The 258,648-nt window shown below is 43.2% G+C and overlaps 11 protein-coding genes and 1 long non-coding RNA gene across 29 annotated transcripts in view; 7 read left to right on the forward strand and 5 right to left on the reverse strand.

Annotated features, from left to right (window-relative positions):
- The window catches only part of camkk1a (calcium/calmodulin-dependent protein kinase kinase 1, alpha a), a 52,527-nt gene extending 43,952 nt beyond the window's left edge, over window positions 1-8,575 (forward strand). The window contains exons 13-17 of one of the 2 annotated variants that reach the window (XM_086307726.1): window positions 950-1,037; window positions 2,384-2,512; window positions 3,349-3,452; window positions 5,029-5,076; window positions 5,429-8,575. In XM_086307726.1, coding sequence (XP_086163852.1) covers window positions 950-1,037; window positions 2,384-2,512; window positions 3,349-3,452; window positions 5,029-5,076; window positions 5,429-5,501 — 442 coding nt within the window. In that variant the 3' untranslated portion in view covers window positions 5,502-8,575. The remainder of the gene's footprint in view (window positions 1-949; window positions 1,038-2,383; window positions 2,513-3,348; window positions 3,453-5,028; window positions 5,077-5,428) is intronic. The other variant, XM_086307727.1, reaches the window with a different exon arrangement.
- Window positions 8,576-14,364: 5,789 nt separating this feature from the next.
- p2rx1 (purinergic receptor P2X, ligand-gated ion channel, 1) lies at window positions 14,365-29,014 on the reverse strand. 4 transcript variants are annotated; one of them, XM_086307730.1, is made up of 14 exons: window positions 28,712-29,014; window positions 23,628-23,772; window positions 21,943-22,014; window positions 21,539-21,608; window positions 20,408-20,495; window positions 20,229-20,309; window positions 19,694-19,835; window positions 19,460-19,590; window positions 18,730-18,820; window positions 18,582-18,647; window positions 17,419-17,514; window positions 17,040-17,126; window positions 14,864-14,908; window positions 14,365-14,768 (listed from the first exon to the last, which is right to left on the reverse strand). In XM_086307730.1, the coding sequence occupies exons 1-14, from the start codon at window positions 28,846-28,848 to the stop codon at window positions 14,763-14,765; spliced, it is 1,257 nt and encodes a 418-aa protein (XP_086163856.1). In that variant the 5' UTR covers window positions 28,849-29,014; the 3' UTR covers window positions 14,365-14,762. The 4 variants fall into 4 exon arrangements, with proteins under 4 accessions (XP_086163856.1, XP_086163857.1, XP_086163855.1 ...); XM_086307731.1 differs by having other exon boundaries at window positions 14,366-14,768; window positions 17,040-17,129; window positions 21,551-21,608; XM_086307729.1 differs by having other exon boundaries at window positions 14,366-14,768; window positions 17,040-17,129.
- A 4,530-nt stretch (window positions 29,015-33,544) lies between these two features.
- dhx33 (DEAH (Asp-Glu-Ala-His) box polypeptide 33) lies at window positions 33,545-39,371 on the forward strand. The gene is made up of 12 exons (XM_086307728.1): window positions 33,545-33,933; window positions 34,195-34,355; window positions 34,454-34,681; window positions 34,793-34,963; window positions 35,092-35,277; window positions 35,381-35,492; window positions 36,060-36,219; window positions 36,313-36,401; window positions 36,489-36,616; window positions 36,715-36,918; window positions 37,000-37,086; window positions 37,357-39,371. The coding sequence occupies exons 1-12, from the start codon at window positions 33,723-33,725 to the stop codon at window positions 37,663-37,665; spliced, it is 2,046 nt and encodes a 681-aa protein (XP_086163854.1). The 5' UTR covers window positions 33,545-33,722; the 3' UTR covers window positions 37,666-39,371.
- A 1,858-nt stretch (window positions 39,372-41,229) lies between these two features.
- c1qbp (complement component 1, q subcomponent binding protein) lies at window positions 41,230-44,595 on the forward strand. The gene is made up of 6 exons (XM_086307734.1): window positions 41,230-41,624; window positions 42,076-42,226; window positions 42,296-42,386; window positions 43,559-43,654; window positions 43,731-43,856; window positions 43,957-44,595. Exons 1-6 carry the CDS (start codon window positions 41,372-41,374, stop codon window positions 44,104-44,106), a joined length of 867 nt encoding a protein of 288 aa, XP_086163860.1. The 5' UTR covers window positions 41,230-41,371; the 3' UTR covers window positions 44,107-44,595.
- Window positions 44,596-47,627: 3,032 nt separating this feature from the next.
- Window positions 47,628-50,936, forward strand: LOC147319976 (zinc finger MYM-type protein 1-like). The gene is made up of 3 exons (XM_086307735.1): window positions 47,628-49,559; window positions 49,984-50,098; window positions 50,306-50,936. The coding sequence occupies exons 1-3, from the start codon at window positions 48,031-48,033 to the stop codon at window positions 50,831-50,833; spliced, it is 2,172 nt and encodes a 723-aa protein (XP_086163861.1). The 5' UTR covers window positions 47,628-48,030; the 3' UTR covers window positions 50,834-50,936.
- A 13,470-nt stretch (window positions 50,937-64,406) lies between these two features.
- Window positions 64,407-76,640, reverse strand: nherf4b (NHERF family PDZ scaffold protein 4b). 9 transcript variants are annotated; one of them, XM_086307743.1, is made up of 12 exons: window positions 76,590-76,640; window positions 71,746-71,839; window positions 70,821-70,848; window positions 67,031-67,095; window positions 66,738-66,949; window positions 66,445-66,643; window positions 66,201-66,337; window positions 65,904-66,108; window positions 65,625-65,821; window positions 65,280-65,489; window positions 65,063-65,183; window positions 64,407-64,929 (listed from the first exon to the last, which is right to left on the reverse strand). In XM_086307743.1, exons 4-12 carry the CDS (start codon window positions 67,050-67,052, stop codon window positions 64,913-64,915), a joined length of 1,320 nt encoding a protein of 439 aa, XP_086163869.1. In that variant the 5' UTR covers window positions 67,053-67,095; window positions 70,821-70,848; window positions 71,746-71,839; window positions 76,590-76,640; the 3' UTR covers window positions 64,407-64,912. The 9 variants fall into 9 exon arrangements, with proteins under 9 accessions (XP_086163869.1, XP_086163871.1, XP_086163864.1 ...); XM_086307745.1 differs by having other exon boundaries at window positions 71,746-71,867; window positions 76,590-76,634; XM_086307738.1 differs by lacking the exon at window positions 71,746-71,839 and having other exon boundaries at window positions 76,590-76,634.
- A 7,927-nt stretch (window positions 76,641-84,567) lies between these two features.
- Window positions 84,568-119,351, forward strand: cltca (clathrin, heavy chain a (Hc)). Its single transcript, XM_086307746.1, has 30 exons — window positions 84,568-84,890; window positions 96,653-96,860; window positions 100,932-101,200; window positions 101,355-101,516; window positions 101,598-101,711; window positions 102,208-102,381; window positions 104,221-104,418; window positions 104,515-104,715; window positions 105,349-105,501; window positions 105,655-105,777; window positions 109,567-109,704; window positions 109,796-109,960; window positions 110,078-110,258; window positions 110,725-110,888; window positions 111,993-112,118; window positions 112,205-112,347; window positions 112,684-112,918; window positions 113,028-113,150; window positions 113,233-113,378; window positions 113,456-113,639; window positions 113,730-113,922; window positions 114,150-114,307; window positions 114,401-114,673; window positions 114,824-115,141; window positions 115,402-115,533; window positions 115,633-115,743; window positions 115,828-115,998; window positions 116,087-116,308; window positions 117,750-117,825; window positions 118,103-119,351. The coding sequence occupies exons 1-30, from the start codon at window positions 84,849-84,851 to the stop codon at window positions 118,234-118,236; spliced, it is 5,037 nt and encodes a 1,678-aa protein (XP_086163872.1). The 5' UTR covers window positions 84,568-84,848; the 3' UTR covers window positions 118,237-119,351.
- Window positions 119,352-121,376: 2,025 nt separating this feature from the next.
- On the reverse strand, window positions 121,377-123,427 carry ptrh2 (peptidyl-tRNA hydrolase 2). 2 transcript variants are annotated; one of them, XM_086307391.1, is made up of 2 exons: window positions 123,129-123,150; window positions 121,377-122,915 (listed from the first exon to the last, which is right to left on the reverse strand). In XM_086307391.1, the coding sequence occupies exon 2, from the start codon at window positions 122,904-122,906 to the stop codon at window positions 122,397-122,399; it is 510 nt and encodes a 169-aa protein (XP_086163517.1). In that variant the 5' UTR covers window positions 122,907-122,915; window positions 123,129-123,150; the 3' UTR covers window positions 121,377-122,396. The 2 variants fall into 2 exon arrangements, with proteins under 2 accessions (XP_086163517.1, XP_086163516.1); XM_086307390.1 differs by lacking the exon at window positions 123,129-123,150 and adding an exon at window positions 123,281-123,427 and having other exon boundaries at window positions 121,378-122,915.
- Window positions 123,428-123,719: 292 nt separating this feature from the next.
- LOC147319980 (uncharacterized) lies at window positions 123,720-135,006 on the reverse strand. Of its 2 annotated transcripts, XR_015131188.1 has the most exons (9): window positions 134,364-135,006; window positions 134,150-134,225; window positions 133,820-134,036; window positions 130,011-130,047; window positions 126,655-126,711; window positions 126,251-126,380; window positions 126,091-126,137; window positions 125,706-125,766; window positions 123,720-125,631 (listed from the first exon to the last, which is right to left on the reverse strand). It is a non-coding gene; the product is annotated as an uncharacterized LOC147319980 (long non-coding RNA). The 2 variants fall into 2 exon arrangements; XR_015131187.1 differs by having other exon boundaries at window positions 126,091-126,380.
- Window positions 128,819-180,202, forward strand: LOC147319981 (vacuole membrane protein 1-like). Of its 2 annotated transcripts, XM_086307748.1 has the most exons (12): window positions 128,819-128,960; window positions 130,440-130,539; window positions 130,638-130,779; window positions 135,937-136,027; window positions 137,076-137,186; window positions 149,448-149,672; window positions 152,587-152,718; window positions 160,428-160,508; window positions 160,646-160,762; window positions 163,492-163,553; window positions 176,352-176,454; window positions 177,491-180,202. In XM_086307748.1, exons 2-12 carry the CDS (start codon window positions 130,452-130,454, stop codon window positions 177,632-177,634), a joined length of 1,296 nt encoding a protein of 431 aa, XP_086163874.1. In that variant the 5' UTR covers window positions 128,819-128,960; window positions 130,440-130,451; the 3' UTR covers window positions 177,635-180,202. The 2 variants fall into 2 exon arrangements, with proteins under 2 accessions (XP_086163874.1, XP_086163873.1); XM_086307747.1 differs by lacking the exon at window positions 128,819-128,960 and having other exon boundaries at window positions 130,287-130,539.
- A 7,580-nt stretch (window positions 180,203-187,782) lies between these two features.
- Window positions 187,783-200,382, forward strand: rps6kb1a (ribosomal protein S6 kinase B1a). 2 transcript variants are annotated; one of them, XM_086307749.1, is made up of 15 exons: window positions 187,783-188,886; window positions 189,888-189,931; window positions 190,644-190,764; window positions 192,230-192,298; window positions 192,806-192,953; window positions 193,046-193,103; window positions 194,216-194,316; window positions 194,478-194,568; window positions 194,659-194,749; window positions 194,868-194,975; window positions 195,079-195,141; window positions 195,225-195,302; window positions 195,389-195,496; window positions 196,505-196,617; window positions 197,900-200,382. In XM_086307749.1, the coding sequence occupies exons 1-15, from the start codon at window positions 188,815-188,817 to the stop codon at window positions 198,162-198,164; spliced, it is 1,530 nt and encodes a 509-aa protein (XP_086163875.1). In that variant the 5' UTR covers window positions 187,783-188,814; the 3' UTR covers window positions 198,165-200,382. The 2 variants fall into 2 exon arrangements, with proteins under 2 accessions (XP_086163875.1, XP_086163876.1); XM_086307750.1 differs by lacking the exon at window positions 187,783-188,886 and adding an exon at window positions 188,893-189,230.
- Window positions 200,383-200,518: 136 nt separating this feature from the next.
- On the reverse strand, window positions 200,519-204,864 carry rnft1 (ring finger protein, transmembrane 1). Of its 2 annotated transcripts, none has more exons than XM_086307752.1 (9): window positions 204,653-204,864; window positions 203,742-204,260; window positions 203,584-203,660; window positions 203,396-203,496; window positions 203,114-203,267; window positions 202,856-203,014; window positions 202,688-202,753; window positions 202,486-202,587; window positions 200,519-201,426 (listed from the first exon to the last, which is right to left on the reverse strand). In XM_086307752.1, the coding sequence occupies exons 2-9, from the start codon at window positions 204,142-204,144 to the stop codon at window positions 201,292-201,294; spliced, it is 1,197 nt and encodes a 398-aa protein (XP_086163878.1). In that variant the 5' UTR covers window positions 204,145-204,260; window positions 204,653-204,864; the 3' UTR covers window positions 200,519-201,291. The 2 variants fall into 2 exon arrangements, with proteins under 2 accessions (XP_086163878.1, XP_086163877.1); XM_086307751.1 differs by having other exon boundaries at window positions 203,742-204,190; window positions 204,653-204,863.
- Window positions 204,865-258,648: the final 53,784 nt, after the last annotated feature.

A 258,648-nucleotide genomic window follows, 5' to 3' on the forward strand; every position in this document is an offset into this window, starting at 1 on the left:
AAACGGTGGAGCATGCACGTCACGCACCGCGGCCTCCATCTCTTTTTTAAGCGTCTGTGGCATAAAGACAATAAAATGCAATTAGTGAAAAAGTCTCATCATTTATTCATCTGAACACTTGAGTACATATTTTTGGCTAACTGCTTCTAGCATTAATCCAAGCTGACTATATATTTTAACAGTTTAGCCCTTTTGGCTAGCTAGTGCACTTTACCAGCTGCTGCTTGTGTCAGCTGGTTACTTCTAGCTGCTAATTTATTTTTAACTAAATGTGGTATTTTTGTGTTGTGGCTGATCAAATATAAATATAATTATGTCTGTTTGTCTATATGACATTACTGGCATGCAGTAAGCCTCCCTTTCAGTTACAGTCACCCCCTCAAACAACAGCCAAAGCTGCCTGAAGGAAAAAGTCTTCATACAAATACAGACCATTTACCGTTTTCAGGGCTGCTTATAAATTTCTTTCACTTAATAGAAAAGCCTTTTTTTTTTCTTTTTTTTCTTTTTCTTTTTTTCTAAGAGCGGTTTGGAATATGTGGGAGGAGTTAAGTAAGCATTTCTTACAAAGAGCAGAAATGACAGCTCTGTTACACAATGTTTCTGCTGGCTTCACTTTGTCCAACATGTGACGACCTGTTGGCAGTTTAATGCCGAGCCTGAGTTTAGACTTCATGTGACCAAATCTTCCAGCGGTGAATAAAAGTTTTGATTCGTTTTTGGGGACGTTTTTTTCCCACAGCGAGTCCAAGAAATGAGTAAATGATCTTTTGCATGTTAACAAACACGGCTTGATACAGGAGACAGCAGAAAAGTCATAATTTCATGCTGTTCTTGTTGAGTGTGTCTCATGTTAAATACAATCATTCGATTTCCTCCTCAGGTAAACATGATGGAAACATGTGGGTCAGAAAACTTTTCCCAAATCGTCATTTTGTTTTTTCTTCAGGCCCAAAATCAGTGAAGAGCTGCAGAAGCTGATCTTGCAGATGTTGGATAAGAACCCCGACAGCAGGATCAGCATCCCAGAGATCAAGGTACCAAACTGATGGATGATAAGAAAACCAGCTCAGATTACTGTCCTTCAGCTTTAGCACCTTCTTCATACTTATAAAGCATCGCTGTGATTTTCTCACTGCTGATTAACACATGAGATTGTGACCTCGCTGTGTTCCTACAGAGTAGTTCTTAGACAAACTGAGTGTGTATTAGTGCCGTGGATGGTCCACAATCATGGCCCGATCACATTCCCACGCCCCACTGTGTCTCCATCACACAATCTAGTCATGAGTCATGTGACTCTTTTTCTGTGTGTTCGTGGAGATATGGAGGCTCTCGGGCGTTGTGCACGTCCTCGTGCACAAACACACGATGACTCAAAAACCAAAAAAAGCATTTTTATTGTGACCTTGCACACAGCGTTGGCTCACCTCGTATTTTAAAAAGAAGAGGCTTGAATATTTCCTGTTAATGCAGCTGTTACAGTCGCATGTGTCGTGTGAGATTTGCATTACCTCGGAAAGTCGGATAAATCTGGGACAACCTGGCATGTGCATCTGCCTGCAGAGCTGTCAGCTGTGAGCCTTCAGCAGAGTCAAAGGAGCTCTGAGTGCAAACAAAGCAGGCCATCCTTGGGCTGCTGGAATCAACTGACAATCGGAGACAAACATGCGGTGAGCTCAGCTGCAGAACGGTGTAGTAAACGAAGTGCCGTCATATCCAGTCAAAGGCTGATTCAACAGTATCTAATTACAAAGGCTGTAATCAGCCTGAAGAAAAGAGGCTTAAATATACAAATACACAGGCGTGACACGGGTATCTGTGAAGCACAGCAGAGGCATCACATGTTCCCATTGGGTCACTAATGTTTGCTAATGTTTGACAGAAAGAGCCTGTTTCATTCGGCACATTTAATCAGCTTATATTTATATTCAACTTTTGTAACTGTCTAAATGTTTGGCACACAGTTGGAGAACTTGGCTTTCTTGCACCTCCAACATGGAAAAAGGGAAATGCAGAGCAAATCCATCCCGCCCTCTCTGCAGCCCACAGAGGGTCTCGTTGCGTGAAGTGGAAAATGCGCAGCAGTGATTGGTCAGTGAATGTCACTTAGGTCACACTGATGCCTTGAATCACCTACGACGTCTTACCATGTTGGTTCTTGCAGAGTAACACTTGTAATCAGTACTGAGGACTGTAATCTGAGGACCGCGCAGCCTGAAACAAACCTTCCTGTAAACGTAGGAAAGCTCGCGTTTGCCATTAAATCATTGCTTGGACACAAGCTGGTAAACTGACTGTATTTACTGCTGTGCGTTTCTGTGAACCTCTGGGTGTCAAGTTATGAAAGTGCCCTATTTCACTGCGGTCCATGCCCTTTCAGATGGACCCGTGGGTGACCCAGGGAGGTGCTGACCCCCTGCCTCTGGAGGAGGACCACTGCTCTGTGGTAGAGGTGACAGAGGAGGACATCCAGAACTCCGTCAAATTCGTTCCCAGCCTCTCTGCAGTGGTAAGAAACACAGAGTGTCCTCCGTTTATCAAACTGCTGCGTGCAGCAGCACTCAGACTAGCTGCTCTTAACAACCACAGCCTTCTGTCTGTTAACCAAAGATGTGACAAAGCGCAGCCAGACAGAGGGGCGGGGTTTCATCACTGTTCAACCATAAAAGAGCCAAATGAATGCATTTGAATGTCTCCATTATGTGTCTCCTTAAATGCACTAATGTTGCATTCATTTGAAAGCAAGCTCACATAATAAGCTGTGCAATCACTGCAGACCCTCAGCCTGGGCTTCTGTTAACTGTGTTGGACATTATTAGTCTAACGAAATGAATTGAATTAGGGAAGCTGAGGACGGTATACTGCACACCAAGACCAGAGTCAACACAGAATAAGTGAGAAGTTTTCCAGTTTAAAAAAAGCTCATTACAGCAGCAGGTTACGTTATATGTATACAGTTACAGCAGTAACACAAAGTCCTCTATGAGCAAGCACTCGGTAACAGTGGGAGGGAAAAACTCCCTGTTAACAGGAAGAAGAGGCAAGACGAGACACGCTGGGCAGGAGAGCCAGAGATTAACAACGAATGATTAAATGCAGAGCGGCGAATAAACAGAGAGTGAAGACGAAACACTCAGTGCATCATGGGAAACCCCAGCAGATTAGGCCTGTTGAAGAATGAAGATCACCTGATACGTCGCCACAACATTAGTAACAATATTAGAGGAACATTGTAACCACTTGTCTGCTCCACATGTTGAGAACAGTGTTTCCCCCTGCATGTCTGTAACAGTACGGCGCCCCCTCTCATGTAACTCGTGTTCGTCCCGTGTTTGTCTGTTTCAGATCTTGGTAAAGGCCATGCTGAGAAAGCGCTCCTTCAGTAACCCCTTTGAGTGCCCAAGCCGGCGGGAGGAGAGGTCCATGTCTGCACCTGGTAGTCTGCTCATGTAAGAGTTCAGCTTCCTGATTGTCTGCAGCTCAGTACTTGCTTATCTTGTCTTTGAAGACGATCTTTTTGCTTGAGATTCTAACGTAGATCTTTTCTCCACACCTGTCTCCTTCTTCTTCAGGTTAAATAGCGCTCATTTTTTGCAGCAGCAGCTGCTGCTTCCTTGTGTTGCCATAGCATCATAATTCACTCTTTCATTGTATGCAGTGGAGCTTACAGCTTGTATAAGTGTTTCTTTGTGTGTTGCTTTTAGCTCTCAAGACTAGAAGGACTCAGCGTGACGCAGAATGAGCTAGTGCCTCAGGCTGAGCTTGATTTGTCAGTAACGTGGATTCAAAGTATCACAGGTGTCAGTGGCCAATCGGCTCGTCCCGTCCCCGCTGTGCATTTTCAACTTGTATAGCCGAAAACAAACAGGCGCACGCACAGCTGTTAGCAGGTGTGTCGTGGGCACCGTGGGACTGTCTTCTGATGATGAACATGCTGCTGCTCGTGGACCGTTACACGCTCGGCCGTCAGAGGTGGAGGTGTTTTCACAGCATATGGATGTTTGAATAATACTGCCCCCTGCTGCACAGTGGAAATCCAACTATATGGCTATCATAGAGTAATGAATACAATTCTGAGTGAGTACAATATGTTTATGTAAAGATGTCAGATATTATTTTATAAACATATGGACACATAACCAAAAACCACTGGAAAGCTCTGAGAGCCTTGATTTCCTCCACGTCAAAGTCCAAGTGGAGCAGAGCTGGTGGGATATTTTTCTCCTTTGATGAGGGGAAGCAAATGAATGCTAACGGCTAATGTGACTGACAGATGCTACCAGTGCCAGACGCTTTTTTTCACCAGGATTTGTGGGGGAAAGATGACGTAGCCGCTATTATATGTTGTCCTATTTTGATGAAACATCACAGGTGGCAGCTTCTTGTGTCCATGGTGACTGTATCCAGGGAAGCTCTGCTGACTCAGCAAAGATTTGAGTTTCTCGCTAAGCTACAGTTTCTCAGGCTGGAATTCAACTAGAAAATTTCCGGCCTGCATGTTTGAAATTGAATGCACCATTAACACCAGTGTTCCCATGCAGCCCACCAAAGTATATTTGGAGACAAATTTTCCCCTTTCTTTCATCCAGGAAAAAAAGAAGTTCATCAACAGCCAGTTTGAGTGGAAAGTCCCGTCGCTTTATTTTGAAAGTTCTGCTGCAGCTAAACCCAGCCTTTTGTGGCTCGTGCTTGTCTATCAGGGTCATTGTATTGACAGTTGTCAGTATCATTGAGCTGCTGCGCTGAGCTGCAGCTGCAGACAAAAGTCCTTTTGCTCTGGTTATCGGCGCATCCTGAGTCAGAGTGTGGTTTTCAGATTCAGCCACAGGGAGGCCTTTAAAAATGTGTTATTTACTTTGCAATGCTACGATACAAATGAAACTCTGAGGTGTGTGATCATTTTTGAAAGATGCTAAAAGTGCAGCTGGACCCTACGTGGTGGGGAGGCGGGTTTCCTCCCACGGGCCTGCGTTCCTTTGTCCTCTCATATGTGACTTGTCCATCTTCTCTCCCACTTTGCTGCAGGGACTCGTGGCCCTTCCGGCCCTCTTTTAAACTTCAGCCCTCACTCAGGTAACACTTCGTGCGAAGCAGTCCGGCCTCTGTCTGTCCCACATCCTCCAGCCGCTGCTCCATCATCATTTTCGATCCTTAAACTTGTGCTTGTCCACATCACGAGATGTGATGGCAGAGCAGCCTTCCCCTGCTGTCGTGTCCCTGCTGCTGTCATTTAAAAGCCATCCTACGTCCATAAAGCCTTCTGTGTGTTTTTGATATTCATCATGCATCAACAACATCCAGACCTTCTCTAATTAGCAGGCTTGGTAGTGTCAGCATTTAGATAATTCCCTCTCTGCTGCTGTCCAACCTCGAATGATCATAAGAGCTGTGACCCGTGTTTGTGGTTTTTCTTGTCTCTTTTTAGAAAGGCCAGCACGGGCGATGGACCCAGAGAAGGAGAGCTGGAGGACCTGCATGAAGATGAGCCCTCCTCTTGAGTCCCAGCGACCCTCCTGCGTGCGCAGCGTCCTCTTTATATCCACTTACGCCTTCATTCACACCTCAAAGTGGTCACACAGTGCAAACGTATCATTCTGCACCTGAAACACAAAAACTCGAGGTTTTTTGTTTTGTTTTTTGGGGAGAAGTTTGTCATGTGACGTACACGCTTGCTTCTGCGCTGTGGAGCTGTTTTATCCTCAGCCGATGTGAGGAACACGAGCACGTCTGTGGATCATCACCGGTTTATTTTGCTGGCCTGAAACTGTATTACAGGCAAAGACAGACGAGTTTTTCCCATTGTGCATGGCGAATATTTAGACCGCATCTTCAGCCCGTCTGCAGCCACCTGACAGGAGGAAACAGACCTCAGCATGTAAAGGACACTGCACTGTCTCCTAAGTGAACTACGAGGCTTTCATTTCATCAGTCACTGTAATGTTGTACATACGTGTCTTGTGGTATCTGCTGTGTTATTGTGAAGACCCTTTAAGCATATCTGTGCCAACCTTTATTCTGAAGCAGGTGCTTCCTGCGCTGCCTTCAGACACCTCGATCGACTGCCTGGCAGTGATCGCAGGGTGACTGCGAGCTGTGTGTTAGTCTGTCCTTCACGCTGCTTCTCCTAATGCGTCGTCTGTGTCAGTCTGGTGGTTCTTGTTTCTTTGATGCTCTGCTGTTGGATGTGTTTGCGATCGGATGGGAAAAGTTTTTGGATGGTGAGAACGAATGTAGTGGAAAACTGATGTTACTCTGTATGTAAGCACTGTTCCAATTTATACGTTATTTATAATATTAATATATTGTAAAGTTCTTGGATGCAGAGCTGATTTTAAAGCATAAATAATCTGCATACAAATGAATCACTGAGTGCTTTGTAGAAGAAATCGAATCACGTTGTTCGTTATTATATTAAGGAGAAGCGTCTGTACCCAAATCATTTTAATGTGAAATGATGCATGCACCTTTACTCTCAGGAAACACTGACCTGCTCTCTTTTTAAACAGTCTGTCACCTGTGTTGAAGCGCATTCACAGAAGAGGAAAATAAGGAAACTGTGCTTCAGAGACAATCATCAAGGATCAGATACATTAGTGATCGTTTCCCCTTCAGCTCTGTCTAGTGGACCATGCAGAGCTGTCACTGCGGCGTCAGGCTGCTCCCACATAAAGCCATGAAGGAGCAGAAAATTCATCCAGAAGAGCTTCAGGCAGACTCTGGACAAAGAGCAGCAGACGGAGGAGGTGCTGGAGCAGGGCTGGTGTTTGTCCATCCGCAGCTGATGGTGTCGTGTTTTTGACTTCATGTTTTCATTTTGTTGTTGCTCTTGTTAATTTGAAGTTTTGGTGAGCTTTTAGAAAAGGACCGTGTGTTTGTGTTGGCACAACGTGTCAGTGCAGCCGCAAACTTCTCATTATAATAAATGGGAACACAGATAATGCACGCGCTGGCCACCGCAACATCACTGTTTCCTGTAAACGTTGACATCTGCTTACACAGTGAGGAGGAAGAAAAATATAAAGCATGGCTGTCCGTGAACACGGAGTTGTGTTCTCGTGATTTTCCATTTGATAACCTGTCAAAGTGCCAACAGTAGATGCTGACGATGGCCCGTGAATCAGCTGTGCACATGTGAACCCTCTACAAATGTGGGCGTGGTGGATAAAAGAAAGAGAGGCGTGTCCATTTAAAGGCGCTTGGTTTAACAACGTGTCCTGGTGTGTTACCCCTGTGGGGGGAGAGCTGGGGGAGCGCTCAGAGCAGCGTTGTCCTCTGGCTGGTTGATGCAGCTCGTTTCCTCCAGGGAAGGATGCTAGCTTAGGCTCGAGGCGTGCAAACGGGATTTCAGGCCGTGTTGTTGAGCCGGGGGACATGACGTCATAACTGACGTTTTGATGTTCAGCTCTAAATGCTGCACACCTTTAATGAAGGCAACCAAAAATGTCACATGACGTCTTCTGTTTGACGTCACCTGTTTTAAACGCTCGTCCTTCTGATTCTCGCGTTTTTATTCTGGGTGTTGTTGTGCTGGACGTTTGTGGGTCAAAGGTACTTTATTGTTGTCTTTACAGCTCTCGACCTTTAACCTGTGTTTTTGTTTATGTTCAAATTCTTGCACTTTTCCACTTAAGTATGTATAACGTCATTATTGTGAGTACGTTTAACACTACTTCGGCCATTAAACACTGTACAGTTTGTGTGTGTCCACCTGTGAAACACCGTATGTGCTTGTTGTCTAATCTCACTGCTGACAACATGCAAAATAGTGAAATACTGTGAAACTGTACGGAGGGGGCAGGTGTGCGCTCAGGACATTCTCACTGATCACTAAATATCACAACAACAATATTTAAACCGTGGGATTTTCCTCTGTGGCCATTTCACGGTGGAAACCCTGAACTCCAGCATAGATTAATCCCAAAATATGTCAGTTTGTTCATACGGGTCTATTTCTCCACCAGAGGTTTCCTTCCTTTTAGATGTTTTTCATCATTCAAAACCCTTGAATGATTTAAATGGCCATGAATCAAAGATCACCTGTGCGTGACCTTTGAAACCCTGCATAATTAGACTGGTGTCAAGCCAGCCTCCAATTCGAGACTTGCAGTCAAGCCAGCCTCCAGTTGATTTTACGTTCCCTGTGTATTCAAAGTATTACGGGAATGGATGTGGAAACCAGATTTCAAAATAAAAGCCAACTTCGAGTGAATTAACAGATATGTTAAGAACATAATAACATATAATTTAGGCTTTTTTTTTTTTTTTTTAGAAACTCTAATGTTACATCTACATGACACAGCCTTGTACCCTAATTGTGCCCTGTCACTATCAAGGCCATCTTATTTTGGATTTCAAAGTAAAAGCCCTGTGAATCTTCATTTTTGAACTACTCTTTCAATGAATTCATAATGCTCTTAAAAGCAAAAGTCGTATTTCCAAATACTATTTGAACTTTGTATCAACACTTTCCAACCGCAGTCTTTTTCACAGTAATACCATATCAAATAAATTCTTTCTGATTTTGCTTTTCATAGTAATGGCCCTTTGAAATTGCCGATATTTGACTTAATCTCCTAACGATTCAAAATGCTCTAAAATGGAAAATTCCTGTTTCCACAGGGTAATTCCACCTTAGATCAACAGTATACAACCCCACAGTGATACCATATCAATATCAAGTCATTCTGATTTTGCTTTCAAAAATAAAAGCCTTTTCAAATTGTCCATAATTGACCTAACTTTCAGTGATTTCAAAATGCTCTTAAATAGAATTTTGCTGTTTCCACAGGGTAATTCCACTTTAGATCAACAGTATACAACCTCACAGTGATACCATATCAATATCAAGTCATTCTGATTTTGCTTTCAAAAATAAAAGCCTTTTCAAATTGTCCATAATTGACCTAACTTTCAGTGATTTCAAAATGCTCTAAAATGAAAAATTCTTGTTTCCACAGGGTAATTCCACCTTAGATCAACAGTATACAACCCCACAGTGACACCATATCAATATCAAGTCATTCTGATTATGCCTTCCAAAATAAAAGCCTTTTCAAATTGTCCATAATTGACCTAACTTTCAGTGATTTCAAAATGCTGTAAAATGGAAAATTCCTGTTTCCACAGGGTAATTCCACTCCAGATCAACAGTATACAACCCCACGGTGATACCATATCAATATCAAGTCATTCTGATTTTGCTTTCAAAAATAAAAGCCCTTTCAAATTGTCCACAATTGACCTAACTTTCAGTGATTTCAAAATGCTCTAAAATGGAAAATTCCTGTTTCCACAGGATAATTCCACCTTAGATCAACAGTATACAACCCCACAGTGACACCATATCAATATCAAGTCATTCTGATTATGCCTTCCAAAATAAAAGACTTTTCAAATTGTCCATAATTGACCTAACTTTCAGTGATTTCAAAATGCTCTTAAATAGAATTTTGCTGTTTCCACAGGGTAATTCCACTTTAGATCAACAGTATACAACCTCACAGTAATACCATATCAATATCAAGTCATTCTGATTTTGCTTTTCATAGTAATGGCCCTTTGAAATTGCCGATATTTGACTTAATCTTCTAACGATTCAAAATGCTCTAAAATGAAAAATTCTTGTTTCCACAGGGTAATTCCACCTTAGATCAACAGTATACAACCTCACAGTGACACCATATCAATATCAAGTCATTCTGATTTTGTTTTCAAAAATAAAAGCCCTTTCAAATTGTCCACAATTGACCTACCTTTCAGTGATTTCAAAATGCTCTAAAATGGAAAATTCCTGTTTCCACAGGATAATTCCACTTTAGATCAACAGTATACAACCTCACGATGTTATCATATCAATATCAAGACATTCTGATTTTGCTTTCAAAAATAAAAGCCCTTTCAAATTGTCCATAATTGACCTAACTTTCAGTGATTTCAAAATGCTCTAAAATGAAAAATTCTTGTTTCCACAGGGTAATTCCACCTTAGATCAACAGTATACAACCCCACAGTGACACCATATCAATATCAAGTCATTCTGATTATGCCTTCCAAAATAAAAGACTTTTCAAATTGTCCATAGTTGACCTACCTTTCAGTGATTTCAAAATGCTCTAAAATGGAAAATTCCTGTTTCCACAGGGTAATTCCACTTTAGATCAACAGTATACAACCCCACGGTGATACCATATCAATATCAAGTCATTCTGATTTTGCTTTTCATAGTAATGGCCCTTTGAAATTGCCGATATTTGACTTAATCTTCTAACGATTCAAAATGCTCTAAAATGAAAAATTCTTGTTTCCACAGGGTAATTCCACCTTAGATCAACAGTATACAACCTCACAGTGATACCATATCAATATCAAGTCATTCTGATTTTGCTTTCAAAAATAAAAGCCCTTTCAAATTGTCCACAATTGACCTAACTTTCTGTGATTTCAAAATGTTCTAAAATGAAAAATTCTTGTTTCCACAGGGTAATTCCACTTTAGATCAATAGTATACAACCTCACAGTGATACCATATCAATATCAAGTCATTCTGATTTTGCCTTCCAAAATAAAAGCCCTTTCAAATTGAACATATACGGCCTACTTTTTTGACGATTTCAAAATGTTCTTAAACAGAATTTTGCTGTTTCCACAGGATAATTTCACTTTAGTTCAACAGTATACAACCTCACGATGTTACCATATCAATTTCAAGTCATTCTGATTTTGCTTTCAAAAATAAAAGCATTTTCAAACTGCCCATATCTGACTTGATCCTGGAACAATTTCAAAATGCTCTAAAATGGAAAATTCCTGTTTCCACAGGGTAATTCCACCTTAGATCAACAGTATACAGCCCCACAGTGATACCATATCAATATCAAGTCATTCTGATTATGCCTTCCAAAATAAATGCCCTTTCAAATTGAGCATATATACGACCTACTTTTTTAACGATTTCAAAATGTTCTTAAAAAGAATTTTGCTGTTTCCACAGGATAATTTCACTTTAGGTCAACAGTATACAACCTCACGATGTTACCATATCAATATCAAGTCATTCTGATTATGCCTTCCAAAATAAAAGACTTTTCAAATTGCCAAGATACGACCTACTCTTTTAAAGATTTCAAAATGCTCTAAAAGTGAAAATTGCTGTTTCCACAGGATAATTTCACTTTAGGTCAACAGTATACAACCTCACGATGTTACCATATCAATTTCAAGTAATTCTGATTATGCCTTCCAAAATAATGGCCTGTTGAAAATGCCCATAATTTACCTAACTTTCAGTGATTTCGGAATGCTCTAAAAAGGAAATTTTCTGTTTCCACAGAATAATTTCACTTTAAATCAACAGTATACAACCCCACAGAGATACGATGTTAAGATCAAGTCACTCTGATTTTGCCTTCCAAAATAAAAGTATTTATATTTTAAGTCTGTGGAAAGATGTCATTCTAAATAAAGAAATTACAAAACAGCTTGCAAACCAACCATGACATCTTTCCACAGACTTAAAATATAAACGTACTATCAATTACAACCTAGTGGCAATTTCAGCTTCCTTTTACATCATCTTTATGATTCAATTCTGTCATAATCAATTGAGTCTGATTTTGCTTTTCAAAATGAAAACCCAATATGTGTTGAAACAGCAATTTTCATTTTTAAAACATTCTGAAATAATTGAAAGAGTATATCACATATGGACAAATTCGACGGGCCATTAATTTGAAAGGCGAAATCAGACCAACATAAAATTTACATGGTTTTACTGTCGGGTTGGATACTGTTGATCTAAAGTGGAATTATCCTGTGGAAACAGCATCTTTCAATTTAAGAGCATTTTGAAATCGTTAAACGAGTAGGTCGTCTAAGGGCAATTTGAAAATACTTTTATTTTGGAAGGCAAAATCAGAGTGACTTGATCTTAACATCGTATCTCTGTGGGGTTGTATACTGTTGATTTAAAGTGAAATTATTCTGTGGAAACAGAAAATTTCCTTTTTAGAGCATTCCGAAATCACTGAAAGTTAGGTAAATTATGGGCATTTTCAACAGGCCATTATTTTGGAAGGCATAATCAGAATTACTTGAAATTGATATGGTAACATCGTGAGGTTGTATACTGTTGACCTAAAGTGAAATTATCCTGTGGAAACAGCAATTTTCACTTTTAGAGCATTTTGAAATCTTTAAAAGAGTAGGTCGTATCTTGGCAATTTGAAAAGTCTTTTATTTTGGAAGGCATAATCAGAATGACTTGATATTGATATGGTATCACTGTGGGGCTGTATACTGTTGATCTAAGGTGGAATTACCCTGTGGAAACAGGAATTTTCCATTTTAGAGCATTTTGAAATTGTTCCAGGATCAAGTCAGATATGGGCATTTTGAAAATGCTTTTATTTTTGAAAGCAAAATCAGAATGACTTGATATTGATGTGGTAACATCGTCAGGTTGTATACTGTTGACCTAAAGTGAAATTATCCTGTGGAAACAGCAATTTTCACTTTTAGAGCATTTTGAAATCTTTAAAAGAGTAGGTCGTATCTTGGCAATTTGAAAAGTCTTTTATTTTGGAAGGCATAATCAGAATGACTTGATATTGATATGGTAACATCGTGAGGTTGTATACTGTTGACCTAAAGTGAAATTATCCTGTGGAAACAGCAAAATTCTTTTTAAGAACATTTTGAAATCGTTAAAAAAGTAGGTCGTATATATGCTCAATTTGAAAGGGCATTTATTTTGGAAGGCATAATCAGAATGACTTGATATTGATATGGTGTCACTGTGGGGTTGTATACTGTTGATCTAAAGTGGAATTACCCTGTGGAAACAGGAATTTTCCATTTTAGAGCATTTTGAAATCACTGAAAGGTAGGTCAATTATGGACAATTTGAAAAGGCTTTTATTTTTGAAAGCAAAATCAGAATGACTTGATATTGATATGGTATCACTGTGGGGTTGTATACTGTAAATACAGAGTGGAATTATCCTGTGGAAACAGGAATTTTCCATTTTAGAGCATTTTGAAATCACTGAAAGTTAGGTCAATTGTGGACAATTTGAAAGGGCTTTTATTTTTGAAAGCAAAATCAGAATGACTTGATATTGATATGGTATCACTGTGAGGTTGTATACTATTGATCTAAAGTGGAATTACCCTGTGGAAACAAGAATTTTTCATTTTAGAGCATTTTGAAATCACTGAAAGTTAGGTCAATTATGGACAATTTGAAAAGTCTTTTATTTTGGAAGGCATAATCAGAATGACTTGATATTGATATGGTGTCACTGTGGGGTTGTATACTGTTGATCTAAGGTGGAATTACCCTGTGGAAACAAGAATTTTTCATTTTAGAGCATTTTGAATCGTTAGGAGATTAAGTCAAATATCGGCAATTTCAAAGGGCCATTACTATGAAAAGCAAAATCAGAAAGAATTTATTTGATATGGTATTACTGTGAAAAAGACTGCGGTTGGAAAGTGTTGATACAAAGTTCAAATAGTATTTGGAAATACGACTTTTGCTTTTAAGAGCATTATGAATTCATTGAAAGAGTAGTTCAAAAATGAAGATTCACAGGGCTTTTACTTTGAAATCCAAAATAAGATGGCCTTGATAGTGACAGGGCACAATTAGGGTACAAGGCTGTGTCATGTAGATGTAACATTAGAGTTTCTAAAAAAAAAAAAAAAAAAAGCCTAAATTATATGTTATTATGTTCTTAACATATCTGTTAATTCACTCGAAGTTGGCTTTTATTTTGAAATCCGGTTTCCACATCCATTCCCGTAATACTTTGAATACACAGGGAACGTAAAATCAACTGGAGGCTGGCTTGACTGCAAGTCTCGAATTGGAGGCTGGCTTGACACAAGTATAATTAGAGTATATCGGTTTAAACCAGGCGACCCTCCCGTGGATTGATCAGACCTGCTGCTGTTGCTGCAGTGACACAGAAGAAAAGTCAGTGGGTGTGGCAGCACAGGAAGTGAGTGGCATGACTCGTTTTATTGTGATTTCAGGTCATATTTAGATCCAAAGGACGGAGACTATGGTGGAGTCTGTACATAATATGAAATCCGGGACTATGTGACTCTCCTGGTCTGTGCGCATGCGCGTGTGCCTGTCTCAAAGGCATCCGCCGTCTCGTGTCGTCTCGTGCTTTTCTCTGACTGTACCCACTAAAACGGAAGCATGGCACATCCATATGGAACGTAGTTACAATGTAAATATGTACCGATATATATAAATGCGCTATTTTTTGCATGCTTTTTGTACACATACTCGAAGAAATAAAGAAATCTGAATCATTTCAACATTTTTCTCAGGTTCTGTTCGACCAAAGCAAAAAGAAACTGCGCTGATGTTACTGTACATGTTTTTATTAAGTCAACAGCCGATCACAAGGTGCACACGAGGGACGATCACTGACAGCAGCGCACCTACATGTTTCTTTTACAACGACGGCGACTGAGGTAACAGAATTACAGACAGAGGCAACACCCAAAGCATGAAGACAAGCAAACAGTAACACCCAAGAAAGTACACACACCGCCGAGCTTGGCTGCCTCTGACTCCACATACAAGCGTCACAGATCCTCAGGATGACTAAGCTGCTGATGGGAATAACGTGACTCCATCTCGCTGTGCTCCTTTCTGTTAGTCCAGGTAGTGTCTGAAGGATCCAGGCTTCCAGTGCGTCACACCTCCAAAAGAGGCGTGGCCTTTTGGCTCGTTTGCTCCCGGGTCACTTCTGCACGAGAAACAGCAAATGAATAAAACATCAGTCATTAAAACAAGTGAGACTCGTGGGAGTGATTGTTTTGGAAGGATACGACGACGCCTTACTTTAGACACATCAGTCTCTGTGCTGCCTGCCTCTGAATCAGGATCCTGTGGGACAGGAGACATTCAGATCATGTGCAAACCATGCTGCTGCTCATCAGAATCAGAATCGTGTTTATTGGCCAAGTATATGTGCAGACACATACAGGGAATTTGGTTCCGGTAGATGGCGGCTCTCAAGCACAGTAATGTAAAAAACACACACACACACACACACACACACACACACACACACACACACACACACACACACACACACACACACACACACACACACACGTGTCTATATATACATTACACATGCATACACATACATACACAAGCTGTGTAAACCAACTATAAATAATGAATCTAAACTTGTATACATGAAATACAGAAATCAATGAGGTGGAATGAATACTACACAATGTACATAAGGTGCAGCTGCAGTCTGGCAGTGGGAGCAGTGTGACAGGTCAACTGTTTAGGAGGGAGATGGCGAGGGGAAAGAAACTGTTCCTGTGTCGGGTGGTCCTGGTCTGCAGGCTTCTGTACCGTCTGCCAGAGGGCAGCAGATCAAAAAGTCTGTGTGCAGGGTGTGAGGGGTCTGCGATGATGTTCCCTGCCCGTTTCCTGGTTCTTGAGAGGTACAGATCCTGGATGGAGGGCAGGGGGGCGCCGATGATCCTTTCTGCTGCCCGTACAGTCCGCTGCAGTCTGCTCCTGTCCTGTTTAGTGGCTGCTCCATACCAGACTGTGATGGAGGAGCACAGGACAGACTCAATGACCAGTGTAGAACTGGATCAGCAGCTCCTGTGGGAGACTGTACTTCCACAGTTGTCTCAGGAAGTACATCCTCTGCTGGGTCTTTTTGAGGATGGAGTTGATGTTGGTCTCCCACTTCAGGTCCTGGGAGATGGTGGTACCCAGGAACTTGAAGATCTTCACAGTCGACACAGGGCTGTCTGATATGGTGAGGGGGAGCAGAGTTGAGGGATGTCTCCTGAAGTCCACTGTCATCTCTACAGTCTTAAATGTGTTCAGCTCCAGATTGTGCTGACTGCACCAGAGTACCAGCCGCTCAACTTCCTGCCGGTATGCAGACTCATCACCATCTTGAATGAGGCCGATGACGGTGGTGTCATCTGCAAACTTTAGGAGTTTGACAGCTGAGTTCTTGGAGGTGCAGTCGTTAGTGTAGAGGGAGAACAGTAGGGGTGAGAGGACACATCCTTGAGGGACCGGGTTTCAGAGGTGATCTCCCCCAGCCTCACTTGTTGCTTTCTGTCTGTCAGGAAGCTGGTGATCCACTGACAGGTAGCTGGTGACACGCTGAGCTGGGAGAGTTTGGAGGAGAGAAGTTCAGGCACAATGGTGTTAAAAGCCGAACTAAAGTCCACAAACGGGACCCTGGCATAAGTTCCCGGGCGGTTGAGGGTCCAGCTGGTGGCCTGTAATGTCTTTCAGATGGGCTAACACCAGTCGTTCGAAGGATTTCATGACCACAGACGTCAAGGCGACAGGTCTGTAGTCATTCAGTCCTGTGATGGTGGGTTTCTTGGGAACAGGGATGATGGTGGAGCGTTTGAAGCAGGAGGGAACTTCACACAGCTCCAGGGATCTGTTGAAGATGCGAGTAAAGATGGGAGCCAGCTGTTCAGCACAGGTTTTGAGGCAGGAGGGTGAGACGCCGTCTGGTCCGGGGGCTTTCCTGGGCTTCTGTTTCTGGAATAGTCGGCTCACATCCTCAGTGTGTATTCTGAGTTTCAGTGAGGAGGAAAGGGGGGTGAGAGGTGTGGTGGTGGTCGTTGAGTCTGGATTGGGGAGGGTGGGGGTGGTCGTTGAGTCTGGATTGGGGAGGGGGAGGGTAAAGGAGGGAGAGGTGGAAGGTGTGTTGGGGGTCAATGTCTGAAGCAATGTCCCTGGGGAGGGGAGGGTGAGGCGTGGGAGTCTGTCTGTCTCAAACCTGCAGTAGAAAGTGTTTAACTCGTTGGCCAGGTCTTTGTGTGCTTCAATAGTGGGTGGGGGCGTCTGTAGCTGGTGATTTCCTGCAGGCCCCCCCACACTGACGCAGGGTCGTTGGCTGGGAGCCGTTCTTCCAGCTTCTGGGAGTAGATGCTTTTAGCTGTCTTAAATCTGCCGCGCGATTAGGCTTAAAATAAAAGAACCTGCTCTACTGCACAGACTGCCTCCTACTCACTTTGGACCGGTCTTTGCCTTGAGCCTGATTTGCATTTGCTTCGAGGGTGTAATAGACGTTCGTGTCTACACCAACCGACTCGCTGTCCTGCTGTAAAACAGAAGTGAAAGAGGAAAGCAGTCTGGGTGGGACGGACACAGATTTCATCTTCCATCAGATAAACTGGCTGCTCTGTACTAATCACAGACTCTCTCACACGTTATGGGAATGAACACAGCAATAATCTGATGGTAAGTGAAGGTTACGGCTTCCGTGTGAAATGTATGGCTGGACGTGGTGAAGGAAAATAAACTCCAATGACTTTCTCTGATTGGTTGAACACCTCTCTGCTGCCCTCTGCTGTTCAAAGAGAGCACAGACTCATTTTTGAAGGTCTTACCTGTACTTGTGTGTCCGTGTATTTGAATTTCATGTTCTTGTAAAATTCTCTTTTCGGTAGCAAATAGAGCAGCACCAAGTCACACACTACAGTCGCCTAAAAAGAGGAGAAAGAAACAACTGCGTTATCTCCTGTTGGATTACAACACTGTGCAAAAGTCTCGAACCACCGAATATTTTAAATCTTTGTCATTACCTACAAAGAGAACACCTCTGCAGACTCTGGACACTCACTGGAGCTACTTTTAGCTCCTCATCAGCACAGCAGGTAGCGCTGCGTGTTTGTGTGTCGCTGGCTAGAATGAAACCAGCAACCTCTCACCTGCCACACAAATGTGTAAACTACCACATTATGGAGCCTCACACACTAGCTACTCACTAGTAGGTGCAAACGACCTCTGATCTCAGCCAAGCCAAACTAACGGAGCCACTGTTAGGCTTTTACAGTGTTGGGTGGCCGATTGCTGAACCAGGTGTGCACTGGCACCTGAGGGGAAAACTGGTGGCAGCTGAGTTCAAGGAAGACAAAATAGTACGCAGATATAAAGGCCTGCTTTGTCTGCAACACCAGGAACATTGGACATGTGGTCGAACGTACAGTTTGTTTAACTGAAACAAGTCTTTATTCTTCAACACAGCCTGAACTCGTTTGTTGTCATTTCTCTTCAGGAACAGTTCTCCAGACTTTTTGAAGGACGTTCAAAGCTCTTCTTTGGATGTTGGCTGTTATTTGTCCTGTTCACTGCTTCAGTAATGTTGAGATCTGACTGATTGTGTGTTTGTGTATCCAGGTATGCCTTTGCTGCATTGTGTTTGGGATCATGGGATCATTGTCACGCTGAAGCTGTCACCAATCAGAAGCTTTCCACTCTTGCTGCACCGCGGATCAAAATCAGATTTTTGTTTTTTTCCATCAGTTTTGACACGACCTCCAACACCACGACATAACCTGCACCACATTTAACCGCGGTATGTTTGGACACAGTCCCTGGAGTTAGGTGCCTCAGTCATTCATATGTCAGTGTCCAAAGAGGCCTTCAGAAAACCTGGAGAACCACTTTAAAACTTAGAACGGAGCCTGGTTCCTAAGAGTATCAAACACGAGGGCCGACTTTTGCACAGACGTGTGGAATATGTAAGTAAATATTTCAGCTTTCAACATACCACTCCAAAAATTCCCACTCCAGAGCCGATGGCTGTGAGGGTAGGGATGATATCAAATTTCCGCGCCTGTGAAGAGCAGAGTCATATCAACTCCTTTGGTTTATTCTTCCAGTGACAAAAGCATACTTAAGATAAACGTGTTACTCACAAGTGACTGGACGATGATGTCAAACCTGATGCCAAACACTTTCAGAAGTGTTCTTTTCTGAATTTTGTCCTCCATATAATGCCTCGCAAACCTGCAGACAGACACAACCACAATATGTTAGCAGGCATATGAAATACGTTTCAAAAGCATTTGACAAACACGTCATCATCCGTGTATTTACTGAGCGAGCTGTGAAGAAACAACAAGAAAAGGCAGTTGAGACAAGTCAACACTGTTTCACTGAGCAAACATCAGAAACTTCAGCCAGTCGACTTGGCAGATTCAGCGGAGCTGAAGCAGCATTAGGAGCAAATAGCGAGTGAAGCCGATTCCATGGAAAATGAACAATAACAGTGACAGAACAACATTTCTCCATCAGCCAGCAGGTGAACAATGAATAACAGAGCAGGAGCATGCATGTGTCTGTGGTGCGCGAGGAAGCAGAAATGAACTGCAGTAGTTTCAAACACTGAGCCAATATGTGCGATGTTGTCAACAGTTTCAAAGGTTAGATGAGAAGAGCGAGTCCACGTTATCATGAAGTTAGCGAGAGCTCAGCAAATGGAAGTGTAAAGCTTATTAATTAATATATAATATTAATAATATTATTAACATGAGACCTTAAAAGTGCTGCAAGCTAAAATTATAATATATGCGCTTCAGAGGTTTTCTGGACACAAACTAACAGAAAAAGGAACAAATCTCTCGCTGAGCTGTGTTTTTCACACACCTGAAATTGTAGCCCACTGAAGAGCCTTCTTTGCTTCCATAGAGTCCATGAAAGGTGTACTCTGGTTTACAGTGTTTTACATGCACGTCAAAGTTACACGTCCAGTCGACCACGATCCCGATGGCTCCTCCCTGTCAGGACACAAACGCCGTCTTCATCACAGCAGGAGAAGAAGAGAAGCAAAACACGGAAACATGACAGGAATTTCAGAAAGAAGCAGAAATTCAAACTCACCACTTTAGCTACTGTTTGAAAGTTTAAGCCAGAAAGTTTAATAATGTCTCCCAGTTTGAATATAGGGCACAGGGGAGCGCTGAGTGGATGATACAGGCAACTGCTGATGTAGTTGGAGTCGACGTCCTCCACTAGGTTGCTCCTGAAAACGAAAAAACAGTGAAATATTTGACACTTTCTGTACTTTTACCAAAATGAGTGATTAGACTTGTGGTTTGATTTAGAAGCTGAAGATATAAGAGTTAAAAGAAGAACAGAGTTTACTGTGTAGCTCTGTTTGCTTCAAAGCTGTGTTTCATTTGGCCAAAGGTTACAGAAGAAACTGAAATGTATAAAATCATTGTGATTGTTTTTATGACATCATAGAAACGTGAACAAATATCTCAGTAAAAACTGAAGAGTATAAAAAACAAATTTGTGCCACTGACTGAAGATTTCTGGCCACAACTGTTTTATAAAGTTACAATAGTCATGCCAGAGCAGGACACACTCATCACACTCATCACATCTTCTGAGGTAAATGTGTCTCCGTCACCTCGAGACGCCGAATGCGGGGAACGTGACGGAGTTTTTGATGAACAGAGTGTAGTTCTCTGCAGACAACAACAGCGGAGGACTGAAACGGAAACAAGATCAGATTTCAAATGAGCATGTTTGCTTCCACAGATGATTGTGTAATCGCACAATCGTGAATAATTCAGTTTGTCTGCGTACTCTGGTACGTCGCGGTCGTCCTCCACTGGACACCAGGCCAGCACTTCACAGGTCTTAGTCCTGTTCACGCAGACTCCGGTCATTTCTCCTTGATACAGAAACAAAGAGTTAGAGTCGATTACTCAACAGTGAAACAGGCAGCAGCGTGGGCGTTGGCAGCAGTTTCAAACACTTTCTTGCCTCCACTTTTATCTTGAATTAGCATCAACAGCAGCGTATAAAAGCAAAGCAAACGCTGAACCAGCTCTTTCTTTTAGCCTTAATCCCAATGTTATCGCCTCCCTGTGCGCGTACAGCTTCGCTGCTATCGGTCTCTCATCGTGCGTGTGATGAGCTTGCAGACAGTCTCCAGCAGGCGCCCACTCGGCTTCGGCCCTCTGACCTTTGTGTTTGGCTGCAGGACAGTCCCGCGTTTACTTGTTTTTAAGCGTGGAGGCTGAGCGCCTGCATGTGACTGGTGTGAGCCAGACAGATCTAAAGCTTCGGTCTGATTGAGGGCGACGTGGAAAGGCTCTGAACTGAACTCTGGGACGGATGAAGGACAATAAGTTTATATAACTGTTCTTAGAACCAGCCACACATTTGGACACATTAGAGCTCATGTGGCTGTGTCTTTGTGTGCTTGCAGTTTATATTAGCTGGCATGCATGCAGTTGAGCGTGCTTATATATACATGCATGTATGTCTGTTTGCTTAAGGCAGAGTTTCAGCTGCTTACTTTAGCGGACAACAAGCCGTACTACAAACACACACCAAATGTTTGGTTGCTAAGGCCTGGTTTGTTGAGATGAATCTGTTTCTTCTTCTCAGCGCCGGACGAATGCAATTCATGAATTCTGTGTAAATGTTTACCTCAGCAGCCGTGACTCATATCTGCTGTATTTATATAGATGCTGTTGCGTGAGCCTGTCCTGTCACAGCTACGGCCCACTTTGCAAATACACTGCTGCTCCATCACCTGACACCATCCCCGACCTCGCTCAATAAATGGCTTCAGTGAGTTTCAGAAGGCTTCTCAGCTCCGGCGAAGCAAAATTACATAACAAGAAGCACAAAATCTGGACTGGTGTGAGTTGGCAACAGACTCAGTGAGGACCGCTGAGGTCACACTCTCAGCCTGTCAGGATTTACCGTTTCCCGTACGTTTGAAACTCCCTCCTTCACAGTCGGCGTCTGTATTGCAGTTGTGTTTGCCCGGGAGCTGTTATAAAGAAGACACTGGGGTCAGTCTGTGTACACAAGTACAAAAGAAGGACATGAAGAAGAAGACAGGAAAACACCCTGGGAGTGTGAAAGAAACGTCTTGTTTTTATAGTCTTACATGTATGGATCCCACACACACTGCTCTTTGGGCCATTAGGCTTTAAAAGAGCCCTTTTCTGCTATACAACTTTCGGACAATTACCCAATTACAGAAATAGTCTTGGAATGAGATACAACTTCCGCTCGTTTTACTAAATATGGAAGCGCAGGAGGAAAGGAAGGAAGCAGGAAGAGGGAGGAATGAGAGAGAGAACCAGTGCTTTTTCACCTACCTCTGGACAGGTTCCCATTGACTGACCCTCAGTCATGATATAGTTTGTCATCACTACAAATGATGAGTCTCCCTGAAGTTTTAAAAGAGAAGAAGCAATGTGTTTAAAAGCAGTGAGCACAGACCTTAAAGCAAACTTCTGCGAGCCATGGCTCGTTGTATTTCACAGGAACTGGAGCAGAAGAGCTGAAATAGTTGCAGAGCAACAGAAATCCCCTCACAGGAAGAAGGTTGGGGTGGATGGATGGGTCAACACGGCGTTCGACGGTCAGGATCATTGCACAATCTCAACTGTGAGACTATTTACAAGGCCGTGATCATATTTACAGTACAGTGATAAACGATATGATTGGACCGGTTCGTATATAACACCTTTCTACTCTAACACTTTTTACAGTGCGCCTCATTCACCTTCGGTCCAGCACCGACCCTCCTGGAGGTGACGTGGGTTTCAGCATCGTACCCACGGATGCTTTGACACGCAGACTCGAGCAGCAAAGGTTCGACCCCCCGAGCGTCTGCAGTCACCCTGAGCACACACGTATGTGAGAGCTGTCACGCAATTTGTGTGTTGTGTAGCGAATGTCCTGGTTCCTCTGTGTTTCCAGTTTGTGATCTAAGCCAATAGAGAACTGTAAGCATCTTTATTATACTGCAAGTTGAACTTTTGGCAGGTCAAATGCCATATCATTAGGCAGTAGGAGGGGGTAAAACTCTCTTTACTTTTGCTCAAAATCACAGTTAAATTAAAATGTTCTGTATAAGTTCATTGTGACACTGACACATTCCAGGTTGTTTTTCTTCTCTTTTGCATCTCTGGTGGCTTCCTGTGTTTCCTGTGTCTCTCGGTTTGTCTGTGGAGCCTTTCAGTGTCACTCCTTGTTGGTATTTCCTGCAAGGTTACCTACTTGTCTTGTGTGCTCGTGTGGTTTTTCTCCTTCGTGATTGCTGGCTCCGTCCTTTTTGCTTCACCTGTATCTTGTTATCCAATCAGCTGTTTTTAGTGCAGCCCTGATGCTGGGCTTCAGTTATCGCCGACACCCTTCCTCTTGTGCTTTGCCTTAAACGATTGCATTGTTTTATTCATATGTTGTTCCTGCCAATGTTTTCTTTCTTCCTTTTTCAGGCCTCTCTTTGAACCGAACGTCGACATAACAGTGAGGTCACGTGACGATTACTAAAACAATGACCACCTGACAATAAAGTGCATTTGATCAAAGTGCGTGATGGAGAAAAGTGATCTTTTCATTGTGTAACACTGAAACCACCTGTTTGCCTTGCTCTGAATTAAAGCCCACACCCACACCTCAGAGCAAACATGGCAGCCTACATTGTGTCTTCTTTTTTCTTTCCCACAGTTAACAGGACACAGCAACACTGGAGGCAAACAAAGTTATCTATTTGATCAGTGTCCCTGCTTTGCTCTCACATGCAATAAAGCTGCAGAGTCGCGTCGACAGAGGTGAACGTTACAAACCTCTGCTTCTTTGTCAGCCTTGAGTTTTCTAGCAAACAGCAGTGACACGTTGTCCTGCTCAGCTGATGTTTCCTCACTCTGACAGTTGATTTCATCAAATCTGCCTCTGGTGACCGACTTACATCAGGTGCCAAACAAATTACCGACCACTTAGGAGTCACGAGACGACGACATATCAAATGTTACTGGGGGCACGAAAGGTCACTGACCTGTGAAGGGAAGACATAATCAGCCACGTCCCAGACCCTCTCTCCCCCGCTGTTGTTGGTGTAGCCCACTCCTTTCATTTTGGTGAAGACGGAGCTGACGGCCGTGTCTGTGGACTGGTAACCTTTCTCATAGATGAAAACCCACCTGTGCACGAAACAGAGAGCATTCTGTTCAAAATCCCACTTCACCCCAAAGCAAGGGCTTGCACAAGGACGACACCGGCACTGCACACAGCCATCAGCACAACTACCAGGACAAACGTGCCTGTAGTCATGCAACGCACTGGCTCGTGTTCTTGTCCATTCAGCACCGCAAAGACACAGCAGACGTACTGCATCTCAGCTCCAAACTATCACAGCAGCTGCTGAAAGAAAGCAAAGGTAAAAGTGTTCGTGCTGAGCATTAATAGGGGCGATCGGGGCTCAAGAGTTGGGAGTTCGCCTTGTAATCGGAAGGTTGCCGGTTCGAGCCCCGGCTCGGACAGTCTCGGTCGTTGTGTCCTTGGGCAAGACACCGTTGCCAGTGTCCAGCAGCCTCGCCTCTGTCAGTGCGCCCCAGGGTGGCTGTGGCTACAATGTAGCTGCCATCACCAGTGTGTGAATGTGTGGATGACTGGGTGTGTAAAGCGCTTTGGGGTCCTCAGGGACCAGTAAAGCGCTTTACAAATACAGACCATTTACCATTATCAGGGTCCTGATCAGTGTTGACAGGATTTCTCCAGAGTCTGTGTCACATTCAAAGGTCAGCTTTTGTGTGGATCTGCAAACACGTCAGTAACAACTAGTTAAAAGTTATTTCATCTGTTTGTTAAACCAGACTCTCAAATAGGGAATATGACATTATCATGTCCTTCACAGCTGGAGTGAGATGGACTGCATCCCAGCTGTATAGTACTATAGATGAGTCCGGTCCCCAGACCTGTTGTCAGCAGGGACTCCTTTAAGATCTCCGAGTCTTCCCACCAAAGACACATTTCCCCTTCGGTACCCGTATGGCTGCCGTATATGCAAACTGCTATTTTATTTCTTTTGTTTTAAATTTGTCAGAAGGTTTGAAAAACACTACAGTTTTTAAAAAGTTAGAATTTTTCATGGTTCGTGCTCGACGGGGTTAAAAACGTCTTTCACAGCATCAGCACATTAACACATACAGTGGGGCAAAAAAGTATTTAGTCAGCCACCGATTGTGCAAGTTCCCCCACTTAAAATGATGACAGAGGTCAGTAATTTGCACCAGAGGTACACTTCAACTGTGAGAGACAGAATGTGAAAAAAAAATCCATGAATCCACATGGTAGGATTTGTAAAGAATTTATTGGTAAATCAGGGTGGAAAATAAGTATTTGGTCACCTCAAACAAGGAAAATCTCTGGCTCTCACAGACCTGTAACGTCTTCTGTAAGAAGCTTTTCTGTCCCCCACTCGTTACCTGTATGAATGGCACCTGTTTGAACTCATCATCTGTATAAAAGACACCTGTCCACAGCCTCAAACAGTCAGACTCCAAACTCCGCCATGGCCAAGACCAAAGAGCTTTCGAAGGACACCAGGAAAAGTATTGTAGACCTGCACCAGACTGGGAAGAGTGAATCTACAATAGGCAAGCAGCTTGGTGTGAAAAAATCAACTGTGGGAGCAATCATCAGAAAATGGAAGACATACAAGACCACTGATAATCTCCCTCCATCTGGGGCTCCACGCAAGATCTCATCCCGTGGGGTCAAAATGATCATGAGAACGGTGAGCAAAGATCCCAGAACCACACGGGGGGACCTGGTGAATGACCTGCAGAGAGCTGGGACCAAAGTAACAAAGGTCACCATCAGTAACACACTACAACGGCAGGGAATCAAATCCCGCAGTGCCAGACGTGTTCCGCTGCTGAAGCCAGTGCATGTCCAGGCCCGTCTGAAGTTTGCCAGAGAGCACATGGATGATACAGCAGAGGATTGGGAGAATGTCATGTGGTCAGATGAAACCAAAGTAGAACTTTTTGGTATAAACTCAACTCGTCGTGTTTGGAGGAAGAAGAATACTGAGTTGCATCCCAAGAACACCATACCTACTGTGAAGCATGGGGGTGGGAACATCATGCTATGGGGCTGTTTTTCTGCCAAGGGGACAGGACGACTGAGCCGTGTTAAGGACAGAATGAATGGGGCCATGTATCGTGAGATTTTGAGCCAAAACCTCCTTCCATCAGTGAGAACTTTGAAGATGAAACGAGGCTGGGTCTTCCAACATGACAATGATCCAAAACACACCGCCCGGGCAACAAAGGAGTGGCTCCGTAAGAAGCATTTGAAAGTCCTGGAGTGGCCTAGCCAGTCTCCAGACCTCAACCCCATAGAAAATCTGTGGCGGGAGTTGAAAGTCCGTGTTGCTCGGCGACAGCCCCAAAACATCACTGCTCTCGAGAAGATCTGCATGGAGGAATGGGCCAAAATACCAGCTACTGTGTGTGCAAACCTGGTAAAGACCTATAGTAAACGTTTGACCTCTGTTATTGCCAACAAAGGTTATGTTACAAAGTATTGAGTTGTATTTTTGTTATTGACCAAATACTTATTTTCCACCCTGATTTACGAATAAATTCTTTACAAATCCTACCATGTGGATTCATGGATTTTTTTTTCACATTCTGTCTCTCACAGTTGAAGTGTACCTCTGGTGCAAATTACTGACCTCTGTCATCATTTTAAGTGGGGGAACTTGCACAATCGGTGGCTGACTAAATACTTTTTTGCCCCACTGTAGTTACATTTTTGTGATGTTGTATTAGCTCTAAGTTTGTGAATGATGGTCCGGTCTTTCCACTGGCTGCGACAATACAAAAAAGCTGCAAGATCCACGGCCCACATCTCGCTGCAGGCACTTTGTAAAGTCATTGTTAAAAACATTGAGTCCTCACAGAAACTGAGTGCTGGGTTTGTCACGGTGAAGCTGAAACTTTGCTCACATGAAAGGATTCCAGTTCAGCAAAAAGCAGCTTTACACTTGGGGTGCATCACCTTAAACTCATTTACTTCCTCTGCTTGCGTGTCTGTGTGTGCGTTTGTAGCCACGAGGTAAAGGCAACAGCTGGTGTGCACTGAGCTGATACAGTGTGTACACACACACTGTGACGCATGTGTAGAGCTATTTCATACAGGCTGTGAAAAAGCAATTAGCCCCTGGCAGGAAGCCCACAGGACAGCGTGTGGTGCAGCATATCTTCATTCGTCTGCAATGAAAGCTCCTCAGAGCGGCGAACGAGAAGAAGCATCTTTCAAACTGCAGAGTGAAGTCGTAAGCACAAAAGCAGCAACGTCTATCAGCATGGCAAATCGAATTATATAGGTTGGAGGGAGCTGGTGAAAAAATGCGGAGAAACGGGAGAAAAAACAGGGCAAATTAAAGGAATAAAGAAAGCGATGAGCGTGGAAATAATGGAAGCATCTTCCAAAATAGCAGCGTAAGAGAGATGCGTATCTGCGAGCGGCTGGGAGGAGGCTCTTTGATGTTGGGGAGAGTTTCCCACCATACTGTGCTGCTGAGATTAGTTTTTATTTAAAGACAGAATGAAAAGAAAAATAAATCAACCTTCAAGTTAAAGCCAAAAACATAAACAGAGGATTGGGATTTTTTTTTAGCATAAAAGTTACAAAAAGAGAGTGTGGTTTTCTGGGGCTGTTCTTTATCCCCTTCTACTGCTTATTTGAGTCCAGGTCGCAGGGCACCAGCCCAAACACCCCTCTCCCACCTCCTCCTCCAACTCATCCAGGAGGACACCAAAGCATTCCCAACACACCAGAGATGTAATCTCTCCAGCATGTCCTGGGTCTACCCCAGGGGCCTCTCAAACAACCTGAACTGTGAGGGATTTATGAAGGCCACTCAAGTGTTTATTACATGTGAAGTTTGAGTATGTTCGTCTGTTTTTTCCTGTTTCATTTGATAGATGCTTCCCAGTTAATTACCCAGCAGAATGTCCTCTATGGGAGCGCCTCTGTCTCAGCATCCATGTCTGTAGTCTGTTGCCTGCCTTCGATTCTGTTTGTCCCCTGAGCTGTTGAAGGCTGTTTGCTCAGGCTGCCTCTGCTGTGAGTCTCGATTCACTGAATCCCTGCTTCAGCATCCGAGAGAGAGACGGGCGGACTTCTGCCCTGACCCGTCCGCTTCAAGTCTGAAGAGAGGAGACGGCTTTATAATTGCATCTCCCTCATGCACATCACCACGCCGCTTTAATGTGGCTGCAGGAGGCAGGTGTGTGTGTGTGTGTGTGTGTGTGTGTGTGTGTGTGTGTGTGTGTGTGTGTGTGTGTGTGTGTGTGTGCCATCAACTTTTTCTGATCTTGATGATTCAGATCTGAATCAGCCGTTTAAAATCACATCCCTCACTTATAAAAACCCGACTTTAAACAAGACACGATGTTAAACTTGTCTACTGCTTTTCCATTTTTGGTCACCAGCAGCAGCAGATGATAATGCGTCTGTGCTCTGTTTGGCAGTAAACTGGGCAGCAGTTGATTGTTATCTGTTTGAGCATATTTATCACACGCAGCTCCTCAGGTTCTGCTGTTTGGAGGTGCATGAAGGGAAACGTTAGAGTCACACAGCTGCATAAGCAAGTAACCGTGAGATGAAGTGAGATAAGTAAAGGAAACAGGTTCTCCCTTTTTCAGGATGAATTTCCAGCGAATAGCTCCGGCATGTCTAATCAGGTTAGGGTGGGTGGGTGGGTGGTGAGAGGCTGAGTAGACAAACAAGTATGCTGCAGGGGTTTTGTCCAAACATGAAATGAGCAGGAGCTCGGCTCTGTTGTGCCATGTTCACACCTTCTTTTCACAGTCAATCATAGTGATTCTTACAACTGTCATTTGTGCCTGTTTGCTGTGTCAACAATAACTGCAGTGACGGTATGTGTCCCTGCACAAGCCCAACATCTTCCTTTCACTTTCCCCCCACTCTATCCACACAAAGTGAACTCTGGGTCACTCGGGAGGGAAGTTCCAGACAAGATGAACTACACAAAGTGATGCAAACCCTTTCTCACCATTTCCTTACAGCTAAAAACAAAAAGAGAAAAAGGTGTGCAGGTCTTACCCGATGATGTAAACCAGAACCCCCAGCTGGATGAGCCGGCACACCACTCCCACCCTCCTGTTCCTCACCAGCACCTGGCGGGGAGTCTCATACTCAAAGAAGAAGTCGGAGAGGGCGCTGGTGATTTGGTTCTTCATCTTCTCTCACGGCTGACCCGCAGGGAAGAGGGTCTCTGTTTCTCCTCACTTGCATATAAAAACTCCCAAGAAATTCTTTTTTCCTTTGTTCTTCACTTGTGTCCTCTGCCTCCTCTCATGAATAATCTCTTATACTCTTCATGTGAAGTCCTAAAGTCTAAAGACTTCCTCCTCCCTTCCTCCTCCTCTCTCTCTCTTGCTCTCCGTCTCTCCTCCTCCTCCTCTCTCTCTCTCTGCACTCGGTCGCTCTGTTATCAGCCTGTTGCCTTTTTGCGTAACTTGACCGTTTCCATGCATCTCCTGGCTTTTCTCAGGAGACATAATAAGCACAGAGACATCTGTCGAAATTTACTGTTAACTTGGTCTGCAAGTTTCAATAACTTAACAGTTGCCACACACAAGCACCGGATGCCCTCCTCTCTTTGAGCAATCAAACCTTATCAGCCACGCTGACACTCTCTTCCTGCGTGCTACACAGAGATAGAAGCCACAGAAGCTAAGCATAAACACGGTGCATCTTCCACAGTTCTGCATGTTTGCCCACTCTCGTCTCACCGTTTGTCAGGCAGTAAGCCTTCTTAACTTTTATCAACACCATGTGTGGGCGCACGCCGCCAAACACTTTGATTTTCTCATCCAGCTCAATAATTCAGGCCCCTTCTCTCCATTCTCATGCCGACGGCTGCTTTGCATTTTCTAATCTTCACAAAGGGAAGTCCAAATGGCCTCATGAAACTGTGAGGCTTTGAAAAATGTTGCTTCCACTTGTGAGCATTTCTTGCCTTCTCGCTCCCGATATAAATAAACGGGGGCATCTCGTCTGGAGTCAAATCCAAATCTAAATCTGGTTAAATCTAAAAGACACGAGTACATGCTGGGAATCGCCACAAAATGCCATGCATAGAATTTAGTGGGATTGCAAGGATTTGGAAGGATTTTAAGGATTTTGCAAAAAAAGGGCTGCATGACAATCAAAGTATTAAATGAAACGCTCTGTTAGCACAATTGGCACAAACTGCTGTTTTTATAGGCACACTGGTGGATAAATGACTGAGAAACAAGAGCGAGCGTCAGATCACTTTATAATTCAGGCACTTTTCCAGAGTCAAATGAATGTTTTCCCAGGGTGACATGCAGTGTGGCCCTGACTCCTGTGCTCCAGAACAACCCCGAGACTGAGACTGAGCGTCACAATATGTGAATGAATGAACGCACCACGAACAGGAGGGGCTGGATGAGCCTCAGACTGACAGTAATTGGCAGAGACAGACTGAAGTCACGACTCGTGAATGACTGCGTAGAAAGGATTAGTGCTGACTGCATGCCTGAACTAACTATCTTCACTGAACTAGTTCCCGTTGCTGTTTTTCTTCTCCTCTGCCTCACGTACGTGCTGTTGGAGCAGTGAACTCTCATGAGAAATGTGGCCAAACCTTCAAATAATGAGACCAGTGCATGTAAAAGTAGCCCGCAGGGTTATGGCTGGTGATGGAGGACGCCGTGGCGGGCAGACTAACCGGAAGAAGCACAAAGACAGAAGCACAAATTCCACAAAATGGTAATGGGAGGGTGAACACGGGAGGAGGGGACAACACTGTGCACTGACAGGAGACACGTGAACCCACAGGTGGGAACGAGGCACAGGTGGGGACAGTGAGCACGGCAGCTGTGTTTCATGGCTTCCTGTCACAGCACCCGTGATGAAAGCACCACGACTCTGTTTGCTGAATGTTGCGTTATTCTGACTTCTGCTGGTTCAGCATAGTCTCAGGCTCTTTGAGTTTAGTTACACAGGTTCTGCTTTTGGTTACAGTTCATATCCAACCCCCCCCCCCAACACACACACACACACACATTAGGCACCTGTGTGTAGGGCTTTAGTTTGCATGTGTTCTTTGTTGTGGTGTCTGCTTCTCTACCTGGTCTGGGATTCATTCATGGACTTGTTTTGTGTCAGGCGCTTGTGAAGCATCAAATAAAGGTTAGTTCTTTAACATGTTCAGCTCTTTGTCTGCCTCGTGGTCCACATTACCACCATCACGCACAGAGAAAAGGTGAAGGGTTTGTTTACAGCTGACTGTATTTAATAACTGGTCTAAGATGTGAAGACAACAAACAGGTATTTAAATGATCCTCCTTCATGTTCCAGTTGCAGCTGAGGAGGACTGAAGACAGTGGAGAGAAGGCACTAATGAGAGTAAAGCCTCCACAAAGCAATCATCAATGTAGAACAAGTCAGTGGGATAAAGTTATCCAGAGGGTAACTTTTTTTCTTGCTTGTCGGGGCAAGAGCCACGATTCGCTCCCGGGAAAGGAGACAAATTCCTTTGGGCTTGCGTCAGGAAGTGCGTCCGATTTAAACATCTACAAATCGAACATGGGAGCTGCTCGCTGTGACGACCTCTTGTTAGTAAGGGAGCAGCTGAAACAGCATTATCACACACAGCCCAGATAGCAAATATTCATTCAATTAATGTTTAATCAGCATCAGTTCAATGTCCTCCTGCTATCTGGGGGATCTATAAGAACTAGTGATGGGAATTCCCAGTCTCTTTAGATTCTTTATGATATGCTGTTCTTGCAGACTCTACACTCGGCCTCTGTGTTGTCTATAAAATTCAAACAGTTCCAGATAGAAATAGATTTTCAATCTTGAGCCGAGCCACAAACAACCTGCACAGGCTCCTGAGAACTGTCCACCCATCAGTGCAAGGGGAAGATGAAACACAATCAGCTGAGTGTGATATTAACGAAGATGCCAGTGTGTCTAATGCACCTGCTGCTGCTGCATCTACAGCATCTTGCAGTACACCACCATCACCACCTAAACCAACCCAGAGCTCTATGAGAGCGTTTTTGCAGAAGTCTGTGACCCAGCAAGACACAACTCAGCTGATAAAGACCTGAAAACGATTGCACTTGATTTCCAACTATTTTCAGTTGTGGATGATAAAGGATTCAGAAAGTTTATTCATGCACGGAATCCTATGTATGTAATTCCAAGCAGGAAAACACGCTCCCAAAAAATCCTCCCAGGCCTGTCTGACAGAGAACACACATCTTCTTTTTGTTTTGCACATTAATTTATATTTCATTGTGTTGTGGTTTGCAGTGTTTTGTGTTGTTTCACTTTAAATTTATTTAAAAGGAAAAAGCTGAAAATTTAAATGGTCCAAAGTTGAACTGTAAATAGTTGGGTTTTGTATTTTATAATGTATTTTTTTAATTTTAGGTGGAGTGAATAAATAAAAGCATATTTATATAATAAACATATATAAATAAAAAACTTTTTTTACATTAGTATTTCATGTTGTGCATATTTTTATTGTTGTTGATAATAAATTAATTAAAGCAACAAAACAACCTGAAGAAAGAGCCGGCTCTCTAAAAAAATCCCATCACTGATGTTGACATGTGTGTCAGTGGGGCTGTTCATGATTCTGTCTGCATGTTGTAATATTAATACTGACTTTAATGACTGACCACGGACTTTTGGAGCTAGAAATAAGAGTGGCACAGTAATCGTTTCTTCATCACACACGGACGGCTCTGGATCGGGTTTGTGTTCTTCTGCACTTTGCACAGCTCGTGTTTTGAGAACAGATGTCAGGTTTATACGGTGAAATTTGGAAGAGTGTAGTTCTCCTCTGACTGACTCCGGCTGAATCCACATGAATCTCAGCCCACAGGAAAACAGTCCCATCAGCTCCTGACATCAATAATCTGTCAGTTGCCCCTCAGTGATTTAAAAAAGAAATTCCCAAATGCCTAAAAGCCGTGGTTACGTAGTGTTTTGATAAGCTGACTACGTTAATAAGATCTTGGTACAATCCTGGTTATTAATGACATGTCTTTGTTTATCAATTAATCCATTTTTACTATATAATCCACAGATTTTCATCTCACGCAAACTCGTGCTCGTAAAGTTAGTGTTAGTCTGACCTTTAGGGTGATACTAGCTGTCAGAGTTTGAGTGGCAGTAACAACGCAGGCGGTGAGAAACCGAAGGACACTGAGGAACAGTGAGGAGCGCCGCACCTGTAGAAATAAAGTGCTTTTCACCACAGGAAGTGAGTAACGTTAAAAAAAACTGTTGCAGTCGCTCCCATCTCATTTATTGTTTCATGTCCTCCAAACTAGAGTGATGTTAATGGACTAAGAAGTGTAAAGTGTGTATATATCCTGTTTTGTAGAGCACTCTTGTATTGCTTATACTGCAGTTTAAGTCACACTGGTGTCTGCTATATACTCCCTAAGACACACCTATTGCCTTGAGAACTGTTTAAACTGTGGCACAGATTCATTCCTCAGAGATGCTGGTTCATACAGACATGATGGCGTCACACAGCTGCCGCAGATTTGTCGGCTGCACATCCATGATGCCAACCTCCTGTCTTACATCATTTATGATGTAAGGAGTGGCTCCATCTTTCTCCTCTGAAATCTCTATCAGCTGCCGCTCACTGGATGTTTTGCTCTCAGCTGCTGATGCTGCCACCAACAGCCATGCCGCGTTCAAAGTCACTGAGGTGAACTCAGTCGCTTGCTGCCCTTAAAGACAGTTGAATAGCTGTACCTAATAACGTGGCCGGTGTAGTAAAGGCAAACTGTATGGATATGTCCAGGAGGTCAAAGGGCTGTGCGCCAGTACAGGACGTATGTTACTACGTGCTATAAACGCGACCTATGACGTCAAACCTCTGCGCCGACCACGTGGGAAGGTTTTTTTTTGCCGAGGTAGCAAAACATCCGCAGTGCCGCTCGCTGGTCTGGCAGCGAGTATGAAAACAACTTTATTTTCTTCATTTCTGGCGTGAAACAATCTGAAAAAGGGCCCTCGGCGGTTTCGCTCCCACAGTCACTTTTTCCAGAACATGCCTCACGACCCCGACCCTCCTCCGGCTAAAAGATTCAAGCCGGGATCCGTGTTTTTCCGCCTCGATAAGAACAAGCCTGGAATGCTGCTGCCTAGAAAGGGAAATGCGAGCACTCCGATAGACGTCCAGAGGAAGCAGCTTCCCATCTATCAAGCGAAGCCTCAGCTCCTGAGCCAGCTGAGGCAGCTGCACGGTGCTGTCCTCATAGGTGAGTGTTCACAGCTACAGCCAGCCGCACACGTGAACAACACTATACTCTGTAGTTTATCTTAAACTGCCTATTTTGTGTTGGGTTTGTGGGTAGAAAGTCTGGCTAACGTCTCTTCACAGACATGTGTCTTCTGTTATTTCTGCCCACGTGATAATCAAAAGTATGCAACGTTAAATATATAAATAGAGTTAAAGTTTGCTTTGGGCTCCGCCCTGTATCTGTATGTGTCAGATAACTCAGTCCTGTGTGATCCGGCAGGTGAGACCGGCTCTGGGAAGACCACTCAGATCCCTCAGTATCTGTACGAGGCTGGCATCGGGCGGCTGGGCATGATCGCTATCACTCAGCCCCGAAGAGTTGCTGCCATCTCACTGGCAGGAAGGGTGGCAGAGGAGAAGAGGACTCAGCTGGGGAAGCTGGTACTCACGATAAACGGGATTCCCGTCTGCTGTGGACACCGGAGTTGATGCCTCTGCGTTGTTGACGTCTGCGCTGTGTTTCTGTTGCTTCCTCTTAGGTTGGCTACACGGTGCGTTTCGAGGATGTCACCTCCCCTGAGACAAAGCTGAAGTTCATGACTGATGGTATGCTCCTGCGCGAGGCCATCGGAGACCCCCTGCTGCTGCGCTACACTGTGGTGGTCCTGGATGAAGCTCATGAGCGCACTGTGCACACCGACGTGCTCTTTGGTGTGGTTAAGACGGCTCAGCGCAGGCGCAAGGAGCTTAACAAGATTCCCTTGAAGGTAGGAGCAAAGTTCACACGTGTTGTGACTTCGGCGTTTCTAGTAAACGCAGTGTGAATCGCCTCACTGCATCTGCTCTAAAGCCTGCACCTGGTGTCCTAACCTCCACAGGTCATAGTGATGTCGGCCACGATGGATGTGGATCTGTTCTCCGAGTACTTCAACAAGTCCCCCGTGTTGTACTTGGAAGGCAGGCAGCACCCCATTCAGATCTACTACACCAAACAGCCACAGTCAGACTACCTGCAGGCTGCTCTGGTCTCCATCTTCCAGATCCATCAGGTAGTTTCTGTGTCTCCTATTTCCAGTTTAGATGAAGCCAAACAAACGCACCGCTCTTCTTAGCATCATTATTGGAAACACAGGTTACGTTCTGTCGTGATGACGATTTTCCACACACGGTCATGCAGGAGGCTCCTTCATCACACGACATCTTAGTCTTCATGACGGGCCAGGAGGAGATTGAGGCACTGGCGAGGACGTGTCGGGACATCGCCAAGCATCTGCCTGACAGCTGTGGCCCGATGGTAGTTATCCCACTATATGCATCTCTGCCCCCAACACAGCAGCTCAGGGTCTTCCTGCCAGCTCCAAAGGTACAAACATGTCTCAACATCTCACACTGCTGCTCTCAGCAGTATCTTCTGATTTAGACATTCAGCATCATGTTGTAAGTCTTGCAAACGTTTTTCTCTCCAGGGCTGCAGGAAAGTCATTCTCTCCACAAACATCGCCGAGACATCAGTTACAATCTCTGGGATCAAATACGTCATAGACACGGGGATGGTGAAGGCCAAACGCTTCAATCCAGGTGAGAAGATTCAGATTGCAAATTCACAAGTCACGCAGAGAGAAATACTTGTGCTTGAGTCTTTCCATTTAATACTAAGGGGGGGGAAACACGGTGCACCCGACCCCTGCAGCGCCTCCTGCGGGTAGTGGGCCTGCAGGAAGATGGGTCCGTGTCCCTTTTTCACACTGTGCCACATGGATTTAGGCCCAGCCACCAGACGCTCGCCCGCAGGCACCCTCCCCGGGCCTGGCTCCAGGGCAGGGCCCCGGTAACCCTATCCCGGGCAGGGGGAACTGTTCCCTCGATGGGCTTCTTCTGAATTGTTCTTAGTCTGGTCCCTCGGTTGGGCTGCTGCCCCTGTGACCGGCTCCGGATAAGCAGCAGAAGATAGATGGATGGGAAAAAACCCACAAATGGGAAAAAATGTGGTTTCCAGGGTTTTTTTGCTGTAAGGATCATTTAGATGTGTAAAAATATTTGTTTGGCTTGTGACCCTTTGAAAGAAGTCGAGCCCTCCCCCGTGATCCTAAATTGGACGGCACAGATAAGGTGTTCTCCTAACAGCGCACATGATGTGACTCTCAGACAGCGGCCTGGAGGTGTTGGCGGTGCAGCGTGTTTCCAAAGCGCAGGCGTGGCAGCGAGCAGGCCGGGCTGGCAGGGAGGACTCTGGCTTCTGCTATCGTCTTTACACTGAGCAGGAATTTGACAACCTCGTCCCCACGACTGTTCCTGAGATTCAGAGGTAGGCTGTGGAGTCTGCTCTACACGCGTGATAGTAAAAATCCACCTCACGTGTCTCATTGATTTAGCTGTGTGTGATGCTTCTCACCCGCAGGTGTAACTTGGCAGGTGTGATGCTGCAGCTCATGGCTCTGGGGATTCCAGACGTGACAAACTTTGATTTCATGTCCAAGCCTTCTCCAGGTAAGATGCTGTCAGTCAGGAATCCCCTCTGGTCCTCCGGTAAGCGATGCAGAGTTAGCTGTAGTAGTGCTTTGTGTTTTCCACCAGAGGCCATCCGTTCTGCTGTGGATCATTTGGAGCTGTTGGGAGCTGTGGAGAAGAAGGACGGGCAGGTTTTCCTCACCACTCTGGGAAAGAAGATGGCGAGCTTCCCTCTGGAGCCCAGATATGCCAAAGTAAATCCTGCTGGTTCTGCTCTGATATTCTTTGTACATTTAGTCAAAGACAAAGTGTCAGCTCACAAGCAGACCCCTCTGTTTGCTCCACGCCGCAGACCATCCTGCTGTCCCCGGACTACTCGTGTTCCGAGGAGATTTTGAGCATCGTGTCGCTGCTGTCTGTGGACACCGTGCTGTACAACCCTCCGGCCCGGCGGGACGAGGTGCTTGCAGTGCGCAAGAAGTTCATGTCCAGTGAAGGAGACCACATGACGCTGCTAAACATTTACAGAGCGTTCAAGAAAGTCAGTGGCAACAAGGTGGGTGCGATGAACACAACTAGTGAAAATACATAAATGAAATCGTGCTGCTGAGCTGTCACGTGATCTCTGCTGCTGTAGGAGTGGTGTCGGGAGAACTTTGTCAACAGCAGGAACATGGGCCTCGTGAAAGACGTCCAGGCACAACTTAAAGAAATCTGCCTTAAGGTACATCTGCTGACCTCTGCCAGCACACAGGGATTCTCCCAGGAATCGCTGTTTATCCTGATCAACTACAGAGTATTTATTAACATTTAATGTGTAAATATTATTATGAATGTGCATCATCTCACAGGCTAACGCCTCCGGGGCTATTTTGAAAACAGCGAGTTGATGAATGGGTGCTTTCCTCCTTGATCTCTGCTGCACACCTGTCTTTGTGCGTCTCTGCGGTGAAGTCATGTGACCTGTCTAATAAGTCACGTCTTGTTTTCCCAGCTGAACCTGAAACTGGAATCGTGTGGAGCAGACACGGCGAGCGTTCGCCGCTGCCTTGCCCACGGGATGTTTGTCAACGCTGCAGAGCTGCAGCCCGACGGCAGCTACTTGGCTCTAGACACCCACCAGCCCGTGGCCATCCACCCGTCCTCCGTCCTTTTCCAGGCCAAGCCAGCGTACGTGGTCTTCAACGAGCTGCTGCACACCTCCCGCTGCTACATGAGAGACCTCTGTTTGGTCGACGCCGACTGGCTGCTGGATGCAGCGCCCGAGTACTTTGGCCGCAAGCTCCACCTCAACAAGAGCTAACCAACAAAGAAACGGGCCGCCTGCCACAAAGACTCTTATTGCAAGTTGGTGCAGAACGTCCGCTGTGTCGTGAACTACTCTGGATTTCACTACCTCCCAGTTGACAAGCTTTGGGCATGTGTCACTGAAGCAGAAGTCTGCATATCGAAGCTTGACTTCCTCCGGACTGTCATTCCAATTTTATGAGCTGTAATTTCTTCTTCTCGTCATTTAGCCACACGGTTGGCCTGAAAAGCCAGTTTGCTTTGATTCTATCAGTAGTTGCATGCATTTACACAGCACAGGTAACCTCAAAGGAGCACAGCACGGGGCTGTTCTCCACCATGTTCTTCTTCATTGCTACCAAATAGCCATGAAAACGCTACAGCAGACAGATCAGTGGCTGCTCTACTCTGAAGGATGAGTTTTTCAGGAGCTAAGAAAAGCACTCTGATTGTTTGGGGTCTACATGAAGTGGTCTTACAGGGGTTTCTTTATGCAGTCAAAGTAGATTTGTTTCAGTCTACTGTCAGCTGTTCCCTTATTCACAACATGAAAAACAAACGCAGCGTGTCACACTGACATGGTTTCACTTACACAGCCTTGTTAGCTCGTGCATGCTCTTCTTCCCATCTGCAGTCGTGTCACCGTCCAGCATGCCTTCCTCTCCAGGTTCTGCTTGTTGCTGTTGGTCGTGCAGATGCCCACGCAGTCACCACACGTACGTGCAGACGCGTGCGGCTCCGTCACGCTTCGTAGAATGTAAATGACGCCGTGTTGATGAACAGGACGGAGTGTCTTTTTTTTACACGTTGGACTCAGGATTGTAAAATATAACCTGAATAAAATACACAGTTTCTAACTTTGTAGTCAAACGCTGAATGCTTTAGAGAATTATCAAAAGATCTGATCTGCATGAAGTTTATTGGAACGAATGCACGCCTGCCGGGGCTCCTCTCTGCGTGGATCATCTGATCCTAATACATGTTTGTTACATATTCTAATAAAAACGAATCCACCTGACTCGGCACACGTCAGTCAGGTTCTAACATGTGTTTAGTGTTGTTGTGTTATGGCCATAGTATGGTTTAAGCACTGTGCGAAAGTCTTGAGCCACCTCGTTTTTAAAAACATTTTGCTTCCAAGCAGACGACCTAAGTGCTTTTGAGCAATAGTTCTCCAGGCTAAGTTCTCCGTTGGATGCTGGATGCTTTTTCACTCATTTTCAGTTCTGACCATTTTCAAAGGAACGTTTTGGGTTTTTTAAATTTATTTATTTATTTATTTAGGACAGTGCATGTTAATGAACATAAATGTAAAAAAAATTTTTACATGAATGGAAACATACCAGATTATAGCCAAGGGCTAATTTCCATCTGTTGTCCTTAAACATAAAAAATAGACATAATTCATAAAAATTCATCATTCATTCATAATAAAAACTCCATCACCAAACTTACACACACACACCATTCTGTTCCCAAATAAAACATTAAAACTATACAACTTATACATGATCACACACTTGATTTGTCCATAACCAGTTTTTAACCTTTGCCTTAAACAAATTGAATGTCGAGCATTCTCTAATGGGTTGAGGAAGACTGTTCCACAGATGGCCTCCTGGACAGAGAGGACGTTCTGCCCAAATGCTGTCCGTCTGTGGGGTATAAACACGTCTCCTCAGATTGTAGCTCGAGTGGTCCTGTCTGAGCTTTCTTTATGCCTAATGAACTGCTTTAGTGGTGGTGGAGCAAAGGAGTGTAAGACTTTATATATTAAACTCACTCTTTTAAGTTTCACTAAGTTATTGAAGTTCAGTAATTTCTGTTTTTTTAACACATGACAGTGGTGGGAGGTCGGTTTTTTGTCAAGTAGTTTTAAACTTCTTTTATAAATGTTTTCAATAGTTTTAAGTGTTGTTGGACAAGCAAGTGACCAGGACGTCAAACAATAGTCCATATGAGAGATGATCATTGAGTAAAAATAAGTTTTTGCAACATTCATATTTAAATTATTACGTATATGATTAAAATTTCGATTATTAAATTTAAGTACCTGGGACACTTTATGTGACTCTTGAAGGATAATGTTGGGTCTAGAATGACCCCAAGATATTTAAATTCTGGAGCTAATTCAAGCTCTGCTCCATCCAGGAATATGTTTGACTGCTTCAAGTTTAAGGGGCGTTTTGAAAAATACATACTGACAGTTTCTGAGGTGTTCAACATTAGGCATGAGTCTAATTATTATTCAAGTCTCTTAAACAGCCAACACTTTGCATAACTTTGAGGGAGAAGCCAGTGTTGTCTCCACATACAACCTGTCATATCTTTAGACGCTGTGTTACTATATCATTCGCTCCCATTTCTTTATTTGAATCAACAGAAAATGCCAAAGATGACATTTCCTCCAGGGGCTCTTGTGTTATGATGGAGTTATGATTTTGACCCACCATGCAATACTATCAGAAGAGTAGTGTGTTTGTTTTTTAGCATGATATTGGTCACAAACACTCTGCCAATGCAGTAAAAGTAGACCTGGATAGAAAAGCACGCAACAGCGCACCATCAGTCGTGGCCTGACCTCTCCATCGCTGAAGCAGTGAAGCAGCCGACATGCAAAGAAGAGCTTTGAATGTCCGTTAAGAAGCCCGGACGACTCTTCCTGAAGACTACTCAAAGAAATGGCAAGACTTGTCTAAGAGAGTTTAGGCTGTGATGAAGAATAAAGTGTTCATACCAAATATTTGGACTTTCAAGCTCATTAGAAGTGCACAAACTCTGTTTTTGCCTCATGTATTTGCGTTTATGTTTCAATGGACTTATTTCCCATTGTAGTAGCAAAACGGAAATGAGAAGCGTCTCAAGACTTTGACTGTTCATTGAGTCACTTCAGTACACAGGATCTCCCTGCTGCCGTTCAAAGACAGGTTCACAGACGCTGTCTGCGGGCTGTTGAAACACTGGAAAGCAGCTCCATCTGCTGGCGGGAGGGATTCACATGATGCACCTGATCAGCGAAGTGTCTGTTTTACTTTGGCTGATGCAATCCCGTCCTTAGGAACCTCAGTCGATCATGTATGCACACACACACTGAAAAGGGAAATTCCTACAAATGCACTACGGTAAACCAATCGAAATAAACCCCTCCAAGCTTTTCAGTAGCAGAACTGAGGCTGGGACTATTTTATTGAATCTTGACAGTTTTTAAGCCAAAACGGGGTTTAACTCTGGAGCAAAGCCTTATTAAATCTCGCCCCTGCACGCAGATATTTTTGCACTTAATCTCCTTAAATATGTATTTGTAAGCGTTTCTGTTTTAGTGTCACAGCGTGAAGTTTTAGATTTGTAGCCACACTGTAAAAAGCTGCAGCGCCCTCTGCGCTCGCTGATTTGAACTGCAGGGGGCGCTGATGTGTAGACAATCGTCTACACACACGTAATTTTTCCAAATAACTTTAATTAGTTTATTTATTATTTATTTTTCCTGTTATAGTCCTTTTTGTCGTATTCTGTGTAGTTTTTTAATATTTAAAATTGCTGTTTCGTGTCTTTCGCTTTTAGAGTATTACTTCCGGCGCAAAGAGTATCTGGGTCAATGTGTCCTTCCACACGTGCTGTCGGCGTCTTCTAGAAGCAGCGTCGGTAACCGGTGTTCACAGTTAGCTGTGCGGCACTGAGCGCATTGATTCTGTCGTGACAGGTCGTGGTGTTTTTGTACAATCATGCTAAAGTCAGTCGTCCGTGCGGTGGGAGCAGCTGCTCGCCTTTCTTCAGCCAGCACCTCCGCAGCGCGAGTTCTGCCCCTCAGCTACCCGGCACTGCGCTCTCCGAGTTCGGCAATAACTCGGCCCTTCACCCGGTCTCTCTGGATGTTAAGTAATAACGGAGCCTCGTCTGGATACAGGCCCAAACTCTTCAGCTCCAAGGTGTTGAGTCCGTCGGTGTCGTGTGGCTGTGGAGGACTGCACACAGAAGGTGACGTTTGGTTTAATCTGCTTTATACAAGCCAGGCAGCCAATAAACGTAACATTAGATGGATCCGGCAACTTGGACTGCTTGGATCAACACGTCCTTTACAATTTAAAGGGGTAAAAAGATTGTTTAACGATCGTTATAGACTGAGATCAGCATCTTTGGAGTCTTTCACCTTAAACTGTGATTAGTGGCTGTCACTGAAAAAGGCTCTGAACCTGCCAATAGTCTTTGATCATTCAGCACACGTGACACGTGTAGGACTGTTCATAGTGTCAAACGAGAAGTTTTTGGACAGCCACAAAGCAGATGTTTCATTTTCAGCAGTCTTACCAGCACCCGTGTGTTGTGTAAAATGTTAGAATCAGCCTCGATGGTCATTTTAATTGTCAAAATGAAACCTTTAAACAAACTGCATCACGTCTCATGATGAAACCATAACCTCTTTGTTCAGGTGACAAAGCTTTTGGCGACTTCCTGTCTGATGAAATCAAAGAAGAGAAGAAGATCCAGAAAAACAAAAGTCTTCCTAAGGTGTCTGGAGGATGGGAGCTGGAGATGAATGGCACAGAGGCTAAACTCACAAGAAGTGTTTCTGGAGAAAAGTAAGTCTGCTAAAATGTGTGGGCAGCGTGGCGTGACAGACCAGCTCACCGTATTTCTGCTCTTCACAGAGTCACGGTCACATTCAACGTCAACAACAGCATTCCTCCCAACTTTGAGGAAGAAGTGGAACAGACACAGCAGAAATCAGCAGAAGAGGAGGTGAGGCACAGCCAGTGGTTTGATGAGGTTAAGCTTTTTAACACTGACCTGTGTGTCATTCAAACATAACCAAAGACGCCTACGAAAGACAACAGACGATTTAGAAAAGAACTTAAACTTGTATCTTTAAGCACTTCGTTGCTAGCAGCCTGTCACAAAAACATTTATTCCCATTTCTTTAGTAGAAACTGTGAAAAACACGCCAGCGATGGTTGGACGCAGTTTGACAGGTTAAACATTGTATTTCTGCAACAACAAGATGATTCCCAAAGAGCTGTCATTGCAGCATGTTGTGCAATATGGCCTTTTAAAAACATCTGAGGAAACTGGACAGCAAGTGATAGGCCTAAACCAGGGGGGTCCAACTCCAGGCCTCGGGGGCCAGTGTCCTGCAGGTCTTAGATATCACCCTGCATCAAGTGATTAGTTCGTTACCAGGCCTCTGGAGAACTTCAAGACATGTGGAGGAGGTCATTTAGCCATTTAAATCAGCTGTGTTGGATCACCAGCCCTCGAGGCCTGCAGTTTGACACTCCTGCCCTAAACTATCTACAGCAGATGAAGAGTGTCTGAAAGCTGCGTCCTTAAGAAATGGATGAAAAAATACAGCAAAGATTTGACAGAGAACACGAGAGAAGTTTGTTTATCTACTGCGACCTCATCAGAAATGAAGTGAAAGGCTGGCTCTCAAGAAGCTGTTGAACATTAGTGAGGAATCTAAATGTGAGAGTTTTCTTTCAAATCATAGTTGGTACGTACAGAAAAGGTCAGGAGAGGGAAAACAGGCTCCGACTGTAAAACAGTGGAGGCTGCATTTCAGCCAGCAGTGCTAATATTAGATAAGATGGCCTTTTGTTAGTCCAAGAGATGGAAAACATCTCTGTTAGCGCGCTCGTCAAACGCAACAAAAGCTGAGTTGAAGAATAAAGACGAAATATTGACTTTCAGGCTCATTAGAGTTGTATGAACTCGTAAGTTTGTCTTCTACACTGTTTTCATATTAGTTTACTGTGTTTTCATGTCTGCACTCGTTTCAATAAACGCCTCCTCCATTTGCTCATTTCCTAACAACACTTAAACGCTTGCACAGCGCCGTAGGCGGCTCCTGCCTTACACACTGACGTTTTTAACCTTAACGTTTCACGTATTAAGCTTTTTCCCCCTTTTTGCAGCCGGAGATTGTATCAACACCCAACTTTGTTGTTGAAGTGACAAAGCAGGCTGCCAAACATTCCCTGGTGTTCGACTGCCATTTCCCTGAAGATGAGGTAAAGTCAAATAAAATGAATGTCTAATATTGCCAGTAGGAGCAGTACTCAATACTGAACAATTTGTATTTTGTAGATGAGTCACGGTGAGGGAGAAGAGGAGAGCGACATCTTTGCCATTCGAGAGGTCAGTTTTCAGCCACAGGGAGATTCAGAGTGGAAGGAGACGAGCTACAACCTCAACACAGACTCTTTGGACTGGGTGAGAGCCGAGGCAGTACACACAGCAACGGTTCAATTATAACAGTCACTGAAACCAACGCTGTGTTCAAGGTTGCTTACTTTCTTGTACTGTTTCTCAGGCCCTGTATGACCATCTGATGGACTTCCTGGCTGACCGTGGGGTCGACAACACCTTCGTCGATGAGCTCACGGAGCTGAGCACGGCCATCGAGCATCAAGAGTACATCAAGTTCCTGGAAGACCTCCAAGGCTTTGTCAAATGTAATTAACCTTACTTCAGTGCACATTCTGGGAGAGTTCGAGGTGAGAGGGTACAGTAAGACTAAAGCACTCGGCTGTCCATCGATATGTTTGATGACCCTAAAAGACTGATGATGCCATCGGCCAGCAGCTGTCACGTGGCTGCAGATGTGCTTTTTGTGACGCTATTTTTCTGTAACTTGAGGTTCAGACACAAATGTATGAAAAGAATTACAAGTTGTGGTCATGTGTATAATCTGCTTTGTTGCAGTCAATATTTAAATATTCTAACAGTTCTCAAGCCAGTAATGGGACAATTTGTCAAAGTGAGACGTTGAACATTTCAATAAAAATCATCTCTTTGGTGTAAATGTGACAGCCTCTGATTTTAAAGCGTGACCACCTGGCTTTGAGTCTAAAGTGTGGCTGGCTGAGCAGAGTGTGTGGCCTTACTGAATGTGAATCATGTTGGTCAGAGGAAGGAACGGCGCTGTTCAATAAAACGGTTTAATACAGTACGTTTGTCTATTTTCATTTTTACATGTATTCATACAGTGTGACTTTATTTCATGCACTAAAAAGTCATTTTAATTCATAAACTAGTTTTTGACACTGTCACCAGCAGGCACACACAGCTAAGACCCGTCAAGCACCTGATATTTTGAGCTCTTGTGTAATGGGCTAAGTTTCCATTCAGCTTAAACACTCCCAAGAAAATCTCCAGGACTCAGACGATTGGATTCCAGAAGTTTTTACTGGGCACTTTTGTGAAACTGTAAACACAATACAATGAAATATACTGTAAACACAATACAATGAAATGTATTATAGATGCAATAAGCTCAAAGCATCTGGCTAATTATCACAGCTTGACAGCCTAGCCGTATAGCTTATATGAGACACAATAAAGCTAACCGAATAACAGACAACGGTTCAAAACGCTTCACCGCTTAATTGTACAAAATGAATTATACTCACAGACTATGCCTTAGCGAAGAGAAAAGGATTAATCCTGTAACGGCGGAGCTGGCGGTTGAATGAGCCCACACGCTAATATCCCGAGTCACACAGTAGATTCACTTCCTGACTCTCAGCGTAAACTGCTCTCGTGTTGTCATGGTTACGAAAATACACACACCGCTCTAAGCTACGATAGCGAGATAAAGAGAACACAAAGAACACATTTCTGGGGGCATAACACTCCCCGCTTGGGGTCTTTAAGAGCCCACATCAATTGGCAGAGTCAGACTTTGGAGAAAGAAGCAGAACTACTTCTGTAATGGGACGAGAGAATCCTCTTATATTTCCATCTTTAACGACCTCCACTTCGACTCTCCGGACCAGACCGTCCTTCCCTGGAAAGGCTTTCGTGATGATGCCTATGGGCCACTCATTTCTCTCTGCCCGATCATCCTTTAAGAGAACTACGTCCCCTTCTTGAAGATTCGGCTGTTTCCCTTGCCACTTGTGTCGAAGTTGCAGTGTTTTGAGGTATTCACGCCTCCATCTGTTCCAAAACATGTCTGCCAGGCCCTGAACTTGTTTCCACTCCTCCCTGAAGAGATCTGCTTTCTCGAACTTGCCTGACGGCAAAGGAGGCGCGGAGCCTGTTTTGAGAGTCAGGAGCATGGCTGGTGTGAGGATGCAGGGCGACTCGGGGTCGGATGACACTGGAATGATCGGCCTTGCATTCATAATTGCTGCTACCTCGGCCATAAGCGTGGTCAGAACCTCGTGCGTCAGGCGAGACTTTCTCTGTTCAAGCAGCATGCAGTCCAAGATACGGCGGGCAATGCCGATCATCCTCTCCCATGCGCCACCCATATGGGATGCATGGGGTGGGTTAAACACCCAGGTGCAGCTCTGTTTACTGAGGTACTTCTCCACCCTGTCGAACCCTGAGTTTTCCTTGTCCATCCCCAGCTCACGTGAAGCTCCGACGAAGTTAGTTCCGCAGTCCGAGCGTATCTGCTTCGCGGGGCCCCTGACCGCAAATAATCTCCTCAAGGCGTTAATAAAGCTGCTGGCACTCATGGCTTCGATCACCTCAATGTGCACTGCCCTGGAACACATACACGAGAACATCACCGCCCATCGCTTGGAGTTCGAAACTCCTCCTCTTGTGCGGCGTGAAACGATGCCCCACGGTCCAAAGACATCGACACCTATGTAGGTGAAGGGAGGTGCTACTTGTAACCGTTCTGCCGGCAGGGCTGCCATCCGTTGATGTTCGGCCTTCCCTCGCAGCTTCTTACAAGTGATGCATCTGTAGAGCAGACTGCTGATACAGCGTTTGGCTCCCACGAGCCAAAAACCTGCGGCCCGAACGGCACCCTCAGTAAGATGTCTCCCCTGGTGTTTTACTGCTTCGTGATAGTGGGACACAAGCAGAGTTGCGAGGTGATGCCGGCCAGGAATGATGATGGGATGAGTCTCGTTCATGCCTAAGCCTGACTGCTCGATCCGACCTCCTACCCTGAGTAGTCGATCCTGGTCCATAATGGGATGCAATCTCCACAAGCTGCTGGAAGATGGTATGTCGACTCCAGAACCGATACACTTGAGCTCTTCCGCGTAGCACTCACCCTGGACACTCTTTACGATGCACACTTTGGCTTTCAGCAGCTCCTCTTCCATAGGACGACAGATGTGCCAGCCTCGACATTCGCCCTGCGTCGAGCGAGCGAAGGAGCTAGCTACGTGGATCAAATGTGCAATGGCTGCATGGAGTGTGCTGAACTTGGAGAAGCGTTCAAAGCGTTGAGGGTGTACCACGCCTTTAGCGACATGGGTGAGTTTCGCCGTCACCTGTGGACGCACTTCGGCGTCGATGTCGGGCTCGACAAGATTGTACGTCTCTTGAAGCTCGGATGGATGCCCTGATGCGTCGCAAAGAAAGGCTGGTCCTTTGAGCCATGGTGTACTGCTGAGCAGGGCTGATGCTACAGCTCTTGACCCAACGTCAGCTGGGTTAAGATGCGTTGGAACGTACTTCCACTGGCCGGGACAGGGTGACTGAAGGATACGTTGGACCCTATTGTGTACGTAGACATAAAATCTCCTTGACTGGTTATGGATGTATCCCAGTACGACCTTACTGTCTGTGTAGTAGGTGATGTTGTCGTACGTTGTGTCCATCTCGGCGATCTCGACGGCGAGCACAGCAGCACAAAGTTCAAGTCTAGGGACAGTTAGGCTAGGTTGGGGAGCCAACTTCGATTTCCCAAAGACAAACCCAATCTCAGTTTGTCCCTGCTTGCCAGTTACCCTGATGTAGGCTACGGCCGCTATTGCTCTGACCGATGCGTCGGCGAAGACGCAGAGTTCTCTCCTTAGGGCGCCTGTGGTGGAGAGGGACATATAAGGCCGTGGTATTTGGAGCCCCTCCAGGTCTTGAAGAGACTGTTTCCATCTAGTCCACTCGGTCTCCATGTCTTTGGGAAGGGGTGCGTCCCAATCTTCCGCTTGCAAGGTGAGTTCTCTTAGGATCCGTCTTCCATCAACTGTGATGGGTGCTAGAAACCCTAGGGGGTCGTATAGACCAGTGGCGGCTGGCCCATAGGGGGCGCTCGGGCTCCGCCCCCCCAAATGTGGAGGAGTAAAAATATATATTTTTAAAAAATTCATCAATGATAGTTTTACTATGTGTGTGCCCATATACAGCCAGGCGTATTTTAACATTTTCACCAGCTGACTCATTAAAGTTCAACCAACAAACGGTGTTTTTCTTCTTCTGGGGCGCTCGTCAAAGCGCCCTTGATATGCAGCGAAATAGCCTATCATTAAATGGTTGCCAGGGGAAAATAATAAATATTTGACCTATCAGCGTCGCTGAATTAAATGGTTTGGGGGCGCTTAAAATTGCGCCCCTGCAGAAAACGCGCGAAGATTTGCTGTTCTAGAATTTTACCTCAGTCAGTAGCCTAAGTGAGCTATAAGGTCAGAGAGAGACGATGGCAGCGGTATTGTTAACGGTTGAGGCACAGCCTCCCCCAAATTCGGTTAGATCGCTTCTAACCTACCCTTTTGCCAGAAGGACAATGGCAGAAAAACTGCAAGTTAAAGAGTTGGGACCTGACAAGCCCGAAATTCAACTAACCCAGGCAACGAAGGAGAAGTCAAAAGCATACAACAGGACTTTTTGTCGGAGTTGGTTCCAGCGCAAGTCGTGGCTGACAGGCTGTGGAACAGCTAATGCACTTTTTTGTTTCCCGTGCATACTGTTCAAAAGTGACAAGTGTGATTTGACGTGGACACAATCTGGACAAACCGACTTAAAGCACCTCTCCGAACGAATCAAGAAACATGAAAGCTCACGAGTTCATATGGACAACAGTGTAAAGCTAGCTGTGCTAGGGAAAACTAGCATAGCGGCGCAGCTAGATGATGGACATCGGATTGCTTTAAGAAGGCACAACGAAGAGGTAGATAAAAACCGTCATATTTTATCTAAAATCATCGATTGTATTAAGTTTTGTGGTGCTTTTGAGCTAGCAATGCGGGGACATGATGAAAGTGATTCCTCAGACAATCCAGGGATTTTTAGAGGTTTAGTCGACTTGATGGCATCAATTGATCACGACTTGAGGCAACACCTTGAAAATGCTACTGTATTTAAAGGCACCTCGAAAACAGTCCAGAACGAGATCCTGGATTGCATGTTGGCAGTTCTGAGAGAAAGGATCGTGGAAGAAGTAAAGGCAGCGAAGTTTTTAGCCATTCAAGCTGATGAAACCACTGACATTTCTACACACTGTCAGTTAGTCATGGTGCTAAGATACATTGACCAACGAAACCGTATTCAAGAGCGTTTTTTTGAATTCATCAAGCTACCCAATGCTTGTGCAGATGCAATAGCCAGTGCCTTATCGGAGAGGCTGCGCTTCATCCTCCCCCAGGGACAAGAGAGAAAGTTGATCGCCCAGGCCTACGATGGGGCCGCTGTAATGAGGGGTACCACTGGAGGAGTGCAGCGTAAGATACAGGACATTTATGCTAACGCTCACTACGTACATTGTTATGCCCATCAGTTAAACCTGGTAATGCAACAAGCAACCTCCCACATCCCTCAAATCAGTCACTTTTTTTCCGACATAGCAGGATTCGCTTCTTTTTTTACTAAATCGAGCAAGAGGACTGCAGTGCTTGACGAGGTGGTGGCGCACCGACTTCCAAGTGCATCGGCAACCCGTTGGAACTTCAACAGTCGTGCTGTGAATACAGTGTATGAACATAAAGACGATCTGGTGAGGTGTTTTCAGACCATCCGTAACAGTGAAGGATTTGATGCCCCTACAAAGAGAGATGCCGGTGGTTTCGTGAGAATGCTGGAAGACGAAGCTTTCTGTTTTTTCCTGGCCTTGTTTCACAAGATAATGCCACATGTAGACATGCTGTATAACCACCTACAGAAGAGAAACATCGATTCTGTCACCATCGCAGGGATCACCCAGACATTCATCAGCCGCATGCAGGCTATCAGGTAGGCATAAAAGCATAAATATGTAACCTAGAATAAATGTTCATTATCTATGCATAGATTCTATCAAATTCTCTGCATATATTCTGTGTTCTGTGACTTAAATGTTTAATGGAATTCAGATAATTTTGATTTATATCAGCCTTTGAAGTAATTTTATGAAAAATATTTGATTAAGTATATTTGATGAAGTATATTCCCAGTAATGATTTGATGTAGCCTATACCATAGGCTATTTCCTGAAATTATGGCCAGGGCCTTTATTTACTTGCACTGGTTTTCCCCCAGCCATTAAACCAGGTCCGGTTATTAATTAAATCCGGTAATTCCCGGTAATTAGAACACAACCTTTGTTTGGTTTGTGTTTGGTTAATATATCCCTATTCAGTTTTCAGAAGCCATTAATGAAACTTATGTATTGGATCAGGGAGGCACTTCCTAATCTGGTTGTGGATGAGGAGTACAGGGGACCTGTTCAAGACCCACCCACAAAGAGACGGAGAACATTGGGGGAAGACAGGCAACACCATTTGGCACTGGAGGTAAGCACTAGCTGCTTGGTCTGATTTAAATCGGATCATCAGATAAAATCTAATGACGATGCTGTCAGATGTCATTTGATATAGTGGTCATGACTGTTTTGTTTTGTTATGGACAGATTTTTTTTTTCAGAATAATGATTAACATGAGACATGTGCCAAAGTCTTACCACTGAATCTAACTCTTACCAATTATATATTATTGGATAGGTGTGCGACACCATTATGAGCCATGCCAAGGAGAGGTTTTCTTTCACCAAGCACCTTGTCAGCGCCACTCTGTTGCAAGGAGACTTGTTCCAACAACACAGCAAAAATTTTCCAGATGCAGCACTACAAACCACAGTGGAAGCCTATCCCTCATTGGACAAAGCCAGACTTAAAACAGAACTGTCCCTGATCTACGACAACGAGGAGTTTCAGAGTTGTAGTGGTGCGCTGGCGCTCTATCAGGTTCTGATGGAAAACAACCTTCAAGACACATTCACCGAAACTGTAAGTCTTCTTAACATCCTCATCACCACACCAATGACAACATCAGAATCGGAGAGGTGTTTCTCTACTTTAAAGAGGATAAAAACTTTCCTGAGAAACAATATGGCTCAGGATCGGCTCAACGCTCTGGCTATGCTGTCCATAGAGAAAAAACTCACACAAGAACTTCCTGATTTCAACACCAGGGTCATCGAGAAATTTGCCACTCAGAAAGACAGACGAGCAAAGTTCTTGTACAAATAAGAACCCTTAACCATATTTACTCTCTTTCTCCATCCCTCTCTCTTTCTCTCTTTAGCCCACCCCCCCAATCAGTTTACAGTTGTTGTTTTCAATAGTTATTTTTCATTCATTCATTCAAAAAAAAAAAAATCTGTTCATGTTCATTTTTACAAATCTATACAAATGGCCAGAATATGGTTGTTCATTTTTACAAATCTATACAAATGGCCAGAATATGGTTGTTCATTTTAAATTTAAATTAAAATTGTGTTGTTTGATGTACTCATTAAATGGGTCATTTTAGTCGATATCATAAAAATTGCCCCCCCTGAGATTTTTTTCAGGAGCCGCCACTGGTATAGACTGTTCACGGTCGAGAGTACCCCTCTGCGGGTGAACGGCTTCTGATCGATCTCGATCTGGAACGTGAAAGTGTCCGTGCGCATGTTCCAGAACAGTCCCAGGCTACGCTGGATAGGCAGATCATCGATGGAGAGATCCAGGCCATTGAAATCCTGAGAGCGATCCTGGGAGGGGAATGCTCTGATGACCGCGGAACGATTTGATGCAACCTTGTGCAGCCTGAGGTTGGAAGCCGCGAGCATCTTCTGCGCTCGCTGGAGAACTGCGATGCCTTCTTCCTCTGTACTGAAAGACTTTAAGGCATCGTCGACGTAGAAATCGCGGTCGACGAATCTCCTAGCATCGCTGCCGTAGTCGGCCTCTGCTGCCTTAGCCGCCCGCCGCAGGCAATACACTGCGACGGCAGGCGAGGGGCTGTTACCAAAGAGATGCACCCGCATCCTGTAATCCACGACGTCAGAGGTAGGGTCATTGTCTCTATACCACAGGAAGCGGAGAAAATCCCGGTGGTCTTCTTTCACGATGAAGCAGTGGAACATGTGCTCGATGTCGGCGGTGATTGCAACCTGTTCCTTCCTAAACCTCATAAGAACACCTAGTAGGCTGTTATTAAGATCGGGACCACTGAGTAAGACATCGTTGAGCGATACTCCCTCATAGGATGCACTGCTGTCGAAGACCACGCGGATCTTGTCCGGCTTCCGGGGGTGGTACAAGCCGAACAGGGGCAAGTACCAACGCTCCTGACCGGGTTGCAAGGGAGGGGCAGCTTCTGCGTGCGCCTTCTTGAGCATCTTCTCCATAAACTCTAGGAAGTCGGCTTTCATCCGTGGTCGTTTTTCCAGTGAGCGCCGAAGTGAGACGAGGCGTTCAAGAGCCTGTTTCCTGTTGTTAGGGAGTCGCTGCCTCGGTGACCTAAACGGCAAAGGTGCGACCCAACTGTTGGAGCTGTCTTGGCAACACTCGGCTTCCATTATCCTTAGAAACTCCAAATCTTCCCTGGATGGAGCAAGTTTGTGGTCGTTGGGAGTGCGAGCGAAGACGGTTTGCCCCAAATTGTCTCCGATTAGCATCGTCGGGGTTCGCGCTGGATGTTGTTGATAGTCACGTGCTTGTTCAAACACCTCTGTCACTTTGATCTGGTTGTTACATGGCTGGAGATGGCTTGTACAACCGTTCCCTAGAACGGCTGTTTTGTAGCTTCTCACCTCCGGTGGTCTGTGAGCACCTCCGAGGCACACGTCTCCGACGATGACCCATCCCAGGTCAAGCCTTTGGGCGAAGGGAGCATCTCCTGGGCCGCTTATTTGCTCTCGGACCTTGTGGACCCGTAAGATTTCTCTGCCCAGTAAGAGAAGAATGCTGGCGTCTGGGTCCGGAGGTGGTATCTTGTCAGCGATGCGTTTTAGGTGGGTATGATGATAGGCCACACCGGGGGTGGGAATCTCCGCGCGGATGTTGGGAATTTGGTTACACTCGAGGAGTGTAGGCAGAGAGATACTCAGTTTCTCGTCCAACGGCTCTACGGTGTAGCCGCTGGCTCTCCTTCCTGATGTCTCCGTACGTCCCGCGCAGGTCTTTAGTGTGTATGAGTACGAGCGCCCGGAGATCTTGAAGGCTTCGAAGAACTCTGACCGCGCGAGGGAGCGATTACTCTGCTCATCCAATATAGCGTACATTCTCTTGGCTTCCTCTCTTCGTCCGTTTGGGAACACCCTGACGAGACAGATCTTAGCACACGCTCTAGCACTCAGACCTTCCCCACATACCTGTGTGCACGTTGCGTTGACCTCCTGGTTATCAGCTTTGTCCTCCTCCCCGCTATCCTCTGAGATGGAGGGGAACGATTTAGATTTCCAGGTAGGTGGGTGAGGGTGGAGGGCTGTCACGTGGGCAGCGCTACCACACTCGGTGCATGTTATCTTGGCTGTGCAGTTCTTTGCAAAGTGTTCTGTTGACGAGCAACAGCGAAAGCAGACGTAGTGTTCTTTCAGAAGCTGTTTGCGATCATCTAAGCTCTTCTCGCGGAAACCTCTGCATTTCCTCAGAGGATGGGGTTTTTTGTGCAGGGGGCAATGTTTATTCGGGTCAATACGTTCCCTGCTTTCCTTAGACTCGAACTTGGCAGTGCCTGAGACTTGTGTTTTGTGGGTGTGAATGGACGTCTTCGTGGGCCTCTCCCATTTATTCATTCTCTCGTTTGGGGGGCTTGGCGTGAAGAGGTTGAAACTTGGGTCCGTACGTGCTTTCGCCTCGGTGCGGATGAAGTTCACCAACACGGAGAAAGGTGGGAAGCTGACGAAATGTTCTTGTTTGTATCTCGTCCCGTGGTATAGCCACTTTTCTTGTATGCTGTATGGAAGTTTCTCGATGATGGGCTTAATTCCTCTGGAGGTATCCAAGTACGACATGCCCGCGAGGTAGCCATCTTCTTTAGCGGCTTGTAGCTCTGACAACAGGTCGGCTAGATCCCGGAGTCTCCGTGGATCTTTTGTCGTGAGCTTTGGGAAGCTTTCTAGTTTGCTGAACAGAGCTTGTTCGACGGCTTCTGGGGAGCCATATAGTTCGTCGAGGCGCCCCCATGCTGAGCACAGTCCAATAGTTGGATTCCTGATGTTGACCGTTTTTATTCTTCTTACCTGCTCTGTTGACTCCTTTCCCAGGTGTCTGGTTAGGAGGTCGAGTTCTTCTGCAGCAGACAGGTCTAGACTGGCAATGGCGTTCTGGAATGATGTTTTCCAGGCCCAATAGTTTATTGGCTGGTCGTCATATGCGGTGAGACCTGAAGTCACCAAGTGGTTACGAGCGAGATATTTGATGAGGTCAGTGGTTGTAGAATGGTCGTAATCACCTCCGTAGAGTGTCCCGTGGATGGGCTGATGCGTGGGAAACGTAGAATCTCGTTTGGGGTTCTGCTGTAGGAGTGGAGTTGGAGGGGGGTAGAAGGGTGACTTGGAGCTCTGTCGTGTTGGTGCGTCGCTTCTCCAAGGGCCCTGAAGAGCTTGGTGTGGCGTAATAGCAGCAGGAGCGGCAGCTTGGGTCTGAGCCGCGTTATGCGGGTGAGTGACTGGCTGAGAAGGGGGAAGGTTATTTTCTGTAGCCGATAGACCCTTGGCGCTCAGGCTGGCCTGTTCGGAGACAAAGGCGGCTACGCGCTGGTCTTTGACAGACTGGCAGACCAGGCTGTTAACTTCGCTGCGTACTTCGAGACCCATATCCTGCAGACCAGCTACTAGGGAGTTCGCCTCAGCAATGGCGGCATCCCTTTCTTTTTCATCGATTAGTGCGTCGAGGCTGGCTTGAATACGTGCTTGCTCCACTTTAAGCTCGATTTCTCTTTTTGAATGTGCCGCTCTAGCTTGCGTGGCTTCAGCCTTTGCTTTTGCCATGGCAATGGCTATGCTGATTTTTGAGCCAGACGATGTACCAGATGAGCGACTGCTCCTTGAGCGCACACACTCTGACTGGTTGTCTCCATTTCCTTTGTCAGCATTGCTACGTTGTGACATTGCGTGTCGTTGGGTCTCCAGTATCGGGAGATGTGGGCTGCGGCGAGGTTTTCCGAGGCTATATTGGAGGCTGCTTATCTCTCGATAATGAGTAGCTCCGTACAGCGGCGATCCTCGTATCCCTATTAGCTGCGTTGCAGTCTTTTCACTGTAATGGGCTAAGTTTCCATTCAGCTTAAACACTCCCAAGAAAATCTCCAGGACTCAGACGATTGGATTCCAGAAGTTTTTACTGGGCACTTTTGTGAAACTGTAAACACAATACAATGAAATATACTGTAAACACAATACAATGAAATATATAAAATGTATTATAGATGCAATAAGCTCAAAGCATCTGGCTAATTATCACAGCTTGACAGCCTAGCCGCATAGCTTATATGAGACACAATAAAGCTAACCGAATAACAGACAACGGTTCAAAACGCTTCACCGCTTAATTGTACAAAATGAATTATACTCACAGACTATGCCTTAGCGAAGAGAAAAGGATTAATCCTGTAACGGCGGAGCTGGCGGTTGAATGAGCCCACACGCTAATATCCCGAGTCACACAGTAGATTCACTTCCTGACTCTCAGCGTAAACTGCTCTCGTGTTGTCATGGTTACGAAAATACACACACCGCTCTAAGCTACGATAGCGAGATAAAGAGAACACAAAGAACACATTTCTGGGGGCATAACATCTTGCTTGGTCAGTAGCGTTCTGGTTACAAAGTAACAGAAATGTGTCGATTGCCTGCAGCTTCATGCATATTCAGATGCAGATATTTGTTTCTAGACAACATTTTTAAAAACTCGTTACTTTTGGCCCTTGAACAGAAAGTAATCCAAGTTTTAAGTCAGTTAAGTTGTTATGGGCTCAAAATGTGGTCATAAATATTTTGTACTTGTAAATCAGTTTCGTATGTGTAAAAAGAATTTGTGTGTGCGTAACAAAGATTTGTGTGTGGACTTAGCCAAAAAAAACCCTGCAAGTTACAAGTACGAATTTTGACCCTATTTTTCTTCCTTTCATCTGATTGGTGAATGTCATGTCGATCACAAATGTAACAATCCAATCAGAGAACAGATGGGTTTGGCTGTCGGAGGGGCGCTTTTTTGAACTGCAGGTCCTTGAAGGGTGATACAGTTTGAAGCTGGAGGATCGCTATATAAATATCCGATAGCAGCTAGGTCCCCTAACTTTCAGTAGCTGTTGAAAGGATAAAGTTGTGGTATATCAGTGGTTAGAAATACTATTATTACTTTAGGATTAGTTTAACACAAAGTCAGGGCTGACCCAGGACCATTGCTGTGAGTCACAGGGCGCAGCATAAAAGTCCTTTCACATCAGACGCAGGATGTGCTGCTAATGCTAACTGCTAACTAAAAGCAAAGGATCCAGAATTTGTTGCGCTGGCTGCTGGGCTCTGTGGGTTTTTGCAGCAGCTCTACCTGTACTAGATGCACCTGCTCCTTGTCTTTTCTCTGACTTTATGTCCTCTACAAGAGTTTCTGGGTTTTTTTTGCTAGTTCTTCAAATGTTCAATAAAAACATGTAAAATGGTAAATGGCCTGTATTTATATAGCGCTTTTACTAGTCCCTAAGGACCCCAAAGCGCTTTACATATCCAGTCATCCACCCATTCACACACACATTCACACACTGGTGATGGCAGCTACATTGTAGGCACAGCCACCCTGGGGCGCACTGACAGAGGCGAGGCTGCCGGACACTGGCGCCACCGGGCCCTCTGACCACCACCAGTAGGCAACGGGTGAAGTGTCTTGCCCAAGGACACAACGACCAAGGCTGTCCGAGCCGGGGCTCGAACCGGCAACCTTCCGATTACAAGGCGAACTCCCAACTCTTGAGCCACAATCGCCCCCATATGTATGCTAATTCATAACGAAGAAAGCTTTGTAATGAAGACTGTCATTTCCAAAACCCTGCCCGCCCCCACCCCGCGGTCCGCAGCACTGTTGAAAAGGCTGTGGAAATCCCTGTATTAAACACGTAGACCTGTGACACAAAAATCACCAAACTCGGACGACCACAGACTGTTTTCCTTCGTGGTGATGAAGGAAAACGCTGGGTTGGCATGTAAAAGGCCATTTATTCCCTTCAAAGACCTGCAGTTCAAAAAAGCGCCCCTCCGACAGCCAAACCCATCTGTTCTCTGATTGGATTGTTACATTTGTGATTGACATGACATTGACCAATCAGATGAAAGGAAGAAAAATGGGGTCAAAATTCGTACTTGTAACTTGCAGGGTTTTTTGGCTAAGTCCACACACAAATTTTTTTTTACACATACAAATCCTGATTTACAAGTACAAAATATTTATGACCACATTTTGAGCCCATAAGTTGTTGCTTAAAATGTCTTTTGAATATTAAGAAGAAGGAAGAGAACAGGCTGCATTTCCCTGCTGTCATGCCTTCTTTCATTTTAGTAAACAGTCGCACACACAAGTCTAAAGAATCACGTCTGTGAGGCACCAGTGAACAACCAAAGGCTCTGGGTTGGAGTGATTTTGATGGAAACATTTTCTGCAGCTAATAAAAGACAAAGTGGCTGAGCTGATGGTTGATACAGTGTTATCAGTCGTGTGATGGAATATTTGAATGATAGTCTTTTGCTGCAACCACACACGGCGGATTGTTTAATGCTCGCAGCTGAGCTGTATTTATTAAAACTCTGAGCGTTAACAAGCTTGTGCTGTGTCTAAAACTCTGCAGGTGCAGGTTTAAGGGAAACCGTTACCGTTCATCCTCCAGCTTCTTTATGTTTATGGTATGCTAACCATAGCTGTGTAGCTAACCATAGCTGTGTAGCTAGCCACCGCTGACAGACCACGTGACTTTCGCGCATTGCATTGTAGGTACGAGTGGCAACAAAATCAAAACACTGCATCAAGCCTTTCCAGCACCGGTAATCATTAATTCTGCAGTTTTAATCCCCACTTGCATTTTATTTGCCCCAAAAACAGTTCTGTGCAAAACGACGGAGAACACGGCAGCTCCGCACGAAGACAGACGTGACGAAAAGGCAACAAAAAGTAGAGGAGTGAAAGGGTCAGACCCACACGAGCACAGAGTGGAGTAAGGACGTGCTGCCCAACTGTCAGCACGCACATATTCATTATTATATGGTCCTAAGTGTGAGTGCACACACTCACAAAATGTTTAGTTACTTCAGTTCACTGCAACAAGCCCAAGTCCAGTTTTCTAAGGCACCTTTGAAAAGCTCGTCCATTTGTATGACCTCTTCTTGGAGCCTGCTGACTTCCTTCCTGAGCATATCTTCCAGTTTTTTCCTTTTCTTTCACTGTCTTCATCTCCCCATCAATATTACAAAGAACCCCCAACAATCAGATGAGCCCTATGAGCAAGGATTTGGTGACAGTAGGAAGGAAAACCTCACTTTAAACAGGAAGTAACCTCCACAGAACCAGGCTCAGGGAGGCAGCTGTCTGCCACAACCGGTCAGGGTTGAGGGGAGGAAGACAGGCAAACCATATTAATGATGCAAGGAAGGCCCCAACCCCGCCTCCCTGATGTGGGAGCCAACCAATAGGACCACTCCCTCCATAACTGCGACCAGTAAGAGCACGATCATCACCACCTAACAAGGTACCAGTGGTATGAAACACACACGTGTTGTATTCCACTTGTATGCACAATCATAGTGTGTCACAGGCTGAACAGATATCCACAGGTGGTACGTGGCAGTCAGGTGAACAGGTCGCTGGAGGCAGGAAACGAAGTCAGTGCGTCAGAGGGGGAAAGCCGAGATTCAGTTTGTTAGGATGGGGGACAGTGGGTTTGGAGGATGGGTGCAACACTGAGCGTCCAGGAGCAAAATTCAGTGTTTGGACTGTTTTCTGGGTCTCCCATCTTCCTCTTCATCATCCTCCTCCTCCCTTGGTCTCCTCCTTGAACCTCCCAGTACTGGGCTGGGGGGCAATAACACAATCCTGACTCCATCATGTCTCCATCATCATCACTGTCATTGTTATCAGTGTCACTGAGGAGGCTGAGAGGCTGTCACTCTCAGCCTCCTCATCATCCCAGAACCGCCTCATTTCTTCAGCTATGGGATCTTCTGCTTGCTGGGCCGCGTTTATTTCCATTTCTCCTGCTGGGATCTCTGCTCTGTTATTGACCCAGGGTCCTTCTACTTCCTGAGGTGGATTTATTTCTATGCCTGCTGTTGGAACATCAGCATCTTCCTCATCATTCCGAAGATTGTCCTCCTCATCATCATGTTGTTGCAGTTGGTTAATAACTTGGCCCAGAACACGGAGGTTTTCTTCAGTTAAGAGGCCGCGCAACAGACCGAATTGAAAGCAGCAGACCATCGAGTGAATCTCTTCAACATCTGGACGCTGTTGCAGTTCAAAAACCAGTTCATCAGCTGGTACCCCTACAACAACAAACAGAAATATTATTGTTATCATTCACATGATGAGAAAACTGTCCACAAATTCCAATTTATGCAAAGTAACTACATAGGGAATATACAAACATACGCCCACTACACTTATTACAGTGTGTTTGCTCCTTCAAATAAAAAAGGCTTCAGTCGATGAGCAGCAACGTGTAAACGTCCTCATGTCAGTTTTCCTCAGCCCTCACTCACTGTTGTAATGCACTATTAAACTAAATTATTAGGATATTGTTACAATTAAGTGCAAAGTCTAAATCCTTTTTATAAAGAGACGTGTATTCCCAGTGCACCAGGAAATACACAGTACCACACAGATGATTTCAGGGCTCAGAGCAGCCTCTGGGCTTGTGTGACTGAGGCCTTAAAACTTGAGAAACGTTCATGTGTAGAAACAAACTGTCAGATAATCCACGAGAAAAACTGCAAAGAGAGACCACACTCCTGTCACAGCCCTGAAAACAGGGGGAAAGAATCACAGAGTGATATTTAGTTGTCTCTGTCATGCAGTAGTTTAATGGAAAGAGGAGAACGCGTGAAAGCCCCCTGGTGGAGGGTGGAGTCACTACCAGTCGATCCCAGAGAAGGCTTACTAGCCGATGAGTAATGTACAGATCGCGGGTCTCTTGATGACAACCATTAATGCAACGTGAAAAATAATAACAATTTTCTTATCGCATTTACATCGTTTTTATGCTTATGGCACCAAATATGAATTAGTATTAACTGTATACACCATTGCTTTGTCGTGAACCCCATGAATAACAGCTGTATGGAGCTTTTTGATACTGCCTATGGGGAATAACAGTAGCCTTCCAACCGATCACGCTCTTTGAATCGGGTTGTCTCTTCGTCCGTCTCCTCTGTCCATTCTTCTGGGATGAAAACAGTCTGGAGGAAACTAAAGCAGCACAGCTCTCAAACTTTAGCTGACTGGTTTCAGACTTTTAAAATGTCCAGAGTGATGACAAAGTCCTTAAAAATGCTGTGAAGTCTTTCAGCTCTTTAAAAACGCGGAGAAAATGTAGACTAATCGCTAGTGAATGCTGCGAGGAACGCTGCCAACTGTTTACTGATATTTCTCCACCAACTATCCAAATATAACGATGATAGAATAGAATAGAATAGAATAGAATAGAATAGAATAGAATTCAACTTTATTGTCATTGCACATGCACAGGTACAGGGCAACGAAATGCAGTTTGCATCCATCCAGAAGTGCTTTAGTGATATAGATATATTACAATATATATTAGCAATAATATAGATATGTGAGTATATTACAGAAATGGGTCTATTATGGTATGTTATAATGTACACGGTATGAAGTATGTTGTGAATATTCTATAACTATAAGTATGTACAGGCTGTAGTGAGTACAAGCTATGAACAGGATATAAATATGAAAAACTATACAGAATATGAAATAAATAACTTTACAGAAATCTGAGATATACAGCTATACAGAAGTGGGAACTATGCAAGTTGTAAACAGTTGTAGGTTTAAAGATTATCGAATGTAGAATGATTATTTACGCAGAGCTATACAGTAGTGCAGTTAAGATAAGTGAGGGTGTAGATAGTTTCTACAGAGGCTATATAAAGTGCTATGATGATGATGATGATGATGATGAACGTCACAGGTTAACTTGGTAGTTTTCTGGCTCTTCAGTGACGTCATCGACTGAAGCTGCTCTGCTGGTGAAAAAACGTCACTTTGAAGCATTTTTCACAAATCTTTGAAGGTGTAGTGACAGAAGGAGGCCACGAGATGGCGCCATTCTTCACGTAGTGGATACCGTTTGTTGGCTGTTTGGTTTCTGTTCACACCCTCCACGAGTGTTTTGCATAAAGTTTCAAGCATTCCTCAGGCTCATGATTTACGTTTCCTTTCTGGACAAATTAAATTAAGGAAACTCGGGCGAGTCTTTCACCAGTAATTCGCTATTTTAAACACTTTGCTTCCTAAAGCGCATTTTTATTGCTTTGTTTGCTGAACTGTTTCATGGGCTAAAAACTTGCTGACTCTCTTCTTCAAATAAAATCTGTACTTTGTTTTCCATTTGGCTTCCTGGATTGACAAATTTCAAAATAAAAGCATTGAACAGTGTGAGTGTCAAAAGTGTAAGTGTAGAAATATTTCTGTTGTAGGAAAACAGGATAAAATGACTGTTTGGGGCTTGAGCTTAAACTAAAAACGAACTTGTAGAATCAGAAGAAGATACAAGCTTGAGTGCAAAACTTCATGATGTGGGTATTTAGGCCCGACATCTTGGATGTTTTCTACAGAATGTCTTTAAATTTTTCTTTTGGGAATGAACTAAAACCCAACACCACCTTGGTCACACACTGGCTGAGTCGCAGTACGTGACCAGGAGTTGCCAGGCTGTTGTGGCTGTGTATGGTCCTTCCACGTGTTACTGAGGCCCCTATTTGTTAAAAGAATAAACCGTTTAATTGCAGATATTCTTCAGAATTCAGTAAATGACACCCAACAAGTGTCAGTAGCAGAATAAGCTGTCCGGCATTGGCAGAGAACATTCGACGAGTTTTTCATGGCCACAGCCCACATACTCAACTCTGCTGCTCAACCCACATTTTCCTTACAAACGTGACACCATTGAAGGGGAAATAAACGGGCTTTCCAGCAGTAAGACCTTTATAGCCAAGAAGCATAGTTACAACAAAGAAAAGACTGAACAAACACAAATTGCCTCAATTTTTATTCTCAGTTTATGTTTGCAAAAATGAGACAAAGTCACTCATTTTTGTGATAAGAGGACGATGCAAAGGCGAAGCAAGCATTAGTTATCGCTGCAACTCTACAGACGGGGGAAGTGCGTGTTGCACAGGCTAGGACAGGTACCAGTGAGGTTAGACGAGATGGCACGCTTCTGATACTCAGTAATATCTGGTGAAACATGTGGGAGAGATCTTCTTCCACCTCTGGAGAGACTGTTTTTACTTCCTGCATTGAGCTAGGCAAAGACTAAAATGACTTTCCCAGCATTATTTTTCCAAATAACAGGTGAGATTGGACGTGCTGTAATCATATGAGATTCTCAAAAACTTTTTCTTGTAGCACCACATAATTTTAATGTGATTTTTATTAAACCATGGGACATAAGTTAAACATTAACGTTAAACATCAAATTAAACTGAGTACAGAAATAAATGTTGAAAGGATAGTCTATCATTAGAATCAACTTTTTATCTTTTTTCTGTCTTTGAAAAAATGGTCATAATAAGTCAGACTTTTAACATGATAAACATACATTAGATAAGACAATGTAGCAGTGCAACACAGGAGCTGTTGTTCCCTTTGTACGTACAGAACGGACGTATTCAAGTGAAAGCCATTCATGACTAAGGACGATACTATGCAGCATTTATAATTCTTTATATTTCTGACTCAATATAACAACAAATTTCAGGGTATTTAGACAACAAGATGTTTTTAATGTAAATCAAGCTTTTCCCATCACAGCAGATTATATAGGAGCACCAGGTCAGGAAAGACTGATAAAAGGTTTTGAGCTGTCTCGCTGCAGAGAAAGCAGAGATCTGCCAGGAAAGGCAGCTAGGACTGAATGCTGCTCTGCCTCTGTAGTACATAGGCTTTAAGTGACCACGAGCCACTGATGGTGTGACAGATTAATAAGCATGCATAAAGTGGAGCTGTCAGGGAGAGGCTGACACTGGCTTTTGGAACAGTCCAACTCATTTTTTAATAGTATTTTTTTATCCTGGTGACAACATCCCGAGACATGCAGACGCAGATTAGACTCTAAACCTTCCTCCTTGATGGATCACTTGGATAAGAATTATAGCCCAAGACTGTTGCTCAGTGCATCATGGGACGATGCTCAGTGCACTGAGTGTTTCAGTCTCACTCACAGTGTGTTTGGACATCACTGCTGATTGTCATCAACGCTTGTCGTGTGTGTTTTGTCCTGTTTTTCTCTGCTCTCGTTTTGTTTCTCATTTCCTGTCTCCCCTCACCCCCAGCCGGAGCCTGGTTGCTCCTCTCTGAGCCTGGTTCTTACCGAAGGTTTCTCCTGTTAAAAGTGACCAGCTGTTATATTTTAGTTTCACTAATCATTTTGTCCTGCTTAAAGAAAATCATAGAACATATTGTTTCTTTGTATGGTTAATCCTCTGCTTTCTTGAAGCACATATACACATATGTATATATGAATAACTGCATTAGTCGTATTAGCCTCCTCATATGGAAACATTCCTTTTTGATTTTTTTTCACCTTGTAGCTCATTTTGCCCAATAAAATGTTCATATTTTGTTAAACAATGATTACTGTTTTGTTTTGCTGCAAAACAAAGTCTCCAGGATTTTATTTTCTTTTAAAAAAACAAACTACATCATCAAACGTTGGGAGGATGAGTGAGCTGGAAGGAGGAAGGCTGAAAATCTAGACTAAAGAATTTTTGTAGATGTACAAAGTTGGGAATTATAGTCTGAAAGGAGACAATCACTGGAAACTTGATTATCATTTTCATTTTCTTTGTTTTGTGTCTTTGTCTGTGCAGTTCATTACAGGCACTAAAAAAGCATCCTCTGCACTCCAAGTGCGTTTTCACTGATGTAAATGACATTTTCAGATAAACGTTGTTTTAGAAAAAATACAATAAAATGTGCATATTACTGTAGTTTGAATTGTGTTTCTACTTTTATGTGTATCGTATATGTGGGACTGTTCTGGAGAATTCACCTGTTATGAAAAGCCACAACAAAAGTGTGATTTCTTCTCCTCATTGTCACGGTTCTGGGTCAGTTTCTTATATTTTGGTATATTTCTGTATTATGATTTATGTTTTGGTTCTGTAGTTGTGCTATTTTGATTATTATTCTAGATTTAGATCGGTGTCAGTCTGCGTCCTTGTAAATTGTTTCTTGTTTCCTGTTTTACTTTGAAGGTCCGTGTCTGGTGTCAGAGTGTTCAGTTTTACCTCGTCAGTCCAATCCCTCCCAGCTGTTTTCCATTCCCTGACTAGTCCCTGTGTATATAAGCCCCGTGTTTCCTTTGTTAATGTCTGCTCACCCTCGGTCTCGTTGTGTCTTCTGTTTGCCTGCCTGTTAGTTTATTTGTTTTCCCAGTTCAGTTAGTTTTTGTTCTTCTTATTTTCCTGTAATAAACTGAGTTTCTTAAGTTCACCTCGTTTGGGTCCAATCCTGCCTGCAACACTCAGTGTTATTAATAAAGCCTGAACATCATTATTTTTTTATTGGAGTGTTGATGAAATTGATTTAATTGCACAATATTTGCTACATCTTTTTGTTTTTTAATCTTTGCTCAAGAATGTTTTGTGTTATTCATTTTGCTTTTTCAGGGGAAAAGATCACAAGTCCCAAAAACTATTAAATGTATCAAATATGATACAAATGCCTTTAAATGGTTCTGTCATCTGAGAGAGTTCTCGTACTTGCATCTGGTCTGTTTCAGGCTTTCAAAAATCTTTCTTGTGATGGGAGAATTTGATCAGTCAGGTGTTTAAAGTAGCATTAAACACAAAAAACTGTTTAAGCAGTGGTCGTGGGGGGAAAGAGCTTCAAGTCCACCATGGTATGGGAGGGGGGAGGGCCATTTGTTGTTGTTTAACCAGAGAGTCGTTTAAGCCGTGAAGCATTTGGTTTCTAGTTTGATTGCATCCTATCTAAGTGAAGTTGTGTGTTGAAAATGTTGGCAAGGATTAAAATCTGGAATTCTTGAGTGGGAGCATCGTGCTGGGAAATGTCTTCGAGGTTTATATCTGTTCCGCTCACAAAGCTGAGATCTCGTTATCTTCTTCCTCCTGCTGAGATACAAACACAAAGTTAAAAACTGTTTTGCCACCTCTGTGCGAGTGACATCTTTGCTGGGTGCTTCAGTCTGTTCCATCTTGGTGTAGCGTGTCGTATGTGTGACTAGCAATGAAGGAATGTGCCCACCTTCTTCCACAAGCATAGTCACATCTTCCAGAGGTTTTCCGTCCACACTTTGTCCATTGACTTCCATCACTACGTCACCCACAAGCAGTCCAGCACTCTGCCCAGGACCCCCAGAAGCAACCTACGAGGCCAAGTAAAAAAAAGTTTACAAGATTTGACACAAAACTGAAGCTTATGACTTTTCTGTGTGTGTGTTTATGCAAAAGAACACTAAAACCTGACTGATGAAAGTCCCAGGACTCTGTGGGTCACAGCCTAATTTAAAGCCAAATCCCAAAGGGCCTTTCTGGAGAGAGCAGAGTCTAAGATGACTTGAGGCATGCGTTTCCTTTGGTGGTGAGTTCTCCTCTACAGAAGTCAGCATACTACTCTCCTTTCCTTCATCAGCTGCATCATCCTCACAGAAAAGAAGTGGAGACAGACCCAGCTGCAGGAGAGAAAACAAAGGAAAGACGTAACAATATCCCAGTACCAGGTGTGGCCTCCAAATGGGTGCACCACCCTCGATGTACACTTGAATCAACTGGAAAAGCAGTGCACGTATGTGGTAAGTGATGGCCACCTGCGTATAAAACTCTAGCCCCTTGGGAGTGATGGTGGTGAGACGGACCTCTCGTCCGCTCAGCTTCACTCTGTCCACAACCTCCTCGTGCTTCAGTGACTCCACTGACTCGTCGTTGACCTCCAGCAGCAGCTCTCCATCCCTCACACCCGCCCTCTCTGCAGGACTGCCTCTGGTCGTTTCACGCAGGACGTGATCTGTTGGTTAATATGTACCCAGTTTATTTAACAGCAAAACAGTGAAAATGATTCAGTTTTCAGCATTTTTTCATCATCTCACATGTGCGTCCTGATGGCACTTTCTCCAGCCGTAGAAGAAAACCAAAGCTCTCAGACACAGAGGTCAGGTGGAGTGTTCGGGCTCTATAAGGTAGCTGATGAGGGGTAGCCATGGTGGGCAGGACGGGGAGCCGCCTTTGCGTGTACTTCTTTTCACTCTCGCTGTCGATCACTAAGATGGTGATGTGATCACCACATTTCTTCATCTACAATAAAATATATGGAGATATTATTGTTAGACCAAAGATAACCTGATGTATTATCTGCTGCATCACACAGTTACAAAAAGTCCACAAACCATTTTGCTGAGTGCGGAGTGTGTGAGATCAGACACCATCGCTCCGTCTATCCACACCAGCCGATCTCCCTGACGCACCGCTGCCTTTTCAGCTGCACCTCCTGCCACTGGGTTCACTACAAAGCAACCTTTCTCTCCTACGGAGCCGAAACAGGAGCAGCATCTGAATAACACTGCACAGACTTCAACCCGGACATCTGATCTCAAATCTTAGGCTTCTTGTGATTACAGGGAGACGTTTTACCTTCCAAAGGAGTAACGGTGATGCCCAGACCTGAGACAGGATCCCTGGTGATGTGACAAAGCCTGGGTGGTTTGCAGCTCTCATCCATGTGGGCCAGACGTTGCAGGTCCTGACCTCGGGACACAGCCCGTTCATAATCCTCTCCATCCAGCACTAATAAACACAACTGGCGTCCGCTTACCTTTATCTTCCTAGCCACCTGATTTATACATTTGGAAACATGACAGATCCAGTTAGACAGCTTTGTGTTGCTTCTCTGGTTTCTATTTAACTATGAAGGAAGCTTGTCTTACCTCAGGGTGAGGAACATCATCAATATAGCAGTTGTTGACTTCTAGCAGTCTGTCTCCGTCTCGAAGGCCGCTACGCTCTGCGACCCCACCTGATACCACATGACTAATTATGTGTCCCTGACGGCCCCTCTCCACACGCAGATGGAAGCCGTAGAACTCGCCATCCTCGCGTTTAAGGATACACGAGCGCGGGATGGGCGTCCACACAGAGCCTGAACCAGAAGAGACACAAGAGAGCTGTCATAAAGCAAGCAGGCTTTGCCCAATGGCTACTACACAGGCAAGCGGGGTACCTGCATCATCTGTGATGACCATCGCTGGGTTGTCTATTCCCTCTTTAGGATTAAATGTAAATTTCCTTAAAAGAGAGACATGTACTTTAATTACAACTTCATAGTAGGTTTTAATGGAAATTATTAAAGTAATTCTCGCTCTGTGTGCAATACAGTGTGTGCAGTAATGCACTGTAATCACGGTGTTGCTTCTAGTTGCTTTCTACATGTAATGCAGTAAAGTTTATGCAAAGTGCACTTTACATATTTAATAAATGGTCTGATCTTGTATCGAGAGTTTTAAAGATTACACGGTTCCAAAAGTCAGCATGCTGAGCCATTCAAACGGTGGTAGAGTCACTGACAGTTACACATCTGTAAAGTTGGTAACAACGTGCATCTAGGGGTCACGTAACACACTGGTGTTGTGTTAGTTTTGATACACATTGCACATCACGACATACATGAACATAAAGAAAACAAAAATGTTGAACCATAATCTTCTTGCCGCGTTCACATTTAGTTCTTTTTTCTTTTTTTCCCGCCTGTCCCGTTTGGCTCTTTTGCATCAGAATTTTTGTCTAAAGGCAAAGAAAGATGCCCAACGGATTTACTTTACCAACTGGGCCGTCCCAGCCTCGCTGTATTGGTCTATTCGATTCACCTTTTACTGTTTATTTTATTTTATTTTCACTTGCTACACACGGGACAGACGTGACTGGGGGAAAGAAAAACAGCGGGGAAGAGGGACGGGGATAAAGGGCAAAAAACAAAAAACAAACAGACAAAAATGCATCTATCAATCACCAGCTGAGAAAGAAAAAAGAGAAAACAAGCAAAAAAAAGAGAGCAATATAATAAACAACATCATCGTGATGATCTATGTGAATGTAACAGTAAATACTAAATATTGAATATTATTGTGCAGCACATAAGATCAACAGAACACAGTGTGCTTTGAGGTAGGAGCCAAAAAGGGTGTAGTTTGTGTGTGCGAGCACCCGTGTGTACACCTGTGAGCATGGACGCGCTTGTTTTTAAAAGGTTCCTTCATCTGCTAGAGGGTGTGGGGGGGCCACACAAGAGCTGAGGAGAGTCCCAGATGAGGGGTCACTCAGCAGCCGCGGAGCAGAAGCCAGGGGGTGGCCAACTCCTCCTCCTAGCCCCCCCGCTCCAGCAGGTCGCAGAGAATGGGGGTGGGAGAAGACTCCAAACCTCCCTCCACCCGCTCATTGTAGTGTTGATGCATGTGTGTTCTAAGGTGCATTTAAAACCCAGGAGGGCATGGAGCTACCTGCCAGAGAGCAGCAGGTAAGCGCATGGTCCCTCCTGCTAGCCCTCAATGTCTACGTGTATTTAACATTGAGAGGTGGGCAACGATGCCAGGGGTGGGGTGTACACCCTGATGGTACTTTGGTTTCCGTGTATCGTGCCCACCCCCAAGATCCTATATGTATGTGTAATGAGAGTGTGAGTAATGTGAATGTCTAAGTTGTGGGATAAAATTGAGGCAGAGGCAGCCAGAAGGGGACGGGGGGGGGGGGGGGGGGTAGCCTCCTCTGCACCCTGGTGACATACCCCTACTCCAAGGTCCTGCATGTGTGGGTGGTTGTGGTGGAGCGGGAAGAGGGAGGCAGCTGGAGATGGGGAGGGAAGGAAGGAAGGAAGGGAGGGGCAAGTCCCCCCCGAGCCCAGTAGGCACCCCCATACTCTGCAACCCACCAGGGCAGTGGTGGTTGTTTGTGGCAGCAGCGCCGCCCGGCCCCACAGAGCCCGGGACAGCCCACCCGACCCCACCACAGAGAAAACTGCACCCACCCCACCATCCACTCATCTTCCAGACTACACAAGACAATAGACGCCCAGGCTGAGATCTTCCTCCACCTCTCCTGTATCTCCCCCTCCTGCAGAGTCAGTTCCTGAAGAGAGGAAAGCTCCTGCAAGATGTAACAGCCTCCCCCACAGTTGAAGAGCCCCCCAGGTGGCTCGATGCACTGGCGGCACCCCGCGCCAGGGCTGAGCCCCCCATGCACCCACCCGCCCACAACCCTGGCGACACACCAACCAGGACCAAAGCCCCCGAGGCCCAGCAAGGACCCCAGCCCAGAGACTGAACGCCCCCAGAACCTCACACCCACCCAAGGGCAGCCAGGCTACCAGGTCAGTAACCCACGTCCGTCAGCACAGACCCTCCCCTAGCCCCGCTGCACGCAGCCACCAGGAAACCGTCACCTAAGAGTCAACAGAGCCCTTAATAGGCCATGATCGATACTCCGGGTTGAGCCCGGGGTATCGATCCCCACTGCTCCTGGGGAACCCCCCGACGCCCTAAGCCTGTCCCTACCCCCACACCAATCACAACAGCAAAGGTGGGACCAAACTATGACCCCCCACCCCCACTAGGTGATGAAGGAGCCCAGAGCAATTGATCTGATGTGGTGGCAGAGGCTGTATCAAGACTAATGTAATCTAATAGATAATTTCTATATTGGTTAGAATTAAGATTATTTTTATTTTTCCAGTTCATGAGGACTGTTTTCTTGGCTATGCATAGGGCAGTGAAAACCATATGGGCGATATTCTTTTCTGTAGTGACATTATCTAAGCTGCCCAACAAACACACTAAGGGGGAAGTTGGAATGTTACATTTCAGACACTTCGATAAGTCTTCACATATCTCGCGCCAAAACTTCTGCACTGGTGGACAGAACCAAAGAGCGTGGATATAATTGTCTGGTGTATTGCCTTGACAGTGTGAGCAGTTGTTGGAAGCCGTAAAGCCCATCTTGAACACCCGATGACCTGTATAGTGCACTCATTTAGTTCGCTTTTATTCCTCATACTGAATTGTTAAATTTATCTTGTGTTTTATTTTCCCTCTTTTACTGGTGCTGGGAGGTCGGTATGTCTGCTGGCATCAAGTGAGCCTGGGATGGGCCCTAGAATATTACAGGAAGTGCTGATTGGTGCATGCCACATTTTGCTAAATGACTAGTCAAAAATACAAAAGTAATCGTCTCTGATTCTTGAGTTATATACTTTGTTATTTTGTATTTGTTTACTGTTAAGTTAAAGAAGCGATTAAAAGGTTGCTTGTGTTTTTTGCTATTAGATCATTTGATGTTTTATGTTTCCCCTTGTGTGTCTCGAGGCTGTCGGGTCAATTTTGGTTATTGTTGGTTTGCATCTGTTTGTTTTATATTTACCTAAAACTAAACTAAAAATTACATTTGGAACTTGGAAAATGGAATAAAATAATAATCATAAAAAAAAATAAAGTAACCTTTACTTTAGTTTTTATTGTAATACCTGCGCTGATGACATATTTCCTCATTAGAATAATAAACACTGAAATGAATGAAAACTAAACTAAAATTAAACATTTTCAAAAACTTTAAAAACTAATCTGAAAGAAGAAAATCCATCCTGGACACTAAGTTCGAAATGAATTCAAAAATAAAATAATAATTAGAAAATACAAAAGTAAATACAAACTGTAGTTTGATGTGTCACTTATGTTGCCATTATAACGTCAGCTTAGTTGTTTTTAAAGCTGCACAATTATAACTTGATTTTTTAAAAAGAGTCTTGGTTTGTTTTGGGGGATCTGAAACGGTGCCGTGTCGATCTCTCACACAGTCAAACACATCCTGTCAAACTGTGTAGTTACTCAGAAATAGTGCTGAGAGGATGTGTGTGGTCATGTTCATGCTGACCATCATATTTTATTAGCTGTTACAGTGAAATTGGAATGGCCACTGAAACAAGTCAAACGCATTAATGCATGAAATGAAATGAAATGCAGACTTACTCTCTCAAACCACCGTCAGCCACCAAACCTGCAGAAATTGCAATAAATATCAAAGTAACTGTATGTATGACATTTAAACAGTACATTTATTTCACACACACACACACACACACACACACACACACACACACACACACACACACACACACACACACACACAATATGTAAGATTACCCATTCTTGAATTTTTATTGAGCTTATTCTTTATCAGTTGCTGTTGGCACCTTAAAGCATACTAATATTAAAAACACAAGATAGCATTATTAATTTGAACATGCGGCTCTGTGAAAGTCTGCAATGTTCTGTCTGCCAGACCGTGAGGCATCAGCTCAGCAATCAGAGCTGGATGTGACTGGTGACTCTCAGTAGAGGGTTCATCAAACAGGGACTGACTTTGATTATCTTTAGTCTTTGTCCTCTAAAAGCTGAAGGAATTCAAAAACCTGAAAGCTGAAAACGTCCAAAAGTGCGTGACATCACGCTGCATGAATGAGTGTTGTTTTATAGATGTAATCTGAAAGCAAAACTGATATTCAGTAATATCATTTTCATAAGAGACTCATTTGTTGTCTCTCTTTCTTCTTCTGCTTTCTCCTTATCAAGGGTGTGGTGGAGGGATGGCACAACACAGAAGAGCCTCCTCGTCAGGCCAGGACTCTGCAGTCTATTTACACCTACACTGGACACTCTTTCAATGATGAGGATGTTCACATCCTGGACAGGGAGGAACGCTGGTTTGAGGGCGGAGTCAAGGGAAAGACCATCTCTGAATCGAGGAGGGGGCCTAAGGATACATCTTTTGCCATCTTACATGCTGTGATTGCAGCCATTCCCCAACTCTCTGTGAATGGGACTCATGGACATTGATCAACAGCCACTGATCAATGTTCATGAGAATTTGCATATTAATGATCAAGGAACTGACCTCACAGCCCATTGTTCCTGGTGCTGGTTACATTGTGCAGATGTCCTGTTTATAAGGTTAGAAACCTGCAGTCAGCTGGGACTGAAGACGTCACCTGGATGAGTGACGACATGTTTCTCTCACTGAAAACATCCAGATGATCAGAATCAACTTGTACAGCAGTACCCACTAAGGTACCGCCCCCTTGGACAGCATTCTTCTGAACTCCACTTTACAGAAACGTTAAACTTGTAACAATTTTTTTACTGCAATTTACCAGAAAATGGATTTATCTGACATTCAAGCTTTATCTCTGCACCTCACCACACACAGCAAGAACAGACCACTGTGTGCCACCTTGTCACTGAAATACAAGACCGATACAGAATGAAGCAAATGAATGAGAATGAAAGGCTGTCTTAAATACTTTTACATCCATTTTCTCTTATCCAGTTTAGACAGCCAGGAGCACGGCCCAGCGGATGTTGGGCAAGAGGCAGGCTTCATTGTCACCAGGTTTGTCAGTCTGTTTCATATGGAACGCCAGGACTGCCATAATGAATTAATTAAATACACCATTAAATAATTAATTAAATGTGGCAATAATTAATTAAAATTGGAATTAATTAATTAAATAAATAGTTATGACACATGTAATTAATTAATTATTGACACATTTAATTAATTATTTATGTATTTCACATTTTAATTAATTATTGACACATTTAATTAATTATTTAATGATATATTTATTTATTTCATTTTGGCAGTCCTGACGCCTGGCTCTCGTCATGAAATAATTTTATCTGTCAGCCTCACCCATCAAACTCAGGGGGCGGGGTTAACGCTGCCCATGCAGCTTCTCTAACATTTGATTGGTTGCCGTGCAAAGTAAGTCAAAACAGGTCGATCCTAGATAATCGATTGCTTGTGTAGACTTGGGGCAGCCAGTTATCCCAGAATGCAGATCAAATCACAGGCAGCAATGGTGGTGGTGTAGTTTTAAAATACCCCGTTTTTCTGTCACCAGCTACACTTTTAACAGTGTTTTAGCCGCGAATGTCGCGCCGTATGTCTGGTCAGGTTGTCAACATAGAACATGTTTGCAAAAGTGCTCAGATGTTTTCCGAGATTTCACTAGCTCTGCTAACAGTTAGCATGCAGAGTGCACCGAGGGGGTTACGTTAACCGGTTTGTTTACATATTCCACTCTCCGTGTTCCACATGTTGCATTCGCAGATTCTCATTTTCACCGAACGATCGTCTCTTTCCGCCTGGTCTTGTGTCTCTGTGCTTCTGTAACATAAAGAAGAGCTGACATTTTTCTCACGAAACCAGCGATCAGCTCAACAGACCCTCAGTTTACCTGCATGCATCTGTCAGCTGTTTAACACCTGCTGCTAATTCAAGAAACACGCCTACGTTACCTGGTGATAGTCACAGTTTAACTGGGCAGCCGGTGCTCGATATAACGCAATGTCAGCGCATTTTTCTGCACAAGATAAGTAAATATAGTGTTTTCCCCGAGCGCAGAGCTGCTGGAGCTCGTTTCCTTACAGAGCACTTTATAGGCGAACAGCTTTATCAGCGGCTGATGTCCAATCACCGGCACACAGCTTTCAAACCTCAGCTGAGTTTTAGCTCTCAGTGGTTAAACGCTGGACTTCATTCACTCAGGTTCTGTCTGTCGGGTCACGTTTACTTCGCTGTTTTATTTACAACTGAGCAAATCGGTTTGGATGAGGTTAAAGTTACGTTTCATAACTGCATAGTTTCACAGACGTTTAATGGTTCACTGGCACATGTGTTAGACTGAACTATCATCTAAATATCATCTGTTTTTTAATAGTTATTCAACTGTATTCTAAGCACCAGCTGTCTGTTAGAATGTGATTTTTTTCTCTCTCTCTGTTGGCAGACGTATAAAAATGCGCAGGAAAATCTGACGTGCATGGCAAACTTCACCGACGATATTTAGGGAGGAATAATCACATCAAACATAAATGAACCATTTGTCTGTCTCCATAATTGAGAGCATTTTCTCTTCTTATGTCAACACTCTCTCTCTTTTTTTTTTTTCTTTTTTTTTTGCTTTTTCGGTCATGTTATGTTTACCTGTCAAAGGCTTGTTACAAACTATGAAACACATTGTGCAGACTTCTGGATGTTAGAAGAAAACTAATACTGCTCATGAATGAGACTAAAGGCAGGAAGGTGTCCTTTAAAACTAAACATGTTAATAGGACCTCCCTGTTTATATCATAGTTTATGATATAGCACGTGTATTTCAGTAATAGCCTGCTGAGGCCACTATACGTGCTGGCCTCATATCAAATGTGAAGGCAGACTGAGTCTATGTTTGACGTTTTTTATATCTAATCTTCCTTTTCAAACATTTAAACAGCAGCGAGTCTGCAGCTGAGGGAACACAAATTCAAATTGTCGGAACAGGTTTGCTCGTTTCTTGGATTCATTTGGTGATTTATTAAATGTATAACTGTTATTCTAATCTGCTGCTGAGTCTCTTACACTTTTCTTTATGCTGTATATTTTCACGTCTCTGGAATAGTTGGCAGTTAGATAGTCAGCTGGGAAACTTTGTGTTAACTCATGGAGCTGAGGATATCGTGGATATGCTGACCTCGCTGCGTGGTGTACAGAGCGAGGTCAGCATGATTAATATTCACAATAAAAATATTAGCCGAACATCATGAAGTCTGTATGTGTTTCATAGTGTCGAACAACCTTTGTACAGTTAAAGCCAGCAGTTACTACATGACGGAAACACCAACGTTATCTCTTTTATGTGTTTATACACAGGTCACGCTGATTACTGAACAAAAACCCAAAGATCAGATGTTAAACAGATTTATTTGCTCTCTCTCCTCCTTAAACATGTTTTTAATGTTAGTTATAATTCAGAATTGGCGACTGAAACACGTAGGACACATAAGAACATCAGGAAATAAAACACCGATAAATATAACCTCAGTAAAAGAAGTCAGCGGGGGTTACTACAGCTGTGTACCGGGGCCTGCGCTTTGTCGGTGGGATTGCTTGCGAGGCGAGCGGGTCTATCCCACGCTTTGCCGTGAGACTGGGACGACATCTCCGAAATCATCGAAACACTTTTGCAAAGAGGCTGTATCTTGACAAACCGACCAGACACATGAAGATTAAACCACTACATTCTCGGCTAAAAAAATATTAAAACGGTATTTGGTAACACACAAACAGGGTTTTTCAAAGCTCAGTTCTGTTAGCTTCCACATGCCGGTTGTTGTGTGCTAGAAACAATGGCCACCAGGCCAAAGCAATGGTTTTGACTCGATCAGCGTTAACCCCGCCCCCTGAGTTTGATGGGTGAGGCTGACAGATAAAATTATTTCATGATGAGAGCCAGGCGCCAGGACTGCCAAAATGAAATAAATAAATATATCATTAAATAATTAATTAAATGTGTCAATAATTAATTAATTAAATGTGTCAATAATTAATTAAAATGTGAAATACATAAATAATTAATTAAATGTGTCAATAATTAATTAATTACATGTGTCATAACTATTTATTTAATTAATTAATTCCAATTTTAATTAATTATTGCCACATTTAATTAATTATTTAATGGTGTATTTAATTAATTCATTATGGCAGTCCTGGCGTTCCATAGTTCCAGGGCGAATTTAACTAAACAATAAATAAATGAATAAATAAAAATGGCTATTTTATCTAAATTCTTATTGGTTTCAACCACTTTAAATTTGAAAAGAAACAGTGTAAACTTTAGCAGTGCCTTTCCTACGTAAGAAGAAACACTCTGTGGACTAAAGTGTTTGTGCTGATGTTGGAGCTCCGCTGTATCGAGCCAGCTGAGCGGTGGAGACTTTTATGGGTTTTATGAGCCTCAACATTCGGCGACCCCAGTGAACTCTCTAAAACGACCCACCAGTGTTTGTAAAGAGCGTAGATGCTTGACTTTACACACCTGTGGCATTAGGACCCTTTTCCATATAGTGCATGTATAGCCTTAAGGCCCGAGGCAGTTATTGATGTTCTATAGTTATCGGACTTTTCTCATATTACAATAGTCCTGACAGAAAACTGGCAGGAAAGAACGTTTTATTTTTAAGAGTAACTGCTGTTGTTAAGGAGCAAGAACACACTCAGCTAACGTGCTCCACAATAATAACTTGAAAAGTCAGAGACACAAAGTGTCGCCCTCCTCTAATCTACAACACTCCTTATCTGTGGTCGAATATGCCAGCTACGTGGAGTCCTTGTTTCTCTGTCACAGTGTGAAGTGAATACAAACATTAAAAAGAAATGGCATGCTTAAGCCATTTACTCCCAGAGAAATCCAGATTTCAGAGCAAATCTACGCAGCTCTCATGAACATATGGGCACAACAGCGTATGCTACAGGTACTTGAGTGCAGCTAATGGGTCACTGAAACCTTTTTTTTTAATGATCTAGGACACGTTGATCCTGCAGACACTCAAAGACAAAGTCCTGGAGCTCAGCTCAGTCCGGGGAAAACTAGAACGAGCTATTCGAAGTATGAATGATAAACTGGGATTAATCTTTCCTACTTTTTTACTAGAAGTATCCAGTTTTGAAACATTTTAAATCTATAATTCATTAACTTTAACTATTTAATCAATTCAACACTGTTCAACTGCAACTTTCTGTAAAAATAAATCCCAAATGCTTTACAGTAGAAAACAAAAAAATGTGATACACGTTTTGATATAAGGAAACAGAAAAATAAAGCGCACATAAGGTTAAACTGTCCAGAACAAAAGGACAGCATAGATTCGACTGATTAAAAAGCAAAGACAACGCTCGAAGTTTGAATGTTTTACCTCTGCTTGATTTCATGGTGTGTTTCTTTCCCATCATGTGCCACAGTTTGGCCACAGTGGGAGTACTCTCTGTCCAAATATTTATTTTGATTCCATGGAGAGACTCCTCCCACGCTCCTCCCCTTGAGATACACTGCAGTAAATGTTTAATCTGTGTGTGATAATTTCAGTGTACACCCTCTTCCTGTGGGTAATGTCTGTACTGCAAAGTTCAGTGGACTGAAAGTACAAAGACTTCCTGTTCTGTCTCAACAAATGACTTTTAGTTAAAACGGGTTTTAATTTAAACTAATGTGTGCCCGCTTACAAGAGCGATAGGCTGTCAAAGCCTGAGCTACAGAAACTGCAATAAAATTTCAAGAATGGGTTTAAAGTTGAACTGACTGGAAATAAAGACAAAAGGAAGATGGAAGAGATGTAAGCAATCAGAAGTCAGTCATCTGGACACTGAACAATGCTGGGCATCCTCTGCACACGGCCATAAACAATCAGAAGAGTCTGTTCAGTGACAGGTTGCTTCTCCCAAAGACAAGAACTAACAGACTTAAAAACTCCTTTGTCCCACACGCCATCAGACTGTTTAACTCCTCTCTGGAGGGGAAACAGGAGGACAAAGGAGGGGGGAACAACTAAGCTGTAGTGCCTCTTCACCTCACTGTACAATACCTTGTGCAATACTTTTGTAAATAGTCAACAGTGCAATAGACTCAATACTTGAAATGTGCAATTCACTTGTATTTTTATTTTTTATTCCTATTTATTCTATTTATCCCCTTCGTATATTTTATTTATATTTGTCTCTGTATTTATATATATATATATGTGTGTGTGTGTGTGTGTGTGTGTGTGTGTGTGTGTGTGTGTGTGTGTGTGTGTGTGTGTGTGTGTGTGTGTGTGTGTATATATATAACAATTCTGTAACTGTAACTTCGGTCGTTGCTGTGCTTTTTTTTTGGAAGTCGAATTTCCCAGAGGAACCCACCCGAGGGATTAATAAAGTTCTATCTTATCTTATCTATTCAGCTGAAAACTTTAATGATCACATATGACCTGGCAGTAACCCGAGCCTGAAATGTCTGCTCAATTACTGATACTAGCATCCCTGATCATTGATCAATGGAAGTGAAAAGTTTCTATTTCAAGAGCCACAGTCTAAAAACAAGTTCATATATCTTACTGGGATGTTACCCTTTAGTTCAATTTGTCTTAAGTGCGATAAGATTATTTTGACTAGAAACAAGACAAATATACGTGCTAAGATTTTGAGTTTTTGCAGTGCATAACAGCAGGGTGTAAGATGCTAGCAGCAGGGCATACATGGAACGCCAGTGTACAGAAACATCTGTGCCAAGTGTGTCCTGGAAGCCCTGAGGTCAAAATGGGAGATGCCCCCACGAGTGGTGGAGAATGACTGAGCTAAGATCCTGTGGGATCCAGATACAGACGGACAAAGTGATGACTAACCAACCGGATATACAATGGCTTGCAAAAGTATTCGGCCCCCTTGAACTTTCCCACATTTTGTCACATTACAGCCACAAACATGAATCAATGTTATTGGAATTCCACATGAAAGACCAACACAAAGTGGTGCACACGTGAGAAGTGGAACGAACATCATTCATGATTCCAAACATTTTTACAAATAAATAACTGCAAAGTGGGGTGTGTGTAATTATTCAGCCCCTGAGTCAACACTTTGTAGAACCAGCTGCAGTTCCAGCTGCCAGTCTTTTAGGGTCTGTCTCTACCAGCTTTGCACATCTACAGACTGAAATCTTTGCCCATTCTTCTTTGAAACAGCTCCAGCTCAGTCAGATTAGATGGGCAGCGTTTGTGAACAGCAGTTTTCAGATCTTGCCACAGATTCTCGATTGGATTTAGATCTGGACTTTGACTGGGCCAGTCTAACACATGGATATGTTTTGTTTTAAACCATCCCATTGTTGCCCTGGCTTTATGTTTAGGGTCGTTGTCCTGCTGGAAGCTGAACCTCCGCCCCAGTCTCAAGTCTTTTGCAGACTCCAACAGGTTTTCTTCCAAGATTGCCCTGTATTTGACTCCATCCATCTTCCCATCAACTCTGACCAGCTTCCCTGTCCCTGCTGAAGAGAAGCCCCCCCAGAGCATGATGCTGCCACCACCATATCTGACAGTGGGGATGGTGTGTTCAGAGTGATGTGCAGTGTTAGTTTTCCGCCACACATAGCGTTTTGCATTTTGGTCTCATCTGACCAGAGCAGCTTCCTCCACATGTTTGCTGTGTCCCCCACATGGCTTGTGGCAAACTGCAAACGGGACTTCTTCTGGTTTTCTGTTAACAATGGCTTTCTTCTTGCCACTCTTCCATAAAGGCCAACTTTGTGCAGTGCACGACTAATAGTTGTCCTGTGGACAGATTCCCCCACCTGAGCTGTAGATCTCTGCAGCTCGTCCAGAGTCACCATGGGCCTCTTGGCTGCATTTCTGATCAGCTCCTTGTTGGGCCTGTGAGTTTAGGTGGACGGCCTTGTCTTGGTAGGTTTACAGTTGTGCCATGCTCCTTCCATTTCTGAATGATGGCTTGAACAGTGCTCCGTGGGGTGTTCAAGGCTTGGGAAATCTTTGTGTAGCCTAAGCCTGCTTTAAATGTCTCAATAACTTTATGCCTGACCTGTCTGGTGTGTTCTTTGGACTTCATGGTGTTGTTGCTCCCAATATTCTCTCAGACAACCTCTGAGGCCGTCACAGAGCAGCTGTATCTGTACTGACATTAGATCACACACAGGTGCACTCTATTTAGTCATTAGCACTCATCAGGCAACGTCTATGTGCAACTGACTGCACTCAGACCTAAGGGGGCTGAATAATTACGCACACCCCACTTTGCAGTTATTTATTTGTAACAAATGTTTGGAATCATGTCTGATTTTCGTTCCACTTCTCACGTGTGCACCACTTTGTGTTGGTCTTTCACGTGGAATTCCAATAACATTGATTCATGTTTGTGGCTGTAATGTGACAAAATGTGGGAAAGTTCAAGGGGGCAAAATACTTTTGCAAGCCATTGTAGTGGTGGTAGACAAACAGAAGGAGACAGCCGTAGTGATAGATGTGGCGATACTGAATGACAGCAACATCAGGAAGAAGGAACACGAGAGAGATGTTAGGTTACTTTTTATACGTTGTTCAGAGACATGCACTCTATGTGGAACATTTAAAGAGTCAAAGTTTCTTCTTTGTAAAAGAAATACAGCTGGTAGGGGAGTGAAAAGCCTTTTTCCACAACAAAAAGCAAAGTCAAAGTAGCCACAGGGTGTGTGATCTGGGAGAGACTCTCACAAGGATGATAAGTTATTTCATTTTTAGCAGAGAGTATGTTGCAATTCAGGATAAATAAGACACACCAGGACAGAGCAAAACTACCAGTAACAACTTTAAACATGGAAAATATTATAATGCTGCAAGCCATATATTATATGCATGAATCTGGGACCTGACTGGTGATGCCATTTCATATACACGCTAACCCACTGAGCTAACCAGGAACCAGAAGTATTTCTTCTGACTTTTCTGCTGTTTAAATAATTTTCCATTTCCAGTCCTTCTCACTCCCTTTTTATTGAGTACTTTAGCATTTTGATTGTTCAGCGATCATATGCTTATGCCTAAAGATGCGCCTCGTTACAGTATGAGAACTGGGGCAAAACTCTTCCATCAATTCAAATTTTACATTCACAGAGGTCTAATTAGAGCCTCGCTCCACTAGGTGGCATCAATATCCAAATAACTGCCTCCAGTGAAACCAGTCCTTCAAGGTTTTATTGAAATGCAGAAAAACATGTTTTTGTAATTCAATTATCTCAGAAATAGTCAATAAAAGGCTCATTATTTCTCACCTTTCACCTCATGCAAAAATGTTGTGACAATGCTGGTGCTGCTTTAGGCTGTCATCTGTGGCTTGTGACACACTATACTGCTGCCTGTTTGAAAGGAGCAAAGGCCCTCACACAGTCAATTAGTAACTTCCCCTTGAACTGTTGTTCAAAGGTTAGGCTACAATGCACATGTGACTGAGGTGCATGAGCAGAAATGTAAAGGGTCAAGATGGTCAAGCATTATTTAGCGTGTGTGTGTGTGTGTGTGTGTGTGTGTGTGTGTGTGTGTGTGTGTGTGTGTGTGTGTGTGTGTGTGTGTGTGTAATAAACTAGAAACTGCTAAATTATGAACACAAAAACACAGCGTGGCATGTGTCCCTTAACCACTGGCTGTTTTAGTGACACAGGCAGATGAAGGAAAAGAGGAAAGGGGAAAGAAACAGAAGAGGAGCTTTTCAATGTCAGTTCCGGATCCCAGTGTCAGTCCCTCTCAGTCATTCCTGATGGGATCCTCCCAGCCACAGGAAGACATGGAGCTCCCATCTGTGGCTAAATGCTTGCCAATGCACTGGGGTGTACTAGCGGTCAAGAAATGGGTAAAGGAGACAGTCACCTTTTTGTAAGTTGCTTCCAGTTACACATATCCCTGAGTCCAAGCATGGCTGCTCCTTTCACTGAGCTACATGGAAGATGCTTCTGTTATAAGACAATCAGAATGAAAGACCAGGGCAAGGGTGGCATAACTACCAGTGCTGCCCCTCATTTTGCATGAAATCTGCAGCTATACTTTCAGTGTCAGCAGGCCAGTGTGACGTGCTGATAGTCCCAAAGCCACTCTTTCATCCTAACACACATGGTGTCTCTGTCTTGGGTTTCCTCGCCCTGTGAATCCATGGCAACAGCAGCCTGAATGGTCTATTCAGGACACTCTCTACTACGCTCTCCCCTGAAACTATAGAGAAGTAAACAAACGCCATAGTTGGTCTGTTCCAGATGCAGGCACACATTATAAGTAGATGAGTTCTTTTCATAAGACTTGGACAAACAAAATTCATCAGTTCATTTCTGGAAAAACTTAAATTGAAAATCTCATTGTCCTCTGCATCTCAGCAGCCTCCACTGAACTTGCTTCATATGTGCTTCATGTGAGTCAAGAGTGACAGTCAGGCTGGTTTTCACACTGTGTGCATTCGTGCAGATGTGTTTATGTTTGTGGCCAAAAACCTTCATCCCAACAGCAGCCAGACTGTACAATAAGATAAGATAAGATAAGAGATAAGATAGAACTTTATTAATCCCTCGGGTGGGTTCCTCTGGGAAATTCGACTTCCAAAAAAAGCACAGCAACGACCGAAGTTACAGTTACAGAATTGTTATATATATATATATACACACACACACACACACACACACACACACACACACACACACACACACACACACACATATATAAATACAGAGACAAATATAAATAAAATATACAAAGGGGATAAATAGAATAAATAGGAATAAAAATAAAAATACAAGTGAATTGCACATTTCAAGTATTGAGTCTATTGCACTGTTGACTATTTACAAAAAGTATTGCACAAGGTATTGTACAGTGAGGTGCAGAGGCACTACAGCTTAGTTGTTCCCCCCTCCTTTGTCCTCCTGTTTCCCCTCCCTCTCCCCTCCAGAGAGGAGTTAAACAGTTTGATGGCGTGTGGGACAAAGGAGTTTTTAAGTCTGTTAGTTCTTGTCTTTGGGAGAAGCAACCTGTCACTGAACAGACTCTTCTGGTTGTTTATGGCCGTGTGCAGAGGATGCCCAGCATTGTTCATAATGTCCATCAGTTTCTTTAATGTCCTTTTCTCTGCCACTGTCACCAGAGTGTCCAGCTTCATGCCGACCACAGAGCTAGCCCTCCTGATCAGTTTCTCCAGCCTGGATGAGTCCTTCTTTGCTGTGCTGCTCCCCCAGCACACCACAGCATAGAAAAGTACTCCAGCAACCACCGACTGGTAAAACATCCTCAGGAGCTTCCTGCAGATGTTAAAAGACCTCAGCCTCCTGAGGAAGTACAGTCGGCTTTGAGCTTTTTTATACAGGTGCTCTGTGTTGCATGACCAATGCATGACAATGCATGACAATATGCACAGAGGATAAATCAGTGTTGAAACAGCTAAAAAAATAAATATGGGTCAAAATGCCCTTGATGCAGTAAAATGAAGTCTTTGTGACATTTCTGTGTATTTTTTTGTGTATTCTTCTGTGTATTTTAGCACATTTTTGGCAGTTTTACTTTTTCCTCATTCATTTATTGTTTTCTACTGTATGTCTAATACAGTGCGTCTAACAAGTGTGAGATTAATAAAGTCTAAATCCATCTATGTTGTAGTAAAGAACAAATGTGATCAGATAAGATAAAAGTAAAGGAGCTTAGATGGGTGGGATCTAACCAATGAAGGGTGTCGATACATAAGAACATATAAGAAGAGTTGGCCATTCTGACTCAGTTATCTTTATTTTATTTTATTAGATATCCATTAGTCAGGGCAGCACGGTGGCACGGTGGTTAGACCTTCTTGCCGCACAGCAAGTGGTGGAGTTCAATTCCACCATCAGGCCGGGGTCTTTCTGTGTGGAGTTTGCATGTTCTCCCCGTGTTTGCGTGGGTTCCTTCCAGGTACTCCGGCTTCCTCCCACCATCCAAAGACATGTAGTTAATTGATTAATCCAAATTGCCCATAGGTGTGAATGTGCGAGTGAATGTGAGTGCGAATGGTTGTCTGTGTCTGTTAGCCCTGTGACAGTATAAACACTGAATCCTGTTTGTTTGTTTTTTAATGTGCAGAACTGGCTTAGTCTCTGTTGTTGTTCAGTTCTCATCTGCAGGGAAGAACAACAATAATCTGATCAGATGTTCACCACCTCAAATTTAATCCCCCTATAACACACTTTATGCACAGTAATCTTGGAGGATGGTACCACAGCTAGGCATCTTGACACATGATTGACTAATACATGCAGATCTAGTCGTTTTCTTGCGATGTCTGTTTCCTCAGAAGCTATAATTGCTGGCTCGACAGAATAACATTTCTGCTGAAAGGTCAGCTCACTTAAGAGATGGCTTTCCCATAATTCAGTTTTATGTTGAGCAATAAGGTTACATCCTCTGCCAACAGAAATTGTGGATGTAAAAAAGGGAAATGAATACTCACTAAAATGCCTGCACACTCCACCCAACACGTATTGCATGCATCTGAACAAAACAGAAAATTTCTGCTATTAGACTTTCTAACCATAATATTTCACACATTATAATTCCTTTGACTGCCAAATTATAGAAAATAGATTCTAGTCGTCATGTGAATTCATAGGTATAGATTTCAGGGAGAACACAAGGGGACACAGCCTTACAAATATGTAGGACACACAAAGTTAATAAATAAATAAATAAATAAAAAGCTGTAAAACTACTGAGGAATGTGTTGACGTGTTAAGTATACTTTTACAATTAAAGACATTTTCTTGATAAATTAATGCAGGGGCGATTTCAAAAATTCACCAGAACAAGTCCCCCCAAACCCCAAGGCTGAAATTAAACAACACAAACACAATGGCCTGTATCAATAGGCACTGTAGTGAAAACTTAGTCCTTTAATGTGAACCATGCTGTGTACACTGCGTACTGACCAGTAAGTTCTTGTTAAGGATCAAGAAAATATATATTATGATAAGGAAAGAATCTCCTCTGCGCATTTAAATCGTAATTTAAAGTAATTTAGCGCTGTCCCGTAATTAGAATAAAGTTGAATTACTCGTTTGAGTACCGAGTGATCGGATTGGCTGAGAGGAACAAGTGTACAGCTACTATACACCGCGTAGGAATGACGTTAATTTAGAAAGACGAATGATGTGGCAAAAATCAAAGGGCGAACAGAAAGAAGTAGTCCCACTTTTACGTTTGTTCTCATATATTTTTATGCTGAAGTTCATTGTCTTATTTTGATATTTTAAAGAACAATTAAAATGTTATAAATGTTTCAAACAAACGGCAACATACTAAGCACAGTTCACGTTTTAAAAGTCGAAATACGTATCCATCCGCCTTATTGAGTGCACTTCCATTTCCGGGATGTTTTCTCTGCTGACCAACCTCCACCGCCATTGCAGGTCCAGGGAGTCGGTGTAGTGACAGTCGTTAGCCGGGGAAGACCGCAAGTAAACAGTTAAGGGAAGGAATAAAAAACAAATAAAGTACAGTCACACCGACAGCGCGTTTTAAATAAGGCGTAGAATTCGCTTACAATTGGACTTTAGACTAGAGACTTCCTGGCTGTCCGGCTAGGATCTGAGAGAAGCAGCCGTAGTTTGTTAGCATTAGACGAGACCGGAGGAGAGTGAGAGAGGAACCGCCATGGCTCAGATCCTGCCTATTCGCTTTCAGGAGCACCTGCAGGTATGTGAATCAATGAATGGTTAAATTGTTTGATCAAGTTCATCTTTCGGTCGCAATAACTGCCAGACTGGCTGTCGCTTCAGAGACTCTCAACACAAGTTTGAGATTGCTAGCAAGCTAAGTTAGCGTTTGGTGCTACGCTAACTAGCTTGACAGGGTGGATGACGTTTGTCTTGGCTAGTAGCATCAAGCATTCTTGCTAACACTTTGCTTACCCACCCTCGTTCGCTTCTTTAAGTCTGAAGTACAGAAATACAGCTTATAAATAATGCTAATAGGTCGTAGTGATGAACGGAAATATGTGTTTACCATTTCTCATAAGTATTTGCCCCATTCACAGCAAAAGTGTTCATTTTCTCGGAGTGGCTATTGCTGTCGTTGGTATTAATCGTCACTATCAGTGCCTTGTAATCGTCTGCTTCAGAAATGAAATAGTTATCCTTATTGTCGCCTGTTGCGACACCGCTCAATCGATTTCTTCAAATCACCATACGGCGCAAAAAAAATATTAAAACTTCTACACCCGCCTTATTTGTCTGCGCCCTGATTATATGTTCCGTCGTGTTAATTTGAAAGTGATTATTTGACCTTAAGGGGATATCACGTTGGCTGGTTGTACAAATGATCATGTGGTATGTTAGATAGCAATCCAGCGCCCGTGCTGAATGACTTTGCCAAAGTTAACTGTGACTCAAGAATTCACGGAGCCTCCTTTTCTATTCAGTACTCTTTCTTTTTATCTCCGAGGCACACCTTTATCGCAACGGAGCTGCTATTAAAGATTTTTATGCTATTTGTAAGTTCTTCCTTTTTGTGCACCCCCACGTATTACCTGGATTGTACGTACTTCATGCTTTAAATGGCCACACCTTTACTATAATGCCAATAAAACTGCTTTCAGGTCAGGTGGAGGAAACAGGAAGCCTATGGGTCAGTCTAAAGTGTTCCTGACTTTCAAGATGTAATGAATAAAACATAGACTTTTCGTGTCTAAATCAAGCTTCAAATGGGAACTCTGATCCACCCAAGTCTGTATTTGGTCTTTATTAAACAATTATCTCTGTTATCCAATGACTAAAGGCTTTGGGTGTCACATGAGACTAATAATTTGGTGTCAAGAAAGACATTTTAAGCTTTGATCAGTAGAACTGAGTTGTAAAAAGGGGGTCAGGCGTTATGTTCATTGGCTCAGTCACAGGTTAGCTGAGTGGATATTTGAACACCAGGTTCCTGATGTTACTTTTTCTTGCTGTTCAGACTCTGATCCTAATTGCATGTCTTAAGAGATTAGCAGTGTAGTAGTATGGTACCGCTGTTCTTGTTCATAGCAGGTAAATGCTATGGGTTGGCCAGACTGTAATTTGTGTCTGATAAATCTGTTAAACCAAAGATGATTAACATTTTCAGTACAGCGCAGCATTCCCTGTTACTACATTCTTAATTCATAAAGAAGTTAATTCATGTCACAGACATTGATGAGTTAATATGTAGGCCTATCACATGGGGTTGTATGGAGGCTGAGCTTCACAAAGCTATGCAAAGACCTTTTGTGCCTAGAGTTACAATGAAATTATTATTGAATGATTTTTGACATGCTTATTAAGTCCTTTTGGTTGTAGAAGCAAACAGAGCAATACAAAATTGGCAAATTGCATTGTGACTTAACTAGTATTTTATCTTTAGTGAGGGGAAAAAGCGCTGTCATCCCCTAACAGTGCATCTTTCGCTTTCAAATGTGATGACCATTTAATTCATTGAAATCACAAATTTCACAGTCAGCTGCAAGGTGAATGTATTTTTTGTGCTTGTTCTTTGGTCCATCTTTAAAAACTGACGCTATAGCTTTTAATTAATGTACTGTACTGTAATTCTCAGACTCACCAGGTTATGTTATGTGACAAACACAAAGAGATCTTCAGCACATATCACTAATGCATGACCTGCATATGCGGTTTCATTCATGATGCATATGGAGTTTCTGAACAAATGCATGGTAGAATCACTGCAAGAATTTCTTTCACTTTTGACTTGGTCAAACTCTTTAGCTGTCCGTTTAATTATACTCATGAAGTAATCTTTTTTTTCTAATTATACCAGCTAATGGTTACCACTATTATGAGTGTGTTTAAGCTTGGATTATCTGTGAGAAACATCTTATATCTTTCTTAGTCCAATTACTGAAAAACCAGATGAAGCTGAACTCATTTGATCAAATGAGTAACTGTCAGTGCCTGGATGCAAATCTGTCGTTTCACCTTATGGTTGATGTTCTTTTTGCTTTGTTCATGTGGAGCAGAAATATTTACATAGTGCTGCTAGCCGTGTTTTATTTCTTAAGCTAGTTGGCAGGAATCCATCCAATATAAGATTGTGGCCCAATGGTGATATTTTATAATTAGTACTATTGTGATCACTAGCCAGTGCCAAAACCATTTATACTTTTATTTTATGGATAAATAAAATATAAATTGTGCCATGAATACAAGAATGTTAAAAAAAATTCAGCTTCTCTATCGTTGCATAACATATGAATCATCATCACATCTCATTTTCCAATAGGCTAATCTAAGTCCACAAAGCTGCCTACCAGTGTTCAGCTTATATTGTTGCATTTCTTTTGGGTACTAGTTAGTAGTAAATCACCGTATAGGCACTGTTTGAGTCTACACCACTGTGTGCTTAGCTGTGATTAACAATGGATTCGGAGCCTGTTAGACAGACTTGAAATTACCTCAGGTATCTCTTTTTTGTTTGTTTAATGTCTTAGGCTGAAAAATTGGATGTATCATAAAACATTCTTTGTGCAAATATGCATATCTCAGTTATGGACCATTGTAGCTCCTTCACATCTAGCTCTACTGCTTTATTTATACTTTAGACTCAAATGTCCACGGTGAGACCGTCCTGATGTCAGGTCATGGTTTATGCTTTTGTTTTTCACCCGTGAATTCTCAACCAAGCGAGTTCAAATACAGACAGACTTTAAGATTTGCTTTAGTGTTAAGTCAAAGTCAAACCCAATTTCAATCACTCACACAGTTTTGCATCATGATGTATGCAGGGATATTGTTTTCAATGCCATGTTCAAGGTTTTTTTTTTTGTTTTTGTTTTTTAAAGCCTAAAAGTGATTTTGGATCACCCTTCAAGGCTGCTGGGTGTCACCAGTGTTGGGTGATAGCTTAATTATTTTGCTCATTATTCATATTCTGACCAAACTGACATAAATGTCACGAACAAACTGGATGTTTGCTGATGTTGTGCTTAAATGGATATTTAAAGGTATGCTGGTTAATCAATTAGTCGGCACAAAGCTTGAATAAAAGCTTTAGATTAATCAGTAACTAAAAATTATACTTGAAACCACATTAATTTGGTTCTATACTTTTGAATCTGAACTTTTATAGATGTAAAACATGTCGAAATAGGATTGTTGCATTAATCATGTCGATTTTACTGGATCTGAATTGGAGAGCTGAGGCACTGAGCTAGCAATACATGTTAAACTTGGTAGTCTCAGTCTTTGCAGTTTCCTCCCTCCCTTGGTCTCCCTCACACTATCCATCTGTGTGTCATCCGGTCTACTTGCACATCTTGCATTTTTATATATCATCCATTTATATAGTGTAGTGTTGACTCCAGTCAAACAGACATGATAGCATAAGTGACAGTGTCACATCTTTCCCTCACGTGGTATAACCTTCAGTTTGCCATTCAGAAAAAGAGATAATTGTCATTTAGGTTTTAGTGGTGTTATTGTTCTGACAGAAACCAGTCTCAAAGTAAGCATGGGAGTGTAATCTGTAATCTTCAAAAATGGCTCCAGTTTGCGTAATGGCAACATGGTATCATTCTCTGTTGATGAAGACTTCCATTTTGCATTTAGTAAGCAGGGTTTGACAAGGCAGGCTTCCTATCCAGTGCCCAAAGATAATCTGATGATATGTAGGGAAAACCATAGATTGTGTGTTGAGTAAATACAATATTTCACATGCACAAGTCCATAATTGCATGTTACTCTTATCTACTTTTGGTGTACACAGATTTTTTTGTCTTGATGTACACAGTAATTTGTTACATTTGCAAAAGATGTCTTCATTTATCTCCCTTGGTTAAGATTTTGAATTGTACTCGAGCTTTTTCTATTGTCTTTTGGTATATACTGAAAACACTGCATTAAAATACACTATGACAGAAAATGTATACATTTCCGTAATTGGGCTTTTAGTAACAAATGCATGACAGCAGGCCCACAATATAGTGAAAATTTCAAAAAGTTTCTCTTACTTGTACTAGTCTAATTAGAATACTAATTATAGCTCAGTGTCATTATATTACTGGACTAGGCTGTCTTTTACAGTTGTACTAGCTTCTTTTCCTTTGAAAGAGTTTGATATTCACAAAAAATTGTCATTTAGATAAATTTTGCCCTACATAGGAAGACCTTGAGTTAAATATACAAATTTACGCAGGGTGCAAGAAAGAAGAGGATGTGATTATTAGTGGTGATCTTTCAAATAAGTGTTGTGGTTAGCTTTAAATTAGGTGTTTGTAGTCTGCGAAAGGGTTTAGTTCCCTGAAAACCTGACGCTTTGTATCTAAAGTTAAATGCACTCACAATAGTATTTAATAGCAAATTGATTTAGTTCAAAGCAAATACTTGTACATCCCTTCTGTTTGCCTGTTGAGGAGGGGCAGGTTGTTTCATGCTTTTTACAAAGGTTTGCATGTCACACTTTGACCTGTGCTAGTAAATGACCACCTGATACCTCGTGACAGGCTGGCAAGGATACAGATTTGCTGAACACTTGACATTCTGCAGCAGCCTCTAAATGTAAGATAAAGCTCTCATTTAGGGAAAGAAGGAAACTGTAGTCTCACAACCACCTCAGCAAGAAATGACCTGAACTGGAGACAGATGATGTTCAGAACCCCTTCCATCTTTTTTCCTTTCTAATACTATAATTGTAAAGGCAGCACTTTTTATGCCTCACCCATGATCCCATGTCCCCCTCCAGTGGCCCATGATAGCAGAGAAGGCAGGATTCGGCAGGCCTGTTGTTTCAGTCCTGGTAGACAATGACTCCCTGGCTTCCTGTTGTGGAGTATTGCAAACAAGTCCTGCTAGCCTCAGCACATTACATAGCACATCCTTCCCTACCCTGCCTTGAACTTTACATGTGCAAAGTTTATTTTCTGCTGAACAAGATGCTGCTTTCCTTTAAGGGAAGAGCATACAGGTTAACTCTACTGACAGGGCTGACAGGTTGTTGGAGAATAGTTCAAATCTTTCTGTGGATTTATTGTCATTGTAAGATTATGCCGCAGCCATGTGCTCAGTTGTTGGGCCTTTACTAAATGTGTTTGACTTGACTTTCTTGGAGTCGGTTAAACTCCATTCTTACTAGGGTTATATATTTGTTTATAGAGGAGTTGCTTAAAATTTGACCTATTTTGGAACAGTACATGCTCGATATATTATTGCATTGGTTGCAAACAGGGTTTGGGGCTTCTTGTGGTAAAGAAAAATGTAAAGATTTTCAAAATATTTTTAAGCCTGTTAAATATTTTTGTTACACAGAGTAGTGACAGCATATCCAAAAATGGATGAAAGAAACTGAAACATTATTAAGATTATATAGTGTTTCCAACTTTTGGCCAGAATGGCCTCTCCCTCTCCAAGGGACTAAGTGAATAAGTACCATCATATGGGGTGTTAATTATATTTTTATCTAGTTAGTTCTCATTCCCAGGATATGATTTGCTTAGACTTGAGTTATCTGTCCTTCTCTGAAGTTCAGTTGTTGTCACTGTGATTAAAACTGATAATTTCCTGTACTGTGATCTCAGTTCCTGTTGCAACCTCACATTGAAGGTATTGGAGTCAGTCTATTTATGACATAAATCGAGGTCATGAGTGTCTGTAAACCTTGGCTAATGTGCTTTTTTTCCCCAGTAGATAAAAATGCAATCTGCATCTGCTTTGACTTTTTTTTTTTTTTTGTCTCAAAGTTTCAAATTGGGATCTTTTTATTAGGCTTTTTGTTCTGAATGTCACGTTTGTCCCTAGTGCTGTTGAGAAATACATAATTATGCTAACTTAACTAATTGGTGTATAACTGATGTAAATTGTCAATAAAGCATGTGGATGGGCACTTTCTGCCACTGATAAGATTACAGGGCACTTGTGGTGCAACGGATGAAAAATCTCAGGGTTCGGATCGGACCACTGTGTTAAGTCACGGATCGGATCAATTTTCGGATCAGCGAAAAAAGACAAAAATTGAACATTTACTTATTTACTTATTGAAGTATTTTTTTTGCCTGTTAAAAACATTCAACTCTAGACTCATTCCATGCAATTATTAAAAAACAAATTATGGTACAATATAGGGCTTTGTATCTACCACTCAATTCAATTCAATTTTATTTATAAAGCACCAAATCACAACAACAGTCGCCTCAAGGTGCTTTATATTGTAAGGTAGACCCTACAATAATACATACCGCTCATTATATCGCACTCTGCTGTGATATGAGCTGTCACGGTCACGTAGCTTTCCGTTGTCCCGGAGGTCCACCCATTTGTAGTAGTTAGGGCAACAGAATATGCCTGGGACATTTCAGCCATAACTTAAATCTTTTTCTGATCATACATGCTTGGAATGATCTTGCCACTAAAGTGGACGCGCAACGAGATATCATAGCGTGGCTCGAGCACGTTCATCATAGTTTAAACCCCTTGTTTTGCACAAAGGAATACGGCCTCCCGTCTGCAGCTAAACACCCCAATAGCTTTTGTAATAGCTTTAGCCCGGTCGGATTGGGCAGCAAAGGGCTGCTTAAATACTGCAAACTCCTCTGCTCCTCCACTCACTCCACTCCACTTCGCTAGCGCTGACCATAACTATTGCTTGACAGACCCACCACGCCACCATACACATATTTTTTTTTTTTCTTCTTTTTTGAATCTTCGGATCACATGCGTGCCGAACCGTGGAGTGGGATCGGTTCGGATTACGGATCAACCGTGATCCGTTGCACCACTACAGGGCACATGGCCAGGTATCTTCCTTAGCTTATATAGCATAGCAGTTTTGGTCAGTAAAGGAAAAAATGATTGATCGTGGAAAAAATAACTAGAACATTATAATCTGTCATTAAATAAAATAAGGCTGGGCTTGAGCTAATGGTTTGTAAAGAGATGAATAATGGTAATAGTGTAATCATAATTCACAATGTCTCTTGCTGGCATTTTGTTGCTGCCATTGCAAGTGCTTGCTGAACTACCGTATTTTTCGGATTATAAGGCGCACTGTCGACAAACGGGTCGGTTTTCATAGATAAGGCGCACCAGTATATGTTGTTCCAGTGTCTTTCTAATTTTTGCTATGTAACTTTGCACTGTCCACTTTTTGCTGTAACAAAACAAATTTCCCACGTGTGGGACTAATAAAGGTTATCTTATCTTACATTAATGACTAACCTCATATTGTGGCTGGATTATCTCAGTTGTTCTCCCCTACAGAAGTTTGGTCCGTTTACAGCAATTTTCCATGCGATTGCATTTGTCAAAAAAACATCGGGAACTTTTATCAAGTGGAAAAAAGTTAGCGTTCAGGTTCACTGTGTTATGCTTTGTTATGCTAACATAGCTGTGTCACTAGCGATCACTAGCACAGCATTATATACCATCTAGCCCTACTTCAGTAACCCTACAAACATCACTATTGTGTACTTTTCTGTCTTCATTCATGTTGGTAGTGATAGCAGCCAGATTGCTACATTACATTGTTTTCATGTAATCTGCATGAAAACAAGCGCTCACTCTTCCTGCTCAACAAATGACAAGGGCGGAGCCTTATACCACGTGATACAGAAGCTGTGCCGTGTGATGCTAAAATTAGCAGGGAAAAACAACGGAGAGCACGTCAGGGATGACGAGAAAGTGACAGGAGAAAATCCGTCCCGGTCAACCACCCAAACATCAATAACGGGAACCTTATACAGCGCTTCCCTTTACCCGTCGAACTCCCGCAGGCACAAAGAAATTACGGAGGCTATTACTTATCACCTGACCAAAGATATGGCTCCCATCAACACTGTGCAAAACGAGGGATTTAGGAAAATGATCAACACCCTAGACAAACGCTACACAGTGCCGTCCCGCAACTACTTTTCTATTGTTGCACTACCTGCTCTATACACGCAGCGTCGAGCAACGGTGGAGACGGAATTTCGTTCGAGGTCAGTAAACACAGCCAGAATTCATAGATAAGGCCCACCAGATTATAAGGCGCTCTGCCGATTTTTGAGAAAATTAAAGGATTTTAAGTGTGCCTTATAGTGTGAAAAATATGGTAGTCTCTGCTACATCAGCATTTACGTGCTCTAGGTGATCGATTCTGTAATTATCTTTCTTAAATGTGTTTATTTTTTCCGTCTTCTTCTTCATTAAAAAAGTGTTTTACCAGGTGCTTTGCCTACCCTTCGTAGTTGTATGCATTCCTTATTCTCTTTGTCCACACTTTCTAAATACAGATTAGTTTGATTTTCACTCTTGCTTCATGCAAGTCTCTCGGAGGCTCTTCCTTTGTTATCCTATCATTGATCAACTGTGGAGGGCAGCACAAACAAATTTTTAATTTCGATTATGATTTTGGCATATCAGAATTAAAAGAACATGATCATACAATATTTAAAATGCATGCTCATCATATTGGCATATCCTATTCAAAGAGTACTGTCTGTTTGCAGAGCAACAGAACTAATCTAACTAACCTTTTACCCTGAAAACACACGACAGTCTGCGGTATAGTTAATGCGTAAAGACCAAGAAAAACAACGTTTTATGTGAATCGTTCAAATTGTCAACTTGGATATCAGTAAAAATGAGCTTGTGCAGTGTGTCAGTGCAGCACAGTGTAAATGTGAAATCAGTGGTCTGTTATTTAATTTTGCTAAGTTTCAGTACAAAGATTTATACAAAGCAATGTTCTGTTTACATCAGAGTGCAGAGAATTCAACAAATGAATAATAATGACTTTACTATTGAACAACGTCACTTTGGACATAATTGTGTGGCTCTAGTTGGTTGGTTGATGTGTTAACAGCTATGCAGAGCAGTGCTAGACTGAATGGTTAAATGATTTTCCACATTGTTTGTAGCTCCTTTGGGCTGACCTGCTTTCAGCCAAATTCCTGCTCAGTGATGTTGCAGCAGTGTTAACCCACAGTAGTGTTTTACTCTAAGGTTTCCATAGCAAAACAGTCTCTCAAACTGTGGTGTGGTCAATCAGTCTGCGTTTGCTTTTCTTTATTCCGTGCAAGAGGGGTAGCATTCATTGTGATAAGGCCATGCTGGTCTTTCCTGTTTTAGAAATGCTTTTCATGTGTGAATGAAAGGGCTTCCTGCTGATCCAAGAATAGATGAGAGGGAAGCGAAACGCATAAATCTGTTTAGAAATATTGTGTAATAATAGCTTCTTCTTGTGTTTTAAAATGTAGAAATACATCTGTTTGAATTAAAAGTGCACTCATTTGAAGGCAAACTAGTAGTTCATTCACACAGCAGCTGCATGGGATGTTGCCATAACTGAATAGAGAGTGCTTGGTTATGCTGACCATCTATTTAAATTAATTTAAGCTATGTAGTATCTCTTGCTGTGTTTTCATGAAACAAACTGTTGCTAGATATTAGTGAAAGCTGATGTGTTCAGGGTCAGAAGGATTCTCCACATAGGCCGTTTCCCTTTGTCCGGTGTTTGAATAAATGTTGTCTTAGTAAACAAGGCTTCCATACTGGACAATGGCAACGATAAGAGGCATGGAAGCTGCAGTGACGTTACTGTATGATGTCACCTCTCCACTGTTCAAAAAAAATGTTCAGATCAGTTTTCAGTTCTTTCCTCATAGCTTGTAGTAAGACTTGTTCTGTACAGTTGTTTGCACTGTCATTGAGAGGGAACCAGGTTACACACTGTGTGGTTGGGGCAGGGTTGTGGAGAGGGTGTGTCCTGTCATTGATAAAAGGTCTCTTTCGTTGAGCAGTTTTCAGAACTGTGAGTGTGTTTGCTGATTAGAATTGAACTAGGCAAAATTTTTAGAAGGGGGTCACATTTTTATCTCAAGACTCTTAAAAATGAACATTTGCCAACAAAGATGGGAGTGATCCAATATGCTTTAACCCCCCCCCCCCCCTCCAACATAAAACATTTCAGGACTACAAGTGAATGTGTAAAATTTTATGGCTGGTTAATTTAAGCAGGCAGTAATAGATTGTGCACCTTTAACACACAGATTAAGATTTATTAAGCGTCATTATAAGTATAGTAACAGCTGTCTACTGAAAAGACAAAAGATATTTATGTCATTTGCACCCACGGATTTATTTTGAATAAAATGAGAAAGCATTGTAACATTTCTGAGGCCATTTTTCCTGAAAGCAAAGCATTATACAACCATTACCAGCTTTATTCACATTACTGCAATAGGATATATGTTTATTTTTTGTAAATGATTGCTGCGCATGATATAGCAGTTATGTCTGATCAAAGATGCAAATACTTGGCCATAAATAAAAATGTATATACACGGTAACGGTCTTGGGTTTAAACACAAAACCATGTTCTAAATAGTTGTGATTATTCAGCAGTTGTACAACTGTGGTATATTACTCATTGACAGCCAAAAATTGGAGGAAGTTGCAACAGCAAAACATGGTGCATGGGATGGTTTTTGTAGTTTCATTTCCTTTAAATTTACGTTATACCAGTGTTGGCTGCATGTGGTTGATAATTGCCTTTTTCTTATTTTTCATGTTGAGTATTATTCGTATAGTTAAGCAATGAAAACTGCTTCTTCTTGATACTCTCGCTCAGAGCTGGCTTTGCCCATTGCTCCTCTGACTGTCCTCAGCAAGTACTGCTGTGTCAGGGTTTGTGTAAGGCAGGCAGGATACCCTGTTTCCAGCCTTTGTCAGTAAGCAGATCTGCAGAACTTGCTGGTGTTACATGCGGCAAATTGTTTCACACACAGCCTGAGGCTTTATTTTTATGCAGGTTAATTTTTTCACGTGTCCTGTCTCTCTCTTCATGGAACACCTACAAGTAATTGAAGCTAAAGCTAAGGCGTGCTCTAATGTACTTGAGTTTCCCTCAGGGATTCAAATTGGTGTTAATTTAGGTAAAACTTGGACAAAATAAAGCACCAGTGGTTGTCTATATGACGTGACAGAATCCTCTTCATGCACTGATATTGGTATATATTGTGTTGGCAAACCAGCTCCTGTGAAACATAATAATTTCTGAGATGTCAGACTGTGAATAGTTCCTGTTAGTCAGACTAAAGAGACACTTGAGTGTTATGTAATGATGTTGCAGTTTCCTCTTTGGCCCATACTTTGAGAACTTGGCTGTGCATTAGCTCTCCACCCAGGCCAGGCAATAACTGTTACATCCAGTACAAAACTACATGTGTCCAAAGAACTGCTGCCTAGCTCCAGTATGGCAAACTCATCCGCTCTCTGTGGTAGTGCACAGTAGCTGAGTTTAAAGTCCCAACATTCTTAGTGGACCCTGTTGTTTGGTCAACTCCTGGCATTAATTTGACTATAGATTTGTCAAAGGCTTAGGTTGAAATTGTGACAGGAACAATGTGACGTATTGTTTCCCAAGATGATCTTCATATTTACCTAACGAACCTTTTGCTGCCCAGTTCTGTTCAGGCTCACATGGTTCTGCTTTTTTCCCCTTGTTTCTTTTAGCTCCAAAACTTAGGGATCAATCCGGCCAACATAGGCTTCAGCACCCTAACCATGGAGTCTGATAAGTTCATCTGTGTGCGTGAGAAGGTGGGTGAGCAGACTCAGGTGGTGATCATCGACTTGGCCGACCCCAACACACCTATCCGCAGGCCCATCTCAGCTGACAGCGCCATCATGAATCCAGCCAGCAAGGTCATTGCACTTAAAGGTATGGCAGTCTATTTACATTTCAAAGGCTGCATGTCTCTGAGTGCAGTGCATTACCACAGAGAGAGGGAAATGTGTTAAATCCTGTGTGTTAAATATCAGGGTTTAACACAAACGTTAACTAACCACTTGTAAGGGACTTACAGCATTTCATTAGGACATGTTTTTCTTCTATATAGCAACATGTTATCCATTTAAAATTTTAAGAATATTATGAATTATTTTCACTTATTTATGTCCATACACATCCAGCTACTTTAGTTTTCCATTGTGGATTAGTTTTTAATGGCCAACATGTATGTTTTTGTTTTTTTTCTTCCTCAAAACATTTGTCCTGTAAATACTCAGAATGGGATATTTTTTATTCTTTTTGTCCAGCATCCATGATTGCTTTGACTTTTTTGTTGTTTTTGTTTTTGTCTTCTCTTATTTTTTTTTCCTTTACTGCTTTCTTATGTGTTTGCAGACGGTGAGTTGAAATTTAACTACTTCATTGTGGAAGTAAAATCCTGTTTAAAGCAACATTTATAAGCTGAATATCCATTTGAAGCATAGAGACTACTGTAGAGTTTGTTTGCTCTTAGAGCCTCAGCACTAATGGGCTAGGTTTAAGTATTCTTTACACACATGTTTAACCAAGTTTTAGTGCATTCTTGAAATTCAGCCAATATTCTGTAAACAGGATTTAGCTTTCACAGTTTTACGGCTTGCTGGCATTTCATCATTTTTGTTTTATGTACAAGTGATTTAGAACCTGTTGCAAGTGTGATAATACTGTGGGTAAAATGATTTCATTTTAATTTGCATTTCTTGGTTTCCGTTTGAAATTCATGTCCTCTTCCATCTGTGTTATGTTGTAATTAACTTTCTTCATTTGTCTCAAAGCTATGCTTAATAATTTTTATTAATTGTTCGCTGTAATAAGAACTAAATATTACAGTTTGTTACAAGACCAGAGAGCACAGGAATTTATCTTGTAATCTGTGCGAGAAGTCTAATGCCACCTGTCATCAGCACTGACTTTACTTCACATGGTCCTAATGGGACATTACTCTGTCACGTGTAGTGCCTGATGAGGATTGAATTGGGTCACAACATAGAATGAAGAGTAATCTGTAAGGCTTGCTTGTCAGGGTGTGGAAATGATAAAATTATACTCATAAGTTTACTGTGGTAGCTTATCCAAGAGCTCAGAAACCTTGAGTATCCTCACGTGTTTAGTCCATGAGCTTACTTATGCACCTTTTTAAAGATTTTGTGAGCAAAGCAATTTTGGTTTTTTTGGGGGGGGCAAAGCTTTGTCCCTGTGTTCTCAGTGATATTATGTCACGACTTGGTCATTTCACACACATGCTGCAGCCCTGGTTTTGTTCAGGTTCATGCCTGATGGAGATGCTTGTAAGAATGTGAGTGTCTCACTCACTAAGCTTAGACAGCTGCCTGCGCCCATATCATGAAACAGGTACTTGTTTGGTGATTGCACAATGAGCATGTGGGTGTTTTGGGTCCTGCCTCTTGCTCACTCAGGTCCAGCCAATAGTCTTGTCTAAATCAAGTGAATTTCCAGTAGGGATAACATGTATGACTCAGATTTTCTCCTGTTGTGTTGCATGTGTGATGGTGCACCTGTGGACAATGTGTCAACATGAGTCCCTCCACATTGCCCACTATTCATGTGTGGAAAAAAACACACGGTATCAGTGATTTATTTATTGAGGGAACTGGTGTCCGTTTTTTAAGGCAGTTCATAAAAATGCTTAAAGCACCTTATCACAGCAAACAGGAGCTATATATGTACAGGAACAGGAAGCACAACAGTATATAGAGCGCAGCAGATGCAAACTGTTGCCTTGTATTTTTGCAGTGTAAGGCCAGTGTAGCTCTTTCTTGTTCAGTCCCATAGTGAAGATGCTTAGTTGACCTCGTCTTGTGACACAGTTTGAGCGTTAACTCCTCCATGTAACCTAAGGTTGACCACAAAACACACACGTACACACACACCGCCAGACGCTAATCATGATTGAATTTCAAATATTGCATGCTCTTTGAAATTTGGCTGCTACTGCTGCAAGTGGTCCATTTACCAATCTGCTTATTGTACTTTGGCTTAGTAATGGCAAAATAATCTTCACGGTTTGGCTGATGCATTGGTCTTCGCTTTTCTGACACAAGGTAAAAAGTGAAGAAGTCACACTGCTTCTTAGTAAAGCTTTAGCTTCTCAAATTAACCCCAACTAATAATACAGAAAATGCAGGTGAGTGAACTTTCTTCTAATTGTTTCAAATATGTTTGAAACATTCCAAATATTTATTATTTTTAGCACACTATTTAATATTCACAACACCGTACTCACTAGTCTGTGTCCTCTAATCTAGAATGACTTGTACTAAGAAAGAGGTAGGCATGTATCGAACCATTCGGTGACAGTCGGCACCTCTAATCCTTCATTAATTTTGTCACACGTGGAAAATGACCTTTCTCAATAATTGTATTCATGTTGATAATTCTTCATGCAGTCAGTGGCAGTAAGCAGAAGTGTTTTTATTGGCTTCCTACATTGATGCACCATTTGGTTTAAATTATGAATTTGTATGCACTTAAGTTCACGTCGAGCCTATCGCACCTTTTGTATTCTGGAAATAAATTCACATTAGGGCTGCTCAATTAATCGAATTTTAATCACGATTACGATCTGGGCTTTCAACGATCATTAAAAATGACTGAGCCGATTATTAGCCCCTCCCTCATTTATCCGCGACACCTTAAAGGCCGGTCCGTGAAAATATTGTCGGGCATAAACCGTCCGTGGCGCAAAAAAGGTTGGAGACCGCTGATTAAGAGGACCCGAGGGAAGCTCGGAAAGCTAAGCAGAAGTTATTTGGAGAGTGACTGCCGTTGGTTGAAAAGAGAGTTTAAAAAAAAAAAAAAAAACTTCAGTGGTGTTGCACACTATTTTATATTATTTTTTTAAAGTCATTGTTAACCCTTTAAAGCCGGTCAGAGCAGCACGCTCCGTTTTGCGTAACTACTGTTAAATCCCTGTAGAACCTGAACCGTGTAAGCTAGCGCAATAATTTGTTTTGCATATGAAACCGGAGGAGTTGTACTTACATCTGATGCCATCAGCTTGTCCTCGGTCACGGTTTCGTTCCACATATAGCTTTGCAAAGATTGCATAAAAAGCGCTTGCAGGAACAAAAACATAATATTCCAGAAACACGCTTTGCCGTTCCTATCAGCTGTTCGTAACACTTCCCACAGTGAAATGATGCACCTGCTGTTTTCTTTGCAAATTTGCATCATAGGATTGTTTTTTGTTTTTCCTGCAGTATATAAAAATTGCTGTATCTCCAAAATAAAACTATGAAGACACTCAAAATAAATTTCCTGTTGTTGTAAACTATTTTTTGCAACTTTATTGTATTTAAAGTTTTGAGGGATAAACCTCTTAAATTTCTCCAAGTAGAAATATATGTAAACAAAACAAAAGCGATTTTCAATTTTTTTTGTAGTTTATTGCACTTTTTTGCAATTTATGTAATTACTATGGACTTAATGCATACATATTATTAAAATATGGGCTATAACAGTTGTATTGATGTATAGCAACTTGAAATGCTCCCACAAATGGCACTACAGCATGTAAAAAAATAATATAAGCTCTGGTGGACTTGGTTCTATAGTAGGTCTTAAAGGGTTAAATAAATATCGTCAAATAATCGTGATCTCAATTTCAGTGAAAATAATCGTGATTATCATTTTTGCCATAATCGAGCAGCCCTAATTCACATTCTCCTTTTTTTTTTTTTCTCTCACTACATATGACAAAAATTGCAAAATGCAGCTTGTTCGATGTTTTTCATCTTATCAGTTGTGGCATTGTTGCTTGATGACCTCTGTGCCATCAAAACAACATTTCAAATTTCTTGTCTCTTTAAAAAAAGAAATGGTGTGCTTCTTTTCCTATGGGAGGTTTTTGTGTGCGTCTCTCTGTGTGCACGGACTCGCTCTTATCGTGAGCTATAACATTCTCCTGTGGCCTGGTTCCTGCCCTGTTTCTCCCCCTTGTAGCTGCCAAAACTCTTCAGATCTTTAACATTGAGATGAAGAGCAAGATGAAGGCGCACACCATGACCGACGATGTTACCTTTTGGAAGTGGATCTCTCTTAACACAGTTGCACTTGTGACTGACAATGCCGTCTACCATTGGAGCATGGAGGGTGACTCACAGCCCGTGAAAGTCTTTGACCGGCACTCTAGCCTGGCAGGCTGCCAGATCATCAACTACCGCACTGATGCCAAGCAGAAGTGGCTCCTGCTCATCGGCATCTCAGCTCAGGTAGTTTGTTCTGCATGTGTTCTGGTTTAACAAAAAACAAAGCCAAGGTTCGTAATCTATGGTCGAAGCATGTCAGTCACAAGGAATATGCGGTCATAGTTACCTTATGCATGTTTATATCTTTCATTCTGGGGGGGTTTGTTTTTTCTTTCAGCAAAATCGAGTGGTGGGAGCCATGCAGCTGTACTCTGTTGAGAGAAAAGTTTCTCAGCCCATTGAAGGCCATGCTGCCAGCTTCGCCCAGTTTAAGATAGAAGGGAATGCAGAAGAGTCAACTCTGTTCTGCTTTGCTGTCAGAGGCCAGGCTGGAGGGAAGGTGACTGGTTTTTACAAACATAATTGTGAAAAGTGATTTCTCTCGTATGGTTTTGTTACAAATGTTTTGTCCTCATCATAGTTGCACATCATTGAAGTGGGAACCCCACCAACTGGTAACCAGCCATTTCCTAAGAAAGCAGTGGATGTCTTCTTCCCTCCAGAAGCCCAGAATGACTTCCCTGTAGCCATGCAGGTATGTTTGTGTGACATCAGTAGCATGAAAGGTAGTACTAGGTTGGCAAAACTGCAGTTTATCAGTGTTTTAAAAGACCAGTTTGGCTGATGTGTGGTGATGTTTTTGTTTTTTAATTGTTCATAATTTCTTTTACTGACAAGGAAATCTCTGTTAGAATAACTTTATAGAGCGCCAAATCACAATAACAGTTGTCTCCAGGTGCTTAACCACCAGACCACTTGTCCACCAAATAGTGATGTACAACAAACATCAGCCACTATGGTTGCTAAATGTCATCTTATTTGCTGGTAGGCCCATATTTTTCATCATGGCTGGTCATCCGTGTATCTTACACACATGAAACCCACACTTTCAAAAGCAAGTCTCTGATTTCTGTAGACATCCCTGACCTCTCACTGAACTCAGAAATACACTTTGAGTAGGTACTGTTTTGGTGATGTTTCAGATAGCAATGCACAGCTTTATGTAACATCACTAAATTGGTTTTTGACAGATAAGCTCAAAGCACAATGTGGTTTTCCTGATTACCAAATATGGCTACATCCATCTCTATGACTTGGAGACTGGCACCTGCATCTACATGAACCGCATCAGTGGAGAGACCATCTTTGTCACCGCTCCACATGAGGCCACCTCAGGCATCATTGGGGTCAACAGGAAGGGGCAGGTAAGAATGTCACGATGTGCTAATTCTAACTGCTCATGGAAATTAAAGTGATGCCTGGAGTTGCTGTCTTGTTCATGTCGAAACGGAACGTGCAACCGTATATTTTCCACTCAGTTTCCTAAAAATCTGTATATAATATATCATAACATCTTAATTTATAGTTCAATTTTACTATTTAAATCTTGTTTCATCTCTAGTCCTAGTAATATCCAGCAAATATGACGCTGGGCAACAACAAACATCAGCTGACAGCAGCATCTCTTTGTTTGTCTGTCATCAGGCAGGTTCACTTTGCCAGGAGTCATTATAAATAATCCAAGGTGTAGTGTTTCACAAACAGAAAGCAGCGACTGTTGCGTCTTACTGCTTTTCTGAAGCAGAACCAGAGAAGAGAACTGGATACAGCTAGCTGATGAATAATGATCCAGCCAGGCCACACACCACATGAATAATTGAGCGCAGAGAGGAAAGCTGATCTCAGACTGTGACAGATCTCACAGTCTGCCAGAGCAGTGTGTGTGTGTGTGCGTGAGTGTGCTTGTGTGTGTGTGTGTGTGTGTGTGTGTGTGTGTGTCACAAGCACACAGAGACAGTGATCTGAGAGAGAATAGGCCGCTGTCTGCGCCACTTACTGATTCTGGTTAACTGGGTTGGTTACCAGCAAAATTAGTAATTGGATACTGAGTAATAAATTACTCCAGTGCTATATACTTCCATCAAGTAGCCAGGTGAAAGGAAAATTGGTCTCAACTAGACTAGCAGCATAATGTTCACCGGGGGCGGTTAAATCAACATAACCATATTTTTATGGAAATGTCGGGGAGTAGAAAAACATCATTATTACCTCGTAAACATTTCAGGTGGGAAAACATTACATTATCATACAGTGCTAAGATATTGATCTCATGAATGTAAAATCAGTGAGTGCATGAGGAGAGTATCCTGGCCTGTCAGTGACATGCATTGATTATAGGTGTAGCACTGAACTGCTGCACAGAAACCCGACAGGGGTGGAGGAGGTAACATGGAGAATTTAAATGACAGAGTACGGGTGGAAAAAGGCCCATGTCCCATCAGCGTGTGATGCAGAGTGGGAAGCACATCCTGGTGCTCTCTGTCAGTGTAGATCCTCTCGGTAGTGTCTGCCTGAAATGAGCTTTGCTATTTGTTCTTGGTGGATCTGTCTCAACTAGGTTTATCACTTGATACTTGATATTTTTTTCCTAGCATTTAGGAACAAAATGTTAGGCCACCCTGGGCTTAGTGTGCAGGCTGGTCTCCCTCATGATAGTAATTATCGGACTTTAATATCAGCCTCTACAAGCGTACTCTCCTCTGGACACATGTAGTGCGCACTGAGCAGAACACAGGATGAACACTAGGAAACCTTTTGTTAAACTCCTTTTCCTTCTTTTTTGTTTATTTTCATGTATTTACATTTCCACATTACTTCCATTTAGTCCAGTAACATTATAGTAAGTGATCCTGCTTGAGTAGTTGCCAGACTTCACACACAAGCCCTGTGTTACACTGAGCCACTAAAATAACATTTGCATTCAGCACCCATATCCCAGTGCTAGACGGAGTTTAATTTCATTGCACATACTTAAATTTAACATCTTGACTACTGATTTATTTATTTTTGGTTACCTGACAAAAGTGTATTGAATCATGCCTCTGTGGTCATAATGTATCTAAGATGAGTTAAAGTACAAAAGACTGTTTTTCCAATCAACGTTTCATTGTGTATTTGACCAAATCTGTGAATCTGTTCCACATGCCTGACATAAACTTCACAGATTGACTTTGACTTTAAAAATGTCTTTTCCTGTGGCACAGGTTCTGTCTGTCTGTGTGGAAGAGGAAAACATCATTCCCTACATCACCAACGTGCTGCAGAATCCAGATCTGGCTCTCCGCTTAGCTGTCCGCAACAACCTCACGGGAGCCGAAGAGCTGTTTGCACGCAAGTTCAACAACCTGTTTGCTGCTGGCAACTACTCCGAGGCCGCCAAGGTTGCTGCTAATGCACCAAAGGTACATTAGTGACTTCCATGGTCTTTTACTGCCCGTTTTGTCTTTTATCATTGCTTTATGGCTTTTCTCATATTCTGCTGACATTTCTTCACTCAGGGCATCCTGCGCACTCCAGATACCATCCGTCGTTTCCAGAGTGTTCCCACTCAGCCTGGCCAAACCTCCCCCTTGCTGCAGTACTTTGGTATCCTGTTAGACCAGGGTCAGCTCAATAAGTTTGAGTCCCTGGAGCTTTGCAGGCCTGTCCTCCAGCAGGGGCGAAAGCAGCTTTTGGAAAAGTGGTTGAAGGAAGACAAGGTACTGTACATCCATCTAAGCGCCAGCTCGCAGGAAGTCGCTCTTCCTGAGCTGCCTGTTATGTTTACACAACTTGCCTGTTATCTTGGATCAAGCAGGATCACGTGATATGCAAGGAATTTAGGAAGTCCCCTTCAGAAACTTTGAATCTACAAATTCTCCATGGTTAAGAAAAAAGTGAATTATGCATTTGAGTTGATTTTCATTCACTTAATATTTGCTATATTTTCTATATCAGTGGAGAACCAATCCCAACAGTCTTAGAGAAGTCCATCAAAGTGTTAATACTATAATCTAGATCAGATCTCTAATCCCTAAACCTAACCAAGGAAGGTAAAAAGAAACTAAAATCCGGCAGAACAGCTTGTGATAAAAGACCGAAACAGCCCGTGAAGGCACACAACAATGTGTCCCGCTGGTAAAGTTTCTGCCTTTCCTCAGCCATCCCTCAAGACTTTATTTGAAGCAGTGCATTGTCAGGGATTGTAACATCTAGTCCTTTTACTGAAACAGTGTTAAGATTTTTTTATTGTCATACATTTATTATTTGCATTTAAACAATGTTTTTTTTTGGTTGTTGTTGTTTTTCATAATTGTCTCTCTTAAACGTCTGATGCTTCTTGTGTATTCCAGTTGGAGTGTTCTGAAGAACTGGGTGACTTGGTGAAGGCGGTGGATCCTACCTTGGCTCTCAGTGTGTACCTGAGGGCCAACGTTCCCAACAAGGTCATTCAGTGCTTTGCAGAGACTGGTCAGTTTCCTAAGATTGTCCTGTACGCCAAAAAGGTATGTCTAAGATTGCATTTGGCCATTACTTTTAATTATCTGTACTCTGGATTTTATTTATTTTTTAATCTAGTTTAATGAAATTGGTTCTGACCATTAAGTGGAGTGGAGAGAGCTTGTTGGTTATTGTAGCATTTTCTTTCTTTGTTCCAGGTCGGCTACACACCAGACTGGATCTTTCTGCTCAGGAATGTGATGCGGATCAATCCAGAACAGGGCCTGCAGTTCGCACAGATGCTAGTCCAAGATGAAGAGCCACTGGCTGACATTACACAGGTAGGATATGAAGGATATGTAGTGATGCAGTATGTTTTTATTTTTGATACAGTAGTCCAACAGTTATTTTATTTTGAAATTGTGTTATGTGACCTTGAGGTCACTTAATTATCACTTTCTCTGTGATTAACAAGTCAGCCTGAAATTGTCCCAGAATGTAAACAAATAGAATTTTTAAGTGCAGAATGAGTTTACAGCTACAATGCAGACTTTATTTGCAGTAGGCATAGCTGCAAACCGTATATGTGTGAAGTTAGAGAAGCATGTGCTTTCTTAAGTGAGTGAATGAATAAAACACGCTTAATGTTGTTTTCATGTTTATTTGTCAAGTACTTGGTAACAAATAAACAACTGACCAATACAAAGGACAATAGTCGTTGTTGTGCTCTGGAGCCTCCGTGATCTCAGTGTTAGGGGCACATTAAGCGGTTCTCTGGCTGCCGCAGGTTCTGGTCAGTGTTTCTCTAGCTAGCCTCAGAGCAACAAGGACTGCTGTCACCAGCTGCAGTTCAAGAAGGTGGAGTTAGCTGTATTTGGCCACAGAACCAGAGCCTCTCTGGGATGGCCTGAGAAAGACATTGAGGACCACTACAACAACAACCCGGCCACACAGCAAGGAGTGCAGGACAAGAAGGGTAGCTGGGTAGCATTAGCTGAACTTTCAAAATAAAGGCACGGGTGTTTCAGTAGTAAATTGAAAAGGATGTCATCATTCTGTTAGGCAGAAATGACAACTTAAAAAAAAAAAATACTATTTGGTGTTTATTATTGTGTCATATACTTATGCCTGCCTACTTCAGTGTGGAAAACACTGAATAAGTTTATTGAGCATAAGTATTAGAGATGGCACGACACCACTTTTTTATGTCCAATACCGATATCATAAATTTGGATATCTGCCGATACCGATATGACTCTGATATATTGTATTTTTTAATCAATAAAACTGTTGTTTTTTTTTTTTAAATATTTTGTTCATACTCAAGTTTAAAAAAACCCACTAAAGCTATTCTGTTATACCTGTATGCAAAAAATACACTGCACCCAAAATATTTCATAGTTCAGCAATAATGAGCAAATAAACTTAAACCTGCTCCATCCTCCCTATTCTGGTATTTTAAAGAGTATTTAGCAGAAATATTAAGCAACCAAACTAATAGGGTTGCAAACTCCCAGCAAAAATAATAGGAAACCACCCCCCACCCTCCGCCTCGTGATACTTAATCGACGTAATCAACCATAATTTAATGCACGTGTTTAAAAATAAAAAGCACAGAAATAAATTATTTTTCTACACTAATTAAATAGATTCAACATCTTTCTTCTACAGAGCTGCAGACTGCACAGATGGTTCCCAAAGGACAAAGTACTATAGCTTACTAGAGTATATTAGACTTAACAGTTACTATATACAGTAATGGACTTCTATACATTTTACACCAGATTAAAACTTTGGGTGTAAGATTCAGATAATTATTTATTAAAAGCTCAACATTTTAAATGAGAATAAGAAAGAAAAGTATGTCTTTGTGCCCCCTTTTCCCTGTTCATGCCCTGCTGGCCCCCCTGGCTAAACTTTGCTAGATCCGCCCCTGCACAGTTAGGTCAGCTGTAGAAAAAGATCCTGGTGTAGAAAGTAATATTAAATACAGTCTAACAACAGCTTATCAAGCTTCAATGTGCTGCTGTTGTTCAGCCGCTGGTTTCCTCTTTCTGGTGCAAAGTGGGCCAAAAACAAAGAGAGACGGCCTCGCGACAGAAAAGCCGATCAGCTGATCATTGATCAGTTTCATGATTGAAGGAGAGGGAGAGAGAGGCAGTCGCTCCATATATCGGGAATGCTTTACAAACATTCAGAGATGAACTTACACACTTGCTTTCTTCTCTCTGGGATACCTTCCTCAGAGATGAAATGCTGGTTTGGTAGCGAGGCTCTAAATGCTCAACTAGAGCTGGGCGATATATCGAGTTTTTAAAAAATATCGATATATTTTTATACGAGATATAAGATCTGACAATATCTTTTATATCGATATAGTCTATGTTACGTTATAATTATACTTGTGGAGCCGCAAGTTTGCCTCTCTTTCGTCCACTTTTGTCTTTACGCAACTTTACTCGGCCTCGCCCCTCCTTCACTGAACACAACTCCCCCTCCTCCCCCATCGCTTCACCTGCAGGAAGCGACAAGATGGACACGGCAAATCTCTGTTAACGAGTTACTGCACATCGCCCCGTGCGTGGGGCTGGACGCCGTCAACGTGTTAGCTAGCTAACCACGCTAACGAGCTAACCACGCTAACGCCATGCAGCCCAGAGGCGCTGCGCGGCCTAAAATCCTTGCATTTTCTCAAAAGTTGACAGCGCACCTTATGTATGAATTTTGGTTGTGTTTGATGGCCGTGAACCGATTTTATGTGGAACACGGCGCTCAGCAATCTGTCAAAAATGTTTTATTACGACTTTGGTAAGCTACGGTGCTTCACCGCTTGATGGATTGTCGGAGCATTACAGCTACCGAGGAGCCTTCGCGGAGTGATACGTACTGTGCTTCAACGTAATATTACCCTACTGTGTATAAGGACCATAAATGGCACCTGTTCAGAGACGTGGTTACGAAGAGGATTTCAAACTCAATGCTGTCAGTCACAGAGTAGAAGTTGGGAACAGAGCAGCTGTGAAATCTGTCTTTGTTATTGTGCTCAGCGTCTTTTAGTTTACATTTTGACTGCACAATTGTGAGCTTTTTGTTATGCACAAAAACAACATTGTTTTCTTTTATTTATGGAGCATTATTATTTAATAAATGCTCATAATTTATTTTTGAGTAAATTTTATGTACATCTGCTCTATGTTAATAAAAGTGCCTGTGTGACATCTGGGACACAGCTTTGACTAAGAACTCTCTTTTTGTTCTTACTTTATGGCTTTTAAAAAAAAATATCGAGATATATATCTTATATCGCCGTCCAGGTAAAAAATATCGAGATATGAATTTTGGGTCATATCGCCCAGCCCTATGCTCAACCAGACCGCCGACAGGTCTCGCACGCCACAGCCGCTCTATCACATGACGTGTACTGGTCCGACGTGCTACGGTTATGAGCTGAGTTACGCCGTGTCGCAAGTTTTGTGAGGTGCTTTTTTGATATTTAATGGATCGGGCTACATTTTTTTATTTCTCTCCGATATCCGATCCAGTAAATTAGGTCAGTATCGGAGCGATACGTAATATCGATCGGTCCATCCCTAATAAGTATATAATATACTAGTTTATAATGGTGGAAAACACTGAACAAGTTTGAGCACACGTTTATGTTTCTAAATCTTGCCTTTCACATGGTATAAAGGAAATTCACCTCTTCCTTTACTTCCTGCCTGTGCATAACCTCCGTGCTGCAAATGTCAACCGCTGACACAGCTCGTGTTCCTAAAGTGCAACAGAGCAGCTGATAGGAACACAAATCATTGCATCACAGGCAGGCTTTTTTTTTTTTTTTTAAACAGTTACTGTATTCAGACAACTTTCACTTGTCATTGCAACTTGTCTAAAAGCTTTAGAGAACTGTGTGGGCTGCATTCCTCACATTTAATCCTTTAAGTGGTGCCGAACATTAGACTGCTGACAAGAATGTTGGGTTTATATCAAAGGTGAAAGCTGCAGTAAATAAGTGCTACCATATTTGATACAAACAGGCCTTTTTTGTTGTTTTTTTTAATACTTCTCAGCTGTACAAGTGTAGTCTAATTTTTGGTTTATTTCTTACCTGTGGTTCTGTTTTTGTCCAGATTGTGGATGTGTTTATGGAGTACAACCTGATTCAGCAGTGCACATCATTCCTTCTGGATGCCCTGAAAAACAACAGACCCTCAGAAGGACCTCTCCAGACTCGCCTGCTGGAGATGAACCTCATGCATGCACCACAGGTAGACCAATATGCACACACTTGAAAGAATGAAATGAATCCATTTGTTAAGCATGAATCACTGTTTTCTAATGATTCGTCTCATGGTGTAGGTTGCTGATGCAATCCTGGGCAACCAGATGTTCACCAACTATGATCGTGCCCACATTGCCCAGCTGTGTGAGAAAGCTGGACTCCTGCAAAGAGCACTCGAGCACTACACTGACCTGTATGACATCAAGCGTGCTGTGGTGCACACACACCTGCTCAACCCAGAGGTAGGCTTCACTTACCTACACAGTCAAAGTGTTTTCCCATCTGGCAAATGTGTCATTGCTTGCTGTAGATTGTACAGCCTCTGAATTAACTTTTTTTCCCCCCCACACAACCTCCAGTGGTTGGTGAACTACTTTGGCTCATTGTCAGTGGAAGATTCTCTGGAGTGCCTCAGGGCCATGCTCTCAGCTAACATCCGCCAGAACCTGCAGATCTGCGTCCAGGTGGCGTCCAAGTACCATGAACAGCTCACCACACAGGCTCTCACTGAACTCTTTGAGTCCTTCAAGAGCTTTGAAGGTGAGACATAAAAATTCATTGTTAACATTCTTTATTATATCAGTAATCCATAATCCAGCCAATACAAATAGCTCACTTGTACCTACTGCTCAACATGGTTTTTAGGGTTTTCCATTAGATGGTAGTACCTGCTACCAGGTACTTCTTTAATACCTACTTGACCGGGGTTCCAAGCAATCTGAATGTGTGACGTCAGCAGACTACATGCCACTGCTTGGCTAGTCAGTGGCATTACACAATGAGTCATGAAAGCATCTCCTTCACCAACATCAAAATTGCCCTTTTTGAAACCCAGTAATAAGGGACAAGCATTTTAGATGGTACTCGATTATCAGGGAAAACGAGACGATCTGAGTAGGTACTAATAGGTAAACTAATTGGGGAAGAACAATATTTTAATGTCAGCAATGTCCCTATCCACATGGATCCCATTTGAAGCTTAATTTTAACTGTGTGTTCCCCTCAGGTTTGTTCTATTTCCTGGGCTCTATTGTAAACTTCAGTCAGGATCCTGAAGTTCACTTCAAATACATCCAAGCTGCCTGCAAGACGGGCCAGATCAAAGAGGTGGAAAGGATCTGCAGAGAGAGCAACTGCTACGATCCTGAGCGTGTCAAGAACTTCCTCAAGGTAGTGACAGGGATGACTGGAGCGATCAAACACTGACACAAGCAGCTTTTATGACTTTGACTCTTTTAATTTTTGTTATTCTTTTACCCTCGCCCGTTATTTCTCAGTTGGTTCCTACTGGTGCTTGTTTGTAACCTGTAACGCTGTCAGAACTTTATCAGTAGTTTTATGAATTTAATGTTGGGTTGATCAAAAGTTTAAACTCTCCTGAAATCTCTATTTTATAATCAGACGTTGCTTACAGTGCATAGTCTGTCTTTATATTTTATAGAAAAGCCAAGCTGCACACATTGACAGTTTACCTGTATTTGTTGCAAATTGTTCAACCAGCAGTCCTGATGGCAGTCAATTATCTTTTGTCCTTTTCCTCTGTTGTCTTTGGAATGGCAGGACATGTATCAGGTAAATCTATTCCTCCCCACAGTGCAGGATTCATTCCCTGCTTTTCTTTCACCCCTTTCCCATTATTTTCAGACACATGATTGAAACTGGGATTTGTATGGAGGCGTATATGTTTATACACCACAGTCCATACACCTGCTGGGGTGTATCTATGTGTAGCCACTGATCTATTAACTTTACGTAGTCGTAGTCATTCATTGGCTCTCGCGTGTGCAGGTAACGGTGACCGTGTTAGGCTCCTTTACTTCACATTTAAACACAGAAAGTGTCGGTTTGTGTTGTGTGTAATCTTGTAAGGAGCTTTTTTTCTAGTGCAGCATGTTGTTGGATAGTCGTGTCAAGATGCACAATCCCAGTTTTGTTTTTTAAATCCTGTGGATGGCAGCAGTGTTTCAGTACTGCTTAGTGAGAACTGGCATCTCTGCTTATTAGTATGAAGGAAGTTTATTGTTCTTTAGTGCGAAACACACACGTTGTTTTCAATAGTTTGACCATCCCTTTAGCCTCCCTAGCTAACAAAGCCAAGACGCTTGATTTTGTTTCTATGTGGTTTTTTAACTGATTAAGTCCTGATACTTTTAAATAACAGACATTTTTTTGGTGATTATAATTATAGAGGGCAGAAACCAAACCAATCTAAACATTCGACTGTGTACAGATTCACTGACTACACTCTCTTCCCCATTACTCTGTGATGCACAGGAAGCCAAACTAACTGACCAGCTCCCACTCATCATCGTCTGTGACCGTTTCGACTTTGTCCACGACCTGGTCCTCTACCTGTACCGCAACAACCTGCAGAAATACATTGAGATCTATGTTCAGAAGGTAAGAGTCAACACAGAGACATTTAGTTTTCAGAGCACGGTTCATTCACAGATCAAGGAGAGATTTATTGTGAAATCTTTGCTTAGGTAAATCCGAGCCGTCTGCCTGTGGTGGTTGGTGGCCTCTTAGATGTGGACTGCTCTGAGGATGTCATCAAGAGTCTGATCCTGGTTGTCAGAGGACAGTTTTCCACGGATGAACTGGTCGCTGAGGTGGAAAAGAGGAACAGGTGCTGCACACATTCAACTTATGTTATTTTCTAAAACATAATTAATTTTTACCTGACACTTATTCTTCAGTGTAATTCAGGGAGCTGTATGGACGTTAATGAGTGAATATCAGGAGGGAAACTGTGATGCAGATGTTTACGGCTTCTTTTGGAGCTGGCTTTTGTCAAATAACTTTTTTTAATCATTTGAAATAAAAATTTATATATACATATATATGATTTATATTTGTATAATTGTATTACTCATCGTTTACAGCTTACTGAAACTAGATTTGACCCAAGCGTCAAAGCTGTATACGCAGCCAGGGATAGTTCTGACGTCCGCTGTCCTTGCAGGCTGAAGCTGCTCCTGCCCTGGCTCGAGTCTCGTATCCATGAAGGCTGTGAAGAGCCAGCAACCCACAATGCTCTGGCCAAGATCTACATTGACAGCAACAACAACCCTGAACGCTTCCTGAGGGAAAACCCTTACTATGACAGCCGTGTGGTGGGAAAGTACTGTGAGAAGAGAGACCCCCATTTGGCATGTGTAGCTTATGAGAGAGGACAGTGTGACCAGGAGCTGATCAATGTGAGCAAGATGATTTGATGCCACCAGTCCAAGTTTCAGCCAATCCAGTTCTGTTGTTGTGAACTTAACTGTAGCACAAAGCACTGTAATTCTTTCTTTCTTCCATCAGGTCTGCAATGAGAACTCCCTCTTCAAAAGCTTGTCTCGCTACCTTGTACGACGCAGAGACCCTGACCTGTGGGCCAGCGTACTGCTGGAGACCAATCCCTACAGGCGACCACTTATTGATCAGGTACGCACACAAGTTCTGTGGGTTTTTAATCTCCCTGCCCGCCAGCACTGCTTCTCTAAACTTACTTACTTTGTGCTGTCAGGTGGTGCAGACAGCACTGTCAGAAACCCAGGACCCAGAGGAGGTTTCGGTCACAGTCAAGGCTTTCATGACTGCTGACTTGCCCAACGAGCTCATTGAGCTGCTGGAGAAGATTGTGTTGGATAACTCAGTCTTCAGTGAACACAGGTGCTGTAGTGCTGTACTGTTCATCCCGATTATTTTAAAACTGCACAGAAATCCTGATCTTTTTCTTTCTCCCACAGAAATCTGCAGAACCTGTTGATCTTGACGGCCATCAAGGCTGACCGTACTCGAGTGATGGAATATATCAGCAGGCTAGATAACTATGATGCCCCTGACATCGCAAACATTGCCATCAGTAATGAGCTCTTTGAGGAGGCCTTTGCCATCTTTAAAAAGTTTGATGTCAACACCTCTGCTGTGCAGGTCTCTTCTTATTTTCTCGACACTTGGACAAATAATCGTATTACCTGAAGAAGGTTTGATAATACTTCCTGTCTGCCTCCTGCCCCACAGGTGCTGATCGAGCATATTGGCAACTTGGACCGAGCCTATGAGTTTGCAGAGCGCTGCAATGAGCCCGCTGTGTGGAGCCAGCTGGCCAAGGCTCAGCTGCAGAAGGGCCTTGTTAAGGAAGCCATTGATTCCTACATCAAGGCTGACGACCCCTCTGCATACATGGAGGTGGTACAGGCTGCTGATACGAGTGGTACGCAGAATGGTCTCACTAAATTAGAGCAGGTTTTAGTGAAGGCTGTTAGTTGTGTGCTCGTGCCACTTTAATTGAAAGCAATTAATTAATCAATCAATCAATTACATCGACTGTGTTATCGGGTCTTAGATGGCAGCCTGTGCAGTAGCTTTGCTTGTGCAGCAGATATGAAAGGATTACTGTGAAAACAGAGCAACAGCCTCATTAATGTAAATATGTTGCAGGTAACTGGGAGGACTTGGTCAAATTCCTGCAGATGGCTCGTAAGAAGGCCCGCGAATCCTACGTAGAGACCGAGCTGATCTTTGCTTTGGCCAAAACCAACCGCCTTGCTGAACTTGAGGAGTTCATCAATGGGCCCAATAATGCTCACATCCAACAGGTTGAGCTCACTCTCACGCAGAGTCACTCACGCTCTGACGAGCCGACGGGTCATCGATGAAATAATGTTTATTGTACTTTTTATTTGCTTTAGGTTGGTGACCGCTGCTATGATGAGAAAATGTATGAGGCCGCTAAACTGTTGTACAACAACGTTTCCAACTTTGGTCGTCTGGCTTCAACCCTGGTGCACCTCGGAGAGTACCAGGCTGCTGTGGACGGCGCCCGTAAGGCCAACAGCACCCGCACCTGGAAAGAGGTGTGCTTTGCCTGTGTGGATGGACAGGAGTTCAGACTGGCGCAGATGTGTGGTCTCCATATCGTAGTGCACGCCGATGAGCTGGAGGAGCTGATTAACTACTACCAAGTAAGAGATCGATGAGAAGCATTATTGTCCTTAAAATAAATTCAGAAGTTTGAAATCTGGCATAATGATTTTGAGGTGTGCAGCTCTCGTAGCTTAGCCCAAAAATGAGCAAACATTTGACGACCTCCCATCGCTGTTGTTCTCTCTCAGGACCGTGGTTACTTTGAGGAGTTGATTACCATGCTGGAGGCCGCCCTGGGCCTGGAGCGTGCTCACATGGGGATGTTCACAGAGCTGGCCATTCTCTATTCCAAGTTCAAGCCCCAGAAGATGAGGGAGCATCTGGAGCTCTTCTGGTCAAGAGTTAACATCCCAAAGGTCCTGAGAGCAGCAGAGCAGGCTCACCTGTGGGCCGAACTTGTCTTCCTGTATGACAAATACGAGGAGTACGACAACGCCATCATCACCATGATGAACCACCCGACAGATGCCTGGAAGGAGGGCCAGTTCAAAGACATCATCACCAAGGTACAGTTTAATTGGATATCACAATCACGACTTGTTTTTTTTTCTTCCCAACAAGGATGCACAACGTTGACCGTTTGTGTCACATTAATGTAGCAGTAAAATCTTGGCTGGTCTGGTACGAGTCAAGCTAATTACAATTTTCCAGCAGTCTGCAAAAAACAGAAGCCAATACATTTATCTCCTAATGCAGTGTTTTGTTTTTATTAAACAGATTTGTTTAGAAGCATGAAATCATTTCTTTGCTTCTGTGTGTGCTGTAGGTGGCCAACGTGGAGCTGTATTACAAAGCCATCCAGTTCTATCTGGAGTTCAAACCATTGTTACTGAACGATTTGCTTATAGTGCTTTCCCCCAGACTGGACCACTCACGCGCCGTCAACTTCTTCACCAAGGTACATGTTGTTCCATGTCATCATGATTCAGATGCATCAGGCTGGTTTCCTCTGTGGTTCAAACTGGGCTGAGCACTGAGCGCACTTGTGTGTTAACAGGTGAAACAGCTGCCTCTGGTCAAACCGTACCTACGGTCAGTACAGAACCACAACAACAAATCGGTCAACGAAGCACTTAACAACCTCTTCATCACAGAGGAGGACTATCAGGTGAGTAACTGTGGATTTAGTTCAATCTTCTGTTATTTCAAAAATACCCACCTCACGCTTTCATTTTCTGCGTACTCCTGCTAGGCACTGAGAACATCAATAGATGCCTACGATAACTTTGACAACATCTCACTGGCCCAGCGCTTGGAGAAGCACGAGCTGATTGAGTTCAGGAGAATCGCTGCCTACCTGTTTAAGGGCAACAACCGCTGGAAACAGAGCGTAGAGCTCTGCAAGAAGGACAAGCTTTATAAGGTGCCCCTTCCGTTTGAGTGCTCAGGTTAAGGTAAGCAGGTGTGTTGCACTCTTCCTGACCCTGTGTGTGCTGCCTCTCGCTCTGCAGGATGCCATGCAGTATGCTTCAGAATCCAAAGACACAGAGCTGGCAGAGGAGCTGCTGTCCTGGTTCCTGCAGGAGAACAAGAAGGAGTGTTTTGCCGCCTGCCTGTTCACTTGCTACGATCTGCTACGACCTGATGTGGTGCTGGAGACCTCCTGGAGGCACAACATCATGGACTTTTCTATGCCGTACTTCATTCAGGTCATGAGGGAGTACCTCAGCAAGGTGAGTCGGCTCTTCTCGGGTTTCCTGTTAGATGGTCACTCAAAAGATCTGAGGACACGTTGGCACACGAGGAATCCTCAGTGAAATAAAACTTGCACAATTTTGTCTGATTACTTTGCATCTCCAGCCGCCTCTGCCAGTTTGTTTTTTTTAAATGTTCATCTTCTGTGCTGCTCCTCTTCTCTTTCAGGTTGATGCAGTTAAGGAACAGGTGACAGTTTAAAGCTCTGTGTTTGATCAGCATTCAGTTTAGGAGATTGCAGCCTGGAGTGTGCATGGTTTTAGCTCTAATGCTCTTTGCGCACTCAAAAACTGATCAGTCGGTCAAACTGGTTTTGTAATTGTTGGGCAACTATCCATATAGGCTGTAATACAAAACTTGGTATAGCCGTAGCATGTAAGTAAGTCTTATTATTCAGTATGTTGTTCAGTGGCGTCGACGCAGTGATTTGAAGCATTCCTGTGAAGTTGTGTTGCATTCTGATGCTTGGGACTTGATGCATGTGTGTTAACCAAATAAAAGTCTTGCTCATACAAACCTGCAGGCTGTTGGTTTGCCCAGCTTCATGCACAAGGCTTTGAACGATAGGAAGCACCTGAAGTAACCTGGCTCCGCCTCTAAATAAGCTGAGTCTTACTGCTGCAGCAGTGTGACACATACAGCATGAGACACTCAGCAGCTTTGTCTCACTGCTTTTAATTAAAGGGCTGCTGTTTGTTACACTGCATGGACAAACTGAATGTGCACACGGGGTGTGGAAGTAAACTGCTGAGGAAGCCTTTATTGCTGTGTTTTAGAAACAACATGCATCCAGCTGCTGCTGCTTTCCCCTTTGGACCGTAGAAGTCCATTCTGCATATTGCTGCTAGCAGTTATCTGACTCACTGCTCAGAAAGGTTCCTCCTGCTCTCACTTGTATTCATGTATATTGCTGGTTGACAGGAACTGACTTATTTCCTGCCTCTGTGAGGCAGAAGCAGGGAAACACTGGACCATCATAGCAACCCCAGTCTCAGCATTTATGCCCAAAAAAGATGTTAAAACAACGACTGCTGTTTTCGACTGCAGAAGCCGTTACTGATATTCACGTTTCATTAGTTGACTATTAAGAAATAAAGGGCAACTGCTTTTGCTACTAAACGTAACTGAGGATGTCATAAATGGTTGTATTTTTAAAATCATGCAAAATATGGCACTTTATTAACGTTTTTATTGCAGTTGGAAGTTCTCAGTTGCCTCTGTGGGTTCATGTGATCCCACATTGACACGTATCGTTGAGCTCGGGGCTCTGAGGGCTCGCACCATCTGCTGCAAGAGTCCATTATTGTTAAGAGATCGTGTGTTGACCCCTACTTTTTTTTTCCTGACCTTGAACCGTGTAAGTTTCATTTTTAAGGGTTTCAGCGTTTTGCTAAATGTATTCATGTATTCTGTTTGCAGGTAGATAAACTTGAAACCTCAGAGTCTGTAAGGAAAGAGGAGGAGCAGGCAACAGAGACGCAACCCATCGTCTACGGTAACCTCAACATCCACTTATCGTGATCAGTATCCAGGAGAACGCTTTGCTTTCTCGTCTTTCACTTTGTGGTTCCAGGGTCTTCTGTAGTCACTCGGTTTAATCACTGTGAATTCTTTAAGTCATGAAAGGTCCTGAAAACCTGGCTTTAACTTGTTGTTATACTTCTGATGACATAAAAATAAAACCAGCTTCCAGTCTAAGCTTTTAAATCTGAACGAGGAAACAAAAACAAATGTGCATGTGTGACATGTTTCCTCTGTGTGTCGGCTCGCAGGAACACCCCAGCTGATGCTGACAGCAGGCCCAAGCGTCCCTGTGGCCCCTCAGCAAGCGTATGGCTACGGCTACCAGGCGCCCGCAGGATACGGTCAACCAGCAGCTCAGCCAGGCTTCGGCTATGGCATGTAAAGACCCCAGCTCCTTATCTCCACTTACAGGGTGGAGCTTCCATCCATCCATCCCCCACAGTCCTTCACCACACCATTACCCTCTCGCTCTGCCTTCAACAGGGAGAGGAGAACAGCAACAAACTCGTCTTCATCTTTCTTTTGTTTTTAAACCTTTCTTTACCCCCCTTAAACTGCCATGAAGGACTCAGTTTTTGTTCTGTTGTCAAACGAAAGGTTTGAATCACAGATTTAATTTCCTCACATTCCGTATTGACTACATTAATTTTTCTTATGTTTATTTTATTTGAATGGGAAATGGTTTATGTACAATGGGAGGGTTGGTTTGTGGGAAGAGCTGGTCTTCTCCAAAACAAGAAAAGAAAACCACACAAACACACAAAGGTCTGTTGTGAAGCATCTGGTTTGCACTCTGTAGTGAGAAGAAATAATGTAGAGCCTCTTCCTTTTGATGTGCGTGAGCAGCTTCTTCTTTCAGACTGTAAAATGCATTTAATTATTGTATATTCAGACACATGGCCGCTGCTTCCGTCCCCACAATCCTGAAACACTACGCTGTCCCATTAATGCCCCAAACTCAAACTTCAGGGCTGGTTTGATGAAGAAAATCCCAGAAGAGTATTTTACGTACAATTTACAGGAAAGTTTGGTTCTTTCCAGCAAAGCCTATGCAGAAAAACATTTATGACATGTCTATGTGCTTTACACACGGCTTTAATGTGGGACGATTCCACCTTAGGAGGGGCTGCAGACCTGTTTGTGCTCGACTAACAACCCCCCCCCCCCTCTATGCTGTGGTTTGTTTCTGCAGGAGACATTTTTCAAACTTTGTTCTCCTGTTTGATTAGATTGAATGTTAAGTTGAACTCCTCTAAATCAGAAACAATATCACAACACTTGTGGGATTGTGAAGGTTTTTTTTCTTAAGGCTTGTGTGTGTGTATACAGGAAATCAATCATTAACTCTTTGAACTTATATTCTTATCTCAATTACCTTAGATTTAAATTGTGCACTTAAGATACTTGATTGTGCATAATCAGGATCATAATGAATGAAACAGCGGTTTTGTTTTCCACTTAAAAAATAAAATAAAGGCTTCTTGTTTGTCAAGAAAAGTGTGACCGTGTCTTGCATGTGCTGTAACAAACTCTCACAGTTCTGATGGGGGTGATAACAGAGTGACATATATTTTTGTCTCTACTACAACAGTAACGATCAGTGATTGCTAAATCTGAAGTCCCAAACGTGATGCAGGTGCAGTACGAAACCTTTGTTGAAGAGAGGAAATGTGTAGGAACACGTTGCGCACGTTACTGGACGACCCTGAATGTTCTTCTGTTTGTTTTGAGACATTTCGTTTTCTGTGGCTGGCTAAGTGCTCGGTTTGTACTGCTATAAATGTTCAATATGCCACCCAGCTGCGAATATATTGTCATGTTTTGCCTCTAGGGGGTGCTATAGTAAAATAAAGCTCTATGCAAGTCATTTCAGCTATTATACACTAAAACCGGCACTGCTTAAAAAATACTAAGGGACCACTTAAATTACAAATCCGCTCCCGATTAATAACATTCAATTTGAAATTCTATGCTGTTATCAGATGCACAAATAGCCGATGTTCCATAGGTTTTAATTGGATTCATGTCAGAGGAACGCGCTGGCCGCGAGGCCGAGCTTTGTCCATACCAGCAGGATCCCACTGCACCATCTAAAGGTCTGGCAGGCAGTCTCAGAGGTACATGCCTGTAGCTAACAGCAGTCAGGGTACTGCTGGCCAGCAAGTCTGGTCTGTTTGGCCATCCAAGGATAAACCTCTCCAGACCATCAATGACCTTCTGCCAAATGGTCATGTTGGATATTATTGCTGCTGGCGTAACCGTTCACCATGAGATCTCCTTTGTTACAGGTGCTCAGTGTGAACCTGCAGTCATCTGTAAAGTGGAGGACCTGTTATCAGGTGAACGCCAGATGCACCGGGCTGTGAGGTCATCCCACGCTATGTCGGGATGTCACGCAATGAGTGTGTGTCCAGCAGTTCAGTCAGAAACATGCACAAGTAGGCTGCTGAAGGGGATTTTGTGGAGCTCTGCATTTACAGTGGGGCAAAAAAGTATTTAGTCAGCCACCGATTGTGCAAGTTCCCCCACTTAAAATGATGACAGAGGTCAGTAATTTGCACCAGAGGTACACTTCAACTGTGAGAGACAGAATGTGAAAAAAAAATCCATGAATCCACATGGTAGGATTTGTAAAGAATTTATTGGTAAATCAGGGTGGAAAATAAGTATTTGGTCACCTCAAACAAGGAAAATCTCTGGCTCTCACAGACCTGTAACGTCTTCTGTAAGAAGCTTTTCTGTCCCCCACTCGTTACCTGTATGAATGGCACCTGTTTGAACTCATCATCTGTATAAAAGACACCTGTCCACAGCCTCAAACAGTCAGACTCCAAACTCCGCCATGGCCAAGACCAAAGAGCTTTCGAAGGACACCAGGAAAAGTATTGTAGACCTATTGTAACATCATGCTATGGGGCTGTTTTTCTGCCAAGGGGACAGGACGACTGATCCGTGTTAAGGACAGAATGAATGGGGCCATGTATCGTGAGATTTTGAGCCAAAACCTCCTTCCATCAGTGAGAACTTTGAAGATGAAACGAGGCTGGGTCTTCCAACATGACAATGATCCAAAACACACCACCCGGGCAACAAAGGAGTGGCTCCGTAAGAAGCATTTGAAAGTCCTGGAGTGGCCTAGCCAGTCTCCAGACCTCAACCCCATAGAAAATCTGTGGCGGGAGTTGAAAGTCCGTGTTGCTCGGCGACAGCCCCAAAACATCACTGCTCTCGAGAAGATCTGCATGGAGGAATGGGCCAAAATACCAGCTACTGTGTGTGCAAACCTGGTAAAGACCTATAGTAAACGTTTGACCTCTGTTATTGCCAACAAAGGTTATGTTACAAAGTATTGAGTTGTATTTTTGTTATTGACCAAATACTTATTTTCCACCCTGATTTACCAATAAATTCTTTACAAATCCTACCATGTGGATTCATGGATTTTTTTTTCACATTCTGTCTCTCACAGTTGAAGTGTACCTCTGGTGCAAATTACTGACCTCTGTCATCATTTTAAGTGGGGGAACTTGCACAATCGGTGGCTGACTAAATACTTTTTTGCCCCACTGTAACTGACCTTGATGTAGTGGGATAATAAAGTGTCACCTTCGTTTTTTACAGTGTAGAAACATTGCTTATGATTAAAACGTGAACGTCTTTTCCCGACCCGGAAAACACGAGGTCAAGCAAAGAATCGCGGTGCTCAGACAACATGACTGCACTCACGTTAGACTACCTAATGATGTGGCAGCAGATGTTACTGTGTTTCATAAAAGTGGGCAGGCAGACGCAAAACGTTATCAGGGCTGGAATTTTTAAATACGTAGCACAACAGTGAAACATTGGTTGTATTTACACACATGGCTCTGATCTGTAGCCTTAAACTCAGTTACATGAATGTATCCAATTGTCTTTGTCACTTTTCTAAACTCACATTTCAAGTGTTTCACACTGAAACGGCTTCATACGAAGCAGATTTTAATACAGCAGCGTTACGAACACTAATAGCGTGACATCTTTCTAGTCAGCGCATCTTTCTTTACCTTCTAGAGAATTTGACCAGCTCATGACTGACGTGTAGACAAAAGCTTTTCTCATTTTAAACATGTTAAAAATAAGGTGATTTTCTGAACTGCTGTTCTGTAAAACCTCCACCTCTGCTTTCTAACTGTGGCTTTCATCAGCAGCACCCCATCAATTAGTTTTCTAGTTACAAATAAAAAAAAATTAAAAAAAACCCAAAACATTATTTTATAGGAAAAAATAAATGCCATTGAGTCTCAGCACCATTGTGATGTTACATTCATTTAAGCTGCTCTGCTGCTTCAGTGCAACATCACAGTATGAGTTCCTACAAATCAATCTTCTCATTAGCAGTACATAATTTGGACAAAGGTTATTAAATCATCATATTTCTGAGCGTCCCGTTGATGTGAAGAACTGCTCCGTGTCACTGAGCTATCACAGTAAAAGTACAAATGTGTCATTACTGAACTAAGCCCTGCAATAAAACTCCTGGTAGCTCAGCTGAAAGCTGGATCTCTAGTAGAGCTTCAAGTCTCCAGTGACACTGTCGATCAGATCGGCCAGGCCCGGGCCGATGCCCAGCACGGTGCGTGAGCCCGGTGCGATCTGTGTCCTTCCTGCATCCTGGATCAAGCTAACGGGAAGTCCCACTTCCTTGGCGCGGCCTAGCAGGTCAATCAGGGTGTCCTCGTCAGGCGCCTTCACCACCACTTTGGGCTGGCCACAGTATTCCCACTGTCTGAGCAGCTCAGGGTTCCTGCGTTGGACCTGCTTGTAAGCCGACACAGCAGCATGGGCACACTGGGCAGCAACTTTCCCTTTGCCCATCTTTAGGTCATTCCTGACCACCAGAATCATTTTGAACTCGCCTCCTTCTCCCATCACGCTTGCTTCTCCAGAGCCATTCCCTTTCAACAGACTTTTGGATGTTGCGCCAAAGCGGGCCCCAAGGCGCCAACCAAGAAGGAGCCCACAGCCAAGGCCAGCTGCTACACCCAAGACCAAGGGGCCATACGACAAGTCCATACTTTAAACCTGGAAAAATCAGAAACAGGTTAGGGCTACACACACACACACACACACACACACACACACACACAGGAAATACACTGTAACTGCTCCAGAGGAGGTCTCTGAATAAATAAGTCTTCCCATTTTAACATAAAAAATGTCCATATTCAAATTTCCATTTTGCGCTGTAATTCGGGAACTTTGCTTCAAAGAGGTTCGAAGGCGGGTTTTTCTCACTGGTTCACGTGCTGTTCACGTGCTACACTCGCTGACTTTGAGCCTCCAGGTTACAAACACGTTTGAAAAGCAGGACTTCAGAATGACACGAACAGACGCACACGGTAGAAGAAAGGAGGAAACAGCAGGACCACACCGGTCACATTTCATACCTGTGCTCGGCAAGAAGAAGCGTCTTCTGCCTCACTTCCCGTCGCTCTGTGATGACGTCACACAACAGCTGTTTCGTCTTTGTTAACGATGCTCCGAAGTTGCATGAAATGTACCAGCTTTATCCATCGTAATCTCTTTTAAACTATACACTGTACCTATCCAATCTCCTTGTTATATTTCATTTATTACTAATTTTTATTAAAATTATTATTTTAACTACCGTAACCAAACATTTCCCCAGGTATTTCTTATCTAGCCTGAAGTAAACTTGTGCTTTTTCTTTAATCAATAACCGAAAAAATTACGAAAACCAATTAAACAAAAACCAAACTGCGTGCATGTTCTTCAGAAACACATCTGCTGACGTCGTTAAGCCAACAGGAAGCGGTTTCGTTTGCACAGCTTTTGTTTGTTTTGTTTTTTTAATTTATTGAGCAATTGAAAATACAAACGCTCAAAGACGATGACAGTGATAACAATACAAATACAATGAGGAATTATGAATAATAGAAAAAAAATACAATCTAAAAACAAAACAGAAAAGATTCATATGGCAGGCATTTAAATTTTGCATAAAGGAGAGCAATGAAAAAATAAAATAAGATAAGTCAAAATAGCAGGAGACGGGCAATGCCCTGATAAATATTTTTGGCATATTTGCTCTTAGTCTTTTTAAGCAAAGAAAAAAAAAACTTTAAATCATTAATAAAACAAAGAAGGCGTCGAGTTCCTCGATTTAGCACAATGGATATGATATTTACCCAACAGTATGATGATGTTAATAATGTCTGAGACACCCAAAGCTAGATGATCCATATAAGAAATAATATGACATAGTTCGAATGGTTCAGGATTCAAAGATTCAAAGTGTTTATTGTCACGTGTACAGAAGCATTTCTCTGTGCAATGAAATTCTTCCTCTGCTGTCCAAACACAAATGCCAGGTTAGGTTGAAGGAACAAGATAAATAAATAAGTACAAAAATAAGTAAGTGAAGACAAGTGAGGTATGCAGATGTCGATGGACGTACAAAGGAGCTTAATGTGCAGAATGAACTTAGGTGGTGGCAAAAATCCAATTTGTTATGTCATCACCAAAAACATTGTGATAGTTTGCACAGGTCTTTGATTCACTGACGCCACATAAATGAGGGAGGAAGCACACTATGAAACTCACCCATCTGAAGGGTGTGTCACAGATAATACTTTGTAAATATTTGATATTTTATTAAAGACTGAAATCACCAAATGTTCTCATGTGTTCCTCAGAAATAACGTCTTATTTCAGCTGAACTGAAGCAGCTATAAATGCTTCAGTCTAAAGCCTCGTTAGTTCAAATCAGTGTTGTGAAAGCTAGCATATTAATGGAACAAATACATGACCATATAAATATGGAAGAGTGTCCTAAAATGGTTTGAATGGTGGAGAGTTAGGATGTTATTAAGGAGAGAGGGTCTTCTTCTTTTTATAGTTGCTCCCATTATGGGCCACCATAGTAGATCCTTTGCCTCTATCTCACCCTACCCCTCCAACCGTCTTACACCAGCCCTCTGCATGTCCTCCTCTACCTCATCCATGAGCTTTCTCTGTGGTCTTCCTCTTTCTGCCTGCCTGGCAGCTCCATCTTCAACATCCTTTGCATCAAATAAATTTCCTTCCTGTTGTCGCCAAGTGGAATCCAGTGGTTTTCAGTGTTTGGAGTAACACTCGAGGGTCATCTTATTGTTGGGTTTTTTTGTTTTCTGTGTTCGCCGTATCATCGTAGGGTCTTTACATTACAATATAAATCGCCTGGAGGAAACAGTTTTGTGATGTGGTGCCGTAAAATAAAACTGAACTGAACTGAACACGGCAGCACGGTGGTTAGCACTGTTGCAAAATTACAGACATTACTCAAAGTATGAAAGTGCCATTTAAAAATCATTCAAACATCAGAGAAAACACAGCCGGGGAGCCTCCTTGATCAGGATCTCAGTGCTGCGTGTCTCAACAGGCTCAGGTTCAACATACTTTTACAAAATAAATAAATGAAACCTTCAAAGTCTAAGTTTTCCAATTTTTTACTCTTTTATTTAACTTGAAAGCAACGACAGAGCGCTGCACGAAGAGAGCCACAGATGAGAGAGCCCCGTTACTGGCTGATGTTAATGCTACTGCGTTAGGTGGCGTGTAGACTCATATGAATTCCAGTTAGTTGTTAACAAACAGGATGGACGCTGTGTGCTGCACAGTCGGATTCCCGCAGGTTGGAGGCGGAGTGGCGCAGACAGAGGCCACCAAAACGAGCACACCGAGGAGGAAGCCTCCTAACTTTACTCCCCACACGACCTTGACACAGTTACACCACCAACTAAGCACAAACACACAATACTCAAATCAGCAAAGCACAAGGGACCTGTTTTAGTGTGATGTGCGGTTAAGTACCTCATCTCTGTCTTTTCATTTTGTGCCCAAATGTTGTGATGTTGTATCTTATTTGTGGCATCTGTGCAAAGACAAAGGCACAAAATCAGCAGCTTGTGGCAATACGTGTTATGGTTGCGCAGGAATGTTCAGTGTCTCGTTATGAAATAGTCCCAGTCATGACCCACAGATATGAGATGTTAATTCATTACCGTTAAAATGTGAGTTTTATTGCAAAACTAAGGACTGTAAACCCCTCTGTTTGCAAACAGTCATTAAAGTGGACGCACTCAAACGCAAGGAAGCACTTCCCAAAGAGTGGAAGGCGAGGAAGAGCTAGCGGCGAAGCTGCTTTTAAATACATTTTCCATAAAGATGCTAAACAATGACGCTGTGCTATGTTTACCATAGTCTGTGTTTCTCCTGGACTCCTCTTGGAATCGCAGTGCAGCTCTGTGAAAGTGAAGAACGGACAGATGGGAGAAAAGTCAGTGTAATATAGAAACTGAGATCTGCTCATCAAAGACTGCAGCGTGCTGCAAGTAGTTTCAGTTCATGTCAGTTACTGGTTAAAGGTGTCACTGAGTAACGGAGACTTTTTTAAACCAGCATAAATGATCGCGTTGCTTGCACAGGTTCATTTTCCTGCCTGGTATCCAGCTGCTTCTATAACTCTCGTTGCTCCTTTCTTAGATCCTGCAGACAAAAGAAGAAACGTTTGAGCGCAGGCGGCAAACTTTATTCATATTTAAGTCTCTGACTGACTTTCCAATCAACTCGTCTCTGACAGCAAAAAGACTCGTAGCAGACGTGACATCCGAAAGATGATGAAGCTGTTCATACCTTCAGTGTTTCTTCATCCTTACTATGTAAGACTATCTCCTCCAGTTTGTGGTACAGGACACAGAAAATCTTTGCTACAGCTATCAATGTGCTATTTGGTCAAAGAAGCAATTTGAAACAAAATTACCTTCAGTTTCTGCATAGCTGACCTCATTTTCTGACCTTTCCCTCTGAGATAATACAGCTGAAAGAGGAGCAGAGCATGACTGTTTCTGACTTAGCTGGAAATTCTTTCAGCTTTTACACGACTCCAGCCGTTAGAGACAAAATGTGGTGTTAAATCGTTACAACAAGTATACTTGAAGACCCAGACGTCGCCTCAGCAGGCAGATGTTCATTTTTCTGTCTCAGCCGCTGATTCTCTGCCTCCAATCAGTGATTTGCTTTTGACATCAATGAAATCTGCGACGTTTAACAGTGGCCAGCTGGTCACAGGGTTGTGAGCAGGCCTGAACTCTAAGGTGAAACAGCGTCTGTCCCGATGTCTTTTGGCTGAAGTCAAAAAAGGACACACTTGTGCATGCCTCTCACCATTTCTCTTATTAATGTTTTTTCATATTCCTGCTTCCAGAGTTTTCTCTTTATTTCCACCTGTTGCTGTGACCTGGATTCACAGTCAATCATCGACGATGTCATCATAGCGGTGACATAACTTATTTTGAAATGTTCCACAGAGGAGTGACGTGCACAGCGTTATTCCAGTTTGTGAGACTACAGCCCATGAACAGTGCGTATATAAAAGTCCCTTCTTTGCCATTAAGTCTAGTTTAGCTGCTAAGGTTTAATATAACAAGCTCTTTTTTTATCTTTGTTATCTTCTCTCCAGGTATCGGCCCGTCCTCCAGCAGAGCTCCTTCTCCTCTCTGCAGTTGCTTACAGCATTGGAAAGTCTTCTCCTGATCGCTTCCACTTCACTACACACACACACCAGGACACGAGCTGTTATACCAACAGGTGCCATATACTGTCAAACAAGTGCAAATATTTGCGCCCTGTTTTAGCACTCACATGCTTTCCTGCTTCTCTCCATCACTCCTGAAGAGCTCCTGCATCATCCTGCTGAATCTCCAGGTATCAGCTTTTTTAAACATGCTGGAGGTTTAACAGGTTAAAATGTAGTTTAACAAACAAACATGTCTCTGCTTTCCCACGGAGAGCTAATCAAACCGGTACATCCCACTTTCTAAGTGACATTAACTGCCGCACAGGGAATACAGACATAACATAATCCTGGGACTTCCCCAGTAAGCCCAGTGAGGTTTTTAAACTTCAAGGTAACACTGCCCCCTATTGAACAAAACAGCTAGTTTCTGTTACAAGCAGCTGTACATGATCTGACAGTAATCAGATTACATCCTGTCCACTTGCCCACATCACTGAAATCAGACTGCAAGCTGAGACGTGACAGCGTTGTGTTATGAAGGATTGTGTAACTATAAGCCTTTCATCCAGCTCGTTTGATGAGTACTAAGGAGCACAGTATTACAGGTTGATATTTTGCTTGTATTTCCCATCAGACCTTTGTAAAACAGACAATATTTCATCTCGAAGATTGTGATTTAAACACAAAGACAAATGAAGAACACAAATATGTTCCATATTAGGAAACAAAGATCGGAGGTCTACGTGTACAAATGAAATCTCCAAATACATTTCTGTGGAAAAACTTTTCATTTGAAACTATTATAATGTTTTTGTGCTTCTTTAAAATATGAACTAAATGACCTCTGACATGACTATAACTGAACTCAGAGCTACCACGTCCAGGCAGAGGCTGTACTTTGTCATTTTAACATCACATGTCGTGCGGTCGGGTGGTAAATGACACCTGCTCTGCAATCTTCCCATCATTCCGCTTTCTTAACAAGATCCCAGGAGACAGTAAACCCGGACTGTGTTCGAGCCCTCGCAGAAACACCTTCCACCTGTGGGAGAAGAGTGGACAACTTCTTCTTTTAACTCTGGCAAATGAGATGAGACAGGAACTCAGACACGCCAGCGGACAGCTGAGGGCTCTACTAATGACCTGAAAACTGCAATGTCCTTAGTTTTGGAGTTGTTTTTTTCTAATTTGACACGATGCCGTTCATGCATCCTCAATGTGAAACCTGCAGAGGACTGAGACGTGTTAGAAGTGCGCTCCAGGAAAGTGATCCACTTATTTATAGAGTCTTAATTAGACTGCCTCTCTGGAGGTTTGACCAGGCAAAAGATGAAATCTCTCCCTCTTTCTGTGTTTGTGTGTCCCCCCCAAGAAACCCAGCATCACTGCTCTATCCCTCACTGGCCCCCTTCATCACCACACCCTGCACTCGAGTTATGATGCAATTCGTGGGGACGCGTGCTCTTGCCCTACATTGCTACTGGGGCTCCACCGCAGGGTTTGTTTTCTACAAGCTCAGAGCTGATTGCAGACGAGACTCCAGCTGAACGGTGAGTTTCCTCTCTGTGCATCATGCATTTCTACAACAGACTTTGGTGTCATATTTAAGGCCTTTGTTTTTGTTTTGCACTCAGTCCATAACCCGTCTCCAGTGTGCAGCTCTCATTTGTGTCTAACAAAAGTGTGAATCGATTACACCGTATTGGATTTCTCATCTGGAAGTGTGTGCGCTCTGTCTTGGATTTCTCATTGTCCCTCGCAGTTACTCAACAGGTCTGAGTTGTTTTGGTAGAAGCGATTGCGCAATCAGGCGCTGGAGCAGCGCTGTGCTATGAGCCTCACATAAGCAGAAGTGTCGTTATGAAACTGTTTACTGGGTGCTGGCTGTGACGCACAGTTTGCAGTTTAACTCCTGAACAAAATAGCTGTTCTGCAGAATAAAGCACACATCTGTGGCAGCAAAAGTTCATGTTTTGCACAAACAGACCGGTTTGGCACAGATTTCTATTGTCGGGATTGTTCACAGGATATGATGAATAGCATGGTTCTTGGACAAGGCTCTGTTTTCTCATGTGCAAACAAGCAAATGATTTGTTGCAGCATTGAGTGAGTGCTTCTAATGAGCACATGTCCTGAAGGTTTGAAATCTGCCACTGAGTCTATGTGCAGTTCTTTATGTATAAGAAGGACATCGTTTTTTGGTGTGCAACATCTCAGTAGCACAAAATAGCCTGCCAACTATTCACAGCTGCCAGTGTGAGCTGTTTCAGCGATCAGGAAGCGTGTTTCCAATGCTGAACATACGTTTGTGTTCAGGTCCTTGAACCTTCAGCAAGCACTGAGTGGAAGTCTCACAAACTATGTACTTCACATTCATCTGGGAAGCATGTGCTGTGCAGTTTTATTTTTGCAGATTTTAAACAGCCAGAGGTGCACAGCTAGGGCACAGAAAGAGGGATTAAGCTCTGAGAGTATGTGTGTGTCTGCAAGAGGAACTGGCAATTCCAGCAGATGGTGAGCTGCACACCTCAGTGTCAGAGTCCCCATCTTGATGCTCACTGATTCCTGAGAGACACGAGGCTCTGTAGTGACACACTTACATGCTTGCAGGCACGAGCACGGAGGTGCGTGGATCTCCTGTGAACAAACGAAGGGAGGAAGCATGAAGCACAACACCGTCTTACACCGTTAAATCTATTATTTAAACATATTGAAGATTATTGGGAGAAACCTCTCAAAAGTTGTCTGCACAGAAAAATGAACAAGATTTGCATGCGCTCCCAGTATCAGCGCTAATTAAGGTACTTATTAGGTCATGCACAGGCCTGACTGGGTTACTGGCGCTCTGCAGCTGTTTACCCCGTGTGCAAGTGTGTATGGAGACATGCTTGAGAGTGGAAAATATTCGGGGGTTCTCCGTGTTATTGAAAGCGACACTGTGTTTGTTTGGGACCAGTAGCGCTTTCAGATCTGGCGAGCAGATCAGCATGCGCGACGCTGCGCTCAATGCCCGTCTCTTGTCTCAGCAGGACGCCTTCCAGATGAATGAGATGGCAAAGTGTGGGGCCGAAGGTGAACTGCTTCAGAGGCGACTGGGTGTAAAGGAGCAGCAAAATGGGGAGCTGGGAGGTAAAGTCTAAAAATGCTTAATGACACTATAAGTGAACCAGTATATAAATGGTTCTCCTGCACGCCCACATTTGTTTGTGTGTGTTCTTGAATGATAGAAGACTCGGGGCTCCCTGCGGATGGCGGGAGACAGACGGACTCGGATGAGCGCGAAGCCCTCGTGTTATGGAAGAAACCTCTGCTCACGCTTCACTACTTCACTCTGGAACTGCTGATCACCCTGAAAGGCTGGACGTGGAGGTGAGACTGCACTGTCTCTGATCTGTTCCTGCCTGTGGCTTCATGAGCGAGTGCTCAGTCAATAAGAGCTTTAACATTAATGATACAGTGGGGCAAAAAAGTATTTAGCCAGCCACCGATTGTGCAAGTTCCCCCACCTAAAATGATGACAGAGGTCAGTAATTTGCACCAGAGGTACACTTCAACTGTGAGAGACAGAATGTGAAAAAACAATCCATGAATCCACATGGTAGGATTTGTAAAGAATTTATTGGTAAATCAGGGTGGAAAATAAGTATTTGGTCAATAACAAAAATACAACTCAATACTTTGTAACATAACCTTTGTTGGCAATAACAGAGGTCAAACGTTTACTATAGGTCTTTACCAGGTTTGCACACACAGTAGCTGGTATTTTGGCCCATTCCTCCATGCAGATCTTCTCGAGAGCAGTGATGTTTTGGGGCTGTCGCCGAGCAACACGGACTTTCAACTCCCGCCACAGATTTTCTATGGGGTTGAGGTCTGGAGACTGGCTAGGCCACTCCAGGACTTTCAAATGCTTCTTACGGAGCCACTCCTTTGTTGCCCGGGCGGTGTGTTTTGGATCATTGTCATGTTGGAAGACCCAGCCTCGTTTCATCTTCAAAGTTCTCACTGATGGAAGGAGGTTTTGGCTCCAAATCTCACGATACATGGCCCCATTCATTCTGTCCTTAACACGGATCAGTCGTCCTGTCCCCTTGGCAGAAAAACAGCCCCATAGCATGATGTTCCCACCCCCATGCTTCACAGTAGGTATGGTGTTCTTGGGATGCAACTCAGTATTCTTCTTCCTCCAAACACGACGAGTTGAGTTTATACCAAAAAGTTCTACTTTGGTTTCATCTGACCACATGACATTCTCCCAATCCTCTGCTGTATCATCCATGTGCTCTCTGGCAAACTTCAGACGGGCCTGGACATGCACTGGCTTCAGCAGCGGAACACGTCTGGCACTGCGGGATTTGATTCCCTGCCGTTGTAGTGTGTTACTGATGGTGACCTTTGTTACTTTGGTCCCAGCTCTCTGCAGGTCATTCACCAGGTCCCCCCGTGTGGTTCTGGGATCTTTGCTCACCGTTCTCATGATCATTTTGACCCCACGGGATGAGATCTTGCGTGGAGCCCCAGATCGAGGGAGATTATCAGTGGTCTTGTATGTCTTCCATTTTCTGATGATTGCTCCCACAGTTGATTTTTTCACACCAAGCTGCTTGCCTATTGTAGATTCACTCTTCCCAGTCTGGTGCAGGTCTACAATACTTTTCCTGGTGTCCTTCCAAAGCTCTTTGGTCTTGGCCATGGCGGAGTTTGGAGTCTGACTGTTTGAGGCTGTGGACAGGTGTCTTTTATACAGGTGATGAGTTCAAACAGGTGCCATTCATACAGGTAACGAGTGGGGGACAGAAAAGCTTCTTACAGAAGACGTTACAGGTCTGTGAGAGCCAGAGATTTTCCATGTTTGAGGTGACCAAATACTTATTTTCCACCCTGATTTACCAATAAATTCTTTACAAATCCTACCATGTGGATTCATGGATTTTTTTTTCACATTCTGTCTCTCACAGTTGAAGTGTACCTCTGGTGCAAATTACTGACCTCTGTCATCATTTTAAGTGGGGGAACTTGCACAATCGGTGGCTGACTAAATACTTTTTTGCCCCACTGTAATGTTAAAACAGGCAACGTGGTAACATTAGACTTTTGGTGAATTAGTAAGATACAATGCACAAACCGTTTCAGTATAGCTTCTTTGCATCTGCTCAGCTGTTAATGACGAATAAAAGAAAAAACTTGAAACATTTATGTCCTGTGAGTTTGTTTCACTGGGAAATCAGCACATAGATTTGTCCTATTTAAGCAGTAGTTTTTTCAGTATTATTTATAGTGACAGTTGCTGCTTTCATTGCACAAAAAGAGGAAGAGGCAGCATTATGCAGTCCTCACTTACACAAGAAGGATATAAACACCACCAGATCAGATGTAACGTTGATTGTCTCAGTTAACTGTTGTTCTATCTTCAGTCTTCAGCACAGTGCAACAAAAACACCACAGGATCTGTTTACATGTGTATATATTTTCACTTTGCACTCCTCTTCCTTTCTACCAAGAAAGTCTTTCCGCCACACACACTGGCATGATCCCACCAACAAAGCAACAACATCAGCTCAGACTCCGTCAGAATTTGTCTTGACAGCATGTTCCCTGTGGTGGAAAACGTGTCTTTGTACACCTAATAACAAAGAACCCAGAAGAAGGTCAGAGTGTACTCTCAGGGGGGCCTTTGCGGTTAAGCGTGTCAGGACAACGTGTTTATTTTCTAAAACTACAAGAGGATGTGGTGAGCCGCAAGCACCACGAGCAGCGCTGTGACTGAGAGAAGCTGCTACTCCCCAGCACACATGCAAACACATTAGGGCTTTAGTGCACTCGCATGCAGAGAGGTTTATCCTGGATGTTGTTAAAAGCGGTTTGTAATTTACAACATGTGGGAGTCCTCAAGGCAACAGACTGTCCTGTCTTGTGGCTATGCACTTGTTGTTCTTAATATGTAGGTAGCTTGTGAAACAATGCAGGATTAGGATAGGGGAGGGCATGTGGTGAGAAATCATTACGGTCAAATGAATGGAAATTCTGGTCTTAATAAAAACACATTTGCAGTGTTTTTTTCTATTCTTGGATGTGTGTGATTTCAAAGACGGGATATCCTCGATACTGTCATGGCACACACATAAGCCCCACCCACCTACGGTTTAAACTTCAAGGCAAATTAAATCATGCAAAGATACTCTAACACAGCCCAAGAGTAAAACCTGGACTAAATCCTAATCTCATCGTTAGATGTCACCAAATTGCAGATCACTGAATTCTGTTTTTTACCAGGTGTACGACAAACGATCACTGTTCGTCTGCAGTAAGCGTAGGCTGTCAGTTCACTGTTTACCTCAACTGTCAGTATGTTGTTTACTGTGAAGCTTTAAACTTTGTCAAATGAATCGTGTGCCGGTGGATTACTTACTTCTGACTGATGTGATCTGGAGTTGAGGTGTTGCAGCTATTCTGAGCTTTTCAGTAAATGCTGCTGTTAGCTTCGCGTTAGCTGCTGTTAGTCTCAATTAGCTGCTCTTTGAAGTGGGTGTAACACAGTTGGACATTAACTGGCCTAATGTTAGCTTGTGACCAGCTGTTGTTGTTTAGCCAGCTCACTGTCAGAGCCTTGAGTTAAAGAGATGAGGCTGGAGGTGAGTCGGAAAATGAGGGAGAAGAAAAACATAAGAAAAAGAGATGTGAAAATATACATGCACACATGTTAAATGGCTATAAATGTAGCCGGTCTTTAGTAACATACGTAAAACAGCGACATCCATCTCCGACCGCTGTATTGAAGTTGGAGAGGTATGGCTTCCACAAACAGGCAGCTGCCCCTAGGTATTTTTAATGGATTAATTCTGAGTTTATTAGAATGCTTCCAGTTCTATTCTATTCTATTTCTATTAGCTAACCTCTAATTAGCTACAAGAGCCAGTTTTCCATGTCAGTGCTAATGTGGTGTGCTCCAGTACCTGAAATAAGTGAGTGAAGCCGACAGCACATGGAGACAACTGTTTGCTCTGACCTTCTCACTGGGGGCTAATTTCATGCTACTCTGACTTTTCCTTTAATCAACCCTAATTATTTGCACCTGGGACCAGCGCGCATGCGCTTCTGTTCACTCCGTGTCAGTTTGGGCAGTAAATATGTGAAAGAAACGGTTTTAACAAACGCACAGACTGTAATGTGTCAGCTAGCCAACCTTTTCTACAGATGTGCACGTCCTGGTCACTGGGCAAACAAACAAGGTTAGCTTAGCATCAACCATAAATCTGATGATAGCATAGTTAGCTTCTGTCGTTTAGTTTTTTCATAAAACGTTTAATTCTAACATTCAAAATAAACACGTGAGCATTATCTTTTTACGGTGAGTGTACGTGAACGTCTGTATAATAACTTATTTTTCAAAGTCTATAAATGTCTTTGCGACTGTCGCGAGAGTTTCTGCTTTGGATTCATTCTGCTCTGTATTAAGTTGCTCGAATACTTTCTCCCCTCCACACATGCAGTGTTGCCAACTCCTCAGTAAGGAAAATCGCTATTGGTTGTCCTAAAAGTCTCTAGAAGGCGCCAAATGACGTCATCGCCTAATTTGCATAATTGGTCATGCTAATGTAACTGTAACCTACGCTGTTGGAGAGAGAAATAACATCGTGGAAGAGACAAAGTGAGTAAAAACGTCCTAAATGCATTTAGAGTTTATTTAGAACTACGAATTAAATTTCTTTTAGCAATTATTGTTTTTTAATGTCACAATTCCAACTCTGCTCCTTTATCCAGGCCTGGACCGGCAAAAGTGACCTGAAATAGGCGCTCTGGTGGAGTTACTGTGTGTGTGTGTTTATAAGTAGTTTTAAAGCTTGTGATCCACAAAACAACAGTAAAAGAAGACCTGACTGCGTTACAGTCAGTGCGGGAGCAGCGGCTTCGCTCATGCGCGATTCATTTGCCGTTTGGACGCACAGGTGTGAACGTCTCCTGCCCTGACAGCAGCTGAGGAGGACTGTCCTCCGCCCGTGAGCGCTTTGGCACGGGTGAGGTGCCCACGGTAGCACCGCTGCTTGGTGAGAGTAAGAGCGATCCGCGTTTTCACGTCAAAAAGTCGTCATAAATAAGTCTCCAATAACACCAGAAAAAGTCACCAGATTTGTCGCTAGTCGCTTTTTAGAAAAAAAGTCGCTAAGGGGTCTGAAAACTCGCTAAATATAGCGACAAAGTCGCTAAGTTGGCAACACTGCACACATGTTAACGAGGTGACAGTAACGGCACTTATGGCCGAGCACGTGCTTTTATAGGCTGCATATTACTCGGATGTGTTCACCATCTGGAAGCACGGCCTCTATGGGTGAAGACCTGCGGTGATTTGATTAGCTTCCAACAGATGTCTCTCTTGTCCAAAGTTGAAATCCTTTCCTTTCACTAAACGTCCTTGTTGACGATCCCTCTGGCGTCAAACTTTCCCTATTAAACATTGTCTTTCTGCTTTGTTTTCCACCAACTTCCGTCTCAAGTTTGTCTACCTTCACTCGCTGCTTCTTCACCCAGGCTCTGGCAGCAGAGACAGACTGTGTTTGGCCTGCTGACCCTGCTGACCCTCCTCTCCATTGCCTATCGTATTGAAGGAGCACACACCCAGGTGACTAAAACTCTGCACATATTGCATTTCTTGGCGTATCCTAACTATTCATATGCAAGGAGGTTATTAACGTAGTTGGTCCTGTGGCAGTCACTTTTTTGATGATTATATTTCCTCACCTTTAGCCCACCGCAGCACTGAATGCAACATGTATATTTGCTGCAGGGTTGTCCTGCCCGTGCATCCACATCAGCTGTAGAGTGCCTGAAATCTGTGGTTTCATCTGACAGTAGTATGTTGTTGTCTGACAGCTGATATTTGCATAAACGTGCTTGGTTGTATCTGCCAGTTTCTCATAAATATGCTTCTAAATGCCCAGATGCAGCATGCCGTGCTGTACAATCCCCCAGAGACGGCTCACATTTTTGCTGTTTTTAACGCCCCCTGGAATACGGGGGAAGAAAATCAGCGTTATTTACAGTCATGGAGTTGTGTAATCACTTCTCAGTAACTACATGTAACAATCTCCCTTGGCTGGCACTGCTTCCCCGAATCCTGCCAGTAAAGCCAGAGAGCGTATGTGCTGTTGTTGTGTTCCTGGGTTTCCTGGGAAATGGAGTCACTGGTCAGAGCCCCCACCCCACCTTCTCCCCCCTTCCCGTAATCTACACACTCCATGCTTCCCCCTGAAAACAACCTGCCCGGGCTTCCAGGAGGCGGTGTAAACAGCAGCGATAGATGGAGTGATAGTGGGGGATGAACAGAGAAGGAGAGATCTTGGCTTTCTTCTGTTTGCTTGTTGTGTAAGAGCTGGCTGCCACCAGGAAAGAATAATGGTGCTCTGTGCTGAACACTCCTACCCTACAGCTCTGTCCTTTAAACTCAACAACCTCAGGTTTCTCCCTCACTCTCCTTCCTCTCCCTCTTTCTTTCTCCCAGCCTTTAGAGGACCCTCTGTTTCACACACTCTCACCTCCTCTCACTCTGTCCCTTCCTTGCTCGCACTGTGCACACCCCCTCCCTCCCCTTCCCCTTTTCTTGTTTTCTTCACACTCTGTGCATGTGTCTCTGCCATGTGGTTGACCGTCCCTCTCTCTGGCCTCTGCAGTATGTGTGCTACATGGAGAAGAAGACGCTGTGGTGTGCCTACTGGGTCGGTCTGGGCATCCTCTCCTCTGTGGGTCTTGGCACTGGCTTGCACACTTTCCTCCTTTATCTGGTAAGACGGCATTTTGTGTGAGTGTTCACTCTTTCACGCTGCAGTTATTCACTTGTCTGTGCATGCCTGTGACAGGGCTCAGAGCCGCTGGATGATGGTGGTGCTGTGACGCAGGTATTAAAAAAGCTGGTTTTGATGCTGCTGTCAAGTAGTTGTTTTTAATAAGAGCACTGATAAAGAGATTTTGGCGTGAGTGTGCTAATGTGTGTTTGCGTGCGTCTGCGTTTCACAGTGAATAGGCGCTTTGGTAGCCACGCTGTTTTGACAGGCAGTCCAGGAACAATCGCACTCAGTGACCCCTCTGACTGAGTGCACATGAGGATAAAAACACTCTCCCTCCCCCGATCTGAGCTCTTTCTCTTTCCTTTCTCCCCACTTTCCTGCTCCCTACCGTGCCGCTCACTCTCACTTTCACTCCCTCTTCTTACTTTCTTCTTTGTGCCTCTCCTCGCCGCACACTCCCCGTTTTCTCTTCATCTCTCTTTTTAATCTAGTGCCAGGCGTGTTGGCTTTTGCGTCTCTAGCGCTGACGAGCGCAGGGTCCCCAAACATCTGCTTGTTTGACTACTCTCAGTCCATCTGTCATCAAGGAGTCCACCGTCACACTCTTGTGCCCTGACCCAGTGGAGCTGAACTGGAAACTTTGAAGTGCGTGTCCTCCATGCTGCTGTTTTTAAAAGCCAACTCTGGTGCTCTGAAATGTAATTTGAGAGGCGTTCCTCTGGTTTCTTTTAGTCCAATAGCGGTCCGGCTCACTTTCTTTGCCAGTAAGATGTCACCATCTAGTGAGCGTGGTCGTTACTGCAGGCGGTGGTGTCACCGGGTTCATGACAGAACTTGATGATCCTTGCTGGAGCGGCTCGTGCGCATTTTTATAGAGATTTGACTCATACTGTTGCTCGAGAGCTGATACTGTGATTTTTAACCAAAGAATTTCATGACTTAAAAAACAAATGTACAGAATTTCCAATAAAAATAGTTTGAACAGAATTACTTTTAAGCATTTAGTGTTTCACTGTAGGAAGGAAGTGCTGCTTACTGACAAACCTGCAATTTGTGATATGACTCCAACACTGACAAAAAACATCGTGATCAGGCAAGAATATTCAAACCAAGGCAAACAGGGATTTGCCAACAGATTACTTATTTCACGTCGCATTTGTGTCATTGGCTCCTATCCAAATTTTAATTGGTGTTGGCCAATCCAAAAAGTACAAAAGTGGCCTTGGAGAATTATAATTATGCGTCTTCTTTTCTGTAGAAGCGCTGCTAAATGAGCCGCGTCGATTACTCTGTGATTTTCTAGATTTCTGGGTCCTGAAAAAATATTTTTGACAAGTGGTAAGTGAGCACTGGAGAAAGCTAGCAGGCTTCTTGTTCTGTTTTTAGGAACTGGGTCAGTGATAGTAAGTGGGTCAAGTGCAAAGCACTCGCTAAGATGCCTCCACAAACTTTTAAGTCCAACACATGCTGCGTGACCTTTCTGGGCCTAGTTTCCATTGTGTTTATAAGCAGGAATGACAATTTGAAAAGGCAGAACTGGAGTTCATGTGAGCTCTCAGTGTTGATCACTACCAACAACATTTGGGAAAGACGCCACCGCTTGTAACGGAGGTGCTTCCTGTGACGAGCTGATAGATCAACGATTTTATGAAAGGATATTGATGGATATTAAACGTAGCCTTATTTAAAGAAAAACAATGACAAATATGTATTCAGCTTGTAAAAAGTGTGATGTTTACTCGAGTGGTGCTCTGACACATTTAAATTGTTGTCTAAAAAGACGAAATCAAGGATGATGCCACTTAAGGAATTTTAGACATTTTTAGATCTTTTCTGTCCTTTTATAGATTAAAATGATTCAGTAATTAAATCGTTGTTAGATGCAGATGATAAAAGTAATTGTATGCCAGCAGCTCTGCCTGAGAGCTGAGGTTATTTTCAGAGGTGTGGACTCGAGTCACATGACTTGGACTCGAGTCAGACTCGAGTCATTAATTTTATGACTTTAGACTTGACTTGAAAAAATGTTCTAAGACTTGTGACTTGACTTGGACTTTTACACCAATGACCTGGGACTTGAATTGGACTTGAACCGGTTTACTTGAAAAGACTTGATATTTTACCCCAAATATAAAATTTAACATGCATATTATATAGATATTGAAAATGTGACGTCATTCACGGGTAGAACCGCGAAGGATTCTGGGAACTCGTGGCAAGCGGTACTAGCGCACGCAGGCTTTCAATTGAAATCAGTTATACAGCGATAAAAAGAAACACAAAAATGTCAAGAAGCTGTTGTATCATTAACTGCAATAGCCGGTCGCATGACAGCCACGGGAAGCCGACGGGTAAAGAGATCGGTTGTTATCGGATTACGTCGTTGAAGAGAAATTGTTCAAGCCATGTTTCCGAAGTAACAAAGACGCGACGGATGGCCTGGATTGCAGCCATTCAAAGACAAAATATAACATCCCAGAACCCTCCAGCTCACAGGTTAATCTGCTCCAAGCATTTACACGAAGGTCAGTGTTTTTTAGTAGTTAATACGTCATTTTCATAACATAATTAGTGATATAGGTTACAAGCAAGTCTGGCGCTGAACAGAAATTGTCGCGCTATGCTCCTTTGTTTATTGTGCATAAATAGTAAATTGTCCTGACACAATATTGCGTTTCGCTTCTGTTATTATGGTACATTGACAAAAACATATACGTTTATTCACAGGATAAAACAGGTTTTTTGTATCACTAATTGCCCAGTACGATTACAGCATACAGTATTATTGTCACTGCTACATTTCTGTGATGCTACCAGAAATTATTTCCACTACTAATTAATTACCGTTGAGCTCAAAGGTCCTATTAATAAACGGTTAACGAATGTGTATTTATGAAGACGATTTGTGAGACTGGTAAACTTATGATACGTACGATGGTCTTTACTTTCTACACGGTGCATTTCAAGGTCCTGCACCCATCCGTCGGTAAACTGTACCTGGGATTGTTGCAGTGACCGGAAGTTACTAAACTTCACGAGTGTATGCACTCACAAGAACCGTATGATTATAAATATGCATATAAATATGCTACGATGAGATAGCTGACTTCATCTAACTAGCAAATGTTGTCCAGGCTACGTCGGTGATACAGTTTTTTTTAATGTGTATGATATTTTTGTCATGCGATTTTAAAGCTGGTCCTACAACCGCATCCAAGAATAACATGCAGCTTATCTCAGAACTGTCGGTGAAAATTATTCTTGGAGCTAGGTTTAATTGAGCTGCATTTTAAAGAGGTGCAATTTCACAATTTGTGTATATTTTCTAAGTTCACTATTTTGTCATGTGTTGAGAAAAACACAGATTTTAAAATTACATGGTCTAATATTTACATTTAGCATAACTGCAACATTATTTTTTCGTTTTTTTTTTTTTTTTAAAGACTCGAAAGGACTTGAAATTCAAAGTTTCAGACTTGTGACTTGACTCGGACTTTTACACCAGTGACTTGAGACTCGACTCTGACTTGCCTGACATTACTTGAGACTTGACTTGAGACTTGAGGATAAAGACTTGAGACTTACTTGAGACTTGCAAAACAATGACTTGGTCCCACCTCTGGTTATTTTAGTTCAAATTTAAATCTAAACATTAAAATTCAAATTTTTTTACAAACAATACTTTCCTGCTGTTTCAAAACAGCGCTGGGGGAACTACGGTGTGACTTTGTTTTTATTAAGTGTCAGTAGGTGGTGCAAGCGGCCTTAACATGTCTGTAATGCAGGAAAAGTCACACACATTCAGAATAGAGTTGTAATTTTGTATCCAGTTTTGCGGTTGTAAAAAAACATATTGTAAAACATTGTAGCTTCCTCACATATTCACATGAATGATGAGAAGTGTAATGTTAATGTAAAAAACGGTCTCTATAAAGAATAAACTGGACACTGATCTATTTATTTACTTAACAAATGTTTAACGGTGTCGTGTATATGAGCAGCCAGCGGGTAAAAATCACAGGACTGTAAAAGGTGCATCTTTATGTGAATTTGTAGAAAAATGTGCCTCCTTCAAAGTTTAAATGTCACCGAGGTCCCTTTCAGCACTGCTTTCATGTGACCCCACACATGACACTGTGGTTTCTATAACTTTTCTTTTTTACAAGTATTTCTCCTGCAGTAACTGTTACATTTTCCCATCAGCCACAGTGTTTACTCTGATGTAGGAAGTCGAAGAGGCGAGCTTTCGGTTGATATGCCGGTCCTATACTGCTAATAGATTAGCTGGAAATAAAACACCACATCATATATTATTAGGCTACTTCCTTCGAAACTGGCGGGAGGCAGTCAACATTGTGAAAACAGCACGGAGGCTCCAGCAGGGGGGGGTACTGAGCCTGTATAGGCAAACCAACCCAGTCAATGAAACCAGAACAGAAGTGGCAGCTCCTCTGTTCTCTGACATGGCCAATTGCTACCCCGTGTCTCCACTCTGTTTGCATCCTGCTGAGACTGTGGGAGATCATTGTGCGTGGTTCAGCACTGGTTAATGGAGAAAGATAAAAAGCTGCAACTCAGCCGTAGAAAAGGGGGAAAGGCACACTTGGCACATCATCAAGTGTACTTTATCCAGCTGCTCTGAGAAAGGAGGTCGTGGGTGGGTGCTCACAATGCAGACTATGAAAGCGGCCGCAAAGGCGTTACAAAAGTGCACGTGTGTGTACACTTTAAGTCCTGCACCTGTGCACACGTCCACCGAAACGACTGTGGCGATCGCTGTGACGAGCGGGACCAGCTTTCGTCCCGGCTCACTTTTTAAAGTTATGAGTGACGAGTCTTGTCACTGCTGTGTGAGTTCTCACTGAGACGGGGTTCACATAGAAAGCTGGGGAACGTCGTAAATACTTTAGAAGAGAGCTCATCTGAGTCATCCACCATTAAATTACCTTCAGTAATGACTGTTGCCATTAAGTCATTATGGGCAGCATGAAAATGATTGCGCTCGATGTTAAGTCAACAGAAACAATGAATTAAAGTCATTATAATCGAAGCACATTTCTGTTTACATAATAACAACTCGGGTCGTCTTTTTTTTGCAGCTTCTGTCTTTACTTTGTGACTGAGAGGTGCAAACACGTGCACACATTTGAGCAGTTAGAAGGAGAAACGAGTCGACAACAAAAAATACATGTTTGTATACGACTTATCATTTGTTTTCCAAACAATGTGAATAAATAAAACCAGCGGATCGTCTAAATAAATGAACATTGTGTAGTTTTCTATATTGAGATTCTTCTAGGATTGCTAAATTATAGGTTGCACAGGAGGTTTGTGCAGAATATACAGAGTTTCCCCAGCAACCCTCCTAAAATTAAGTTTTGTCTGTGGGCAATTACCAGGAGCAAAGCTTTAATTAGTGCCAACTATCACTGAGTGCTGAGCAGGTCTGCGAGCGTGGCTTCCACACACTGGCCCGAGTTGTCGTCGCTGCCACTGTCGCACAGTTTTATGGATCAGCTGCTGTTGTATAGTTAAGTGCGGTCCGCTAATAAAGCCAGTGTACTGAGCTAATAACTGGGTCGTGTGTTCCTGAGATACCGTAGCGCTCACTCTCCTGGCCACTGTGGAGCTGGTGCATGATGCGAGTCCTGCTGTCATCCAGCAAACAATAGGAAACCTTCACCTTCACCTAGACAGAAACCTGGGTGCTTTGTTTGAGCTGTGATTCACGCTGCTCGGCAGTCGGACCTGGTCTAAATTTTCCACTGCTTGTTTTTTTTTTTTCCCGTGTGTGTGTGTGTGTGTGTGTGTGTGTGTGTGAAGCTGTTTGAGAGCTGATTAGCTGAGGGAGCTCCTGGGACAGCTGTAAAGGTAACCTTCTAATTCGTGGGGTTTAATTTGTATGTAAAAGTTGCCATGAAAGAAGTTGCTTGGCTCTACCCACACATGTTCAAACATGACCGGCACATTATTTCTCTGTTCGCCAAAGAGACGACTGATACGTTGCATACTCATGAACCAGAACATGGGTGACACATCAGGATCGAGTTCAGTTTCTTGAAAAGGTGCTGTTGACTCACTGCTGCTCTGAAGTAATGGATCTTTCCCTTTAATTGCAACGCCTCTTAAATTCAGTTTAAAGCCATTCATTTTTAACTACATCTCGATAGTGTGTACACTGCAGCTGTTACAGAAATGACTGAAACTGGAATATAACTGCAAACAAGACTTTTACTTCCTGTGGGGAAAAAACGGGAAAAATTTGTGAGAAGTACGCAGCACAATTGCTTTCATTCATGACTTTTAAGTAATTCGTTTCCTTCATTAGTTTGGAGACATAAATATGCCCAAACATCTTGTGACTTACTCATCTTCACCAAAGTTTTTCAAAAAGAATACCAGAGAGGGGTGTGTGTGTGTGTGTGTGTGTGTGTGTGTGTGTGTGTGTGTGTGTGTGTGTGTGTGTGTGTGTGTGTGGTATTTCTAATGGCTTCTCCGTCCTAACTGTCTCACCTCAGCTATCTAAAGCATGCGTCTCTCTGTGTCTTAGAGGCCCCAGGAGTCTTGGTAATACTAAGTACAACAACTATTCGTTCTGAAACGCACACACACGCACCCACACACAGTCGCACCCACACACAGCCACAGGAAGCAAACCCTGGGCCAAAGTGGGCTTAGTGTGTAGCCAGTCTGGAATGGCACCAACAAACCCCAGAACAAGCCAAACCTGACCAGACCAAACCAGAGCTCTGCTGGCAGACTGGCTGTTGAGCTTTTTTCAAGCATAGTTTTGTTATGAAATTCTTTCATAAAGGTCACTCGGTGCTTTTCATTCATGCACCCTCAGGTGGATCTGTTGGGCCGGCGCTCACTCGTACTCCATGTTCTGCAGATAAGGACTCTCTCTGGGTACCAGGAGTCTGTCTTCCTGCGTTAGTGATATTTGTACATCGTGCTTTAATTATAAATGACAATGAAAGATACATTTTAGTTGGTGTTGGTGTGGAGAGTAACCTTCAGTAATAGTAATAAATCACACAGCAATAGTTCATTCATGTAGCTGTAAAAAGCATGGTAATATGTTAAGTAATCCAAAGTGTTCAGAATAGTTACTCTCACTGAATAACGTAACAGAATACGTTACAAAATACATTTTGGGGCATGTAATCTGTAATCTGTAGTGGAATACATTTTAAAGTAACCTTCCCAACACTGGATTATATAAACAAATAATTACAATTTCTCCACTATCAGTGATACTTGTGATATGGGCCAATTAAAATCTTTCCAAATTAAAAAACGCTTTCATTGGACTCTAAACTTGGTTACTTTCGGTCAGATTTAATATTTAATTTAATCAATTTTAATGTGATTTAATTTCAAGTGCAAAAGCAAAAATGCAGCAAACTTGTTTTTCATTCTGAACATTTGTTTTGCTGCTCAGACGTTAGAAGAACAAACTCCTTCAACCGTAATCGATTTAAAACAACAAATCTGGATCCTGGTAAAAATATTGAATCCAGCGTATTAACTATAAATTTAGTCTAAAAGCATTTGAATTGATTGAAGCTGATTCTGTTTAAACTTTGTTTCTGTGAGTGTTTCTCAACACAGAGTCCTGTGGTTGGATGTGTGTGTGTACTCCCCCCCTCCCTGCTCCATCACTGGCCTCTCTCCCGAGCTCTCTTGCCTCCCTCAGAGATCCCAACCACGGCTTCTTCAGAACGAACTAACCTCTAATGTTTGTCCTGCGCTGCCTCCAGCAGTCTCCACTGTAAGAAGCGGTGAGCAGGTTATGCTGGCTGGACCATGTCTAATGTTCTTAAATGGCCCTTAACAACCACAGTGACCTGTTAATAACTGGACTATCGTGCGGTCGTGGTCACTGAAAAGTGCTCAGTTTATGGTCACCCATTAATGTCCTGTTTGGGCCACGAAAGCGTCTGCATTTGCCACTATAGACCAACAAGGAGTCGGCTCTGTGACTGGTGGCTGGAACAGTGATTTGACATTTGATTTGTGAGAAGAAAATATGCGATTTTTATTAGTGAACAATTTTAAAATACCAAAAATGGAGGAGAAGGAGAATAATGTGTGTTTATATATGATCTGCAAATGTGCTGGTCGTGTGTCGCTGCGTGCTAATGGGAACACAGTGTTGTCATGCACTGTGACGAATAATGAAACTTATAATAATGTACCGTTCGCTTATGAATGAATAAAACGTAGAGTCCACTACATTCTCACATGAAGTCATCATGTTAGGCTCTCTGCATACATTCTTCTATGTATATATCTGTGAACCACAGACTACATATAACAGATATCAGCCATTGTTTATGGGATGCTACACTTTGCTGCCTACATTTTGTTTTTCTAACTCCAGAAATATTTAGGTTTAACGTAGCAGGAGGCAAACTGAATGACTGACCACACCTGTGCAGGTTGGTTTCCAGGCAGGCTCAGAGTTTGATGCTCTGAATTCCACAAAAACATGACACTAAGCTGAGTTACAGTTACAGAACTGGTGTCTGTGCTCAGACTGTCTGTGTCATCGTTCTCTGGCTGTCGGTTTATGTTATTTGTACAGTTATATTATTGTAATGACAATAAAAACTTTCAATTCAATTAAAACAAACAAAGGGCTCCTAAAAATATCCAAGTCTCCACTTAGAATGATGTTTGTGTCTTTGTTACCAGCATCAGGGGTAAAAAGGGTCTGCGGCTCACACTGACTTTAGATTTTAAAAATCCCACACTGATATATTTTGTTTCATTTGACACTTGCTCTATGTTTCGACCGTGCACTCCCACTCCCTCTATATTTATGATATGGTCACCACGCATTCAGACACACACCCCAGATCCAAAGCGAGTCCAGTCTCATACCCAGGAGTGGGGATCCCAGGCACTGGTTTCTGCACGTCACCACAGGAATGCCAGCAATGCTCCAGTATGGATCCCATTGTGTCAGAAAGGAGCTTTGTCAGAACTGATGTGTAATATGGTGGCTGCAAACGTCTTCAGCACTGGGCAGATGTCAAAACAAACATGGAGGTAGAAGAGTGACTTGGGTAGAATTATTTGTTTAGTGTTATCATTGTTAACCTGCTGAGACCTGAACTCTTTCGTGGCATTTTGACTTTCTCTTTGCTGTTTGGGCTGATTGGGGCCTGATTCACGTAAAAACAAAGAATTACCTGATTTCTTTTTTTTAACTTGATTTTTGTTTCTGAGAGAAATGAGATCCACATACATTCACTTTAACTTTTGATCGCACAGGGGCAGGATAACGTCCTCGTAAGTGGATATCAGGCCCTTGTAGAGCAAGATTTAGTATTTTGGTCTGAACAACCCAAAATGTGACGTCCACATACGTGGACGCAGGTCCTAGGAGGTTAATAGTGATCGGCACAGAAGAACGCTTTCTTGGGAAAATTCCTGTGTATTTACTACTATCGGCATATTTGTTCATATGTGTCATCGAGTCAAAGGCCAAACGAGACGGAGAGCAGCTCCCTGACAGTCGTGGGTTGGGCCGTAGATTAATATTGAATCACCTGGACAACATGAGAGGACTGGACTTTTGTGTAAGCTGAGAAGCGGTGACACAGCAACGGCTGAGAGCGAGAGACTTCTCGCAGTCACTCCGTTGGCAGGCTCTCTGTGTGTGTTTGGTAAACAAACGTTACCCAAGATAGAGCAGGGAGGTGTGAACAAGAGGAATTTTTTCTTTCCTGTCCACAAAAACATCTTGCTTGATGACTTTGTCTGCACACATGAGTTGTGTTAAGTATCTGAGGCTGGAGAGTCGGTGAGGCAGGAAATGAGCCAGGGGAGGATCCAGGCTGACTGGGTCAGTGCTGGGAGTTTCTAGGCTTCTCTTTCTGGGTCACTAAAGATTTTCCTCATTTGTCTTGTGCTTTGGTAACCAGTGCATGAGCATCCATTTTCCCCTGCAGGTCCTGGGAGGCTGATATGAAGTGTTAGTGTGACTAACATTTGTGTCATCTAAGAGGGCACAGTTCCTAGAGAAGACATGGCAGCTTCCTGTTGCCTCACACACGCCGCTCTCCTGCCCTCCCACGTTCCACTCTGTCCTGTCCTGCCTTGTCCCATGCAGCTTCGGAAGTTCCACCCCCACCCTGGGCTTGCCAGATTGCTTTTGTGCTGCATTGCGTGATGCCAAACTGCCCCTGTGCGTCACTGGGAGCACCCTTCCTTCACACACACACAGACATTGTAAATACATGCTGCTTTGTCACACCGTCCTACTCGTGGGCTTGTCTTTATTTGTATTAGAGAGACGGTTGGGTAGTAACTGGTAATGCAAAGGTTTTGCTTTATATCACATGTGCATATATTAGTGGGAATATTTTTTTTAAGTTCACTTGGTGACCTACAAAGTAACTGACTGCATTTTTTAAAGTTAGCCGTCCTCTCCTGTTTGTAGAAAACTGGATCAAGATGATCTTATCATCCTGTACAGAATAACCACCAACCCTTTGTTTCTGTGTCATTTTCAGATAGCAAACTTTAAAAAGCGGATTTCTTTCACACTTTTTGTCTTCAGCCAGCAGAGCCTCGGCAGAACAGCACGTCGATTCAAACAGTAACAAAGTCAAATGAATCCTTTTTATTAAGAGCTCTTTGCCTTAAATTGCTTCTGTTTAAGTCAAATGTCATCATGACAGAAATGTGGTGAATGTTTGTTTTGATATTACCGAGTTTAAGTCTCAGTCTCCACAGGAGCATTCTGGGGGGGGGCAGGAGCATTCTGGGGGGGGCAGGAGCATTCTGGGGGGGCAGGAGCATTCTGGGTGCTGGGGCAGGAGCATGCACACGTCTCTATACTCCTGGAAGCCTCACTGAGGCAGAAATGGAAACCAGAGCAAAGACGGCAGGTCTTTAGCGTCGCTCCTGTCGGGCAGCAGCACATCCAGAACGTGGGACGATTTTCTTTTTCCTTCATTATTATTACTTAATTATTGTAATTGCGCGTGTACAGGTATGGCTACACGTTACTGGATGTATTGATCAGTGGGAAACGCTGGTCACCAGCTTAGAAACTGTTGTGTTAATGAAACACACCAGAGCTGCTCTCTTTTTGTTTCTTTGAATACCACAAAGCAAACCCTGTAAAAGTTACTGGAACAAATAAATAAAAAAGTGTTTTTTGTTTTGTTTTTTAATGTTGTTTATTTTGTCCAATGAGCTGTTTTTTGTTTTTTTTCCAAAGCAATACTTTGATCTTATTGGCGTTTTTTCATTTTTGTGTTTTTCTGGATCCAAAGTTGAACCCGTGCACCACCAAACTCATATAGTTGGCCACATACAGCCCACTTTAATCTTTAGTGAGCAGACCAGTGAAAATCATCTTTCTTTCACTGTACAGACGTTTATTTGCACATTTAATACCGAAGATATTTTAATATTAGAAAAAGACGTGCAAATGTGTGCTATTTCTGTACACGGCAGAGAAATGCTGCTGTAGTTCATACATTGTAAGAAATGTGTGAAACTGCAGACATGTTTACATATTGACTGTCATAAATAATTATGAAACTGAAAGTTTTTATTAAAAATAACTCTCCCAGTAAAACCACATTTTTCTGCCTTTTAATTGTTCATCTATTATCTACCTCCTGTGGTTTGGTATGAATGAGCTCTTTGTTTATCAGAAAAGCTGTAAAAATGATGAAAATACAGTTAGAAGAGCAAAATGACTCGATTGGACGAGTCAGGCTGACCTCGGGGTTTTTTACACGTCACCCTGAACTGTTCCCAAAATCGTTCATCTTTTTTTGCGCTGCCAAACTTGGTGGGTGAGTAAGTACAGAGATGTCGAGTGTGTGCGCACCAAACGGTTTCTCAGCTTTGGTTTCCACCTTTGATCGTTTCCATGTGGGGCCCTCCACTCTGGTGCTGACACTTTTAGTTTGAAAGGGCAACTCAAACGTGATCATAGCTTTGCTTTTCAACATTTCCTACTGGCATCACACAGCAAGGAAAGACGGAAGAGTCACTCGTCATGCTAGTTTGCAGTCAAACGTTCCCCATCTTTATAAAACACAGGAGCGATACTGGCCCACGGATAACTGCCTTTCTGTTCCTCAGTATTTGACTCAATCGGTGTCTATGCTAATAACAAAGGGGTCTTCCTCTCTGACTCAGGTAGACTTACTCCCACTCTTTTTTCCCTTTTCACTTTATCTTCCTTTCTTCTCCGCCTCTATCTCTGTCTTTCTCTTTTTCCAGGGACCACACATAGCATCGGTGACCCTGGCGGCCTACGAGTGCGGCTCTGTGGATTTCCCCGAGCCACCGTATCCAGAACAAATAGTTTGTCCCCAACAGGAAGCACCAGCATCAGATTCTGGTGCTGAGCAGGTGGGTGTGGAAGCTGTGGGGTCAGAGACGCTCCAGGGAAAAGTCTCACTGTGGACCATCCTCTCTAAAGTCCGTCTGGAAGCTTGTATGTGGGTGAGTGTGTGTTACACGTCAGGCACCGTCAGCTGTGGACATTACAGATGAGAACATTTTAAAAACCTTTCGTTCCGTTTCAGTCACAGTTTGCAGCAACCTTTCATATTAGCCACAGCTCGTAGCAGTGTTCAGTGTTTGTGATGCTTACAGGGGGATATCTCATGTCTGCTAAATGTCAGTTTCTCATGAACTAAGAAAAAACCATCTTTGTAGACGTATTCAGTGGGTGTCGTTACGCAGAATCGCACCAAAACCTGAAGGACAGCACGCTCAAAACTTGGTGAAGATCGAATCCTAATACAGACTATTTAAACTCTTTGGCGCCATTCTGGCCATATCAAAGGTTATGCTAATTTATGCTAATTAACTTGCATTTTTTTACCTTTCACACTCAAAGCAGAAACGACACAAAGGTGCATTAAAACTGGGTGCAAATGTATTCATTGATAACTGGTCTGCTTGGAAAACCCCTGCTCCTTCCTGTGAATTTCCCCTAACCAGCATCGATGGTTTCACACCTCTAACCAACCCTGCGGCTGCAAAGACCAACATCTCTTTTTTTCAATCGATGAGGTTTTTTTCAGACGTGCGTCAGAAACATTTTTATCTCTTTATATGAAAACAGCTGCTTTTCAAACACTTGGAGGTCTCGTATTAGCAGCGTCCACTTCCAGAGCGCGTGGGTCTGCGTGAGTTTTTATAAAGTCACTGACGATAACTTGCACACAAAAACACAACAGTCACGCTCGATTATGTGCGCTTTAGTTTACGTTTTCTCAGTGACGTGTGGACCTGCTGAACATTCGGAGAATAGAGAACTTGGCGTCTGACACATTAGATGACTTTGATCATTGTTGTCCATTTCCCTTTTCCTCTTAATGTGGAAGGTTCAGAGATGAGGGGGAAATGCATGTTATCAGCTACGAGGCTTTACTGGAACTGGGCTCCCTGCTCAGACCGGCGTTCGTTACGTAACTTTATTTTATATAATTATGCAGTTCTGGTCCTTTGACTTGATCTTTATTTGATCCGTTTTCACTTTAAACGTCCCCTCCAACCTTCCACTTTGTGTTACCATATATGTGTACACACACCGATCCAGCATGTAAAAAAAAAAGGTGTGCATGTTTTATTAATTGGTGCAGCACGGTCGTTTCTCTGCTTTCAAAATGGAGTCGCATTTTTCTCCCAGTCGAGCTGCAGCATCGTGTTACGAGCAGCGATATCCAAGTGTGTGTTGGCGGGGGGGGGGTGCTATCCAATCCCCTCGGATGCATAACCACCCACTACCAACCAACCACTGCCCCTTTGTAACCTCAGCCTGGCACGACCTCGGCCGAGGCTTGTCGGCGATTCAGTTGGAAACACCTGTCGCACCCACGGCTTCAAAGCGCCCACGTCAACATTTCCCCTCCTCCTCCCACCTTGTGGATACGTCGCTGATGAGACGCGTGTGATTCCCCTCCTACCTTCTCTGTCCTCTTTGTTGTCTCTTCTTCTCTGTGCTCGGTGGACAGAGAAGCTCAGAGGTCCACTTTAAGAGCGGCGCCGTGCAGGTAGACGCGTTTCGCTGCCCCCCACACAAACCCACACGGCCACAATGCTCACACACAGAGGCAGAGCTGCTGAATGGAGCAGCTGCCAGGGAGATTAAGACACATCTCCATTATGAGGAAAAAAACTGGCACATTTCATCAAAGACTCCAGTGTTAACAAGAGAACAGGGTGTCCAGATTAAAGATCGAGTTTGCCAGGTTTGGGGATAGCACCGCCTCCCGAGAATGATTGTTTGGGCTTGTTGTTGCTGCCATGGTTGCTAACTACCTACTAATCATCTTCTGGCTCCAGCCATCCAGCAACATACAAGTAATGTGCCTGCGATTAGTCAGTTATATCCTTCTGGGGGAGAAGTTGTTTTGTGTTCCAATGAGACGACTGAAGTGCAAAAGGATTTTTTCTTCTTTTCGTTGCTGTCGGTGCATCGAAGGGTGTCGGGATGTGGTAAATCTCGAAATCACCCATTTGTCATCTGAAACTTAAACTAACTGTATCTTCTTGTCCCCGGCTTTGCGCATACTTTTCCTTTGTGCCTGGAAACATTAAACTAATGAGCTGTGAGCAACTCCAAAAACGCAGCATTTCTTGGCGGCTGTTTTCATTGTGTTAATTAAGTCTGTAACCCTCACCCGCTCTCTCCCCCCTCCGAACTCCTGCCCTGTTCTCATGTTTTGGTGGATGAACTTGGTGAACCGACTGAAGTGCTGAGGATTTATTTCCCCCCCAAATCACTTCCGCTTTCTTCCTGTTAAGCCCCCTACAATCACACAATCATATGGCTACAAGCTCATTGTCGCTGTCGGACTTGGATGTTCTGGTTGCTTGGACGAGCTCCCTCTCCCCCAGATTTGTTAGCGCATCTTAAATTTTCTTGAAAAGGTTGCAGATTGGAGAGGAGGAGCCAGGAGTTTCACACACCCTGGACCCGTGTTTAACGTATCCATGATTGTTTAATAATCTGCCGGATTTATTTCTTGTAAATCTTTTCCGTTTTATTCCCATTAAGCGCACTGATCTCAAATCCCCGACCTCAAGCATCGCAAGCTGCTTTGCATAGTGGATATTGATATTTCATGTCTATTAACCGTCTGAAGGCAAGAAAAACATGGAATGATTTAGCGTAGCAAAAAGTCATTTCACAGCCAGATGTCTTGAGGCATAATTAATATTTAAAGCTGTGGCATCACTTAACCGCAGATCTTGGATACAGTATAAGTGTTTTTAATAACTGCGCTCTACATCTGAGATATCTGTCCAGAAGCTCTGTCGATTGCAGATTTTGACATAACAGAAGTGTGTGTTATATATGAAATCACACGATGAGTATAAACATGAATGAAACGTGTGTGAACAGGGTGTGGGCACAGCCATCGGAGAGCTGCCTCCGTACTTCATGGCGCGAGCGGCTCGGCTGTCTGGCACTGAACCCGATGATGAGGATTACCAGGAGTTTGAGGAAATGCTGGACCAGGCAGAGGCCACGCAGGTGACACGCTGCTCATCTCAGACTCATCATCTTCATCATCATTCTCTGTAATCAAACTTCCCCTCTCCTACCTCCTTCTTTCCTGCATCGCACATCTTTCTGTCGTTTCCTCTCCGCTCGTTTGCCTTCATCACTCCATCACATTTTTTTTGCTCTATACCAAAAGTCACGTCTGATGTGGCAAATTTGCTTTTGTAACCTGCGTGTGTTTGTGTTTGATCCTCCCCTCGGTGTCTCAAGACTGCAGCGCTTTCACAATGCTGTGACTAAGGGAACAGCAATGATGCACTAGAGTAAAATGTTCCCGCGATATCCGGGCCCTCGTTGAGTAATTTCCTGTTTGACTTTGGGTTTTTTGGGTTCTCATGTCTAACATCTCTGCAAATGTTTCAACAATGCCTAACAACTCTGTCTAAATATTTATTTTTCCACCCTCTTGCGATTATGAATAGAGGGAGAGGAATGAACAGAAACATGCATGTGGATTTCCAAAGGCTTGTCATGTGTATGTCCATCGTCAGTCAAAGGCTGCGGTAGGTCAGGTGGATAAAACGACCAGCAGCTGAAGCGAGCTGCAGCCGACTCACTCATTTTCTCTGCTTTGAGCTGCGAGCAATAACTTTATTTTTTAATGAGGGTGTCTCAGATATTAAAGGACTGCTACGTGTTCAGTGTCCGTTTCATCTTTTGAAGCATGCGTGTAGGATCTGTGACTTGTTCAGCCACAGTTGCATTCTGGGTAATTAAATAAGTAAGTAAAGTTTATTTATTAAGCACTTTTCATAGACAGGTAGTCACAAAGCGCTGCACACAGAGATGAAAATAAACAGTACGATAAATAGAAAAATGCACAATATAGAGTTTAAATGTAAATTAAAAATATAAAAATGTAAAAAGCGTTGGTCAACAGAAAGCTTGTTTAAACAGTAAAGTTTTAACTGCTTTTTAAAGGATTCCACAGAGTCAACCAAACGTAGTTGTAGAGGCAGACTGGTCCACAGCCCTGGTGCCACAGACTGAAAGGCTCCGCCCCCTTTCCTCTTCAGACGAGCACTGGATTTAATTGTAACATGGCCGACATACGGACCTCTGGCCATAACTGACAAAATGCTTTTTAGCACTTTTTTTTTTTTAGCACATTTTAATGAATTATTTTTCATCTGTATTTACAAAAATATATTTTCAAAGGTCACCATATTTTTTTCTGTAAGGTATAGAGTAATTGTTTTAAAATAAAAGGTTAACCTCCTAAGACCCGAACTCTTCCACAGCAGCATTTTTAATTTCTCTCTGATATTTGGGCTGATTGGGACCTGATGAATGTAAAAACATGAATAAAAAAAAATTAATGTAACCTCATTTTTGTTTCTAAGAAAAATCAGAGCCACATCCGAGGATATTCGTTTAAAATTTCGATAGAACAGTAGCAGGATAACGTCCTTGTTAGTGGATATCAGGCCCTTGTAGAGCAAAATTGAGTATTTTGGTCTAAATAACCCAAAATGTGACTTTTTTTTTTTTTTTAAATGAGTGTACGTGATGTGTTGGTTGTATGTTTGTTGTTTGTTTTGACATACTGCGAATCAATTTCCCATCAGGGACAATAAAGTTACCATTGACATATGTGGACGCAGGTCCTTGGAGGTTAAAAATTGTTATTTCCACCTTATTGAATTTAAATCAGGGCCAATTTGTTGTAGTTAAACACAAGTTGTTTTTTTTTTTTTTAAATGAGCAATTTAAAAATGTAATTTTTTTCTTTTATATCAATTTAATAAGTAATAAGTTGCAGCTTTCAGCACTATTGTAACACAGAGGAGCTACGCAGGTTTGAACTTTGATCTTTCTTTTTCTTCTCGTTCTACCTGATCAGCTTAAACCACGTTGTACCTGTTACGCCTTCAGCTGGCTGAAGTAGTAATCGGTGATTAGTTGTCACAAATGAACTTTGAAGTCAATAATTACAACATATTTAACGACGTGTGGTTCCTGAGACGAGCCGCTGTTTCCATTATCAGCGACTTCAACAAATGTGGACGAGGGCTGCGCTGACACAGACATCAAATTCGTAAAGCTCTGAATATTCACAGATATGTACATGTGCTTTCTTTTCATGAGCTTTATCATTCAGATTTGTGGTTTTTATGAACTCAGTGCTTTTCCTTGGGCATAAATATATTTAGACTGGAGTCATTTAGCATATAAATCAAAGTTTGTTGTCAGTGCAACAACGGCGCAGCAGCACGCTTTGATCGAATGCTGAATTTTGCCGTTAAAACAGAGAAAAGCAAAACAGCAACTTCAAAATATTTTGATATTAAAATGAAATGTGTTTCAGTCATGAAAGCATCCAGTCTGCATGTGGATGCACTCGTTAGGTCAATGTGAGCTCAGGAGTTTCCTTTTGCACCACGTCAGGCTGTTCTCCTCACTTTGCATCTCTCTCTCCCCTCCTCTCTTTCTCTCTCGCTCGCTCTGTTCTGTGATATGTGGTAACTGTGTGTTTGTGTATATATGTAATGTGAACTTTGATAGCAGCTGGAGGCGGGTTGCTTGCACCAGCACAGACCTGCTGCATACGGAAACGTTTTTTCTCTCACCGGGGCTTTTACTGTTGCTCGGATGTTCTTGGGATTCCCTCTTTGGCTCACGGACATCCCACAACACGTCTCTTTTTTTTCTTTTTCCTCGTCCACCATTTAGCCTTTTATTAACTGACGTCGTTTTATTGTGGACGTTGGCGTTCATCTGCTGTGGAATAGCTTTTTTAAATGATATATTACCAGCTGAGCATTAACGGCAGCGGTGGAAACCGACTCCACTGCGACTGGAAGGGACAAACTATCACTGCATTGTTTATGAGACAGGAAGTGGTTAAATTTTTCATGAAGGAAGTGACCCCCTCTAACCCTTACCCCGTTCCACATACGTACCCCCCCACCCGCCTCCCAAAAACCCCAAACACACACAATAGCACACGCTCCCCCCTGTGGCAGCAGAGTCGGACTAAGATGCTTTGTACCCCCCATCAGTAAGACAGGTTTCTCAGGTGCCAGCATTTTGACTCAAACCCGCTGGTATTTCTCCCACCCTGCACGTGCCAACTTCCTGCCACAAGTGCACGTGATGCGCAGCAACAAAGCACTCTGGGTTTTTCCTCATTCATTCAACAGAAGAATAATGAAGTCATGCCTTTTCTAACGGCTCCAGACGCTGATGTCATGAACATCAGTTTTTTCCCTGCTTAAATCAAGCTCCGTGTGAGTGAGAGCACCAGAGAGGAATCCTCAGCACTGACACGGACCGTAGCAGAACATCCTGCTGGGCTTGGATCTCTTATAACTTCATTAGAAATGACTTCCTGTTGAAGGGCTTTTTTTCCTTCGTCTGGCATTGAAAGCGTTAACAGGCTGCGAATTCTTGATTGCCAACTCCCAGGATCCTATCTCCTGTAACTCAAATCAGGGCCATCTGCGCTGGGCGTATGCCTGCCTTCCCCCCTGGCCTACTGCACTCAAAGGCTCTCTGTGCTGTGGTTTGCCCAGCCTTGTCACGTGACTTCTCTGAAAGTGCCCCCTCCCTCCTCCTCCCTCTTTATTTCCAGTAAACTGTTTGAAAGGAGGGGGGTGAGTCAGAGTAAAACCAGCTTCCCTTTAACCACAGCTTGTTAAAGAATTTGTCAACGTGGACTCAGGGTGTGTGTGTGTGTGCGTGTGTGTGTGTGTGTGTGTGTGTGTGTGTTGTGCCATTGGACAGATTTGAATTTGTACCTCTTGGTTTTTTTGTTTTTTTTGAAAGGCGACTATAGCTTCGATTGCATCAAGAGTCCTTAATCACTTCACTTCCTGTGCCAGACAGAGCGGGCGCAGGCTTGTCAGGAGTTAATGAGATGAACTTTAGCCGTCTTCATGTCGGGGGGCTCGCGAGCGCTCTGGAGATGTCTTCTATGTAGAAGAAAAAAATGTGCGTGGGTGTTGACTTGTGTATAGGCTATGCATAGATTTTTCCTTGTGTGACACTTTGATTTTCCACATGGAGCAGATTGCCTGGTCACTGCCTGCTTTTTGTCCATCTGAACTCTGTCCCTCAAAAGTCAAAACAAAGTGATCGCTTCGTCGACTTTTCCACAATGAAAAGTCCGCAGGACGTCAGACCATGTTCACTAAAAACAATGGAGCGATCCAGTATATTATAATATTATTCTTATTATATAATGCTCTCTCCTTTCGATATCTAATTCAAAAAAGTAAACAGACTCAAACCAGCTTGAACTGAGTGCAGCTGAGTCCTTACGTTTGAGGAGTTTCTTTTTATTTGGCCACCTGCTTGAATTATCTGCAAATCATCCACAATCATCCACTGGTCAAATCATCTTAAGGCTGTAAAATGTAAATGTTCATAAAACATTACAGACCGAAACCTGTGAAAAGAGGCGTCTGACTCGCCTATAATTTGGTTCTTAAACGAGGACTTGACTGGTCGGATCATCTCGAGTAACAAATCAAATGTGGTTTTGTGTCCTTGTGTGGTGACTGAAGGTTGCTGAGTAAAGATTTGTGCTGAGCAGCCAAAGCTGGAACCAAAGCTCCCTCCTTTCATGACGCTGCACCCTGACACCATCTCAGCAGATGTCACCGCTGCTAAGCCAGCCTGGCAGGTCGGAGGACGCTGTATGTGTTGGTAATAAGCTGCCAACAACAAAGACGGGCACTTCCCTGGTCCAGAAACAGAGTTGTGTCCATAGTTGTGCTACAGTAAATCAGTGTCACAGCCTCTCCTCACCTCCTAAGGGACCCTCTGTTCACACTGATATATACTCTGGTAGTGCACACCTAACACCTAACAGCACCTAATGTAAACAATGCGTGCGTCAAGATATGGTGAATGAACGGGACTCGAGGCTGCGTGTGTGCGGCGCCCAGCGGCACTGTAGGATGCATTAACAGCCACAGATGTCAGGTATCCAGACACGGTCGTCAGCAGTTCAGCTATAAACCAGCCGTACACATTCCTTCCTTCCCCCTGTCTCCCACCAGCTGAGCATTTCTCTCTCTCTCTCTCTCACACACACACACACACACACACACACACACACACACACACACACACACACAGGCTAGAATTAAAACTCCGGGGTTCATGATTGGACATCAGCAGAGGCAGAAATTCAAACTGTGAACCAATCAGATTGCGTGTCCGTTCGCTCCCCCCTCCACCACCTTATTAGGCGACCTCCCATGTCTCTCAAATTTCCCGTCTGTTGGGTTGCACCCAGTAAAGAATGTCATCAGCACTGTACTGGTTTTGTTGACCATATTAGGTATGATCATCTATTGCAGGCCCCCCCACCCCTCAATTTTGAAGCTGCTGTTTCACAAACTGAGGCCTTGCTTTCAAAAAATAAACCCAATTTTTAGCCTTTTCATCTGATAAAATTCCTCTTTTCAGATAAATTTGGTTGATTTTTGTTTAGTTTTTTTCAGGTGAGGAAAAAACGTTTTTGCTAAAAGAAAATAAAGTTCACAAACATTTAACACAGATCGAATGAAAATTTGACTGTGAAATATGCATTTAATAACCTGAGGAAGGTTCTAAATGTGTCATTTGTTTTGTTCAGGAATTATTTGTCTTTACAGGAATTAGTGGTTTGAAACCGAAATAATTTTGTCCATACGAGCAGCTCGAGGGCTCGCTCACTGTAAAGAAGTGTTTTTAATTTTCCCACAGATATCAAAGGAGTTGAATCTAAAAATCACAAAGACAACCTCTGTGACACACACACACATTTATATATAACACATAGCAGCCTGATATTTCAAACTAATCAAATACTCTTAGAAAAAATATCTATTTACATCCATATCGCTCTCAGCCAGTAATTGACATAATTAATATATGTAGAGCCTGTAAGTGTTACATGTTTACATCCCCCATCTATGACAACAATTACACTGATTTATAAACAAATATTATTTTGGTGCAACGAGTTTGAGAAGCTGAGAAAATGTGGAAATAATAAAGACAGAAAGCAGACTTTATTTTCTAAAACCAAAAGATGAAAATATTAAAAATCGACTTAAAAGCAGTAATTTTACCAGCTGTTATATTGCTGTTTGTGTTTGGCTGTCAGTCGCAATTTCTTTTGAAAATGTAAATTTTCACAGATGTGGATGTTGTAGAAATGCTGATTGTAGAAACGTTTAGCTGCATATTATTGTGCCGTCCTGCATCTGAGGTTTCCTTTTAAATTCACAGTTTTCCCAGAAGTAGTTCAAGTAAAATCCAAACAGAGCTTCTCTTCCCAGAAAACACATTGAGGTCAAACCTGTCTCATTGCTGTGAAAAGAGGCTTTTGTGGAGATGTCAGTGGGGCCGAGCGAGACCAGCAGCAACGAAGAATTAGTCACTGGAATAACACGTCTGTTGTCTTCTCACATTTTCACAAAGGAATTAATAAGTTGTGCTGTAGGTAAAGTGCAAGCACGACAAACCAGTTTATTCAGTTTTGTAATTAAATGAATTTTCATATGATAAAAATCCATATTTACAGCAGCCAAAGCTCATCTAAATCTTTAAACCCACCTTTCCCCAGTCAAGCTTTTAAATAAGCAATACAACAAAATTCTCCTTTGTAGAGTTTTTACATTTATTTTGATTAAAGTGTACGAGTGAGAATTATGCTCATGGAAATATTAAATATAAAACCATCCTAAGTGCAGGTTTTAGAAGGCTCTGTGATTTTTGAGTGTTTGGAAACTAAAAACTGATTTGAGAGGTAAAGACAGCTCTGAGCATTAAGTCTGCTCTACTAAAATCCTAATTTTGGAGGATTTGCTGTGTTTCTGTAGAAACACATTTGCAGCAGGTAGAAAATGTTCCTGTTGCAGCTTGTTTGAACTCGTGTAGAAATCAGCAGAGACGAGAAAAATCAGGAATTATCTCATTTTTCGTTTCGCTGGACGCTGTTTTTGTTTTTAGATTAAAAAAAGGCAGAAGGTTGATCTCTGCTGCACCAACACTGAATTATAAAGAGGAGAAATGACTAAAGCAAGGCTCTGATTTTAAGATCTAAATGCATCCGTTTTTTAAATAAGATAAGAGATAAGATAGAACTTTATTAATCCCTCGGGTGGGTTCCTCTGGGAAATTCGATTTCCAAAAAAGCACAGCACCGACAGAAGTTACAGAGTTATACACACACACATATATATAAATACAGAGACAATATAAATAAAATATACGAAGGGGATAAATAGAATAAATAGGAATAAAAATAAAAATACAAGTGAATGTGACATTTGAACAGTTTTCCGAGCAGTTGTTAAAAAGCTCGTTGGAAGCAGCGCTGCAGCCGTTTGTTTCTCACAACTGTGAAATTTGTTCTGCTTCAAAAACAAATTCCCTGAAACTTCAGCTTCTTCTCATTTCAAATGAATTTTACCAGCAAGTAAAAGGAAACTGAAGAAAGCAGCAGTGATCAGGATGATTATCACTGAATCGGAATGAAGTATTTTAAAGACATTGTGAGATCTGATTTTTAAAATCAACGCTGATAATTAGGAAATGATTTAATTTGACTGTTTTACCTTTGAGTTAAAAGAAACTGGCCTGTAGATCTGACATCAGCCTTCGGTTCATTAACAGTGTGTAAATGAACAAATCTGTGGAGGTGATTTATTTGCACATTTTTCTCTTCTTTTTTTTTTTAGGACTTCTCCTCCCGGGCGAAAGTCGGCGTACAGAAACTGATCCAGAAAGTGGGATTCTTTGGGATTTTAGCCTGCGCCTCTGTAAGTCCCACACAAGCTTATTTCGATTCTTTCTGTAATAAAACGCCATAAAATAATCCTCCTTATTCTGCAGACGTCCACACTAAACACACACGGATGCTTTTCTTGACTTTGATCGTGCTTCTGATTTCCCTCAGATTCCCAATCCCCTGTTCGACCTGGCAGGAATAACATGCGGACACTTTTTGGTCCCCTTCTGGACTTTTTTTGGTGCAACACTGATCGGAAAGGCGCTCATCAAAATGCACATTCAGGTAAGCGACATTAAAAAGCCCCGTGGATCTCTGTGGCTCATAGAAATAGAATAATAGAAGAGAGCTGTGTGAATGCGCAGCGTCACATCTGTGTGTGTGAAATGTTCGATTCTGTGCTGAAACAAAGCGTCGCAGAGATGCAAGTGCGTCTTTAATGGGGACAAATGCATGAGATAGTCGCACTGATGCAGTGACTGCTCTGGAGTCGGCTCCGGAGTGAGGAGGCCATTTTGTGCAGCCAAGCAGGGGGGAGTCAACCATTTTGTGAGTGCAGCTGCAGCAGCACAGAGCCTGTAGTGTGTGTAGATGGTCCAAAGCTATAGGGGGAAGCAGCTTCGTCCTGCATTGTTGAATAAGGAGCTGTAGGTAGGAGACTTCCCAAATACTTGTTCTAATCCTGGAAAATCCTCAGTTTGCTTCCAGGAATTTGTGGCATGTCTGCGATCACCGTCGGGGGATCGACTTGTTTTCTAACCAAACGCAGGAATTTGCTCACTGTGACACAGACGGGTTAAAAACACGGGAAGCATTTCCACAGCAGCTGTGTGACTCGGTGAGCACCAGCAGATAAACATCTGTGGGGGGTAAAGGAGGGCACGGCAGGAACACTCACACACAGAGTGCTAGATTACACCCGGCTCCCAGGGGCCCCCCGCTGACAGAGGTGTGGCCCTCTGTGTCACGTAAAGAAGGACCCCCCCCCTCTGCAGGCCCCCCTGGAGCTGCTCGCTTTAATTGTTCTGAAAGTTTGTTTCTCATGCAAATGATCTGAGTTTAACGTCTTTGTGCAGAAAACAAGAAGTGTTACGAGCAGGTGACAAAGGGGGATTTTAAGGCTCTGTGTGTGTGTGTGTGTGTGTGTGTGTGTGTGTGTGTGTGTGTGTGTGTGTGTGTGTGTGTACGTGCGTGTGTGTGTGTGTGCGTGTGTGTGTGTGTGCGTGTGTGTGTGTGTGTGTGCGTGTGTGTGTGTGTGTGTGTGTGTGTGTGTGTGTGCGTGTGTGTGTGTGTGTGTGCGTGTGTGTGTGTGTGTGTGTGTGTGCGTGCGTGCGTGTGCGTGTGTGTGTGTGTGTGTGTGCGCGCTTCAAAATCTGGGGTTGTACCTGTGCTCAGGTGTGTTCTCTTCATTCGCGTCTTATTTCTGCTTCCTGCTCATTGAGCTTCAGGTGTGAGAGGTTAGCGTCGGTGGCTGTGGGACGCAGCGGAGGAACGTGTGTTTGTGATGGTCACATGGCAAATATTAAAGTATTCTGAAAACAGTTGTCAGAACATGCATGTACGTGAAACATGGCTGCTTCCCATCAGACGAGCTGCTTGTCCCATGTTTGTGTGCCTGTAAGGTTCATTTGCACTGGAACGGGCAGAGTTCAGCGTTTCAGGCGTGTGAGAGCAGACGTCACTCAGCTTTCCTGTGTGTGTGTGTGTGTGTGTGTGTGTGTGCGCTCATCAATGCTTTGTGTGGGAGAACAGATCAACTGTCAGCTGTGGGGGCACAAACGCCTCAGTTCAGGTTAAATAATTTCTGTAACTGTCACAAACTCCAGATCTTACCAAGTCTATTTGTCTCATTTCTAGTCAAACAAATCTGCCAATGAAACAAGTGATCCAAGCGGCAGTGTGGAAAAAACACGAGTGGACATATCTGAGTGAAACGTTACTCTGTAGCTGAGAAATGAGACAAATTTACTTGGTAAGATTTTGAGTTTTTGCTGTTTGTTTTGTGTCAGATACAAAGTTTCAGTTTGTATCTGCGAGCCTGTCATTTGTTCAGTTTCTCCTCCTGTGATGCTCCGAGCTGAGCACTGAGTCTAAGTGCAGCCGGCTCAGCTGATCACGTTTTTAAAAAATTGTATTCACCTATCAAATGTTTGCACTTTGTGTATTTCCCGTGGTTTTGTCAGCACATTTATATTTTCCAAATGGTGTTGGAGGTGAATAGTGCGATTTCCAAGTGTTGTGTTGGTCAGCACACTTTACATCACTGCAAATTGTGACTGTGTTTTTTAAATTGTTCTTATTTAAATTGACGGCGCTGTTCTTGCCCCTGATATAGAAAATGCTGGTGTATTTCTCTATAATTTTCAGTATATATTTAGCGTCTTCTGCAAACTGTTTCTGTGGGTTTGAACGATCCTTTGCTGCACAACACGAGTTTGTAATGACGGCTCGGCTGCTGTAGTCTTCCTCATGGTGAAGGCAGGCGAGAGGTTCGTGGATCAAACAAACACATGCGCTTTTAGAAGAACACACTAACAGACAATAACTGAAGGACCTTGAAAAATTAGTGGTCAATTATTGTCTGCATGCCCCTCCCACCAGCACCAAAGCTGGAATGACCGGCAGTCGCCTGTTTGTCGCCTCTGTGCTGGTGACTAAGCAGGACCTGGTCAGGAGCCGGATGCAGGCCCCTGTGGAGCCATGACACATCTGATTCTCCATGTCTCTGTCAGTGTGCACGTTACACACCGGCTGTTCTAACGGCAGCCGAGGTGATACGCTGACGTGTGTCGCGGGCTCTGATTTCTTGCCCTTTGTTTCTGCTTTCACACCAAACCTTTTTGGTTGTGTGACACACATGACTGGGGAAACTGAGTAGTGAGTGTTTGTGTGAGAAAGGAGGTATTAAAGGATCACCGGTCAAACTATAATGTTTTACTGCTTTTCCCGCTATTGCTGACCTCACGCTTCAACGACTAACGTGTTCTTCCTCCGTGTGCTTCTTTGTCATACAGAAACTGTTTGTGATCATCACCTTCAGTAAGCACATAGTGGAGCAGATGGTCTCCCTAATCGGGTGAGTAACCCTCACCGGGTGTGTGTGTGTGTGTGTGTGTGTGTGTGTGTGTGTGTGTGTGTGTGTGTGTGTGTGTGTGTGCGCGGCTGTTTGGTCACCAAAAGTACTACTACGCACCAAAGAGTGAATGCAGAGCGTGATGAATGAGGGACTTTTTGGGTGGCGATGGGGCATTTAGGCCCCACTGTGTCAAGTGGGCCTCCTGCTCTCGGAGGTCCTGACAGACGCTGTGTACAGTGGCTCTGAGGGACTCGCCCCCTCGCCCCTCGCCCCTCACTCCTCGCTCCTCGCTCTGCTCTGACAGTCTGTGTGCTGATTAAGGGCCTGGATTTTTCCACTGGATGATGACTATGAGCATGAACATGTTCTGACTGCTTCACAATGAGCTCTTGACTATGGCAGAAACCTCGTCCCTGGTTTATCACATGTTTTGCTTCCCGTGTGTCTGCGTGATCATAGAGAGCTGCTGCTGGTACGAGGAGGCCTTTCATGTGCGAGCTGACGGTGCCAGGGGTTGATTGACCTGCAACCCTGTGTGGAGGAAATGCTGAGTTTCTGGAGGAGGTTGGAGAGACAGGTTTTATCTGTGCAGTGGACATCCTGTAAAAATGAACCACACAGTAAATACGGGCTTCTTGAAATTAAGGCCACGATGAAGCTGAAAGATCCTTGAGTTGGGAGTGGGTGCTGGCGGGGGCCGTGATGGGTGTCCTTGTAGCGATACGGGGGCTTGCAGCTGGAAACCGACACACCTGCTGGTGGGAGTGCCATTTATATTACACGCACACACCCGTAGGTGCACTCACACACATGCTGAAAGGAGGAGGTCAGGTTGCATCAGCTCTCTTCCTCACTCTTATTGTTGTTTTGTACATTTACTGTGTGTCTGCTGTGAGCCTGGACGTCTGCAGTCAGTGTTTTTTCACTGTGTTTTTAGTTTTTATACAGACTAATTAAGTGTGTGTGTGTGTGTGTGTGTGTGTGTGTGTGTGTGTGTGTGTGTGTGTGTGTGTGTAATTTGTAGCGTGAATTGTGAAAGACATGTGGCTGCTAGCAGTCACTGTTCATTGAACTGCAGACTGAAGGCAGCAGATCATTGGTTCCTGACCGGTTTCAGTCTGACTCGCTTCTTCTCTAAAGGAAGTTTCACTCATTACAACTTGTCAACCGTCGGCTTCCTTCCTCGCCGAGCCCTTTCTATCCTCACCTCTGATTCTCGATGCTGCTCTCGCTCTCAGTCACACGTCACCTTATGAATGGGTGACAGCGTTTCCAATTGAACCCTTTCTGCACCAGCGCTCTGCCACGTTAACTGTGGAGGTGCTTTCAAATAACTGTGCATCTTTCCACGCACCAAATCTGCAGTTGCCCCCACCTGCTGTGCGCTTGCACGGTGTGCACACACTCACACAAACTCAACCATTTATCCTCTGGATGCCCTTTTTCTCAAAACAAAACAAAGTCACACTACTCCATGTGTCGCGTTCAGTATCTGGTGGTCGGCAGACAGACCTGAGCTCCTACATAACACTATTTACATATTTACTTTTTTTATTTGGACCTTTTATATATTATTTGCACTGCTTTGGAGATGCTCTGTATCTCATTGTACAACTGTATAGTGACAATAATAGCATTCTATTCTATTCTATTCTATTCTATTCTATTCTCCAAAATTTCCTCCCCCTGCTAATATTGAATCTTTCAAAGCTGACCTGTTGCTCTGAAAGCTGATTTCTTACATTTCTTTTCTGTTCATGTAAACAGTGAAATTCTGACTTGACATGATCAGACTTCAAAAGTTGATTGACAGCCACGTCCCCAAAATACTTTCAGTGAAACGCACTCTGGACGTGGGGTTCGCCGTCGTTCGCGTCGTGATTTTGGATTCTTAATATGTGTCTTTGTTTTGGTTTGACTCCGGTGCCAGCCTTAGTGGGTGAATGACCGTTGGACTTTGGCTCTAGTGATTTCATCCTCACATGACATAATACAATACAAGTCATTTCCTGCTCTAGGTGAGCTCGCTGGCATGTGCACACAGACGACGCAGAATCAGTGGCTGCAGTCTCTCTGGGTGCAGCAACTCAAGCCTTTTTCTACACGTCACTTATTTTATTTTTACACCTGGTAAACTGATTTTATTGCCACGTATCAGAGTGTTTTTATTTGACCTCTTCTTTTGGATTTATACTGAAGTTGATAAAGGTTCAATTCCAGTATTTAGCTTTCTGACAGAGTGGAACATTTTTCAGTGCCGGTGAATCCGAGCATGGCTGTTATTAAAATAACAATGAACCAGGTGAATTCCCTGAAACATTTACTGCAGTGCGAAAAAGCCTCTAGTTTCACAATAGTCAAAATGTGCATTTTTGGTGATAAGAACAAAAGTGTGTGTGTGTGTGTGTGTGTGTGTGTGTGTGTGTGTGTGTGTGTGTGTGTGTGTGTGCCTCTTTTTGTTTGTAAAATGTGTTTGAAGACGAGAGTTTTGGCGTGCTCTCTGCTGACCGTCATAATCGAGTTTTGAATGAGCTTCTTTTTAAAGATGTTTTAGTTTTCGGTCGTCTGCGATCAGTTTAAAACAGGGAAGTCGTTTTTCTGTGAATGACAAATGGAAAGTGTTGAAATTCATTGACTGAAATTCAGTTTCATAAGAGGATCACGAGGCTCTAAAACTGTCAACAGGAATTTTTATTACCTCTCAACCAAAAAATGACCAACTTCAGTTTTTCCTTCGTTTATCTACCGGCTAGAAATAAAATGTGCCTTTATTTATTTATTTATTTATTTGTCTATTTATTTATTTATTTGTCTATTCATTTATTTATTTATTTATTTATTTATTTATTTGTAAGATAAGATAAGACTTTATTGATCCCACAACGGGGAAATTTTTGCGTCACCTCAGCTCAGGTACAGATATATGAAGGAAATACAAAAATACAATTAAGTATAAATAAAGTACAGTTGTCTATTTATTTATTTATCTATTTATTTATTTATTTGTCTATCTATTTATTTATTTTTAAGAATGTGCACAAAATATAAATGATTAAAATGCCATTACACGTTTGCTTTTCTGCTGTTCCTTTTGAGTATTTACGTTTGTTGGAAAAATAATTTTTCATTTCAACTATTCAGTGAATTTCTTTCTTTTTCAGCCGTTTCTCTAACTGCTGTTTGGGGAAAAGGTCAGACAGGTCAAACCTGGTCTATTACTCCTTCATTATTGTTGAAACAGTTTTCTGGCAGATAGTTTTCACTCTTATCCTGCTGAGCCGAGCATTCAAGGCTACATCCACAGGTTTCTGTCAGTAGCAGCAGGGTAATGATGAAGATAGTTTTGCTTTGAAGTGCAACAGAGTCAGAATAAAACCCTCCTCAGATGCCTTCAGGGCTGATAAAAGAAGCAGATAACCAGGTCAGACAGGCTGAGGGCCTGATCAGACTTGCTAGGTTTCTTTCATCCTGTGACTAATGTTCAGATGTCTGCTCTGCACGATGAGCCGTGTGGACAGTCGTTTAGGTCAGGAGGAAATTCTGCAGACTCACGTTAAGTACATAGTGCTCCTGTTCTTAATTAAAAGGCTCATTTTTCACATCCTTGCACATTTTTTGCAGATTTTCTGATGTCAAAATTTTCCTAATTCAGGAGTTTTTTGTTTGTTTGTTTTAAACTTGCTAGAAGTGACTTTCTGACAGAGTGGGAAACACCCTGATTCTAGGCTTCGTGTAACACCTGGACTCTGTGTCTGTTCCTCCTTTTCTCCGTTCTCTTATCTCAGCAGCAGCTCAAAATCACCCAGCACATGTGGCAGTGGAACAGGGAGCTTTCCTGTGTTTGAATCCAAGTTTTCCATCCTCTCGTTGATCTTTTGTAAGTGTTCGGTGAACAGTTTACTCTGATTCGTGCCATTTCTTCATCAACAATTTGTAACCGATAACTGGACAGGACGTAAAAGACGCTTTCTCTAATTGGAAGACAAACTGCAGCGATCCAGTTGTGTTTATGCTTGTCACTGGTCCCTGTGGTGGATGAACTTTCTCTAAACGCCAGATGAGAAATTTGTTTCATATTATCTCATCTTCTGACTTCACACCCTGTTCTTCACAAAGTCAGCAGTAGGTTGTTTTGTATGGAGCTCGACAATTCCTTCATAGCCATGGATGAAGGGAAGGGTAGTCTTTGTCAGACTCTGAGAGAAAACCATTGACATGCAGAGAGGAGTCGAGACCTGAATAGGTTGTGCTGTAGAAACCGGTGTGCTGAGGCCACGGGGAACCCCAGCACGTCTTCATAAGAATGCACCTATTTCCATGCGAGTCCATCTCTAAGACATGAGTCGATTACCAGCACAATGGGCCTCCACATGGCTGTTTCTGCTGCATAAGGCATTGGGAGATCCCAGCATGCAGCCCTGCTCGGGAGGAGGAGGCACAGGTCAGAGCAGGCCGGTGGGTGATAGTGGGAACCACTCGTTGAATCATAGAGGAGCATTTCAAGTTAGGCTTTGCATTTACATGCAGTGTTGTGCTACGATTGTAATGTATTAGGTACTCTTGGTGGAATAACAATGAGTCGGTAAACTCAGCTGGATTATGTCTCAGATTATTTTCAGCATTTACTTTTGTGACAAAAAAAATCCTTCTAAGCAAACACGACCAACGTATTTGAAAATGGCAAAGTGATGGAAGTGAGACTCAGTCGCTTGTGAGGAACCGTTTAGATTCAGTTTCCTCTTGAGTGCAGGGTCAGCGCAGCTTCCCGTGGACGTTAACTATAAAACAACCAAGCTGTGGCTGCTGGAGAAGTTACTGAGAACCATGCAAATCAAACTATTCTGGGTGTTCACAGAAGGGCAGTTATTTATGCACACATACTCAACTTCTGGTGTTTAAGGTCTGTTACTGCTTGTTTCCACTGAATTTCACTTGCGTTGAACACTCGCGCCTCGTTCATATAGAAACTAGGTTTGTGTGGTTTCGTACTGAATGACGGGGTGTCTGGCGTAAAGGTAGCTATGGTGCACTCGCAGGCAGGAAGGGATTGAATCATCTGGCACCGCATTAGTCTGATTGAAGCAGAAGGTATCCAATTGTGGCAGTGAGATTTCTTGCAATTTTAGAAAGAAGAGCGCATTGAACTGCATGTTTTGCTGTGATGTTTTGGACCTTGAACGTGTAGAAAATGGTGAACTGTCATCTCACCTCACTGCACCTATAAATAGCCCTTATTGAGCATATGAGCAAAGTCTTCCTGTTAACCCAAAGTGCAGGAAGGGAGTATTTTCAATACTATGAGTCACTGGCTCTGTTGGTCACCTGAGAACTGTACTGACAAAGATGGCATTGATCAGTCTTTCCACTGCCAGGCCTATTCACCCAAACGCATTCATGATGCGATCAGCCGGGGCGAGACAGCGAGACTGAGCGGTGGTGTGGTGGCAACTGTCCTTTTATACGCCATCATTAAATTTAATGTGTGGCTTTTTTTAATTTATTTTTTTAATCTTCACTTCTGATTACCCAGATTTGCACCTGACAGGGAAACAGCGGCAGGAGCAGAGAAGTCCAAAGGTCTTAGTACAGCCATGTAAAATAATAATCTGTCGCTCAAGACTGTAGGTCCTGCAGGCCGGTTTTTGCCATTAATGGCACACTGAGGTACTCCAAAGATCTGATCTGAATGGAAATATAGCATTGCTTAGTGTGTGTGTGTGTGTGTGTGTGTGTGTGTGTGTGTGTGTGTGTGTGTGTGTGTGTGTGTGTGTGGAGAGGTCATATGTGCTGCAGGTCTGGTGTCATATTATGAGCCTCTGAGGCATCATGTGTGTGTGTGGCAGGACTTCCTGCTCCGTTCGGCTGATTCTTTTAATGCCGAGTCGTTCACCGCACATGCTCCACACTCACCAAATCATCCCTACTATTACTAATGTATTCATCGGGGTGGCAAGTGGCCCGCATGTTGTTTTAGGAAACAGTACGCCATTGATTCACTTTTAGAGCGGCTCATTTATCAGGGGAACACAACGTGACCTCCAGCTCTTAATCAGCATCGTCTACTGGGAAGTGTATTGTTTTGTAAATCCTGTAAACATTTTAATGTGTGCTGTAATTTCACCATGTCATGTCATGAGGATGTGTCTGTGAAAGGAGTCATGCCAGACAGGACCTGAGTCAGAGGCCAGCTGAGCAGACGTCCAGGACCCTCGTACTCCCAGCCGCTCATCCGTCACACCTCAGTCAAAACAGACGCATCATCTCACATCAGCCTAAGTAATGGGAGGACAGACTGCAGAGGGTTGTTTCTGATAGTTCTATCTGAACGATCACCGCTGTGAAAAATAGCTTTATTGTCCAGGTTTGGGTGTTTTTAAGACCTCAGACTGAAAACCAGGGAAACGACTCATTTTAAATGTGACAACACAAATAAATATGTACAATCAAATTTCAAGTATACCAAAAATGCACTTGTACAGTGTCATTTTTGCAAATCTGAGGACTAAATTACAGTCACATTCAACGTTAATGTAGTGTGCGTGTGTTTGTTCAAGAATAGAAAAGCGTGGCAAACGTTCATAAGAGCTTCACTTTCCGTCTCTGACCACAACCTCGAGGGCGCATCGTCAGAAAATAATGATCTGGATGCTTTCACGGTGCTTTTTCCTGTTTTGCTGGTGATGTCGTTTGTCTTGTAGAAACATCATTGGCTCCTTAACTAACACGTCTAGAGTGGTTCATAGAGGGGATCGGACATTTGCGGTTGTGGCGCCGAAAATGTGGAGCGATCTACCTCTCCACGTTTTTCCCTTTCTATACCGTACGAGAGTTACCAACTTTTTATTTGAATTTTCTTACCTGTTTGATGTTGCTAAAGTTATTGTTTAGTTCTCTGTTGTTATTAAATGTACTTTATAAATAAATGAAATGAAACATTGTTACAAAAACACTCCATCTTCTCAAACTTTTGGGATTTCCTTACCTGGATGACAACAATACATCTCATTTGCTAAAACTTTCACTCTCGCAACGTATAGTTTTGAAGCGGAAGCTATATAGCATCCTGTGGCTTTTAGCAGGTAGCTACTAACCTGTGTGGTTACAAACTACTAGCATTTCACATATATGACACACCACAGAGGCACTGTATAGTTCCCCAGTGTACTGTACACACATATACCTTGCTACTCAGCGACTGATGAGCTGCTTTGACTGATGATTGTCTCATAAATATGTGACCTTGGAGAGTTTCTGTTCTTCACGTAAACCTAGCGCGGTGTGACAGATTCATTTCCCCACTCTGGTATTTTTGAGGGTTTTCTTAAACAGAGTTTCCCATTTGTAACTCACTTGTAAGAGCTAGGTGTCGTCTCATAGGAAATAATGTCATTATAGATCCCGCTACACAACCGTCCCCACAAGCCTGACATCACAGGTTAGATGGAGACACCTACATCTCTCATCTTCTCATGCATCTGCTGCTGTAGCCTGAACAGTTTGACTTGTCTGGATGCGTCTCAGTCAAGTCTGACTCACTGAATAACCCCGCGGTCCAGGCCTGGTTACCCGGTGCCCCAGCAACTCCATACATCCCCAACACCAAGAGAGTTTGTGTAGGCACGCTGACCTGAACCTGGGGTGGGTGGGTGGTCACAGGGACTACAGCAGTGTTTCATGTGGGAGGAATAATAGAAAGCTATAACTGGTCCCCCTAATTTCCTGGCAGCTCTGCGGAGAGGAGAACACGAGTCTATGCTTCTGTATATGTAGGTGTATGTATGTGTGCTGGCTGCCACAGATGGCTGCAGAGCAGGGATGTGATAAACACCCTGGGCAGGGGGATCTCCGTCCAGGAGTGGGCTCCATGCTTTAGTGGTGAAGTCATTGGGAAAAAGCCCGGTCGAACTGGAGGAGGAATAGACACGCACCCACAGGCACACACAGATTACCTTACAACATTTGCACGTGAATCGAAATTTTCCCGACTATTAAATGAATCGCACTCCTCCCCTAATTCCGTTATTCCAACACTTAATAAAGTTCAGTTGGAACAGTAGCAATTTATTGAGGCGTGTAAGCCACGAAAGCCGATTTAACGAGAAATTTGCAGTGTCAGTGTTTCGAAGAGAGACGAAGAGGTCAGAGTGCCTCAGGTTAGCGCACCACCTATCCACGCTGTGCTTCTCGCAGCGTCGGCGCTGTTATGTTAGGTGTGAACTGTGGCCCTGTGCAGCATTGGGTAACACCAGCGATTGCCTAAGCCAGTTGTTGTGCTGGTGTTGTAACCCGTTGGACCTGGCCAGGGTTTGGCTGTCATGTGAGCCCTTGTTCTCTATCTTCCTCTTCCTGGACGCCGGGCACGTGTGTGCCTGCTTGTCATTGTGTGTGTGCTTGGAATTAAATTAGCATTAAGAACACAAATTGTACATTTTAAGAGGATCTGTGTTCAACTGCCTTTGGAGGTGGCGGCCTATGGAAGGGGCATACATGTCAAAGGTCACCTGTGACTCACTGCCAGTGGAATGTGGGTGTGGGGAGGGGGGGTTGTTTCTCTTTCTTTTGTCTGTTTTTGTCTCTTTTCCCTTTGCAGCATTAGAACATATTGCTCTTTGAACAGAAGGAGTAAATGATAGTTTATTAAAGACAATTTAAAAGAGGCTGAGATTGGGCTGCTAAAATGAACCCAGCAGAATGAATCGGCTGCAGGAAGCTTGAGAGACGTGGGGGTTTCCTTGTTTTCTCAGAGCCTCTTTCCCCCCCATCCTTTCTTTCCTGATTATTGATCAGGCTGCACCTTGTTCACAGTTAAAGAACAGACACGTCGCAGGTTGTTACAGGTTTAGTGCAACTGAAAGTGATGACAAGTTGAGCACACATGTGGTTTTTTGTTAAATTTGCATATTTGGTGCGGTGAATAATTTCAATGTTCATGTAATCCAGCAAACAAGTTTTGTGCGTCACCCACATTCCTTCGTTTTTCCAGGTGTGAGGATTAAATAAAGATTTTCTTGATGCACTTCAGAGACAGAAAACGTTATTCTGTTTTCTTTTACTCTCCATTATTTTTCTAACATTTAGCATTAATATAATTTTTACCTGCTTCAGCAGAATTATAAAAATGTTCCTTTTAAGTCATTGAATTTTTAAATAATTGAAACAGATGAAGAAGTGTGTGTGGACGGTGATGGCAGTGGCTTTTCCCCCAGAATGAAATTGGTACCTCGACTGGTGTTTGATGTTCTAACCTAAAACTGAGTTTGTAAAGGGCAGCACTGTTGGATTTTACCAAACACTCTGATTGTCAGTGTTTTGCCTTTTGTCCATGTGTTTATTTTACACAGATGCACAGTGTGACCGCACTCACAAGTATTTGGAAAAAGTGATTTGGTTTAGTGGTTTTGTGAGAGGATGGCGGTGCCCTGGTTTCTCCTGTATCTCTGGACGAGCTCTTCACGGTCAGAAATACTGATCAGCTTGTGCACAGCTTGATTAAAAGCATTCTTGAAATAAAGGCAGCAAAGTAATAGTTTTGTTTAAACTCGTATCATATAAGAGCTCCAAACATTTAAGTCTTGAACTCTGATCGCATGCAGGACATTTCCAAATGTGGATTTTCTTTCAGCTGATGAATAAAATATTGTACAGTGGAGCTTTCATGCATTCCTCCTGCTGCGCCTCTTATTGTCAAAAGTTCACAACACAGATGATAATAAATGAATTTAATTCTTTTACATATTTAGTATTTACTGCTGTATTATAATAACTTATGAAAGGATGTATTTACTCAGTTGACTAAATGGAAACTGTTTGATGCTGATTGTTAATAAGCTGATGATTTAGATATAAGAATACTCTGCCTTCATTTGTGCTGGTGTATGAACAGCAGCTGCTGTGTGAATATATCCACATAACACACAAAACAAACTTTAAATTTAAAGCCCAAATTACTGAAAGCCTTTATTTTTTATTTTTTTGAAGGGAAACAATTTAATTCTAATTATTGTTGCTGGTGTTCATGCATGGAGCCTTCTATGATTGAAAAAGCACCTACATTTTAGGACTTAATAATACACAATTTTTCTTTAGAAGAATAAAGTAACAAAAGTGCCGTCTTCTGTTTCATTTTTGTTTTGTTCGTTTTATAAACGTGTCACTGCTGTTCGATGTCTCTGAACGTGAACACACAGATGATTACATGATGACAAGCTGATGGACAAATCTGTCATTTTATTGTTCACATGTTAAAGCTGATTATTTGAATAAAATACAACAACTTGAGGTATTTTATAGTTTAATGAGCTGAATTATTGCTGACATGCAGTTTTACTAATATTTTTACTAAATAAAGGTGACCAGAAAATGTAGACATGGCCAACAGTTTTAATGAGCATTTTCTACTCGATATAATAAATTGACAGGAGCTTTTAATGTAAAACTGAGACTCATAAAAAAGTGTATTAGGTAGTTTGTTTGTTTTTTAATTACATTATTTGCTCATTGTTCGAGGCCTCAGTGCTTCTGAGTTTTCTTTTACTCTTCACTGCTCGCAGAATTTCAGCAAAGCTGCTGCTAAAGTTTGTTCAGGCTCATTCTTTGCCACATTTAATCCTTTTGCTGTTTTTCGCCAATTTAACTCATTTAAACATCTCTAAATGCAACTTTCACAACTTTGGCTAACATGTATATAATTCATGCACAGGTGACACAAATCTTTCATTTATTTTAGGTATCAGAAGGTCATTAATCTTCTACACTTGTTGCACACACTCACACACACTCACAGGTAAATTACAAACACACTTACAGTAGGAATTCTTAAATCCAACAATTTCTCAGCACCTTGTGTCGGAAAGTGAAAATATATTCCCCAAAAAACACAAAGTCACTTGATATTTAATGGGAAGACGAAGAGAGCGTCCTCACTCTGGCATTAAATTCTTGTTTTAGACTGAAGCTTTGAGCTTCTTTGTTGGTGGATTTGCCCTGGCTCATGACTCAGTGTTGCTCATCGTGTAGGAGATGATTCGCCCGCCATTTCTGAAAACTGTTTCTTTCCTTCTTTGTTCTTGCGTGTTTACTTTTATTTGCTTTTAACTCCTGTGTTTTCTAGTTGCTGTGCTCAGATTCAGCGTCTCAACCAGGTTTTATATTTTAAATAAGTTTGGTAAGATTGTGTGTGTGTGTGTGTGTGTGTGTGTGTGTGTGTGTGTGTGTGTGAGTGAGAGAGAGTGAGAATGTAAGAGGAATTTTGTGACATGGGGGATGGGAATAGCAGAGGCTTTGTTTCCCTCCAAAAAGATTTTTGATAGTGTGTGTCCTTTGCATTTTCTGTTGTGTAATTTAAAGCGTGATCCATCTGTTAGACTTCCTGTCTGCTTTGTAACCATTCACGTGTAGGATATCCATTACCCGTTATAAAGTTAATCATTACTAAAAGGCTTCCTCGTTGTTAACTCAATCATTTAACACAATCTTTTCTCTTTTTTTCTCACCCTCAGATAGCAGATAGGTGTGTGTAGATTGTGTGCGTTTGTACGTGCGTGGAGGTAGGGAGGGACGGAAATGACCTCCTTCAGAGAAAGTTATCAGCGATAAACTCAACCGTATGTGACATGACTGCCCACGCAAACCTGTCTGAAAATCTTTGATGGGTCTCTGAGCTTTGAAGATGCCTTCCCAGTACGAACAAAAGACAGAAGTGGAGCAGAGGGAATGCTTTGAAACGAAAGCTCAGAGGATGTAGCTGACGATGTGTAGCTACAAAACAGAAGAAGTAAAGGTCTTTAGTATGTATTTGTTCAGTGATTAATCACTAACTCCAGCCAAGGGATGGGCCACTGATTTGCTATTCTAGGGCATTCTCTGCAGCCTCTCACGTCTTTTTTTTCTTTTCGTGTGTGTGTGTGTGTGTGTGTGTGTGTGTGTGTGTGTGACAAAGAGAGAGGGAAGGGGGTTCAGTAGTATCTTGTAGTTGGTGGCTAAACCTTGTAAAGGGTTTTCCTAATATGGGCCGTCTTACTGGAGTTCCCTCCCCCTGTGGGCCATCCCCCAGGTCTCAGCCAGTGATGACACAGCGTGGGTACGACTCACTTCCTCATTAATTGGCTGAAACCAGTTCTTACAGGAACCGCCTGCGATAAATGTGAGAGTTCTGAGAAGTCATTCATTTCTCCTCGCTGCAGCGGCAGAGGAGGCACTGCAGGGGAGTTGAACGAGTTCACCGATGTGTGTGTGTGTGTGAGCGAGAGGAGGGGAAGTGTGTGTGTGAGGAGAGAGACAGCGGAGTGGGAGAATGTGGGTGACTACTGCTGCCGCAGCTGCCGACTGCGAGCCGGCCAACTTTACTTCAGCTGTTTTAATCTGTTTTTTTCCTTTTGTTTTGATTTTTAAAATTTTCAGTTTGTTTCCGAGTGCTGCTGTTTTTTGGGGTTTTTATTTTATTTTTACAGCTGTGGTAGTCTGTTTTTCTCTGTGTGGGGGGGGGTGAGCAATGAAGGGATCGCACTCGCTGCTCTCCGTCTTTCTCTCTTCTCGGAGAGAGGAAGCAGGCGAGGCCGACACTGTACAGGAGACAGGACAGCGTGCCTCCCTTTGTTGCTGCCCTTGGGCTGGTGAGTAACAATGATGTGATGTGATTTGTGCCCCGCAACCCCACCCCCTCCCTGTTCTTTCCCCAATGCATCCCCCCTCCACCCTCTACCTCTGTCTTTCTCTCTCTACACCCCCCTCCCCCCACTCTTTTTCCTCCTCCTCCTCCACCAACACCACCAACCCCCACACCCCTGTTGGTGGAAACAGATCTGTTCCACTGCTGGGTGCGGCACTGCAGAAGCCCTTCAGGGAGTACTTGGAGGCCCAGAAGGCCAAGCTGCACCATCTCACTGGAGAGGGGATCCCAGCTGTAAGTACAAGGGGCCTCAGTGCCCAGCTTCTATTCATTCATGTTTGCAGCCTAACAAAAAGTGGAACGCACCCCACTTTCTCCAACCTTTTTTGTTCCCTTTCCCTCCACTTATGCCTAACCCATTTTCTCTAATGTGCGCACCTGTTTTACTTGACTTTTTATTCATTTAAAAAATCATTATTTCATAATCCAAAGTTGTGTGTGCATTGTAATCTGTAGAAATGACACGGGCCTGTTTAGGGCTAGAATGACAAAGTAGCTTAGGGCGGGCTGGGCGGGCTTGAGTTCAGGGAGGAGAAAGAGGGGGGAGAGGGGCCAGTTTGGGGTCTGGCTTCACTTGCTGTATTGAAGTGTACTACTGTAGCACTGCTGACTCATGCTCGATCTTACCAATTGGGAGAGTGCGTCCGAGCGTGGTCCCTCCCCTATGTGTCACACACAAACACTTGCACTCAGTGCCCCGCCTGAACCCGGCACTGACTGTGGAGCGGGGCGCCCACCCCCTCCGCTAGTGACAATCCATCAAAACCCCCATCTGGGGGAAAAAAGAGCCAGTTGTAGCTTATTTGTCTTTGAAAACTTTGTTCCTCCGGCTCTTTATTTCCCACTTTTCTCCCGTTCTGTGTGATTCAAGTGATTGAGTGAAAATATTTTTCCTTTGAATTCTAGGAAGGAGGAGGAAAGGATCGACGTTGAGTTGCACAAGGACAGATTAAGGCATTTCTAGAACAATGTTCCTTTTTTCTTGTAACTTGAGCCTTCAGCAGTTACAGGGTAGAAACGAGGCAATTTAGCTTGGTGGAGGCAGGCTGCAGGCTGGGGTCAGCGGGGGCGTTAAGAGGGAGGACGGTGGGGGCTGCCGCGTGTTTTATTACCCCCGATCTCTATCTGTCCTGCACATGGAGCTGGATCCCCACCTAGCCTACAGCATCAGGAGCAGAAGGGAGAGCAGTGTGTGGGGCAAAGAGGGGCTTGTTCTGGAGCTTACTGACAGAGCTCCTCTCTCTTCTGTTCTCTCTGTGGTTCCTGGCAGGAGGAGAGCTGGCTGTCGTGGCTCTTTGAGAAGGTTGTGGTCATCATGGTATGCTTCTTTGTCTGCTCCATTGTCAACTCCATGGCTCAGAGCTACGCCAAGCGCAAACGGCAGGAGAAGTATTCGGAGAGCAAGGCGGAGTGAAGGCTGGCTCGAGATCAAATCGGTCCATCACCTCCAGGCTGCTACCACTCCTTCCCTCCTATCTGCTCTTCCTCCTGGCTGATCCCCCGCTGTGTATTTAGGGAAATATGAGCCCCATCTGGTTTCTCTCTTGTGGTATTAGTGACTTGGACTTCTATTTGCTTGTTTTTAAAAGCTTTGCATTTGGTAGGTGTTTGCTGGGCTGCATGTGAGCGCGTGGAAACTGCATTAATGTTGGTGCTTTTAGGAGCTCCACGTGATAATTCTCCCCAGTAGGCCTTAAGCTGCACTGTTTATTCCACTGGTGTTTATTCCACTGGATTTGTCTAATCTGAATAAGCTAGCATCGTTGCAATGGTATCTTATAAAACCAGCACAGAGTTTGTTGTTTTATTTGGTTAAGAAACAATGACTTATTGTGTATCTCTGCCAGCCTCGTAGGAATCCTGTATTTATGCTGGACTGTAGCTCGGTGTCAGGCAATGGTAACTCTTCTTATTTCTAAATATTGTTGAGCTCCAAGTTAATTGTAGTAGAGATGTTAATAGATGGTTCCAGTTGTAAATGGTGCTTTAGACAACTACTTCTTTTGTGTGTACAGTAAAGCGCTCTGTAGTACTTTTGGAGAGAAATGATAAATCAGCCATGAATCACCCGCTGGTCCCTTTGTCTGCCCTTATTGTTCTGCTTCCAGGAAGAGAGCGCATGACTCAGCCCGGGGCTACTTTACCAGATGCAGCCGTATATTGAATCAGATCTACAACTGTGCGCGTGCCTGTGTGTGAGACTGAGAGCAAGACGGAGATAGTAGGTCGTGTTGGCATGGCTGCCACATTTGTTGCTCTCCTTTTTAGTTTTTTTCTTTTATGGATTAAAGCAGACTGCGCTCCACTCACAGCCGGGGAGTCGGAGTGATAGCCGCCGATCCCTCACACTTAGAGACGATCTCTGTTATGATGTCAGATGTTCTTCTTTGTCTTCTTTTTTAAAGCCCTCTTCTCCCGCACGAGGACGCCAGGCTCGTGTTTGATATTACGCGAGCAGCTCTTAAAGCAAAAGCGCTTCCATCACATTTTTCTCTTTCTTTCTTTTTTTACTCGCTGGATAACGACAGTTGGCTCTCGGTGTCCGCGGTATCTTCCTTTTTTCAGTAATTGCCAGTGAAATGTGCTATTTCTTCTCTGTACCGCTGTTGTGCTACGCTGGACTGAGCGCAGCGGGTGCTAGAGCAGGCACAAGCAGCGGGGGAAAAAAAAACCTCAAGTGCACAGTGAAAAGCGTCTGTGCCGTTACCTCAGCTGAACCCTCGAATGAACTCGTTGCACTGCCCGAGTCACGGAGCCAGGAGACGAATCACTCGAGTAGATTCGAAACAGAGGGGCACTGTTGAGCGAGCTGAAGCCTGCGCTCTGCACCGGCTCCAGTCAGAACATTCACATCTCCTTTCTCCTGTCGTGGTAAGTAGCATTAGGGCTCTTTCTCTTTTCCTTTTTTTCTCCCCCCCCTTTCATTGTTGTCGTTCTGTACATGCATACGTCTCAGGCATGTCCGTCACACTCTCGGCCTGTCAGATAGCTTATCAGACTGGTGTTGGCTGTTAAGATTGCAAGGCGACAACAGTCTGTAGGCTGTCTGACATTTCGGGCTCTTTCATCTGACCAGCATCCTGTTTTGTCCTCCTTCTGTTATTGTCATTGTTTCAGTTAGCATCAGTTCCCATTTAGAGGTGTGTGCCACGATGTCACTTCCCTTTATCCCAACCGCTTGTGAAATGTCGGCGATACGGGTCTGTTATTTATTTCCTCCGTGCTGACGTCTGTGAGGGTTTTTCTGTCGGTCTGTGTGAGGAACTGTGAATTCACATGTTTGCAAATGCACACGTAATGATGTCAGCGATGTACTTCTATGTGCACGTCTGTGTGAGAGTTGGCTCTTTCCTCTTGAATTTCCAGAGAATCCAGACAGCGTACACCTTATTGCAACACATCATATTGTGACACTCGGTGCTAGGTATGGTACATGCAGTGCTTACCCAGCTTTCCTTCCCTTTCACACTTCCCTGTTCTGTTTTACTGAGAACTTTCTTCTGTTGCTCAATATGTACTTTTTCTTTTGTGCCGAGCTGCATTTTATTGGAACAGCTCTTTGAGGGGGTGTTTTTTTTGTTTTGTTTTTTCCAACAGCCACACATCGGTAATTACACAAAGCTGAAAATCATTGCTTGACCAGTGAATGCTTGTGCTGCACAGACACATTTTATTTTAGGTTCGTCTTTTTCGAGAATAGAGCAAAAGCTGCAAACGTACTCCCGGTGAAGCAAAATCACGCTGGAATGGCTCGCTGGCTTAAAAAGTGCTTTTCTTGGCACATTCAGGACGTCCTGTTCCATAAGGGAGCCCCCTTTTGGCAAATACAGTGTGCGTGTGCATGTTTGTCTAGAAATGCTGTTTATATTTCTACGTGGAAGTGCCTGTATTTCTTGTTGAATATGTCTGTACCTGTGCTATTTTTAAAGGTGTACACACTGTTTTTTATTCTACTTTTTCTAAATAAAGTCTATTAAAAGGAGGATTTGTATTCGGTTCATTATTCGATAAGTCTCGACTGCCCAGGTTGGCGTTTACCTTCAGGCCTCCGAAGAATCTCACGTGTCAGCCAAGAAACTGGGACTGGGAGGATACAGAGTCCATCACAACTCCGATTTCCACGTCTGATGTTTCAGATCCAAACTGTTATCACATTACTGATTTGCCCTCTACACTGACATCATCTCCATTTCAGATTCCAAGCTAAGCTTTTGCTGAGTTTGGGCTCTCGTCACAAATGAAGTCTACTTAATCTGAACAGCCTCTCCATGAAGTAGTAAAATAATACTGCATCAGTTTTAAATTATTATTAACACTCATAACCCTATACTGCATACTAAATACATTATACCCTGTGCTTTGGAACAGACAGCTGCAGGATTTTAAAGCGATAAATAATATTTATGAAATGTCACATGACTTCTGTGTGGTTATGAAAAAATAACCCAGTGTTGGTGGGTGTGTTTGAACACAGCGTGATCTTGTGTCCTGAGGTCAGGCGTGTGACCTGTGCCGAGTCCTGTCCCGTTCCCAGAGCAGCCACACCCAGAGCACCATGAAGATGACTATTTCCACCCACCCCACCCTTCCCCTGGGCTCTGTCTGAAAACCTAACATGCAAATCGTGCCTGTCTAAACAGGTCGGGGGACTGATAGATAAGCAGTGACACTGCTTTTGTCCTCTCGCTGGTCTCCCCATATGCTGTATAAACTATATTACAGTTAAATCTGGTGGCGCTGCTTCTTTCCAGCACCCTCCTGCCTGCCTATGGCTCGCCACCCCCTCGCTGTCTCTAGCTCTCCAGTTTGTGCCCCTCCTTTCAGCACGCTGAACACCCAGGGATGCTGAAATATCACTGACTTCATCCAACACCCGCCCACCCGCAAGCCCACTCTGCATTTGGTTATCCACTTAGTTCCTTTCACATTCTGTCTCATTACATTATGCTGACAATGTGGATTTCTTTTCATTCTTTCTTTCTTTTTCTAATTCAGACTCACAATAAGGTCCTTCGTTTTTGTCAGCAGCGGTCACGGGATCGTGTCAGACCACAGTGGAGTGAGCAGGCGGACCAAATGGTACAAAGATGCCTTGCAAAGAAAAGTCACCCCGTTAAAACATGGAAAAGCCGAACGAGCTCCAAACCCTATTGTCAGATCGCAAGAGAAGGATTTAGTGACATAATGCCCTGTTTAGGACGACAGCTGTGCTACAATATGCCGTTTATAGACAGAATGTGATGTCAAACTTAAACCTGGAGAAGATGTGTCCTTCCTGCCAGGAAGTAGGAGACATCCTGTGTTCGATAGTTAACTGTTTTAATTTAATACTTTTAATAATTGAGATGATTTTTCTTTTTTTTGGACATAAATTATTATTCAGTGCAGAGTATTTTACATCTCACAGATAAGCATGTTGATGATGTTTGGCAATATTAGATTACAAAAATATAAATGTTACTATGCGGAGCGTAAATAATACGCAGGTTCGGTGTTGGATATATGAAGTTTTAAACTAGATAAATATTAGTATACATATTAATACAGCTACATTTAAACAAAATGCAACTGGACTCATTTGCAGACCTTGTGCCTGCTTACACACACACATAAATGCAAATGTAGAAACAAAAGACACACAGCAACCACCCAAACTTTTTCATTTTCCAACTTGTTGCATTCAGAAGCCTCGGTGGTCTGACTGCACCAGCATATTCATTTCGAGGACTGACCAGTTCAACACCGTCTCCTTAACCCTGCCGTACACGTTTCTAAAGGCCTTTGTTGTGCTTTGGTATGCCAGGATCAAACGGGCTTATCAGCAGCTTCAGACTCCTCATAATTCACTCAGAGGAGAGATATGGGCCTCGACTGGTCGAGGCGGAGCGTCTAGCTGAAGTATCAACACTTGCTCGGCTGGCCCCTGGTGTTAATGATTTACAATTACCTAAATAAAATGGCTCAAACAATTACCACGTGATGATGTATTGTTTCTCAGATGGAACAAAACACATCTCCGTGCCCCGAGCTGAACCTAAATCATGTGTGGGTATTTTAACAGAGCATAATTTGGCAGAAGCGTCTGCTTTTCCTGCCCACACAGTGCCAACGGAGCAGACAGCCTAATGGCTGACGCCAGGTGGCCACCGTGACGAAACACACATCCTCTGCTCTTCCGCCTGCCTTTTCCTCAATCCTTTCAAACCTCAGGACGGACTTCAAGTCAGTGCAACGTTTTAAAAGGATCTGAACTTTTATATTGATCGGTGAATTTCATTGCGCGCTCTCTACTTATATGCAAGTAAAAAGTAAAGAATAAACTTTGTTTTTATTACACTGTTAAAGGATCTTCAGAGCAATTTGGCACTGATCGGTCTTTTGTGTACCACTGTGCCAAGGCTGCTCTCGCAAATGTGCCTACTGTGGTAAGAGGGCAGAGAGGACTCGTAGTAAACCTGCATGAATGGCTCGTCACGTTTTTCACAGTTTGTCCTACCTTCATGTCCCAGGAATTCTGCCAAGGAAACTGCGTCATTCAGGTGTGGCATGCGGACGTGAGCGCCGTGTTAAGATTAGGAAACACAATAAGGCAGAGCATGCCTGAGAGTAGAATGGGCGTAAAATCGCCGAAATGTACCACACAGCCCAGCACACACTGTTCGAAACTGCACACCCCCTTTGATGCGAGTATCACTGAGTCAACCTTTGGAATGCCGGAAATCTGACGGCACGGACTCTCCTCCGCACGGGGTCTGATCCGAGGGCTGCTTAAGCTCAGCTTTACGCGTACGTGCAGGTGTCTGTCATGACATGATGCCATCTAAGGAATATTACAGGAATGCCTCACAGTGCCTTCCGAGCATACCATTCATGCTGTCCTTTTTCATTTCAAATTAGGCAACGCTGGAAAAGAACCAGAAAAACCGCCAGTAGCTGATTTTGAAGAAAGTGCTGTAGGGTGAGGCGACACGTTCACTTACTGGGACGGTAACGGAGACAGGTAACGATCCTGGATGGGTTTATCAGAACCACCTTTACTGGTGGCGCTACAGAGGAGGTCAACAGTCCTGGATGTTAGCAGGATTACCTCCTCACTATGGCACTGCTGTCAGGGCCTGTGTGCAGGCTGCTGTGTGCATTACAGGCAGAAAGCCCGCCTGCTGTGAAAGACTGTTCTGTCAGAGGCTTTTGTTCAAATCTAAAGATCGGTTTAACATGTTACACACTAGCTACTGCTGGCAATTTAAAAAGGAGCTTCTGTTGATGTGTCAGGAGCCAAAAACATGTGACACCACAGCCCCGGTGCCTAGATTTTGACATTAAAATCACGATATTACTCTCTAAAACCTAAACTCTCATCTTTTGTGCCATTCTGCTCAGAGCTAATTTTAGTCTTGCCCTCATTCTCTGTATGTGGCCTCTTTACGCATGCGATGTGGTTATATGAATCGTGCCCGTGCTGCAATCAACCACACACAGCAAACTAAACCGGACACACACATGCCAGACTCCACCACTCCAATGTGCTGTGTGCCCACATTCATGTAGATCTCTCAGCGATATTCCACTAAAATAGCTTTCCGTGGCCTGTCTGCCAGTCTCACCTCCAGATGCTTTCCTCTTGGGTTCCTTCGTAGTTTCAACACTGAGCCCCGCAGTATTTATCACTATAACTCCCCTTTATCTCTGAACAAGGACCATGGAGCTTAACTTTAGGCGGTCTAGTTAATAAATTTGACAGGAAGTTCTCAATTATTTGCTTATGCCAGTGTTTGACTGTAGTCTATCTTGTAATACAATCAGTATCTTGGGGGAAATTACATTTCTTCAAGGAAATTAAACATTTATCGTCTGACTACTTTTTGCATGTTCCACCAAATATTTGGTCTGTGGGAGCCCATTGTTAGGAAAAACACTTCTGATTACAAAATCCCAAATTTTTGGTTGGATTTTATTTTTTTGGGAGGGTACAAATAATCTTGCATAAAGCCTCCACATTTGCAATAAAAACCTATTTGTTTATAATAAAAATGCTAATATTTCAAATTAGCCATCTCTAAATTGCTTTTTTGTTTGTTTTCATCCTGATGAATCACAAAGTCAGAATAACATTTAAATAGTTTATCTTGATTTTAATTTCAAAGAAGGAACAAAAAAGCCCCATTTTGATTGCAGTTATCAGCAGGTACTATACAGTTATAGGGGAATGCCTGCCATTATAATAAGAAGTCTTTAAAGGGCAACTGTTAGTTAAATTAGTATTGCACTGGTGTTTTTGGCTTCTATGACTCTGACTTTCATCAGCGACGGCGCTAACCTGACGCAAACACTGTGCTTGAACCCACACTAGTGACTGGTGGCCCTTTGCTTTGCTGCAGGTGCGCAGATGCATAGATAGCTGACTTTTCAACGTTCACTTTGCAGTCTGGACTTTCTTTTGGAAAATAAACTTCCCCACCCTCTTTTGTGCGTCAGTGTGTCGGTTTTGCTGTCACCTTTTCACACAGCTTAGTCACAATATGAAAAATTGGCGTCAATGACAGGGCTACTGCCTGGTTATAGGGGAACACCTGCCATTTAAACGAGAATCAGAAAAACGACACAGTTTTCTCGTGTTGCAGCCGTTTATTGTTCACATAAAACACATTCAGACTGGAGTAGAGCCCCCGCCCCCCTCGAGCTTCTCAGTAAACCACAGGTGTATGCATTCAGCAAAAAAAGAAAAATGAAGACGCTGACAGCTTTAACCTTCAGTTTTTAAATTAATGGCCTTCCATATTGACAAAGTCCAAACACGAGAGCACAACCCAGTCAGTTGATATGCTAAGTGATTTTGAACAAACACAATCCCGACCTCAAGTCACCACGCAGACCCACAACAGAGCGCCGTGACTTTCTACCAGTGTCTCTTCTGTTCTTTTGTAAACATAAACAAAGCTAAACAATAGAGAGAACACACACACAGAAATCCTATTTTGTTACCCGGTGCAGCTGGTTTTGATCACTGGGTAAAGCAAAACAAACTATCAGATGGATTTGAGGCAGCGCTCAGAGTAACGCTACCCTGCGAGGGGCATTTCCTCAACCCCGCAAACCGCTCCGGCAAATAAAAGAAGGCTGACCTTGTGGCTCCTAAAGTGAAAGACATGCTGGGAATTTCGTCTGTAATCATTGTCACTTTTCCTGTACTATGCAGGAGGTCACGCATAGTTGAAGCGTTCAAAGACGCACTGTCTTGCAAGAGGGAGCACATTTATGCTAACTGCTTTCACTTTGTCTGAGCAAAAGTGACCGACTGATATAAAGTGTATATTTTTAGCCCTTTATCAGAGAAATAGGTTGAAAATCCACTTTTACCATCCACTGTTTAATTTGCGATATGTGATCCTAATAGTTTTGCTGTCACAGCAGATGCATGTGGGTGGATTAACTTTCAGTCTTCCCTTTCTTGCTGTAAGTGCACCGTTTGACACTGGAGCGACTTTTTCCTGTCTTCACCTCATATTTAACACTGGGAAAGTAATTATGAGCCAATACAGGATACAGAACATACATTAAAGAGGCAGATGTTTTCCTCTACCCTGTAGTGCTAATTATTCTATTAGACTGTTGTGGTGTGGGTTTCCCAGTTGTACAGCTACTGGTTGTAGAACTTCTCTTGACTAAACTAAAAGCAAATGGCGCTTTCCTTACGCTGTTCAAATCACCCAAAACTCAGCAGCAGTGTCTCTTTCTGCTAATAAAAATGAACTTTTCCTGAGCCCTTTTAGGCAGGAACTGTTTTTTTAAACCAAACTACACCTGTCAACCACATTACCACAAAGGAGGAAGTGTGCATCTACCTGTGACGGTGTGACAGAGTGCAAACTCTGGTATTGTTCCTCTCAGCTGGCTGAAGGCACCTGTTGGTTGGCCAGTGTAAAAAGGAGAAAGAAAATAGTTCCCACATAATACTTCTCACAAAGTTTGGGTTTTTCTTTACCTATTCATGTGGTTCTGTCATATCCCAGAAAAGGAAGACGTCTCTACAGCTGATATCTCCCAAACCAGGTTGTTCACACCAAAGTATTTTTCATAGATAGCCAGGGTGAAAACACAACAGATGAACTGTCTCTTTAAGAGTGAATCTGTCCTCAGTAAATCTGATCATTATGGATTTATTGAGCTTTAGTTTTGATACCTGGCTGACACTGAAACAGGTGAAGATAAACACACCATATATTTATGCATTTTACTGTATATTTACTGTGACAGATCAGACAGGGCTGAATAAACCGCTACGTACTGTTAGCCTTTGCTTCCAAAAATGTTGTCGACATTAAATTTATTTTTTTTAACCGCTTCCCCGACACACACACACACACACACACACAAAATCCTTTCAAGGACAACATGATGATGACTCACGATGAAGACATGGAACAGTGTGACACTTCTCACCAAAAGGACAAAAGCAGAAGTGTAGTAGGCTTCTAAATACAATGTGAGGAAATAGCAACAAGTTCTCATTCCGCTTCTTTCTACAGGTACCGCAGACATCACAGGGTAGCATGCAAGCTTCTCTCAATATAGCGTCGACAGCATGGCCATAAACGGCCTCAGGCACAGATGCTCGTGTGCTACCTCTGTGTGAGCTAAAACACCACAGGGTTTCCTGTCTGTGTACTCACAACAGGAAGGTACACTTACCTGTACTGCTTTGATATCTCTGTATCAGTGTAGACAAATTCTAGAAGACATCCTGAAGCTCTAAGCCAAAGGCGGCACAACATGTTTCCTCATCAGTACGATACCAAGAAATTCAAATATATATTAGCATTTGGTGCATTTTGTAATGGTTTTGGATTGGATGAAAGCGCGGCAATACAGCATGAATAAACAGGCATTTTTCAGGATGAATGAATGAGGAGAGAAGAAAAAAAGGTTGCCTTTTTCTTGCTGCCACCTACTGGTAAGAAAAAAGGGGGATTGTATACAAACCCTGATGTGAAATACCTGAAGAAGTCGCAAAGAGCAGAACATGAGCGTCTTATACTTGGGAGCCTTTACAACAGCAGATATTTTGACTCAGACGAGCAATGATGACTCATGTAAAAAACAAGTGTGTCAGTCCGACAGAATGATACTGAATCGTCTGGATGGAAGTCATCATCATCATCATCATCATCATTATTATTATTATTCACACCCCTGCCCAAAAACCTGTGCAGGCTAAACACGCGGTGCTGAGCAAGTTTATTAAACCACAGCCCAATGGATGCTTCATGCCCCAGCTGTCCTCAATTAGGAATAATTAATAAAATGACTTTTAAAAAATATTTCTGTATTGGTTAATCCAGGAGTCTGTGCAAACTCATTAATCTAAATGATATTTTTATCTGTTAGCTGTGAACGTTCAAATTTACTGTTATACACAAAAGCTGGTTTTAAATTGGAAAGCATTATATATATATATATATATATATATATATATATATATATATGTGTGTGTGTGTGTGTGTGTGTGTGTGTGTGTGTGTGTGTGTGTGTGTGTGTGTGTGACTCATTCACACCTCCAGCCCTTTTTCCTGTGTCAGTCTATTTAAGTGCTTTCTGTGTAACATTCACATGCATCTCCGTACTCTGATGGATGCATTGGAGGGCAGCTTGGGGTCAGTTGGCAGACTGGAGCTGGGAGCACACAGGGATCGACCCATAGACCGTCGGTGACCTGCTCTACCCCCTGAGCTATGTCACCAGCTGAGCTACACCACCTGGTGGTCAACCACCACTAGTTTTAGTGGTTGAATTTTATGTTTGGTCAATTTCTGATTTCTCAGAGAAGTCCAGTGTCACTGGACTGCATGACTCGTTTACATGATCAGATTATGATGAATATGACTGTCTGTACTGCAAGTTTGGAAAGCAGCAAAAGGAAGATCTGTTAAGTCGAGGACTGCAAATTCTTACAATCTGCTGTTGTGAGTAGGCTAAAATAAAAGAGGAGCTTACATTATACATCTGACCTTTGTTTGATGAATATATAAAGTTAGTGTTAGATTATGACTTGGGTTCGGCATGGAGCACTACTGTGTCACATGACACAATTTCTGATTTTTGTTCTGACCCAAGTCTAAAACTATCATCTATATTTTTGGAAAAAACACAGGAAATGAAATACATTCTCTCATAAACATGTACTATAAATACGTTTTTATGCAAATCTTTAAATACAATTCAAATGTAATTTGCACAGACTGGGAAATAAATCATCCACCTATATTTATTCGTTCATTTATTTATTTTTCTTATTAGTGTGTGTTTGTTTGTTTATGTTGGCACATCTGACCACTTTCCCTCTTTCAGTTACTGGATTTATTTTCCTGATCTGCCGTTACTGGAACTCTTTCCTGATGTTTTCGTCCAGCCTGAGCAGAGTAGTGCCGCCGGCCGACGCTAGAGGCTCTTTTTGCTGCTGCTGTTCGATTCCTGTGTTGTTTTGGTTGGTGAGCCCATGCTTTCTGCTGTAGCCGGTTGTAACGGTGATGGCTCTCACATGAGGTGACGGATCGGGCCTGTGTTTTGTCATTTAACGCCAAGTAAGGTGTCGCGGCCATGGCCGCGGTTTTTGACATCGATTTGGATCAACCGGATGAGAATGTCTCTGACGAAGAATTTGAGGATGGGGTGAGTTGATGCTAACGCTAAGGCTAATGTCCCTGCTGTTAGCCAGTTAGCTAGAACTAAGCAGCTCCGAGGCCTAAGTTGCTAACACCGGTGCCCATGTATCCATTATCGGACACGTCATCTTTCACTCTTTTCCCGCGTATTAATGTGCTTTCACATACAACGTTAGCTACAATGAAATTAAACATTACAGTTACATTTTCTGGATTTTACTTAAAGTTTTGGACGATGGGTGGCTTAAGTTAAGGTGGCCAGCCCTCAAGTACAAGTAAGGTTATTCTTCAGTTGAAAGTGTACAAGCAGAGAAGATATCAACGCCAGAGGGTAAAGAAATCAAAAATAAGGTAAAATGTCAGGTTAGAAATAAAGCATAACGAAAGCTAAACAATAGCAATTGACGGTGTAGTAGCTAGGGCGTAAGGGGTTGTCCGATTATGGAGCTATGAGCGGCAACGCTATTAATCGGTATTTTCGGAGGGATGCTCTTATTGCCGTGTAACTAGCTACATTAGCTGCACATGAATGCTATATCTGCGGTTTGTTAGCTACTTTAATATAATCAGTAGTGTATCCCTTTCTGACCGTTTTTTAGAAAATAATAATAATACAAATAAATTATACTCCAGCCGACCAACAACAGGCTGAAATGCTACCGGTGCTAGCATCACTGCAGGTAAGAGGATCACACTTTTGCTAGCCTTCCCACCGCGGCGTAACGTTAACGCGAGGCTACGAGTCTGCTGTCGTCGCTGCGTTCCTGGTTATCAGTTTCGTTTAAAACTGATAGTGTTAGACATACAGCACGTCCCTGCTTAACTGTATTGGTTAGCCGTGAGGCTGTCCTAACTTTGAGTGAACTAGGCTAATAAAAATATATCGCTAGAAAATGAAAAGGTCTGTAATGTACCTCCGATTGATTCAGACTCCCTAGTAAAGAACAGTTCTCCCTCGCATTCCTGTGTGCCTAAATGTTGTGTCCCGGTGTCCCCTTTTGTTTTCAGGGGCAGCTCAGTGAGTACATGGAGCAGTGCAGTAGCTTTGATTTGTGAGTATAAGCGATGTTGTGATTCACTGTGTTTCGAAAAAGGGAACAAACCATTTTTCTTAATCGGATGCGTGGGAGTCAACATTTCAGGATCTGGAAAAACCTAAATCCCGTCATAGCTGTTTTTAAATTGGTAAAAGAACTAACCAATTTTAAGCGAACTTGATTGTACTTCTGAGCCATAAGAAATTTGCAACTAAACTTAATGGAAAACTAACATACGTTATGTAGTGCCAGACCATAACAACCCTCTGTAGCAGGGTTGTTTTGTTTTCTAATGCTGGGTTGCCCATTAAAGTGAACTGAAACCTGGTAGCTTTGAGAGCCGTTCATGCATCCAGGTGGAGACCTGTGGTGCTGTGTGAAGCACCATTTAGCAGGTAAAACAATCATTGTAATCTGTGATAATCCTGTTTGGCTTCTTTGTTCTCACTTGGAAATATCTGAGGGATCTTTGTGTGGAAGTGCTTTAGCAGTGGGCACTGATCTCACTCAGCCAGTCCCCCCACCCCAAACAAAATACATAAAAATAAATAAATAAAATAAAACTAGCATCAGAAAAAGTCCAGCCATTACCCAATGTTGTCACGGTGCTCAAGTGTTTGTGGCACTCATCCTAAAATGCTAACAGTGTTGTGCAAAATATTCTGAACCTGTGTTTCATCTTTACTTTCTTATCTTCTTTATTTATTTTTTTGCTTTGTTTTGCCAGTAACATGGATGACTGTGAGAAGTTTGAAATTTCAGAGAACAGCGTGAACAAAGGAACAGAGCAGATCAGGCCCGAATGCTTTGAGCTGCTGAAAGTTTTGGGAAAAGGTGGCTATGGGAAGGTGAGGACTCAAGACTCTCAAATCGACATTTCTCTCTGACACGTTTTCCCTCCTCCTTTTATTGACCCCTCTTGACTTGAAAGTTAGGGTTTGAAAAGGCTTAACTTACATCTTCATATTCATATGCATTTGATGCAGCGTTAATTTAAAAACAAAAAAAACCCTTTGTTTTTAAAATCGTGTAAAATGCAACTTATATTTCTTAGCCTGGGACCTGGTGTCAGTATGTGTGGGAGGCATTGCAGATGTCTTGAAATTCCAGTGGGTGGAATGGGAAATTTGGCAATAGTTTACAGTGTCATTGTTGTTTATCAACAGCCCTCCAATTCCCACAAATATCTAGCAATATTTTTCCTGTGGTAGGAAGAAAGAAATCCTGTTTCACCTTTACCGTAAGCTCTTGAAGCAAAGAAGTAGAAGCCTTTCTTTGCATAGACATAAAGCATCAAAGTAATCCGTCTGCAGCTGCTTGTATCAAATCTTAGGACAAATGGAGATTTTAAAGATGAGTGCACATTGTAGGTTCTGCCTTATTTTTGTGGATGTAGAGCTCTGGAACTTCCCTGATGTTTCGTTGCTAAACTTGACAATGACAGAGCACATTAGTTATTTTGGAAACATTTTTCACTTAGCAAGCAGATGCATGACTTGCTCTGTCTGAAGTGGTTTTGACGGAGATGACAACAAAGTCATTTTCCGTAACTTGGGACTTACTTAGAATTATGAGATAACACAATCGTATTAAGAAAAAAGAAGAAGAAAAATGTAGCACATTGGCAGCTGTTTTGATATCGTCGTCATGTTGCATAATTTGGCAAAAGTTTCTCTGTATTTTTAACTGAGGGTCAGAACTCAAGCCTTTCCTTATACGAAGTAAGAACAGATGATTTTAGTCTTATTTTTTAAGAGTAAAGACAATGATTTTCAAATTCATACCTGAGCGATTGAATTTGTGTCTCGAATGTATAATTTTTCCAATTCAAAATATCTGGACCCCACAGCCAAAGGATAGGTGACGGTACATTCATCGTAGTTTTTGAAAAGGTGGTATTAAAAAGTCTTAAATAAGCTACAAAAGTCACATGCTTAAGCAATAATGTTAGCTATAAAATCATCTTATATCTCTCTGGAAGCTGTCAGCCGAAGTTCAAGATATTCAAACTAACATATAGATACAGTCAGTAAGACCCAGAGGCAAGCATTGGCATTACGTTCACCTGCTCTCACTGCGCAGAGTAAGAGCAGCGTTTCATTATGGGCGTTATGACCTTAGCTCCATGCCAGAGTGCGAGGGAGTGCTGCACATATTTGATGTTACATTAAAAAAATCTGTGTTGTATCACTGCTGCTTGTCTTTCAGGAAATGCATTTCTTTCTTTGTGCGCTTTAGTCTTAGATAAAATTTGATGAACCTTGTAGCACTCCTCCTTAAATGTCTTTATACAAATGTAAATTATTTTTGCAGGTGTTCCAGGTTCGGAAGGTATCGGGTGCCACCTCTGGGAAGATATTTGCTATGAAGGTTTTAAAGAAGGTGAGTAAATCTGCTTGCATGTACTCGAGTCGGGTTCATTCGTAGAAACTGGCCCGTGTCTGAATACACAATCAGTCTGGTGTTGCAGAGTTGATGTCCGAGTTCTCCGTATCAATAGCTACGAGCCGGAGCAGGTGATCTGAATATGATATCCTCTTACGCTGAGCTACGAAGCCAGAAGGACAAACCAACCTAAAATAATGGCACCAGGCGTTTTTCTCATGACACCTCAGAGCTGCTGCTTCTGTTCAGCTTGCCTCCTCTCTGCTGTCGACACAGAGCTCATGTCTGGCTCTCCTTGAAAAACCAGCTCATATTCCCCGAAGCCTGAGGTTTCGCTTAATGACTGTTTATTAGCTTAATGAGACTTAGCTGTAGCTACCATCTTGGCGTCCCGGTTCCCGCTCTGCCTCTGCAGCTGATGTTTTAAAGGTTTCGTGCCAGCTAATGGGGTAAGATTTATTGCCCAAATAGTTTCACACCCCTGCACTGTGCTTTTCTGTCCAGGCCATGATTGTGCGTAACGCAAAGGACACCGCCCACACCAAAGCCGAGAGGAACATATTGGAGGAGGTTAAACATCCGTTCATTGTTGACCTGATCTATGCCTTCCAGACGGGGGGAAAGTTGTACCTCATCCTTGAGTATCTGAGCGGTGAGAAGGAATTCCCAGTCATTCTATCAGTGCAGCTCCTCATTCCCAGTGTGAATACATTTGAACGATGAGTTTTCGTATGTGGTAACTAGGCGGGGAGCTGTTCATGCAGCTGGAAAGAGAGGGAATCTTCATGGAGGACACAGCATGGTGAGTTGGTCTGTTGCTGGTAAAACCTCGATCGTCTTCTTTTTTTGGTTGAGTTCAGTTTACTGCGCTCACAGTAAGCGCAGCTGCAAGCTTTCATTATCACGAACAAAGCCAGTGTCCAATGAAAACAGGGACAAATGTAAATATCATCCCTAAGAATCCTTACGTACCACGTGTGACAAACAAATACATCTGACATGTTGTGCACACACCGTACGCAAACATGAGTAGGTGGAAGTTGGCACTTATTAATATCTACTTTCACCAAAAACAGAGATGACCGTCTGAGTGACACCACTGAGAGGAACGTTATCTACATTCATACAATTTGTTGTTTTTGACCAGACGTGTGAAGTTGTGTGTTTTGTTTGTTGCACACACTAACTCCTGTGACTGTGATGTTTCACATTAGTCCTTCCTACCAGCTTGCTGAACAGATTGATTTGCTGCTTTATACAGTAGTTGCATCTTTACATTAACTTGCATGTTTGCATATTACATGATCAGCACCATGCATTTAGGATGTTAACCCACAGAAGAGGCATCTTAACACCCAGTGATGTGACTTTGATTCACATTCAGTCAAAAACAGGTTCTCCAAAATATTTCTAGGAATACAACAAAGAGACAAACAGTAGCTGCTTGTGTTCTGATTGGAGCAGACGGACATATTTAAACTGGAGCCCCAAAAAGCATCACGAGGAAAAACAATCACATCGAGGAAATTGGCACACGGGGGAGTTTAAAGTTTGAGGAACTGACTTACGTGAAGGGAGGCACGTAGGTGACTCTGTCTCTCAGACACTGAGCTGGAACAGTAGGACTGTTCAGCTGGAGCAGGGACTGAATGCTTGCAGTATGAGTCCTTTTGTCTTATAAACACAGTCTGTAGATGGAGACTCCATGAACCAAAGTGCTGAACAAATAAGGGTTAGTAGTGTTCCTAGAATAATGAGAGACACTGAGTGCAGAAAGGCACAGGAGTGTAAACATTACATCATAACGTGGGCAAGAAATGTGCGTAAACATAGAAGAGTAACGAGGAAAAATGGATAGAAATGTCAATGCATTCGACTAAATATGGGACCTGCGTTGTGTTTTTCTGTTGACAGTTTCTACCTGGCCGAGATCTCAATGGCGCTGGGTCACCTGCACCAAAAAGGCATCATCTACAGGGACTTAAAACCTGAGAACATCATGCTCAATAACAACGGTACTGAAACACTAGGAGCTGCTTACTAAACGTCCGACCTAGATACATGTCCTTCACCAACTGAGATTTTCTTGCAAATATCTTCTGCTTGTTTTGCATTCAACTATTAAAACACAACCTTGAACCTTCTAACGTGTCCTCTGTACGCATCCACCTTCTAGGACACGTGAAGCTGACGGATTTCGGCCTATGCAAAGAGTCCATCCATGATGGAACAGTCACCCACACCTTCTGCGGCACTATCGAGTACATGTATGGCAAACAGTCTGATGATTTGCATACACATCAGCACATTCATGCCTCTGGTTTGACACGCCTTCTCCTCTGCCTCTTCTTCTTCAGGGCTCCAGAGATCCTGATGAGGAGTGGACATAATCGTGCTGTGGACTGGTGGAGTCTGGGAGCGCTCATGTACGACATGCTGACAGGAGCAGTAAGTACAAACCAGTCAACATCTTAATAACTAACTAATACAAGTAACCGGAACCGTTACTCACAGCGTCCTTATCGTGCTGCTCAGCTAATGTTTCCAATCTGCTGCTGTCCCTCAGCCTCCGTTCACCGGTGAAAACCGAAAGAAGACCATAGACAAAATCTTAAAATGTAAACTCAGCCTTCCACCTTACCTCACGCAAGAAGCCAGGGACCTTCTGAAAAAGGTGAGCTGTTAAAGCCTTGCTCCTCCCCACACGCTTCACACGCCTGTCTCGTTAAAAAGCACTGATCTGCTGTCAAAAATACGAATATTTATGTTTTTTCTAGTTGCTGAAGAGAAATGCCTCGTTGCGACTCGGGGGCGGTCCAGGAGATGCAGCTGAAGTCCAGGTAGGCATCGCTTTTCAGATGGAGCTTGAAAAATATGTTTTTAAAAAACCACGCAGACACAAAACGGCTGTCATGTTTCCTAGGCCCATACGTTCTTCCGCCTTATAAATTGGGACGAACTCCTTGCTCGCAAAGTAGAGCCTCCATTTAAACCATTTCTGGTGAGTTTGTCTTCCACACAGAGATGTCCTGTGTAATGTGGCCATGAAGGTCATTAACTAACCTGATTACTATTGTATTTTTACAGCAATCAGCTGATGATGTCAGCCAGTTTGATTCCAAGTTCACCAGTCAGACTCCAGTGGACAGCCCCGATGACTCCATGCTCAGTGAAAGTGCCAATCAAGTCTTCCTGGTGTGTAACTGGTGCCTCACTCACCGGCCACTTCATTAGTTACACCTTGCAAGTGTTAGTGAACCTTCTGAACTGACTGGTAACTCAACAAGGTGCCGGCCCACATTGACAGGATAGCATCACACAGCTGCTGCGTCCGTGATGCGACTCTCGTTTCGACACGTCCCAAAGTGCTCTGTTGGGTCGAGTCTGGCCAGCCTTCTCCGGCATTAGCAGAGAATGGCTGCTTACTGGATTATTTTCTGTTTTGGACCACTCTCTGTAAACTCTGGAGATGATGGTGTGGGAAAATCCCAGCAGATCAGCAGTTTCTCAGATATACTCGGACCAGCCCATCTGGCACCGGCAACCACATTCAGAGTCGCTTAAATCACCTTTCTGCCCCATTCTGAACCTCACACGTCATCTTGACCATGTGTATGAGTTTAGCGTGAATGAGCGAGTTGCTGCTCTGCCATTGGCTGATTAGTTATGTGCACTAATTAGCAGTTGGGACAGGTATACCTGACAGAGTGGTGGGTGAGCGTATAATAATGTTGCAGGGTAAGATCTATGAAAGACGACTCATAACCTGCGTGTCAGTGTTTTGTAGAGTTTCGTTCGGTCATCGTTTGTGGTCAGATGATGTGAGGTAGGAAAACGCTAAATATCTGGTGCAAAGTTGATGTTGCTAAACTTACGCAGAGTTTTTAATAGAAAACGGTGCACTGACTGTTTGTGTTGTCTGAAAACATGCAAACAGCAGCTAGTTCTGGACATACTGGGTTTTTTTCGTGTTTTGTTTTTGTTCCCTTTTCGACAAGTGGGTCTTACGAGAACCAGTTAATGCGTCCCATCTGGTTTAATCCTGTTGGTTTTCCTGGAAGCTTCACTCACTTTTCCACCGCATTGCATGATATGGTTTACTCAGCATTTCATTGCTCATCATCAGCTGTGGGTTGTTTTTGGAAAGATGGTCTTTGAAGTGGGCTGAGATCTTTCTGTTTTTGTCCTCCACCCCTTCCCCAGGGTTTCACATATGTAGCCCCATCTGTGCTTGAAAACGTCAAAGAGAAGTTCTCCTTTGAGCCAAAGGTCCGCTCGCCGCGAAAGTTCCCGGGAAGCCCGAGAACACCTGTGAGGTAACGGCATGTTGTTTTTCTCTGCAGATCTGTCCGATTTCACTGGTCATTTAAAAAATTTCCCAAAACAAGTCTTCATCCTGATGACTCACTCGCTGACCTTGTGAATAGCTTAAATTTTCTTGGCTAACAGTAAGGCATATAAAGTCATTAAAGCTTAAATGAATTGAATAAAAACATGGATAGGGAAGGTGAGGGGTGTTTTGGAGTTTTGGGGGTAATTGTACGCATCCCTTGTACGCAAGGTTTCATGAATAAGAACATTAAATAAAAAAACAACCTCAGATGAACAACAACACAAAATAATTTGAAGCCAGAATGCAGAATCAGTGGACGGTACTCCCTTACTGCTCCCATTAAAACAGTAATAACCCAGATGCTGCTGATCAAATGCAGTTGACTGATCATCAGTTGAGCACCACCATAAAGGCAGATGTTTTGGCTGGTCTTGAGCATTAATGTGTGTGTTAACACAGTGCCAAGGAGGAACAGTTGCTGCTGCCCATGAGTTTTGAGAGGGTCACAAGACCATTTCCAAATAATTTCAAGTGAATCGTTCTACTGTGGGAACGATTATTCCCAAGCAGGAAATGTTCAGCACAACTGTCATTGTACCCAGGAAAGCCACGTCAGTCCGTGCACTCCCTAAGAGCCACATCTCAGACTCGACAGGGAAAGTTCATAATAGTACAATTAGAAAAAGGCAAAGGTTGCAAGGACAAGGCTCTTTTCTCTAAAGAAGAACACGGCAGCACGGCTTAGATTGCAAAGTCGTATCTGTACACGCCACAAAACCTCTGGAACAATGTTCCAAAATGAAGATGTCTGGCAATAACGCCATAAACCACCGGCCGAGCGTGGTGGTAGAGGGATAATGATCTGGGCTCGTTTTGCAGCAAATGTGGAACTCCTGTGTACCAAAGTATCCTTGAGCCAATTATGCAGCTTTCTATCTGACAGCTAAAGCTTGGCCTAAATGGATCCTTTCATAGGACACATCAGGGAACCTACATCCAAGTGTCTCAAAAAGAAAACACTAAATGTGGTTTAATGACCCGGTCAAAGTCCAGACCTCTGACTGAAGAGAGCTGGAAGTCTTACTGAACCGAAGCAACGTTGTTGTTGTGTTGTTTATTCTCAGGTTGTATTTAAATAAACAAGTTTTCTTCGTAAGTCCTGGTGTGTGATGGTGTGCTTTGGTGTACTTTTTCACGACTGTAGCCGTGTGGTGCACATAACAGCCTTTGAGCCTAATCAAAGTATGTCATATCTTCTTCCTCAGTCCGGTGAAGTTTGCAGGAGGGGGCAACTGGCACCGGGGACCTTTGATGACTGGCAGCCCATCTCTGCTTTCACCCAGCAGCTCGATGGACCAGCCCATGGAGGTTTCAGCAGTGGAGCAAATGGACACGAGCGGCAGCGGCTTCACCGAGGCTTCTGCGCCGCTTCCCATCAGGCACCCTTCAGGCATCAGTGTAGGGCCCTACAAGAAGCAGGCGTACCCCATGAACTCCAAGCGGCCCGAACACCTACGAATGAACCTATGACGCTCGGCTCGCCTATGAACGCCGGCCCTCTTTGAGTGTCCCTTCCTTTTCCTTTTGTCCTTTCAAAGAGACTTGTAGGATTTCTTTTTTACTTTGACTGACGCTGTCAACGCCGATCACCAGCTCTTCCAGCAGCGCCTTCCCCTCCTTAACCGCCTGAAACCTCCTGACTTAGCCTGGGCCTTTTTTTTTTTTTTTGTAACTCGCCACAGCTAATCAGCAGTTTATAAATTAGCAGAGCGGTGTGAGAGGTGCTCTTCGACAAACTCTGTCCGAACGTGTGCTGAAAAACGCCAGCTGACGAGTGGGCTCAGGTGATTGAGATGTACTCAACTGGCATTACTGTAGGATTTACTGGTGCTCTTTTATCTTCGAGTCTAGGGTAACGTTACTTGTAGTGTTTACGGCGAGTCTACTCCATCACAGTGAGAAAAGGATCTCTAATAAGGAGCGTTTGTTTCTTCCTCATCGTGACATTTTATCTGAACAGTCACTCTGTGAAATTTCGGATCGCGCTGTCAGTCAGTGGATTTATTGGATCATAGTTTCACAGGGTTAGGTCCTTTATATTTAAAGGACAGAGTCAGATCGCCTTCGTCACTAGAGCTGAGAGCAGGTGAAGAGCGCGCCTGAAGGAAAGCAGCTATAAAAAGACAAGTGAAATTTCAGCCAAGTGCATCACTTCCACCACAGTCGATACCAAATGCTGGCACTGCTTTGTGTGACTGGAAGGCTTCCTGCGGGACGCCGATCCAGAAACACTGATCGTTTTCTTTGTGTTGAATGTAAACAGACTCCAAAAGCCTTTGTGTGTCACTTAAATCTCCTGCTCTTATTTTTTAACTCATGCAGTCTCATTGCCACTGGCATGGTTGGAAACCAACAAGCATGTTGACCCAAAATACTCTGAGCCAGATTGGTATCACTGCCTTTTTTACTGACATGGGCTGCATTCATGTCTAAGGTACTGTGAGTGTGCTTTTTGTGCATTGTAACATGGCTTTAAGCGTAAGGGCGTATTAACACACACCTGTGTGAATAGACCATCTATTAAGAGTGCGATGTTTGTGCGACGTAAAGCTGCTAGATGAGCCTTTGGAGTCAAGCCATTGAACCCTGTCATCCTAAAAATGACCAAAGGTCGGATTCAGATTCCCATAATGCTAATGAAAGCTAAACGAGTGACTTCTGTTGTTGTTTTTGAAATTGTTCCCTGCAATCCACAAATGCTGACTGTAACGTTTGGCCAAAACGAGCTGAAGCTTTGGGGATTTTTCTGGTAATCATAAAAATGAAAACACAGGAAGTTTGCGCCTTTTTCTACAAATGAACTGTGTAGGAACTTCTTTTGGTTCATGTTTTAGGTTTTACTGACTGAGCCGATGTATTTGGATCATTCCTGTAAAGCAGCTGTGTTTAACAGCCGTCACTCCACTCGCTTACTTTGTTTATATTTATTTCAAGTGCCATTGTGGTTCCACTTCGTTGTCTACACTATGCAAACTATGTATTTATTATGTAGTATTATTCACATAGGGCAGCAGAATGTGTAAAAAGTTGATTTGACTTCTGTTGCAATTATAATCGTGTACAGTGTAATTTTATTTCCATAGAAAGTCTTACAAGAACCTCAGATGCAGCTTTTTTTAATGTTTCAAAGGCCCGACGTCTTACAGTATTTATTTCGAGGCATAGTTTCACTTTGAAACCTTTTTTTTCTTCATTTTAGACTTTCCTTGCCAAAAACTTGAAGTGTAGTTTTTCTTTTGCAGTGGAAAGATAGATGATGTTATGATGCAAAAACCAATGGGAATGGCACTGTGCCTTTGCTGACAGAGTACATCATGTATGTACAGTTTGCTGTATATTGTAGTTGTGTGAGTGCGTGTGCGCGTGTAAGGCTGGGATTGATTACCACCGCTGACGTCATGCCTTTCTAGGATGTGTACATCTTTGATCGTGGTCTGAGTGGGAGGTTTGGTGTGACTGTCGTGTCTGAGACACGGTGATGTAAAAGTGGTGCATTTTGCTTCTGTTCAGGTATGTTTAAGGAGCATTTTACACACAGATGTTTGAACCATACTTTATCAAGCTTACTTGATAACATGTCTCGAGTTGAAAAGGATATTTTAGTCACTGGTGACATTTGTTGTGTCGATCCTTCACCTGAACTGTATCATGTACATAATGAAGTTGAAATAAAACATAAATGAACAGAGCCTGTCTGAGTCCTGCTGGTGCAACAGAACATTTCAGCGTATCTCAGTGATAACGTCCAAGTTTTTTCCCATAAACTGGAAGCTGTTCACCAGGGAACTGGTCCCAGTTTGCTCCACAAATCAAGCCAAGAACTCTTAACTTAAATGTAGATCTTTAATCAGAGTTCATGGGTCAGAGCGGATAAAAATAACAGTGAAATGATTTTTGTACATAAAATAGATGTTTCTCCCAGTCTTTGGTTTTTACAAAAACGGGGCAACGTCAGCCCTGTAAAAAAATAATTTGTGTAAATCAGTATCACAATCTGCAGTCCCCCAAAAAAGCTGAAAGCAAGAAGTTTACTGTGTGCACATTAATGAGCAATTATACCTATGAGTTGTTCCAGAAGGTCAGCTCTGCAGCCTGATTTCAAACTGAACGATACAACTGAAGCAGATGCTTTTATTTGGCGCATTAGTTTGGATGAATCGGAATAGTTGCGATCAGAAATTAGGTAACACTAGACAAGACGGGGGATCAGGTGCTGTGTGTAATTCTCTTATGCTCCTATATTCACAAAACATTAAAAAAAAAACGTGGAAGTAATGAAATTTTCATTCTCGAGGAAAGTTTCAAAGACTAAAGGTGAGGAAAAGCAACACAAAGCAAAACTACTTAAATCAAAAAAATACTCGAGGGTGAGAAAATAATTTCTGTGAGAAGAAGAAATTCTTTGCTGGAGATTTAACAAGAGAAGCCAGAAACGTGCCTATGGTTGTGTACCTTCACTGGCCCCGGCCAGCAAGGAGCCCAGCCTTTAACTGACTAATGAAACAGTGTGTACGACGTTATCTGTCAGTGGGGCTTGACAGCCATGAAAAGTCACATATTACATACAAAATAATACCAATATCCCACACCTGAACCATTAATAAATCTGCAGGTGTGGAGACGTGGCTCCATCTCTCCACTTGTAGACCTTCTCTGTGACGACTGTGCGGCAGAGGGGGCAGCTCTTCTCCCGGTTGAACCACATAGCGATGCATTCGTCACAGAATATGTGCTGCACAGCGGAGAAGTGAAAGCACATCAACACATTTTACACTCAAAAGTGCCTGAAAAGGGCTACTGAACTTCTTCAAGTTTGTTTTAGCTCCTTCGTCACTCTTTACACCAGCTTTGTCCTGATTGGCCGCCCCTTGCAGACATTTTTCAACAGCAGGTGGGGCGCACTTCTATGCTCAAGACTCCATAAATAGGCGGTTGTAGCTTTTGTAAAGTAAATAAAGCCGATATAAAGGTACCCTAAATTTGCATTCCTCTAACGCAGGGGTGGGCAACTCCAGGCCTCGAGGGCCGGTGTCCTGCAGGTTTTAGACGTGTCCTTGATCCAGCACAGCTGATTTAAATGGCTAAACGACCTCCTCAACATGTCCTGAAGTTCTCCAGAGGCCTGGTAATGAACTAATCATGTGATTCAGGTGTGCTGACCCAGGGTGAGATCTAAACCCTGCAGGACACAGAGTTCCCCACCCCTGGTTTATATACAGTCTATGTCACAGAGCTGTGTGCCTGATATAAAATCTGACAGGGAACATTTGTACACACTCTGACCTCACCATTTAAAAGTGTTTTACAGAAGCATCGAACACTGAGGCAGCAAATACAGGACTGTACTCAAGTCCTGAGCCACCCCTCATTACTTGATTTTCTATGAACAAGTAAACTTTTTATAGATTCAGCTAAAGAAATGGGAACAAATGTTTTGAGACAGGCTGGCAGCAACAAAGTCCCAACAGAAACCATTTCAGCTGGTTCACTGTCGGGGTGTCTGTCATGTGAAGACTTAACACTGATTCACTGGGCCTTGAGTTGGGTGCCTTCTTATGCTTGAATGACTTAGAGTTCAGCCTTAAATTGCTTAATAAACAAAAGAAATTTAAAAAAAGCATTCCTCTGAAAATGATCAGGTACAAGAACAGGACTGAAGATGAGTAAAAAGCAGCCAGTGTTCAAAGAAAAGTCTGGCTCCTTTGGAGCAAATCATAAAGAAATGAGGGGGGACTCAACACTTTTGTGGCAGCGTACAGCAGGCCCTGGAAGTGTGCACGTGTCGTTTTACCTGACAGAGAAGTGCACGTGGCTCCCTGTACTCTCCCTGACAGATGGGGCAGACATCTCCAGCCTCGTTACACTGACTCCTCGTGGCTGCTGTGCCTGTGCACTGAGAAATAACATGGAAACACACTTCAATACGGACACTTCAGCACAATCTGCATTTACCTTTAATTCACAATTTAAAGATAAAGCTGTTTAACACTGACCTCGACTCGTAGGAACAGCCTCCCAGTTTTCATTAAAGACGTCCACTGACCATACAATCCTAAAAGCTAAAAGGGAGAGAAAACAACAGTTTTCGATGTAATTGTCAACAGGAAACAGAACCCTTTTAGCATTTATACTACAAAAATATATAAGCTGTAGGATCACACCTTTAGTATGAGGTAGAGCAAAGCCAACAGGACCCCGAGTGTAAGTCCAGGGGTGCCTTCTGTCTCCTGGTAGGTGACTAGGTAGCGGAACCACAGTGGAACAGGCGCTATAGTCTGGTGGACTTGACCCAGCTCCTCAGTCAACATGAGCCACCGGCCCTGGAGAAATAAACTTAAGCTACTGAACCAGCCCTGCCAACAGGGCTTTGGTTTTCTTCATTAAGTCAACAATGTCGAGAATAAATCCACAAATCAAACCTGAGTTCGATAGGACACCAGTGAAGAGGGCAGCAGCAGAATAAGGCACTTGATTCCCATGCAGAGGAACTTTATTACAAAGTTGGTGACGCCGACTGCCCAGAGTGTCTCCCAGAAACCCAGCCGCTCAATGGTTGGACTGAGCAGGATGAGGCTACGAGGAAGGGTGACAGTCGGGTTAAACGGCATAATGCTCTTCAACAAATCTGATCACACTCCACTTTTAGGTCGGACACTATATTTCTAGTGATAAGTGAGGTGACACAATGGATCGTGCCTTACCAATGATAAAGTGTCTCTGTGAGAAAGGTGTAGTAAAGCAGTAAGGTGCAGGAGATCAGGAAGAGCAGCAGCCATATGCACTGCAGCTTTGAGTGACGATCCTGCACACAGACAACGTGTCGTATCAGGGACTTAATTAATATTCATAAACGCATCACAAATCAACAGTTTTTCAGCTGCTGACTCACCTGAAGAAAGACTTGAGTTTGAATGTTTTTATTCACATACAGAAAGGTCGTGAAGAGGCCGATCCCAACTGCTAAACCTGGTAAAGGAAGAGAGACACGATGACATGCGTTCTTGTGCTCACAGCTGTGGTGACACTGTTTTCTTCACTCCTGCTTACCCAGAGCATGTTGGATCACCAGCTTAGCGCACAGTATGACCAGGAAAGGAAGACTCTTTTGGAGCCAGCGGAAGAGACAGCGTAGCTCAGAAAGAGAGGCGCTGGGTTCTCCAGAGTCCAGATCAGGGTCGGGCGGGTCAAGCTCGGGCTCTGAACTGGAAGGGGGCGCCCGATTATGTGCGTGTGAATGCGTGTGGCTGTGGGAGTTGATCCTGCATCTCCTGGATGACGCACCTCCACTGGACTCTCCGGGACCACCGGTCATGGGTACTCGTACCTCACTGCTCTCAGGGCTGGAGGCAGCAGCACCACTGACAGGTGCCCTGGTGAAAAGCTCTGGCTGCAGAGTTAGGGATAAACCATTTCCCGCGTGACCTCCCCGCTCAGTTGAATTAGGCTGCATTACAGTAGGAGACTCCCTCAGTTTCAGTACTCTTCTGGAATCAGTCCTAAGACACAAGAGCCTCGGTCAGAGTGTGTCCCGCTGCAGCTACGATCACGGCCATGTTTACGTGTCAACTGACAGAGAGAACCGACGTAAAGACGTTAATAAAGTGTTAAGAAGTAATGAAGGGTTTAGCACTGTTTATGCTAAAACAGCCGAGACTCCTCTCTGACAGTACTGTGGTACTTTGGGGCACGAATGCGACTGGAGATCTGCTTTTTTAGGTTGGCTAAAGTTCACAAAAGTGAATTACTCTGACATTATTTCCATATAACTCATTTCATTATACCAACGTAACTACCTTTAGGTAAACCCCCCAGACATTTTCAAGTAATAGTAATAAAAAAAGGTCCAAAGCAGCTTAGTGACCGCTAACAGGTAAACTGAGCGTTTCCTACACACAGCTAGCCGTTAGCATTAGCAGCTAGCATGTTTCTTCTTAGGCCCCGTTTAAGCTTCAGCTCACCTGTCATTCTGGACCCGGAGTTTCATGGTAGGCTCTGGGTCTCCATCTAGAACAAAAGCCGACCCGCCAAACGAAACAAAAACAAAAAAAAAACAAAAATAAGATGTTAGCTTTTAGGCTAAGCCATAAGCTGCTTGTACAGACATGACGTTGTTTTACGACTGCACACGTCACGACGTTTTTTTCTAGTTCAGGCGGTTTTTTTTGTTTTTGTTTTGGTAAAATGACGCAACACCTCCACCTACTGGGATGTCCCAGAACTGCAGTCACATGACAGGCATAAACCCTTTAGAGAAAACACACATGTGTCGTTATGTAGGCGGCTCAGTTTCCAGAGCAGGTTTTAGTTGCTCACAGAAATTGAGATGGTGAATAAAACGTTTGCAGCTGAACCAGAGGATTTAGCCCCTGATGTGTCTTTGAGACACTGCATTCCTCTCAGCTCCAGTGTTGCTGCTGATTCTGCTGCTGTAGCCTTGGTATCTCTTCATAATCGGATGTCTTTAAAGCACTTTGCATTTTGTTGTTAGAGCCTGAGTGGTTGCAGTACTCTTTTCCTGATCTCAGCTGCATCACTGATCTGATCACGGATTTTTATCACAGTCACAAGTAAAAAGTCGACCAATATAGAGGTTTATCATTTCATCTTGGCTCCTGATCTGGATTTCAGATCACAACGTGGAAGAGTGGATCCAGCAGATTCCAAGCACAGCATCCGAGGTCTCTCTCCGGAAGAATTCAATCCTAGGAACAACTAAGATACAAAGATACAAACGTACACCTATCTGGAATAACCCTGACATATTACAAAACAATAATATGATTAGTTTCCCAGAATGGAGTTGTAAAGGAATTAAATACTTAGAACATATATTAGAGGGAACAGAATTTATTCCATTTGACAGACTAGTTACACAATATGGGATCAACAAGAAAAGATTTTTAGAATATCAACAAATTAAATCCATAGTAAAAAAGAAATTTAACCTCAGTCAAGTTGAATTACAAACACCACTAAGTGCGGCACATTTTCTTACTCTTAAATCCCCCAAATTATTATCTAAAATATACAGAACACTTTCTAAATTAGATGAATCAATATCCCTTCCTATTGCAAAGTGGGAAGCAGATTTATCAGTCAGCTTAGACCAAAACTTCTGGTCTCAGATTTGCTTAAAAACCTTTCATCTAATTAAAAATCCCAGTCTGCAATTAATACAATACAAAATACTACATAGAGTGCACTATACAGGTCATCGGATGTTGAAGATGGGCTTTACATCTTCCAACAACTGCTCACACTGTCAAGGCAATACACCAGACAATTACATTCACGCTCTTTGGTTCTGTCCACCAGTGCAGAAGTTTTGGCGCGAGATATGTGAAGACTTATCGAAGTGTCTGAAATGTAACATTCCAACTTCCCCCTTAGTGTGTTTGTTGGGCAGCTTAGATAATGTCACTTCAGAAAAGAATATCGCCCATATGGTTTTCACTGCCCTATGCATAGCCAAGAAAACAGTCCTCATGAACTGGAAAAATAAAAATAATCTTAATTCTAACCAATATAGAAATTATCTATTAGATTACATTAGTCTTGATACAGCCTCTGCCACCACATCAGATCAATTGCTCTGGGCTCCTTTGATCAGCTCCATCATCTAGTGGGGGTGGGGGGTCATAGTTTGGTCCCGCCTTCACTGTTGTGATTGGTGTGGGGGTAGGGACAGGCTTAGGGCGTCGGGGGGTTCCCCGGAGGCATCTTCCTTGGGGGGCTCAACCCGGGGTAGCGGTCATGTCCGGTTAGGGGCTCTGTTGGCTCTCCGGTGACTGTTTCCTCGCGGCTGCGTGCAGCGGGACTAGGGGAGGGTCTGTGCTGACGGACGTGGGTTACTGACCTGGTAGCCTGGCTGCCCCTGGGTGGGTCCGGGATGGGCGTGAGGTTCTGGGGGCGCTCCGTCTCTGGGCTGGGGCCCTGGCCGGGCCTCGGGGGCTTGGGTCCTGGTTTGTGTGTTGCCGGGGTTGTGGGCGGGTGGGTGCATGGGGGCCCATTCCTGGCGCAGGGTGCCGCCGGTGCATCGAGCCACCTGGGGGGCTCTTCAACTGGTGGGGGAGATTGTCACACCTTGCAGGAGCTTTCCTCTCCTCAGGAGCTCCCTCTGCAGGAGGGGGAGATACAGGAGAGGTGGAGGAAGATCTCAGCCTGGGCGTCTATTGTCTTGTGTAGTCTGGAAGATGAGTGGATGGTGGGGTGGGTGCAGTTTTCTCTGTGGTGGGGTTGGGTGGACTGTCCCGGGCTCTGTGGGGCCGGGGGGGCGCTGCTGCACTGGGCCCCGGTCTGGATGGGCCTGGGCCCCCCTTCCCTGGCGGGTCGCGGAGTATGGGGGTGCCTACTGGGGTCAGCAGGAGAGCTGGCCCCAGGGAGGGGTCACTTGCCCCTCCCTTACTTCCCTCCCCATCTCCAGCTGCCTCCCTCTTCCTGCTCCACCACAACCACCCACACATGCAGGACCTTGGAGTAGGGGTATGTCACCAGGGTGCAGAGGAGGCTACCCCCCCCCCCCCCCCCCCCCCCCCCGTCCCCTTCTGGCTGCCTCTGCCTCAAATTTATCCCACAACTTAGACATTCACATCACTCACACTCTCATTACACATACATATAGGATCTTGGGGGTGGGCACGATACACGGAGTCCAAAGTACCATCAGGGTGTACACCCCACCCCTGGCGTCGTTGCCCACCTCTCAATGTTAAATACACGTAGACATTGAGGGCTAGCAGGAGGGACCATGCGCTTACCTGCTGCTCTCTGGCAGGTAGCTCCATGCCCTCCTGGGTTTTAAATGCACCTTAGAACACACATGCATCAACACTACAATGAGCGGGTGGAGGGAGGTTTGGAGTCTTCTCTCACCCCCATTCTCTGCGACCTGCTGGAGCGGGGGGGCTAGGAGGAGGAGTTGGCCGTCCGACTGCGGTCTGGAGTGTGGGGCCTCCCTGCTGCTGCGGAGTCGGGGCGGTCTGCCTCCCCCCACCGCAGGGAAAAGGGTAACACCACCTGGGTCTGGGTGCAGTTCCCCCTCCAGGGGCAAGGGTACCTAGACCCGGGGCTTAGAGTACGCTTGGGGAGTGTGATCGTGTGTACAGCGTCTCTTTATGTCTGTCTCCACGTTGGTTGAGTGTGGAGTAAGTGCATATGAGAGCATGAGGGTGGGAATGGATGTTTGTATCTGTGTGTGCCTGTATGTCTGTGTCTATATGTCAGGTTGGGTGTCAGACGCCACCTCTCTGGGGACATCTCAGGCCCTCCAAGGTTTGGAGGCCTATCTCCACCCACCACCACTTCCCCTGCCAGTGGCGGACTCCCTCAGGTGTCGGTGCGTTGGTGGTTCTTTGTGTCCGGGGATGGGCGTCCAGGTACACACCGGCTCACTCCTTGGCGGCCGCTTATCGGGGCCTGGAGCCTGGGGCTCGCTTGGGCCACTTCGGAGGTGGGGTGCCCTCGGCCTCTCGGCCTGGGGCTCGGTCACTCAGGCACGGCTGGCTGCCGGCGGAGCTCACGGGCGCATCATTGCAACTCCCCCTGGCTTCTGCTCCGCGGCTGCTGAGTGAGCCCTCATCTGGGACTCTCCTCAGCTCTTACTGGGACAGTGGTGCGGCTGCCCCTCTGTTGGTCTTCCTTGGTCTCTTGTGTTCTGGGGGCCTCTGGATGTCTGGAGTTTTGATCTCCTCCACACCTGCTTCATACCCTGGGGGACGGGGCTGTGGCCCCCCCACACTCCCTAGCAGATCGTTACATGGGGAAACCTTTGGAATGCAAGCATGCTGATCCACACAGGTATGCACACATGGGTACACACATTCACAGATGCGGACTACAGCTTTCTTGGCTGCTGCCTCAAAGCACATTGTGCGCTGTCTATCTTGCGTGCTGCACAATATCGTTTAATATTTAGTATCTACTGATATCTACTGCTAGCTAGTTTATTGTGATGGTGCCGTTTTTTTTATTATGTTGCTCTTTGTTGTTTGCTTTCTCTTCTGCTTTTTTTCTCCATACAGGTGACCCAGGTGTTTTTTTTTTCTTTCTTCCCCCCCTTCTCACCGTCTCTTCTCCCCTTTGGTTTTCTTTCTCTCCCTCTCTTTCTTTCATTCTTTCTCCCTGTCCTATCCCCCAGTCATGTTTGTCCCGTTTGTAGCAACTGAAAATAAAATAAATTCATAATTATAATAAAGGTCAATCAAGTGGACCAATATGGCAAGGCCATGATGATCCACTTGGTAAAATAAATCCGCTTGGCATCTTTCTTGGCCTTAAGACAACAATTCTGATGCTAAAGATCCAAACGGGACACAAAAAAAAAAAAAAAAAAAAAAAGGAACAGCTAAGATAATGTGCAGAAAACTCCCAGAAAACTCCCAGGCATCTGGTAGTGTCCCCAAACTTGAAAAACACACATACCCCTCAGGGGGTGAGAGAGAGATTTTTATAGATATGCAGTAGAATGAAAAGCAATTTTCCAGGATTATGGAGCAAATGCAAAAATGTGAGATGAGTGCAACACAAAGAGATTACACCGAACAATAAATAGACTGAACATAAACTGTGAATTGTATTTTATTCCCCCAAGAATGTCCCATTCAGTTAGGTCCATATGTTTAGATACAATTTGTCTCTGTATGTCATTACAGTGGATTTTAAACAGTAAATATGTGACTAAAATGCAGGCATTAAACTTTAATTCAGTGAGTTTAACACTGAAACTGTTTCAGAACCACTGTCATTTTTATACAGTATTTCATTTTCAGGGGCTGAAAGGTAATGGAACTACTGACTGACGAGCCGTTTCATGAGAAGATAAAAAAATCTGGAGTTGGACCTAGCTGTTCACTGCGGCTCTAAGTAAGAGAGATGACAAAACCAACAATCTGGTACATCCTTAAAAAGAATGAATGCACTGGCTATCTCAGGAACACCAAAACACCCGAAAGACCGTGTAGGAAAAAAGACACCTTCATGAAGTACAGAAGGTTTGTGATCCACAGTCAAGAACAGCAAGGCCTGAGATTAGACTGTCAGCAAACAGCAATGTTGTAGAACCAGTTCTACAGCTGCCAGTAAGACCAGGTCACTAGCGTTGAGTGATGATGGGATTGCTGATAGAAACAGCAGGATGAATTCTGAAGTGTACACTGCTCGGATAAATGCTGATTAGCCCTTTAAACCCTAACCCAGGGGTGTCAAACTCCAGGCCTCGAGGGCCGGTGTCCTGCAGGTTTTAGATCTCACCCTGGGTCAACACACCTGAATCAAATGATTAGTTTATTACCAGCCTCTGGAGAACTTCAGGACATGTTGAGGTCATTTAGCCATTTAAATCAGCTGTGTTGGATCAAGGACACATCTAAAACCTGCAGGACTGGCTCTTAAATCTTAACTCACGCATCAGTGCAGCCACAACATCAGGCTTCCTTTGCCACCTCTACCTTCATCTAATAGTCAAAATAAAATCACTTTGATCTATTCTCCTGTCCTTCTGTCTGCACCTGTTTGTAGTTCCTGTAACATATGAAGATGAACCCAGGTGCAGTGTAGAACTCATAAAGACACAGGGGGAAAATGTGTGCATGTAAATCAGTTTAATGGAGGCCAGCCTCTTCGTCTCGTTCTGCCCAGAGGTTCTCATCAACAAAAACAAGGATCTGACATGTAACTGCTCACTTGCAGTTATACGATATCTGTATGTAGCATATCCTGATACATAAGGCAAAGACAGTGTCTTTCAGATATTGGAAAGTACATTAATGAAAAAGGGGGATTTAGAAAGGAAGCACGTGAACTCAACAGTCGCATGCATGAACCAATGCATGTCTGCATTTTTAACAGCTTTTCTGTAAGCTGGTTCATCAGAGCTCTACAGGGCCGTGCTGCGGCTGCACCAACAGCATGAAGACCTACAGCATGAGAATACAGGATAGTTTCTGTATAGCTCAGTTTGTAGAGTGGTCGCCCCGTGATCGGAAGGTTGGGGGTTTGAATCCACCGAGCCGCTACCCTGAGGTACCCTTGAGCAAGGTACTGTCTCTACACACACACTGCTCCCTGGGTGCTGGATTGGTAGCTGCCCACTGCTTCACTGAGTGAATGGCTTAAATGCAGAGGACAAAATATGCCATATAAGGGCTTTGGAAATAAATAAAAAACATGAACATGTGCTGAAACAGATTGTGATACTGTTAATAATCGTGTGTGTTTTTTATTTTTGGCTTAAATAAGTGTAATAGAACAGACACAAAGTTTCAAACTTCATCCATCCATCCATCCATCCATCCATTCGCTTCCACTTATCCTTTTCAGGGTCGCGGGGGGCGCTGGAGCCTATCCCAGCTGTCATAGGGCGAAAGGCGGGGTACACCCTGGACAGGTCGCCAGTCTGTCACAGGGCCAACACACAGGGACAAACAACCATTCACACTCAGATTCACACCTAGTGACAATTTGGATTATCCAATTAACCTATCCCCACAAGCTGCATGTCTTTGGACGGTGGGAGGAAGCCGGAGTACCCGGAGAGAACCCACGCAAACACGGGGAGAACATGCAAACTCCACACAGAAAGACCCCGGCCTGATGGTGGAATTGAACTCAGGACCTTCTTGCTGTGCGGCAACAGTGCTAACCACCGTGCCACCGTGCTGCCCAGTTTCAAGCTTTCAAAGTTTTATTTTCATATGGACAATACAGAAACACTTTCCCTGTACAATGAAATTCTCTGTGTATATGTACACAAAAGTCCACATTTTTCACTCCCGTTTCAAAATCCTCTGCATTTACACTTTGTGTAATCTGGGTTTTATTTTGCCAAGTTTTTGAACCTTTGGATCTCTAATTTGATATTCTAATGATGACTTTAATTCCTCGTGTCTCATCTGTTTGTCTGATGATATTCTTGTTTCTCTGTTACTTTGAAAGGTGGCTTTCTCTCATGTCCAGTGTCGGTTTTACTTCCTTCTCTGTGGTCACAGGTGATCGTCTTCACCTGTGTGGGGCTCAGAAGGACACAAAGAAAAAATGTGTATGTAAATGAGTTTAGGCACAATGACCAATGGTTCTCATTAAGCCCTCGGTGTATAAATAGTCCTGTCTCACGCTTTGTTATTGTCAGATTGTTTGTTATGATCCCCATTTGTATTTGTTACACTTCTGGACTTTGTTCCTGTTCAAAGGTTATCATCAACCTACATAAAGTGGCTCGCCTTTTTTATCCGGTTTTATCCCCATGCTCTGAGTTTGGAGAATAACTATCCAACACTCATAAACTGTGATGCTGAATACAAACACCAAAAAATTGCTTTCCAGTGCTTAGATAGTAATTTAGGCACAACATCTTGCACACACCTCGATTAACAGTCTTCCACCTTTAACATTGTTTAAAAAAAATAGATAAAATCACGTTTAAATATACAAATAAATGATGCTGTATACCTGTGCAAAAACTGCAAAACAATTGATATAGATGGAACTTTTGTAAGTGTCAGGGACCAAGCAGTAAGGCATAAAGGACACAGGTGTTTAATTCAAAAAAGGGGTTTGAATGACCCAAAAGTATGAAAAGATATTTAACAAAGACAGAAAAACAGGCAGACCAATAAAAGAGGTCAACTCAATAAACTAAACTCAAGATAACAATTACCAAATCCTCAAACAAACACAAGACAAACTGACACAGGGGGAACTTAAATACTGGTTTAGCTAAACCGAAGGACGCACCAGGGGGTGTGTCACATGACCAACTAATACAAAACAATTAAACAAACTTGAAACACCCCCCAGGCAATGAAGCATGTGGTATCATCCAATTAGGCTGTTAGTGGTACTTCAGCTCTCACAACCTTTTGCCAGACAGGAGGAGAAGCCACACCCCGTAACTCAAACAAAGATGTATGAATATATCATAAAACAGAACTTTGATCTTGCAGTGTTAAGATGTGTGCATAAACACTGGAAGGTGTGATGGAAAAATAAATAAATAAACAATATTCAAAGATTCAAGGAGCTTCATTCACATGTTAGCATGAGGTGGAACGAAATTAAGTACACACGAGTGAAAAGAAGATTTTTTTTGAAGTAATAAACAAATAGTTGTTTTTTTTTGTTTGTTTTGTTTTTTTTAACAAAAAGACAATTGGACAATAAGTAGGATATATTTAAAGTAAAGTGAATCCAATAATGATGAGGTGTGGAGCTTACCATGTGTGGCTTTGCCATCACAGCAAGCTAAGATAAAGATTTAGTTTTTCGAAATTTGGGAAATTCTTTTGCAACAGCAATTTATTTATTTATTTACAGTTTTTGTCTGAAGTGCTTTTTTTAACAAAGCAAGGGATTTTCATTGCATTTCTAAACATACCAGTTTTCTTGAAAATAAAATATTCTAAATTAGCTCTCCAAACAACGAACCTTTTTATTGAGCCATAGCACGAACCACTGCTGCGCGATGATGTGCTTTAACTCTGGAAAGCTCAAAACTTGTAAAATAAAGTTAAACTAAAAGTTACCTTCCAATTTCCACACTGTGAGGTTGCAGAAAAGACAAACACTTATGTAGAAGAGACAACTTCAAGCTGAAGTATGCTAAAGGCAACCCGGAGAAAGAGTATGCATACTGGAAGTGTGCCCTTTGGCCTTAGAGGCGCTGTCTATATTATATAGTACAACCCACAGTGAAACTCAGTGGTGGGAGTATTATGCTGGGTGGGTGCTTCTGTGTCTCTGGAATTGGGAAACTCATCGAGGTGGAAAGAATCTGTGATTATGGAAGAAAAGCTCAAGCAGTCGGCAGCAAATCTTGGCCTGATTTGTCTTTCAACACGACAACAATCCAAAACTTACACACATGCAAACATCGATCTTGGTGAAGAGCTACCTCCAGAAGACTAATGGGAATGTTACTCACGTGCACACCTGACCTCCTAACCTGACCTGAATCCCACTGAAAGTCTGTGGGGAGAACCGGAGACCAACGTCCATGTCAGGAGACATTCTGTAAATGCTAAGGTGTTCAAGGCATTTGCATGAAAAATGTAATGGTGTAGACGCACAAAGCAGCATAATATAGAAATAGAGAGCTCTACTGAAAGCCACAGCTGAACAGTGACATGTGTCTGTACAGAGCATAGACAGTGGCGAACCATATGATTACATTAAACTAACTTATTTAGCAGCTAAAGCTGGAAAGAGCAATAACTTCTGACAACAAAAAATCAGCATTATTGTGATTTCATTAATCAATCCACTTCTGATTGTGTTTCATGGTAATTAATTTCAGCTAAATATAACCGTGGGCAGCAAAGTTCAATTCCACCATCAGGTCTTTCTGTGTGGAGTTTGCATGTTCTCCCCGTGTTTGCGTGGGTTCCCCCGGGTACTGCGGCTTCCTCCCACCGTCCAAAGACATGCAGTTTGTGGGGATAGGTTAATTGATTAATCCAAATTGCCCATAGGTGTCAGTGCGAATGGTTGTCTGTCCCTGTGTGTTGGCCCTGTGACAGACTGGCGACCTGTCCAGAGTGTACCCCGCCTCTCGCCCTATGACAGCTGGGATAGGCTCCAGTGACCTCCGCGACCCTGAAAAGGAGAAGCGAATGGATGGATGATATAAAGGTGGTCTATAAGTTGCTTACCTGCAATTCAAATGTGTGATATTTGACATAATGTGTTTTAAACAGAGCAACCAAATGCATACATCTGAAACCTGAACACTGAAATATTCATCAGGAAAGACCTGTTGTGGCAACCAAGACATCCACACTCGATCCCGGGGAAATAAAGGCCTTGAAAAGAAATCATTTAACCAATTTTATTTGATTTTAAAGCACCGAAGCACAAAGTCAGTCATCTCGTGGTGCTTTGTGTTGTAAGATAAACCTGCCCTGCAATAACACAGAGAACACCCCAACAGTCAGGTGACCTGCTTTGTGCAAGCACTTGGTGACAGTGGGAAGGAAAAACTCCTTTTCAGCAGGAAGAAATCTCCAGCAGAACCAGTCTCAGGGAGGGGCAGCAGCACCCGCGACCAGTTGGGGTGAGGGAAGGACGACACGACAAAAAACACACTGTGGAATTAAACACAGCGTGGTGTGTAGGCACAGAGGAAGTGTAAAAAAGGTGCTGTAGGATCTACCTTACAATATAAAGCACCGGGAGGCGACTGTTGTTGTGATTTGGCGCTTTATAAATCAAATTGAATTGAATCGAAAGTGACTGAAACCCGCCCACTGAATGAACAATGGCCTATGAGGTCAGTTGTCATGACCTTTGACCCTGCATCCAGATGAACAGAATTAACTTTTTGGGAAGATCTGGTGTTGTAACCTTCAGGTAGGCACATTCACATTTGGACAATAATAAAAACAATCTATACTAAATATTCAAGTTACACTTGTGTAGTGAATACTGACTAGTCTTGATTAGTGGCTTTAACTTGACCCTTCAAATAGCAAATGACAACTGAAACCAGGCCTGACAAACAGGAAAGGTAAGTAAGTACAATTTTATTTATACAGCACATTTCTAGATAAAAAGATCACAAAGTGCTTCAGAAAGTATAAAACAAAAACAGTCAAAAGTTAACAAAATGCAATTCTAAAAAGATGTGTTTTAGTTGTTTTTTCAAAGTGACCATTGAGTCCACAGTGAGTCCACAGTGAGTCCACAGTGAGTCCACAGTGGCAAAAGCTGCGTCTCCCTTGGTTTTCAGTCTTGTGTGCTGAATAACAAGTAGGCCCTGATCACATGACCTCAGGGACCTCCTACATAGGGCTGTAAAGGTTCAATGGTGTAGGCTGGTGCCAGAACCAGCATCTTAAAATGGACTCTGACTTCAACGGGGAGCCAGTGCAGCTGTATAAGCAACGGTGTTACATGAGAGTACTTAGACGTTTTAGTCAGAAGCCTTGCTGCAGCATTTTTAACAATCTGCAGGCGCTCCAGGGAGTTTTTGTTTAGACATGTAAACAGTGAATTACAGTAGTTCAATCGTGATGAAATGAATGCATGAATAACAAACTCCAGTTCAGTATGAGAAGCTGCAGGGCTCAATTTAGAGATGTTTCTTCAATGATAGAAGCAGGACCTTTGGTGATGTCCATGAGGTACCTACAAGTATTGACCTCAAAGGATTCTCAAGTATTAAAAAGAAGCGTTTTATTTCTGATTTCATTTGTCTGCTTTGAGCTCAGTTGGGTTTGTTGCATGATTCAGGTTATATTTCGTCACCAAACTGTGTTTCAATTTCAGTCACATTCTGTCTTTTAGTAAAGTCACAATTAGTAAATGTGATACTGTTGTGGTAGCCAGCAGAATCCCTCCTTCAGCAAAATGTTGACAATTGTATCATTGTCCAAATATTTAGAGATTTCACCGTGCTAAAACAGATACTGTTAACCATGGTGCGTGTGTGTGTGTGTGTGTGTGCGTGTGTGCGTGTGTGTGTGCGTGTGTGTGCGTGTGTGTGTGTGTGCGTGTGTGTGTGTGTGTGTGCGTGCAGAAATGCTGGTTTGCAGTCAGCAGAGCCATCCTAAATATCATTACTTGTAGCCGTGCACGACTCATTTTGACTGTGCTGTTGCTAATAGTTTTGTTGTGTTGTGGCTTATGCAACAACTCTTTGTTGAAATTAAGGAATATGAGCTTAATCGCAAACAGTTGTGTAAAAATAATTTTGCCCTGGAAGGACATCAGAGACCTGATCTGAGCCCATTCTGCTGCGGGTTGAGTAACCACGGTGTGGTTGGGATAACTGTGTGCCAGGTTTTATCAGCCTAACATCAGTGGCTATTCTCTCTGGTGCTCTGATGCTGGCTTGGAGCTGATCTCAGCCATTAAATTATAAAGCCTAGTTAAAAGTACTCCCAGGAAAGAACAGGAAAGAGGCAGAATGAAAGCAGAGAAGCAGAGCTTTTAGTGTCTGAAATGACTCAATTCCAAAAACACTGTATAGTAACCTTCTTATCAGAGCAGCTTTTATCATCCCACATCTGTCAAACTCCCCAATGTACATCTGGCTTTTGAGGGGAAATAATAGGTTGCTAAAGCAATTCCCTTCCTACAGTGAGAGAACTTTAATATATATGCTGTTAATCTTGTTCTTCTGCCTGGTGCTTCGGGGCCACTGGGCAGCCATTAGTTTATTCACAGCTGTGGCTGCTTCTGTTCACCTGCAGCTTAAGGCAACAGATATGATCTACAGTTTGATGAATTAGGAAAACCAAAGCCAACGAGGAAAGTGCTGCTGAAGTTCTCATAGTGGATTTTACTGCACTTACATCCCTTCGGTTCCTTAGCCTGAGATTTCACTTCAGATATCAGGATTAAAGGCCAGGACCGTAAAAGTACAACACTTTGTAGTGATTCAAGGAGTGATCAGACACCTAAACAGCAGGAGGAACGCGTTCTGCTTTTACTAGCATCAGCAAAGTCCTTGCATAAAGATCTACCATTAAATTTAGCAGCTGTCCTCTTCAAGGTTGGCTCCTCGTGAAGTGTTTATGTGTGTTTAGTTATTTAGCTAGTTAGTATATTGTATATTGCAAAGCCGGGAGAAGCTTTGTTGTAATCCTTGTTTGCTGTGACACAGAGGGTCATTTTGCTTCTTTATGCCCTAAATAAATAAAAAATATAGCAAATATTAAAATGGGTCAGAGAATAAAATTGCCTTTGGTGTAGCTGCTAGTAATTCAGAGTAATCTGAAAGGGGACATTAAGGACCAAGAAGATGCTGTGAGGGACTCCTGCTGGGTGAGGGCCTGATCGCTAATAATGTTTATAGATATTCGTGTTATGAAAATGCGTAAGGAATAGGACACCTCCAGGTTCTGTTTGTTGTCTGAGTGCTATTGGCCCATTAGCATTTTGTTAGCTTCTTAACATGCATTCAAACAGTGATTGATGGACAGAATAAACTATCTGTTCTTCCTATTTCCTTAGCCCGAGGAAGTCATGCGTCTTCAGAAATGCGTGGTAAGCTTTTATATTTCTGTGCTAATGTGACCATAAACCTGAAGAGGAAGTAGTCTATGTAAAGATGAAGGTTACACTTGCACTCTATGAATATTTGTTCAAATAACCTTGATTCACCTCTTTTTTAATGGGTATTGGATAGTAAGTCTTACATTATAAAGCTGTTTGTTAATAACAACACTACATACTGAGCTGACGGAGATTCCTGCACCTGAGCCCTGCACAGATAGCGCCGCTTTTCCTGTTAAAGAGCTTTTGTCTCCTCTAAAGTCTGCCTTGACGCTGTACAAGCATGAAGTCAGCCATTGTGGTAAAAGGAGGTTAATGTAGTGCGGCTGTGAGAGCTGTTCCCCAGCTCTGTCGTGCTCTCTGTAATTGTGTTATTGCACTATGGAATTGTCAGAGGACTTGTACTGCTCCAGTCAAGACATCTGAGCCAAGTCTATGGAGGGAGGTTAACTTGACATATAAATTGCTATCTGCCAAGATGAATGGGGCTCACCAGAGAGCAGATGAGGAGAGCAGTGACCTGACATTGCTTCTGACAGACTCCGTATATCCCCAGTCATCTTTCTCCCCTCCTTTCTCTGTACACGGTGCTGCTACTGCTTCCTCTGATGTCTTACTGCAGCTGCCAGAGATTCTGTGGTAGTGCAGTCCTCCCATGCATGCTATTTATGCATGTGTGCATGCACAGCAGCATACCTGCACGCCTTGAAGTGACTGTGGCTTTTATATTACGAAATAAAAGGTTTTTCGCACAAGTCACATGCAAAACATTAAAATTAATGGAATGTGGTCAAACTAAATGTACTTTATTCAGTTTATACCAAGCATAATTTCCTTAATGATTAATTATTTTCAACAAATAAACCTTTAATTTGACATGTTTCTCTTTTTCATAATTATTGCTTCATTTTATGAGGGCAAAGGACTTTCTCTGCACAAAGCATGAACTGTTTTTATTGGAAAATTACAAGACCAAGCAATATGAAAAAAGTGTACTTAAACAGTGTGGTAGAGTGAAAAGCACCAAATATATTTACTGTGAGATATCTTGATGAGATCTGTTCCCTTTAGCAAAGATGAGCTTAGTTATGACTCTGGTCGAGTTGTGTTATACTTGTTGCCTGCATGCATCAATAATACTGAACATTACTCCACTGCAATACTGAAAACATCGTGGAGTAATGGGCTGATTAATGGCTTGATGGTTAAATGCTGAGGTTGAGACTCACACTCCTGAATTTGTGGCATTTGGGAAACAAAAATGTTGATTTTATTGTCTGTAAAGAAAAAAAGATCAATAAATAAATAATATATAAATAACAATTTGACAGTAAACATATGGCAACTTCCATCCAGCTGGGATATTATTATCAGGTTTTTAAGACTAAATGACAGCGGGATGCTATTATTATTATTATTATTATTATTATTATTATTATTATTATTATTATTATTATTATTATTATCATCATTGAGAAAGCTCTGCTAAAATCCTGTCATGTTGTTGTGGCCACCCGTTTGTTTTTTGGTGTCTTTATCCTGAACTCTTCCACAGCATTTTTAATTTCTCTTTGATATTTGGGCATATTGGGGCCCGATGATTGTAAAAACAAAGAATTACCAATTTTTTTTTACCTGATTTTTGTTTCTAAGAAAAATGAGAGCCATATATGAGGATATTTGTTTAAAATGTTGATAGAACAGTAGCAGCAGAACGTCCTCGTAAGTGGATATCAGGCACTTGTAGACCAAAATTGAGTATTTTGGTCTAAATAACCCAAAATGTGACGTCCACATATGTGGACGCAGGTCCTAGGAGGTTAAACTATCCTAAAGATAAAAATGTGGAGCTTAGAGGTGAATAGAGTTTACCCTTACCTTTAGATGTCCTGCCAACAAGTTTTTTCAAAAAGGTCTCAAAGACTTTAGAGTCAGACCTGTTACAGATCGTCAACTTTTCTTTATTATCAGGTGTGTTTCCAGAATCACTAAAAACTGCTGTAATCAAACCTATACTGAAAAAGGACAATCTTGACAAGACACAAATGAACAACTACAGGCCGATCTCAAATCTCCAGTTTTTAAGTAAGATCATTGAAAAAGCAGTTTCTCAACAGCTCAGTTACTTCTTAAAACAGAATAATTGCTACGATGCCTTCCAGTCAGGTTTTAGACAGAACCACAGCACTGAAACCGCTCTGACCAAAGTGTTTAATGACATATGTCTGAATACAGACAGTGGAAAAATGTCAGTCTTAGTTTTACTGGATCTCAGTGCAGCATTTGATACAGTTGACCACAACCTATTACTCAAACGACTGGAGAACTGGACAGGTCTTTCAGGAACTGTACTAAACTGGTTCAAAACATACGTAGAAAACAGGAAATACTTTGTATCAATAGGTAACTTCACATCTGAGCAGACAAGTATCACATGTGGAGTTCCCCAAGGTTCCATCTTGGGACCCCTTCTGTTTAACATCTACATGCTCCCACTGGCACAGATTATAAACAACAACAAAATGAACTACCACAGCTATGCAGATGACACACAAATATATATCACAATGTCACCAGGAGACCGAGGCCCTGTACAGGCTCTTGGTAAATGCATTGAGGAAATTAATGACTGGTTGTGCCACAATTTTCTCCAGCTAAACAAAACTGAGGTAATAGTCTTTGGCGCCAAAGAAAAACGATTACAGGTCACCAGAGAACTTCAATCTATACATCTAAAAACCACAAACCAGGCGAGAAATTTGGGTGTAGTGATGGATGCAGACCTAAACTTAGAAAAACACATTAAGACAATAACAAAGTCAGCTTACTATCACCTCAAGAATATATCAAGGATAAAAGATCTGATGTCTCAACAGGACCTGGAAAAACTAGTCCATGCATTCATCTTTAGTAGGCTTGATTACTGTAACAGCATCTTTACAGGTCTACCTAAAAAATCAGTCAGACAACTACAGCTCATTCAGAACTCTGCTGCTCGAGTCCTCACTAAGACCAAAAAAGTGGACCACATCAGTCCAGCTCTGAGGTCCTTACACTGGCTGCCTGTCCGTCAGAGGATAGACTTTAAAGTTCTGATGCTGGCCTATAAAGCTCTGAATGGTTTAGGACCAAAATACATCAATGACCTCCTGACCCAGTATGAACCTTCCAGATCCCTCAGGTCATCTGGATCCGGTCTTTTATCAGTTCCCAGAGTCAGAACCAGACACGGAGAAGCTGCATTCAGCTTTTATGCTCCTTATATCTGGAACAAACTCCCAGAAAGCCTCAGATCAGCTGAAACACTCAGTTTATTTAAATCCAGGTTGAAGACTCACCTGTTCTCAGCTGCATTTAAATAAAGCACCAAATCCACACTTTAAGCTTAAATTTCAAAACTTACATTTAACTACTGATTTTATCTACTGTTCTGATTTTATCTGTTTTGATTTTATATACTGTTTTGTTTGTTTGTTTGTTAATTAGTTAGTTAGTTTATTTGCTTGTTTTAATCAATTTTAAATCATGCTTTTTATTTGTTCTTGTTTCTAATGTCTCTGTAAAGCACTTTGAATCACCTTGTTGTTGAATTGTGCTATACAAATAAACTTGCCTTGCCTTGCCTTAAACTACTGATAATTTCTTTGTAGTTGCTACATGTATCCACACACCTTACATAAACTACATTTTAATAAAACGCGACTGACCAAATTGTATTTACTACTTATTCTAGTAGGAGTTTGGAAAGAAAGGCGTCTGGACTTCTTTAAGTTGCTTGACGACGATTCATCTCATCCGAGAAGTTTCTTCAGTTCGAGGGTCTGAGTACTGAGTGGTGCATTCCTTTACCCAGAGATCTCCTAAAGAGTTGTAATCATTTACATCCTTCCATGTGGACATAAAAGTGAATATTATATTAAATGCAGAGCATTCAAAGACACTGGAGGACAGACCTACCCTCCTACCTTACAACAGCTTCTGTTTCGTTACTGTTTTCTTTAATGTCCAGCAGGTGGCGCTGTATGATAAGTGATGAAAGGAAGCCTGGGCCCAGCGCTGATGTATGACTGTTTTTGCAACACAATGCAAGACGAGGCAAAGACACACAGTAGATACTAAGAGAGCATGTGTGTTTATGAATCCCATACGTGTCTAACTGCTTATTGAAGCTCAACATTAACTACAGTAATGCCGTTTGGTCAATATGAGCATGTGTCTGATGCGAGGACAGCAGATTCTTATTATGATGAGCTGTCCTGAACAAGCATCACAACACTTGGAGTGATTTACTGGTCTGCGGAGTACCTGGAGTGAGTCCTGTGCTCCCAGTACACCTCCAGCCCACGCTGGCAGCCACTAAGGTTAAAGAGTCATTCCACATTGACCTCTGCGTCACTGCTTCTTCAGAACATCCACCTGTCCTCCACCTCCTCCTCTTTAGGTCTGGTAGGCACTGGCACAGCTTTGTCCCTGTGGCCGTGGCACAGCTGCACACTTTCTGTTCTGTACCTCTTTCATCTTAATAGATGAGCTTCTGCCCAGCGACTACAGGAAAATAAATAAATAAATAAAACACCCTTATCGGCCGCGACACGGCTCCTCAATTGTCAATCTGATCGATGTGTGCAGCTCGGATCTAGGCCACTGCATTAGTTGCAGAGGCTCCTGGCCGCTTGCCGCGGATGCACATCACTGCTCACATCTTGTTGCTGTTGTGTTGTAATTGTTTTGTTATTGCGGCTCACACTGGCTATAGCACGCTGTCCATTTAAATGTTCGAATAGCACCAGACAGCCTAATGCTCACGACCTGGTACATTTCTTCAATGTCATCGTGGAACATCCGCCTACAAAGTATTTATCTGTACTTACTGAAATGGTTTATTAAGCTTTCGTAAACACCCTGTCTAACATCTCTCTTCGGCCTAACATTTATCAGCTATTTATAAGCTGTCAGAGTTAAGAAAGTGACCTGAAGCAGGCATCACAATGAGCTCAACGCAGACTAAAGCTGCTGCAGTCCTTTAAGAGGCACCATGATGTTTTCTATCAATGGCATGTAATGTCTCAGCAGAGGTCCTCCTCCTCCTCCTTTCTCTGTTTTCTCGGGGGCAAAAGCCTGAGTCGCCACGCCAGTCCCAATAAATCCTCAGCTGAGAGTGGCAGCAGCAGCAGCAGCAGCAGCAGGCCTGCATTCTTCAGGAGCTAGCACTTCCCCTAATCTGCCCTGGAGTGTTGGAGCAACAGTTGGCCTGCCTGGCAGGGATAGAGGGAAAGGGATAGAAGAGGAGAGGAGGGGGCTCCCTGGTGACCAGAGCGTGATGTGTTTGTGAAAACACTGGGAATGTTGGAATTGGATATGTTCAGACTCTCCCCTAAGTGGGCCTGGAGAGATGCAGAGGCTTATTTTTGGCAGATGTGTTCATTTGCTGTCCTAAACTAAAGCACTAAAGCACTTCTGGATGGATGCAAACTGCATTTCGTTGCCCTGTACCTGTGCATGTGCAATGACAATAAAGTTGAATTCTATTCTATTCTATTCTAAACACAGAGACAAACAGAGCGCTTTAGCCTACCTGCCACACTTTCCTTTTTTTTCATGATGCGTGACACTTTGACCCCACTCTGGTGTGTGTTTGTGTTGGAGAAAGCAGAAGAAGGAAAGAGATGACGGGGAGAGGCATTGGACTACAAAATGCCTTGCAGATGTGTGCAGCAAGCCAGGAGACTTTGTTGGCAACGGGCAGATCGTAACTCTGTGCCGTGAACGAGTTTGAAAGGTTTCGTATAAAACACGCAATTCGTGAAACGTATTTGCACGTCTTTAAGCGCATCCTTGCTGAGAAGGCGATCAACAGACTGATTGTGCGACAGACCTGGTCGATGCAAGGTTTGGATAGCTGACACAGCCCGTGCAGCCTTTATAGAGGAGAACAGGCCCCCGTGAATGAATTCCTCTCTGCTGGTCTCTAGTTTCAATTGATTGCTTTAATTTGGCCTATAATGAGTGGGAGGCCTCCCGCCTGCAATTAATGCATGAGTATATGTGTGTGAGTGTGTGAGTGTGTATACTTGTAGGTTGTGTTTAATTACTGCAGTGGATGGATGCTGTGTGGCCCAGCAGGATCCTGCAGGAATGGAAAGATCCACAACTGTGTTGGCATCCACTGACACCTCAGCCCACATTGCATCGGTGCCAGGTCTTAATGCCTTCCAGTCTGACGGAGGAAGCCAGGTTTTTTCATTAGCGCCACGAATCCCTGTGTTTGACCTTGTCAACTGAGCTCTGAAAAATCCGGGGACAAAGATTTTTCAGAGGAACTCGGGGATAAGGTGTGTGGTCACGAAAATTCTACACGACCGACTGAAAACAAGCAATTTTGGTTTAGCAGGCGACGATCGATAGATAAAGAGCTTTTCCACAGGACTCGTTCACCCGTTCATTTATGGGTGAATGAAGTGCGTTAAATCTTGAAACTCAGGATTCAGTATCTTACCCGAAGATACTTTGGTGATTCGAGCAGCCAGGGATCAAACTATCAATACTTCGATTAGTAGACAACCTGCTGTGCCTCTCGAGTCACGGGCATCCCAAGATCTGTAGCATGTTTATCAAAGTAAAAGGAAAAGAGAAAAAGTACAGAGTATTTCGAGGTAGTACTCTACTACTTTAAGTGTTCGCTGTTCCCTTTGAACATTAATCCTGCAGCAAGCGTTTTAGGTATGTGAAAATATAGTGGAGTAAAGGTGTGCTTGCCTGTGTTTGTCGTAATGCAAGCTTTTCCTTCCTATGGTTTGGTGGAGTGCATGCGAGTGCATGTGAGTGCATGTGAGTGCATGTGAGTGCATGTGAGTGCATGTGTTTCAGAAACTGTCGTCCGGGATCTAGAAAGAAACTAAGAGCGCCACCTCCTGCACTAAGTTGTAAAAACGGCGTGGGTCTGTTTATGTGGACTTTTATTTTATTCCAGCTGCAGAGTCTGTGCTCTACATTTGCTCGTCTCTGTTTTACACCCGAGCGTCTCGTTCAGAGACATGCGAACAGACGCGTGCAGAGCAGAGCAGAGGAATTTGAGGTGAAGACAAGTGTTCTTCAGAGTAAGACCTCTCAACGCCAAGTTTTATCATCCGTGTTTTTGAAATACAAACCAGGAGGAAGCAGCATGTGGATCAACCTCAGCGTGTCATAGCCAATCACTGCATTTCACAGCTCTAGCAAGGGCTAATATTTGTGGCTGGGTTTGTTCTGTTGGCTCTATACTGTACACAGCTTCTAAATGAAAAGGAAGAGAAAGGACGATGAAATGGATCCCATACAACCCATTTAATACTTGCACTCTGCTACATTTGAACTGGAAATGTGCTGTAGGTCACAGTTTTTAATCTGAAAGTGCCGTTGAGTTTATTTTTATATTCGGATGGTTGTGTCATTGTCCCAATAATTAAGAACCTCTCTTTATGACACAACAGTGGGCACATGATAACATTATAGAGATTAAAGCAAAAACAAATAAACACCCTTGTCACCCTCCCTCTGCCTCTCATTTGTCTCCCCATCTCTGTGTTTATGTTTTAATACAATCATGCTTGCTCATCAGCAGTGGAGGCCAGACATCTCTTCTCTCTGGGCAACAGCAGTGGCGGCAGCTCCCCTGGGGCACAGCGGGGGCGGCGGTGGGCTTGGTTTGTTGTGTGCCGCCGCTGTCAGTCTGTAGTGAATGCAAATGAGACTGCTCCCTCTGATAAACTCTCTGTGTACTCCCAGACGCTAACTCGAACTCTCGCTATCGCCCTCTCCCTCTGCATTTCTTGTCCCGTCTATCTCAAGGTCCTCGGGCTGCGCACGGCGTCCTCCACCTTTGTTTAAATCACGATAACAAGATGCACTTAGCACTCAACTGTCACACACGCACATCCAGTTCACGGTGGCTTTGTTACACTGCAGGCATGCTGATTGCTAAAAGATCATTTTGAAAGTTTCTGGTTTTTGTTGCAGGTGACTCTTTAAAGCAGGGATCCCAGTATGCAGTGCACCTTTTGTTCTTATCACTATTGATTATAAGATACAAGGGGTGCTTCTGGTTCAAGGGCTGGAGGGTCCGCTTATAGATAACAGGAGTAAGACCATTACCACCACACCACGCCTCTTTACCTTCAAATGAGTCTTTGATTGGATCTGAATTTGAATTTAAATGCTCCGATTAGCTGAGAGAGAGAGTCTCAAGCACCAATATCCTGTGGTTGTATGTGGAAAATACATTCAGTTTATTTATGCTTCATTAATAACAGAGTGTAATTATTTGTCAAAATCTCCAGTAGGACTAACCTCAACCTCAGCTTAATTATGTTTGATTTGTTTCATGCTAATTTGAAGTATGAAGCGAACTTCTTAATGGTGTTTCGTGTTTGATTGTGCTCAAGCTCCTGATGGATGCCATTTGTTTTTTCCCCAAGTCATTAAGCAAATAATCTTCTGTTGATTGCCCCACGCTAATTACACTCGCCAATGCTGGAGGCTTCCGCGCAGTATTGAACAAAACAGCTGCACAGGTACGTCTGAAGAGGCTTTAGCTCAGCTGTCTGCCTCTCCATATTTTTGGCATTGTTCATAAAGGTGACTTATTGTTTCCAGCAAAAGCGGGAATCATACAGCATCTTTTATTCACGGCTCCTCAGCACTGGTGACACGACTGACCTTGCATCCTAATGTATAAGCTGATCCCAGAAGACCAGCGTGTCTGGAAAGACTTCAAAAAGAAACAGACGCAACAGTATTATCAACTATTTATGTGCCGCACAGACCCCCAAATACAACGTGAGACAAGAAAACAGCGGTGGAGATGAAAAAACGTTGTTTTCCCTCAGCTGCTGGTTATTGAAAGCATACATCATAAAATGTGAAAAAGTACAGAAGCAGCGTTTTCACTGAGGCTACGCACATTTCTCTGAATATGTTAAATGTGGATGAATTACATGTACAGTATGTCTGTGTGTCACTCTAAACGTCTGTCAGCTCTTAACTCTGAAAGCCGAGTGATTTGAACCCTTCAGTAAAGGAAAAGATCCGCTGTGCTTCCCAAGAAGTTGAGTCAGCTTTAAAATCTGATCCCATCCTTGTACCGAGTGTGTTCCTCCACACTGTTCTCACAGGCCTGCAAAATGCTAGTATTAAGAGTGACCTCCAGTCATACCTGCAGCTGCTTCTGGAGACCTTTCACATTTGCAAAATGAAACGGAGACGGAATAAAAAGAACGGTTGTGAAGCAGCATTCAGGTCAGTGAAGTTGTAAACTCAGTGCTAGAAATAACTAGACTGCTGTAGAGCTGAGGACTGCATGATAACAGTGGTGTCAAAATACAGGTTTGTCAAAGCACACACAGCAGCTACTTTACTAGGTACACCTGCCCAGCTGCTTGTTAACACACATCGCACAGCATCGTCTCAGTACGTGGTCAAGACAACCTCCTGAAGATCAACCCGAGCATCAGAAGGGGGAACGGCGACTTAAAGGACTTTGAACGTGGCATGGTTGTCAGTGCCTGACAGGCTGATCTGAGTATTTCAGCAACTGCTGAATTTCCCCACACAACCATCTCTGGGGTTCACAGAGATCTGAGTGGGTAAAATGCCTCGTTGATGCCAGACAGCAGAGCAGCACGTCCTCAGTGCTTTGACTTGGTCCACGTTTTGCTGACCTGTATCCATCGTTTGATAGCTGCTCACTCACCGTGCTGTCGTCTCTCCATCGCTCCACTCATTTGCACAGATTGAATAGTTAATTTGTTATCACGCTAGGTTTCACGTGGTTTTCCAGTGTACTGAAAATAATGAGTTCTTTGTGCTCAAGTTACACACCTCAGAGTGAAATCCTTCAAAGAGAGAATCGGTGACATCGAGGGAAATAATTTGGCTCGCGGTGAAATCATTTTCAGTCAGAATCAGCTGTGACGTGTCTCCTGTGTCGTCATAGCGACATCACAGCGCCTTTACATCGGGTCTATGGGATTAGCCTGAAATATTCAAACACATTAACACCCAGTGTAAAACACTCAGCATCTTTTTGTAGGGATGGGTATCGTTTAGGTTTTATCCGATACCGGTGCCAAACCGGTACTTTTGAAACGGTGCCGGTGCTTAAACGGTGCTCAAACCGGTGCTTAAAGAATGGAGAACACAAAATTGGTCCAAAAACCTCTCATGTTCAGCTGTTTTTTGTAAAAAGATAACAATGTTAGCCTTTTCTGCAGCTATGGGGCATATATGGTATCACTCTTGGCTGGAAGCAGTGCTTAAACAATGGAAAAAACACAAACTTTGTCCAAAACCTCTCATGTTTAACTGTTTTCCACTTTTTCTTTGGTCATTTTAGCCTTTTTGGCCAGGGTGAAGGGAGTATCTGCCATCAAACAAGAAGACAGCCACATGTAGCTATGATGATGTTTGCTAGTTCACCTTACATGCATTAATGTAATAACGTGGTTAGCCTACTCAACGTAAATTACACACGAACAACATTAAGCTACTCACGCAGAGAAGAACGGCTGCTGCTGCATCATCATCCTCATCATTTCTGATACACTGGCAGGGCTAGGGGCCAGGACTCTCCTCTTCGGGGTTTTTGGGGGATATTGCTAACTCCGGGTCAGATAACAGGCAACCCACGCACAGTAGATGCGCTCGGTGTGAGGTCTCGCAGCAAGCTATCAAATACGGCGCATTTCTGGGCTTTTTAAAAAAACGCTATGCGTCGCCAGGTGTTTCATCAGATTCTTGGTGTTGCCTCCTTTGACAGTATCACAGTATCAGCTTAAAGCACTTGTTGCTGCTGAGTTTGCATATTTTGCTGTGAAGTACAGCCAGACTTTTGACCGCTTCGCCTTGGGCATTTTAATCTGTAGCTCTGCTCTAAAAGAACGTACGTACCTGGCCCCGCCTACTATCCTGGGAAACGTAAAATTATTGGCTAGAAGTGTATCACAGCTCAGGAAAAAACAGCACCGAAATAAAGCACCGAAATGTGCGCTGCTTTTCGGTCTGGTTACTACCGTTTATGTCAGAACCGGTGCCGTCATGGCACCGGACACCGGTACCCATCCCTATCTTTTTGTGTGTCTGTGGTTATTTCAGCACACTTACTGGCAGCCAATTATCTTCTTTCATACAGTTCACACTAAAGGCAGACATATCAAACATTATACATGCGCCACACTTCATACATATGTCCACTGCTCTGTGGCTATAGCGTTACTTCTGTAAGAATGCTTGTTATTGCCCTTGGCCTCAGCTGTGGCGGTAGATATCAGAGATAACAGCTTTCTCTCTCCTCCACAGTCCTCGGGGACAAACACAGACTGATGAGCCTGGCCCTGGAGAACAGTGGCTACCAGGATAGTTAACATTCCTGTTAGTGTAGCTTACCTCTGTTTCAGATAAGCACTACTTAGTGTATTTATATTGTAAGATGAATCACATGCACTGGAATGGATTTGGAATGCATCCCAAAGACTGAGGATAATGCCTCCATGCAGATTAACTTGTTGTGCAAAAGGATGCAGGCATCTACAGCACTCCTGCACTGCTTTATAAATAGTCCGAGGTTGTGCATATGTTTGCAAATGAGCCCGCACAGCAAAAATTGAGCAAATTAAGTGTGTGTGTGTGGTATGTGTGTGTTCCAGTGAACTTGTGCCTGCACGTTTGTCTGTGCACCTGTGTGTGTGTATATGTATGCATGTGTGTGGATGATTCTTCTTGCCCGGCTGGGTTTGTTTAACTGAATGTTGTTTCCTCTGAGACCTGGCCCATCCAGCGCCTCCAGCTATGGGCTTTAACCCAAGTTGCTGTGAGCTGTGTGACCCACCACATCAAATGCAGCACACACACACGTATCTCTGAACACACATCCTCAGCTTTAATTTATGCAATCAGCGCTCTCGATTTACATACATTACCATGGATCATACATGTTGAGGCTTCTTGCAAGGTCACTGCTGCAAAGCTCCCCTGTGTGAACGGATGATACCATGTATGATAGCTGCAACAGTATATCACCGGTTTATCTCAGGAGCTGCAATGAGATTTGACACTGCACTGCGCTATATGCTACTATCCCTGCGCTGTCCCCGCTGCCTGCTGTAAACGCTGAAGACACGTGACATGCATAGACCTCATTATCATATAATTGCAGGGCACAGCAGCGAGGATGTCTCTTTTTGCACAAGAGCCCTTAATAGGCCTCAATAGGCCCTCTGTTTCCTCTGTGGACGTATGTAATGACATATGTGCTGGTGAGTGCTCGTGAGAGTGGGCTGGACCCAGTGATGTCTCTCTCATCTACCTCTCTCCTTTCCTTATCCCTCCCTCTCTCTGAAGTGGTTAATATGCATGTCCGTGGACATGTTCCTTTGGCTTCTGGCTTCCACTCTCAGCACGGCTCCCTGCAGGATTGGACATAGTGATAGCAGCAGGTCCAGCCCCACTTTCCTCTTTGTATCAGGCCACTGGAAAAGCTATGGATAATTCACCTCTCCTCACTCCCCTGTCTCTAACTGAGATGGATGCAGATGAGCCTTTCTGTACCTCTCGGTGTGTATGTGCATGCTCGTGCAGGAGGCGGTGCGCCTTAAGCAAGAAATGGATTGGTCTGTGTCTTTAGACTGGGCCCTGGTGAGGCAGGCGGAGAGTATAATCTGATTTAAAGCATGTCAAGGATTGTGAATAATTTCCTCATTACCCCCACCTCTCCCGTCATTTTCAGGGCATATTTAATTTAACAAGAAGAGGGCGGTTTGCACTCATGTGGTTTTGTGTGTGTGTGTGTGTATTTGTGCGTGTGCCACATCTGCTGAAGATTCTCTCATATCGTCCTGCTCAAGGAGGAAAGAATCACTCACTCTCTCTCTCTCCGTCTCTCACTTTGCCTCCCTCTCCGACCCCCTGAGAGCTACAGCTGTCACAGTGTCACTTTTCCCATCCATAATTGAGGACTGTGCACTGCACAAAGCCCATGAAACCATGTCAACCACTTCCAGTTGCTCCTGTTAAATAATCAGGCAGAACCAAAAGTGCCAGGGGGAAATATGCACATGCAGCTGCCTGTATCGCTGACTTGTGTAATCAGTTCTCAACTTACTCCTCCTCCTCCCCCCCCCCAAAACCAAGATTGTTCGCTCACCTCTGAGGCAAATCCTGTTCTAGACTCGTCCAATACAAGAGCCTGAACACCAGCATTCATTGGTTCTCAGGGTTGAAGGTGGGCGTGGCTTACTATGAGCACTGTTTTATGTAATGTGTTTCCTCGATTTACCCTCTACATGTCTACACTTTCTTTTCCTTTGCATCCAACTCACCCGTGCGTCACACCCAAGCAGCTCCCCTGCTTACATAACTGTCTGCTGCCTTACCTGCCTTTGTTGTCACCCTGCTGTGGTAAGCTATTGTTTTTTCCAGCCATTTCCGACTATTTGTATCTGGTTAAACTCTGGATTTGGATCCTCCTCCTTCTGTTTTGTTCTACACCACATGACCATGACGGAGTCTAGGTTGAGCTTGACAACAGCCTAAGAGACACTAAGAGAAATGTTTTGTGTAAGAAACATGTGAAAAACTGAGGCTACATGCTGTTAGTTAAATGCGCTCAGCGACAGATCATCAGAATTCCTGTATCAAAGCAGAAATTCTCGCATTTTGTGTCTACACTGCCTTGTGTGTCTGCACCGTCTTGTGTCTGCACCGTCTTGTGTCTGCACTGCCCTGTGTGTCTGCACTGCCTTGTGTGTCTGCGCTGCCTTGTGTGTCTGCACTGCCCTGTGTGTCTGCACTGCCTTGTGCTGCACTGCCTTGTGTGTCTGCGCTGCCTTGTGTGTCTGCGCTGCCTTGGGCTGCACCGCCTTGTGTGTCTGCACTGCCGTGTGTCTGCACCGCCTTGTGTGTCTGCACTGCCTTGTGCTGCACTGCATTGTGTGTCTGCACTGCCTTGTGTGTCTGCACCGCCTTGTGTGTCTGCACTGCCTTGTGCTGCACTGCCTTGTGTGTCTGCGCTGCCTTGTGTGTCTGCGCTGCCTTGGGCTGCACCGCCTTGTGTGTCTGCACTGCCTTGTGCTGCACTGCCTTGTGTGTCTGCACCGCCTTGTGTGTCTGCACTGCCTTGTGTGTCTGCACCGCCTTGTGTGTCTGTACTGCCTTGTGCGTCTGCACTACATTGTGTGTCTGCACCACCTTGTGTGTCTGCACTGCCTTGTGCTGCACTGCCTTGTGTGTCTGCACCGCCTTGTGTGTCTGCACTGCCTTGTGCTGCACTGCATTGTGTGTCTGCACTGCCTTGTGCTGCACCGCTTTGTGTGTCTGCGCTGCCTTGTGTGTCTGCACCGCCTTGTGTGTCTGCACTGCATTGCGTGTCTGGGTTGCCTTGTGTGTCTGCACCGCCTTGTGTGTCTGCACTGCATTGTGTGTCTGGGTTGCCTTGTGTGTCTGCACTGCCTTGTGTGTCTGTACTGCCTTGTGCTGCACTACATTGTGTGTCTGCACCGCCTTGTGTGTCTGCACCGCCTTGTGTGTCTGCACTGCATTGTGTGTCTCCACTGCCTTGTGCTGCACCGCTTTGTGTGTCTGCACTGCCTTGTGTGTCTGCACCATCTTGTGTCTGCACCGCCTTGTGCTCCACTGTCTTGTGCTGCACTGTCTTGTGTGTCTGCACTGCCTTGTGCTGCACCGCTTTGTGTGTCTGCGCTGCCTTGTGTGTCTGCACCGCCTTGTGTGTCTGCACTGCATTGCGTGTCTGGGTTGCCTTGTGTGTCTGCACTGCATTGTGTGTCTCCACTGCCTTGTGCTGCACCGCTTTGTGTGTCTGCACTGCCTTGTGTGTCTGCACCATCTTGTGTCTGCACCGCCTTGTGCTCCACTGTCTTGTGCTGCACTGTCTTGTGTGTCTGCACCGCCTTGTGTGTCTGCACTGCCTTGTGTCTGCACCATCTTGTGTCTGCACCGCCTTGTGCTGTACTGCCTTGTGCTGCACTGTCTTGTGTGTCTGCACCGCCTTGTGTGTCTGCACTGCCTTGTGTGTCTGCACCATCTTGTGTCTGCACCGCCTTGTGCTGTACTGCCTTGTGTCTGCACTGCATTGTGTGTCTGCACCATCTTGTGTCTGCGCTGCCTTGTGCTGCACTGTCTTGTGTGTCTGCACTGCATTGTTCAATTCAATTCAATTCAATTTTATTTATATAGCGCCAAATCACAACATAAGTCGCCTCAAGGCGCTTCATAGATACAGAGAAAAACCCAACAATCATATGACCCCCTGTGAGCAAGCACTTTAGCGACAGTGGGAAGGAAAAACTCCCTTTTAACAGGAAGAAACCTCAGACAGAACCAGGCTCAGGGAGGGGCGGGGCCATCTGCTGCGACCGGTTGGGGTGAGAGAAGGAAGACAGGATAAATACATGCTGTGGAAGAGAGACAGAGGTTAATAACAGATATGATTCAATGCAGAGAGGTCTGTTAATACATAGTGAGTGAGAAAGGTGACTGGAAAGGAAAAACTCAATGCATCATGGGAATCCCCCGGCAGCCTACGTCTATTGCAGCATAACTAAGGGAGGATTCAGGGTCACCTGGTCCAGCCCTAACTATATGCTTTAGCAAAAAGGAAAGTTTGAAGCCTAATCTTGAAAGTAGAGATAGTGTCTGTCTCCTGAATCCAAACTGGAAGCTGGTTCCACAGAAGAGGGGCCTGAAAACTGAAGGCTCTGCCTCCCATTCTACTTTTAAATACTCTAGGAACAACAAGTAGGCCTGCAGAGCGAGAGCGAAGTGCTCTAATAGGGTGATATGGTACTACAAGGTCATTAAGATAAGATGGGGCCTGATTATTTAGGACCTTGTATGTGAGGAGCAGGATTTTGAATCCTGGATTTAACAGGAAGCCAAAACAGGAGAAATCTGCTCTCTCTTTCTAGTCCCTGTCAGGACTCTTGCTGCAGCATTTTGGATCAGCTGAAGGCTTTTCAGTGAGTTTTTTGGACATCCTGATAATAATGAATTACAGTCGTCCAGCCTGGAAGTAATAAATGCATGAACTAGTTTTTCAGCGTCACTCTGAGACAGGATATTTCTAACTTTAGAGATGTTGCACAAATGGAAGAACGCAGTCTTACATATTTGTTTAATATGTGCTTTGAAGGACATGTCCTGGTCAAAAATGACTCCAAGGTTCCTCACAGCGTTACTGGAGGCCAAGGTAATGCCATCCAGAGGAAGAATCTGGTTAGAGACCATATTTCTAAGCTTTTCAGGGCCGAGTACAATAACCTCAGTTTTATCTGAATTAAGAAGCAAAAAGTTAGCGGCCATCCAGGTCTTTATGTCTTTAAGACATTCCTGCAGTTTAACTAATTGGTGTGTGTTATCTGGCTTCATGGACAGATAGAGCTGGGTGTCATCAGCATAGCAGTGTAAATGTATGCTATGTCTTCTAATGATACTGCCTAAGGGAAGCATGTATAATGTAAACAGAATTGGTCCTAGCACTGAACCCTGTGGAACTCCATAATTAACCTCAGTGTGTGAAGAGGACTCTCCATTTACATGCACAAACTGGAGTCTATTAGATAGATATGATACAAACCACTGCAGTGCAGTACCTGTAATACCTACAGCATGTTCTAATCGCTCTAATAGGATATTATGGTTGACAGTATCGAATGCTGCACTAAGGTCTAGCAGGACAAGCACAGAGATGAGTCCACTGTCAGAGGCCATAAGAAGATCATTTGTAACCTTCACTAAAGCTGTTTCTGTGCTGTGCTGAGCTCTGAAACCTGACTGAAACTCTTCAAATAAACCATTCCTCTGCAGATGATCTGTTAGCTGTTTGACAACTACTCTTTCAAGGATGTTTGATATGAAAGGAAGGTTGGAGATTGGCCTATAATTAGCTAAGACTGCTGGGTCTAGAGATGCTTTTTGAGTAAAGGTTTAACTACAGCCAGCTTGAAGGCCTGTGGCACATAGCCGATTATTAGAGATAGGTTGATCATATTTAAGATCGAAGAATTAATTAATGGCAGGACTTCTTTGAGCAGTTTTGTAGGAATGGGGTCTAAAAGACACGTTGATGGTTTGGAGGAAGTAATTATTGAAGTTAACTCAGAAAGATCAATTAGAGAAAAAGAGTCTAACTTAACATCAATGGTACTAAGAGTAACTGTAGATAATATTACATCTGTGGGATGATTACTGGTAATTTTTCCTCTAATGATAAAAATGTTATTTGTGAAGAAGTTCATGAAGTCATTACTAGTTAACGTTAAAGGGATGGTTGGCTCAACAGAGCTCTGACTGTTTGTCAGCCTGGCTACAGAGCTGAAGAGAAACCTGGGGTTGTTCTTATTTTCTTCAATCAGTGATGAATAGTAAGATGTTCTGGCTTTGTGGAGGGCTTTCTTATAAAGCAGCAAACTATTTCTCCAGGCTAAATGATGATCCTCTAAATTTGTGACACGCCATTTCCTCTCCAGATTACGAGTCATCTGCTTTAGGCTACGTGTTTGAGAATTATACCACGGAGTCAGGTACTTCTGATTAGAGACCTTAGTTTTCACTGGAGCTACAGTATCCAGAGTCGTACGTAGTGAGGAGGTGAAATTATTAACAAGATAATTGACCTCTGTTGGGGTAGCGTTCAGATAGCTGCTCTGCTCTGTGTTGGTACAGGGCATTGAAGATGATAACAGTGGGTGGATTATATTCTTAAACTTAGTTACAGCGCTTTCAGAAAGACATCTACTTTGATAAAGTCTACTCTCCACCGCTGTGTAATCAATTATTGTAAATGTAAATGTTATCAGGAAATGATCAGACAGGAGAGGGTTTTCAGGAAACACTGTTAAATGTTCAGTTTCTATGCCATATGTTAACACAAGATCTAGAGTGTGATTAAAGTGGTGGGTGGGTTCTTTTACATTTTGACAGAAGCCGATTGAGTCTAATAACAGATTAAATGCCATGTTGAGGCTGTCATTTTTAGCATCTACATGGATGTTAAAATCACCCACAATAATTATTTTATCTGAGCTCAGAACTAAATTAGATATAAAGTCTGAGAAATCAGACAGAAACTCTGTGTAAGGCCCAGGTGGACGATAGATGATAACAAGTAAGACTGGTTTCTGAGTTTTACAGCTGGGGTGGACGAGGCTAAGCATCAGGCTTTCAAATGAATTAAAAGTCTGTCTTGGTCTTTCATTAATTAATAGGCTTGTGTGAAAAATTGCTGCCACACCTCCCCCTCGGCCTGTGCTTCGAGGTTTCTGGTAGTTAGAATGACTCGGGGGTGTTGATTAATTTAAACTAACACAATCATCCTGCTGCAACCAGGTTTCTGTAAGGCAGAGTAAATCGATTTGTTGATCAATTATTAAGTCATGTACTAACAGAGACTTGGAGGAGAGAGACCTAATATTTAATAATCCACATTTCACTGTTTTACTCTTTGGTTCAGATGTGGATACTGTATTGTTCTTTCTTTGTGATTGTTTATGTTTAAGTTGTTTGTTGCTGGTTTTTAGTTTGTTTTTTGTCTTTTTGGAAGCTGACACAGTCTCTATGGAGATGGGTTTTTGGGGGGGTAGCAGGAGGAGAGAAGCTGCAGAGAGGCGTGTAAGACTGGAACTCTGCTTCCTGGTCCCAACTCTGGATAGTCATATTTTGGGGGGTTTAATAAATTTGTCCATATTTCTAGAAATGAGAGCTGCTCCATCCAAAGTGGGATGGATGCCGTCTCTCCTAACAAGACCAGGTTTCCTCCAGAAGGTTTGCCAATTATCTATGAAGCCCACATCGTTTCTGGGACACCACTCAGACAGCCAGCAATTTAAGGAGAACATGCGGCTAAACATGTCACTCCTGGTCTGATTGGGGAGGGGACCAGAGAAAACTACAGAGTCCGACATTGTTTTGGCAAAGTTGCACACCGATTCAATATTGATTTTAGTGACCTCCGATTGGCGTAACCGGGTGTCATTACTGCCGACGTGAATTATGATTTTACTGAATTTACATTTACCCTTAGCCAGCAGTCTTAAATTTCCTTCAATGTCGCCTGCTCTGGCCCCTGGAAGACAATTGACTATGGTTGCCGGTGTCTCTAGCTTCACATGTCTAAGAACAGAATCACCAATTACCAGAGTTTGACCCCCGGCGGGTGTGTCGCCGAGTGGGGAAAAACGGTTAGACACATGAACGGGTTGGTGGTGTACCTGGGGCTTCTGTTTAGGACTATGCTTCCTCCTCACCGTGACCCAGCCGCCCTCTTTCCCCAGCTGCTTGGGATCTGCCGGTGAACAGCTAGCAGGGCCTACGCTATCTTCGGCTGCACCAGTTACAGGGGCTTGGCTAGCTACGGGTGAATGAAGGGTGCGAAGCTGAGTCTCCAATTCAGTAATCCTGGCCTCCAGAGCTGCAAATATGCTACATTTGTTACAGATATCATTACTGCTAAAGGAGGCCGAGGAGTAACTAAACATCTGACACAATGAGCAAGAAAGTGCAGGAGGGAGAGGTGAAGTAGCCATGGTGCTAACGAGTCAACTACGAGCTAAGCTAAGCTAGCGAAACAGTACAGAGACAGTGAGTGAATACTTTGGCTATAAATTAGGTAGTGAGTACACAGAAAGTGTGCTTCGGATGAAGCACGTGAAGATTATACTATGAAAGAAGAATGTATTTAAAAGTTGTTAATTTAAATTGCTAAGCAAATAAGCTACTCAGAAGCACCACTGTGTTTGAGCAGGAACAGGAAGTGATACTCTACCGCAGAGCGAGCGAACACCAAGTGACAGCGCCACCAAGAGCAGTGTGTCTGCACTGCCTTGTGCTGCAGTGTCTTTTGTGTCTGCACTGCCTTGTGTGTCTGCACTGCCTTGTGTGTCTGCACTGCATTGTGTGTCTGCACTGCCTTGTGTCTGCACTGCATTGTGTGTCTGCACTGCCTTGTGTCTGCACTGCCTTGTGTGTCTGCACTGCCTTTTTGTTTTTTGCTCTTTGTCTTGGATGGTCTTGGAGGAACGCTGTGCTCTACCACTGCACGTGGCTGACATGAAAATAAAGCCACCTGGATGGCCCTTAAAAATGCATCCCTTTAGAGCCCTGGGGACCAAAAATGGTCCCGCCCCAAAAGTGCAATAAAAAGATTATATATTCATATTTTTTTCCACTTTAAATTGGTCAGTCTTTTAAAACTACTTCTCCCTGAAATATTCATATAAAGTTTTAATTATATTTTCGTTGTTTTAACCCTTTAAATCCCAGTTTTATTACATGAGCGCTCTGTTTTTTAGCCCCAAAAAACAAAAAACTAAATATTTTCCAAAAAAAACATTTGAAGTAATATTTGTTTGTTATTATAATTAGGCCTTTAGATGGACTAAAGATTGGCACCAACAGTCATTTCGATCGCCTTTTATTTTTTTTTTCAGGACCAGAAAATGGTCTCCAGGCGGCAAATGCTCCTCCTCTAAAGGGGGCAGGGATAGCTCAGTAGGTAAAGTGGTCGCCCCATGATCGGAAGGTCGGCGGTTCGAATCCACTTAACGGCTACCCTGAGGTACCCCTGAGCAAGGTACCGTCCCTACACACTGCTCCCCGGGCGCCTGCTTAGTGGGCTGCCCACTGCTTCACTGAGTGAATGGGTCAAATGCAGAGAAAAAACAAGTAATTTCCCCATGGGGATCAATAAAGTATCCATTATTATCATTATTATTATTAGGCCGAAATAAGTGCATGTTGCCGGGGTAAGTCGCGACGATCACCGGGGCACGATCACCGGGGACTGCTTTTTCCAGCCCACACGTCCGATACCACGTGACAACAAATACGTCATTTCCTGTTGACTAAAAAAAAAAAATGCACCCTCTCATGGTCCTAGGGACCAAAAAATGGTCCCGCCCGATCAGCGGGCGAAGCCGCTGCTGCACGCCGGAAATGAGGCTTCATTTCCCGCAGGTCTGTCCAAGCAGCCCGCTGTTTTCCAGCAGGGATCAAATGTGGAGCAAAGGCGCCACCCGGTGGACAAATAAAAAAATTACAACTCTAAGGCTCATAGACCAAAACGAAACGGAAACATAAGTAATCACCAAGACATTAACGGTAATAATTCTGCAGTGAAAAATAGCGTTTATAATGGAAGTCAATGGGGACCAAAAATGGTCCCCAGGGCTCGGAGAGGATGTGTATTGTTAGCTTAGCCACTGAAGCTAATTTAAGGAAGTCAGACTTGAATTTTGAAATGAAATTATGCCAAGTTTTTTTTTAGAGGATTTGGCTATATTCCATTCAACACAGTGCAAATGGCTTGTACCTGAAAACCTAAAGGGACCATTTATGGTCCCAGGGCCACACAGGGGTTTTAACTTGAAAATGTCTAAAAAAAAATGCTGCTGGTTAAGTCAGTTTATTGCAAACTATTTAAGACTTTCTTGGGCCAAACAACCAATACTGTCCTCCATTAAGCCATATAACCAGCACTGCTAAATATGAGCAAGGGATGGAATCTGTGTTCAACATCAAATGTCTTCACTGTGACAGCACGAACAGAAATGAAAGTGGGAGTAGATTAGATAGAATTTTCCTTCAGACTAGAGCACCAACACAGGCGTTTGTCATGTTTCAAATGAACCCTGTGATAATTAGATCACTTTCATTAGTGGCACACATGGACATGGCCTTTTTCCATTTCTTTTTTGTCTCTGTGTCTTCTCTCCCTGTCTGCATCCCTTTTGATTTCTGTGTTCCTATTTTCTCCACCGCCCCTCTTCTCTCACCTGACCCCTCCTCTCTTTCTGTTCTCTGATGGCAGGTTTTTCACCAGCATCTCCCCGTGTCAGGAATCAAAGCAGGCGCGAAGATCTCAGGAAGGTATACGGCATGCTGTGAAACAGGCGCCAAGCTTCCACTTCCCTAACCACCACCCATTCCTGGATTCTAGTTTAATTGAGCATCACCACCTTTACTGTGGAACTCCAGTGACTCACACAGCTCATAGGACAACAGCATCCATTAACACCCACCCCGATGATTATTAGACACACACTTTACTCTCACAGTGAGGTATGTTATTAAAGTGCATGTGGAGACAGGAGTGTGTGTGTGTGTGGTAGTGATGGGAGGGGGTTGGCTAAGATACAGTGCAGTGTAGTTTGACATGAAAGCAAAATCCCCAACCACTTCAAAACTACAGAGAACAGCTTACATTTAGAAAATAGGCAGTGCTACAGGACAGGAATTAAAATGATACCATAGCCCGCATGCAGAAATTACCCTGTAAGAGTGTGTCTGCATTGTGTGATCAAAAGAGTCATCTGGAACTGTACACCTTCTACAGCAATATAGTAAGCCTTTGTAATGAAAGAGCTGTAATTACGGTGTAGTGAAGAGTCGTGGTAACCTCCCACTCTCCAGGCTTTGACAGCTGGGCAACACGGATTTCTTTATATAACATAGCGCTCTGATTCAAGCTCCTTATAGGCTGTGAGATATAGTGTGCACGGCCCAATCAAGAATTACAATCGGTGGGCTGAACACTGGAAAAGCATGGCGTGGGGATGCCTCTTCATTGTGCCTGAGAAAACCAGTAGTCAGCCACAGGAATATTGACTATAATTGATATAATTTTCAAAAAAGTCTAAAAAAAAAAAAGATTAGCATGCATGACCGGTGTCTTTGGCTGCTGCTTTACCCCTGCTGAAGTATTTGTCTTTTTCAAACAGGTTTAATTTAAACCATAAACTCTATATAAAACTTAAAGGAAGCCACCATGATGCCTGTGACTGGTTAGTGAAGTCCTGCTATGAAGCACCAAGCTGAGTTTTTCCACATTTTTTTGATATCTTAGTGTTTTGAAATTAGATATAACAAGGAAGCAGTGGCTCTAACTGGGAAACCAAGAAACACTGTAGGGACACATAGTGAGGCCACTCGACATTATACCCTGCTTTAGCCTTTTTTGATCAGTGAAGACTATAATTTACAAAATGATCCTCATGTTGAATACAAGAGACTTCAAACAGGAGCTTGAGACTTGAGGTCTTAGATCAAGAGAGCCAAAGGCTGTTTTCCTGTAGACTTCCATGGACCCACAGACTATATTTCTTCCATACAGATCTTTTCACAGCCAGAAGCATCAGCATTTGCTGGCCATTAAAAAGAAAATTCATCTGCTTGTTTAACTTTTTATTAACACATTCATGTGCATCACATCTTTATGCTTAGTTCTTAAAGCCTTAAAATGGAACGACAGTCCAGGCTCACAGTTTGCCAGACACCAAATGAATGCTTCATAAGCGAATCACTCTGAGGCTAAGATTTGAACGGGTACATCAAGATGAGGATCAGACATTTTTTTTAATAGTGAGTAATCCAAACCATGCAGCAGCATTTTAATGACAAACCTCACGTTGTGGAGGGTCATCTCAGGTGGTTCCCTGACTGAAGTTTCGCCTGTTTTCAGCATCTTCTTCCTCCCATATTATAGCATTTGTCTGTGCCACATCGAGGACCCTCACAGGAACTTTCATTAAGGGGAAAAATGTTAATGTTCATCCTCAATCATCGCTCTGTTTAGATTATCCTACTCACAGGTCTGTACATGGCTGCCACGTAGCACATCATTATGTTCCCGCCAGCCTAAATAACCCTACAAATATTGTCTCTTTGTTCTGTCTTCATTTATGAAGTGACAGCAGAGCTGTACACTTCAGTTTTTTGAGGGGCGGACTCTCTCAGTCGAACATGGTAAATCACCTTTCGACAGAAACTAGCAAGCTAACTTCCTGCTGACTTCAGACTCCATTAAAGTTTATCACGTTTGCCTGGATGTTAAACTTTATTGTAACACCTGGAAGAGCAGCTACACATTTTATTGAAGATGAAAGAAACTGTGTCATTTTAAACTCAGTGTTAGAGTTTGGAATCCCAGAAATTGCTAATGAAATCAGACTTGAGGTGGCTAGCACTAGCACATGGCTTCAGTTACAGCTCTGTATACTTGTTACATACAATATACAGGAAGATCAGCAGCTGAACATTCTGGGGTCCACAAAACCTTTACGTTGTACCATTGTGACAAAGTGGGCGAGGACACCATTTGCTGCCAGAAGCTTGCTTAGTTCACATTCTTGTTCTGATTTACCTTATTTTTATTCTGTAGTTTGCAAACATTTATTATCCCGGATTTGTTTGTTTTGCACTTTTACAGATTACGTAATATAACATCTTAGTTTAAATCAACGCTGACAAGTTTAAGTTAACCTTTTATTTATTCCAACTGTTTACTTGGTTTAAACACACCTGATTTACCTTTGTTCCAGGAACAAAAAGAAGAAGGACCAGGTCAGTGTAGCTGAGTGCTCTTGACATTCATTTTTGTTGGTTTATGTTCAGTTATGTTTATTTGTACCAAGTTAGCTTTGGAGTTATTGAGGGGTTTTTGTTTTTACATTTTGTAAATATGTTTGGTCACAATGATGGCAAATAAATCACTTGCTACACTGGACAGCATCTGTCTCCTGCCTTTCTTCAGCCACTTTGGTCAAGCTATCTCACAACCAGAATAACTTGCAACCCCAATGACCTCTCTGCACTGAATCATATCTGTTATTAACCTCTGTCTCTCTTCCACAGCATGTCTTTATCCTGTCTTCCTTCTCTCCCCCCAACCAATCACAGCAGATGGCCCCGCCCCTCCCTGAGCTCATTTTGAGATGAGATGAGATATTCAACATCTTTACACTGAGAAACATTATTCTGACATTATTCCTCAACGTGTAGACACAGTTTTTGGCAGATTGGTGAATCTGAGAAAGATGCTCTTTTTATGCCCATACATGTTACTGACCTGTTCCCAGTTAGCTGTTTCTTTTTAATATCACTATACACCCATGCAGGCAAGATAGGCTCTTTCCAGTACAACAATAAAAAAAGAACAATAAATAGTATTTTAGTGACGTATAAGTTAGAAAATGCTCAATAAACTTAAAATGATTAATCATCAAATTAACGTTAGTATTTGTATGAACTAGGAAAAAAGAATGAATCTAAAGTGAAAATTAAACCTGCTTTGGGTCAGTGGCAGATTTTGTCTCACAAAATAAATCGAATACTACCTGTTATGCTTCACAAGCTCAGTATTTGTCAGTAACATGGCTGCCTTTGTTTATCAGACTCACCTGGAAGTTTCTGTCACAGCCCCACGAGGGGGGGACTTTTTCAGAGCAAGTGAAGGCGGTGCTTTCATGCACCTTTTCTGTGAGTCATTATTCATGCACCACAGCAGCTCCTCAAAACTGAATCAGCAGACTGTTTGCTGTATGAAGCTTCTTCTCTCAACCACAGGCTGCAGTGCAGAACATCTATCTGAGCTTTCCTGATGCTTTAATAACAACTTTGACCTCACTGCTTCTTTTGACATTACTAAAAGGTGCTGCTGTCCTTGTGCAGTGAATTCCTCTATGATCTACTTCAGCATGTAACCTGAATGATGATGGGTTCCTGGGTCACACTGCCTCGCTGCCGAGCTAGTGCTTTTTCGTTGTTTGTGTTGACACATGCGGGACTGGAAAAGGTCAACGTCTTCTCCCGTAGAGAGAAACAAGCGAACCTCTGGATCATAACTCCTGCATATCTATGAGCTATAGAGAGCGGCAGCGAGTCGCTTCTGTGGATTTATTGACTAGCTTACGAGTCTAAATGGGGTGTCGTAATTGTGTGGAGATGAAGGAATCCAAGCCAGCTGTAATATGTTAATGCGGTGGGAGAGAGGCAGAAGAAAAGACTGTTGAGTCGTATTTGTGTTTTCCTGCAGCACTGTATGAAAGCAGTGAGCTTCAGAGTTTTGACTCTGTGCGTGTACTAACGAGAACCTTCCACAGCTTTGATTGCCTCTGAGCACAGCTTTGTCTGTGTGACTGATTAGCAGACTCCACAAGCACTACGTCGTTGGACTGACTGCGTTTGAGGTTTTTTAAAGAATCTTAATTCTTTCATTTTTTGCATTTCTGGAGTCACGTTTGTTCGACTCTGCAGGACAGAGGGAGCTTTCTATTAAGCTGATGATTCTGTACAGAACAGGGCCCCTTTAAAGCAGCAGGCTCCACTGAGTCAGGCTCTCTTTGTGAATGCCGCCCTACCTTCCCCGCTCAGACCTCAGAATTTTTGTTCTTTCAGCAATGGCTCGAAAGCAGCAGCTGTCTTCAAGCCTGCCAGTCTTCATTACCGGCTGAAATGGAGTAAATTGATTGGAAAGATTTTGTTATTTTTCTCCGAGTGAAAGAGCTTACTCCCTTGGAACTGATCTCAGTCTGTTCATACGTGTTTGAATGAAGTATATATTGTGTAATTGTGCATGCACATGTGCAGAGAGTGGATAAAACAATAAGACCAATTGAGAATAAAGGCCAATGCAATAAAGCAGCTCTGAAATAAAACCAGTTGGTACACCGTTTAGCTTTAGGCATAGAGAAAGCAATAGTAAAAAAGCCACGTGTTTGTTGGTGAAAGAATATAAAAACCTCCATGGGGGTTCATATCAGCAGAAAATACGTGAATCTGGACTTTTTGTGCAGACACCAACCAGTATGGCCTTGTTTGAATAACCCTGGTAGCCCTGTGAGGACATATTTGTGGAGATGCTTGTGCTCCTCCAAAGACATTTTTTTAGCTTGATAAAGGAGGAACATATGCACACAGAGTCTGTGCAAACCTGCCAGTCCTCTTACAATACAAAACCTGTTGCTACAGTAAAAATCTGAAAAATGCATAAAGTCCACGAGAACACCATGCTTTGTTGGTCCTCTATAGACGCACATTACAGGTTAAAGCCCTGGAAATGTCAGCATCACATTGGCCCGTCTCTGTGTGGAGTCTGGTGTGCTCTGCACTGCAGGGTGGATTGAATGTAGCATTGATTAAGAGAAGCAGACTGCGTGGTGCGTCACATGCTGCGCTCGGAGACAAATATGTGCACAGAGCATGAACAAATATTCTCCTTCACCGAACATTGCTTCACAACCAAGCCATTGCCGTGTTCAGCGTGTGGGACTGCATGGAGCCGATGCTGTGGTGCTTCCGTCTGCGTCGTGTTGCAGATCGCTGTAGATCAGGAGGCTGCGGAGCTCATACGTAAGCGTTATTTAGAGGTCAAACTGCACATCAGGAGTGGTGCCGCGGGGGCCTTGCATGGCACGATTATAATCTGACTCAAGTGTTTATTCAGACCGTGGGGATAATACGTGAATATCACATAACAACGTCCAGCGCTTGCTTTTTTACAGCTTATTCTGTGCTCGTGCAGCACCCCTGGGTGAACATTTCTCATCCTAACAAGGCAGTTTATGGGGGATTATTTTGCCTCACACGGGGATGCTTTCTAGCCGCGATGTGTGTCAGGATTGTTCTTAATGACTTCCTTGTGTTTTCAATGGCCCGCCAGTCAGTGTGTCCTTGACTTTGTCAGCTGTTTAGTTGCCTGGAGCACATAAAGAGAATGGGATCGCTGGTGTGTGTGCCTGTGCGTGTGTGAGTCTGTCATGTGAGGTCTTAACAACAAATACAGAGGGCAGCCTATAGGAAGTGTGTATGCATGCATAGTGTACACACAGGTCTGTTTTTGTGTGCAGCAAGCCTGTCCTCCACCACAGCACGGGCCCCGGCTCTGTTCTTCAGACATCTTGTGCATCTCTGGTGAGTAATCAGGTAATTGATCATAGAGACAGGTAATTATTCCTGTGCCAAGCTCACTGGCAAATGAAAAGTCTGACAAAAAAAAGCATCCGTCTCTCCCAGCGCCGCCTGCAGGAAGAGGACAAGGGAAGAGTAAAAATGGGAGTCTGGGAGGATAGATGGCCAAACGAAAAGGCTTTAAATCACAAGGAAGGGCTTTTTCCCCTTTCTTTTTTAAGGCCTTTTAGTTTTGGTGTATTAGAGAGGTGTGTGTTCCAGATGTTCCTGACCCACAACCCAAGATACAGTGTCAAACATGGAGATTAAAGAGGTGAATTCCAATGTGACTCAGAAGGGATTCCTTTTAGGTCAGTTGAAAATACATTTTCTTTCCAACAAGTTCCCGTGGTCACGCTTTACAAGTTTGAATGGAAGCCTGAAATCGCAATGGCAGCAATCCATTCACCACTGCGATTGGAACATTTATGTATTGTAAGTTCCTCGGGCCGGCACGCTGTGGGTTATAAAAGGTGAGCTGCTGTTGGCATGACAAAGTGCTTAGAGGCAGAATTTGATGTCCTCGCTCCCTACATCTGTGATCTAGATCGCTTGCTTCATTGGTGTCATTTAGGTTTGTTCTGGAGCAGTGAGTAAACCAATCTTCTTACATACACCCCTGTCTGCAGTTTGTCTTGATTTATGAACAGGGAATAACCCAACCGAACTTGAGGCTCATTTGTCAGCTGTCATTAAGATGTACTGGTAAGGTGTTTTCCTGTTACAAATACCCCCTCCTCAGTCACTTTGCTGCTGCCGCTGCCCGTGGGCCGTGCTGTGGAGGAAGAAGAACAGAAGAGTCTTGCTGGCTCTCCAGCTGCGTGTTGCTCACAAAGAAGAGACGGCTATTATGTCCAGTTTTTCTGCCTACACCAGAAGATCTTGCTCCCTGCACGGCAATCACTCATTCTTATTTTTCATCTCTGCGAGTGAGCATGCAGTGGGTTCCCTGCGCCAAATCCTTGCTTCACTCCTTGCTTCCACCCCTCTAGTGCTCACAGACGTGGTTGCGCTCTTGTGGGCTGAAACTCCCACCGGAGGCAGACACCGATTTGGCTCCAGGATGAATCTCGATGTACGCGGATTTAAAACGCCAAGTCTAGCATGAAACTCTAGGGCCATGGGAGACTAATCAGTTGTTGAAAAGTAAATCAATCAATCAATCAATAAAGGCACATGTCTGACGTCTGACCTGCTACTAAGAGCTTAGCTGCAAAACAGAAAAGTCCCTGAATTCTTTTGTTATGAATCTCTTTGGTTGAAGGTTGGAGAGAAGTGGAGGAAGAAACATTGCCACCAGTGAAGGGAAGGAAGCACGAATGAGGCTGACTGAGCAGGCGAGCCTGAGAGAGACACATTTGCTGGTCTGTCATTAAATATGCATTTCCTTTAGTGAAAGTCCATCTAAACACACTCCCTGAAGTGACATTTAGCTGCAATCCTCCAAGCTGCTAGACACTAGACACATGCAGACGGAGAAGAAGAGATGGGAGTGCAGGTTTCACAGGAATAAGCAGCAGAGGCTTTGAAAAAGCCGTCCAGAGGGGAAAACCGGAGCACACAATCCCAATAACGCAGCTTCAGTTCGATGTGTTAATGTTAAATATTCAAAAAGTAAAAAGTGACTGAAAACCCGAAATATGAATGAGAGCATTGTTAACCATACACAGTCGGCTTTTCCATGAAAGCAAAACTGAAAGTACTGTTTCAGTAAGTGAAGCACAGGTGACTGCTAAGACTGTGCACACCCACAAAGCTAGCTGTCATTAAAGCACGAGTCTAATTATAGTGTTCAAATTAAACCCGTGCTCAAACGTCAGTGTATCAGAGGCTCTTAGTGGGTTCATTTACCCTCTGAGGTCCAGTCAGAATATGTAATTTAGTTTTTTAATAAAGTGCTTTCCCACGTCTTGGCAAACAGCCGTTCTTTGATGTATTTTGACAGCAGTATTTCTGAGGCCATAGAAACTCAAACCTCTTTCAGGAGTCATCATTTTCAAGAGCCACGTACACGAAGCACACCATAGAAAATGCAGAGAGAGAAAAATCTCCTCCAGCATCACTCTCAGAAGCCTGAGGGAAGAAACTAGAAGAGATGCTGTTTTGAGAAACAAGCACGACTCTGTTATCCTTGTTCTGCTGCTCTCTATGCACGAAACAGCAACAGGTTGAAATCAGCTTTTTGGGGAATTACAAAATACAAATGTTTGTTTTCTTTTGTTCATAAAATAAATATATTTCATTTTGGGGAACATTGATTTGCCAGGAAGTGCTAGATTGGCCAGCTAGACCCAGAAGGGTTCATAAAGAAAAGACGATTAACCATACTACATACCACATGATTAACCCCGACCAGTCCTTACTGACTGCGCCCCGTTTGGCAAATAATCTTCACTTTCAGGTCCTCGTGAGGAGAGCGGTGGAAGAAGACTGTAAACCCTAAGAAGACTGAGGAATCAATCCCAGTCACTGACACATCTAATCTCTGTCTTATCTCATGTGAAGAGTGTCAGTGCTGCTGCTTAAGGCTAAAGCTAGCACAAAGAGAGCAGACGGGTTTTTGTCAGAGCAATGAGACTCAGCATTAAGTAGTGGAAAAGCACCGGGTGCCATTCAGTGCCAATAACAACAAATTACTAACACAGCAGTTAGAGGACTTTGCTGGATTTCACACTGGAGAACAGCACAGATGATTCACTATTCATTTCTTAAACTCATAGTAGCAAAAGGGAATGTCCTCCTAATATTTCAACCGAGTCTCTTCTTATTTCAGCATTAATGAGAAGTGCACAACTAACCAGGTTTGGACACATTGCTTCATCGAACCAGTAAACGTAAAATGTTGCTTTTCTTTAAGTAACTTTAATAAACAGCTGCAGGGTATCTGAGCGCGGTTTTATGTCTTCACAGGTTTCAGTGAGATCATACATAGGCTCCCTATCTCAGCTGATTGGTGGAGGTTTGCGCCCTTCTTGTTTTTAATCATTGACGCGTGCTCAAAGTGAACCCACGGAGTTTTTCTCTTACCAGAATCATCATATTTTTTTTCTTAACTGCTTATACAGTTTAAACTGTGGGGCAACTGGAGGCTTTCCCAGCTGTCACAGGGCAAGAGGCGGGGTTCACCCGGCAGCTAGCCTATCAGAGGGCTAACAGAAAGAGAGAAGGACACAGTGATTAACATTACATCTACAGCCAATTTAACCCACGCAGACACAGGGAGACAAACTGCCAAGCTTTCCTCATCACAGCAATGCCAGCGTCTACTGAACTATGAATTAAATGCAAAACTAATGAGATTATTATTATTAGGAATCATTCGAAATAAAAGAATCTTTCCCACTGCACTATATTTGGGTACAGGTTTGTCTGTTTTGGGTGATATATTACAGCTGTTTGTATGTTGTTTCTGTTGTACAGAAATCGTACATAGATAATAAAACAATAATAGATTTTTCTGCTTTTCTGGCTGTTTGACTTCAATTGAACTGACAAAATCTTACTTTAATACTTTCATATCTGTGCAGAGCGTTACAAGCTGTGTAGCTGGCCAACCTGGTGAAACTTTGACCGACTAAATGTTTGTTATTAACGGTTTAGTGTCATTTCCAAATGATTGTTCTTAACCTACAAAACTGCAAGTGCAAGCTGATTTTGTGCTGCATTGATTTTGAGTGTAACCCATTTAAAAGTGATTACATACAAAATAATTGAATAATGTCCACTTGACCTAAAAAAGAAAGAAAGAAAGAAAGAAAAGCCTTCGTAGAGCTCCAGGAACACATGTTGTAAAATATTTAAAGCTCTCGGCTCCCACTTCTGATTCTGCTTACAGCCACACACTCCTGCAGTGTTCCTCACTTTTCCCTGTCTTAATTTAATGCCTGGATATATGGGAATGGTCTGTGCACTTGTCTGCTCTGTTTAGTGCATGATGTGTTGTATATGTTTGATCTAATTATCTTTTTTCTGAAGAATTTGGCGAAATACAGCAACTTATAATAAATCTGCCAGTATCTCAAAAAGGGGTCACAGAGGTTTTTAAATGTGGTCTCATGGTCGGGTCCTGTCTGACTCTCAGAGGGAGCTCAGGCAGTGGCCGTCCACCGAGCTGCTTGCTTCCCTTCTGTGACTGACGGCTGAGAGAAACTCTTTTCTTTTACAAATGCACAGAGCACCCATCTTTTGTCTGATCCCACAAGCTTTTCAAATATATGTAATAACAGTGTAATTAGATGATACTTAAAGCAGGTCTTTGGTGCTTTAATGTGGCACATTGTCTCCCAAAACATATCTACCTGTAATTGTGCAGTTACAACAATATTTAGATGTGTTTGTTTACTATGTACCAGCGTGAAGGATCCTGAAATTTCAGATTAGCTGAACTGACTGTAACTTACTACAAGAACAAATTACAAACATGAATCAAAACTAAAAGCAAGAACCGTGCACAGAAATCAGCTCTGAAAGAAAATGAAACCAAGGCAGAAAACAAAACTCAAAGATTAATACACAAAGCCCCAACAACTGCACAACCATGACACAATGCAACCATGTTTTCTTTGTTTAATTTGTTTTGTTTTCTGCGCTGGCTGACATTAAAACTAATTTCAGCAGAGGACACTCTTGTCTTTCGAGCCAAATAAATACCTAACAGGGGATGGTCTGAGTGACACGCTACATGGATGCTCTTTTATCTAAAACATAAGATGAAGAAGCTCTTTTGTTTCTTGCAGTGCTTTGATAAAAACATACAGGATATGACTTACAATCAAAGTTCCTGGGGAAACCCTTCTGTGCATCGTCCTCTTTTCTGTCATTCCACAAAGGAAGGTAAAGGTCCTGTGATGTATTTGAACTCACACCTCCTATTCATGTGTCACTGGAGCCAGCTCACCAGGTCACACGGCACCTTGGATCCAAGAAAAAGGGCCAAAGTGAAGGTGTGTACCTTGTGCACATGCGCAGTGGTTATTAGCTGTCTTTAGAACATCAATACAGAGTCCCTGCGGCTGTTTCTAATTAATAAGGACACAAAGTGAATACAGCAACCTTATCATCTGCCATCTATTACATGGAAACTGCAGTAAATATGCTGCTGTTGACTGCTCCACCTTTGAGGGAAGTTAACTTGCAAAGTTGGAGCAACAGAGCAGTTTTGCGTGGCAGTGGTTCAGTCAAAGCTGCAGTCATGATAATGAATTGAACTCAACCAGCTGAGCCCTTCCCAAGTTTTGTAAGTGGTATCATGAAAGCATTCAAACATGTAAGGGCAAATCTGATTTGCAAAGCAAATACCCTTAGTCAAACAGCCACTGTCAGTTGTTTGTAAGTAGAGTGTATTAAAAAGCATTTATGTCACTTACAATTATGTATACAGACTTTTTTTTTTTTTACAGCTACACGCTGCAGATAAACTGACAGAAAGCTAAGTTATGCATGCATGATTTGACATGCAAACCCTTAGAGAGTGTCCTTACTGTAAACATGATGGAATTTTCACAACTGACGTATCCGTGCATTGAAACAATACGTTAAACTATGTTGCCAGTAAAACAGAAACATGAAAAAATGATTCCAAGCTGAGATTCAGAGCTTCTGCTGAGAAACTTCCTCTGAGTGCAGGACGTGGTGCAAGCTGATCACACACATTATGCCGAGCATATTGCCCCTCAGAACAAGACAGTCTACACAGTAAATGTAAGACGCAGATGCAAACATGCATAATGTATGAGCGCGCAAGTGTTCACTTGCAATGTGAGTGCACCATGTTGAAAGTATTTATGACATATTGCGACGTGAATAATGTTCCTAGACACACATATGTGTGCACATATTTGCATCCACATACACATACATCTTCGCACACACACACACAAACGCACATGCACGCACGCACACACACACACACACAAACGCACGTGCGCGCACGCACACACACACACACACAAATGCACGTGCGCGCGCACACACACACACATAGCTGTCTCTTGGCAGCTAACTACTCACTTAGGTTTCACTGAGCAAGCAAAAACACATATAGTATTATTAGCGTATTAAAAGGGGGCTCACAATAAGCTGTTGGTTTTTTGTTACTATTGTTATGCTGTTGTTAACAACTACAACAGGTTTAGTGTACTCCATCTATCGATTACTGAACAGCAGAGACTGTTTACAGAGACCATGGGTTCTGCTTTTGGTAAACTCATTGATCAGTAACTAGTATGTTCAAATAAACCAGGCTCCCGAACATCTATGAAATGTTGCCGACTGTATCATGCTGGATAGGTTGTGTACTGTTGCATGTTACACAGGAGATGCACGCATGAGTGGAATTGTTTGAAACGTACTTGTGTGAATGCCACAGTTGTCTGTAAAAAGTCCTAAATATTTGTTTTTAAAAATAACAGTAATTGTAGCTATAATTTTGTGCATGACAAAACCTTGGTTGTGTCATTTCCTGTCAAATCTGGAGTGGAACTTTCAGAATTATTGTATTTATAATTTTTTCCTTTATTTATGACCATATGGATTCCAAAGCTTCTCAGCTGTTTTTAAACATCATGTTTGCTGATATATTGTTGCCTTTCTTAAACGTCCTTTCAGTGAAACTGCTGGTGGAAGGTTTCTTTGTATCCCAATTTTTAATTGTTAAGTCTGTAAATCTGTTACATTATAACAAATTAGACATCAAAAATGACAACTTTGAAAGTATTCATAAATTTGTTACTAGTGTAAATGACAGGCGTTCTTACATGTTTATACTGGATTTGATCCCGTTTGTTTTATAATCTACTTGTGAGGTGACTTGATCATGTCAGACGTTGACGTTTATGAGCTGGAAAATGAATTGAGACTTGGAACGTGCACATCAAGTGATTCGAACAAGTACAGGTTGCTTTTTTTTTTTTTTTTGTAGAAATGGAGGACAGTGATACTCATCGATCACAGCACCACTTTAATTTAACCATTTCTGCCAGTGTTGCATTTTTCCAGCACAATCAACTAACGTAATGAGCTCAGTGCGGGAAGGTGAGGGGTGGTGAGGGTGGGGGTGTCGATGTGCTTTTGGTGTTGGGGCTGATAGGGTGATCGGATCCTATCACGAGGACTCAAAGCCTGCTGGGTGGTAAACGGGCCTCTATATCAACCAGCTGACTAGAAGGGGGAAACACACGGGCTCTGGAGCCTCCTCCATCCCACACACAGCCTCCAATTAAACAATTATGGAATGAGGCTGCTCTAATTGGAAACATGGCCGGTCCTGCCGCACAAGAGCCTCCACTGCGTCAACGGTCCTTCAGACACCCTACTCCACGCCTCTCGGCATGCCCTTGAGTTGAACTCTCCGCTCTGTCTTGCTGTCACCCTCGTGTTCCTGTTCTCTCTTTCTGTCTGCTTCTGTTTTCAGTTTTAATTGCAGTAGTCCATATGGACGCTGGGAAAACTGCAGTGTCTGCAAGCCTGTATGGACTGCATTTCCTGTGGCTGCTGTGTCCTTTATTTAACACATAACCTTCCATAATCTGAGACTAGGAGTTCAGGATTGCACTGCAGCCGGATCTGGGTGCAATCATTTGCATGTGTCCTTCTGAAGGTTTTTGTTGCTTGTTTATAGGAGTGGCTTTTGTAAACTGGAATAATCACGACACGTAGCGTGAATGCTTCTTCCCTGGATGCGGCCCGTCCCTCAGTGTCACTGTGGAGAAGAATGACAAAGTGCCGTGTCACAGAAGAATGCTGGGCATGTTGTAGCCAGTCGCACAGGTCAGCCTCCTGACAGCGGGCCAGTTTTATGGCTTTGCTGACTGCTGCTTTTAATGGTGTAATTGTGACAATGATCTCATTCTCTCCCTCTCTCCGCCTGATCTCGAGGAGCTCTGTGTTTCCCAGTGGCTGGCAGTCAGGGGGGAGAGGTGGGGGTTCACATTTCATTAGCTTTCAATTCATATTGAATTTATTAATCCCATGCTGGTTCTGCAGGCTCGAAGGCTGCTTAAAGGGGGGGGGTATCTTCGATATAGACACCTTTTCCTCCATCTGCTTGCAATGTGTGCACAAAACTGTATGAAGGGGGGGGGGTAAAGGAGCCAAGGAAGGCGGGAATGGAGAGGCAGAATAACAACGACAGCCTCACAACAAGGACTCGTGAAAAGACTGCAGCGGCAAAAAGTGTGTCAGATCATTTACCAGCAGGGATGCACGACTTCGCCTTTTTAAAGGCAGCGGCCCTGCAGAAAGGCTCTTGTCTAGTCAGCACTGCAACAAAGGCACAGCCACGGCTTTATTTGTGTGCCTGGAATGTTCCTGTGTGCTCAGGGGCAGCACCCGAACAACTAACCCTCGGCTCCATCAAGGGAGGGAGCGCGGCGCTAACCTCAGCTAGACCTCACCCCAGATAGAGAAGCCAAGCATTGTTGCAGCAACCGAGCTGACAAGCACTTCACACTATTTAGCTCCAGAAGTGACTCAACAAAGGGCAGCTCTCTGCCTAACTGTCTCTGAGTAACGCTGTTTGACGTCGCGCTGTTTCTGAAGAGACTCTGTGTTGTATCACACGGTCCTGTTACAAAGCACAGTATAGAGCTGGAAGTGAGCAGGTGTCAGCTGACAAAAAACAAGTTTATCCATCTCTTGTGCAAACAGTCTAAAAGCATACATTCTCAGCTGAAACACTTGTAGTTCACGATCAGCTATTCATGATCCCCTCACTCAGCGAGCCTTTACACACTACTGCCCGGATAGAGGCTTTGAGGGCACGGAGCCAACTGCTCTGCGTCCTCAGCACTCTGCAGCCCTTTCAAGCTAATAACAAGAAGGCTGTCTCGTGTTATCATTAAAAAAGCAAAAAACCCTTTTAAATTGGCTTTGCTTTATGTTCTTCTGTTAGTGGGAGGGGCTGCTGGGAAGTTCCCATTCAAGCTCAGGCCAAGTTTAAGTCGAGCTGTGTAGCAGCAGGATAGTGGAGTAAAGCAGTTTGGTAGCATGAAACGCAATTTGTTTGTCTGTCATTCCAGAGCTTGTTGATTTGGGTGAAAATCTTCCTTGAACACCTCTCAGTCAGCTGGTGCGCTACATGCTGTACTTTCTCGTTCCACACGTACCTGATCTGCAGGCCTCGAGCTCTCTCCGCCAACCCTTAGTCTCACGTATTTCGTTTCATTCTTTCACTTTCCTTATGGGATCTTTCACCCCACTGAAAAGGTGCACGCTTATTCCGCATCATGACTGCATCTTTGCAAAGATCTAAAAGAGCAAACGCACAGTGAACCCCTTTATAAAGACTGCACACTGCACACTCTGTTCACCGTTGACAGAAACTTGTTCAACAAAACTGATTTTAATAATGAATTCTAAATACGTCTGGACACAAACCAAACAAGGGCCAATTAAATGCTGCAGTGCATGATGAGTCCTCCACCTCACAGGTCAGGTTTTGCGTCTTTATTTTCATTGCCTGCATCATTATGTTTTATGTTGCGGTTCGTGTTAGATTTATCCCCCTCTGTCTGTGATTCAGCCTCATCAGCACACAGTTGTAGTGTTTTAGTTTACATGCATTTACTTGTCTGTTTCCTCCTTATATGGCTAATTCTTTCAGATGAATGAAGTAACACATGCAAATGTTTTAAGCCACTTCGATTTTATGTTCTCCCTCAGTGTGGATTATGAAGAGGGTGATTACCGTCTCAGAATATTACATTTCACACACAACCTCGGCACGCCTGACGTTTTTCTTCTTCTGTGTCAATAACTTTGCAGTCGATGCCATATGTCATCATTTGAGACAATGAACAGAGTAAGCGGCTATTCTCACTATTTTCGAAAGTGTTTCTCAATCTAGTGGCTAATTATGAGCACTTGGGGAAGGAGCCAAGGAAGGAAGGAAGCAGGGGGAGCAAAGACAACATATATCTCCATGTGCATTAACATGGCGGCTGGGAGGGGGGTGGCTTTATTTGAACGTGGCACAGTTGTTGACCCTCTTCATAACTAACCTCTGCAGAGGCTAAGAGTGGGATATTACCACTTAGCCTCCGTAAACACAAGTTACACTGTTGAACTCTGGAGCTCGGAGTCGTGCTCTTAACTGCCGGGTGCCTCGGCCGTGTCTGCTCGTGAAGGGGAAAACCTCTTCCTGCCTGAGTGGTCACTTTCATTGATTTACAGAAAGCTTTTCAAATATTTCACATGACTGTTATGATCTTTCAGTAGCAGCATTGTTTGTCTTGTTTCTTGTCTCACGCCTAAGGCCACAGGACATACTCGAGAACAAGAGCAAACACACACACACACAAAGCAGAAAGCATACCAAAGGCTTGTGTTACATTTCTGCACTCAGTTTTCTCATCTTCAGTGTTTCATGATTTATCGTTTCAGCATGTTTAATGATAATCAAGGCTATTTTTCCATCCAGTACTGTAATGTTTTTGCTGTCTTATCTGACCACAGGCCCTCATTAAATCCAGCCAATGTTTTTCTTCTGGCTAAATTTAACAGATTTTATGTTCACTTTTTCACGCAGGATTTAGAGACACATGGGAACTTTGACAAATGCTCCTACAGCAGACTGGCAGGGACCACAGAGCATGTCAAATCAAATGTCAAAGAAGCAGTCGGCCAAATTCAAACTATCCTAAACTCTCCTTTCCCCAATATGCTTTTGCGCTGCTGGGATAGAATATATGTGACAGAAAGTCTCTGTGGGGCTCAGATAAGAGGGAGCTGGAGATAAGTGAGAGAAAACTATCGGCAGATATGATCGCAATCTGTTACCCACATTACTTTCTCTGGTATGACAACTGTGCTCATCGACTTCACTATTAGATGTTTTTTTTCCATTTCTGTTAAACAGTCTTATACAGATGGTATCATGCCACAATTGTTTTTCGTATCAAGGACTGATGATAAAGCGTGGGAAGCTCTGGAAGTGAGATTAACATCCATTCCTATGGGGAGATTTAAGGTTTAAAAAGCTACGCAGTCCTTTAGGATCAGATGAAAGACAAAGCTGATTTTGCAGAGCTTTGGGGAGTGCACAGAGCGAGCTAAAACTCTTGTTATATATATTGCATCTGTAATGCATTTAAGGGCTTGAACAATTAACATAGCTTTGTTAAATGCTGGATTTTTAAAAATGACAAACAGCTCTCTGTCTAAACAGTGAACAAGTATAATTTTGGTTCAGGCACAAATCAAACAGACGTGAGCAAAGTGTGAAAGATGGAAACAGAAGAAATGATCAAAGAGAATGTCACTTGCTTCGAGTGTGTACAGTTTTCATGTTCTGCAGGTGATCTTAGTGAAAATTTCTCCTCATAAGGTCTTGGAACAAATCGATTTCCTCACATGTTCTCTTCAGGCTACCGCACTGTGACTCCATCAGTGTTTCAGCAGCAGCCAGCTGCTTCTGGTCTCAGGATCATCACCGCCTTTCTGTTTCCCTGTTCTCACTGTAAGTCTTGTGAACAGCAGATGTCACTTATACTTATCCTGGGCACACAGGAAATGAACTGCTGCAGGCAGTTTTCAGGTCTGAATTATGTAAGCGCATTATTGCAGGCTTATACAAAAGTCCACAAATGCTGTAATAATGTCATAAACATAGGAATTTTGGAAAAACAGAGACATGTTCTTATGTTGGGATCAAAGGAAACAATACGTGGTATGATGAGATATATGATTATTCCAAAATGTGCAAATAGGAACTGAAATTCCTTGTGGATGAATCCCTGTATAACAGAAACAAAAGGGGCTGGCTACCCAACCATCGGCCATTCATTTCTTTAAAGAAATTATGACTAAAGACAGCTTACACTGTAATCTAATTAGGAACAGCCAACTGCAAAAAACGCAGTATTAGTATTCCATGAACCTACACTGCTCAGCAGGAGTAGACGACTTAAGGGTTAAAAAGGAAACAAACATTACTCTGGCTGAGTTTCATTTTTTAAGGTGACCAGTAATATGGGTTTGAATACATTTATTAAAAATTGATTGTTTAAAAAAATTATGTAGAGATGCAGATGACAACTACCATATACATAGTGATGCAGAAACAAAGGCTCTCTAAAAACAGATAACCTTAAGCTTGATGCACACTACAATACACAGAAGACAGGGACAAATGAGTTAACTGGGTTTATTTTGCATACTGTTTGCAGCACTAATAGAAATCCTTTTAATTTGGCCCAGCACCAACTTGGATCCTGGCTGGATGAGATCAGAGGTGCAGGATTTAGAAGTCTATCTAGATGTCAATCTATTACTCTGTACTTCAGACAATTTAAAGTGGAAGTTCTTTAAAGCTTTTCTTACAGAGAAGAATTTGAAAAGAACATACAGTAATTACCCTGCTCTGTGTACTGTAGTTGGTGGTACTCAAATGCAACTCTTACTCTTATTTGGAAGGTAAATATTTAACAGCCACACTGCGGTTCAGTATTTTGGCACTGGTGCGTATCTCAGATATCACCCCCTGAACCCTACCAGGGCTCCCTGTCAGATGGTGTGATGAGTAGAGATGTGGCCTTTTTATAGTGAGCGATGTATTTGCTTGGATCTTACGGGTTCTCTTATTTCAAATCTGATGAAACACCCTACAGTGTAACTTTACTCTCTCTTTGATTGGGAATTTGTATAAACAAACAGCATCCTTAACGACACACTTTAGGGAGACTGTGTGGAACATCCTCTGCTATATTGCAACGGCATCAACAACGATTTCTATTTCATTTATTCATGAATTGAACTTTTGCTTCTTACATCTCTTTCACGTGTTGCATTCCTGCAGTGCAGCGCCTTATAAATATGAGATTTGACTGCTTTCATTTCGTCGCTTGAGCTACACAATTTTTAACTACTGCTTTGAATAAAGTAAAAAAAAGAATTCGCATCAATTCTTTTTGGTCGTGCATTTCAATTGCAAGTGCAACATCACATGCGCTAGGTGGTGCACTGTGTAAGTGAGCAAGTTTATAGGGTTTGATCATTAGTAACAAAATCTGTTGCTCAGTAGCGCCACTTGCGCTGGCCCAGCGGCAATACCTATCAGTCTTGTGTTATTACAGCCCTCATGACCACGACAGTGTCAAATCAACGGCACTAAAAGCGAAAGTCGTTGTCGGGACTTTCAAAGTAAGACGTCCATGAGCGGTAAAAAAAATTTTGCAGGCTCTCTTTTGACATGTTGCATGTAAAA

This window comes from Aulonocara sp. 'chitande type north' Nkhata Bay, linkage group LG10 (assembly GCF_057382095.1).
Source record: "Aulonocara sp. 'chitande type north' Nkhata Bay isolate Kocher_YH1m ecotype deep benthic linkage group LG10, A_spYH_male_GT1.1, whole genome shotgun sequence".
Lineage (NCBI taxonomy): Eukaryota > Metazoa > Chordata > Actinopteri > Cichliformes > Cichlidae > Aulonocara > Aulonocara sp. 'chitande type north' Nkhata Bay.

Excerpts from the sequence above, each read along its gene's own strand:
- p2rx1 (XM_086307729.1), bottom strand. The coding sequence starts at position 28,848 with ATGAAGAACCAAATCACCAGCGCCCTCTCCGACTTCTTCTTTGAGTAT. Across the intron at positions 22,015-23,627 it reads ATTATGTCTTCCCTTCACAG|GGAGACTCATCATTTGTAGT; the intron begins GTCAGTGACCTT and ends TTAAAACTTCAG. Across the intron at positions 20,496-21,538 it reads TTTCAAACGTACGGGAAACG|GAGAAATGACCGGAGTCTGC; the intron begins GTAAATCCTGAC and ends TTCTGTATCAAG.
- dhx33 (XM_086307728.1), top strand. The coding sequence starts at position 33,723 with ATGCCTCACGACCCCGACCCTCCTCCGGCTAAAAGATTCAAGCCGGGA. Across the intron at positions 34,356-34,453 it reads GGACTCAGCTGGGGAAGCTG|GTTGGCTACACGGTGCGTTT; the intron begins GTACTCACGATA and ends GCTTCCTCTTAG. Across the intron at positions 37,087-37,356 it reads TTAAAGAAATCTGCCTTAAG|CTGAACCTGAAACTGGAATC; the intron begins GTACATCTGCTG and ends TTGTTTTCCCAG.
- c1qbp (XM_086307734.1), top strand. The coding sequence starts at position 41,372 with ATGCTAAAGTCAGTCGTCCGTGCGGTGGGAGCAGCTGCTCGCCTTTCT. Across the intron at positions 41,625-42,075 it reads TGGAGGACTGCACACAGAAG|GTGACAAAGCTTTTGGCGAC; the intron begins GTGACGTTTGGT and ends CTCTTTGTTCAG. Across the intron at positions 43,857-43,956 it reads ACACAGACTCTTTGGACTGG|GCCCTGTATGACCATCTGAT; the intron begins GTGAGAGCCGAG and ends ACTGTTTCTCAG.
- LOC147319976 (XM_086307735.1), top strand. The coding sequence starts at position 48,031 with ATGGCAGCGGTATTGTTAACGGTTGAGGCACAGCCTCCCCCAAATTCG. Across the intron at positions 49,560-49,983 it reads AGCCGCATGCAGGCTATCAG|GGAGGCACTTCCTAATCTGG; the intron begins GTAGGCATAAAA and ends GTATTGGATCAG. Across the intron at positions 50,099-50,305 it reads AACACCATTTGGCACTGGAG|GTGTGCGACACCATTATGAG; the intron begins GTAAGCACTAGC and ends ATTATTGGATAG.
- nherf4b (XM_086307736.1), bottom strand. The coding sequence starts at position 70,906 with ATGTACTGTTTAAATGTCATACATACAGTTACTTTGATATTTATTGCA. Across the intron at positions 65,822-65,903 it reads AGTGCCATCAGGACGCACAT|ATCACGTCCTGCGTGAAACG; the intron begins GTGAGATGATGA and ends ATTAACCAACAG. Across the intron at positions 65,184-65,279 it reads CTGGGACTTTCATCAGTCAG|GTTGCTTCTGGGGGTCCTGG; the intron begins GTTTTAGTGTTC and ends TTGGCCTCGTAG.
- cltca (XM_086307746.1), top strand. The coding sequence starts at position 84,849 with ATGGCTCAGATCCTGCCTATTCGCTTTCAGGAGCACCTGCAG. Across the intron at positions 109,961-110,077 it reads CACACCTGCTCAACCCAGAG|TGGTTGGTGAACTACTTTGG; the intron begins GTAGGCTTCACT and ends CACAACCTCCAG. Across the intron at positions 116,309-117,749 it reads TGAGGGAGTACCTCAGCAAG|GTAGATAAACTTGAAACCTC; the intron begins GTGAGTCGGCTC and ends TTCTGTTTGCAG.
- ptrh2 (XM_086307391.1), bottom strand. The coding sequence starts at position 122,906 with ATGGACTTGTCGTATGGCCCCTTGGTCTTGGGTGTAGCAGCTGGCCTT.
- LOC147319981 (XM_086307747.1), top strand. The coding sequence starts at position 130,287 with ATGGAGACATGCTTGAGAGTGGAAAATATTCGGGGGTTCTCCGTGTTA. Across the intron at positions 130,780-135,936 it reads CTGAAAGGCTGGACGTGGAG|GCTCTGGCAGCAGAGACAGA; the intron begins GTGAGACTGCAC and ends TTCTTCACCCAG. Across the intron at positions 137,187-149,447 it reads ACACTTTCCTCCTTTATCTG|GGACCACACATAGCATCGGT; the intron begins GTAAGACGGCAT and ends CTCTTTTTCCAG.
- rps6kb1a (XM_086307749.1), top strand. The coding sequence starts at position 188,815 with ATGGCCGCGGTTTTTGACATCGATTTGGATCAACCGGATGAGAATGTC. Across the intron at positions 190,765-192,229 it reads GAAAAGGTGGCTATGGGAAG|GTGTTCCAGGTTCGGAAGGT; the intron begins GTGAGGACTCAA and ends TTATTTTTGCAG. Across the intron at positions 194,569-194,658 it reads TGCGGCACTATCGAGTACAT|GGCTCCAGAGATCCTGATGA; the intron begins GTATGGCAAACA and ends CTTCTTCTTCAG.
- rnft1 (XM_086307751.1), bottom strand. The coding sequence starts at position 204,678 with ATGAAACTCCGGGTCCAGAATGACAG. Across the intron at positions 202,754-202,855 it reads TGCTCTACCTCATACTAAAG|CTTTTAGGATTGTATGGTCA; the intron begins GTGTGATCCTAC and ends TCTCCCTTTTAG. Across the intron at positions 202,588-202,687 it reads GGCTGTTCCTACGAGTCGAG|TGCACAGGCACAGCAGCCAC; the intron begins GTCAGTGTTAAA and ends GTTATTTCTCAG.